The sequence below is a fragment of the Amblyomma mixtum genome, chromosome 3, assembly GCF_055824585.1.
Source record: "Amblyomma mixtum isolate Tamu chromosome 3, ASM5582458v1, whole genome shotgun sequence".
In the NCBI taxonomy this organism is placed as follows: domain Eukaryota; kingdom Metazoa; phylum Arthropoda; class Arachnida; order Ixodida; family Ixodidae; genus Amblyomma; species Amblyomma mixtum.
Genome location: NC_143014.1, coordinates 414,019,287 through 414,307,644, shown reverse-complemented (window position 1 = coordinate 414,307,644; position 288,358 = coordinate 414,019,287). Strand labels below are relative to the sequence as shown.

At 47.5% G+C, this 288,358-nt stretch overlaps 4 protein-coding genes, 1 long non-coding RNA gene and 1 other non-coding gene across 14 annotated transcripts; 3 read left to right on the top strand and 3 right to left on the bottom strand.

The window, feature by feature from the left end:
• The first annotated feature begins 58,451 nt into the window (after positions 1-58,451).
• LOC149357707 (uncharacterized) lies at positions 58,452-68,935 on the top strand. Its single transcript, XM_089584859.1, has 4 exons — positions 58,452-58,813; positions 62,415-62,705; positions 65,268-65,419; positions 68,703-68,935. The coding sequence occupies exons 1-4, from the start codon at positions 58,458-58,460 to the stop codon at positions 68,846-68,848; spliced, it is 945 nt and encodes a 314-aa protein (XP_089440985.1). The 5' UTR covers positions 58,452-58,457; the 3' UTR covers positions 68,849-68,935.
• A 21,005-nt stretch (positions 68,936-89,940) lies between these two features.
• Positions 89,941-189,733, bottom strand: roq (RING finger and CCCH-type zinc finger domain-containing protein roquin). 7 transcript variants are annotated; one of them, XM_089584854.1, is made up of 15 exons: positions 189,662-189,733; positions 183,347-183,653; positions 177,975-178,288; positions 176,195-176,368; positions 163,893-164,220; positions 161,722-162,010; positions 153,420-153,455; positions 138,038-138,070; positions 132,275-132,355; positions 128,411-128,618; positions 121,108-121,181; positions 109,183-109,294; positions 101,194-101,290; positions 99,793-99,932; positions 89,941-91,110 (listed from the first exon to the last, which is right to left on the bottom strand). In XM_089584854.1, exons 2-15 carry the CDS (start codon positions 183,606-183,608, stop codon positions 91,000-91,002), a joined length of 2,259 nt encoding a protein of 752 aa, XP_089440980.1. In that variant the 5' UTR covers positions 183,609-183,653; positions 189,662-189,733; the 3' UTR covers positions 89,941-90,999. The 7 variants fall into 7 exon arrangements, with proteins under 7 accessions (XP_089440980.1, XP_089440979.1, XP_089440978.1 ...); XM_089584853.1 differs by lacking the exon at positions 189,662-189,733 and adding an exon at positions 189,219-189,645; XM_089584852.1 differs by lacking the exon at positions 189,662-189,733 and adding an exon at positions 189,024-189,644.
• Positions 189,734-189,766: 33 nt separating this feature from the next.
• UbcE2M (NEDD8-conjugating enzyme UbcE2M) lies at positions 189,767-192,803 on the top strand. Its single transcript, XM_089584861.1, has one exon. The coding sequence runs from the start codon at positions 189,888-189,890 to the stop codon at positions 190,437-190,439; it is 552 nt and encodes a 183-aa protein (XP_089440987.1). The 5' UTR covers positions 189,767-189,887; the 3' UTR covers positions 190,440-192,803.
• Positions 192,804-194,769: 1,966 nt separating this feature from the next.
• LOC149357702 (DNA repair protein SWI5 homolog) lies at positions 194,770-224,864 on the bottom strand. 3 transcript variants are annotated; one of them, XM_089584851.1, is made up of 6 exons: positions 224,464-224,864; positions 222,800-222,848; positions 221,139-221,251; positions 217,561-217,655; positions 205,401-205,466; positions 194,770-195,839 (listed from the first exon to the last, which is right to left on the bottom strand). In XM_089584851.1, exons 1-5 carry the CDS (start codon positions 224,529-224,531, stop codon positions 205,444-205,446), a joined length of 348 nt encoding a protein of 115 aa, XP_089440977.1. In that variant the 5' UTR covers positions 224,532-224,864; the 3' UTR covers positions 194,770-195,839; positions 205,401-205,443. The 3 variants fall into 3 exon arrangements, 2 of the variants coding, with proteins under 2 accessions (XP_089440977.1, XP_089440976.1); XM_089584850.1 differs by lacking the exon at positions 205,401-205,466; XR_016291866.1 differs by lacking the exons at positions 205,401-205,466; positions 217,561-217,655; positions 221,139-221,251; positions 222,800-222,848; positions 224,464-224,864 and adding an exon at positions 206,723-206,882.
• Positions 210,781-210,852, bottom strand: TRNAE-CUC (transfer RNA glutamic acid (anticodon CUC)). The gene has a single exon. It is a non-coding gene; the product is annotated as a tRNA-Glu (tRNA).
• Positions 212,455-219,885, top strand: LOC149357703 (uncharacterized). Its single transcript, XR_016291867.1, has 2 exons — positions 212,455-212,952; positions 214,909-219,885. It is a non-coding gene; the product is annotated as an uncharacterized LOC149357703 (long non-coding RNA).
• Positions 224,865-288,358: the final 63,494 nt, after the last annotated feature.

The following is a 288,358-nucleotide window of genomic DNA, read 5'->3' as shown; positions in this document are numbered from 1 at the left end:
CGTGAGACGCGCATGCGCAGACGGCTGGCGCTTCACCCAATGAAAAGCGGCGCTTCTGTTTCAAAACGCTTGGCATCGTTGCACGCCGGCAGGCACGCCGGCAAGTCTGGACGGCGGGAAGGCTCGGACGTTGCAGCGTTGCGGAGGCTGCTTTGTTCTTGGAACCGAGAGTTGGAACCGTTCGTGAACCACGCCGTCTTTTGATGGCGTTTCTGCAGTGGTTTGTTTGGGGTAATGTTGCTAAGCACCAGGGACCTGTGGGGTACGCTACGCGGCAGCTGCAACGAACCTCAATGTGACTGTAGACGCTACGTCGTTGTGTGCTCGGCAGACAGCTCCGCGCCCAGCGCTATTCGTTGCGACTACTGCAATCACGTTCCAGGGGCTCATGGAAGAATAACGGACTTGGGTGAGTGTCCTTTTTTATTTTTACCATATGCACAGTAACGACCTGCGAAGTCATTTATTTCATGCTTGTCAAAGTGCGTATTTTCTTTGTTTCCCAAAGCAGCTTCATTTCTAAGCCTCGTAGTTTCTAAGCCTCGTAGCCTCGTAGTTCAGTAGTTTGAGTGCCTCATTCACCTATTGCGCGGGGTTTCGTGCCAATAAGTTTGGTTATCCAGAGTATTGGTTTTAGACTATTGTTGCCGTATGTCATTTGGGGTCATTAGGTGCGATAATACGGGGCAATGCAGCGCTAATTCTTGATCGTTTGCATGCCTGTGCGCTCGTTTTTTGTTTTTTGTTTTGCATACGTACAAGAAAGCGCGCTTAAAACGCACGGCCGTACTTTTTTAATTAAGGATGCGATTTGGGCGAGTTGGTATTGTAAGCAATCTTATGACGCAATTCCACATCGGCGCTATACTCCCGCCGAGGCGGCGGCAGTCGTCTCCTCGACTCAAGTGGCGATCACGTGAATCTGGCTCGGTGCGCCGGTCGGTCCCAGTGCCTGTCTATCCTCTTTCCTGTCTTCCCGGCGCCGTGGATGCCGTTTGTGTTTGTGATGGTTGTTTTTCGCGAGTTCAGCGCGTCGGCTCATGAGCGTTGGTGGCGGGAAGTGTAGCACAGGGTGTGTTGGGCACGGCCAACCTAAGCGGACGTGTGTAAGACAGTGCGATCCCTATTGAAGTGCGCTGCCAAGAATTAAGGTTTAGCTGCAATATATCCGTTGCTTATTCTCACAAATTTGTGTGTGCGTCGAGTGTCCTTACTCGCTCCCCCTCCCGTTTTGGTCGTCTCTAAAAGTATTGATTCATAGTGAAAACAGCGCGGGTAAACGAGACGAGCACAGTCACAACACATCGTCTCGTTTTCCCGTGCTGTTTTCACTAAAACGCGGTACTTTTGTTTTGAATCTGAATTCTGGAACTTTGCACGTCGTTTCATTGATTATCAATTGATTGGTGCGCCATACGATTTTGGCAATACAACTGGGCCTATTAAAAAAAATGGCTGTGGTTTGACCAATGGCCATCCCGAATAGAATTGTGGAAGCAACAGCGCAGCAATTGCAGCAGCGGCGCTGCGATGCGGTAGGCACTGCGATCTTCTTTGTATACCATGTTTCACTCTGGTGGGAATATCAGCCATGCTTTAAGTATGAATGGTTGCTCACTGGCTTTAATTTAACATTCCACAGATCCCACTGCCTGAAGAGTTGCAAGTGACTGCACCTCATGTATATACCTGTGCTGAGTGTTTACGCTGGAAGTAGTAAAGAAGTGATCTCCATCAGCAACGGCAACCTAGAGCGTGCCCTCATCTTCTGCCTGGTGACATATTACATAAGAAACCTCAACTATCCATCGGCATTTTCCGCCATACTCATCCTGCTGCAGAAGATTGCCCTACCAGACACTTCAGTGCCGCGTGGACTACTCACGAACCGACTTAAGAGCTTGTTCATGCTCTTGAAAAAGAATAATTTGTTCTAACTTTCTGGAAAGATATGTGTTTCAATTGTTCAGTTTCTTATATGTTCAAGTATATTTTCTACAGCCAAATTGAGCAAGTTTTTTTTAGCTGCAGTACACAAGTTGATGTACTTATGCGAGTGTTGTCAGGCTTATAGCACTGTTAATGTTACAAGTTATTGGTCACGCCATTGTGCATCTTTGTTAATGAAGTGACTGGAGGAGTCACAAAGGGCTTTTGTTTATATAATCTAGGCAAGTTCTGCTGAATTTGCTGATGTTATGTACCTCTGAAAGCTGTTAGGTACATGTATATCTCTGGTTGCTGTTTAGCCAGGATGTTTAGATCGATTGGTTGTTGCTTACGTTTGTATGCGGCCGCAAGTTTCAAAAAAACTCATGTTATCTGCACTGCTTGGACCACCTTTCTTGATCTCTAATTGTATAGTCATTTTAATCTTATGATAATTAGACGTGTGATTGTGTGATTGGAAGTGTGATAATTAAGATATGCAAACAAAATATTGCCTTCTCTGATATTTTTGCCGTTTATATTTTGTGTCTGTTGTATCCCTTACACAGTTACAAGTTGACTTGGCACTTGGTCTTGAATAATAGAGCTTTTATTTTGTTCTTTTTGGTATTACAATTACAGTGCCTATTTTTTTTATTTACATTGCAATAAGAGTGATATGCTGTAGCCAAGCTCTACTCGGAGCGAGACTTCATCTGAGCATTCTTAATTGAGTTGCTTGTTCAACGTGGTTCTGTTTGTCATGCCAACAATAATACTGTAATATGGGCCCATATTTCAGTGCCTTGGATGCCCATTTATTGTGATATCTTTTCTTTGCAAAAAGTGTGTAAAATGGGTTCCTTGAACATACCTGCATCTGTTACATTCCTTAGTTTTTCTTTAATGTAGACATATTTGGGAAGTTTTGTTGTTTTGTGTTTCCTGTAGTCTTGAAGATGTTGGAGTCAATGAAAAATTTGCCTATCATATGCCGGTGTTTGTCATTTTTCTCCTTTTCTAAACCATTCTCTTCTTTGGCCAATTTTTGTTCCATTCAAATTGAAATTCAGCAGAGCTCTGTATTTCATCACCTTCAGCAAGTTGCAACAACATTTTTGCCATTTTTAGGCCAGCCATTGTGGCGCACAAAGGTTACACATTTTTTAGCACGTAACCTATGGCTAACTCAATGAAGTATACCTTTGTAAAGGTTACAGCACTAAAAAGTTGCGTAACCTATGCGTAAAAAGAAGTAACCTTTACCATTTGTAACTTTCACAAAGGTTAAAACTGGAAAGGTTACATTGTGTAACCTTTAAATTATAGGTATACTTCAATGTGAAAATGTGCACCTTTACAAAGGTTACCTAAAGGTTACCGTGTTTAGAGTGTAGGCAGTGTTTTGCAGCGCATAATGCACAGGTAGCGAATTAGGCCTCCCAGATGCGACCACCGTTTCCGGCTGGAACCCAGCTAGAAGCCGTAACTGTCAACGCCCATGAAGAGCCATGCCCTTCCGTAATCGGGAATATCCCTTCATAGATATGAGCGAAAGCACCCTCATCCTCGACAACGACGGGTCACGTTGAAGGCAGACGTACCCTGAGGCACCGGGCAAGCCACTGATGCGTACAGGACCAATGTTCATACTTACAACCGCGCCTCCGGAGCCTTCGGCTTCCGCTATGCAATACGCCGTTCCCTACAAGTGCACCGTCATCGGCAGAAACGCAACAACGCGGGTTAAAAGCGACGCTCCCTGCTAATCGGCACCCGGCGGGCTGTGAAACGTTGGTCAGGTTGCCTGTGTAGATTGGTAATCTGCCCGCGCCGGATAAGCGTGGTGCAATGAACAGCTGCAACATGACTGACCGCGATTATCCGTTCTCGGCGTTAGTGGCAAGCACGCACGTCAGGAGGCTAGCCACGGTCGTGTTGGTAGAAAAATAACTAGCCAGAAATTCCCGGTCGAACGGACTCAGGCCATTAATCTGCCGGCGCCTCTGCACGCGGTCCTCTGCATCCGCATCGTATGACGTTCGTGCGAAGCTTCGTTTACGGGTCCAACGAAATCCACACAGCCAGAAAACGGTGCGACGTCCACCCTGCTTACAGGCAAACTGACGGTCCAGGAGCGCTCAAGGTAGCGCAGGTGCTACCTCGAGGTTCTCGACTAAAACTCCAGTGTTTCATCTACTCGAGGAGCGGTTCGAGTGGAGGCTGGGTTCAAAACACAAAACAGGCCTCCAGGGCGGCTTGAAGTGAAAAGGTCCAGTCGAGGCATGCTTATGAATTCGGCACTAGAAGAAAGCCTGGATACACTCTAAACACGGTAACCTTTGGGTAACCTTTGTAAAGGTGCACATTTTCACATTGAAGTATACCTATAAGTTAAAGGTTACAGAATGTAACCTTTCCACTTATAACCTTTGTAAAAGTTACAAATGGTAAAGGTTACTTCTTTTTACGCATAGGTTACGCGACTTTTTTAGCACTGTAACCTTTACAAAGGTATACATCATTGAGCTAGCCATAGGTTACGTGCTCCAAAATGTGTAACCTTTGTAAGCCACAATGGCTGGCCTAAAAATGGCAAAAATGTCACTGCAACTTGCTGAAGGTGATGAAATACAGAGCTCTGCTGGATTTCAATTAGAATGGAACAAAAATTGGCCAAACAAGAGAATGGTTTAGAAAGGAGAGGAATGACAAACATCGGCATATGATAGGCAAAATTTTAATTGACTCCAACATCTTCAAGACTAGAAAAAATACAAAACAAGAAAACTTCCCAAATATTGTCTACATTGAAGAAAAACTAAGAAATGTAACAGATGCAGGTATGTTCAAGGCACCATTTTTGCAAACTTTTTGCAAAAAAAATCAAAATAAATGGGCATGCAAGGCATTAAAATATGGGCCCATATTATAGTATTACTGTTGGCATGCGAAACAGAACCACGTTGAACAAGCAACTCAATAAAGCATGCTTAGATGAAGTCTCGCTTCGAATAGAGCTTGGCTACAGCATATCACTCTTATTGCAATGTAAATAAAAAAATAGGCACTGTAATTGTAGTACCAGAAAGAACAAAATAAAAGCTCTATTATTCACGACCAAGTGCCTAGTCAACTTGACATTTAGTAAGAGATACAAGAGACACAAAATATGAATGGCAAAAATACTAGAGAAGGCAATATTTTGATGACACATTTTACCACACTTTTTAAAAGAAAGATTAAAATGACTATACAATAAGAGATCAAGAAAGGTGGTCCAAGCAGTGCAGATAACATAAGTAACAAGTGAAGGCGGGCTAGTTGGTGGTTGACAATGGAGTGCATATTGCAACCGCGCAAAACGACGCAGGACGAAGAGAGGAAAGCACAGGACAAGACGCGTCTTGTCCTGTGCTTTCCTCTCTTCGTCCTGCGTCGTTTTGCGCGGTTGCAATATGCACTCCATTGTCAGATAACATAAGTTCTTTTAAAACTTGCGGCCACATACAAACGCAAACAACAATCAATCGATTTAAACATCTTGGCTAAACAGCAACCAGAGATATACATATACCTAACAGCTTTCAGAGGGACATAACATCAGAAAATTCAGCACAACTTGCCTAGATCATATGAACAAAAGCCCTTTGTGACTCCTCCAGTCACTTCATTAACAAAGATGCAGAAGGACATGACATATAACTTGTAACATTAACAGTGCTATAAGCCTGACAACACTCGCATAAGTACATCAACTTGTGTACTGCAGTTAAAAAAAAACTTGCTCAATTTAGCTGTAGAAAATATAATTCAACATATTAGAAAGTTAACAATTGAAACATTTCTTTCCAAGAAATTAGAACAAATTATTCTTTTTCAAGAGCATGAACAAGCTCTTAAGTCGGTTCGTCAGTAGTCCACGTGACACTAAAGTGTCTGGCAGGGCAATCTTCTGCAGCAGGATGAGTATGGCGGAAAATGCCGGTGGATAGTCGAGGTATTTTATGTAATAAGTCACCAGGCAGAAGATGAGGGCGCGCTTTAGGTTGCCGTTGCTGATCGAGATCACTTCTTGACTACTTCCAGCGTAAACACTCAGCACAGGTATATACATGAGGTGCAGTCACTTGCAACTCTTTCGGCAGTGGGATCTGTGGAATGTTAAATTAGAGCCAGTGAGCAACCATTCATAATTAAAGCATAGCTGATATTCTTACCAGAGTGAAACATGGTATACAAAGGATACCGCAGTGCCTACCGCATCGCAGCGAGGCTGCTGAGATTGCTGCGCTGTTGCTTCCGCAATTCACTCAGGATGGCCATTGGTCAAACCACAGCCAATTTTTTTAATGAGCCCAATTGTATTGCCGAAATCGTATGGCGCACCGATAAATTGATAATCAATGAAACGGCGTGCAAAGTTCCAAAATTCAGATTCAAAACAAAAGTACCGCTTCAAAGTGAAAACAGCGCGGGAAAACCAGACGAGCAAAGAAAGACACAACACATCGTCTCGTTTTCCCGCGCTGTTTTCAATATATGAATCAATACTGTTAGAGATGACCAAAACGGGATGGGGAGCGAGTAAGAACACTCGTCGCTAACACAAATTTGTGAGAATAAAAAACGGATATATTGCAGTTACAACTTAATTCTTGTTAGCGCACTTTAATAGGGCTCACACTGTCATACGGACGTCCGCTCAGATCGCACGCGCACCACACACCCTGCGCTGCGCTTCCCGTCGCCAACGCTGATGAGTCGACGCGCCGCACTCGCGAAAAACAACGATCACAAACACAAACGTCATCCAGACGTCGCCGGGAAGAGAGGGAAGAGGATAGGCAGGCAATGCGGTAGGCACTGGGACCGACCGGCGCACCGAGCCAGATTCACGTGATCGCCACTCGAGTCGAGGAGACGACTGCCGCCGCCTGGGCGGGAATATAGCGCCGATGTGGAATTGCGTCATAAGATTGCTTACAATACCAACTCGCCCAAATCGCATCCTTAATTAAAAAAGTACCGCCGTGCGTTTTAAGCGTGCTCTCTTCTATGTATACAAAAAAACAGACCGCACACGCATGCAAACGATCAAGAATTAGCGCTGGATTGCCCCCGTATTACCGCACCTAATGACCCCAAATGACATACGGAAACAATAGTCTAAAACCAATACACTGGATAACCAAACTTATTGGCACGAAACCCCGCGCAATAGGTGAATGAGGCACTCAAACTTCTGAACCAGATTTCGCTTCGAGGTGCACTCAACGAGTCTTAAAAATGAAGCTGCTTTGGCAAACAAAGAAAATACGCACTTTGACAAGCATGAAATAAATGACTTCGCAGGTCGTTACTGTGCATATGGTAAAAAAAAGGACACTCACCCAAATCCGTTATTCTTCCATGAACCCCTGGAACGTGATTGCAGTAGTCGCGACGAATAGCGGGGGGCTCGGAGCTGTCTGTCGAGCACACAACGACGTAGCGTCTACAGTTCGTTGCAGCTGCCGCGCAGCGTACCCCACAGGTCCGTGCTGCTTAGCGACATTACCCCAAACAAACCACTGCAGAAACGCCATCAAAAGACGGCGTGGTTCACGAACAGTTCCAACTCTCGGTTCCAAGAACGAAGCAGCCTCCGCGACGCTGCAACGTCCGAGCCTTCCCGCCGTCCAGACTTGCCGGCGTGCCTGCCGGCGTGCAACGATGCCAAGCGTTTTGAAACAGAAGCACCGCTTTTCATTGGGTGAAGCGCCGGCCGTCTGCGCATGCGCGTCTCACGGATACTGGAGCGGCCGTCATGCCACATTTTGAGTAGTTCTGTGTCAATTAATCGTTTCCTATAGGCGCCGCCGTTCATACCTTGGGCGCATAACGTTTTGATTTGTGATACATATTTGCCACCTGAAATCATACTTTGGAAGCGTATGTAGAGAGCCACATGAAGGGAAGTCGAATCGCGCACTCGGCGGCCCGCAAATGCGGTTACGTCCGCTGTCGCCTTCCCAAGCGCTGCCCTTCCATATATATGTCCGCTTTTTTACTATTAATTGCGACCGTTGTTACCGGGTATCGGTTCGAGGAAGATGAGAAATAGGTTCTATCCGAGGCATCGCAAAATTAGATGTAATTTGAAATATTTGTTTATTAACGTTTATTCGCGCATCGGTACAGAACATGCTTAGAGAAGTAGAACGTTGGGTTTCTTTGCAAAGCTCATGGATAGGAATCGAACGTTCAAGATGTGTTCTCATATATATTCAGCTGCAAAATACTGCATTTGCATTGCACTCGCTGCCTCCTTTGGTAAATGTGAAGACAGATACCTGATAACGCGTGATTCAATGTGGCTGCGACCCAAAACAGCAGTATCGGGCTTATGCGACAGCTTCCGTTGATGTCTCCCCGTTGCGGTCGAAACCGCAGCCCCATTGCATCCGAAAAGCACATTCCCGCACGTAAAGCAGCATACGTCCTCTATATGTGCATATCTCCTGGCTTGACGACGCATATAGGTTACCGTGCTGACCAAAGGTTACTGCGCAAAGGTTACTTGGCAATTTTTTCATCGTAACTTTTGAAACGGTCGACTTTTGGCCGTTGTAACCTTTGGGCTCCACAAAAATAAAGAAAACGTAATGAAAACATAAAAAAAACGTCAATTGTAACCTTTGTGACAAAAGTTACTCACGTCCAAAAGTTACTTTATAGGTTACTGTGTTTAGAGTGTAGAGGCAAGGGCTCCTGTGGGTAATCAGCAGCAAAGCATCTCTGAAACACTTGTATACTACATAGCACACATCGGTTTGCTGGTGAATATGCTTTTTATGCGAAGCATATTACAATAGGTAACCCAAGCCCTTCGTGACTGTTACACGCCGTGCACACCACGTGACACAATGACGTCACGACAGATGAGAGACGGGGCTCCAACTCGTGCCGTCGCTGCGGTTGCACGCCGTGCAGACCACGTGGTATGGTGACGTCACACCACGTGACACAATGACGTCACGACAGATGAGAGACGGGGCTACAACTTGTGCCGTCGCTGCGGTTGCACGCCGTGCAGACCACCTGGTATGGTGACGTCACACCACGTGACACAATGACGTCACGACAGATGACAGACGGGGCTCCAACTTGTGCCGTCGCTGCGGTTGCACGCCGTGTGAATCAACGTTTTTAGTGTGAATCACGTGGTATGGTGAAGTCACACGCCCGCGCATTTCGAACGCGCGTTCACACTCGGTGTAGGTGAAACCATAGCCTCCTATATTTTTTCATGCCCGCTCACTGAGGGGAGGAACAAAGCGCGCCGTCCGTACCGCCTAGTTCATGTGCCCGCCACCAGGTGGCGCTGCCAACCCATACCCTGTCTCATGCAGACGACTCGACGGCGCTGCTCGCGCGCGCACTCGTGCAGACACGTTTGGCGTTCGTATTTGACATGCAACTATGAAATAAAATCGCACGTTGAACTGGTGTTTGTACACCATGTGCATCGGAAGTAAGCAACACAAAACATGTTGTGGAGAGCCAGCCGTTCACCAAAAAGCGCCTGACTGTGAGATATCATAGCTCACAGTTTGAGGGTCTTTCGTGAGAGCGGTTTTATTTCAAACACTTTAGCCATGTCGTGTTTGTCTGTCGCCTTCATTGCGAAATTTGTGAATATTGGCCGAAAGAACTTTGTCAGCAACAGTTGCAGCAGGTTCTCCTGGTGTCCTGGCGTCGAGCACATCAACGTTTTGCGCTCGCGGAGTATAGCAGCGTGTTAAGAGTGGACAACGTGGTCCTGAGAGCCGGGTGTGTCTCATCGCAAAGCAAGGGATATGACGAGGCCTGGCGCCGGCGGCAGAAGCATTGACGACGACGGACGGGGTTGTTGCACTCCAAATCACCGAACCGATCGAAGGGCGCTGTGTCCCACGGACCTGGGAGAAATTACTGTCAGACGAGTGTCGTCGTTAGGCAAAGATGCGGCGACAGCTTGCGACAGCAGCGGCAACGGTGAAAGCAGAGATGCACAGCAGCACGGCAAGCAGCGGTATACGTTGGTCGAGTCGGCCTTCGGGTCACCGGACTGGATGATGCTACGCAAGGTCACGCTGAGCGAGGCTGCTAATTGAAAGACGCTGTGTCGAAGGAGTCTCGTGCTTCGGCCATCCGGCGGGGGAGTTCGAGAAGGTTCAACCACCTGCGAGGAGTCTGCGGGATTCTGCTTTCCCACGGAGGCAACGCACAGAACACTTGCGGCAGTGGTCAAGGTGACGCATCTGTGTTTGATGACTGTCTTCCCCTTCTCATCCCCCGAGCTGTGAGAGAGCGAGAGAGCTTCAGCACCGCCCCGTGCCGTGGGTGGTACCGCCAGCGTCATCAATGGCCCATCCGATTGGACAACGTTATTCGAACCAAGTTCCCCAGTCAGGGATTTGGGGAACGCGAACCGTATTTAACGGGATGTTGTGTGATCGGAGCATTGCATTGCATTGGATTCGAGTCGATTCTCATCTGTAAATATGTAGAATAAACCCTCCTGTACAGTTTCCTCGATAGCGCAGTCCGTCAACGTCATTCGGAGCCGGTACCTGTGGGGCTAAACGAGTTAGTCATCTCCAGGACCCCTCCGTCTTCATCTCTGGTTCCAGCGGTGGGATAGAAGCCCCATCTTTAACACTGGTTCCAGCGGTGGTCATGTGTGGCCCATTTCTAACACTGGTTGGCAGCAGCTGGGATGGACCGTGCGACATCGTACTTTCTCCACGGGTGAGCGTTTTGGCTTTTGCTAGGGGATTCGCCAGGCTTTAAGATTCAGAGAATAATCTTGACTGGGAATCAGGGCTTTGTCGTTTGAGAGGGGTTATTCTCAAGGCATTGTTGTGTTAGCAGAGCCAAAGCGGAGAAAGCGTTGTCATGGACCTAATGAGGTTGTACAAGTCGGACTTGCTGTTGATATGCGAGGAACTGTCGGTTGAAGTGCCTAACAAACTAACCAAAATTGAATTGGGCGAATTCATTCTTAAACAAGTCAAGCATAACGATCAGTTGCTGGTAGATACGTGGAATTTGGTACAAGGGGAAAAAGCCCGTAAAGAAAAAGCAAAAGCCGAACAGGGGGTAAAAGCCCGCAAAGAAAAACACGACCAAGAGGCTAAAGAGAAAGCCGAGCGGGAGAAAAAAGCGCGTAAAGAGGAAGCTGATCGGGAGTGGGAAAAAGAGAAAGAAAGAAAAAAATGGGAAGCTGAAATGGACGAAAGGGATCTAAAGCGTATACAGCTTGAAAACGAACTGCGGAAAAAAGGCGGTATTGTGAGAGCCGGAAGTCCTGAAAGAGCAAGCGATGCTTATGAAATAGGTCCGCAGATAAGACCCGAAAAGTCTGTGACCGTAGCCGCGTTGGTAAATCGCGACACCACGAGGGAAGTGGCAGAGAACGCGTTCAACCGGTGCGGTAGTCCAAGGAATGCCGCAGAATCCGAGACCGTGTCCAGTGTAGTTGGACGTAATGCTAAGAAAGAGCATTCCGAGATAGCGTCTCAACGACACGAGTGCGAGGATTCTCCTCCGAGTGAGGCAGGAGTGGCAACGGACAACTTTGTCGGGACTGTTACGAGCGCGACCCTTTCAGTACAGACGATACAGGCGTCAAACCGGCAGGACCGCGAAAAGGGAGGTTTACCTATCGAAAAAGGTTTCGAGGTAGAAACAGCGGAAACCCCCTTTGAGAGTAACAACCGCAGTAGAGAGAATGGCGCGCAGAGCGACAGCCAGGCGGGCTCAGTTGTAGCTGAGCACTGCAGTAGAGAGAATGGCGCGCAGAGCGACAGCCAGGCGGGCTCAGTTGTAGCTCAGCACTGCAGAGTAGAGAATGGCGCGCAGAGCGACAGCCAGGCGGGCTCAGTTGTGGCTGAGCACTGCAATGTAGACAAAGACGCACAGAGCGACAGGCAAGCGGGCTCAGTAGTGGCTCAGCACTGCGATGTAGAGCATGACGCACAGAGCGACAGCCAGGCGGGCTCAGTTGTAGCTGAGCGCAGCAATGCAGAGAAGGGCGCGCAGAGCGACAGGCAAGCTGGAGAGGACAACCCCCAAAGGAATGAGCTAGGGATCTCAGGGGCAGTTTCATGTCCGTCTGTCAGCTGCGTGGAGCTGGCACTCTGCTGCAAAGCCGGAGAGGCCAGTTTGGAATTTGAGGAAAATTTCCAAAGTGCGACGGAAAAACTAGAGATAGCTAGTTGTGATCAAGAAACGCACACGGTACAGGCTAGGCGCAGCAAAAGAAAAAGGGCAAGAACCAAGAGGAAACGGATCAAATTCAAAGCCCTAAATTCGGTTGCGCGGACAGGTGCGAAAGAAAGAAATGCGGTGGAAGGAAAGGCGAAGCCTTCCCGCGTTGCGCCTCGTAAACTTGCAGCTGCAGTTAATGATCTCGCGAAACGTGCAGCTCGTTCGAAGGCTGACTGCAGCAACGGAAAAGGAAGTATGCGTTTTCCGACCAGAACAGGCGCGAAGTGCTTCAAGGGGCATCGGCCTGTAAGAAAGAATAGACCGCGCCGTCCGGACAAACAGCCACTTAGGAAAAAGGCAAAGCGGCCCAAGAGATCAGAAGGCGCAAGGTTGCGCGGTACTCAGCGCATGCGAACGCAGGCGTCGAACAACCGAGACGACACATGCAGGCGTGTTCGGCGCGCGCACTTGAAAAGGAATCGACCTTCACATTTGGCACCGCATTCTAAGAAGCGCGTATGGCGGATGAGTAGCCGAGCTTCCTGCTTGGGGCGAGAGAAAGAGGCACCTTCTCGCACTGGTCACTGCTTGTCGTCCGGAGTCGGTTATCGACATGGTAGGAGCGACCAAGGTTTTCGGAGAGCCTCGAGGGGGCGCGGAAACGACGGTGAGAGTCGGGGATCGTTTTTTTATGCAGCCTTTTGTCACAAGTTCACCGCAGTACAATCAGTCAAAGCGCGACCCCGGCGGGCGCGTCTGAAAGACTAATCCGTTCAACTCGGCGGCGGGGAGTCAGCTTTCCCCCCCCCGCGTGGCGTTTTGAAGTAGCTTTTTTTTTATTCCTCTTTTTTCTGTGTGTGTTTATGAAATCAGGCAGGGAAAGGCTACTTTTGAGTTAAAACAAGTTGATCGGAGGTTACTGTTTTTTTTCCTTACCTTAGACAAGGGCTAGGGCGTCACTGAGTTAGAAATCACAGGTGTCGATTTCCCATACTACCAACTGATGACGGCACTCACAGGAGTGCAGCTCGAGTAGAACTACGCTTAGAGTCGCGTAGACGGAGCGTTGATCCCTTGACGAAAGGGAGCCCCACTGACGTATACTGAGATACTCTTTAAGGAGCCTGAGAGATGCGCTCGGGTCCAGACCTTTGCTTCGGACCACTTACTATGGTGAAGAGTTTAGTTCAGTGTGACGTCAATGATAGAGGACTGGGTGCTATTTTAAGTCAAGTTGGCGACGGCCACGAAGAGCACCATGTTCAGTACATCAGCCGCAGGCTGACATGTAGAGAAGCGTTAAGCGCTTTAGACAAAGAGCGCGCGTTTGGTTTAGGCGGCACAGATGTTGTCGGGTTAACCGAGTTACTTGAACGGCGCAAAGTTCATATTTGAGACTGACCATCGTCTCAAACATGATTATGACAGTTTTGTCCCCCCAAAAATGGTCGCTTGCTTAGACGGAGTGCTGCTCTCTAAAAACAGAATTTCTCGATGCGTTTCAGGAACTGAAAACCGCACGGAAATGCTGATGGATTCAGCCGATTGTTGTAGACAGGAGTACTTGGTAGGACCACCTACTGTGTGTGGGTTTTTGTTTTTAACCTTGGTCCAAGCAGTCCGTCTTTGGCGATTTCAAATGGGATAGTTTGCGCTTTCTCGGCACCAAAATTACGCCAAAATTCAATCATGTTTTAGTAAACATTTGTTGTCATTGTGGGAAGCCTGGTGGGTCTTTGGCAGATTCCGAGCGCTTGCTTGTGGGTCAGTGCCCTGTCTCGTGGAACAGTCCACTGATGCCATTCTTTGTTGAATGTTCGAGCTTGGATGCCATTTCTGGAGACCAGCCCTTCCACCCGACTCCGGCCTCATCTCTTCCTGCCCAGCGGTCGTGAACGCTGGCCATTCGAGATTTTTCGGGCCGCGGACGAGCTGTTAAGAGTGGACAACGTGGTCCTGAGAGCCGGGTGTGTCTCATCGCAAAGCAAGGGATATGACGAGGCCTGGCGCCGGCGGCAGAAGCATTGACGACGACGGACGGGGTTGTTGCACTCCAAATCACCGAACCGATCGAAGGGCGCTGTGTCCCACGGACCTGGGAGAAATTACTGTCAGACGAGTGTCGTCGTTAGGCAAAGATGCGGCGACAGCTTGCGACAGCAGCGGCAACGGTGAAAGCAGAGATGCACAGCAGCACGGCAAGCAGCGGTATACGTTGGTCGAGTCGGCCTTCGGGTCACCGGACTGGATGATGCTACGCAAGGTCACGCTGAGCGAGGCTGCTAATTGAAAGACGCTGTGTCGAAGGAGTCTCGTGCTTCGGCCATCCGGCGGGGGAGTTCGAGAAGGTTCAACCACCTGCGAGGAGTCTGCGGGATTCTGCTTTCCCACGGAGGCAACGCACAGAACACTTGCGGCAGTGGTCAAGGTGACGCATCTGTGTTTGATGACTGTCTTCCCCTTCTCATCCCCCGAGCTGTGAGAGAGCGAGAGAGCTTCAGCACCGCCCCGTGCCGTGAGTGGTACCGCCAGCGTCATCAATGGCCCATCCGATTGGACAACGTTATTCGAACCAAGTTCCCCAGTCAGGGATTTGGGGAACGCGAACCGTATTTAACGGGATGTTGTGTGATCGGAGCATTGCATTGCATTGGATTCGAGTCGATTCTCATCTGTAAATATGTAGAATAAACCCTTTTGTACAGTTTCCTTGATAACGCAGTCCGACATCGTCATTCGGAGCCGGTACCTGCGAGGCTAAACGAGTTAGTCATCTCCAGGACCCCTCCGTCTTCAACTCTGGATCCAGCGGTGGGATAGAAGCCCCATCTTTAACACTGGTTCCAGCGGTGGGTGTGTGGCCCCGTTCTCAACAAGCGGCATTATTCACAGCCTCCTTCAAAGGGTGATTCATGTGCCGCCTTTCTGCGAGAAGAACGCAGATAAATTTCTCTAATGCGTAGAGAACCGCTAAAAGTTGTCCAGATGGGTAAATGAGTCCACCGCGGTCTTGGTGCTTTATCAGCGAGTCTGAAGGCGCCGAGGCCTTTGGCTTTGTTAACAGGCTGACGCACTCCTCACAGTCGACCTTTTCTTGTACAGCTCTTGCCAAGTAGCCGCCGACCATAGCCAATGCTGCGACATCTGGAGTAGGAAGCAGAGGCTGTCCTCGCTTGAGTCGCTCTGTGAGCTCACTACATGCATCTGCAGGGAATTCCTCGCTGGTTCCTTCCCTTGTGTTCTTCTGTTGCAGTAGCGTTGACAAGCAATCGCTGCCTTCTGCTGCCATTACGTTGCTCGTACTAGACGCCGACGCGATGCCAGTCTTCAGAGTTTTCTCAATACCTGAGAGAACAGCTCGGGCATCCGTTTGGTCGTTTGAGCCTGCTGACTTCCTCAGCCAGCCAAAAAACGACTCGATTGGGTCAGACGACATTTTCCTCGTTAAAACAAAGTGAAAGCACATCTCTTCAAGAAGATATCGAATGCACTCAACATTTGAACGAGTTGTCATCACCAGGCCTTCGTAAGTCTCCTTGGTTAAAAAGTTCTTCGCCAGGCACTGGCTTTTGAGATTGGCCATGTAGTCGAGGAAGCTTGTTTCAAGCCATATTAGCCGTTCATCGCTCGTAGATTCGAACTGCTTGCAGTCGGGATTGTTCTGGTGTATGTGCTGGGTACAATTGCTCACGTCCATGAGCATGAACCAGCGGTGCACGGTGTCCATGAATTCAACCGTCGGTCCGACACCCGCGAAACTTGCGTCGCATGTGTGGCCCGCTTGCTCTTGCAGGAGCTTCAGTGCAGCTGTCACCGCAGGAGACAAAACTTGAATAGCCCTTTTCACGTTCATTTTTTCGATATTTGTGGGGAACACGTGCTTTCTCGTTAAAAATCGAACTGGCTTTACAAGGCTGCCTTGCTGCATTTTGTAGAGGCTCTTCAAGTGGCTCGCCGTTATTTCGCCGCCTTTTCCAATGTCACGCGACAAAAACTGCGATCGCACGTTTTTAACCAGGTGGCACTGATCGAATGCTAAGAAAAGCTTTCGATTCGGTGTTCCTGGGTGCTCAATGCAATGCGTGAGGCTTCCGTTGCATAGAAGTTGGAACGCTAAGACATTGATCTTGTGGTTGTCGGTGACAATGCGCACGACGAAAAATCCTACGTCTTCAACTTCCTTCAGGACGTGTCGCATGAGCGTGTGCAGCTCGCGGCCAGTGCAATTTCTCGTGAAAAAGTAGGCCACGGGTATTTTGAACGAAACTGAAAGGCCGTTGAGGACGAAGCAGAGAAGTGAGTTGGCCAGCACACGCTCATTTGTTGTTTCCTTGGGAAAGCTCCCACCATAGTCTACTTCGCCGATGAAGGCGTCCCTTTGTTTATGGTAAAGTAGCCTCTGTTTCACGCGCATTTCATCTAGAATTAACGAGCACGCTCTGGCTTGCGATGAGGGATGAGAGGCGAGCTCGGTTGAGAGCCTTTGCTTCACGAGTTCCGTCACGCCGACTTCTCCACGTGATGAGCCCATAAAACGCTCCAGAGTACTTCGACTGGGAAGCTGGAGAAAGCCTGTACTCCTTATATGCTCGTATGCGCGAGTCGAGAGGTTACGTAAAACCACAGCATGGCGCACTGTCAGATCAGACCACGCTGGTTTCGTTTTGCCGAAATTCTTGACTTGTTCTACTAATACTGACGCAGCCAGGTCTTTCTCCTTCGATTTCTCGACAACTTCGAGGAATGCGTGAACAAAGCACTCTTCCTTGAGCTTTTGTAGTTCCTGTTTGTAATTGTCGACGGTATTCTTGAGCCGCTCAATATGCGCTTTTAAGTCGCGTTCTTTGCGTCTCCACTTTCGTTTCTCCACTGTCGAAACCGAGAACTGTGAGGAAACCTGCACTGCTCTGTCCATCCGCACAGTCGCGGTGATGCAGCGCTCGCTAGCGCCGTTTTTCACGGCTGGCAACGGTTCGGTAGCGGTGCAGTCCACAGGTGAGAAATCTTCAAAGGCGACAACCGGCAATTCGTCGAGGGGATGTGGACACGACTCCATTTGGTTGTCATCGACGACTGCTCGTCGCTTCGGCGGTGGTGGGTTGGCTAGCGCAGCAGCCTCGCACTTTTTCACCGACGCGTCGCTTCTCTATCTTTTTTTAGGAGGCTGCAAGTACACCGGATATTCTTCGAAAATGCTGGGGATAGCGTCTTTCTTAAGTTTCCGGATTTTGCAACCTTCCTTGAAGTCAGAGGAACTGAAGTGTCGGCTGCATACAGTCGAATATACGACGTCGTATTCGGTACCCAGTTTTCACGAGAAATGACTTTCAGCCATTTTGCGCACAGTTCCGGATCGCTTGGTATTTGGTGTTTACTGGATGACTTGCAGCGTGGCACACAGCAGTACGGCATCTTGTCGGGCGCAGGACACCACAACCGATTCCACACCGCAGATAGACAACTGGGTATAAAAAAGAAAGTAACATAAACAAACGATAAGAACTATGCATCGCAAATCACCGATTTCATAGTAGCAAAACAATATACGTTGCAACGACGCCAACAACTAACACGTGGTCGCGGAAAATCTAGTAAACAAACGGTCGCTTCATTTGTGTACACTGCTCACAAGTTCGGTCATGGATCCCTTACATTTCAAGAAAAAAATATAAACATGCTGCTGTCGCAAAACGCAAATGCTTACCTGCAATCAACACGACGGAAATCGCACAACTCTTGCTTGACGGATCGGTTTGGGTGCTTCGATGGGCCTCGACGCGTAGCCGTGTCTGGTATGCGAGAGCCGGTATGGGGTGCGAGCGCCTCTTGCGGAGAGCCGAGGCGTAAATCGAGGAGGAAAGGAGAGGGCAACGGACGGTCTCCGCGGCACCATTGCGCGGGCATGAAAAAATGGTGAAACGCTCGCTCCACCGGGCAGGCGGACGCGGCTTCCGTGGCAATCCAGGCGCTCACCCAACGCGCGTCTCGGGGTTAGTCGGCGTTCCGCTGTAGCCATGCCGTTGTCTTCCCCCACAACGAAGGCTTCTAGTGGTTGTATTAAAATGACCAAGTATTCAACCAAGGAAAGCCATGTATTACCAAGCCTAGCCATCAATATGCTTCGCATCTGACTAGGCTTAACCTTAGCTAAGCCTCAGCCATTTTGTTTTTCACCCTTGCCTTCTTTCGTTAACCGGAACTCCATATATAATGGCGCTGGCACGTACCAGACACCTCTGTATAATAGCAGGGATTCTTTTAGGTCGCCTTTATAAGCCGCTATATATGCACTGCTGTGTGCTCACATGAAGCAGAAACGTTGAAGTCTTTCTCCTTCTAGAAGAAAAAAGACAAAATGCAGATAGCTTGTAGAAAGCCTGACTTCATAGCGCAGTAGCCTGGTTGCTAAGCAACAAGGAACAAAAAGAAACGCGGAGACAAAGTGCAAACTATCAACTGATAATTATAGCTCCTTATTAATTATTGTTAAAAAAGAAAAGAGCGCGCAAACTACCATGAATACGCTGTAAAGCGAACGGGTATTGCTTGAAAGGGCGTCGTCATGTTCGGGAACACATTGTGCCGATAGGGTCCCTGCGGTTTTCGCTCCCTAGGTGTGAAAAAAATAGTCGGCTAGGAACCAACAAATACGTTTCTGGTCATTATTAAACTTATCTCCGCGTTTATTGTACCAGCAAATGGGCCATGGCATTCGATGCAAGAGGTTTGCATACACGGCAATTTCCTGCATCCAAAACGTAGAGTAGGACAGCATTCACATCTACCTATTTATTGTGTGTATTCTATATCTGTCCACACAGCTTGGAGTATAAGTCGACCGCTTACTTTATCCAGATGAAGTTGGAAGGAAAAAACAAGGTAAACGACGAAGAAGACAACATCGATGGTATACAGAAACTTTATAGGAAATGCTTTAAAATACTTTCACAAATTTTCGAACGATCTTTGGCAAATTCCCCCGTGGGATTATTTCCTACAGGACTCCAGGAGAACAAAAGGTTATGGAGGGGAAGAGCACGAGGAGGAAAAAGTTTTATTCATCGACCAGTATTATGCGCGTGGGGTGGTAGCCCCACCAGATGGCTCTGCACTTTGGAACTCGGTAATCTCGCTGAAAGCGGGGCTTATATTTCAAGGATTCCGTCAGGTGGGACACAGAGCAGACGATCTAGACCGAAGTGCAAGGGTAGTCCTCTGATGGGTCGTGGAATCTGCACCGTGGGCAGCAGGCTGTCTTGGGACGAGTCAGGCGTAGGCACGATGGCCTGTCTTGCTGCATTTGTAGCACGCTTCAGTCTTGGTGGGGATGGGAATCTTGGCTCCCGCGAAGATGAAAAGGTTGGAAGTAGTCTCGCAAGGTGGATGGCGGGATCCGCGCTGTACGCAATCAATTTAGCCATGAGTTCTTTGGAGATCTCACCTAAGTAACTGCGGTAGATAATGCCGTGGAGAGATTTATACGGGTGTGATATCTGTGTAAACACGAGGTAGGTGATGCCTCGCGAGGTGATCTCCCGGAGGGAGGGGCAGGTGGGTGCACGGTCTAGTCGGATGTGCTGATCGTTAGGGCATTATTCTCAAGGTTGCTGCTGAGGCGCTCATGAGTTCTCTCGGTAGACACATTGAGGGTGGAGAGGATGGCACCGTGGAGTGCGGACTCGCCCCACAGCAGAGGTGAATGTCGCCGTTGGACAGTACCACTATTTAAAGGACTTCCGCAGGTAGGCGTGGCTGCGTCGAAGGGCTGCTATGTGGCAGGAGAGGCGCCGCGGGCCAGAAAGATAGCTGTCAGAAAGTTAGGTGGGCGGATGAGATTAAGAAGTTAGCCAGTGGGGATAGCGTGGCCGCGGCCGGCGCAGGGCAGGGTTATGGAGAGATATGGGACAGGCCTTTGCCTTGCGGGGGGCGTAGTCACGCTGATGATGATGAAACCTATAGGTATTAATATTTATAAGCTTCCAGGCGGCAGGATGCTTAGACAGGATACCGGCAAGCCCTCTCAGGAGCCGAATGACCTGATAAGAGACGCCAAAGCATGCAAGCCTGTAACCCCACAGACAATAGAACTTGCAGAGTTATCAAAGCTAATCAATAAGTGCGAGGTAACTGACATAAGAAACTACAGAATGGAGAGAATCGAGTGCGCCCTAAAATGGAGATAACCTAAAAGCGGCGAAACGTAATCTAGGCCGGGGCAAAAATCAGATGCATGCGTTAAGAGACAAAGCGGGCAATGACACTGGCAATATGGATAAGGCAGTTAAAGTAGCGCACAGCTATGCGACATCCCGCCAGTATCAAAAGAGGAAGGAACGAAGGCCTTAGGAGCAAGTCAAAGGATGAAGGCAGCTGGTGAGGATCAGGTAACAGCATCTCTCTAAAAGGACGGAGGGGAGATTGTACTTGAAAACATAGCCAACCTGTTTGCGTAATTCCTTATGACTTGGAGCGTACCAGAAGCTTAGAAGAACCTAGATTATCTTAACCGAGAAGAAAGGCGATGTCAAGTACTTAAAAAATTACAGACCGATCATATTGCTGTCCGGCGCCTATAAGGTACTTACTAAGGTGATCGGTAATAGAGTGGGAATAATCTTAGACTTCAATCAACTAAATTGTCAGGCAGACTTTCGTAAAATATACTCGACAAAAGAATATATTCACTATTGGCAATCACTTGACATAGAAATGTGCAGAATATAACCAACCCCTATCACTAGCTTTCATAGAGTACAAGAAAGCATTTGACTCTGTTGGAACCTCAGTAGTCATGCAGGTATTGTAGAATCAGGGTGTAGAAGAGCCTTATGTAAACATACATATGTATAACGGCTGCACAGCTACCGTAGTCCTCCTTAAGTCAGCAATAAAATTCTTATAAGGAAGGGTGTCCGGCTCGAAGACACAACCTCGCCAATGCTATTCACCGCCTCTTTACAACAGGTATTCAGAGGCCTGGAATGGAAACAGTTGGGATAAGAGTTAATGTAGTTTACCTTAGTAATCTGTGATTCGCTGATGACATTGGATTTCTAAGCCACTCTCAAGATGAACTGCAAAGCATGATCAATGAGTAAGATAGGCAGAGCTGACCGGTTGGTCTAAACATTAATATTCAGGAAACCGAAGTATTATTCAACAGTCTCGAAAGAGAGCCAAAGTTTACAATTGGTAGCGATGTGCTGGAAGTGGCAAGAAAATGCATGTACTTGGGGCAGGGAGTGACCGCTAATCCGAATCACGAGAGCGAAATAATTACAAGAATAATGGTGTGGAACGCATTTGGCAGGTTCACTCAGATTATTAATGGCTGTTTCTATCTGTAGCATTAAGAGACAGAAAGAGGGCCAAGTGGGTCAGGAAACAAACGAGGGTTGATGATATCCTAGTTGAAATCAAGAAGAAGAAATGGGCTTGGGCAGGGCACGTAATGCGAAGGCGTAATGCGAAGCGATGGCCTGGGAGTGTACTGGATTCCAAGAGAAGGCAAACGTAACAAGGGGCGGCAGAAAGTTCGGTGGGCGGATGAAATTAAGAAGTTTGCGGGAATAGGCTGGCCGCAGCCTGCACAGGTCTGGATTAATTGGAGAAATATTTAAGAGACATTTGCCCTACTGTGGGCGTAGTCAGGCTGATGATGATGAAATTACACATCTGGAATTACCACACAAAAAAAAAATACGTTCCCTGAAGATATCCTAAAAGTGAGTTTGTTACTAAAGATATTCTTTCCAGAACACCCTTCCTTCCTTAAACTAGACAGCTACGTCGTGACCCTTATTGTCAAAACGTGATGTAATTAATGTAGAAATGAATTCGTGGCGTACTGTGTACTCGTACTTGCTGACCTTAAAGAAGCTGCAGGTTTTAGTGCCCGCCGCGTTGTGCTGCTATGGCCGGAGCTGCCATCGGTGTGGCTTGCGCAAACCAGGATATTCTTCCCGAGCAACCTGTCGTGACCAATCATTAACTCTCATCTGCCACGGTGCCCAGTTAGCCCACAATCCGGTGCAAGGGTTGTGAAGACGCCACAAGGTCACGTGACCTAGGTGGCCCACCTGCCTCCTAGGTTGCTTCTATGGGGATTTTTCGTGGATTTTTCGCTCACGGTCAACGACGCCAATTATCATCATCATCGTGAGCAGCGGCCTGTCTACACCCACTGCAAGGCAAAGGCCTCTGCAATGTCCCTCCAATTAAACCTGTCATTTGCCAGCTGCGGCCACCGTATCCCAGCAAACTTCTTAGTAGACACCTTTAGAATATCCTGTACCGTGTTGCCGTGTTTGGTGCCGGAGTACAGGGAGTCCACGCGCAGTCAATGCGCATGCCCAAATCGCCTTCGCGGCGCCAGATGCGCGAGGTACCCGGAAGCTGCGCGCGCGCCTGCAGCATCAGGACCAATCAGCACGTGCTCAACGGCGGTGGGTGCGCTCCCGGTACTCCGCTAATGGTAATGGTAACACGGTACGCCGCGTGCTACAAGGATCTAATCTCATCCGCCCATCTAACTTTCTGCCACGACCTGCTAAGCTTTCCGTCCCTTCGAATCCACTCCGAAAGCCTTAAGGACCAGTGGTTATCTGCTCTTCGCATTACATGCCCTGCGCAAGCACGTTTCTTCCTCTTCATTTGGACTAGGATGTCATTAACTAGCGTTTGTTCACTGGCCCACTCTGCCCGCTTCCGGTATCTTAATGTTACACCTATCATTTTTCTCCGCACAGCTCGCTGCATTCTCTTTGACTGAAGCTGAACCCTTTCCGTTAACCTCCACGTTTCTGCCCCATAGTTCAGTACCGGTAGGATACAGCTGTTGTATACTTTTCTCTTGGATATTGGTAAAGTGTCCATCATGATTTGAAAGAACCTGTCATATGCGCTCCACACCATTCTTATTTTTTTAGTCACTTCTCTCTCATTATCCTGATCAGCGGTCACTACCTGCGCTAAGCAGTATTCCCTTACAACTTCCAGCACCTCTAAAAATTGTAAATTGCTGCTTCCTTGCGAGACCGTTGAACATTACTTTGGTTTACTGCATGTTAATTTTTAGAGCTGCCGTTGTGCTCTGCCTGTCTAACTCATTGGTCATACTTCGCAGCTTATCTCCTGAATGACCTAAGAAGGCAATGTCATCAGCGAATCGCAGATTACTTAGGTATTGTCCATTAACTCTTATCCCCAACTGTTGCCATTTCAAGCCTCGGAATACCTCCTGTAAACCGGCATTGAGCTGCATTGGCGAGATTGTGTCTCCATACCTGACACCCTTCCTTATTAGAATTTTATTGCTGGCTTTATGTAGGACTATGGTCGCTTTGGAGTCGTTACAGTCGTTAGGGGTTCGTTATATTCTGCACATTTGTCTATCCCCTGATTTTCTGAATATGGCCTATTGTCGAGTATTCTTTATGAAAGCCTGTCTGATCATTTCGTTGTTTGAAGTCTAAGGTTATACTCACTCTATTAGCGATTACCTTAGTTAATACCGTGTAGGCAACAGGCAGTAAGTTCATCGGTACGTAATTTTCCAGGTCCATGACATCTACTTTCTTAGGCTAGGTTTTCAAGCAGAATATCCCCACCGTTCTTCAAGACATTTCCTGTTACCTGGTACTCATCAGCTGCCTTCCCCCTTAAAGTTATCGCGTTAAAATGGAGAGGGAGAGGAAGAACATTTATTCATCGACCAGCATAAATATGGTCCCCATGTTGGTAACTCCATCAGGTGGCCATGACCTCTTGGAGCTCTGCGATCTCGGTGGCTCATGGCACAGCCCGGAGCTTAAAGTCCGGGCCGGAGTGCGATACAGCCTCCCACTGTTCAGGACTAGAGAGCTGCAGGTCCGGAGGAGGGGAGCTTCTTAAGACACCCATGCAGGATGTGGGCAAGTGTGGCTGCCTCGCAGCAGGTCTCCTAGGGAACTCTCCTGCCCCCTGCGGAAGCACACAACCTTGCCTCAGAGGTGAGTTGTCACACTCACACCCCACCTAACATGGTTCCTTTGGGTGCAGCTCAACAGTACGATCAAGACTCAGGCGGCTGGATCCAAGTTATCTCCGGGCCAGGTGCTAAGCCCCCCGCAGACGTCCAAGGCTTACTACGGTACCGTTCGCCTTCTGCAAAGGACCCTATCTCTCAAGGCCGTCGTGAAGAAGGACTGCAGTGCTTTCCTGTGAGGCCAGCCTGGAGTCCTAGCGTTGCGGATCAACTACAAACGGAACCTAACCGCTCCTGACGTCTCCAGCGAGGTGTCTCGGGACCAGCTTTTGTCCATCACCACACTCATCTCCGCCCCGGCGTGTGCCTTCGAGGCTTCCCGTCCTCACGGCAGTATCGACACCGTCTACAGAGCCTGAAGTCACAGATAGCAACATTGCTGCGACCATCGAGGCTCAGTGGACATCATAAGCCTCAAGAGACGCGGCCACGCCGTCACGGTCCGCTTTGCTCCACCTTTCCCTGACCATGTTCTCGTGACAGCCATGTGTTTTAGGGTTCACTCCCTCATGGCAAAGCACCTGCAGTGCTCCCAGTGCGGGTGCTACAACCCCGTGTTTGGCATCTGCTCCAGGCCCAGGTATTGCAGTACCTGCAGTGGCGCTCATCACCGTGGGCGTCTGCACGGCTTCTGCACACAAATACTTCCACTGCACAGGACCCAACCACGCTTTGGATGCCACCTGTCCCAGTCGGAAGGAGCAGAGCCAGTAGACCACCGCCTTTCGCAGGGCCGCAAACCTTGCGGACCGGCGCACACTCGTGGCCGAGCTTCGGCTACCGCAGCAGAGCAGGCGCAGCACGGGCGCCACCCCAAAACACGGATACTTCTGAGGCCTCAGTCTACCTCCCTCCCAGTGTGCCGTGGTATCCTTCCTGCCTCGTAGCTCTTCATACCCGCCTTGGTAAGGACGTCCTAATCTATGGCGACAGTTCTCATCAGAGGGAAAAGGGCCGCCAAGCTACCTCCGCCAGAGGCAGGAAGCCTCTGGATGCCATCTCCGTCGCAAGCCTGCGTGTCCTACAGCCCACGGCCCCAACCTTCATACGTCCAGGGCGTTCATCCATCATCGACCTCGATCTCCTGCCAGACGCCTGCTGCTACTCCTGGGAGAGAGCAGCGGACTCCCTGGGCTCTGACCAGTTCCCAATCTTCCTAAACCCAACTCTCGAAGGCGACGGAAGGAAAAGGTGTATAAGATTACCCAGTGGTCTCAGTTAAGGCATCTGATAAAGGACATCCCCCATTCAGGGGACTTCCTGACCCTCAGTATCTGCGCCCAAAGTGCGACCGCGTCCTGCTATAGACCAGAATACGGCGGGTAAATTGATATCCGCCATTTTGAGAGAGCTGTGGCGCCATCTATGGGGCGCGCGGCAAAACGGCGGCACTGGACTGCCACGCGAGGCGGCCGCGGGTATGGGTATCGCTCGCGCTCTTACGTTTCATAGAAGGTTTTGTGATTGGTTCCTAGAACAATCATATAAGGTGAATTTCAGCCTCATGCCAAGGTCGCTCTGCGCATCTGGCGATGGCGGAGGCAAACACTGCGTCCACAACTGCAGCGGATTGCCCGGGTAAATGCATGCATGTATGCTACCTTCGTGTGTAAAGTTTTTCCAATGTGATTTGCATGCTCAATATGTCATGTAATAATAAAATCACGCAATATATTTTACTTTCGCATTGTAAAATATGTTTTGAAGAATTGTTCGCAGGTTCTGCGAAGTTTCACACCGCCAATGTCAGTTCATTTGTTACCTAGAGATTGGTTATTGAGCGCCAGAACCTCGTAGCGGCGCGAAAACTTCCGCTGCATTTCTTGCAAAGCAGGCACATTATTAAAGCGAGTCGTTAATACGGAGGGCCTTCCTGTATTACAGGTCCCTACGCACGCACGCGCATAGCTTTTCTACAAGGGGAGCAGATCGCGAACTGCTTAATTGCTATTTGGACGATGTTCTTGCTACCAAGGCCATGCAGCAGTGTGTAGGAATCGTCACCGCTAAGCAGCCGCTTCCGTCTAAGGTTTAAATATAATAACGGCTCTCACCGAGCCTTTTTTTTTTAGCGAAGCCAAAGTGTAGTTTAATTTATTTTACTTCTTGTCGTTCCAGAATATCACTGCCTTTGAATTATTACGCCGCTACAGCTTCTGAACAGTTATGGAGACATGAATCTGGTTTAAAAAACAAATAGGGAGCCACTTAAACATTCCCGTTAAGGCTAAGACGCGATAGCATTTCACACACACGGAGACTTTTTTGTTTTAATTTTTGTTTTATTTTCTTTTGTGACATTATTTCTTTTATACACTGGTACTTAGCATCAGCAAAGAATGACTTTCCATTCTGAGCAGTTTGACACTTTTGAAAGCGTCTTATTTTTTCAACTATTTCAAATAATTGTTTGATCAGTTCCACTACTTTTTCTTACCATCATCAAGTTTTGGTGTTCTATTCTGAGCAATTTGGAACCGTCGAACATATTTTTCATTATTTCGATTATTTTAATAAATTGATTGTTTACAGAGTCCAAAAAGGTGCCGCGACTTCGTAAGCATAGCGCGGTGGCTGCGGCAACGAGGCAGTCGCACCGGCATTTTAACGAAAATCAACTTACTCTTGCATTTGCGCTGGGAACATAGTCCTTTCTATGAACCGCAGTAAACCACTTGTGGCGGAGCTCGACGTTTTTTGTGCCTGGCGGAAAGCGATGCAGGCTGAATATGCCACAGCGGCACAACTCGCGACGTACGCCGCGCTCGTCGCAAACGGTGTTCGGTTATTTGCACATCCATAAATGGCGCAGTGAAGCCCTGATGAAGTTTTGTACTTCGTTGCGGCAGGAATAGACATATTGGCTCATCGAAAAGCACCGCAGACACACACACACCCACGTACACGCGAACGCTGCGCGAACGCTGCGCGAACGCGTTCTGGCAGTCCAGCAAAGATGGCGGCCGGTCGCTGGGTTCCGGAGTATGCGCATGGCTCGTCCGGTTCGAGAGTATCGTATTCTGGTCTATACTGAAGCGCCGGGCCCTGTCACTGACTTCTCTCTGCTGGGCCTCTGTGCGGCCAGGAGGCGTGCAGAACGAAAGTAGAAAGGCCGTCACTACCTGCAGACTGGACGGCCTACCGGCGAATCAACGCAGTCTGCCGCCGTCAAGCCAGCCAACGTACTTGGGAAGGCTGGGCTGGCAACTGCCATTCCATCCGGTCCACCTAGAAGTCAGCTATAGCATGGCTGCTCCTGCGATCCCTGCTCCAAGTCACTCCATCCCGACAGGTGCATCGCTGCGTACCGGACCTTCCACGGTGTCTCGGACATCTTGTCCACCAGGAACGACCCTCCGCCTGCAACTCCTGGATGCCAACGCGGAAGTTAGTCCTCCGCCCGGCCACCTCTCCTGCCTGCCCATCGTGTGGCGATGCAGGCACTTTGGGATGCTTGTTGCGTGCCTTCGGCTCATTGCAGGTTAGCAGGACCTCGGATTGTCAGCCGACACCAAGGACCACCTGCTGTTCCCGGCCCAGATTCACCTCTCCGCCCACTGTGCTCTGCTGGCCTACCTTCTCTTTGCCTGCAGCTCACCTCCTCGGCCATGTCTGCAGCAACAACTACGAGACCATCGACCGAAAATCCCCGTCCGACCCCTCCATACCCCCTCCGGGTCGGCGCATTGCTGACGGTTACTTGAGATGCTCGCGAGACCTCTCGGTATCCAAGACTGCGGTAGACGATATCTACAATATCGAAGTGCAAGTGCCAAGCCAATACTTTTTTTCAAAGCTGATGATAATAGGGTGTTGATGGCATGGTTTCATTTTCGTACTCCATTTTAACGCGTATACCTAATTTTGCAAACTTTTTTCGAAAAAAGGTCTGTATTTGAATCGAGCTAATATGGTATCTGGAATCAGCACAAAAAATGCATGTTCCCCGAATATTTCGTGAATGAGACTTTGTTATTAAAAGTATTCTTTCTAGGAGCCCCTTCCGCCTTTAGAGGGGTTGAGACACCAAATTTTGAGGCTATGAAAAGCCTATTCTGAGCTTCCTCTGTGTGTGAGGTCATCCACGGCCAAGTATTGGATGGCACCGACGCTGAAAATATATTTTAATTCAGCGCAAAAAACTGTTTAGATGCTCTTTAGACGTAGAGCTGTAGAGACATCACAGCAGGGTAATGTGACGTACTTCATTATGAATGGATACGCGCGACATCGACCAGGCGCCACGTCGGCGACACGATGGTCGGTGTGCTCATGGCAAATATGCCATTGCTAACGCACCAACCGGCACCATGCTGTATCGGCAGCCGAACGAAACATTCACGTCGATGACACAATGACTATAGTTGCTCTTGTCTGCGTCTTCTCCATACTAAAACGAAACGACAGACTACATTTCATGTGTTCACCCTTCGACTCACCAGAAGTACGAATAGGCCTAGTGGGCTCACTGGGTTCGTATGTTCAATGTCGGCGATTGAGGAGAGCGAGTTCGCATGTTTTAGCGAATACAATGTTCATAAAGCATACTTCTGAAAACAGTGACCTGAAATCGAGGATTGCTTGCACCTTAAGACACAACTACATCGAGCGGGAAGCGCCGCTGATAGGCGGTGGGACCTAGTCTGTCGGCCAATGCTGCAGGCGCCCGCGGCGGCAGCTAGCAGTCGTCGGCGTCGATTGAGGGAAACAAATCATGCCATTTTATTTATCGCGCATGGATGCCGACCATACTTCTAGATAAAGTAATTTAAAATCAAGTACCGGACAGATCGGAAATAGCACGCACAACGAGACAGAAACGCTGATCTTATGCCGTGCCAACAATCTGGCTATCAAGCCTTCCCTAGGCTGGCGCTCGCATTCCTCGGCGATTCTTGCACTTATCGCACTCTGTAAACAAGTAAACGCACAATTGGCTCAAAAAGTAAGGGTCTGTTTAACCTAAGTAGAACGCAGCTTGGAATTCATGCCGAGCTAACGAGTAGTTGATGGCTGATACAGATACGGGTATATGTAAGCAAAAGTAGCCGTCGTCATTGGCCGCATTACTGAGGGAGTTACGTACTCGTGCGGTAAATGCTGAATCTTGTACAACTGTCTGGGCAGTGTCGCAGCGCAGCTGCGCGGGCGGAGGGAAGTAGAGACAGAGACGGGTATTGGTCGGTGCGAAGAGCGAGGCATCGTGTCGCTGTAATTGACCAAGGAATCGGCCGACTGACGCGCTGTCAGCTATGGGCCGCCTACAGAGACGTCCGCCGAGCATCGGCGTCGACGTGGCAAAGTGAAATACAACGCAAAAATCGCGTTCACATACGCGGTATGCCGAATGAGATCGGCCGATGCGAGCCGCGCTTGGTTTCAGGACTCGGTGCCGTCCCTCGCTCGCTTGCCTTTTCGAAACATATCGCCGTACCAGCCATGTTTGGCAGCACATGATTTCTAAAGGGGCTGCTATGCACAGCATGTGTATCAGAGCAGACGACGCAGCAATCCGTGCGTGACAGCTTTTGGGAACCATGTGACCATGCAGGGTTTCCTGATATTGACGCCGTAACACATTCCGGTGATCAGAAACCGATATTGAAAGCGCTCAATATAAATAATGCGATGATTCATGAACCCAGCAGCGTGTACCACGCATCCTGGGGCAATACGCAACGTTTGAACCAGAGAACACGCCAGCCAAAAATTTCATGCCACCCCTTTAAGCGAGAGTTTTACGTCGTTACCCTTATGCTCGAAAGTGTTATGTTTTTAATGCAGAAATGAATGCTTGGCACACGCCTCGTACCTCCTGAGCCTGAAAAAGCGGCAGGTTTTAGTGCCCGGCGAGCTGAACTGGACCCCCCATCAAAGAAGCCGCAATGCGCTACGAAACGCCTCTCGAGCATTCTGTGCGCGCCTATGTTGGGCTTTCTACAAGTATCTAATAGCGAAGGTGAGAGCACGTCTTATAGTGGCCGGTTGCCTGGAATAGTACCTTTCAAGGTAGCGATATAAGGAGGAATAAAAATGGTCAAAGATATAAAAACAACAGGCAACGTTTGCGTCTGCACTCGCTGAGATTCGCGTCCTGCGGTGTAGGGTTAGAATACTTGTGCTTACATTTCATTGAGCTCACTACTAGTCCACAGCACGGGCTCGGGCCGGCCCGACAGCCCAGGCCCGGCCCGGCCCGCGGGCCGGGCCGGGCCGGGACATGGTCTGTTTTGCCGAGCCTGGGCCGGGCCCGGGCCTGATGTTGCGGGCCTGGGCCGGGCTCGGGCTTAAAGCTGCGGACCCGAGCCGGGTTTGGGTCCCTACAGAAACGGCTGGGGTCCGACTGTTCATTCACAATTGCAGAGTGAAGTACACAACTGCGGCACTGGAGCTGCTACACGGATGAGATATGGGTTACAGTACGCGCTGAGAAAAATCTAAGCTTTATTCATTGACTTATTTATTTCCTTATTTCCACGCCGCGGTGGCTTAGTGGTCAAGGCGCTTGATTACTGAGCCGGGGAACCGGGGTTTGCTCCTAGCCTCGGCGGCCGCACTTCTCTTTAGGCGGCAAGCATGACAGCCATGTACATTGTAGTATCACAACGAAAGGTACTAACCACTATACGATCACGGCTGCCTGGTAGGATCATTGCTCGTTGAAGAAACCCAGGTGGTCGAAATGATCCGGAGCCCTCTGCTTCCGTGTCTCTCACAACCTGACTCCCCTTGGGCCCTTAAGCCCCAAAAACATAGCTTTTATTTTATAGCTATATTTTTCTCATGTGAGAAAATTCACAAACTAAAGCGCGTTTGGTTTTCTTTTTGATCAGCTCACCGGAACGTCTCGTAAATAAAATATCCACAAAAAGCTCGCGAGAGTTTGTAAATCTCATGCCATAACCACATCTATGCTATCCCGCCTCCCTTCTTCGGCCTGGTTCCCATGACAAGTGTTTTTCCCTGTAAGTTATCACGTGGTTCGCGCGTCATCGTCTGCCCCATCAGTAAGAGCAAAATTCAGCCGGTCTGAATTGGCCATTGATCGTTGGTCATCCCAACACATACCTACGCACTATTAGAAATGCATTCGGGAAAAACATATTAGTTTAGGACGCTTATAGTCTTCAAACACACACCGTGAAATACTCAAGCCTTTTAGCTTTTCATTTCTGCTGAAAGGCGACCACTTCGACCATGAGTTCAACCTGTGAGATCGCGTTCACTAAAAAAAATGTCATCTCACTACTTGCTAGGCACCTTTAAAGTTTGTACTTCGCGGGCGGCAAAATATAACTGATTCAAATCATGGTGGGATGCAAAGGAGTCCATTACACGTGTATGCAGCCCTTTTTATTTGGCTCTCGGAACTTCCTAGTTTATCTGTGCACAGCTACACGAGATCACTGTCCAAAAGACGGGCCTGGCGAGCACTGCTCTTAATCACTTCCTCCTGGGTTAAAAAGAACAAATTTTCTGCAAGCCAAACTGTGGTTTCAGAACCTTTGTCGGCCAGTTTCTTATCGGTCTAGTAGCAGTCTACTTTCTCAGAGTGAGCAGTATACCTCGAGCGTTACTGTGAAATGGGCCGGGCCGGGCCCGGGCAGGGCTTCACTTCGAGATTCACGGGCCGGGCCGGGCTCGCTAGAGTGATAATTTAGCGGGCCAGGGCCGGGCCCGGGCTTGAAGCCACGGGCCTGGGCCGGGCTCGGGCTTCAAGTCTCGTGCCCGGGCCGGGCTTGGGCCTCAGATTGAGGCCCGTGCAGTGCTCTATTCAGTACTGCGTCAGACGCCTTCGAACTGCATATCCGCGCCGATAGGCTGCAGCGTATCGCAGACCCACAGAATATTTTACTTCTCGCTCCTACTGCATTTTAATTGTGTAATTGTGGCTAAAATAACACCTGTAATTTTATTCCTACGGACGCCTACACTTTTAATTTCACTGTGGCTCACCATTGCATTTTTCAAAACCATTGAGACATTATTCCCTTCCGAACTTTTCGGCGAAACACGACACTTATGCCACAAAAACTTATCGCCGTCTTCATAACGCTTATGCTTGCGTAATTGTCCTGCCCCCGGAAGAGTGGAATGAAATAGTGCCACACAAAATAAGTCTCTATCCCGAAACCAGCCTGCGTTGGCGCGAAGCTTATGTGGGGCGGCTTCCACATTGAAGAGGTTTCAACAGTGCCAAGTATGCAAATACCATTGCCGGTACCATTAACGGTTTTGCGATGTACGGTTCACGCTTTCGTATGTAGAGGGTCGTCCACTCTTAATTAGAATACGCTAGCACATGGCCGTGCTCTTTGGAGGGTCACTGCGTCCGAAACGGCTGCGCATCGAAGCGAAGTGGCAGATGACGCGAAGCACCACGTCCAGGTACACCTTCTCTTGCGCCACTTTGCTGCGATGAGCGACTGTGCCGCACGCAGTGGCCCTCTGAAGAGCGCGGCCATGCGCTAGCGGGTTCTAACTAAGAGTGGACGACCCTGTACAGGCACCAAAACCTCCAACCCCATATCCTCCGAGGACAGTTTAACACAGTCGCCGTTAGCGCCGTTCTCCACTATGCTTCCAACACCGCGCTACTAATCATGTGCCCCGCCGCGGTCGCTCAGTGGTGACGGCGCAAGGCTACTGACCCCAAAGAAGCGGGTTCAATCCAGCCGCGGCGGCCGAATTTCGATGGAGGCGGAATTATAGAGGCCCGTGTACTGTGCGATGTCAGTGCATTTTAAATAACCCCAGGTGACTGAAATTGAAATTTCCAGAACCCTTCACTACGGTGTCCCTCATAGCCTGAGTCGCTTTAAGACGTTAAACCCCAAAAGCCAACTTATCATGTGCTGTTGAGATCTGTCTGCAAAGTACATTTTAATGCAATTTCGTTTTAAATCGGCCGCTAGCTCCTTCACATTCTGCGGCGAAGACGACGATTGCCGACTGCTAGCTCGTGCGCGGAGTCTAGCGTTCTGTTCCATCGCTTCGTCTACGTGTCTCTTGGCTTCCCCTCGACACGACTGACTGCAGAGTCTTTAAGCATTGTCTGTGGTTCCTGGTCGAGTTACTGTCTTCCAACGCCAGAGCAGTGAGCCGACAGCAGCCAGGAGCTCTTCGCACGCCCATTGTTCGGCGCCGCACCCAGCTCGTCACCACCGGCCCTTCAGTAGTTGCAAGAGGCCAAGATAGTCACGTTCATGCGCATCTTGGAAAGAGGACAACGGATCGACGGCCTTCCTTCGGCAATGGAATACCACCGTGAGTGTCACTTCAACATGCCACACGCGCTGGTTACCTTGCATATGCCGGCCGCCGAGCAGCTGAATTTAATCCCGCGTAACCAGATTGCCACTGACTGCCATAACAAGAACCATAACAACCATGACAACCAAAAGACAACGAGTACGACCACAGCAACCAATACAAGCATCACGACCAAAGCATCCACAACTACCACCAACCACGACGACATGAAAACCAGGACTACCATTTCCAAGACGACGACCACAACCACGACAACCGCAACTACGGCGATAACCACGATGACTCGACAGCCAGGATGGCCACAACTAGCACAACAGCCACGACCACAGCCACTCGTACCGCGACGACCACAAATGGCACGACAACCAAGACAACCGCCACGACCACAGCTACCGCGACGAACACAAGATAACCAGGACGACCTCTATAATCAGAACTATCACACCACTACGCGACACAACTACCAGGATGACGGGGACAACAACAACGACCACTACTACGACGACCACGACGCCAAAGGCCATAACTACGCTGATAACCACGATGGCTCCACAACCAGAACGGCCGCAACAAGCAGCACTACACCACGACCACAGCCACTTCTACCGCAACGGCCATAATGACACAACTAGGACCACTCTCACGAACAAGACCATAACTACCGTACACACCGCAAGAAATCGAGGACGACCACAGCAACCAATACAACCGCCAGGACCACAGCAACCACAATGACCACACAACCACGACGACATGAAAACCAGGACGATCATATCCAGGACGACGACCACAACAACTAAAACCACAACTACGGCAATAACCACGACGACTCCACAACCAGGACCCTACAATAACCACCTCAACCGCCACGGTCACAGCCACTCTCACTGCTACGACCATAATGACACAACAACCAAGATAACCGCCACGACCACAACTACCGCGACGACCATAAGACAACCAGGACGAGCACACTAACCACTACTACCAGACCACTACGACGACACAACCACCAGGACGACGACCATTATCACGAAGACCACAACCACGATCACCACAACCCCAATGACCACAACTACGCTGATAACCACGATGACTCGACAATCAGAACGGCCAAAACAAGCAACACTACGCCACGACCACAGCTACTTCTACCGCAACGGCCATAATTACCCAACCAGGACAACTGCCACGACCAGAACCATAACTACCGTGACAACCACAAGACAACAAGGACGACTACAGCAACCAATACAACCGCCACAATCCCAGCAGCCACAACTACCACATAACCACGACGACATGAAAACCAGGACTACCATATCCAGGACGTCCACCACAACAACTAAAACCACAACTACGGCAATAACCAACCATGACTCCACAACCAGGCCCCTACAATAACCACCACAACCGCCACGGTCACAGCCACTCTCACCGCTACGACCATAATGACACAACAACCAAGATAACCGCCACGACCACAACTACCGCGACGACCATAAGACAATCAGGACGAGCACACTAACGCCAACTACCAGACCACTACGACGACACAACCACCAGGACGACGACCATTATCGCGACAACCACAACCACGACGACCACTACCCCAACGACAACTACGCTGATAACCACGATGACTCGACAACCAGAACGACCACAACAAGCAGCACTACGCCACGACCACAGCTACTTCTACCGCAACGGCCGTAACGACACAAACAGGACAACTTCCACGACCGGAACCGTAACTACCGTGACAACCACAAGATAATGAAGACGACTACAGCAACCACAACTACCACACATCCACAACGACATGAAAACCAGGACGACCATATCCAGGAAGACGACCACAACCACGAACACCACAACTACGGCGATAACCGCGATGACTCGACAGACAGGACGGCCACAACATCCACCACAACCGCCACGATCACAGCCATTCCTACCGCGACGACCATAATGACTCGACAACCAGGACAACTACCAGGACCAGAACCATAACTACCGTGATAACCACAAGACAACGAGGACGACCACCGCAACCACAACTACCGCGAAGACCACTACAAGCAAAATCGCCTTGGCCACAACCGCAACTACCACACGACCACGACGACATGAAAACTAGGAGGATAACATCCAGGACGACGACCACAACCACAACAATGGCGATAACCACGAAGACTCGGCAACCAGAACGGCCACAACAAGCAGCACAACCGCCACGGCCATAATGACAAGGCACCATAATGACCATAATGACAAGGCAAGCAGGACAACTACCACCAGAACCATAACTACCGTGACAACCACAAGACAACGAGGACGACCAAGGCAATCAATACAACCGCCACCACCGCAGCTACCGCACAACCACGACGACATGAAACCAGGACGACCATATCCAGAACGAGGACCACATCTACGGCGATAACCACGATGACTCGACAACCAGGACGGCCAGGACAACCAGGACAACCGCCACGACCACAGCCACTCCTACCCTGACGACCATAATGGCACGACAACTAAGACAACCACCGCGACCACAACTATCGAGACGGCCACAAGACTACGAGGACGACAACCATAACCACGACAACCACACCCACGGCGATAACCACGATGACTCGAAAACCAGGAAGGCCACAACAACCAGCACAACGCTGGTTTGAGCAGACACGCGTGATATATGTCAGTGCAGATCAGAAAGAGCGGGAGGTATTGGAAGCCTTTCTCATTCACTTAGAAAGGCAAACGTGCGTGAGCAAACCAAATGTTTATCTGTGCACTAAAGATTTGAGGTTCTTGTATCGGGAAGTGCCATCACGCATGCGATTCAATTGTTGATTTTTTATGCTCGTAATTGTCGCCTATAAATTCGTTGTTGTTCTCGAGAATAAAGTCGATGTCTAGCGCCTGTGTTGTCTTTCTCTACCCTGTCGTCCTTGTTTTTTATCGCTTCTATGTCCTCTCTCTCACAACCACCACGACTGCAACCACTCAAACCGCGATGACCACAATGACACATAACCGCCACGAGCACAATCACAACTAATGTGAGGGCCACAAAACAACGAGGATGACCAGAGCAGCCAATACAACCGCCACGACCACAACTACTACTGCAAACAGGAACACCACCATGAGCGCGAATATTGCGACCAGGACCATGAAGCCACGTTGGCCACGACTACCACGACGACCACTTGATGACGCCCTGTTCAAAACGATGCGATGGCTTAAGAATCTACCAGTAGTGATAGTGACTCATGGCGCAAGTATTCGTTCTCCCTTATAAAACGTATTGCGAAAAAGACCTTTTTACCAGCGCACTTTCCCTCCGGTACAGCGAACTCTGCGAAATTGTATAGGTGGTAGAGGTCGGAATGTATCAACAATCATGATGAAGCAAAACAGCTCACAATTGGACAGACTGTGCGCTGTTTCTTCATTATGAATATACATTAACTTGCCCAAACGTCAGCTCCGGTCAAGAATATTTTGACGCTCGGCAGCAGCAACCACGAATAATAGATCAGGTTATATTAAGGCGAAAGCCTTTAATGCCTCATACTGTCGTTAGCAGCCGTGCCGGCAGATGTGTGGGCAGATGTGTCCGCGTTTTGACGGGTGTCCACCGAGATATGTGAGATGGTTACTGCGTAATTTCCTTTCCTCAAATACAGTTTTCATTTTCTTCACTACGGCCCCTCTTTCTTTTTCACTCCAACTTCCTCCCTTCCTGTACGGTACGGTTCAGGTGTCCACCGAGACGACAGGGAATTATAGCGCCATTTCCTTTCCTCAAAAAGCGTTGCGTTCAAAGGGCAAGGCATCGCGCCGAAGTTCCGTGGACTCCCTGGCAGCGCTACAACACGCTGTCGCGTTCCACTCCTAAAGGCGAAGCTTAAGCGTCATTAAATGGCAGTTAGTTATTATTTAGTCATTAATCGGTAATTTGCCATCAATTAGTAATTTGTCATTACTTAGTAATTAGACATTAATTATGTGTGACGTCATCCAGTGGTGACGTCACCAGTGCCACAGAGGCAGTCAAAGTGGTGCGGAAAACGCTGTCGCCTCTACGCACTTCAGACAGTCAAAGTGCCCCCTGAATTTTTAATTCAGCACCAGTTAATGTTTAATAAACTTGTGGGAAGCAACTATTGTCCTAGTGTTCGTTTCGCTGCTTTATCACAAAAGCGTTTCCTGTTCTTGGTGTAGAGGCCGCGAAATTTGAAATAGTTGCAGCAGGTTAACACGCTTTAAATATCAAGTGCCTGGCTGCGCTCCCAACGGGCCTTTACCGTGGCGCTCCCAAATTCGTGGAGCCGCACGCGCTCTCTGCGCGAGCAAGCGGCCAAAATCTCATTTGAGGCTTCACAAACTATTCCAGAGCATGGGAGAAGATTTCAAGTAAGGCTATTGTTTCAATAATGTCCCTATTTGGGATTTGATCGGGGCGTTAAAATTTCTAACTGAAATATTGCATATATTTACAGTAGTTCGAAATTTTGCACGTTTTAACCTTTTTTTTTCGATAAGTGCTCCCAAAATCATGCACCTTTTTATTTGGCTCGACTGGCGGAAGTTTTTTTATTCGTGCAGGAGATAACAGTTATTACGGCGTAGGCCTTACTTGCATCTTGTGATAACACTCGATGGTACCCATCAAAGATGGCGACCTCATTCAACCTGGCAGTTGGTGGCGGTTAAATTAATTATTGGTCGGGTGACACTGCTCGAAAAATGAACATTCAATCCCACCGGGGGGACTTGAATGTTAAGTAGAGAAAGACAAATTCTGCATATATGGACATTAACCCATACATTAGCTATGGCGTCATACCCTTAAGGCGGAGCGCGGGCCGCAGTACAGTTGCTCCTGCCATCACGAATTTAGCGCGCAGATCAGAAAGAGTGCGGCTGCATCGCGGCGGCGGCTATGCGTAGAGCCATGCAGAGGAAGAATTGCCAGATGCGTGGCATCGGGCTACATCACACCGCAGCGCACGGCGACTGCGTTCACAAAGTGAGCGGCCGGGCTCACGCCTTCTCCCACGTGCGCATGTTAAGTGTCCATGCCAATTTATTTTTAAAATGCAGGTATTTAAGACTGCCACGCCAAATCTGCGCCTCAGAATGCTCACGTCCGCTCTGCAGGCGGGTCCAAGCTCACGTGCACAACTATGGAGGTCAGGCGTGTGTGTATGAGCGTTCGCTATAGTATACACAGTCTAGTAGGCAGGATAACAGGTTCTAGCGGAGATTAGAAGAAATGGAAGAAGTAGATTAAGAAGAGAACCTGGATAGATGACAGGAGCGTCTGTGAGTAATGGGGGACAATGCATTTTTGAAACATCTATATATAGCACCTAGCGATTTTCTTCTGTACATGCACCTTTTAACCATTCCTTATTTCGTTAACTGAAAAGCCATGCGTAATGGCACTTGCACAAACCAAACACCTCTTCGTAATGCCATGCTTTCTTTTAGGTCGCCTGTATGCGCCGCTATGTAGGCTTTGCTGTGCGAGCAACATTCAGCAGAAATGTTGAAATATTTCTCCTTCTAGAAGAAGAAAAGAGAAAATGCAGATAGCTTGCAGAAAGCTTTCTGGACCCGCCAGCAGAGCGGACGTGTGCATTCTGAGGCGCAGATTTGGCGTGGCAGTCTTAAATACCTGCATTTTAAAAATAAATTGGCATGGACACTTAACATGCGCACGTGGGAGAAGGCATGAGCCCGGCCGCTCACTTTGTGAACGCAGTCGCCGTGCGCTGCGGTGTGATGTAGCCCGATGCCACGCATCTGGCAATTCTACCTCTGCATGGCTCTACGCATAGCCGCCGCCGCGATGCAGCCGCACTCTTTCTGATCTGCGCGCTAAATTCGTGATGGCAGGAGCAACTGTACTGCGGCCCGCGCTCCGCCTTAAGGGTAAGACGCCATAGCTAATGTATGGGTTAATGTCCATATATGCAGAATTTGTCTTTCTCTACTTAACATTCAAGTCCCCCCGGTGGGATTGAATGTTCATTTTTCGAGCAGTGTCGCCCGACCAATAATTAATTTAACCGCCACCAACTGCCAGGTTGAATGAGGTCGCCATCTTTGATGGGTACCATCGAGTGTTATCACAAGATGCAAGTAAGGCCTACGCCGTAATAACTGTTATCTCCTGCACGAATAAAAAAACTTCCGCCAGTCCAGCCAAATAAAAAGGTGCATGATTTTGGGCGCATTTATCGAAAAAAAAGGTTAAAACGTGTAAACTTTCGAACTACTGTAAGTATATGCAATATTTCAGTTAGAAATTTTAACGCCCCGATCAAATCCCAAATAGGGACATTATTGAAACAAAAATTCAGGGGCACTTTGACTGTCTAAAGTGCGTAGAGGCGAAAGCGTTTTCCGAACCACTTTCGCTGCTTCTGTGGCACTGGTGGCGTCACATATAATTGAGTACTAATTACTAAGTGACGAGAAATCACTAATTAATGGTTAATTACTGATTAATGTCGGGATACTAATCAACTGCTAATTAATGACGCTTAAGCTTCGCCTTTATGAGTGGAACGCGACAGCGTGTTGTAGCGCTGCCAGGGAGTCCACGGAACGCCACCACCCGTTCGGCGCGATGCCTTGCCCTTTGAACGCAACGCTTTTTGAGGAAAGAAAATGGCGCAGTAATTCTCTGTCATCTGGGTGGACACCTGAACCGCACCGTAGAGGAAGGGAGGAAGTGGGAGTGAAAGAAGACAGAGAGGGCCCGCAATGAAGGAAATGAAAATTGTATTTGAGGAAAGGGAATTACGCAGTAACTGTCTCACATATCTCGGTGAACACCCGTCAAAATTCAGGGGGGGGGGACACTTTTTTTTACCTAAAGCATGGTAACTGATGTGTGGTTAAGATGTTAAGCTTCGCCTCTAAGAGTGGAACGCGACAGCATCTTGCAACGCTGCCAGGGAGTCCATAGAACGCCATTGCCCATTCGGTTCTACGCCTCGCTCATCGGTAAATTGGTTTTTGAGGAAAGGAAATGCATCTGTCTCTCATACCTCGGTGGACACCTAAACCTCTCCGGAAATGAAGGGAGGAGGATGAGAGTGAGCGAAGACACCGTATTCACTACACGCGCCTTTGTTCATTCCAAACCATCGAGCTGGCATGGCGTAGTGGATAGCATGCTCGTCTCGCACGCCGAAGACCGGGGTTCGATTCCCGAGCTCGACCAATTTCCTACTCGTTTTTATTTATTTATATGGCCTGACTAGAACAGTTAATTAGGCTAATTGGGTAATTAAGCAATTAACTAAGCTCAGTCTCACTTGGAGCATCACTATACAATCCCTTCAATTGGTAGCATGGTTACTAGGCAAAGTACAAATTGGCCCGTTTGAAATTCGCGCACTGTGACGTCACGGCCGTTTCGACCAATTGAAAAGCGTGACATTTTCTGTCGACAACTGCTGCTTACAACGATGAGGCATTAAAGGCTTTCGCCTTAATAGCCTTACTTGAAATCTTCTCCCATGCTCTCGAATAGTTTGCGAAGCCTCAAATGAGATTTTGGCCGCTTGCTCGCGCAGAGAGCGCGTGGGGCTCCACGAATTTGGGAGCGCCACGGTAAAGGCCCGTATGGGAGCGCAGCCAGGCACTTGATATTTAAAGCGTGTTAACCTGCTGCAACTATTTCAAATTTCGCGGCCTCTACACCAAGAACAGGAAACGCTTTTGTGATAAAGCAGCGAAACGAATACTAGGACAATAGTTGCTTCCCACAAGTTGATTAAACATTAACTGGTGCTGAATTAAAAATTCAGGGGGCACTTTGACTGTCTGAAGTGCGTAGAGGCGACAGCGTTTTCCGCACCACTTTGACTGCCTCTGTGGCACTGGTGACGTCACCACTGGATGACGTCACACATAATTAATGTCTAATTACTAAGTAATGACAAATTACTAATTGATGGCAAATTACCGATTAATGACTAAATAATAATTAACTGCCATTTAATGACGCTTAAGCTTCGCCTTTAGGAGTGGAACGCGACAGCGTGTTGTAGCGCTGCCAGGGAGTCCACGGAACTTTGGCGCGATGCCTTGCCCTTTGAACGCAACGCTTTTTGAGGAAAGGAAATGGCGCTGTAATTCCCTGTCGTCTCGGTGGGCACCTGAACCGTACCGTACAGGAAGGGAGGAAGTTGGAGTGAAAAAAGAAAGAGGGGCCGTAGTGAAGAAAATGAAAATTGTATTTGAGGAAAGGAAATTACGCAGTAACTTTCTCACATATCTCGGTGGACACCCGTCAAAACGCGGACACCTCTGCCCACACATCTGCCGACACGGCTGCTAACGACAGTATGAGGCATTACAGGCATTCGCCTTAATACAACCTGATCTATTATTCGTGGTTGCTGCTGCCGAGCGTCAAAATATTCTTGACCGGAGCTGACGTTTGGGCAAGTTAATGTATATTCATAACGAAGAAACAGCGCGCAGTCTGTCCAATTGTGAGCTGTTTTGTTTCATCATGATTGCTGATACATTCCGACCTAAACCACCTGTACAATTTCGCAGAGTTCGCTGTACCGGAGGGAAAGTGCGCTGGTCAAAAGGTCTGTTTCGCAATACGTTTTATAAGGGAGAACGAATACTTGCGCCATGAGTCACTATCACTACTGGTAGATTTTTAAGCCATCGCATCGTTTTGAACAGGGCGTCATCAAGTGGTCGTCGTGGTAGTCGTGGCCAACGTGGCTTCATGATCCTGGTCGCAATATTCGCGCTCATGGTGGCGTTCCTGTTTGCAGTAGTAGTTGTGGTCGTGGCGGTTGTATTGGCTGCTCTGGTCGTCCTCCTTGTTTTGTGGCCCTCACATTAGTTGTGATTGTGTTCGTGGCGGTTATCCTGTTCGTCGTGTCATTGTGGTCATCGCGGTTTGAGTGGTTGCAGTCGTGGTGGTTGTGAGAGAGAGGACATAGTAGCGATAAAAAACAAGGACGACAGGGTAGAGAAAGACAACACAGGCGCTAGACATCAACTGACTTTATACTCGAGAACAACAACGAATTTATAGGCGACAATCAGGAGCATAAAAAATCAACAATTGAATCGCATGCGTGATGGCACTTCCCGATACAAGAACCTCAAATCTTAAGTGCACAAATAAACATTTGGTTTGCTCACGCTCGTTTGCCTTTCTAAGTGAATGAGAAAGGCTTCCAATACTTCCCGCTCTTTCTGATCTGCACTGACATATATCACGCGTGTCTGCTCAAACCAGCGTTGTGCTGGTTGTTGTGGCCTTCCTGGTTTTCGAGTCATCGTGGTTATCGCCGTGGGTGTGGTTGTCGTGGTTATGGTTGTCGTCCTCGTAGTCTTGTGGCCGTCTCGATAGTTGTGGTCGCGGTGGTTGTCTTAGTTGTCGTGCTATTATGGTCGTCAGGGTAGGAGTGGCTGTGGTCGTGGCGGTTGTCCTGGTTGTCCTGGCCGTCCTGGTTGTCGAGTCATCGTGGTTATCGCCGTAGATGTGGTCCTCGTTCTGGATATGGTCGTCCTGGTTTCATGTCGTCGTGGTTGTGCGGTAGCTGCGGTGGTGGCGGTTGTATTGATTGCCTTGGTCGTCCTCGTTGTCTTGTGGTTGTCACGGTAGTTATGGTTCTGGTGGTAGATGTTGTCCTGCTTGCCTTGTCATTATGGTCATTATGGTGCCTTGTCATTATGGCCGTGGCGGTTGTGCTGCTTGTTGTGGCCGTTCTGGTTGCCGAGTCTTCGTGGTTATCGCCATTGTTGTGGTTGTGGTCGTCGTCCTGGATGTTATCCTCCTAGTTTTCATGTCGTCGTGGTCGTGTGGTAGTTGCGGTTGTGGCCAAGGCGATTTTGCTTGTAGTGGTCTTCGCGGTAGTTGTGGTTGCGGTGGTCGTCCTCGTTGTCTTGTGGTTATCACGGTAGTTATGGTTCTGGTCCTGGTAGTTGTCCTGGTTGTCGAGTCATTATGGTCGTCGCGGTAGGAATGGCTGTGATCTTGGCGGTTGTGGTGGTTGTTGTGGCCGTCCTGGCTGTCGAGTCATCGCGGTTATCGCCGTAGTTGTGGTTGTCGTGGTTGTGGTCGTCTTCCTGGATATGGTCTTCCTGGGTTTCATGTCGTCGTGGATGTGTGGTAGTTGCGGTTGCTGTAGTCGTCTTCATTATCTTGTGGTTGTCACGGTAGTTACGGTTCCGGTCGTGTAAGTTGTCCTGTTTGTGTCGTTACGGCCGTTGCGGTAGAAGTAGCTGTGGTCGTGGCGTAGCGCTGCTTGTTGTGGTCGTTCTGGTTGTCGAGTCATCGTGGTTATCAGCGTAGTTGTCGTTGGGGTAGTGGTCGTCGTGGTTGTGGTTGTCGCGATAATGGTCGTCGTCCTGGTGGTTGTGTCGTCGTAGTGGTCTGGTAGTTGGCGTTAGTGTGCTCGTCCTGATTGTCTTATGGTCGTCGCGGTAGTTGTGGTCGTGGCGGTTATCTTGGTTGTTGTGTCATTATGGTCGTAGCGGTGAGAGTGGCTGTGACCGTGGCGGTTGTGGTGGTTATTGTAGGGGCCTGGTTGTGGAGTCATGGTTGGTTATTGCCGTAGTTGTGGTTTTAGTTGTTGTGGTGGACGTCCTGGATATGGTAGTCCTGGTTTTCATGTCGTCGTGGTTATGTGGTAGTTGTGGTTGCTGGGATTGTGGCGGTTGTATTGGTTGCTGTAGTCGTCCTTGTTGTCTTGTGGTTGTCACGGTAGTTATGGTTCTGGTCGTGGCAGTTGTCCTGGTTGGGTAATTATGGCCGTTGCGGTAGAAGTAGCTGTGGTCGTGGCGTAGTGTTGCTTGTTTTGGCCGTTCTGATTGTCGAGTCATCGTGGTTATCAGCGTAGTTGTGGTCATTGGGGTTGTGGTGATCGTGGTTGTGGTTGTCGCGATAATGGTCGTCGTCCTGGTGGTTGTGTCGTCGCAGTGGTCTGGTAGTTGTGCTGAGTGTGCTCGTCCTGGTTGTCTTATGGTCGTCGCGGTAGTTGTGGTCGTGGCGGTTATCTTAGTTGTGTTATTATGGTCGTAGCGGTGAGAGTGGCTGTGACCGTGGCGGTTGTGGTGGTTATTGTAGGGTCCTGGTTGTGGAGTCATCGTTGGTTATTGCCGTAGTTGTGGTTTTAGTTGTTGTGGTGGACGTCCTGGATATGGTAGTCCTGGTTTTCATGTCTTCGTGGTTGTGTGGTAGTTGTGGTTGCTGTGATTGTGGCGGTTGTATTGGTTGCTGTAGTCGTCCTTGTTGTCTTGTGGTTGTCACGATAGTTATGGTTCTGGTCATGGCAGTTGTCCTGGTTGTGTAATTATTGCCGTTGCAGTAGAAGTAGCTGTGGTCGTGGCGTAGTGCTGCTTGTTTTGGCCGTTCTGGTTGTCGAGTCATCGTGGTTATCAGCGTAGTTGTGGTCATTGGGGTTGTGGTGATCGTGGTTGTGGTCTTCGTGATAATGGTCGTCGTCCTGGTGGTTGTGTCGTCGTAGTGGTCTGGTAGTAGTGGTTAGTGTGCTCGTCCTGGTTGTCTTATGGTCGTCGCGGTAGTTGTTGTCGTGGCGGTTATCTTGGTTGTTGTGTCATTATGGTCGTAGCAGTGAGAGTGGCTGTGACCGTGGCGGTTGAGGTGGTTATTGTAGGGTCCTGGTTGTGGAGTCGTCGTGGTTATTGCCGTAGTTGTGGTTTTAGTTGTTGTGGTCGTCGTCCTGGATATGATCGTCCTAGTTTTCATGTCGTCGTGGTTGTGTGGTCATTGTGGTTGCTGTGGTCCTGGCGGTTGTATTGGTTGCTGTGGTCGTCCTCGCTTTCTTGCGGTGTGTACGGTAGTTATGGTCTTGTTCGTGAGAGTGGTCCTAGTTGTGTCATTATGGCCGTTGCGGTAGAAGTGGCTATGGTAGTGATGTAGTGCTGCTTGTTGCGGACGTTCTGGTTGTGGAGCCATCGTGGTTATCAGCGTAGTTATGGCCTTTGGCGTCGTGGTCGTCGTAGTAGTGGTCGTTGTTGTGCCCGTCATCCTGGTAGTTGTGTCGCGTAGTGGTGTGATACTTTTGATTATAGAGGTCGTCCTGGTTGTCTTGTGTTCGTCGCGGTAGCTGTGGTGGGGGCGGTTGTCTTGGTTGTCGTGCCATTTGTGGTCGTCGCGGTACAAGTGGCTGTGGTCGTGGCTGTTGTGCTAGTTGTGGCCATCCTGGCTGTCGAGTCATCGTGGTTATCGCCGTAGTTGCGGTTGTTGTGGTTGTGGTCGTCGTCTTGGAAATGGTAGTCCTTGTTTTCATGTCGTCGTGGTTGGTGGTAGTTGTGGATGCTGTGGTCGTGATGCTTGTATTGGTTGCTGTGGTCCTACTCGTTGTCCTTTGGTTGTCATGGTTGTTATGGTTCTGGTTATCACAGTCAGTGGCAATCTGGTTACGCGGAATTAAATTCAGCTGCTCGTCGGCCGGCATATGCAAGGTAACCAGCGCGTGTGGCATGTTGAAGTGACACTCACGGTGGTATTCCATTGCCGCAGGAAAGCCGTCGATCCGTTGTCCTCTTTCCAAGATGCGCATGAACTTGACTATCTTGGCCTCTTGCAACTACTGAAGGGCCGGTGGTGAAGAGCTGGGTGCGGCGCCGAACAATGGGCGTGCGAAGAGCTCTTGGCTGCTGTCAGCTCACTGCTCTGGCGTTGGAAGACAGTAACTCGATCAGGAACCACAGACAATGCTTAAAGACTCTGCAGTCAGTCGTGTCGCGGGGAAGCCAAGAGACACGTAGACGAAGCGATGGAACAGAACGCTAGACTCCGCGCACGAGCTAGCAGTCGGCAATCGTCGTCTTCGCCGCAGAATGTGAAGGAGCTAGCGGCCGATTTAAAACGAAATTGCATTAAAATGTACTTTGCAGACAGATCTCTACAGTACATGATAAGTTGGCTTTTGGGGTTTAAAGTCTCAAAGCGACTCAGGCTATCAGGGACACCGTAGTGAAGGGTTCTGGAAATTTCAATTTCAGTCACCTGGGGTTATTTAAAATGCACTGACATCGCACAGTACACGGGCCTCTAAAATTCCGCCTCCATCGAAATTCGGCCGCCGCGGCTGGATCGAACCCGCTTCTTTGGGGTCAGTAGCCTTGCGCCGTCACCACTGAGCGACCGCGGCGGGGCACATGATTAGTAGCGCGGTGTTGGAAGCATAGTGGAGAACGGCGCTAACGGCGACTGTGTTAAACTGTCCTCGGAGGATATGGGGTTGGAGGTTTTGGTGCCTGTACAGGGTCGTCCACTCTTAGTTAGAACCCGCTAGCGCATGGCCGCGCTCTTCAGAGGGCCACTGCGTGCGGCACAGTCGCTCATCGCAGCAAAGTGGCGCAAGAGAAGGTGTACCTGGACGTGGTGCTTCGCGTCATCTGCCACTTCGCTTCGATGCGCAGCCGTTTCGGACGCAGTGACCCTCCAAAGAGCACGGCCATGTGCTAGCGTATTCTAATTAAGAGTGGACGACCCTCTACATACGAAAGCGTGAACCGTACATCACAAAACCGTTAATGGTACCGGCAATGGTATTTGCATACTTGGCACTGTTGAAACCTCTTCAATGTGGAAGCCGCCCCACATAAGCTTCGCGCCAACGCAGGCTGGTTTCGGGATAGAGACTTATTTTGTGTGGCACTATTTCATTCCACTCTTCCGGAGGCAGGACAATTACGCGAGCATAAGCGTTATGAAGACGGCGATAAGTTTTTGTGGCATAAGTGTCGTGTTTCGCCGAAAAGTTCGGAAGGGAATAATGTCTCAATGGTTTTGAAAAATGCAATGGTGAGCCACAGTGAAATTAAAAGTGTAGGCGTCCGTAGGAATAAAATTACAGGTGTTATTTTAGCCACAATTACACAATTAAAATGCAGTAGGAGCGAGAAGTAAAATATTCTGTGGGTCTGCGATACGCTGCAGCCTATCGGCGCGGATATGCAGTTCGAAGGCGTCTGACGCAGTACTGAATAGAGCACTGCACGGGCCTCAATCTGAGGCCCAAGCCCGGCCCGGGCACGAGAACTTGAAGCCCGGGCCCAGCCCTGGCCCGCTGAATTATCACTCTAGCGAGCCCGGCCCGGCCCGTGAATCTCGAAGTGAACCCCTGCCCGGGCCCGGCCCATTTCCCAGTAACGCTCGAGGTATACTGCTCACTCTGAGCAAGTAGACTGCTACTAGACCGATAAGAAACTGGCCGACAAAGGTTCTGAAACCACAGTTTGGCTTGCAGAAAATTTGTTCTTTTTAACCCAGAAGGAAGTGATTAAGAGCAGTGCTCGCCAGGCCCATCTTTTGGACAGTGATCTCGTGTAGCTGTGCACAGATAAACTAGGAAGTTCCGAGAGCCAAACAAAAAGGGCTGCATACACGTGTAATGGACTCCTTTGCATTCCACCATGATTTGAATCAGTTATATTTTGCCGCCCGCGAAGTACAAACTTTAAAGGTGCCTAGCAAGTAGTGAGATGACATTTTTTTTAGTGAATGCGATCTCACAGGTAGAACTCATAGCCGAATTGGTCGCCTTTCAGCAGAAGGGAAAAGCTAAAAGGCTTGAGTATTTCACGGTGTGTGTTTGAAGACTATGAGCGTCCTAAACTAATATGTTTTTCCCGAATGCATTTCTAATAGTGTATAGGTATGTGTTGGGATAACGAACGATCAATGGCCAATTCAGACCGGCTGAATTTTGCTCTTACTGATGGAGCAGAAGATAACACGCGAACCACGAGATAACTTACAGGGAAAAACACTTGTCATGGCAACCAGGCCGAAGTAGGGAGGCGGGATAGCATAGATGTGGTTATGGCATGAGATTTACAAACTCTCGTGAGCTTTTTGTGGATATTTTATTTACGAGACGTTCCGGTGAGCTGATCAAAAAGAAAACCAAACGCGCTTTAGTTTGTGAATTTTCTCACATGAGAAAAATATAGCTATAAAATAAAATCTATGTTTTTTGGGCTTAAGGGCCCAAGGGGAGTCAGGCTGTGAGAGACACGGAAGCAGAGGGCTCCAGATCATTTCGACCACCTGGGTTTCTTCAACGAGCAATGATACTACAATGTACATGGCTGTCATGCTTGCCGCCTAAAGAGAAGTGCGGCCGCCGAGGCTAGGAGCAAACCCCGGTTCCCCGGCTCAGTAATCAAGCGCCTTGACCACTAAGCCACCGCGGCGTGGAAATAAGGAAATAAATAAGTCAATGAATAAAGCTTAGATTTTTCTCAGTGCGTACTGTAACCCATATCTCATCCGTGTAGCAGCTCCAGTGCCGCAGTTGTGTACTTCACTCTGCAATTGTGAATGAACAGTCGGACCCCAACCGTTTCTGTACGGACCCAAACCCGGCTCGGGTCCGCAGCTTTAAGCCCGAGCCCGGCCCGGGCCCGCAACATCAGGCCCGGGCCCGGCCCAGGCCCGGCAAGACAGACCATGTCCCGTCCCGGCCCGGCCCGGCCCGCAGGCCGGGCGGGGCCCGGGCTTTCGGGCCGGCCCGAGCCCGTGCTGTGCACTAGTGCCAATTGCTGTGTTTTGAATCCCGCAGTGGAGTGTTCAATCAAAATTCTCATTCAGAGTTCCTAAATTAAAATCACGACTTTAAGACCACGCTTGCCGCTCTCCAGTGTTACTTTTGAGCCATGTGCTGACCAGCAGCTCATAATGCTCCTTCAAGTAAATAAAGATGGAGCGACCAGGACACATAATGACAAGTTTCTTATAAGTTCAGTGAGCAGACGACAACATTAAAGAGTAAGTTAGCTATGAGCAGTCTTGACTGTTTACGTTTATTACAATCACAGTAATTAATTCACTGCAGAAAGCAAACTCAGTGACTTCTCAGTACGTATGTACTTCTGTACGATACCTTCCCGTATCCATGGCGCGTGGCACGGCACCACCTGAGCGGCATGGACGACATTGGCCCCATAGACGCACCCACTGCGTGTGAACAAAGGCAACGGCTGCAGCATTCGAGACAGCACCTCGAACCACGGTGACCTCTTTATACTGCTTCCGGAGGTAATCATGAGCGCCTAGACACAGCTGCCTAGTTATCTGTGTTCACTAGTTATGAATCCACCAAGCATTGAATGATCGAGGTGACGCACGCATTTTTGCTGTTTACCAACCAATACAAGGCATATCTTCCGAAGAATGAGTACTGGCCAATGAGCCGTTCATTTTCTCCATGGCGCTTTTACTTTCCAAAAGTTCAGAACTTAACCCCTCAATAATACTTAACACCTCCGAGAGCACAAGCGCAATGTAATGAACAAAAATGATCAATATGGGTTGCTTTTAGCGCATTGTAATGAGTTCCAAGAGTGAACACCTCTCTATGACAAGACAGTTTCAATCGGTAAAAGCAAGGATGAGCCCACGCGGGAAATAATTGAAGCGGAAAAGGCGGATCGATTAGGAAGTGCCTGTGTTAGCATCCCCGCTGTTAATCTTTCCCAAAAAGAATTTGCGTTCATTCGGGCTCGATGATATCATGTATGTGTGGTGATATCACGGCAATGCAGTGTGTAAATATAGATGCGTTTCTTCACAACAAAGTTGTTGGAAGTTAGCGCTGTGTGTGTGTCCACTCGTTCTGTGTCCTGGTTGTGTGTTGCGCTACAAGATGGTTTTAGGCCAAAACCAACAAGCCCAAGCTTCTACCTATGCAATGAGTGGGTTTTCGGCTCTTGTTTCATGCGGACTGGCTGGCTGGAAGAGACGCACCGGCTATTGAAGCTCCTATAATCCTTAGGAATTTGATTATCTAGTAACGCAGTTACAAAGCCGCTAAAATATGACAGCTTGAAAGCTCACTCGTACGTGGTCGCTCCAGGCGAGCTAGATACTCTTGTTTTTTCAAGGAGACCTAGCTCTGTGGGCTCGGCGTTTCAATACCCGTGAGCAGACTCGGAGGGCCCAGTGGGTGTGGCGTTGGGCTGTGTGTAGCACGAGTTCGATGTACAAGCAGCCCCATTTATGACAAATAAAGTTAATTATCTGGCTCTCTTTCTTTCTCGTTCGCAGCCAGCCGAGGCAGGCACATTTTGATGGAGGCAAAATGCAGAAACACCTTTGTACGAAGGTTTTGGTAGTCGTTAAAAAACCTCAGGTGGTCGAAATTATTCCAGAACTTCGGGAGCGGCAGGCTTCATCCCCCAGAGTGTGGCTTTGGTGCTTAAAAATTAATCAAGACATTCATCGATAGATCCGGAAGTCGGAAGAGTGCTGCGTCAGCACGGCAATTAAGACGGTCCACCAGACTGCTCGGCCAACAGTGTTGCGTCCGGCGTGGAACTTGAGGCTGCATCGGTTGACACCGGCAGAGAAGCACTGACGAGCGGCTCCGAATCCGCTTGCCTCCTTCTGCCCTTCCGGGGCGAAACTCACGTCGGGGTGCCTCGCCGACAGAGTGTCAGTTGATCGTTGCCACTTAGACGAAGCGAAGAAGCTGTACGCCAACGCCGAGCGTTCCGAAAGCAGGGAACGCGAGCGACGCCAACGCATCACGACGTGCCAGGTCATTGATCCCTTCCCCTGACTCGAAGCGACTTCCGCGTAGGCCAATCTGCGGCGACGTCCTCCGCGTCAGCGCTAACTGCTGCTGCACCTCGAGGGGCCTCGCGCTGACGAAACTCGGGAAGAACGTCCGGACTGCCTTGGCTGAGACACGCTCCTTAAGCGTGTCATTTTTTTTTCTATTTTTTCGCTTAGTTCGTTGACTGTTCCAGTCAGCAGGGCAAGGCACGCTGAACGTTGCAGACGTTTCGTAATGCACCAATTAGAGCTCGGCATGCAGGCCCAAATAAAGCAGGAAGTAACGGTTAGGTCAGCTCTCGAGGGCGGCCATGTCTTCAGCGCCCAGATACAGCGCCGAGAGAAAGGCGCCGTCAAAACATCTTTGGTGGCGTCGTGCCTCACAGACTGCGGCCACACATGCTGAAGCTGCATGGTTGTGCACCAGCACTCGTACAATGTTCCTTTGCCAAATGCCGTTTTTTTTTTGTAGCACTGCAATCACAAATCAACTATGTATAAAACGCAGGAAGCCAGACATTACGCTGAACGCCACATACAGTAACTTTGGTTCCGATCAGGGATCTTTTCCTTTGGAATTGGCTTCCGACCGGTTACATGATAACGAGCACCCGTAGCTACTCTATCGCGGGAAAAAAATAAAAGCTTCTAGTTACTATTGACAGCATGCCTTACTCTAGTCGGGCATATAGGCATATAATCCGTTGTAAAAAACGGCTCCAGCTCCCAGCAGCCGCTGCCGATAACGACGATCAAATTAAAAAAGGAAATTGACAAATACACACCAAGTAAAAAAAAAGTGATGGTCATTTGTGATCTCGCTTATTTCAAAACTTCCTTTACACTTTGATCAAGCAGCAGTAAGCCACAAAAAAAGAAAGTCGGACAGAGTGCAGCATGCACAGTGAAGGAGGGAGATTAACAATGATCTGTTCCTAACAAAGCTCGAGGTAGGTCACTAGAAAAAATCAGGACACTGCGGGTTCCAAATTAGGCCGAAGGATTGAAAAAAATTGCTGCGGTTAAGCTTGTAGCTCGGAACTAATAATTCAGCGAGAAGCTGACGGTTGCACTAGGTTCGGCGATGAAATCGATCGCGTTCGCGCCCTGCTTCACGCATGGCTGCGTCTCTCCGCCGCTCACGCTTTTGTTCCCGGCCACGGGCAAGAAGCTCCACTTAGTTTCGGTGTCGAGTACTTCATTTCGCCTGCTGTTGGGAGAATTCATGCTTAAAACCAAAAAATTTCCTGCACATGCAGCATTCGTGTTTCATTTTTTATGTGCGCAGTTATTTGCCAAAATGAGCCTAAGTCTTTAGAGTTCATACGTTTGCATTATTTCCCTTTGCTGTTCTCCAGCACCGACTCGCAATTTTCTGGCATCTTGAACGGAGAGAGCAGGTGCGCCTGCTGCAGTGCGACGACTGACGAATTGTCAAACGTATTCGGAAACAAAGCTTAATATCCCGTTTGGACCGCCACGCAAACGGAAGAAATCAGAGAAAGCAAAAAAATGGCTCCACCAGGCAAAAACGTAATGCCAGACGAAATAAATTTGCTGCTACATGCCGTAAAATACTTCTACACAGACTCCAGGTAGACGTGCCAATAATACCTTCATGATGAAGACCTGAACAAACGCATATTAATTTTCTTTTTTTGCGAGAATCACCGGCCACAGGAGCATGTGGCCATAACATGCATGCATGTAACGCCTCCAACCAGTTAATGTGACTACGCTTTCCTGCATGTGATTCAGAGTTGTACGTAACGCGTCACGAGTAACTGATTACTTGTAATAAACTACATTATCTCCGAATTTTGCAATACATTCATTATTTTTTGCAAGGAGTTATGTTCTCAGTAATACAGTTAATTTTTCAGTAGTCGATTATTAGTAATCAGTTGTTTTTCTGTTCGGAAAACAAGTTGCAACCACCGGTATAACTTCGAAAACCTCAACTTGGAGGCAAACACTAGTGCTATCGCGGAACATTCCTTCGCGACAGAGAGTCAATGGTCGGGCTGTGGAAAAGCCGCTCGCTCAAGGATGTGCGGACATGCAAGCTCGAACGGCCTACACTTGTCTAGCCCCGCGTTGCGCGGTTCGCATTTATTCACGACGACACAACAGAATGTCACGTTTAGTGAGGTTGAGCTTTGTCGCCTAAGAGTGCTAGCAACAACGAAGCGCGGCGATTTGTTTTCGTTTGTTACAACTTCGCTCTTCCCTCCAGCGCGTATACACAGAGAGACTCTTCAGTGTCGCTCCCGATGTTTTCACGAGGAAACTCGGAAAAAGTATCCACAAAAACTTAGAAAAACAACTGACGGTAAAAATTAACAGCGTATGAATTGCAATTGACAACAGATAAAGTAAGCTGTACCGTTTAGTAAAACACGTTGAGGGGCTAGTTGGTTATGCATTTTCTTTCGTTCAAATTTAAGCAGCGCTAACTTTTAGGACGAATACAACGAGCACATGACAGGACGGGCTCTGACTAGTCAGCGCCAACTACGTTGGAGTCAATCCAACTCCAACTATGTTGGAGTCAAACATAGTTGGAGTCAGCGCCCGTCCTGTCATGTCCTCTGTGTATTCGTCCTAAAATTTAGCGCTGCTTAAATTTGAACGAAAGAAGCTGTACCGGCTCATCCTAGTCCTTGTGTATGTGCTGATCAAAATTGGAACAAAAATAACGTAATGGTAATTGATTTACGCTACTGTTTACCGTACTCTACTTCTTGGAGGCTGTAATTGACCACTGAAATCAGCTTCATTTAAAATGAAGTAGCTGCAGATGTTTTCGGTTACATCTTTTTCTGTAACGCGTACAAGAGTAATCTCATTTCCCTGCATGCTGTCCTCGCATTAATTTTTTTTCACTGCGTATCCGACCGCCTGCAAGTGATTCTGACGCCCTTTACAGTTTACATAGGTAAGTTTTACACACGTTCGCTTGCCCACATTGTTGTTGTTTATCATCATCAACATCAGTGTGACTACGCTCAGTGCAGAAAAAAATTCAGGGGCACTTTGACTGTCTAAAGTGCGTAGAGGCGAAAGCGTTTTCCACACCACTTTGACTACCTCTGTGGCACTGGCGACTTCACACATAATTAATGACTAATTACTGAGTATTTACAAATTACTAATCAATGGATAATTACTGATTAATGACTAAATACTAATTAACTGCTAATTAATGACGTTTAAGCTTCGCCTTTAGGAGTGGAACGTCACAGCGTGTTGTAGCGCTGCCAGGGAGTAACGCCACCCCCCGTTAGGCGCGATGCCTTGCCCTTTGAACGCAACGCTTTTTGGGGAAAAGAAATGGCGCAGTAATTCTCTGTCACCTCGGTGGGCACCCGAACTGCACCGTACAAGAAGGGAGGAAGTGGGAGTGAAAGAAGAAAGAGGGGCCGTAATGAAGAAATGGAAAATTGTATTTGAGGAACGGAAATTATGCAGTAACTATCTCACAAATCTCGGTGGACACCCGTCATCCGTTTGTAGAGGAAGGGAGGAAGTGAGAGTGAAAGAAGAAAGAGAAAGAGGCGCGCCAGCTGCGCGCCGTGTGACGTCACCCGCTCCTCGCGCGTGCGCAGCTTGGCCTTTCCAAAGCTCCGCGAAATGGCTCAGCGACTAGCGTAGTGTTGCTTTCGCAACAAAATGCTTCATATCTCATCAAAATTAGTGGTTTTTGAGGAAAGCAAATGGCGCAGCAGCTGTCTCACTTCCTGATGGACACCTCAACCGCGCCGTGAGGGAAGGGAGGAAGCTATAGATCCATATTCAATGAGGCTAATCTAGCAGTGCTGTTCGAGGAACTAGAGGGTATTACATGGGAAGACATAAGGCTCAGTGAGGTTAAGAGTACAGAGGAGGCATATACACTGCTAAAGGGTGGGCACGTACTATGCTGTCGTGGTTTTACGAACAAACGGAACCGGGTGTGACGAGTACAGATATTCCTCGTCAGTAATGATACAGCTGGCAATAAAGACGAATTCTATACCATTAACGAGAGGGTGACAGTTATCGTGATTAAGCTTAACATGAGGTACGAACTGAATGCGCTGCAGGCCTACGCCCCTGCATGCAATGAGGACCAGATAGTCAAAAGCTTCTATGAAGACGGGGAATCGGCAATGAGCGAAGTAAACAAAAAGTCGGCAGAGACACTTGAAGTCTGATTATGTGTGAGAAGTAGTAAGCCCGACGGCTTCCTTTGTGAACGCAGTCGCCGCGCGCTGCGGCGTGATGTAACCGGATGCCACGCAGCTGGCAGTTCTACCTCTGCATGGCTCTACGTAGCCGCCGCAAGACGCCGCCGCACCCCTTCTGATCTGCGCGCTTACTGAAGGCAGTTGCCGCCGTACCGCGGCGCGCGCTCCGCCGTAAGGTTATGACACGATAGCTAATGGGTTAATACAGAGCTAATGGGTTAATCCTTATATACAGAGTTGGTATTTCTCTACTTAACATTAAGAGATTCCTGGTAGTCCTCATAATACTCCTGGCGCAGTGGTGCAGAGGTTAAGCTGTGCGCCATTGCCTTGGCGTGGTAGGTGCTGCCACCGGTGGGACTTCTGCAATCCAGGTTGTTCTTCCTGAGCAACCTCGCGCTACTAATCATTCATTTAATCGCCACCTTCCAGGTTACATGAGGACGCCATCTTTTATGCGTACCATAGAGGGTCAAAACACACACACACAGATATCACTTTTCGCTGAATCGGTCAAGTAAGACTTACGCCTTAAAACACAACGCACTGTACTGATGGGCGACGTCAATACCAAAGTAGGCAAGAAGCCGGCTGGATACCAGGCAGTGAGCGACTATGGCATAGGAATAGCACGAAGTAGTTATTAGTACAGTTTGCAGAAGGGAATAATTTACATACTATGAATACCTTCGTCCGCAAATGGGAAAATAGGAAGTGGACGTAGAAGAGCCCAAATGGCGCGACTAAAAATGAAATCGACTTCGTACTCTGCGCTCACCCTGGCGTCGCACAGGATGTGGAGGTCCTCGGAAAGGCGCGACCTAGTGTCCATAGGATGTTGAGGTCTCGAATAGGCCTATACTTGAATAGGGAATGGAGGAATCTATTAAGGAAGAAGTCCATCACCGAGCTAGCGATATGAGGGAAAGTAAAGGAATTCAGGATCTCGCTAAAAAACAGGTGTTCGGCTTTAACAAAGGACGACTATTTCGGTGTTCAAGCAATGAAAGATAATCTCACAGACATCATTGCGGAATACGCAATAGCAGTAGGCGGCAAAGTAGTTAGACAGGTTACCGGTAAGCATTTTCTGGAGACGAAACTAAGAACGCCAAAACATGAAAGCCTCGAACCTGATAGATAGAATAGAACTGGTAAAGCTATTACATTTAACCAATTAGCCTAACGTAACCGACATAAGGAGGTATAATATGGAGAGAATCGAGCATGCTGTAAAGAACGGAGGTAGTCTAAAAGCGGTCAAGAGGAAACTACGCATAGGCAAAAATCAGATGTATGCGCGAAGAAACACGGAGGGAAATGTCCTTACCAACATGGATAAGGTGTAACTGAGGAGTTCTGCGTAGACGTATACAGTAGCCGAAGTAAGCAGTACGGTAGTGAGTGAGGCAGTAGTGCAGAGCAATTAAACATTCCGGCGGTAACCAAGGAGGAAGAAAGCCTTAGAAGCAATGCAAGAGGAGCAGGCAGCTGGTGAGGATTAGGTAACAGCAGATCTGTTGAAGGACGGTGGGAGGTTATGGTAGAAAATCGGGCCACCCTGCATACGCAATACCGGAAACTTGTAATAACGCCGACATTATGTTAATCCTTAAGAAGGGAAACGTCAATGACGTGAAAAATTACAGATCGATCAGCTTACAGTCTGTTGCCTGCAAGGTATTTACTAAGGTAATCGGCAATATAATCGGACAAACTCGGACTTCAATCAACCAAGGAACCAGGCAGGCTTTCATAAAGGCTACTCGACAACTGACCATATTCAGACTATCTATCAGGTGATAGAGAAATGAGTACATTATAACGAACCTCTATAATAAATAGCCTTCTTAGATTAGGAAGGACGCCTTTGACTTAATCGCAGCATCAGAAGTCATGCAGGAAAATCAGCGTGTAGAAGAGCCATGTTTAAAAATACTAGAATATATATATATATATATATATATATATATATATATATATATATATATATATATATATATATATATATATATATATATATTCAGTAGGGGTTCCAATGGCCCAGTTTACTAGTTTAGGTACAGTATTACGACAAACGCGACTGTTCTTTTAACGTTTATTTTGCCAACAGTTTTAGGAATGGTATACCAAGGGAATACCATTGGTGTCTATCTCTTGCGGCAGAGTGAGCTGTCCCTTATTGTCAATCACGGGCGCTGGTATTCCTCCCAATAACCGACGCCTGCTGTCTGCTTTTATCTTGGTGCGAACGTAGTGCATAAGTGCTCTGCCGAAATCAAGAATAAGAAATGGGCATGGGCAGAACATGTAATGCGAAGGAAAGATAACCGATGGTCATTACGGGTAACGCAATAGATTCCAAAAGAATTGCAAAGCGCAGCAGGAGGCGGCGTAGGTGGACGGATCAGATTAAGAAGTTTTCGGGGGCAAATTAGCTGCAGTTTGCATATGACAGGGTTAATTGGAGGATATGGGGAGTCATTCGTCCTGCAGTGTAAGCAGTTACGCTGGCCGTGATGATGAAAGGCAGTCAGAGTAAGAAAGCCTAGTCAAGTTGCGGTGAATAGCCTGCACATATGTGTGCTCTTTATTTGATTTTTTTTTGTTAACGCACAGAGAGAGGTGCCATTGTCGAGTGATGCCTTTACTTACGCATTTCCGCATACGAACGTCCACACCTTCGCCTTTTCTACTTTCATGCTGCAAAGTACGTTTTCGCATTACACTCTTGCTTTCGCTGCCACGGGCCGGCCGGCAGCAATGTTAAAATGAATGAATGAAAAGCAAACGAAGAGTTTGTTACGATTTCGCGAACTGAAGAAATAGATGCTTTTGAAGGCAAAAGCCATGTTAACCAAGCCGCAGAAATCAGCCAATCAGATCAGACCGCATCCAGGCAGCTAAGACAGCTGTAAATTGAGCCCTCTTGTCCCCGACCCGCTGCAAAGTGCAAACCCCGCTCTTCCTTCGGCGTCATCCGAACCCCCTCGCCCTTTCGGGTTTAGTTCTTGCAACGCGACCCGGAAGCAGGCGGAGCTGACGAATTTCATTGGCACAAAAACTAAACGGCAAAAGCGAATCAAGCGACGCACACCCGAGCCCTCAAGAAGCGCAGATCTGGGGAGGCCCGCGCGCACTCGCGACTCGGCTCTCCACCATGAGCCATCCCGTGGTCGTCTCCGTTCTGCTGGCCGCCGCAGTGGCGGCGGCCGACGAGGCCGGCTGCAAGGACACCAGCGGCACCTACGAGACGTCCTACACGTGCTCGGGCTTCGTGGAGCCACGCGACTTCGACCGCCACCTGGACCGCGGCCGCGTGCCCCGATCGTCGCGGGGACTGAGCTTCATTCTGCGCGACTCGAGGCCCGTCGACTTCCCAGACGGCTGGCTGCAGGGGGTCAACGCCACGCTGCTCGAGTTCCAGAACGTCACCTTCTCGTCCCCGGAGACTGCGCTGGCTAGGCTCGCCGGGGGCGGGGAGCCGCCGGCCGCCGTCGAGCGCCTCGTGTTCAGGTACACAACATTGCTTTTCCCTCAGCGCCGGCTCGTAAATAAACGTGTGACACGAAACGGAGGCAGGAGAAGCACAAAGACTGGCTGCAGCAGTCCTTGTGCGTGCATCCTTCCACTTGTTTCGTGGTGAATGCACCCGTTCAAGTTGGCCGACAATGAGCGATGTTTAGACACATTTCGGCCTCTCAGTCCTTCCCCTGTGTACGCCTCTGTTCTTCGTGACGGACTTTCTTCGTAAATAGAATAACTCACTGCGCGGACAGACGAGGAAGAACGCATATATAACAACGCACGCATGCGAAAAGCCTTTCTGTGTGCAGCCAGTCATTCGTCACGCAAAATCAACTCTCCCAGTTACGCATTCTTACTGGTAATTTTTCCTGCGTTTGTTACTGGCTAAAATTCGCAACGAGGCGACAATGATAGAGGGTCATCGCCCAAGCTGATGTGCCTGAAACAGGCTTCCTCCGTGAACGCCTCGTCTCCGCTGCATAGCGTACTGAGGCAGAAAGTGTGACGCGAAATATCATCTAGAGCCAGTAAACGGGACTTGCTGTAATATTTTACGTCAGCATGAACCAACCAGCAAAACTTCGTGCTAGACAACACAAAATAAATTGAGGTACCAGATCTGGTGGGTTGATAAGGAAATCGAGCGTTTCAATCGCGATCACACCGCAGCCTGCTCGACTCGAAGCGCGCAGAAAGTGTCTTCTAAGCCCACGAGGCTCCGCGATGCCGCACACGAGGTATGGACCTTATAGCTTCACCTTTGGCATTCATGACAATAAAAATGTATTTTTCACATCGTATTTTGAAAAGCAGAAATGAAACACTGAAGGGTCATTCCATGCCAAACGCACCAGAGTCTGCGCTCGACCCCCTCCGATCTTTCCATAAAATTTGTGGCTCTTTATTGAGCCGTCTAAAGTAATTACCCTTAGTAAGCTTGGGGAAATATTTCCTGGTCATGAGTCCTGTGAATTTCTCAGATGAGTGAAAAGTTGGTCACACTTAAAAATTTGCAAAAATTCAAACATTTTACTTTTTTCGCTGGAAAGGCTTTCATAGATAATGCATATGCATTGTGGTTTTTTAACGCACAGCAAGAAATTTTCCGCACAGTTTTGTACGTTGGCAAAATTGATTATTTTACCCCAAGGAGCATCGCTTTTGCTATTTTTGTAAAACTCTTTCGCAATATTCGTGCGCAACACCATGTTATTCGGCGGCTCTGTATAACACGTACGATCCCAATCAATAGTTTACGATATATTTCGGAAAAAAAAATGTCGAACTTAGAAAAACTGTGCTGTGCCACGCTTTCGGCCATAAATTTCGCACAGAGGCTGTCGTAGTAAAAGTACGAAATGTGGTCCGATTGATAACTAGTTTCATTGTAATTTTTCCCAGCGGTTTTTATCAAAGCCTTTTTTGTTTTCAGCGACAACACTTTTTTAAGTACAGCGCCGCAACTCGAGCCATCGTTACCCCGTACTGCCACTGCACTGCGGAGCACAGCCGTGGCGCAGCTCAGAATTCGGTGTTGGGTTTACGCGAGCAATTGTATGCAGGAGCAGCATCAAATGACTCCGAGGGCCTCGAAAAGAGCGAATATGATTACCTCAGGAAGCAGGCGTCCCGCCCCCTCTGCACTCTACTTTCTCCTGCTCCCACCTACCCTTCAGCCGGAGCCGCCGCAGTTGGCTTTGCTCCCACATTCTGAAACGGCAGTTGTTCCCCTAATAAAGAGGACGCAATACAGTCCCCATTCGAAATACAGAATGAACGTATTTCGCCCTATCAGTGGAGCAATCAGGCAGCCAGGTGTTTTGTTCCATTGTTGCCCCAGTAAATATGGAGTATGCAATGCTTCGAATAACATGAGTCGATATATTTTCCAGAGTATTTATTCTGAGTATTCTTCTTTTGCACGAACCAGTAAAGGTAAAGAATGTCGCCGTGTTTTCCTCCATCGATGCTTCGTGCCCCAATCTGATTGAAACGGAACCAAGAGCAGCCGTCTCAGTGCTTCCGCGGTTCTCAAAGCGGGTGGTGCCGGCTTCTTTGACGATGGGAAGAGAGCTGCTGTGGTTACACTTGCTTTGTTACTGAAAACTGCTCTATGAGCGAGTGAGGTGTGGTTTCATTGAAAACAACAGCGAGGGATTGCGGTTTGAAATGGTCTAATGATCGCGTGCCTTTCACGGGCATAGCCACTGCAAACCTATCATTAAGCTGGGCTTCTTTTTTTTCCAGCAGCGTTCTCTGGTACCCAGAAGGAAGTCGATACCCTTTATGTTAGTTTTTGCCCATTTGAACAGCTGATCGGGTGTCACTGTTATGTCGCCTTTGAAGGCTCGCCCTTTTATGCAAGGCGCTTTACTGTTCCTCCAATGTCGTCGCGTCGCTAGTGATGACGTTATGAACCGATTTTAAGTTTTTTCAGCCACACCACACACAGGCTTCGTCGTCGACACAGAGCCCCTGGAGCACTCTTATATCTTTAACGTTTATTGCAACGCGCTTCCTGGCCAGCGTATGACTCTCGGGAACCGGCGAAAGCATGCCAAGCAGTGCAGTGGCAGTACGGGGAACCATGTTTTCTATTTGCAGCGCTGAACTTCAAAACTTTTTCCTCGCTTAAAAAGAAAAAAGGTGCCGATAAAGATCGCTTAGCAAAATTACAATGAAACTAGCTATTAATCGGACCAAATTTCGTATGAAACTTTTCGAGCGCAAACGTAAATTATGAGATTTTTGTAAATTTTTTTAGGGAGACTAACTTGTGCACTCGTCTGAAAAATTAAAAGGGCTGTCACATAATCAGAAAATTTTCTTGCTTAAACTATTGATTTGGATATTTCAATAAAGAGCCACAAATTCTATGGAAAAGATCAGAGAGGGCAGAGCTCAAACATGGTTCGTTTGACATGGAACGACCCTGAAGTGAATTTAATTTTTTCGTGTGAACCGTAGGCAGTGAGACGTCAGCGCGACACAACCCGTGTTTATGTCTTCCTGGATAGCGAGTACAGCGGACAAGGACATGTCTATCGTGGGCGCGCACATTTCAGAGATCGTCCCAATGCGCTTCATGGCGAGCGTTGGACATCGTTGTCGATGTCTGCGGAGTTTCGCCTTGGCTCGGTGATGTAAAATAAATGTCAAATAAAAAAATATTAGCGAAATTGACGGATCGAGCACCAACGCGTAAACATGTATGCGCATTACGGGGCGCAGTCCATGTATGTCTACGGATGAGTTCATCGATACCGACGAGAACGAAAGGACGATGGCCCCGTTCATTCTTGTCCTGTATTGGTTACGCCGAATTTACCTACAGACATGTACAGCCTTTACCGAAACTTAGCAGCCGGCCGGCTTGGCCTCTAAGGCTTGTCTGGGGCTCTTGTGGCACTCCTGGAGGTGCTCTAGAGAAGTGACGAGAGATCTACCCGGTGGGATGTATACTTTTGGTAAAAGCTGTCTATGCACCTCGCCGGAACGGAGGAGGCGGGGTTGGGGGGGGGGGGGGGGGGGATTTGCCGCTGCGGGAGGTGTGCCTCATTCTTACAGTTTAAGGCGTACCCGTGCGCAGCTACGACAGCACGCTTCCGGCCAGCTGGGAGGCCCTGCGTCAGCTGCCCCGACTCAAGACCCTGGGCCTGGTCAAGATGAGCGGCCTGCGGCTGGGGCCCGAGTTCGGCGGCCTGCCGCGCTCCGTGCGGGGCGTCAGCGTGCTTCACTCGAGCGTCGTCAGCGTCGAGGATGGTTGGCTCGCCGAGCTGTCCGATCTGGAGTACGTGGTCGTACGGGACTCGCGGCTGGCCGCCTTCTCCAGGGACATGCTGCCGCGGCCGGCCCTCAAGCTGCGGAGCATCGACCTCGAGTGAGTGCGTCCGCCACGACGGGGGGTCGAACGCTGATCTGCGCTGAAGGAAGGAAGACAGATGGGGCAGTTCATTTTAGTACGTTCTGGAAGGCTTAGAGCGCTTGTGGCGGTCGACGGATACATCACAAGAGGTATATGGGAAACGTTCTGCCATCTAAGTAAGAAAGTGAGCCGATTCGCGGGCGTACTGTCCATTTGCTTGCAAGTAAGTGAATTCCAATAAAGCAGCTCCCAGTATATACTCAGTATAGCTATACGAAGCGCCTACCTGGTTAGCCCAATTTTGTTCAGAGTAAATTGGTTTTTAAAATTGGTTTTTGAGGAAAGTAAATGGCGCAGTATCTGTCTCACATATCTCAGTGGACTGACTCCTGAACCGTGTCGTAAGGGAAGGGAGGAAGGTGGGAGTGAAAGAGAGAAAGAGGTGCCGTAGTGGAGGTCTCCGGAATAATTTCGACCCCCTGGGGATCTTTAACATGCACTGACATGCACAGCACATGGTCGCCTTTGCGTTCCGCCTCCATCGAAATGTGGCCGCCCCAGTCGGGTTCGAACCCGGGTACACCGGCTCGGTAGACGAGCGCCTTAACCACTGAGCCACCGCGGCGGGTAACTATTCTGAGTCTGGGCGCGAAAATGTATTTGCGCATTGTGCTCCACTGCGGCGCGCTGAGCTGTTTCCCTCGTGTCAAGTGGCGCACACCCACGCCCACCGAAAATGGAGTGGTTCTTAATCAGAAAGTTATTGGGGAAAAAATGAGAAATTTGTGCACACAGATGAGCACTCTCGAGGCTACCAAAAAAAAAAGGACGCGGAGGCTTGAATAAAAATAGATACACAGAGCATGACAGCCTATGCTATGCCTACATGAAGTTTTGTACGGCGTTGTAAACGTTCCTGTAGCTAAGCTTAGGCTCAGCCACAGGAACGCCTGTACCAAGGAAGATACAAAAACAGGACCACTAGAGCTGAGGCTCAGCTGGTGCAACGGCGTTTACAAAACCATTGTCCTGAAAGAGAAGAAGCGTGACAACGACACAGTATGCCCGTTATCAGCCGAGTCTGGCTCACGGAAAAACAGGCAGAATGAATATAGCGCTCATCTGTAGGCCTGTGCAGACGAAAAACCGAACGGCGGAACCCAGCAGCGCATGCAGCACCGTGAATGGGACTCCCAACCTGCCACCTTCGACAAAATTTCGAGCTCCATCCGAGCTGAGGCGTACCATACGAATGGCAAATATGAAATTGTCAGAGTACGGAGTGTGTATGGCACGGGAAAATATATCAAAATTTGAGCACTTTTCATATATGCATGTTTTTTCATCTTGTTTCCATATCATTCCCGTATGGTTCCCACATGATTTCCACATGATATGCCCATCATTATACGAAGTATGTATGAAATTAGGTTTTTCCGTGAGCTTCATCCTTGTTATCTCTACATGTTCCATTTGGTTTCCATATGAGCAGTACGGAAAACGTATGGAATTATGCCAATCGCCTTATGGAACGTTTTACTATAGGGAGGATTAAAAAGGTGGTGATCAGGAGAGAACTTAAAGGGAGGCATTGAATCCATTCTTTGTTGTGCGCCTCCGAAACCAATCTGTACTAGTGACGAAAGCGAATGTCGGGACAGCTGTAACCTCCAGCCCTCCTTCTCCCGCTGGGCGAAGTTTTTGCAGATTATCAATAATCTCATCAAAAGACACACCGCCAGGTAGCGCCTCTAAACAATCCAGGCGCACATGAGACTGAAGTGCAATAAAATGAGCGTTCGCAAGATGTGCGAGCAAGGGAGATGCATAGACGCTGTGTATCAGTAATGACTATAGTGCTGAAGAAAGACGGAGATCCATTTTTCCCAAGGCGAAAACTACCGCTACGAAGTGAATCGTATAGAAGTGAAATCAGACGGACTAATTAAGTAGAGAAAGAGGGAAGAGGTTACTGTAAAGATGAAAGACGCAGTAACAGTTTCACAGATGCTGTTTCCTGCATGTGGCTTAGGGTCACCTTAACCACTTCGCTGGGTATGGGGATGGAGGGGAAAAAGAAAGACCGTAAAGGTTGGACAGGAGATGCGGCTACGATGGATGGTGACGGCCAACGGCACCATGTCATTTCATGCACCTCTAATAGGCATTAGGGATCGAGGGGTGAGGCAAAATTTGGCCCATATTGTTCCCTGCTAGCCAGAAGACATGAACAGTGCTATGGTGGTGAACTGCGCCCTCGCCCTTTATGGGGAAACTTGTGCACGCCTATGACCCCAGTTCCATTTTCCTCTCTGTAGAGCTGATAGTATAGTATTCCCTCCCAGCGCTTCGAATTGAGGAGCCCTTTTAATGGCCGTACTCCTGGGGATAATGCATGGAGGAATAAAAACAAAGCGTAAAGTTTAAAGGGCTTTCTGTTCATCACGATGAACGAGAAGATGCGAAAATGGACGAGCAGGGATGTCTGTGATCGTGGCGTGTTGTAAAGTGTACTTGACCTAGCTTTTGATGGTGACTTAGATTGATTTTGCAGCACTTTCTCTTTTACGTATCCAGCTACAACGAACTGAGCGCTATTCCTGCAAAGTTTAGCGAGGGCTTTCCGGCGCTCGCTTTCCTGGATCTGGAGGGCAACAAGATCACCACCATTGCGGAGGAGGAGCTCGGCGCTGTGCTCAACAACACCGGCACGGTCGTGCTGCTCGGACGTAAGTTGCATCGCACGTCTCCAGGGCAGGGTGGGTACAACAGAACGCAAAGCGTCGACGTGGCGCGCGCCATGTACCCTACAGCTGGGGCTGTTTACTGGTTAACAAGAATACTGCAATAATGGCCGATGTTTCAGATTGTGGTGGAGCTGAAAGCAGCGCATTTACAAAGGTTAGAAGCTGCCGATGCCTTTACCGGAAGTGACGTCACGTCCGGTCTGGCAACGTCACTTCCCCCCAGCCAATGGGAACTATAGACGGACGGACGCCGCTTTTTTTTTTTCTCTCGATAAGGCTTCACATGCTATCGTATTGAAATGCAAGCAGTCAGCGTAAGGTGAAATGAAATGTGTCGCGCGATGGCGTTTAGACGGCGACCTTAGCTATGCACGCCACTACACACTAAGCCAAACGAACAAAAAAATTGTATTGAATGCAGTAAAGAAACGGGAGGCGACATTCCATCATTGTGAACCTATGAAAGCAGCATTGCTGTGGCCAGACGCGTCACGAATCGCATCGTTTTTTTTGCCCGTTTATATCCACGCTGACCGGTTTGCAACGGCGGATCGGCACTCCGCGCGTGCGACCAATCGGGAAGATGTCGCATGGCTTAGAATGGCTAATGGTATCAGCTGGCGACCGCTGCTAACCCTAACCTAAGCGCCCAGGTGGTGCTAACTTCATGATTACGCCGGCGCCGCGCCCGGTTTCTCGCCAGGCCGGCCTGCCAACCTGGATGCCACCGTTACGGACATGAGTTGACCTTTGCTTTTGACGTTAAAGGGAGACTGAGGACAGTTCTGTCCAATTTTCGTTCTTACAAAAAATCGATTCTATGGCCCTTTCTGGCTATTTTCATGTTTGTCCGGCAGCAAAAGATGCATTCTTTGCAAAGAAAATTGGACGAAAAATTTTTCTCGCAACTAGATTCAAGCTCATGAGAACAGAGAAAGGGACTCAGTGATCACCGCTAGGGGAGGATGGCAGTGTAGCCTGGCCTCAGGGATCTGCGCATAAAAAAGGGTCGGCGTCATCGCAGTTTGCATGCGAAGACGGTCGATAAGGTGCGGTGCCTTTATTTTTGTCTTTTCTAGCCTATAAAAACTCCGTTGCAGGTGCGGGTAGTGTTTTCGTGATCAAAACGTGGTAACCTATCAATGCAGGCCAACTTTGTCCTCGCTGTCCCTTTAAATAACGGCGAAAGAATGCTGAAATTAAAGAGACGGAAATTAATCGTTTGGGAAGAACGTCCACCAATGCCTAGTAGCTGGTGGAAGCGAGAACTGGAATGCAAAAAAAACAGTTCTGCCCACAGCCGCACAGCGCCCGCCGGCGTGGTGCACAGCTCGCCGGGACAGCTGGCTCGCTCACTTCGCTGCTGAAGGCGTCGCGGAAACAAACAGTATTGTAATATATGCGATGATGGTATTGAAGGTCAGGTGGGATTGAAACTACACCTTTTATTACAAGCGTCGGTCAGTGTCATTTTTTTTCTATAAACGGCGCCCAATGTGCCCGTAGTGAACATGCAATGCAAAAACAACCAGCCGATTTAATGACCGTGTGCTATGTGCGTGAGTCTCATGCCTGACTGTTCAGTTCGTGCACAGTACCTTGAATTACTACAAATGGCCTTTCTTATGTATATATATATATATATATATATATATATATATATATATATATATATATATATATATAATTATTTCTTGGCAGCTGATTGATTAATATAAGATAAAGTCACCAGAACTTGAAAAACATAAGATTTAATTCAGGACGTTTCGGCTGGAGGGACCAGCCTTGACACATATATATATATATATATATATATATATATATATATATATATATATATATATATATATATATATATATATATATATATATATATATATATATATATATATATACGTAGAAGTATTGTCGCGTTTAAAAAATAAAACGAGGCTGAAAGGAAGGATAAGCGACCAGACCCCGTAGTCTGAAGCTAGAAGGTCTCGAAAAGACGAGCAGCGGCTTACTAGCCTGCGGCCTGTCTTGCAAGCTTGCAAGCCTGTCCGTTGCAAACAGCACCTCGTAATAATTTGCTGCTTCAACGAGAACAACACTCTTGTGAACAGAGCTAGCGCTCATCGTTTGAACGTAATATACGGACGGCAGCAGGTCGGTCCGAGTATCAGTACACGTTCAGAGTGTGCAGTCTAACGCGATTTGAAGGTTATCGCGTTCGTTCCGGCTAAAACGGGCCAAAACTTTTTTTTCCTGGCTTGACGATCACTTCCCAGCAAGACAAAAACCTCTCAGAGACGTCTGGCTAGACGTCTCTGAGAGGTTTTTGGCTTGCTGGTTAGTCCGCAGCAAACGACAATCAAGGATAGAGCACTCCTTTGAATAGCTAAGCCGCTGAAGCCTTATTGCGAAAATAAACCGCGCGATACCAGTTTAATCCAAGTGGGCTAATCCTGATGTCAATGCCTTCAAATCGCATTACAATGTAGGTTTGGCAATATTGTAGGCCCTGTATTGTGTAAACTCGCAAATAGGGCAATCAAAGACCATTCTTTCTTTAAAAAAAAAAGCACGTAGCAAATAACAATCCCAAATCGATCTTGTAAGAACGGTTTGCGATTGGTCTTTGCCCCGTCTTTATTTGAAAAGCGAGGGGGTAGCGTGTGCTTAGTAAGATATATACCTGGCTATTGTGTAGGAAGCATGAAGCAAGAAGGACGCTCCGCTGTTCCAGCTCATCAAGCCTCTTCCTACCCTCCGCAACGCCTCTCTTGGCCACGGGGCGGTCCAGCTGCCCGCGGTGCTGAAACGTATTTGGTATTAAGCGTAGAAAGTTGGGCTAGTTGGTTGGTAGTACTATTATGATACATTCCAGCGGCTAAAAAGACACGGACGAAGGTAGACGAGACAGGACGTCGTCCTGTCTCGTCTACCTTCGTCCGTGTCTTTTTAGCCGCTGGAATTTATCATAATAGTACGTATTTGGTCCCGGACGGAGACGTGCACAAGCGCCACTTTGTGTTGCTACATGCGTTGCGAGTACTACGGTCTCCTTTTTCATTAACTCATGGGCGTGAGGCGTTCAGTAAAGGAAATGGAAGTCGCTACAGCATTCGGTTGCCACTGACAGCAGCCGAGCTTCTGGTATTATTTGCTGCTGTTCTCAGCTGGTGGCCGCGATGCGTCAGGCACGAGACTTGCCCAGTCCGATTGTGTTCGGAGTCGAGAAATCTGTGAATGCACCCAATGATGCGGCACTCTCGCCACGCAGACAACCGCCTACACTGCGACTGTGCGCTGGGGCACCTTCGACGTCACTCGGACCGTCGACTGCGCGCCCGGTGCCACTCGCCCGATGAGCTGCGGGGACGCAGCGTGCAGAGCCTCACGGATGCCGAGCTCGGCTGCCCGCGCTAGCACACGCCCCGCCACAGCAGCGGATCAACGACCCCTCCCAGTGGACCGAATAAATGGGTATTCCGGCTGTATCTTGCCGGTACTCACATACTACGCGCAGCAAAAATTGGATTTAGCTGATTTACCACCACGCGGCACCCATCCTTATTTTATTTATTTCAAGATACCCCTAAAGGCCCTCTTTCACGAGGGTATTACATAGGGGGTGGTTTAGTACAAATTGTATACATAAAAAGAACATTTAACATGAGTAACAGGGCAAAAAAGAAGCAAGAAAAGAGCAATAACTGGTAGTCAGCAACAATCGAAATGTGGCGGAACAACAAGACGCAAAAAAAAAACAAAACAAAAAAATAAAAACATTGGAATAAACAGACCGAAAAGCGAAACTCAAACACATTCCGTGAAGCTCGCATTCTTCGCCGAATAAAGTTTAATCTCCTACATACACCAGCCAAACTTTACCTATACCGGTACACTTCCACACCTCAGTGCCCAAACTGTCCACACACACATGCAGACATAGGACACTGCCTTACACAGTGCCACGCAGCCTTCCAGTCCCCCGCCTATCCTTTTCCCCCACCCCCACCGTGGCCCATCTGGCTCGCCTCCCTGGATCTGAGACTGCAACGTACCCTCGTCGCCTTGGCCCAGGATGTACTGAACGCCTAATAGAAAGGCTGTTCGAATAAAAATGTCACACCACCACCACCACCTATGGGGCAGAAACGCGGAGGCTAACTAAAAGGGTTCAGCTTAAGTTATAAGGACACCGCAGCGAGCTATGGAAAGAAAACTGACGGGTGTAACGTTAAGAGATCGGAAGCGGGCGGAGTGGGTGAGGAAACAAACGCGGGTCAATGACATCCTAGTCGGAATCAAGAGGAAAGAATGGGCTTGGGCAGGGCATGTAATGCGAAGGCAAGATAACCGCTGGTCCCTAAGGATAACGGAGTGGATTCCTAGAGAAGGCAAGCGTAGCAGGGGGCGGCAGAAAGTTAGGTGGGCGGATGAGATTAGAAATTTGCGGGGATACGGTGACCGCAGCTGACAAAGGACAGGGTTAATTGGAGAGATATGGGAGTTGTTGTTGTTAGTGGCTATTTATTGGTAACAAAAAAAAATAAAATATGAAGGGTAAAGATGTTGCTAGCCGCGGCATCTGCCATCGATGCCTGTAGCGCTGCGGCTAGCGAGAATAAAGGAGACGGAGAGGACAGGGAGAAGGAAAGAAAGGGGGGAGCGATAGAAGAAAGAATAGGGGTAGGGTGCCAATATACACTACGTACAAATACAGGGAATAAAAATAAAATAAATGTGGGGTGCTGCCCGCGCAAGGTTGTTGAGAGTGCGCGGGCGTGCAAATTGCGTGGAGGAGGGGGAGCGGTGGGAGGGGTCTTTGCCCTGCAGTCGACGTAATCAGACTGATTATGTTTTCCTTCGTACCCGCCGCGGTGGCTCAGTGGTTAGTGCGCTCGGCTACTGAGCCAGAGTTCCCGGGTTCGAACCCAACCGCGGCGGCCGCGTTTCGATAGAGGCTTCAACCACACGTGGTCGAAATTATTCCGGAGCCCTCCACTACGCCACCTCTTTCTTCTTTCACTCCCTCCTTTATCCCTTCCCTTCTGGCGCGGTTCAGGCGTCCACCGAGATGTGAGACAAATATGCGCCATTTCCTTTCCTCAAAAACCAATTTTCTAATTTTTTTCCTTCGCGCCCAAAAAGGCTTCAGTTTTTGTAGCAGAAGAAATTGGAATTTCCAACAGGAATATCAAGTTTTGCAGGAGGAAAAATGGCATTTTGTAGCAGAGGCTCAGCTTTTGTAGCAGAAAAAAAAAATCATTTTTTACCAACACTTAAAAACGGGGAGTGGTAGCGAAATTTCGGCTTTTGCAGTGGGAAAGCTCACATATTCTCTGTGACCACTGTCACGCAAAAACGTAAAAACCACCAACACAAATGCAGTCTTTACAATGGTGTCATGTCCTGAGGAAAGATCCAGAATGTGCAAATTCATTCAGGATGAACGGGCAACGAGGTATAAGAAAATAAGAGGTATAAGGTATAAGAGGTATAAGAAAAAGGTGTAAAGTATAAATGCGACATGCCCATGGTGAAACGCTTGCCCTGCCTACTTCTACATCTCTTTGGAATGTGCAAACCAATCACCTAAGACAGATGACACATACGAGCAGTGGGAGGCAGCAGCACTGACCAGCGGAGATCCAGACACGCAGTTCCGGTTATAGTTCGGACGGTGCGCGCGAGTCAGGGAAAGGCAGTGCAGCCTTGGACTGGAGTAGCCACCCAACCTGCATCGATATAACCTTCCCCTCACCCCCTTCCCTTTGGGAAACAGTTTCCTACTACTGCTACTGCTGCACAAAATGCAAAAATGATAATATTCTTGAAGCTAAGAACAGCAGGCATTATTTCCAGCCCGTCTCCGATGACTACAGCTCAGAAAATGGAACTGCGAGCAATGTAGCTGCAATGTTCACATCCAACAGTGCTGTCAGGGGGGCATGGAGCTGCGTATACAAGGCGGTCAAAATTAAGGTTTACACTGTTCTTAAAATTATGTGCGCTGAGAGGTGCGTGAAATCCACCTTTGCACGTAAATAAGGTACGCGTACAGGGAGGCATATAGTGAGATGATAATTGTCACCGTCAGGCACCTAATTAACTAAAATCGATTAACTTTTTTAGTGACTGCAGTAAGCGGGCATGTATTTATTAACATGATAGTTTTAAGGATGCCGTTCGGCGGAAAACCCGACGTTTATCGGCGTCCTGATTGCTCGAGAGGGTCGTGACGTCATAGCTAAGCAATTTCGTTTTAAAAAAAAGCTAGTTGGTCAAGGACCAGAACCGAACCTCTGTCATAAGGGTCAAGAGCAGGGCACTTTACGACAACAACAAATGCTGAGACGTCCCTCCAAGTTTTTGATAACTTAGAGGCAGTCGTGTTTTACCGCAATTCCATTTGGCAGAATTATCCTAGCACGCGTGTATTCCGATATATTTGGTTCCAAATTTTGACCATCGGCGCAAAACTTCTCCAGGTGTGGTGCATTGCCACTGGCGTAGAGCGACCAGTGAAGTTAATAACCGTTTACCTTTCCGTTTCGTCCATCGAAATGGAACAAACTCTGGACGGAACAGTTTCATCCCACTAGAGAGGAGTTTTGCGTCGACTGTCACCGCCTTACATGCGTTATCACGTAAAATCAGTGGAAACTTTGGGAGGCGAGTGTTTCGGAACACACGTGCTCTGGAGGAATTCTACCAAATGGAGTAGTCTAGAAGTATGCATGCCAGCCGCAGTGGCTAGAAAGTTTACTAGTGTAGTCTAGTTAATTACGTGCTTGACAGTGACAATTATCATCTCACTTTGTGCCCCCCCCCCCCCCCACCGCCCTGACGCCATAACTTATGTATAGAGGTAGATTTCACGCACCACTCAGCGCTTAGTTTTAAGAAATCTGTAAATCTTAATTTTGACCACCCTGTATACAGATGGCGAAACGCAACAAGACGGCTTCTCATACAGACGAAGAGGAGCAGCTCGGGCTTCTCTTCGCAAAAGTTACAGCAGTGAAACACCGCCCAAAATGCATGAAAAACAAATAAATGAAAAACGCTTGTCCGATTTCCGACCTTTGCTTTGCTGAAATTCCGCATAAAATTTTCTCGCTGTTTTAAATGGTTCCCAAGAGTAGCAGTCATACCCGATGAAGTTTGAAGGGTGATTTCACAAGAGCGCAAGCAAGCTGCAGTTTGAGAAACTTTCAGGAAATAAGCCTAATGACGCCCAGTGTGCTCATGAATGAAGTTAATTTTCTTACGACTGTTTGTGCAGTTCCACCATTGCAGTGAGGAGCGCACGCAACTGTTGGCGCAAAAACAAAACTAAGCCACGAGGGAGAGCTAGTGTGGGCAGTATTGTGCGGGCTAGCTCTGACCCCACACTAGCTCTGATGCTTTTGCTTCCGTCATCCGCTTTTCCTTGTCCCGTGTGGTTTTACAGAATATTTTTGTAGATTCTATTAGACGAAAACTGTGCAGGGTGGATGCGGTCACTGCTGCCGGAGAAGCGCACGTGAAGGGCAGTTAGCCCGCCGCGCTATCCTCCACGTCGACAGCCCAAGCCACAAGCACGAAATCCTGCATCACCAACAGAGGTGGCAGGATGCCGGAAGGAGACCCTTTTAAACTGTTGCTCGCGCTTGGGGTAAGCCGAGCCACCTATAGCCTCTCGTACCCCTCCCTCAACCAAAAAGAAAGGGCAGAAATCAATTCCCTCCTCAAAAATCCAAAAAGGCAGCGCTGCGGCTTCCACAGAGCAAGGCCACTGCCAGGCTCACGGCACTCGGCCTTCAGAACGCATACTCTGAACTTAGAAAAGTCCAGCTAGTAGCTCAAACATTAAGGCTCTAGCTCACTACCATGCACTGGGCGAGCCCTTCTCAGTCGACTGGGCTACCAAAACAGTCTATGTGAACTCTCCAGAACGGTCTCCATACCGGACGAGCTCCGCACGAGATTCATGGTAGCGCCAGGCCTCCGGTGTATGGACCCCACTCTTTACCAAGGCCAACGCCGAGCCAGAGCAAATACCATCAGCAAGGCATATGCGCTCTAGAAGACACTGCCGTATAAATAGACGCAGCCACCTACACAAACAGGAGCGCTGCAGTCATCACCATGGTCCATTCCACCCTACAGGAGCATGCCAGTGCATCGCTCCGCAGCTGCTCAGTAACGGACGCCGAAGAAGGTGCCGCAGCTCTAGCGGTTGCGGAAGGCACAGGTCCGGTCGCTCTCTTACAATCATCACACCCCCAAGAGACCTGCCGCCACTACACCAGCGACAGAGTTCGCCAGGCCGCAGCCCACGTTCTGCAGACAGGTGGCCACAGCGACTAACTACATTGCATCATCTGGGCCCCAGGTCACGCAGGCATCGCCGGTAATCCCAAGACTGACCAAATCACTCGCGGCTACACACCGAGCACCTACGTTGGCAAATGAGACGGCGACGGTGCCACGCAACTACGCAGCACTACTCGACCACCTCAGGGCTACACGCAGGCTGTGTCCTGGAGACAATTACAGGCGAACATTCCACCAATATTTTTCCTTACCACAAAATCCACCCTACCGCTTACACGGATACATGTCTCTGCTGCGGAGACATACCCACATTGTACCATCTCACATAGGCTTGTCCCGCGATTGAGGTGGTCCCCATCATATAACATCCGACCATGAAGAGAGGATCCCTGAAAGCTGCATGCGTGACGAATACGCAGCAATATGGCGCGGGTGGATCACATGCACGAGCCATAGCACATCCTGATTTCAGTTCTGTTCCCGCCGAGTTTTTCAGTGGCCCTAAGGCGCAGTCATCGCAAAAGTATTTTTCAGCAGCATGTAGCAGAATTTGCCACTGGCGCATTATGTGACGAAAATGGCACAGCAGTTAACTGCTGCATGTGCATAACTTGGAGAGTACACAAGGGTAGTCTGGGTGCTTCGCCTTTGACGCGCATTCACACTGTAATCTAAACCATTATTTATTAAAAGACCAGAGCGTGCCAGAATTCGCCACAGGGTGCTCTGAAAGGAAAAGATGCGCCTGTGTTGCTTGCATACATACGTGACTGCGCCCATGCGCAAGCGCAGTATACGAATGCTACAGATGGTGTTACAACTCTTGTTGTGCAGCGCAGCGCTCTTCTTGACAAGCTGTATCACACGCAGTGCAGTACCTTCACTGGGGATTTCTGTTCTCGGCCTTGCGCTTCACTGGCGTGCTTCGAGCACGCACAGAACTGCTCATGCATCAGTCTTTTTGTACAAGTCTGAAGAATACATTTAAGATGATTCCCCCCTCCCAAGTTAGGGCAAGTGCATGTACAGGTGCCTTTTCTGATCTTGACTGGAGTGCAAAATGCAAGAAGCCATTCCCGAAGGTCTTATGATGTCACATGCGTTTTGCCAGTTTTTATCTTTTAACACATTTGCATTGTTTTTTTTTATTGTAAGATGCCATTCATGTTACTTTCACCCTCTACGTCACGTCATCTTTGCCGTTTTTCTTAGATTCATCAGTCACTTTTATCGCTTTTAGATACGTTTTGTTAAACGTTTTCTCTTTTCGTTTTTATGGCTTAATTCTGAGGTTTTGAAAAAAAATTCTCTCGGCTTAACAGCGCGTTTGTTCGGGCTCAAATTTCGCACAGAGGTTGCATTTGGTGGTCAGTTTTGTTTTATACTATATTTAGGTGGGGTACTTGCCTGATTCAGTCAGAATTATCAGGAAATCCCCATCGTATGCGGTGACGGCGAACCAAAACCGAAAGACTTCGCAGCAGTGGTACCCGTGGCGCCATCTTGCAAACATCGGAGAAACGAGCTCTCCACCTTGGTAGGGAGGAGTTGGACTCGCAAACATTCAACACACCATCATTTGGGTCCCTGACACTGGGGTTGAAGGAAATCTCATGGCAGACACCGTTGTCCGAAGGTTCACGAACCGGAGGGCGGGTTTGCCGGTCGAACCCTTCAGCACGCCAAAATCTTATGGGGAGGCAATGAAGGCGTTGTTGGGAGCGCGCAAGAAGTACTCGGCTCCGGCGGATCTTCTCGACAGAGAAAAGGCCACCACGCTCAGACGACTACAAACAGACACCTACCCAAGCAGAGCCATGTATCACAAAATGTGGCCGAACAGATACGCGAAAGAGTGCGTGTGGTGTGGGGGCTACGCCACAACGTACCACGCCACCTGGGGCTGCGAAAAAAGCCCTTTACTACCAAAGGTAAATAGCCCTAGTCTAGAGCAGTGGGAGGCCCTCCTGGCTGACTCCGACCCGAGCACACAGCTTATGCTGGTGACGAGGGCCAAGGCGGCGGCGGAGGCCAACGGGATCCTGGACTAGGGAAGACCGACCACTGAAGCTCCACATCTATCTATCCCCATCCCCCTACTCCCTAACTCTTCCTTCTGAAAAAAAAAAATAAATGTTTTCACTACTACTTGGACTCGCATAGCCATGCGCATAGCCAAGTCACGGCCATGGCCTTCTCTTGATTGCTGTACGCTCGCATTTTCGGTGATGTCTCGCGCTGCTTCGCAGTAGAGAGCACCAAGCAAAGATAATTTGCTCACCAACTTAGCACAGCTGGGTTTCTCCGGTGGGTGCGAGATGGCGCCACGGGTACCATTGCTGCCATGGAGGATTGCTGCGATGTCTTTCAGTTTTGGATCGTCGTCGCCACATACGATGGGGATTTCCAAATAATTCTGACTGACTCAGGCAAGTACCCCACCTAAATGTAGTATAAAACAAAACTGATCACCAAATGCAACCTCTTTGCGAAATTTGAGCCCGAACAAACGCGCGGTTAAGCCGAGAGAATTTTTTTTTTTCGATTTTCTCTGATTTACGCAACACGCGATATACCGTGTGTGTCATCGAATAAAGGAACCAGTTGTCAGAAGTGCACCGTTCTGTCCACCTTTCTCATGTCCTTTTTATATTGCACCTTCTTATGATCAAGGCAGTTCCATTTCAAGGGAGCCACACAGCTTGTTAGAAGCTTTTTACAGATGGCACCAGGGGCCCATTAGGCGCTGCATACAGAAGAAAAAACGTTTTGAAATGCCAGAAAAGGCCCTTTTAACAGCTTCTGTGCACAAATAACGAAATAAATCGCGAGCAAAGTGGCGCATAAACAAAGAACTTTATTTCAAGCCCAACTTTTTAAACAGCGAAGCTGGCTCGGGGCGACGGCACACGCGGCTCGTGAACCGCTTTCTTTCGCGTCCGATTTTATGTTCCTAAACACGAGCGACGAGTCTGGCGTGGAATGCGGCGAAAAAGGATGAGGGCGTACAAGATCGGCCTAAAAATGTTAGCAGTTAGTTCATTCAGTGAGCTGTTCGTTTTCGCACCTGTCCTTCCTCCTTGCTAAGCCTCTCTATCATGAGCTGTACCCCCTTCCGTTCGCCACCACCAAAAAATTGCCAGCCGCCAAACACAAAAAGCTGCAAGAGATAGACCACAACGCAACAAACATCGACAAAAGAGCCAACATAAAAATGGTCACAATGAGTTCAGTTGCTCCTTTACTTCGAGGAATACCGTGTAACAGTGCGAAGACTTCCCAGAGGACAAGGTCTTCCTTACGATTTGCCGTGTGTCAGGAACATTCCTGTGACAAAAATTAGTTTTAAAGCTTTCCTTGCTACCCAAACAAGGAATATTGGTTGGTTGGAGAATGTGGTAATGTGGTTCAATGAAAAAAAAAACTGTACTGCCATTAAAGCCAGTTTTAGAAAAACGCGAACTATCCTCTGATCGCGCATGCTGACTGTAGGCGAGAACTAGAACTCCCTTTGACCTCCAAGGGAGATTGGCAAACTCCCTTTGCTATTTCACTTCGAAGAATACCGAGTAACAGTGGGCAGACTTCCCAGAGGACAAGGTCTTCCTTACGATTTGCTGTGTGTCAGGAACATTCCTCAGTGACAAAAATTAGTTTTAAAGCTTTCCTTGCTACCCAAACAAGGAATATTGGTTGGTTGATTGATTGACGAGGTTTAACGACCCAGAGCAACTCGGGCTATGAGGGACGCTGTAGTGAAGGGCTCCGGATGATTTCGACCACCTGGGGTGCACAGTACACGGGCCTTTAGCATTTCGATGGAACCCGAGTCTTTCGGGTCAACAGCCGAGTACCATAACCCCTGAGCCACCGCGGCAGCCTTAAACAAGGAATAGATGAGACAACAGCCGCAGAGATTGGAGCAGCCTTTTATTACAGCAACTGTGTGTGCATGTGATGTGTACAAAGGAGACCTTCAGCGCAATCGGCACAATGCGTCGCAGCATGGTAAGGAAGCAAAGGATCACTCAGCAAAAGCGCATCCCACAACGCGTGCCCAGCGCGTGCGCGCCATCATCACTAATGCACAGATGAGCGTTGTCTCCTGCAGCGAATAAGCATTTCTCCGGATAAATAGAATGCAGTTCGCCAGAGGCGCTGCTGCAAATGAAACCAACATCACTTTCACTGGTTCATTTGACCAACAGGACATGATGGTTCCTTCGCCACAGGAGTAATGCAATGTGCTTCTTGAGTGCGGAATAAGAAAACCACGCAGCATCTGAGGAGCATACTAAAAAAGTGCGAAACCAAATGCACCAGTGACAAGACTCATTGCCGCATATACCTACAGGCAGGATGCATTTGTGAAAGGTCTCTGAAATTGTATCAACAGACCAGGCCTACTCCGTGCGGTTAAATCTCGCAAAGGATTCCCACAGCTGTCCCAAAGGCCATCTCCAGGTGCTCGAATCCGACACAGAAAATGTCCATAGCCTGCACCGATGCTCTAGCAAACGCCAGAAACACATGAACCCCCCTGCACATACCACTGTGCCATGCACTGCGACTAACTATTCACTGGATAAGTTTTCAGAGTACCACGTTCCACCGCGCCGCCGGGATTGGAAGAAATGCCTACCGCAGCCCAATGTTGCCATAACAGCAAACACTGATTTGCAAGCACTTCCTATAGAGCAGCGGGCTTACAAAGCCTCTAGGGTTTCCTCTAGGTCCCACATACATGCGCATGATTTTGCTTCAGCGAGTTACAAAATTGTTTCCAGTTTATTCTGAGTGCCCGTTCATGTTATCTCCGAAGTTAGCTGTGCCAACTATGCAGAAGTTCAATTTGTAACTAATAACGACGTTGTAAAAGCGGACACACAGGGACCACGGATGCCACTGCAGTGCTGGGAATAACAGTCAGGGCCAGCCATTAAGCTTCCATATCTGGCTGCAGGAAATGGAGGATCGCGGTACTCTGAAAACTTATCCAGTGACTGAACGACTAACTGGTAGCCGTTTTGCTAAACACAAGGGTGGAGTACGGCGTCCCTGGCGTCGCTGGTTGTGCGGGCACTTCGCAACATGGGTCCGCACTCGGACCCTGACAATTTTATAGTGGCACCATCAGTGACAGCGTTCAGAACTTTGCACAGGGTTCCTTTGCACATTTGATCGTGATTTCCCAGTGGCGCAATATGCGCACTGATAAGAAAAAGCAAACCATTCGCAAGCAGTGTTCCGTTCGACCACCTAGCGCAAGCAGAAGTGCGCTTACTATGCGACATCCAAATAATTGTTCACTATAGTGCCACCGAAAAGCTCACTGGCACAACGAAAGCACCACAAAATCCCGAGCAAGCGTCTCGACACCCTCCTATAGTGACACTCTGCGATGTCAAAGCAGGGAGATGAGCGCACCAATGCACTGTACGTATACCACAGATAAAGTGGCTGTCACACCATCACATTTGGAAATTCACTCGCAACGCCCGCCGCCAGGGCCTTCCGAAACCAAACTGTGCATGTCATGCGGCGGGGGTCCTATGAATGCATCTCTAAATCACACCAGTATTTTCTGCAGTTGGCACACTGCTGCATGGCATGCTCAACGAGCTAGATGAAGGAGTGCGAGCCAGTTCTGACTCGATACTGTGAAAGTCAGGCTGTCTAATACCAAACACTACGAACTTTCCTTTATCAAAAAAAAAAAAAATGCCACTCCGATTAGCCCGCAGAAAAAATCTGCCTCCGCTGAAGGGGTGGTTGGATTGGTACGCAGACTTTTCATGAATGGTACAGTCATTGCCTTGTACACTAGACACAATACAGACAGTACAAATGTATTTTCTTTCTAGTATGCAGAAGCGTATGAAATCCTTGCAGTACTAAGTGCAACACATTTCTCAAACATTTTCCAAAGCTACCTACCACACACGTAGATGCTGCAGACTGACTTGAAGCACCAAAAATTTCAATGGTCATTGAGCAAAAATCGACAGGTTATTGAAAAATTCTGGTATGCAAATCTTTACCTGCTGCTTGTTACCCATACAAAGTTTTACTGCTTCGAAGACATAAACAAATTTGTTCAATAATGAAGAAATTATGAAGAAACAACACCACCTAAATATTAAAAGTGCGAGCTTGCAGCATCTGCAATGACAGAGCAGGTTTAAAAAGCCCAAATTAAGCAAAAAAGAAAGAACTGTAGAAAACACAAATGGAATGCCAGCGCAGAAAAGTGTGGTGTCGCTCACTCCACTGTTTAACATCGCACACCATACCCCATGGGGGCTTCCATAAACAAGCTCCTGACAGAGCAATAGCTTCTGCCTAGGCTTCAGCTGGTGTGCACTACCAGCTCTGCAATTAAATGTCAGCATTCACAATAAAACAAGTCGCGTATGAACACAGAGACCACTACACTGTAGCGTTAGGCAAATGTTATCACAAATAAAAAGGCCGGAGGGTGGTGACCTTGCTCGGTATTTCGCAGTAGAATACAAATTGAAAAACTCAACCTTGAATAGGACAACAAAATGTCAAAGGCACACTCTAAGTAAACAAACTGACCTTTCAGGCCTACTTTCATGAACAGTCATGAACACTTCTTTTAAATGGGCACATATGAACAATATTGGCGTCTGTTGTGCCAGAACTTTGCTTCAACACTCTCCTACCACATGTCCCCCGACAAGGCTAGCTTGTGCCCATTTGCCCTCAAGCATTGATGTTTAGGTGCTGGGGTAACCACACCTCCCAACAATCTATCAATCCCTAGGGGAGTGCCCTTTGTGTATAAAAGCGTGTGACAGGGACTATAAAGAAAAACCCTAAGAACTAAAGGCAGACCTGCTATAAAAGCACAGTCCCATTAGAGAAGGGCCTGAGACAGCACACCACTGCTGCTGCTACACGCACCTCTCAGTTACAATGTGAACTAAGCTGGTAAAACACAATGTTTTAAAATCTGCAACACGAAAAAAGCAACACCAGTGTATCTGGCATAAAAGCACAACCACACTTGTGCACATGTACTAGCATGGCATGTACATGTCCATGCCAAGGAGCTACAGAATGCTTGCAAATAAAAACCGTGAAGCAGCACCACCACACGAGTGTTGGAGAATGATGGCCTGTGAAACATAAAATAGGCACAAGCTGCAAAAGGCATTCAAAGTAAGGAACGGCAGCAGGAATGAAACTTGCGACAGCTCACACAGAGGCGCGGCAGCATGCAGCACAAATGACACATTGATACACAGGTAAAAGTCTTATCTGCATAAGTGTTGCCACTGTGAGTGCTGCTTTGCCATTAAACAAAATAAAACCACCACACGATGACATCGAAAAAATAATGAGATAGTCGATGCAATGAAAGTTATATATACGGCTGTAAATCAGTGCAATTATGTCTGAATAATGATACTGATAAAAGAATCTCACCATATGAGATTTTGCTGCATCTGATGCTAAAAGCAAAGTGGCCCTGGGTAGTGCTGATGGAACACTAAAAGTAAGAGCATCAGAAAAAGAGGCTACGAGTAAAGTGAACAATGAAAATTGAAACATACATACACACTGAAAACAATCGGCACCTTCCACATAGTGGAGTTCCCCTTTACGTGTAGTTCAATAAAAAGTGCCAGGCAGGGTGGCAGGCCTACTTTGTTATAGAAAGTGGCTACAAGTAAACGACACCAGATGAAACAGTGCCACGCCCTGTGGGATACGCTTCTTCAATAGCATATGGCAAGCGCAACACCATCTGGCACAACAGCAGCACGCCAACACAGATAAGATATATATATATAGAGGTACTAGACAAGGCAGGCCAGTGCACAGGGAACAAGTCTGCACAGAGCTACCATGCTCAGAATAACAAAGCCTGCACTTTATCAGCTACTTTAACAGTGACATCTTTTGATATGGTTGGCTTTTGCACATTCGTATGGAATAGTCACGTTTCAACTTCCCTAGCTGGATGGCTCCAGCCGAGAATGTGTATAATGTAAGGGTGCCAGCCTGAATGTGCAAGGGCACTGAAATATGCACTCTTAAAAGGATAATGCAAGCAAATTCCAATGTTGTCTATGCTTTACAGGCACAAAACTAATCATTTTGCTATGTAGGCAACATCTGATGGAGGGCAAAACTAATCATTTTGCTATTGTAGGCAACATCTGATGGAGGGCACACCACACCAGAGGCACGTGACCATACAGGCATGCTAAGCACAAACGTCACTAGCATATGGTCAATGGGAAAGGGACCACTCAACTTGGTTCTTGGCCAGAAATGATGCATTTTGAGAGCTATAAGTACAGGGGCCACTAAGCTTTAGAAAATGCTCAGGGAACAGCGGTTTACAGAGAGGAGCAACTTATTCGCTTGTGCAAACCACTCTTCTTTGCAAATTCTGGTCGGCTGATTTGTGAAAACAACACAGTGCACTCTTGGTTCTTTGTGACCGAAATCTGAAGGCACTCTTCTAAGAGCTTAGCGACACATCAGGAAGGGGGTGTCAAATCCCAACCGCCATTCCCTGTAACCTTCGTCCTTCCGGGCAGGTACAGGAGCTACCAGTGCCATTGCTGGGCGTACATTTATGCAAAACAAAATATAAAACTAGGCAACCGTTGCAACAACAATTCTGCCAACAATTTCTGCCTCAGAAGTATGCAGAAAACATTTGAACGCAAATGATGTGGTTTTTTTTGAAGACTCAACTTGCACAGTTTCAAATATGACACTGACCCAACACTGGTGGCACACTGCCTGTCGCACTCCTCCCCTTCTCTGATGGGTGGAGAATCTAAAGAATGCACAGCTCAAGCTCAGAGTGCACAACGCACAAAATATGTGACCAATATCGAACAGTGGGGGTGAGCCCTCCATCAAGTGACAAACTTGTGCTGGCAAGAGCCATGCACTTTTCAAAGCTGCCAATACTCTTAGATGGCCCCTTACAACAACACTACCCCCCTCCCCACTGCCAATGCACATTCAGTCAAGGAGGTTACGAATGTGCAAAAACCAGCCACACCAAGAAAGTGATTGGCAGCAGGCTGATGGATGGTCACCAAGAAGCAATAACGATGCATGTATGCACACGCTCTTTTCCAGGCTATTTGGAGGGAAGAAAGTTCTCGGACCACACATTTGCCCAGCCTATTGATAAGGCCTGCAAAACAGTGGATGTGGTGCTGTGCTTTATATTTCTCGCTTTAGATGCACCTAGTATTTCACTGCAAAGCTAAAGATGAAGTAAACGAATGGTTGACTCATCAGCAAAGTGCAGAATATTCTGACCAGGGCCACCAGCCAACCCGCCATTTTTAGCTGAACACAGCCGCACATAACAGCAGCACAACAATGTGAGCGAACAATGAACGTGGCACAGGGCTGTTTTTTTTTTGTTTGTTTTCTCAATGCTTGTGTGTCTGTAATGCGTGTGTGTTACCTTCCCAGCAGCTGGAATACAAGGACACTCGGTAGTGGCAGCAATGAATGGCGGCAACACCACGAGGCCATGATTTCACAGAAATCAAACGCGGTCATCAAATGAGGATTCCCCCCTCTATGCCTTCACTTCTGGATGCAAGAATCCATGTCTGAGGACATGGCTGGAACAGCTGCTCAGGTAGTGAAGGTTCTGAAAGCCTGTATGCAACTGTGGCCCTCAGCAGTTTCAGTGGTGATAAGTCATTTACTACAACTGATTGCACACACTATGAACTTCAGCTACTTACTCCATTCCCCCTGCGGTGGGGTATTTCAACCATAGCCAGCACCTAGTTCTCTTTCTCCATGTGTCACTACACATGACTTTTTGAGAGTTCAGCTCAAAAGTCAGCATACACTAGAGAGTTTTCAAAGTAAGGACTGTACATTTGTCAAGAAAACATGTGCAGCTGTACTTTCAGATGTTCACTAGGCAAATGTGTACATTTCAACAGTGAAAGAAACAATGCTATGTGAAGGACACTAACACAGGTTCCCCTTGATTAGCTGGCCAGCTTTCAGTAAACTAGATAAAATCCCACCTGGATACACGTAAATAACATAATGGAAAATAAAAATGTCCAAAAAAAACTCTTCCATTTGATGTAAAGCAGCCCAGAACCTAAACAAAGACTCACAGCCATGCTATGGAGGTGCATCATTTGGGATGTGCACATCTGGGACCTTATGCTTTCTTTGCTAGTGTCAGCTGTAGCTTTCTGGCAAGGTTCTTAAGCCGATTCTATGAGAGATAACTACAGCTTGCCTCGACTAAAGTTCAATCAAGCAAAAAAACACCCACAGCTGCACAAGAACAAAACAAACAAAGCACCTTCCAAACATCTCCTGGCAGCTGGCTCAGGGTGCCACACACATGCACAGGCATACTTCTCATTTTCCAAAGCCACACATTACATCATTGAGAGTTGTTCTATGAGTGGGGCCAGCAGTGCTCATGTTCATTCTCAAAATCTGGGTGGAACTTCAGCCTGACCCAGCATGGTGACACAGCAGCCTAGGGCACTCTACTGCCCAGTATAAGGTCGCCAGCTTGGTGCCTCACACATTTCAAAGGTCGAAAATATTTTAGAAAAGGCCTCGTGCTTAAGCAGTGGCACGTGTCAAGGAACCACATATGGCCAAAATTAATCTGGTGCACCCAATGCAGCATTTCTTGCAGCCTTGTAGGCTTTGGGATGTAAAAATTGAATTTAGCATGACCTCACTAAAATTTCTTACTCTGCCAGCATCCACTCTAAGCCAGCCAGCAGAAATGGTTAAAATTTTTCATGACGAAACTAATAAAAATGACTTTTTTCATCTACTTCTCATCTGTATTTAATCAGAAGATAAAGAGGCGACCAACCTAGCAATTCCCTGAAACAAGTGAAAAGCTATCTTTACAAAAAAAGAAAGGGGGGCAGAAAAACTGGCACAAAGCACAGCTTTATTCTAATTTTGAGTGGGGCCAGCCTTCTGCGGGCTGCTTCCAGTTTATGCTATTACACCAGATTTTAGATAGGACATGAAGATGGGCTCTGGATAGCACTATGAAAGATAAAGTTAAGCTTTTTCTTTTTTTTTTTCCCGTCTCAGTACACCTGCACATGGCACCCCATCAGAGAGAGTGACGTGAAACAACAAACCACAGCTGTGGACCACAGGAGTGCTGCACACAGATAATGAGGGGAGAAGAGAAACCCTCAGGGTAATGGAACCAGCTGTATTCGCACACTACGACAATGGCAAATTAAACTGGCTATTAGGTTCACCTTGACAGCTCTGGAACTGATTAAGCAGGAGGCACGACATTTCTCAATCAGCATGGCCCTTCATAAGTCGCTCAAAAGAAAAAAGTTACTGGTGCTGTGGATGCATAAATGAAAGCTCTTTTCATGTGAAACCAAACTGGTTGCTGAGCTCCTTGTTGGTCCTAAAATATCCGCAGAGTCATGAAGAAGTGATTGGTCCCTGTTTTCTCCACTAAATGAGCTGGCAAAAAGAAAAACACTGAAAGAGCAGTAGCAGCAATGGCCAGGGCTGCACTGAAACTGCAGTATCTTGGAAGTACTGAGCCAAAGCCTTCAGAAGTGAAATAATAATTAAAAGATTCCAAGACTCACTGCCATGCTCTGCAAACAAAGTGAACAGGCAATAGCTGGCGTTTCACACCCTTGAAGGTTACTGGCAAATGCCAATGAAGACCGCACACTCTTCATTTGCTGATCTTGGTCCAACAACTAGCTGCAAGCTCCAATAAACTTAGAGTGGAGCCCGCACTGCTGACACATCACATATGGCCTTCTGCTGAAGTTAGCTAGGCTTGTAAGACGAGAGCTGGGAGGCTCTGCAGCCACATGTGTAGATGTATCAAGATGTACCAAGCTGGTGGCAGCACTCATGAATTAATATCTGTTTTAACTGGACTACTTCACATTTGGGCATAAAACTGCAGCCTCACACTGCTTTTCCAAACTTAGTTCTTTCGTCAATCCACAAGAATTGCCCCTTGGGATGCTGCACACCAGCCAAAGCGAAACCCTACAGCCAGTGCCATTTGCCAAGCATAGAAAGGACAGCTCATTTCCCAACTTAGTAGACTGTTGGTAGTGGTGAAATGGCCGACAAGCAAGGCAGACGCGAGGACCTCTTCAGATTGTATAGGCATGCGCTGCCAAAAGTTGTCTGCAGTCAAAGGAAAACAATTCTAAGAGGAAAAAAAGCGTACACATTTGTCATTCAGACAAGTCAGCGGGTGAACTTTCTTCTGGGTGATTTCACACATTAATCAATGAGATTGTACCATGCACAAAACGCCCATGTGAACGTGGAAGACTACTCCTCAACGCCATCTCCTCATAGCATGAAGAGCTTTACTGGGCAATTATGCTGGCAAAGCAAGAAGCCTTCCCATCTGGTTCTTTTTAGAGAAGCTCTCTGTTGTACGGAGTATAATATATACCCTTGCAGGGAGGAAAAGAAAACCGCTCGTGCATACACAGCATGCAATGAAAGCAAAGGGGTTAAAACAGCATTTAATTTATCGAACACATAAAACTGTGTCATTGTTCTCTTCCATGCACAACTAGCAGTAGTTATGCTATTTCTAACTATAACCTTAGCTGAGAGCTAACTATTCCTCAGTAACCCACACTCTACAACTAATTTCACCAATTTTTCCTCATACTCCTGAATAGCCAAAATATTTCAACACAAGGCAAGCGCGAACTCATTCCCTCCAGCAGAGCAGTCGGCAAGTAGCTAAACACTACAGCACAGAAGCATCAAGGTCCATTACAAGAAATGAAATTCGGTTAAGATCGAATACAACATAGCAAGATTATGTGAGATGCAGTGTGAAGAGAAAAGAACAAGTTTTTTCCACCCCTGTGAGTCTCTGATACACACTGGTTTGAAGTACATATTACTTTTAAGTCAGTGTACTTCGTAAGCGCACTGTACATGCAGTTTTGAAGTGCATATTATATCAAAACCACAGCATCTCCAAGAAAAAGTAATGCATGAGCTCAAGAAATGGATGTGCAATGATGGAGCTTCTAGTTTTTGGTTGTTTGATGTGCAATTACTTCGAAATGTGCACAGAGGGAATGCCTTAGTTTTTGCTTCCTACATGAGGGCCATGTTGATATCAAGAGACTGGAACAGTGGGCGCATTACACAAATGTGAAAACCGCTCCTCATACTTCTCAGGCCTCCAAGCTTCATGTCAAACAACAACTGTAATACTTTTTGCTCTTAAATGTTCGGCTGAGACATCCCAAGTCTTCTAATAGGTAACCATTACTGGACTGTATGACTAAGTTGTAGCTAAACAAGACTAAAAGGGTCCCTAAAAGGGAACACTAAATTAAGCTAGACTGACAGCTTACCTCACAAGAATTCTACCGGCATTTTTCATTTTGCGAGGACATGACTTTGTCAATAAAATTCACAGACACACCTAATTGCCACATGTGTTGGCAATGTGATAGCATCAGGAGATGTTGATGCCTTTACCGGATCTCCTTCCAACCAATGGGAATTATCTGCTCTCATGATGCCACTTCCCTCCAGCCAATGAGTGAATTTAATGACTGGTGACCCATTTTCTTCCCAATGAGGCTTTTAATGATATCACATCAAAAAAAGAAAAGTAGGAGATCAGCCCCCAATTTTCATTCCCCTTTACTCCTCCATATAACATGGGTTCTTCTGTGATTTTACTGATTTAAGAAGCGTCACCCCGTCAACAGTGGAAAAGTGGCCAGAACTATTAATACTGTGATAAACGAAACCATAACGATAAAGCCCTAGCACTGCAACTGCGAAGCAGTTTTCAGGTAGGCGTCCCTTTCGGAAACGACTTTCTTGCAGCTGTCCTCACAAGTAAAACTCGAGTGAGCAACAGCAGCAGGAGGCGTGATCATGGCCAGTGTCAATGAATACAGATGTGGTGCTTCAGCACCGTTATTTTAGTAAAAAAACCCCCCTATAGCACTTGCTACCTTAATATGCTCAGAAGTGGGCATGCCATTGCCAGCATTTGCATCGCAACTGATTAGATACCAGCCAGTCATAAGCAGCATTAATGAAGATGAGGCATCTGTACTCTACAAAACATGCAACCCCCCTGTAACACACACGTGATGTTGAGTTGGATGCTCTTTTTTTTTTTTAATTTTGCAATCCGCCTTTTTCACACGGACACTCCAAGCTCTCCACCTGATGGCAGCAGCTGTCAAAAATGCACCTACCCCTTTGTATGCATACTTGGCGCCTCGTGGAAGAGGATCGCACCTGCGTCACCCATGTGCGCTTGTTTTCAAGCAGTTTCCTGGGTGGGTGAATTTTTGTGCACTCCCCAGAGGATGCCACACCTTGTGAAAAAGGCAGATTCTGCTTTGACAGTTCCAAGTGAACGAAGTGCATTAGTGACAAGCATGTCAACATGCTTGCAAAGGAGAAGACCAGCTTCAGAACAATGCGAGGGAGGGTCAATGACGTGTCAGAAGTACAGTCAACAGCAATAGTTTGCAGGACGCTGGTGTGCAGAGAAATACTTTCATCGGTGATGGGGCCATGAGGCAGCGCTACACTAAACTTGTCTCAGAACATAAGCGTCCTGTAAACTTTAGCTCCAAACTGCATTTTCTCAGCCATCGACATTTGGCTAGCTCACCGTGCAAGCCATCTTTGCGTGTCAAGTGACACTTTCTTGCTGCAACCAAGCCATGAGGTGACAAGGCAAGCAACAGTAACCACACAGCTCGTATAAACACCCGATTATACATGCACCACTTGGTCTCCCACACGCAGAATCACTTATACACAGTTCAGCCTTCACTACACCTCAGCAATTTAAGCATTTTGCTCGCAGAGTGCCAACAATGGTCTGCAAACCAAGATAACCGAATGTGAAGCCAGCATGGCTCTTGATGAACTTGCCCGCTTGATCACCTTTGAAGACTTGCAAATCGTCAATGGCAGCTGTCGTGATGTGCCAATACTTTCTCACTGGAGCCTTGGAACTCATAGAGAATGCATTGGAGCACTTTCACGTACAAAATTTTCAGGTTTATCAGCACTCTTTTTTTTGGTCAAAATGGCACCTTAGAACAGTAATCCACAGATAAAAGTACATATGCAAAGCTTCCTTTTAGTGTCCTTTTAATACAAAAGGCTTAACGAAAAGCGAAGTGTGAACTATCACAATGCAATGTGTGATGGCTCAATGCTTGCCACAGCATCACAGCATGTTTCGTTGAGAACAGCATGCTGTGCTCAAGTGCCTGCACAAGCTCTTTCCAGACCTCAGCATGTGTCCTCATTTTGGTCGAGGAATGGAGTGCAAGGTCACTGACCAGTGACTACCCTGGACACTGGTACGATGGTAGTCAGAACCTGTTCATGAAAGGCCAAACAATCGAAGGAGACATCCCCGAGCCTTTCTCCAGAAATGCTTTTGAGCATCAGTGGCGCCACCAACATGTACTCAAGCTGAAAAATCTGACTCGCATTCTCGTGAGAACCTGTGCACCAGCAATTGCAAGCCCAGAAGCACTGTCCAAGCAAGTCGTAAGCACGAAGTCAGGAAGCGAAGAAAATGACAGAAAAAGAGAGGAAATGAAGAGTAATGGCTGCCCAAAAGTTGAGCCACCACAACATGTGGAGCTACAGTGGCCAGGAGAAAAGACCTACAGTGAATGGGAGAGCCAGCAACACAAGGACAGCAGGGGCGCCAGGTAGTCATTCTCTTTTGGAAGACTACAGGGCAGCCACCCTGCACTAGTGAAAGGCAGGACTCCCCATTAGAGACACTTCAGGCCAGAGCACAGCCTGTGCCTTGCAAAATGACAGGGTCAAGCTGCAGTTCGAGATGTGCGTGTGCACATTCAACACGGTAAGGTATATTAAAAAAAACAAGCCTGAAAACACAAGGTCTCAAGATTTTCAAATCAGTCTCCAAAGAGACGTGGGGGAATCACTGCAATTCCAGCTTCACATGTTAAACCCTTCGTAAATGTGTGCTTCCTGTTTTGTCCGAGAGGGAGTTGAACGTGGTTAACACCTTAACAAGGTGCCTCGCTCACATGACACATCAGGGCCACCACCAGGGTGCCTCTTCTGACCGTTATGCATGCAGTATTTAGCAAGGAATTGACACACGTAGCACGACAAGCGCGCACCGATAATCAACCACCTTTTAATGAGAAAAAGTAAACATCTGCAGCAGGCTTGTGCTGCACTTTTGAACTACTGCCTAAACTTGTGATAATAGCCACATATGAAAAAAAAGCAACACCACATAGTATACTAGGGCAGCAGCCATGGCAAAACTTCTTGAAATACTTCCAAGGAATATTCAAGGCGACAAGCAACAAATGACTTGCCCGGAGTCGGGTTTAAGTGCCCAGAGCTGGCTGTAGCAGTCTTGTGCTGCACTTTTGAACTACTGCCTAAACTTGTGATAATAGCCACATATGAAAAAAAAGCAACACCACATAGTATACTAGGGCAGCAGCCATGGCAAAACTTCTTGCAATACTTCCAAGGAATATTCAAGGCGACAAGCAACAAATGACTTGCCCGGAGTCGGGTTTAAGTGCCCAGAGCTGGCTGTAGCAGTCTTGTGCTGCACTTTTGAACTACTGCCTAAACTTGTGACAAAACACCACCACACAGTATACTTGGGCAGCAGCCATAAAAACTTCTTGCAATACTTCCAAGGAATATTGAAGGCGACAAGCAACGAATGACTCACCCGGAGTCGCGTTTACGTGCCCAGAGCTGGCTGCAGCAACGGTGAAAAAAAAAAAAGTAAACATCTGCAGCAGGCTTGTGCTGCAGTTATGAACTACTGCCTAAATTTGTGACAACAGCCACACATGAAAAAGAAAGCAACACCACATAGTATACTTGGGCAGCAGCGATGGCAAAACTTCTTGAAATACTTCCAAGGGATATTCAAGGTGAGATGCAAGAAATAACTCGCCCGGAGTCTGGTTTGTTGTGTGCCCAGAGCTGGCTGCTGCAGCGGTGTGAAAACTTGGGATAGGGCGGGCCCATGAAGTGCACGGGTCAGGCTCCGACCTCATGCAAGTGTCCCACTGCACAGGGCAACCACATACTGTGACAGTCTTGGCCAACAACCTCTCTTGCACCTCGGCACCACACACGTCTTGCAAAGACCCGCCCAGCAAAGTGGAGCCCCATCTTCTGCAGAGTAAGAGCGGGCATCTTCAGTGCGGCCAACAGGCGTCAGCACACACTGACGGCTCTTCAAGCTGATTCAGAAGCCAGGGGCCCACGGATGTCGGCACCTGAGGCTGTCCTGCCCAGGACTCGCTCCCCTGAGGTTGGCAAAAAAAACGTTGCACATTCAGGCTATGTACTCGAACAGAGTGGCTGCAGGGGCTGGGGCACAGCAGAAAGCAGGCATGCACAAAAGAGAACAGCAACCTGCACTAGCCAGTGTGACATGCTCTCAGCCTAACCAGAGAGAGCAAGGACATGAGCCAAGCACAGAAAAAGCACCACAGGTTCTTGCTGTCCTTGCTTTCTTTGAACTTTGCTAAGTTAAGGGCACGAATGCAAGACTTGGAACTCAAGTGTCCTTTCGGTGCATGAAGCGACACGGTGACATTGGCACAAATCTAAAATAATGGTTGCACGTAGTGTCAAATTTGAGATACCACTTAAAATGCACTGCCAGGCATAGTTAACAGGAATTTTATTCTCTTCTGTTATTCAGTTATGAGGACACAAGCAGAAGTTTAGAAAACTTCAAAATTTGCACACTCCAGCAACCTTTTGCGAAACAAAAAAAAAAATAGAAACCCTCAGGATCCTACCCAGAAAAGAAAAAAAAAGAGATGATGCTTTCTTGAACATTGCTGGGAAGATAAACAAGCTACACAGTAGACTTCTGTAGGAATAACTTAAGCCAAATTCTGTGATATGATGAGCAATGTGACAATACTTGGTTGATTTTTCCACGGGCTTAGTATAAAAGAATAATATTAGCTGCTCTGCGAGTGCTTTATGGTAGAGACAAACTTTTTCAGCAACCGTGAGCCACTGCCTCAGTACAGTGGTGCTGGCAACGCCCATGCTGTACTTAAAAAAAACAAAAAAAAAATTTAAGTTCTTAGCACAGGACAGCAAGTAAGACCCCAAGTCCACAAGCAAGCCGCTGTGCCTACATGCTTGCCTAAGGAAAGCAAGACAGGTCATGCGTGCACAGTGCAGAAACGAGACAAGATCTCAGATCCCAACGACGCATTGCCTGACATCACCCGACTGATGATGTCAATTGTCAAGCAGCCTATACAAAACCCTGTTTTAATCTTTGGCTGACTGAAGTCTAAGGTCACTCTAGTTCTATTAACAGCAAGCTGATCGGTCCGGAATTTTTCAGGTTCTTGATGTTCTCTTTCTTATGGATTGAGACAATGCTAGCGTTCTTCCAAGATTCCGGTATGCTCAAGGCTGTAAGGCATTGCTAAGGTCCCTAGCTCCCTGAGATTCTGTGGATTTAAGCATGTTTCGCGGAACTGTGTGCTAGCAGTCACATTCTCATTTTTTATGCCACTGCTGTCATGAAAATCAGTTAGACCGGCGGTATGATGAAAAAATGACTATTTTACCTTACTTTACACATATAACGCGAGAGGAAAGTTTGAGAAGTCAGCAGAATTTTAAAACAAATATCATTACAGCTATAGTGCAATTCAAACTATTCACGCCAACCATAGGCCCACAGAAGCAGAGGATACGTTGCCATTCTTTGTGCCAGAATACAGAGAATCAATGTCTCCAATACTATAATACATGCAGCCTCCCACGCAGCAGCAGCCACCATCACCGCCGTGGCCCCGGCTGCTCGGTGTTTATAGAGATGCCCAGTCCTGCATCCCTTTGCCCTTTACTGATTTCCCTCCACTCTTCCAGTGCTCTCTCAGCGACCCACACAGGCTTCTTCCCATTAAAATAGCCACCTTCTCCTTCACACCTGCACACTTTGCCTCAAGGTCATTAAAAAGGCTGGTTTCCTCTGGCGGCTCTCAATGCCTGGTGGCTAAGGTTACTGTAGCTACCTTGAAATGCTTGGGTCAATATACAGGGTGTTTCAGCAGAGACTTTACACAATTTTTAAAAATAGGCTATTTGAGTTACAAGAGCACTTTCTTTGGCATAGCATTGTCAGCGGTGTGGGACATCGGGATGAAGCTAAGGTGTGCTAATTAGCAGGGTGGTTAACTAAAAAAACATTCTAACTATTACTGTTAGGCTCCTTAATTATTAAGAGGCGGGTAGCCCACCATAAGTAATAGCCATATCAGTTTTCAGAATTAGAAAACGAGGTTACCCTTGGCGCTGTGGCCCAACAAATTTTGGCTATTTTGACAAGTTGCGTGCACTCGAGAGGTTGCTTTGCCTGCAAACTTCTCAAAAGCGCATGTATTTTGGCGTGATGTAGCCAGAATTTGTTGGGCCACAGCATCAAGGGTTACCGCATTTTCGAAATTCTAAAAACTGATATGGATATTACTTATGGTGGGCTACTCTCCTCTCAAGGAGCCTAACGGTAACAGTTATAACGTTAATTATTCAGTATTAGTTGACCCCCCTGCTAATTAGCACGTCTTAGCTGCATTCCGATGTACTACACCACTAACAATGCTGCGCCGAAAAAAAGTCCTCTTCTAACTCAAAAAGCCTATTTTTAAAAATTGTGTAAAGACCTAGGTGAAACACCCTGCATAAAGTGAGGTGCACATTAAGCATTATATCTGATGTCTCGATGAGTAATTGATGATCCACAGAATTTAAAATTTTCTGCTGCAGAAAGATAGGGGTCTCGGGCATTGTGTGCATAGGGTAGCCAGTTTTTCTAGTATACAATCTCCTCACCATCCTTCAACAAATCTGTTGCTACCTGATCCTCATCAACTGCTTTCCCCCTTTGCACTGCTTTTAAGGCATTCTTTACTTCCTCTTTTGTTAATGGAGGGATGCCAGATTCCTTGACACCACTGACTCCACCATTATTGCCCCGATTATTTTGGCTACTAAATAGACCCGTGTGGAACTACTTGGCTAACTTAACTATTGTATCCACACTGGTAACAGCACCGCTCTCCTTCTCTCCTAGCATGTACATTGACTTTTTCCTATGCCTAGTTTCCTAATGACCACATTTAGGCTACTTCCGTTTATTAGTGCATGCTCAATTCTCTGCATATTATACCAGTTACCTTACACTTATTAATTACCTCTTCTAATGGGGCTGGCATTTCCTAATCAGATCTTTTGTCCCCGTCTGAGTATGGAGGGGTTTATATCAGCAGCCACAGCACTGCACTGTAAAACTTCTACGGTAGGTAGCGTATGCACAGCACAGGTAGTGTATGAAATGGTCAGATCTTGATGCCATACACATCACCGGCTACATATTGCACAACACTGCAATGCCAAACTTCCCAGTTCCTCCAAGGTGAGCATGGTAGGTAGCACATGCACAGCACAGGTAGTATGACATGGTCAGATCTTGATGCCACACACATGACCAGCTACACATTGCCTACAGATGGATGGAAGGACTCATAGGTGTATGGAACATCTCCTATTCACTCTAGCTGTGCTGGCCAAGTTATGGATGAAGAGAGATAAAAAAAAAAGGCTGGCGGTTCAGCACTGCTAAGCACAGTTCTCTGCAGGTGGACACCACTGCCATGTACCTGAAAGCGCGATTGAAGTGTCCACTGAACCAGGCAGCCAGTTATGCCAGTCTTTTTCATCATCAATGTCAATTTACCCAATGTATGCCTGCAGCCTATGCTCCAGTGCACAGTTTCTGCAGCAGTGTTGTCTACGGCAACTGTATTGCTCTTGTGCTGTGTTTCTGCCCCACTGCTGTCCACGCCAAAGCATGCAGCGTACATCTATCTCTAGCTACCACCAAGCTCAAAGCACAAATATTACCGTATTTACTCGCATAATAGGCGCACTTTTTTTCCAGAAAATCCGGCTCAAAGTTGGGGGTGCGCCTATTACGCGGGGTAAAATTTCCGGGCCGCACCCCGCTTTCGCGAAGAAAATGTAAAAAAAAAAGATCCGTGTAAGGGCCGCACCGAAATTTTCCACGACACACGCGGGAATAGCCTTTGGAATGCACGCGCCGAGGCCTCCGCGATCGGCTCCGGCTGCGCGCAACGGGCGCTTGATCGCAGAGGCCACGCACGTGCACAGGAGCTTCCAGACGCCGCCCACGGAGGGCGCCCAAGGCCAAGCTTATCATCATCATCATCGTTTTCCTCCGCCGCGAGCTTTCGCTATCTATATCGCCATCAGCATCTCCAGCTCGTTTTTTTTTGTTGTTGTTGCTGTCAAGTGCCGGGGTTTGCGGTAGCGCGATAGTTATCGTGGTTTATGGCTTTGCCGTGGAGCGTTGCTGTTTTAGCTCGACGGGCAAGCACCCTTTGCTCTCGAACACGGCAAGCGTGCGGCAGGTCGGAAAATACGACGTGGCTGAGAAGTGCGGCAGTTGCGACTGCGGCGTCCCTAAATTTTCGTACGCGACTCCAAGCGCCGAGGTTTTAGTGGGCCTAAGTCGGGAACGTTGCCGGCTGGAGATGAAGCTTTCCAAACAGACGTTTAAAGTGAGCATCCCTGAAAACTGTGTGCGGCTGTTCTACGCGATGTCGTTGTACGTGCTGTGGGTCCGCAGCAGCTGCGACGGCAGCAGCACTAGTAGGGACTAGTAGTCAGTTCAGCAAAAACTTTGTTAAAATAAAGATTGGGAAGCGGGGGGTGGCGAGGCGTCTGCTTGCAATCGTGTAAATACAGTATTGATCACAGTGCCAAGTTCGGGGTGCGCCTATTATGCGCGGAAATAAAAAAATCTGATTTTTCGCGTCCTAACTAGGGGTGCGCCTATTATGCGAGTGCGCCTATTACGCGAGTAAATACGGTAATTAGTTTAATAGTAGTATTAGTTTAGAAAGACAATGAGGTGCAATGCACAACGCGAGAGTAACGTCAAGTGTGTTCGGCTACGGTGGTAGTTAGTGCTCTCGTGCAGTGGCCAGCAAAGCTGATCTGTTCGTGCCGCCACAGGTTGGTGAATCCTAGTCACGGATGTTTGTTTAATTTATTTTTATTTATTCAACGCACTTAGCACAAACCCACGAAAACTGCCAGATCTTGCTTGGTGTTTACCCATCAGAATAGTGCTTTCACACTAATAAGATGACAAAATGACCTTGAAACCTCTGTCTCCCCACTAGCCAGTGGGGCACCATCAAAGTGCTTGGAGCTGAGCAAAAAATAAAGATTGAGATGCGAGGTCATGCAAAAAAGAGAAATAGAGAGACACAAGGGGACAGCAATGAAAAGGAACTTGACCAGTGCTGTTCTTTAGTGGGACCGTGCAAGCATCTGTCGCCATGCCACTGTCACTGACTGTGCCAATCATGTCACACTCCATCGCTTTTGGACATGTATACTGCTATAACTGTTCACTTAGCATTAAAGGGACACCGAGGAGAAATTCAAGTTCGCTTGTATCGCTAGAATACCAGCTGCTAAACACGAAAACAACTCTTGCTGAAAACAAAGCTCTTGGAAGGTAGAAAAGAGTGAGAACTAAAACACAGGTATCGCCGTCACAGGCCAATCTCACCAGTACAAGCGACCCCACAGATCTCTGAGGCTGACAAAGGTGCATGAAGGTTACGTGTTTGATCGATATTGAAGTATATACGCTTTGTTTTGAATCCACTAGTGCACTTTTATCACACGAGGAAGACGGAACAAAAAACAACAACCTGAATGTTGGAAGTTGAAGGAAACCCTGGTGGCGCAACAGGCGGCCAGCTTATTTTCGGTATGTTTAGTGGTGCTTCGCGGCTACGCGTTCTGCGTGCCCGCATAGTTTCGTCATGCGCCTTGATTTACAAGGGCGGAGCAACAGAGGATCTCCAAGTTCCTCTCTAAGTGCCCCTTGGATGAAGTTCGTGCGACAAGGAATAAGTGCAGAACTGCGAAACAACTGCCCAAGGAAAAAGAGCTGTGTATAGCCAGTGTTCAACGCGCCTCCACGTTAGCAAGGGCGCCGCATGGAGCATTCACTTCATCAACGTACCAAGACGCTGGGCTGCATAACCAGCCATACAAGCACTAGTATTACAGAATTCAAATATGCCTGCACGCCCCAGTCTCTACAGATCAGTTGTGACGGTGGCTTGGCGGTGACAGCTACGCTGCTGACTTCTCGGCGCTAGGACTTTCTTGCCAGACTCACCTCCTCAGCCCTCAAAAGCATCGTGTGCTCCGTGGGGATGAGGCTGCTGAATGCAGGCCACAGTTCTTTGCGAGAACTTCGTTATCAGAATCGGGAACAGGATCCATCGCAACGTTGATGCAAACGTAAACGAAGCGATGATGGCTGATCGAGAGGCCTTCAATGTCCGGCTGACAGTAGTTTTCATTTCAGCTGAGAGATCTTACTTATTTTATGAGACATTTTGAACGAACAGAGTTCAAAATATCGAGGTTTTACTGTATGGTAAGAGTGGAAGGCCATGTCTGACTTCAGCAGGAAATCGACGCCTCGCAACACTCCCTTTTGCTGTGCCACAACCCTGCAGCTGTGCCACCACACAGCACATCAATAAAGTAGATTCTCATTAAGGTGAAATTGGATGAAATGAATTCATAAATACAGTGGAACCTCGATTATACGTCCCCCGGTCATGCGACGACCCGCATTTTACGACGAATTTGTGCGGTCCCGGCAAAACCCCCATAGAGACAATGCATTAAAAACCTCGGTTATACGACGCAAATTTTAGAAGGACCCCGCTTCGTACGACGGCTGGCTCGTACGGTCCGTCAAAAAAAGGTCGTCAGCAAACGCAGGCCGGGATGTGCCGTATTTTCGCGATTCTAAGCACCCCCCCTATTTTCTGAAAAAAAAAAAAAAACTTTGCATGCGAATCTAAGCACCCCCGTTTTTGCGCGGAAGAGAGCGTTGCCGAGGCCGCCAAGTGCACTTGCTCTCTTTTTCGTCGAGCCTGTGCAGTCGGAGTCCCAAGGAGGCGCGGCCTGCCTGTTGTTGTTGCGACTGAGAGAAGGATGAAAAGGAAAGCGCACCGGCCCGCCTACTGGCGTGAGCCAAGCCACCACCGCTGCCGAGGAGAGTTAAAAGATCAGAGGAAAGATAAAGAGAAAAGATAAGACGCGCGTTGGTCGCAGCAACAGATGCGTCCGCAGGAGCCGACGCTGATGAAAAAACAGATAAGCGGGCGAGGCCGCGCTCGCCCAAGCGAGGACAGCGGCGTCCACGGCGCTTTTTGTAATGGAAGTAATGGATGCTTGTGCCCCACGATAAAACTTTCCACGAAGAGGAAGTGGACAACGATGCAGAGGTTTGCGCTCCCATTCCTAGTTACGCGGACATGTTGCAGAGCGTCGACAACATCCGGCGCTTTGCTTGCGCGCGCGACGATGTTGGCGACCTACTGCCGGACGTGGCAGCCCTTGAAAGAAAGTTGATGCGCCGAGGTTGGGCAAAGGTGCAAAAAAAAAAAATTACCGATTTTTTTTAAACGGTAATAAAGATTTTTTTGCAAATCTGTTTCAAACAAATGCTGGGTTTTGTCTTTTTTAATCTGATTGGCGTACTTGCCGCGGGCTTGAAGCCGGTCAACAGTTTTCGGCGCAAGGCCGAGCGCCACTGGCCGCATTCTTTGATTTTCGATTATACGACACCCGGATTATACGACGGTTTCGCGCGGTCCCCTGAACGTCGTATAATCGAGGTTCCACTGTAAGATGAAAAACGTGAAAGCACCTGACTGGCTTCCAAAAGGCTCAACGAAAAAAAAAAACACTCAAAACAACCTACTTCACATGAGACAAACTTTCACACAACGACTATGAACCACAGTGACTCCATCAACAATACTAGCGAAGCATTTACATAGCACTCTAGACACGAGCATGAAAGGAAAAAAAAAGAACACTTCCACGCAATAAGCCTTTCAGCACATTCGCATGAAAAAGCAGGGAAACTATCTTGCGAGGGTGCACTTTCTGGCAGAGAAGTGTTCTTGTGGGTGTGGCGATGGCAGGGCAGCATCGCATCTATTTGTGTGCAACGCACAGATCCAACATAGTCAGGTCACTACGTTGCCCATGTTGCGTGCAGCACATAACGGAAAAGGTGCGTACGTGCAGGGTGCACCTGCTCACTGACTAGGGGCTCCTCAAGCATTATTCGACTGACACAATGTCCACAAAACAGTCATTTTTGTAGTGCAGAGGTCTGGCATAGCCAGATATGATCGCCCCATGCTTGTTGCCTGCAGCAGATGGAATGGCATGTGGAATTTGCAAATGGAATGATGTGATGTTCCTCATTTGCTCGTGGAGTTGGTAAGGGCTGCAATATGGAAGGTGTGCGAAGATAACAAACAGAGTAGAAACAAAAGGATCATCTGACTTCAGAGACTGTACTGCATGGCTAGCCACCTAGACACCACCACAAGAAAAGGAAAAAAAACATGAACAGAGGAAGCTGTGGAGGAGAAAAACAGACCACTGCAGTCTTCAAGGGGGAATGAGCTTGCTTCGCACCCTCACTATTCAGCGCACTTCACGCTAAGCACAATAAATGCCCTCTTTGCGGTTATCTTCTCGCTGAGAGATAATTTTGTTCACAGCTCTAGTTAGACACACGTCAATGCATCTTGCATGCTTGCATGGCCTTTTTTCAGGGCACTTCTGATCAGACAAACATTCTCATGGCCCCATCAAGTTCGCCTTAAACTGGACAGTGCAATAGCTGCTTTGAAATTGGACACCAAGTGCTCAACCTGTGGCTGCATGTGAACAACTTCTCAATTGATTATGAAACAAACCTTCCCGCACCTGACACCCACACACATGTGGTATTCCTGCCATCGTCTTGTAGAAAACCGAGAGTCAAAATGAGCAGATACAGCCAGACACAGCGGTGTGCCACTGACCTTGGTTGGAGGTGCCACCAGTGCTGGAGGGGCAGCCAGTAGGGCGCCTGGTGCAGGAGCAAAGGATGGCGTCCCCTTGAGGGGAAAGAGCCGGGGGTCGGTGCTGCACGCCAGATCCCCCGCCGGCAGCAGGGTGAAGCCTGCCAACAGAGTGTGCACGCATGCGGGGTGTGACCAATGCAGCTCACATGAAAAGGACATAGTAGTTAGCCCTACCAGAGCTGTCTGCTTTTATTTTTTTAATCGTAGAACTATAAAAAATATTTTCAATAAGCGCTATTACACCTACTAGTGAACAGTATGAGAGTGCGTAGTAAAGACACTGAAACATATCAAATCAACCATGGCTACACATACATAAACCCAAATGAAAGGCACCTAATGGCTAGCATTCTAGCTAATAAGGTTAATGTCGGTCTTTTAATGGTTGCAGACTTTTCCAGCACTCCGAAATAAAATTCCTTCTCAGCAGCACATATGTCATGGTCCTTTGCTGCTCAAGGAATGCCACTTGTGACACAGCAGCACCAGGCTTGGGAGCAAATTTTCTGCAGACACGCTGGCCGCTACAGCTACTACAACGCGTACACCACCACTGCAAAGCACCACGCAATCATTTTTACTGTTTCTTGGGCCTGAGACAGGCAGAGCAGAACAGTGGGTCTATAAATTAACTCGCCGAAAACCAAAGTAATGTTCAACAGTTTCGCAAGGGAACAGCAGTTGACAACCGGTAACGAGGTGCTGGACGTGGTAAGGGAATATGTCTATTTAGGGCAGGTAGTGATAGCTGACCCAGATCATGAGAGGGAAATAACTAGAAGAATAAGAATGGGGTGGAGCGCATATGGCAGGTTATCTCAGATCATGAATGGCAGTTTACCAATATCCAAGAGAAAAGTATACAACAGGTGTATCTTACCGGAACTCTCCTATGGGGCAGAAACGTGGAGGCTAACAAAGAGGGTTCAGCTTAAGTTAAGAACAACGCAGCGAGATTGGAAGTGGGCGGAGTGGGTGAGAGAACAAACGCGCGTTGATGATATCCTAGTTGAAATCAGGAGGAAGAAGTGGGCTTGGGTCAAGCATGTAATGCGAAGGCAAGATAACCGCTGGTCCTTAAGAGCAACGGAGTGGATTCCAAGAGAAGGCAGGCGTAGCAGGGGGCTGCAGAAAATTAGGTGGGCGGATGAGATTGGGCGTAGTCAGGCTGCTGCTGATGATGATGATGGTGATGATGACAGTGGTGGTGATGATGATGGTGATGATGATGATGATGGTGGTGGTGATGGTGATGATGGTGGCGATGACGATGATGGTGGTGATGACGATGATGATGATGATTATGTGATGGACGCAGAAGCCTTCCAGTATCAACTACCAGCATGCTCGGATGCCGACCTTGTGCGTAGAAGGAAGGAGCAGCTGCAGCTGAAGCCAGGGGCAGGCGCAGTGCTGCAGTGGGACTCGTCAGTTCCTCGGGCCGGCGGGAGGTCACCTGGTTGGCGGAGAACAATGCACAACCATGAGTCTAATCAACAGCCTGGAAATCATCACTGCTCACAACAAAATCTGCTTCTCCAGGCTCAGCACATTACTAGGCACCCAAAAATGAGTTTTTTGGTGACAGTACCAGAAGACATTTCACATTACATAAAGATCCACACTCCTCACGTAACAACTTTCCTACTGAATCTGTGCACTTTGAAATGAGGAGAGCTCAACTAGGCTCAGCTGACCACTGTAAAGAGTGGTACGTGAATTACACGAAAGCTCAAGAATGAAGCCCTGGATCTGACCTTTGATCACAGTTGCAAAGACACTTTGGTAACAATGGTGATGAGTGAATGCATTTCAAGCAAGTTCTTGCAGTTTTAGGGTCAAAACCTGAAAGAACGCCAACTTTTTAATTTTTATTTAAAACCCCTCGAGTTCACTTGGTGTCTTACCAAACTCTGTGAAGATGTATTTATGCGCCTGGTAATCTCTCAATTTTTTGGTCTACACAGCTGCAATGCAGCTCTCACTCACTCTTGGCGGAATTGCAAGCAAAACTGCATAGACCTTGAGCCTAATGAATTCTGCAAATTTTTCGCTTACATTAACCGCCCGACACTGTGCCCACCCATTTGTATTTTCAGTGGCCTTGAGCCTTGTTGAGCTGCTAAGAGCAAGGAGCAAGTTCCTGCCATGCCATGCAAGTGTTTCCTTCCTCTTTTGTTCTAGGCAGTCATGGAACCAACAGCAGGCTTGTTGCAGTAGCTTTTCTGAAAGAAATCTCTGTAGCGGGAATTTCAAGTTTTATAACAGATGCTCTAGCATTTGCATTTCTAAAAAAAAGGGGCGTTTTTGCAGCAAATTTCAAGCCCTTCCAGTATGTAAAAGAGAGGACTAGTAACAAAATTTCGGTTTCTGGAGCAGACAAGTTCATTTGTTCACAATGATCACTGATCTCAAAATAAGAGGTGTCCGAATATTAAATTTTGGGTTGCAAAGCAAATACAAATAATAAAAATTGGTTGCAAATCAAATATTTTAGAATTTAGAAGAATCAAACAAAAGCACAGCTAGTTGAAACTAAAGACAAGTGCTTTTTCACAAAACACAGCTATGAAAAGAAACAGAGGTAATGCAAACAAATTTTGTTTCCAACCACATACTACGCCTTTAATGCATGCCAGACATTAGATAACTTTAGTAATAAACTTTACTGTTTACCTTGTTAACAATTTTTTTTAATATTAATGCTCATATGACGACGACATTTACTGGATACTGTCATGAAGCACTACGATTGTAAGGTGGCCATGAGGCACAGCCGCCAACCGATTTTTCAGATTCAGGATCAGGATTCAGAATTTTATCAGGAAAAGGGTCTGAATAAACAAACAGTCCAAAAAATCCGTGATTTTTTTGTGCAAAACCGCCTCTCAAAATCGCAAAAATCGCTGCTCCCCATGTTCTGCCTACAAACAATAATATTAGACAGTATCTAATATTAGACAGCGACCGCACCACGGCAGCTCTCAATGGCCATCAGCGCACTGATTTTATGCAAGGTAGGCCTGCGCGAACAGTGGTCTTTTTGGATTGAAGCGAATATTTCGAACACTTCTGGCACACAAAAAAGATTGAATGGCATCAGGCGCTAGAAAAGGGTACCCATCTCGATGCGCTCGTGCCGTCACACTTCAGTAACGAACTTCATGTGGACAACAGCGGCAGTTAGCTCATTCGCGTCCTGGGAAAGTCGAGACAGCAGCATGCCCTCCAATTCATGCGCATTGCCGAGCCGTTTCCTGTGCTTGCGCTAACACCTGGCACGTACAGATGTGAACACTGCGTTCACACCTGCTCGCGTGTGCTGCTGCACACATGTGCGGATCGCCTCCGACACATGTGCTGGCACACAGGCAGGCAGCGCGTATGCCTAACAGGTGTCCATAGAGTCAGGGATTCGGCTGCATGCGCGCCACAGTGCTACCTTGGAAGAGGTGTGCTGAACCAAAACCGCACGAAGCAAGCATGCCAGAAACATTATTCGCTCGAGACGAATACTTCGAGATTTTAAATGCCAAACATTTGGATTGAATTGAATACAAAATACTTTACTACTCAACTGAATATTCAAAACTTGCACAGGCCTAACGCAAGGCCAGGAATTACCATTTGCACGCTTTTGCCGCGTGCTGACCGTCAATTATCTGAAGAACAAGTTAACTCACGTGATGATCGCATGATACTGCCATCTGGACATCTCGCGATGTTTTATTGCGGGTTTAGATGAACAGGAAACTTCATTTCTGAATGTTTAGGAGGTTCGAATAGCTCGAATCGTGAAAGTGCGATGTGAATCGAATAGCAAATACAGTAAAACCCCCTCTATAGTAAAGTAGCTTGGACCAGCAAAAATCTTTACTATATCAGAGTCTTTACTGTATCAGTTGCTGGTGATGGCATGGCTCTATGTTCTCTGGCTCCTTACTAAGCATGAAGTGTTGGCTTATAAAAGAAACACTTAAAAATAGCTTACATCCTGCTCTTATTGTGCCTTTATGCGATTATTTATTTTGAGTTATTACATGTTATGTTTTCGACTGGTTTACGTCTTGTGGAAGTATACCGCATTTGCACGAATACAACACAGCTAGGAATATAATGCCAGTTTGATTCCATGTGAAAACCAATGCTTTGCATGACCACGGCGTCGTTTTGCGTGGCCTCAGCGTCATTTAAGAGGTAATAGTTAAACGCACGCAAAACAGTCAAGCGCGACAAAACTGCCTACACAGTGCCACCGCTTCCCCACGCTCCGTGCTACCATGCTAAAAACGCACATAGTTTTCTTCCATTTTCTAGTCCTTACTGCATTTTTACTGGCTTTCCTTTCTCAGCGACCCGCACCACCTTCTTTGTACGCTCATAGCCAGCTTTACTTTTTCCGTGCGTGCCACGGGCTTTGCCTCACGGCTCAAGGTCTTCTAGAAGTTCGCTTCTCCTCACAACTTCCAAGCTTGGTCGTGGAGCCACCTCAAAACGCCGTTTTACCGTATACGGTATCTATATGCCTCGCGATCCTTGACTTCGTGCGTGCCGCGATGTCATCATTCCGCGAGAAGTACATTTCCATGGCCAGGCGCTCTTTACTATAGCAATTTCTTTGGAAAAAATCTTTACTATAACGAAAAAAAAAAATGTACAGTAGTCTATGGAAGGCGAAAAGGGACCACAGCTTCACTTTACTACAGTCGACGACCGAAAATTCGGATGCCTGATTTTTTGGACATGCTTGATTATTCGGACTTTTTCGCGGCACCGCGACATGGCCCATAGAGCCAATGTGTAAGAGCGCTTGAAATTTCGGACGCACCGCAACTGACCACTCGATTTTTCGGACCTCGTTCGCAATCGCCGCCAGTACCCAAGCCGCCATATAATGTGTACAATGGAACCTCATTACCCGAAACTGCAGGAGAGATCAAAAACTTGATCAAACAAATCGAAATTCAAGCTTAAAGGGAGCCTCTTAACTTGCGACGCTGAAATTCTGCGCGAGTCGGCACATTGGGCTCGTGTGTTTTCGAATTCGTACTGTTCTTGAATGTCTTCCACCGCACGAACTTGAACCGTAGTCTGAGTTCACGGAACTCATCTGTGCCAAGTCTTTCGTCCCGAATACGGAATGCGAATACGATCGCAGAGCGTTTGATCTTTTCTTTCCTGCATGGATTGATCGCTTGGCGCCGCGCCATTCTCGAGGCCGCGCACACGCACAGGAGCTTCTAAGTGCCGTCTATGGATGGCGCCCGAGGCCGTGATCATCATCATCATCAACTTTTTTTTTCCGCCGTGATTATCCGCTATTTACATCGGTAACGCCAGCTCCAGCCTTTTGTGGCGTGTTAGCGCGTTCGCCGTAATAGTTGTGATTGTGGCTTTCGCGTGCTGCCGCCAAGCTTCTCAGTTTTAGCGCGATGGGCAAGCACCTTAAGCTACACGGCTGGGAGTTAGCTCTCGAACACAGCAAGTGTGCGGTGGGCAGGAAATTCGACGTGGCCGAGAAGTGCGTCCGATGATGGTGCAACCAAAAGAGAAACACAAGCTGCAAAAAGCGCGCTTTCCGAGGCAAGCCGTGCGAGTTTCCGGAACTGGAAGAAGAGCTGCTCCTCTATTTGATGGAATTTCAGAACAACGGCTGCGCGTTGACAGCGGACATGCCGCGCGGCTTCTTTTGGGATGAGCGTGCACCAGAGCACAGCACCAGCTCAAGAGTTGAAATACTCCGCAAGTGACAATTGAAATAGAATAAATGTCGCTCATTCCCTGGTTGGTGTGCTTTTACTTTAAAAAAAAATTTTTTTTGCACATCGTGTGTATGGGCCGCACCCCAAAAAATTGGCCCTGGAATCAGGAAAAAAAAGAAGTGCGGCCCTTATACGCATTTATACGGTATGTCGTGCGGCGAAATTTAGTCATGAGGAGCTTTAGAATGTGTGCAACACAACTGGCCGCTTTCTCCGGCAAACTGGTAATAAATTTGTGATTTTTTTCGGTGAAATTTGATTTTCCGGACTGCCCGATTTTTCGGTCGTTTTCGTGGTCCCTAGAGAGTCCGAAAAATTGGTCGTCGACTGTATATCAGAGTTTTTACTTTAGCCGAGTTTACTATAGCGGGGTTCTACTGTACTACAGTCGAACCCGGATATATCGAACCCGCATATTTCGAATTATTGGCTATATCGAACACACAGATTACCCCCTTGAAAATACTATGTAAAAGTATAGGACAGTTGCGTTGTATATCGAATTCCATTTTCGCCGGACATTGGATATATCGAACGCCGCGCCGCGCCCCTGGAAGGTGCGCTTTCCCCAAAGACATTCCTGTCCGGTCCTCAGCCGCCTCAGCGGAGAACATTTCCGCAGTCAGCAGGCGCAGGGCCCTTTTTTTTTTTTTTTGTTCCCCGTTTTTGCGCCCCACCGGCGCGAGCTTTCCCACTCCTCCTCTCCTCCTGTACCGCCGGCGTGTGCTCCGTCAAGGTCATTGGAGATCAGCGAAGAGAGAGCGCCGCATGGAGACGCACGGCGACCACGCTTCTTGGGGAAAGAGAGAGAGAAAACGGTCGCTCGTGGGCACATCGTGGGTCTGGGGAAAAGAGAGAGCTCAGAAAAAAAAAAAAAAAAAACGAAGCCCAGAGCGCCGATCTTTCTCCCTGCTCTTTCTTTTCCCCTCTGTCGTTCCTTCGCAGCCGCGTTGACTGCCGCTCGCATAGGCTTCGCTCTTATCGCTCCATCTGCGCCTCGCGTGTTTTTTTTTGTGTGTGTGCCTGTGTTTCAACGCGCGACGTGAAGCAGGCCCCAGTAGCCAACTGTTTTGGCAAGGCAGGCCTTGAAGTGGCCGGAGATTAATCTCCGGAAGATTTAGATGACGATGAGTGCTTGGACGACGCGTTTCGCGACTTGTCCAATTTTCTCGGCGCCGTTCCGTCCGAAGTGACTGTTGAGGACTTTAACGCTGACAGCGAAGTTCAAGCGGTAGCTGGCGTTCAAGACGCCGACTCCAGCGACGACGAGGGCAACTGTGTTGTCGAAGAAACGCGTCCGTGCGCAGCCACTGAACTGGCGTCAGCGTTAGCCTGATTCGGCGCTGTTGCGGCGAAATGGAAGGCACTGTGCTCTCGCACCTGGACAGTCTCGAGAAGATCGAGGCCAGTGTTTTGAACTTCGGTTCCCAGGGGAAAAAGCAGCCCAAAATTAGTGATCTTTTTTTCCGCGAAATAAAGCGCTTTCACATTGCGCGCCCATACTATGTGATTCGCGGCTGTTCCAAACGGTAAGCCACAATTTGTTATGATCGGGAGTGCAGTTTTAGCCTATATCTGTATATCGAATTTTCGCTATATCGAACTATTTTCCGATCCCCTTCGAATTCGATATATCCGGGTTCGACTGTATTCGCAAACTACGCAAGGTTTCAAATCTATGTATGCTTCTAAAAAAAGTTTTTTGTCGAAAAATTCATTCAGGATGAGCAAGCAAAGAGCAAACTACACAAAATGCAAAAACTATTATATCCTTGAAGTTAACAAAGACACTATCTTGTGCCTGTTTTTGATGACTGTAGCCCAGACGCTGCAACTGCAAGCGGCAAAACTGGCAGAATGACATCTGACAATGCTATCAAACAGGCACAAAGAGATGCATCCCTAGCAACACAGACAAAGAGTGGCAGCTCAGTCTGGAATGCACAACGCCTGGAGATAAGCAACAGCTGTGTATACGCTGCCCCACGCGTTGTATTCTCCATGAGGCGCAGCCCCCGTAGCGCACGGGTTCTCCCATACCGTACGTAAGCTATGCAATGGGCCCACAAATGCTGTCACATTTGTGAGATTGTCGGAGAAGTGATATTGGTGGGCTTTTTTTTTCTTCTTCTTTTCAGCAGAAGAATAACCTTGCCTGATTTGGGACCTCACTTTCGGCAACAAATTCTGCAAGCATATGCTCTTGGTGCTTTAAATAGCTCCCGACAGTGGCAATCATATATCTGGTGGAGGTCGAAGCGGGCTTTCATAAGAGCAGAGCACTAGCATGGCAGAGTTTTAGAAACATTCAGATTTCCCAAATCATGCTCCATGTGCTTGAAAGCATAGAAAATTTACTCTGTTATAATGAAGTTAAAAAACATGGTGTTCCATGGACTGAAAGTTATGAAAACTGGAACACTTTGTTGCATCAAGGATTTCGATACAATGAAGTTCGGTACATCGAGGTTTAACTGTAGACAAAGAGGAGATTGTGACCAGAGGATCGCACATACTGCAAAGCACTCCGGCACACGCTTTTGTCCATGTGCGCCGCGTACCCTCAGCATAACTGAAAATGATAGGAACACAGGCACTTGTTTCTCCACTGGCGCATTCACAGTTAGTTGTCAACTCTGGTATGGTGCACTGACATGCCATGTGGTCCTACACTTCATTTCCTGACTGCAAGAGCTCTTCTGCAGCGTACTAGTGATCATTCTAACAAGAAAACCAGAAGTTCATTTATGTGACAAGCATATCAAGCTGGTGAGTGCCGTAAGAAGTGCCATGATGTTTAACTGCAAGTTCAGGAAAGCAGGCAAATCCATATATCGTTCAAATACTCTGAATGGCAAAAGCACAGTCCCAGCTGAACCAAATAGCAAATACTTTCGGCAAAAACTATTCGAAATCTCAAAGCATCCGCAGATCCCTCCTTCTTGTAGCACTGTTGTAGAAGCTACAAGTGCACACCACCAATGCTTCTGAAAGCCCCAGAGCCTCTAACAAGCGTGCGAGCCAATGAAGGGCCAACAGCTCACAGCTTGCGCTAAAAACCTTCCTTTAGAGTTTGGCAAAAATTATGCAGCTGAGAAGGATTCACCCAAGCAGAAAGTACACAGACAGCAGTGCACCAATTTCACATGTAGCAACACTGTGCACAGATCATGTGATCTTAAGCTCAACATTCAGTTTCGGTTTTGTTCGCACTGCAGCATGTAGCAGAATTTGCCATTTGGCACAGTCTGGTGCAAATAGTGCACCACTTCCACCACTTGCTCAAGGTCCCTTTGCATACCACAATGGATTAGTGCAGGACACAAGAGCAGGTGCAACAGCTGGAAAATAAAGTTTATACCTTGGGACACACACTGTCTGGTTTTCTGTGTTACCTCTGTGCATGTGCATCTTGAAATATTTACCTCAAGCTATTTTTTGTATGCTGCTTGCCTATCCTTGCCTAAAGAAGAGCACGCTATCCCGGCTTTCTGTCTACAGCCCATAGCATAAATAATGTCAAAAAGAACAAAGCTGAATACATGACAAAATTAATTTTCGTTTCCCAGCACAGGGTCTCACTTACCTGGATGGGAGCAGGTCCTCTGACAAGAGTACGGGCACAGCGTGAGATGGGGCCGTACTTGGAAACCAGAGGAGGGTCAAAGGGCACCAGAGGGTCCTCTTCTGAGGGGCAACTGCATAAGGCATAAGCATATTCATGCGATAAAGACATAAGCAGGGCACTAGTTCTGTGACCTGGCTTCCTTCAAAGCCTCCCTTCCATTCACGTACAGGCAAAACTGGATGTAACAAACCCCAGTGTGACAAATTCTTTAATATTACAAAGATTCCACAATGCCGCAACATTGAAGCATGTGTGTGTGAGAACTCCATGTAATGAAGGTGTTGCAGCAGTTGAACTTGATGTAACAAACTCGCAACAGCGACCATCCGTTAGCTAGTGCTGACAGGAGCGCCCGTCCTGTCATGTCCTCTGTGTATTCGTCCTAAAAGTTAGCGCTGCTTAAATTTTAACAAAAGAGTTATTTGAAATTTGGCAGAACCACGTGAAAGTTTCAGGATGATAAAACACAAACTCACATGACAGAAACGTCCACAATCACAACGAGCAACCGCAGCTGACATAACGCGCCGTGCTCCCGCGCCATCAGCACATCTACATGGCAAATGCAGCAGCCTCTGCTGCTTTCGCTTTTGGAACATCACACCACATGGCCCAACAACACTTCAGGAGTAAAAAATAATAGGACATAGCAAACAAAGACACGGGACGAGAAGTGCGCGGCCATCACCGTAGCACAGCTGCTCGCATGATTCCGGCGCCGATAGCTCTCGCACGTCGGAAGTGGGGACGGCTAAGAGCGGCGGCGATGCAAGGTGAACAGTCCATTTTCTGGAGCAATGGCGGCAAGCAGACAAAGTGTGGGAACATGCGGGAAAGCAGGAAAGAAGCAGGTGCCTCTGCATGGGACGACCGCGCACGCTCTCCTTTAGCCCAGCCTCGAGTTGACTCCTCCGTCTCCTCCACTCTCCCAACCTCGCACGTGGCAGCGTTGCGTGAGCTGAGGCAGAGGTGGTGGCAGCTGCTGCCACACTTGTGCTATCATGCAATGTAATCTCAAAGGGTTTCTCTGCATCTGTGACTTTGACTAAGGGGAGGTTTACAGCAAACATTTTCAAGGTTACTTCACCTACATTTAATCTTATTTTGGTTTCCATTTGGCATTCTAAGCACTTTCCACTTGAAATGTACACCTATTTGAAAATGATAAGGAAACCCTGAGTTACAAGGTAACTGCTCAGAATGATAAAGAAATCTTCAGTATCAACTGTTCCTTCAAACACGTGCAGAAGAAGCACTTCATTCTAGGTGTGTGCGAATGTTTCGATAATTTCGAATATTTGGTCGAATAGTAGAAGATTCGATATTCGATTCGGTCCAAGTGTTTGGTATTCGAAATCTCGAAGTATTCGTCCTGAGCGAATAGCGTTTCTAGAAGTCTTAATGGGTATGGTTTTGGTTCAGCGTATCTCCTCCCGGATGGCACCGTGGCACACACACAACGAAAGCCACGACTCCCGCGCATACGCCTGAGCCGGTATGCGCACGCTCGCGGCAACAGACGCGAGCAGGTGAAAGCGCGACGCCAGATCTGTACCTGCCACGTGTCTGCGGCTGCGCTACCCACGGTGCACACGCACCGTAACTGGCACAGCGGCGTGCATCAGTAAAGATTTAGCATAGCGCGATCTGCTTCCATGCGCCGCCAGTGCACACGTGCTGAATGGTCCCGATGGGACAGGCACGCAAGCAGCTGACCAGCGCCCTCAGGGCAATCTGCACAAGCGCAGTGCCTCCCCGTGGAAGCGGATCACGCTATCAACATCATCAGCCTGATTATGCCCAATGCAGGGCAAAGGCCTCTCCCATATCTCCCGGTTAACTGTCCTGCGCCAGCTGCGGCCACCATATCCCCGGAAACTTCTTATTCTGATCCTATTACCTGACTGATAGTGTGAATATGGTCTATAGACGAATATCATTAACGAAAGCCTGCCTAATCATTTGGCTGTCCTGACTCTATTAGCGATTACCTTAGTACAGTAGAGCTCCGTTGTTACGCTTCTCACTGCTGAGTTTTCCTGGCTGTTATGTCGTTTTCATCCAGTCCCGGCATAGCTCCCACAGGATCCACTGTACTGAGAACCCCGCTGTTACGTTGTAGCTGTGGAAACATTCCCGCATGATACGTCGCAACCTGGCACCCCGAACCCGCACGGGCAACGCGCGCCAACAGCCATTTTTACTTTTGGCAAGTCTTGGCCAGGCTTGGCTACGGAGCTGGCTGCAAGAAGCCGCACGCAAGTTGGAGAGGCCACCCCTAGACAGACGTTCACAAGGCGAATGACCAAGTTCCAGTGACTTTATGAACGACGAACTCGTAACCGCGATCTTTGTTGTGGTCTGATGGCTTCATGCAAGCGGAAGGCGCTTCACCTTGAGGAAAAGCTGGACGTACAAACTGCAGTAGACAGGCAGCTAGCGTGGCCTGCGCAGAGCAGCGCAGAGAGCAGCCTACGACACTTTCACTACTTGATGCTGCCAGCTACGTCGCTTTAAAACGAAAATTTTTATTATTAGAGATATTGTAGTGAAATTAAGTATGCATATGTATTTCTTCCTCCTGTTTTCAAAAATGTAATTAGTTTCAGCTTATCTCAATTAGTTCTCAATGTATAAGAAAATAACTGAAGCCTAATTAGGTAATTTCTTACGGGTCATTAAGACACTTTCCCTCAACATTTTTGGTTCCGATTAAAATGTAGCCGTAGCCAAAGACCTGCCATGCAGAGCTATGCTATTTATATTGTTATTAAGGTACATCATCATATAAAAATATTCAATTAAGTCGATGCATCCCAATTCTGGAATCTAATTAGCCAGTATTATTGTCTGCAAAATTTGATATGTTCAACTTAGCCACATAAAAATAGCATAGCTCCACAGTTCAATTATTTCTGAATTCAACGGTGTAAAATTTATTAAAATTGGACCACAAAAACATAATGAAAAGTTCCGTAAGGCTAGTGACATTGGCAAAAAACATGAAGCTGAGAAAATCGCATTTAAAGTTTTGACACTGACTACAGAAAATTTTGTGAGGAATCTTCAACAACGGATTTTATTTAGATGTCCCCTATCTGTTTCCCTACAAAACAAAACAAAAAGTGTCTTATTCCATCCAAGGAAACATTATTAAAAAAATGTCGAAGGTGAAAGTGTGATGAAGTTGTAAAAAAAATGAGTTCTCATGAAGTTATCAGTACATTTTTTTTAGAGACAACTAGAGGCCCGTGTACTGTGTGATGTCCTTGCACGTTAAAGAACCCCAGGTGGTCAAAATTTCCGGAGCCCTCCACTACGGCGTCTCTTATAGCCTTAGTCGCTTTGGGACGTTAAACCCCATAAACCAAACCAAACCAAACCAATGGAGTGCAGGGCTAGGGTGTTGAGCTCTAAAGGCAATATTTTGAATCCTGAAAACTGTTTTTTGAGGGACCTAGAGGTCTGGAGCCAAGGAGATCCGAGCCCCCACCATGGCAAGCAATTGGATGGTCTTGAAAAAAACTGTTGGGTGCGACGCTCGACACTCTTCTACTCTGTCTTTGAGAAAAACCGCCTGGTATTAGGCAGCGCGCTGCCCTGTGCCGCTTGAGAACATCTCCATAGCAGTCCAGGATTGTAATCTTTACTTGCTCCCGTTTTGTGCCGCCTTGTCAGTCTCTCATATTAGTGCTCTTTAGATGAGCTCCATTTGCCTTGCACAAACGCAGGGCGCCTTCCTCAAAATCAACTTCCTGCGCCGCAGGTTCCGCACTTCGCTTTCGCGAAAAAGTTTGTCATGTCCACAATCACGAACTCAGTACCAGCATCACCGGTCTGGGACTCCGCGCTGAGGCCAAGAAGTTCAAACTTGCGCTGGGTCGCTGACTTTTCCGACAGAGCGGACTTCGTGTGCGCCGATCGCTCAACAAGCTGCGCCTGCTCTACCGCTCTCTCGCACCACCGCAGAGTAGTACGCGGCATCAACACGAACTGTACCGCGATCCGGGATGCAATTCGTGCCAGAACTAGGACCCGCGGTGTTGTCAGCGAGCAGCGTGGTTGACGTTGTCGGCAGATCCAGCGAGTCCGTCACTGGCTCTAACTGAGGTCCCGACGGCGCACTCGTGGCCGAAGCCTTCGGCGTTTTGTTCCACGCCCGTTTCTTACGGCTTCCAAAAGCTCGTTGCGTGCACGGTTTATGCCGACTGTCTCCCGTCATCTTGATCGCGTGAAAAAATTCCCGGCACAAAGCAGAAGTACAGCGCGTCCAGAAAAAACAAGCGCAAAAGCAGACGCGCACGAAGCGACAGCCACGGCGGTGAATGCAAAAGAGAAAGAAAAAAAAATGACGCGCCGGTCACGCCAGCCAATGGCAGGCGCGGAACGGCACGTTTGAAAAGCGCGCTGTGCGCGAGCCAATCAGCGACTTGGAAACGGCCTTCCAAAAACCGGCGAGGGCACGTGTTTCGCTTGGGCGACGCCATTTTCAGATATTGCGAATTACGCACAAAGAAAACAGCTTAAAGCCAAGCCCAAGATGGCGGCGATCGGCTGGCTGCAGCGTCCGTGGCGCGCGCGGGAAGTTCGAACAAATTTCGCCCTTTTGAGGGCATTTCGCGGCCGCCGTGGTATACTGAAAGCAGATTTTATCTCATTTTCCGACCGAATTTAGCGTTAAAAATCTGAGAATAGGTGCTCAGAAGGTCAAACGTTCCAAAAATGAGTTTTGCTCAAAATCGATTTTTTGACCATTTTAGACTGTTCTAAGACCCGCGTCTCCCCTTAAGTTGCTTTCATGTCGTTCACAAAAATGTCTGAGGGTGTCAACAAGAACACACCCAGGCAGGCGTTCCCTACTAAGCTTAATACAGCACGGCTGCAAGTGATGCCTTGGGTTGTAGTGCACTGCATTTAAATGCGAACGTTTAAGCGCAGTTTGCCATCCCGCTAGCCAAACAATCATGCTTGTATCAGATATAATGCAAGTTCATATACACCTTACAGGTTTATGACGACCTCAGCTCATCACGAACGACTGCCTTTTTCTTTTTACAAATGGCTTTTGATGAACAGAGGTAGTCCGATGGAGCTCTTTTTTTGAAACGGCTCCAGACAAATTTCTGCTTTTCTACCGGACAAATTCTCTGCAGTGTCTGAAATTTAGGCAGACAAGATTCGTAAAGTCATTTGGCACCCGCGGATACCGTTTTAACCTGGTGGGCCAATCTTATGGCATTTTACGACACTTGTTCACTACGTGCGATGGCCGAGCTAGAGGCAGACCTATTAGGTCTAGCCACGAGTACAGGCTGGGCATACGCAACTCACCAATGCCAATGGTGACTGCAAGGTGCTACGACCCGGAATCCGTGTAAGTCGAGGAAATCCGGTCTCACGAGAAAAAGCAGCCCGTCTTTGACAATTTCAGTGAATACAACATCAAGTTGGAGAAGAAGTTCGAAACCACAAACCGGGAGCTGCTGTGCCATGCCGGTGGGAACGCTGGCAGCCATCCTGCCGCGTCAGAGCTGCAGCAAACCGAAGCCGTCGCCTTGCCAGACATGGAATCCAGCGGTCACTCCAAAGTTGGAGAGAGGAGGCTCCATGATTATAATCAAGCCTAGAGACCCCTTCAACTTAGCCAACTAACAACTACAAAAGAAACAACGAAATCGGAGAAGCCATCTGGCAGCTGTGAGGATCCCTCAAGCTATGAATGAGCTCTCCTTCTGGGCTGCCTAGGACGAAACCATTATATAATAGGCAGCCAAAATTTGCTATACATAAGACAGGTGCTTGCCATAGAAAGCTTGAACATTGATGGCAAGATGCATGTGGTTCAGAGGTACTTGAAACTGACCGAAGACTCCAGCTGCGGGGTTATCCAAGTGAACCCCAAAGTTTCTGACAAAGACATTTCCGAAGCCCTTCATTTGCCAGGGGCTAAAGCGATCGGTGTGCGAAAACTAGGCAAGACCAACGTCACGGTGGTCACATTCGAGAGACGCACAGTGCCTTCCAACGTGTTCTACTGAGGCGAAGCTATTCCGGTCCGTCTCTACCAGAAGACCACCCCGGCCTGCAGCCGATGCAGCAGCATCAGACACAAGGCAGATGTTTGCTCCAACCCAAAGAAAACCACTGCCATGCCTGCGGCAAGACCAGCTCAGAAGATGAACACAAATGCAAGCCTCAGTGCCTAATCTGCAGAGAATCCCACCTCACAGGCTCCAAGGAGTGCACCGGGAAATACATAAACCCGAACTACAACGCTGCTGCCGGAGTGACGGAAGGAGGACATAAATTCAGACCAAACAACAACAGCAACCAATCAAAGAAATCCGCCCTACCCATAGGACCGAGTGGAGAAAAAGGAAGCAACCACTCAGCAGCCATGACCGGAAATAACCAGGGGACGCTAGCTGCTGCTGCCGCCATAGCCAGAGCCACCATCAACAATAACAAGGTGAGCTGGAGCAGCGTTACTACTTTCCCTCTCCCTCGTTGGCTGATCAAACACTTGAGGCTGAAAATGTAAGACTAAAACAGGAACTGGGAAACCTAAAGGAAACACTGAACGTGACGACTAGCCTGTGCCATACTCCCGCAATGACCACCTCCCCCGCTTCTTCGGAGGACAAGATGGAAGAGGAAGGTTCGAGCCTTTCCTCCACGGGAGCGCAAAACAGGGTGACCGCCAACAACTTTGGTTTTATAACCGAGCAAGAGATTGGAGAATTTGTTCGAGAGGAAAACAAGAAACTAGAAGCGAGACTGGAGCAGACATCTGAAGCATGATTGGCTCTTATCAAGCAAGTAAAATAAAACATTGAAGCGCGGATTACCCAGATAATGCTAAATCTCACACAAAAGATTGAGTGGAAAATAGAAGAGCAATTTGCGGAAATGAAAGCAAACATAGAACAATACATTCAGGAGGCGGTAAAAAAGACTATTCAAGCCTCGGTAGAACCAGTTCTCTAGACGCTGCAGTCCTACAAAATCAAAATTGGCAGGAAACTGCAGGAAATGGCTGCAGAGCCTAGAGAAAAAATTAGGGGTGTGCGAATAGTGGTTTTTTGATTCGAAGCGAATTCGAAGCGAATAGCGATTTTGTTCGAATAATTTCGAAGCGAATAGTTCGAATAGTACTTCTGGCACTAAAAAGAGGCTGAGTGACAGTAGGCCTTTCCAAAACCATTTATTTTCCCAACACACGATGCCATTACACACTGCACTGAGGCTTTATTTAAAACCACACTTCAAAATTTTAACACCTAGAGTGAAGAACAATTTTTACTGGCAATTTATACTGGAAGAACAACTGTTACATTCCAAGACTTGCATTCCCTCGAGCAAGAATGGAAACGGCTGTACAAAACTCGCGCCGCAAGCGAAACGTCATTCACACCGCTCGCGCGTACTGGCAAAATTGTCCCCGGTAGTACCTCCGAGCAGCACTCAGCATCGCGCTTCCATCAAGAATGCTCTCAGCCTCCAACGTATCGGAGTGCCCGAGTTGCGGCGACGGAGTTCGGCACACCACCGAAGATGGCTCAATACCCTGATTACGGCGGCGTTCCGTTCCCATCAACGCGCAAGCAGTAAGAATAGCATGAAAAGACGCCAGTCGTAGATGCCGAGCGTTAACGGCAGTAATCCTCCACGGGTGCACAATAAGCTTAGCGTTATCACACGCTAAAGGCGCCCTTCCCATTGACGTAAGTATACACTTCGGCGACATCGAGTCCCCGCGCTGCCGCTGAATTTTTCGCGCCTCCGCCGGTAATATGATGGCTTGCTTGACAGCTGCCGAGAACGGTCGCTCATGTTCCTGACTGGGTGAAGCGATAGCGCGGTAGGGCTGCGTGTTTATCTCCGCATCTGTCCTATCTGGTAATCTTTTCCGCAACTCTAACGGGAAAAAAAATCGAGAGGCGGTGGAGCGGGCGCGGCTTCGGTGCTTATCTGATCTTCCAGCCAGCGTCCGCCGCGGCGGACGCGGTTGTTGCGTTGTGTGACGCGCGTCTTTTTTCGTTTTTCTTTCTTTCCTCTTATCTTTGAACTCTCCTCTATCTGCACGTGGCAGCGGTGGTGGCTCGGCTAGAGCCAGTCGGCAGGCCCGTACGCTTTTTTTTTTCACCCTTCGCTCAGTCGCAACAACAACAGCAATAAACTGAGGTTCCTTGTTTTGAAGCTTAGACGACTGATGGCTGTGCTCTTCCTTCTTTGCGTCTGCCTCGACACGGCGGCAGCGACGCGGTTTATGGCAGCCTTAGTGCGGGGGCTCGGAGACGGCCAGAACGCAGGATCTTCCGCAAGAGCGCGTCTCCCTCACCTTTATTTCGTTTGTAGTCGCCCTCACCTTTATTTCGTTTGTAGCTGGGTTCGCACCCCGACCTGGTTTTGATTCGTGTATTGACTGACCCCCGAGCGTTGAAAGCGCGATAAAAAAAAGCCATCTATGCGGCAATACTCGGAACTGAAACCACATAAAGCAAGCGGGCAAGCGCCCCAGAAACACTATTCGCGCGAGGCGAATACTTCGAAATTTCGAATACCGAGAATTCGGTTCGAAGCGAATATCGAATACCGTGCTATTCGATCGAATATTCGAAATTATCGAATATTCGCACACCCCTAGAAAAAATGACTAAAAGTTCCTGCAAAAAGAGCAGTAAATGCATAATACAGGAGGACACCCAAGAAGGGGATGCCTACAAAACACAGTCCACATAACACTTATTCAATATGGCTAAACATGGCAAAGAGAAATTACTAATCATACAATGAAATTGCAGGGGGTTTAAGAAAAAAAAGAGAAACGCTACAACAATAAATAGAGATGTTAAACAGAACGCCAGAAATAATAGCTTCACAAGACGTAGGTACAGAAGCTAAACTCGGGTTGTACAGTACCCACCAACCGAATCTGTCTACCTGCATCCTCGTGCATAAAGAATGCATGGCTGTAATGATAGATTTGGATTTGAGAGAAGAAATCGAGTACATTTTTATCCAACTCCTACCAAACAAACGGTCCTGCAAAGGTGCGTTCGTTCTGAACTTATATAGAAGACCGCAACAACGCACAGCCACGTTTGAGGAAGTCTTTCACAAAGCGACACTAATAGCGAACGCATCGCCTTTAGTGGTGGTAGGGGACTAACACATACAGCTACCAATGGGGTATCATAGAGAGAACGTAACAGGCAGAAAATTAGCCGCAGCACTAACCACCCTCACGGACCCGCTGTACCTGACTAGAATAGGAAATAGCGTCGGCCGAGACATGTGCTCTAGCTAGTCCGGAACGCTCAAAATTACGATTGGCACAATACAGAAGAAACTCTCGGCAGTGACCACTGCATCCTACAAATCACATTAGAATCAAATAAAATTAAAAGGAGGGGAAAGGCTTGCCTGACCGATTGGACAAAGTTCGGGGAAGTGGAAGCCTTGGCACTGGGTGTCGACGCGGCAAGCTATGAGGATTGGGCCAAAACGCTAACTAAAACCAAAAATCGCTTGACAAGCAAATTTCAGACTACCAACGGCACCCCGGCAGTAGACAACCACCTCTTACACTAGTGGGAAGCCAGGAGATCTCTAAGGGATGGAAAAAACAGAAACACAATCGTAGAGATAGACATAGAGAAATACAGAGAGGGGGAAAGGCAGGGGTGTTAACCAGAAAGGATTCCGGCTGGCTACTCTGCAACACAATCGTAAGCTTAAAATTAGAATAGCCCAGCTAACCAAACAGGCAGAAGCGCACGCGTGGTCTCTAGCCAAAACCGACTACTAGATATCTAAATGCCATTCCCTACAGGGTACCCTCAGCACGGAAGGTACTTGGAGCTTCCTCAGGTGCCTCATTGAGCCTAATAAAAACCGAAGGAGAACAGATCAGAAATTTAAGGAGGGCACTCCACAGATGAACAACTCACCGACAAACTCAAACCAAGATACTTATGTACGACTTGTGACGATGATGAGGAAATCAGGACATACACCGGGGAGGAAAATTAAAAGTTGGACACAAAATTTACCGTCGAGGAGATCATAGCCGCACTGATGAACATGAGGCGAAGGACAGCACTTGGAGACGACAAGATAACAGTCGGTCTTCTGGCCAACCTCAACGTTCCAGCTCTACAAGATTTTACGCACCACATCAACGAATGCTGGGGACTTGGGGGTGTTACCGAATGACTGGAAAACATCTATAGTAAAAACATCCATAGAGAGAATAACCAGGGTAACAATGCCACGGCTTTGCAAAAAGTAAAGTCCACCTGCGAACAAATTAGATGAATGGCAGGATATCTGGCAAGCACGGTGGACTTCTCGAAAAAGAAGCCGTTAGCCTGCTTCAAGCGTTCATCCGTCAGTCATGCAGTGTACAAGGCGCCCTACCTCGATCTGAGCAAGAGGGACCGCGGGAACCTTGAGGCGATGATTCGGGTGAAGGTTGAAAAGGCGCTAGGACTCCCTGCCAGATACAATTTGGTGTCCACAACTCGGAGGAGCTGACTGAGGCCCATAGAACAAGCCACCCTGCCAGGCTGTCAGTGACCAGCGCCGGCAGATAAGTCCTTCAGGACCTTAAACTAACACTGCTCCCCACCACCGAATGCAGAGTCGACGTCCCAGAGGCATGGAAAAGCACTTTGTCTGTTAAGCTGCTCCCCAAAAATATGAATTGGGAGTATAATCAGGGGAGGCATGAAGCCAGGGCAAAATTTATCCGAAATTACTACGGGAATAAGACAGGCATATACTACGTGGGTGCAGTGCGTACAACCGAGGAGGGTATCTGCACCACTGCAGTGGTGCACGAGGGAAAGCAGGTGAACCTGCTCTCGGTAAAAAGTAGCGACACGCTAATGTTAGAGGAAGTGGCGATTGCACTGGCCGCCACCCACTCCGACGACTCGCAGCAGGCCTGCTGAAATTACGTGCGGGGTAGGATAACGCCACTCGCCTGCAGAATACTATTGGCATTTGAGACCAATTCGGATTCGGCTATGAGTAAAAAACAGACAGTATGGGTGCCCGGTCACCAGGGGGTTGAGGGAAACGAGGCCGCTCACGTGGCTGCCCGAGCGTTCCTTCCTCCGAGTGGTACTCCCGGGACCCGCCAAGGGTCTCGACAGAACCGAACAGTGCCACCTTAGACGGCTCCAAACCTGGTCTTTCTTAAATCCTTCATACTTAAACAAGTGGACCCAACATTCACGGGCAGGTGCAAATTCTGTGGGCAGTATGCTGACCTAGACCACATGGTGTGGGCCTGCCAGTACAATACACACAGAGCCGCCATAAGTCAGCCAACCAGGGAGATCTGGGAGGCGGCCCTGTCCAGCTCGGACCTGGAGGCCCAGCGGGCCCTGGTCCACAGAGCACGGGCAGCGGCAGCGGCCAACAGCATCAAGGAATAGGGACTGCCACCCAGCGCAATGACCATCCCCACCTCCCTTTCCCAGATCAGTACAGTGCTATAATAAATGTTTTCTCCTCCTCCTCCTTTTAAAACATACATGGCAGTACCATTTCACGTCACCAAAAATGAGTCAATTTGGTACCGTTTATTTTTCTTTAAATGAGCCTGTTCATCTGATCCTGTTATTTCAGACAGTTAAAAAAGAGCAATACCAGAAGCATTTAGTAGTGAAGATGAAACACATAGTATAACAACTGAACATTTGTTTTGGTTAAAAACAAAAGCTAACTGAACAGCTTTCATTGCACAGCTTTGTGAGGACATTTTTGGCCATCAACAATGAACTCCCTGGCGCAGCGATTCAGAGGCAGGAAAAACAATTCTTCGTGAATTGATGAATCGCTGACCCTCTCATTTCAGCTGAAAGTACTCACGGTCGAGTTGGGTGGTGACTGGACGTTGAGCTGTCGCACGATCCATGGCTGGAGCCCCAGTCGTCATCATCCTCCTGAAGAAGGTCACAAAAATCAAACAGCAATTAATTCAAGCTACACTGAGCCTGCTCTGAAATGGTGCCACTCTGCACAACACAGCCTGGACACAATCCAGCAGCAATGAATCCTGCGCTGTCTCATTTTGTACGCGCATGAATTAAGAGACCGCATTCCCTTTACGACCAAACTTAGAGGTGCACTGAAGAGGAATCTGAACTCGTATTTTTACTGCTGAAACTCGATCTACACGTTCCGAGCGTTCTTGGAAACTTCGAAATATTGTCTTGTGCGGCCGATTTCCATAATTTAAATTGGATTAATGTCGGGCTCCCGCCTTTTTTTTTTTTAATTCCCCACAAACGGTGGGAGGAGTTGACCAACCTTTCACCCAGACCGTGGCGGCTTGCCGCTCTGCCATCGGTGGAGTGATACGTAGTGATCAGCAAAAGCAAAGAGTCCACGCATATTTTTATTTCCGTGGGCCTAATTTGCAGCTACGTAGTCTTTGACTAGACCTATTTATTCACAAAAACATAAAAGAAACAAAATAAAAGCGAAAGCAAAGTCGCCACGCGACTGCCTGAAAGGCACTCCATGCGTTGGTCGACTTCTCCCACTGTATGCGGGGAATTCGAAAGAAAAAGGCGGGAGCCGGACGTTAATCCAATTGAATTAGAAAAATTGGCCGCACAGGGCAATAAATTTAATTTTCTAAGAATGGTGGGAATGAGCAGATTGAGTTCCCGCGGCAAAAAGACGAATTTAGATTCCTCTTCAGTGCACCTTTAAACCAATACAGTCTCCTAAAGGCGATGAGTTCAACAATGAGCAGCCTTTTAAAGGAGAAAGAAGAGAATCAAAGGCATAATCTTAACCTGAGCTTAGAAACGGAGCAGTGCAAAACGGGGTGAAACAGGCAAGCAGTGACAAACAAGCACCGTTTGCCACTGCTCATGCATTTCGTCCCTTTCGCAGCCTTCTCTCAGTCACAGACCAAGTAACCAAGCTTCCAATCCATTCAGAAGTGTCATTTTAGGAGCTCAACTATAGTCAGACAACCAATCACAAAGAAAGTTTCTTACAATAGACTCCCACTAAAACAAGTTCCTAGACATAATGAGCATTGCAAGAGCACTTGGCTTGTTTTCCAGACTCAAAAGTGAACATCCACGTGACACAAACGAGCTGCTTCTCATGATTTTTAGTTAAGACAAACCTTCACAATGACCGCAAACCATGGCTACCTTGTGCTGTAGTATGAATTATCCCCACGCGACTTGAAGCAAGCAGGAAACAAATAAAATGAAGCTCTTGACATGCCTCGGCATCAGTCATGAAGATCTGACACAGGTAAATCTCACAGCTGCAAACACAGCCCCTGCAGCAGAAGGGCATGTGGTGCCACCTACTGATGAAGTTGGCAACAACTGCACAGTGGACAAAGCGCAAACAGTGCAGTCAAGCAGTGGTGTGCAAACATTCCAAATTTTAAATGCAAATCAAATGTTTGCTATTGGCTTAATAATCAATTCAGGAAGTGGATATTCAAAAACTTCTGAAAATCAGCAGCGATCAAATACTGCCAACTAATTATAAATCCTACCGTGGCAAAACCATAATGCCTGGCTCATTTCCAAAGAGCGAGTTTGGTGAAGTGTCAGGAAAACAGCATAAAAGCATCCTCTTCACCTTCTTCTCCATTTTCTATTGCATGAACTAGTCATATTTAGCAGCATACTGCATTTACCTGTGCAAGACCCATCCTTGTGTAAGGCCCACACTTCCATTTTTAGGACGCACAAATCGGAGGGAAAAAAAGGACGAAACTGTCACGACCGATACCCTCAATGCACTACTGAATCATGCTACCTCCTTTTCTACCGCGCATCATCACCATCGCTGCTGCTCGGCCACCCAATCATGTGGCTCTACTCTTGGAGGTTCCATATTTCTTTTGGTTGTAGGAACACATAGCGTACAGTGTGCAGACTGTGTGCTGTCGGGCGTAAACCATCGAAGGCAATGGTGTCGTTCACGTACTGAAGCCTTCAAACTTGAAATGGTCGGCTACATCGAGTGACAGTGCAATCGGGTGGCTGGACGCAAGCACAATATCGACGCGAAGTGCGTGCACTCCTGGTGTCTCCAGACAGATGAACTCACTGTGACCAGCAAAACCCGAAAGGTTCTCCGCAACAAACCATGCAAGGTTCTGAAACTTGAAGGCGAGCTCGTGAAATACATTCGTGGCACCAGTAACGGCTACGTGGTGTCAACTGAGATGGTACGCATGAAAGCTCTGGCTATTGCCCACCACATGGACATCGTGCCAGCATACTTCAGGGTAAACCATGGATGGGTTCATCAATTCACGAACTGGCACTAACATACACCGTAGAACGACACTGTGCCAGAGGCTACCAGCTGAATAAAAGGACAAGCTGTTAAGTTCCATCACTTTGTCAAGAAGTGTCCACGAGAACATGCCCACACCCATGGCGCTCGATTTATCACCTTCTCAACCTCTGGTGAGTTGCGATATGTTTAGTGCAACAACTGGCGCAACGTTCCCCCCACTGAGAACACAATGAGCAACCAGAGAGTACAACAATGCTTGGGCTTCTATGGTAAGCAGCTTTATATGCCACTTTTTAGATGCATCTCTGAAGAGCACCATTAAGCCCCATCATTTTTGGGTTTCATTTTTTCAAATTTGGGGGGATGAAAATACGGTGGCATTCATTTACTTCTTATTAGGTAACAAAGTGGGTTATTTAAAAAGAAGTTCTGCAATTCGCAGACTTCTTGAAAGACAATTGATTATGAGAGCTCATTTTTATGCAAAACATAAAATGCTGGTATCATTTTATAAATGCAATATGAAAAAGGCAGGCTGCACAAAAGACTTCCTAAAACCCCATACCTTTCTTCTCTTTTTTTTTTTTTGCAATTACAGTCAAGTCCACTTATAACAATACTGGTTATAACAATATATCGGATATAACAATGGTCGGTCATGGCACCATCAGCTTTGCCATGTGTTCTATGGTAAAATAAACTGCGTATAGCAATGCTGTCAAGGCACATTATTGGTTATAACAATTAAATCTGGTAATTGAGTGTCAACCATTACAGAAAAAGAAAAGAAATGCTACAACCACACCAGCAAAACCATGCTTACAACACAAAAGCGTGCATGTGTGGGGCCGACCAATGGACTAAGCTGGCGCAGCAACGCCACAAAAGCAAAAGAGGCAGGCGTCATCGCGTCAGGAGAGCTGCTGCATTGGCTACGCACGCCATGCGTATCCCCAATCAGTCGGTGCAGCGCGCGTGCATGCAGCCATCGCGGTTTTTCTCTTGTCAGCTGTCACCGCACCCTTAGTTCTGCATGCTTCTTGAATTTCCCATAAGAATAGCTTCCAAAAAGCCGGCTTGATTCCTGTGACGTGGAGGTGCACAAAGCTCCCGGTGGCGCAGTGATGGCGGTGCTTTGGTCATCGGTGAACGGTGAACATTGTTCCGGTTCCCTGAAGTTCGATTTAACGAGCTTTTACAGGCATTAGAACAATCAAACCACTCTGGGTATTTACTGTCAATAAATGCTCTGAAGTTTGTCATCCTTTCTTTTTTTTCGGCACAACCCTGTTATAACAATTATTGGTTATAACAATGATACCGTATTTACTCGCATAATAGGCGCACTTTTTTTCCAGAAAATCCGGCTCAAAGTTCGGGGTGCGCCTATTACGCGGGGTAAAATTTCCGGAAATTTTTCGACTCGCAAAATTGAACACACCGCGTAAACGCACTCTTGTACGGGCCGCACCCCGTTTTCGCGAAGAAAATGTTAAAAAAAAAAAGGTCCGTGTAAGGGCTGCACCGAAACTTTCGGAATGCACGCGCCGAGGCCTCCGCGATCGGCTCCGGCTGCGCACAACGGGCGCTTGATCGCGGAGGCCACACACGCGCACAGGAGCTTCCAGACGCCGCCCAAGGCCAAGCTCATCATCATCATCATCGTTTTCCTCCGCCGCGAGCTTTCGCTATCTATATCGCCATCAGCATCTCCAGCTCGTTTTTTTTTTGTTGTTGTTGTTGCTGTCAAGTGCCGAGATTTGCGGTACCGTGATAGTTATCGTGGTTTATGGCTTTGCCGCGGAGCGCTGATGAGGCTTTGCCGCGGGCAAGCACCTTAACAGCTACACGGCTGGGAGTTTGCTCTCGAACGCGGCAAGCGTGCGGCAGGTCGGAAAATACGACGTGGCCGAGAAGTGCGGCAGTTGCGACTGCGGCGTCCCTAAATTTTCGTACGCGACTCCAAGCGCCGAGGTTTTCGCGGGCCTAAGTCGGGAACGTTTCCGGCTGGAGATGAAGCCTTCCAAACAGACGTTAACTGTGTGCGGCTGTTCTACGCGATGTCGTTGTACGTGCTGTGGGTCCGCAGCAGCTGCGACGGCAGCAGCACTAGTAGGGACTAGTAGTCAGTTCATCAAAAACTTTGTTAAAATAAAGATTGGGAAGCGGGGGGTGGCGAGGCGTCGGCTTGCAATCGTGTAAATACAGTATTGATCACAGTGCCAAGTTCGGGGTGCGCCTATTATGCGCGAAAATAAAAAAAATCTGATTTTTCGCGTCCTAACTAGGGGTGCGCCTATTATGCGAGTGCGCCTATTACGCGAGTAAATACGGTATTCCCATGGCGCTTGAATATTGTTATAAGTGGGCTTGACTGTATTTCATTGTATGCATTGCCATTTCCTATGCAGCACTTCCGAGTCCATGCAAGACCCGCCTGCCTTTGTACACAGTCACACAAATTACCTTGCTCTTTCCTCATGGAATAGACTGCCAGCACGTGGCAGATGCCCGTGAGCAGTAATGCAAGGCCTTGGATAAAATCAGTGTGCTGATGGCCATCTAGTAGTAGTAGTAGTAGTAGACTATAGTGATCTTCTGATGTTACTCGGCCAATCTTCCCAGGTCCGGGATGCCATCTGCCGCTTGCCAGGCTTGGTGAATGAGTTGGCGCTGTAATGGCAGCTCTGAGTGGGCCAACTTTATCTCCCAGTGCTTGTAGCTAATTTCCGAGTTGTCAGGGTTCGAGCTGTGCTCGACAGTTTGAGACCATGTGAAGGAGGGTAGATTTCTCTTCACAGGCCAGGCACTCTGTATGATCTTTGCCTGGCCAAATCTTTGCGTATAGCGCGAAGTTTGTATATCGCGCCCCTCCTTTTACCTGTCTTCTATACCTGTAGGAACAGATGTCACAATTACATTCTGCACTACAGAGCTACAAATAGATTCTCCTGTTGCAATACAGTTCATGGCATGCGTGAGAATTGGCTAAAACTTCAATCACAAACTCTCAGCCAGCAGCTGATATCGGTGTCCCTAAATTCGTAGCTAAACAAAAATAAGCCCTTATTCCTTAAAGCTGAGAGTAATGCGTACAAATGACTATGCTACTGTGCCAGAAGCACCAGGAGGACATATGGCAGTGTATTTTGGTGCTTCACTATGCCTGAACATCGGATGGAATGATATTTGGACATACCATGGACATGCATGGGAGTAATTTTCTGGCACCTAAAGAAAACCCACTGAACATCCTGGTACGACTTCCTTAGATTTCAAGGAAATATGCAAAATACCTGAAAAATAGGTAAAGCACATAACTAATGAATATTCTGTGCCTGTTAAAAAATTTCCATGACACGGCATACAGATAAGCGCACACAGAACGCATCAAGGCAATATTTGCTGTGCTAGTGCGACCAAGTACCGTATTTACTCGCATAATGATCGCACTATTTTTTTTAAAATATTGACGCAAATTTAGGGGTGCGATCATTACACGGAGTAAATTTTTTACAAAAAGCTTTTTGAGCACCGAAAACGCAAACAAGTCACAGGCAGACAACCCTTATCACACGGGCGCGCTACCCGTGGTTATGCTGCTAAACGCGGTTATCGCGAACCGAGCTCGGCGATCTCGGCAAAGCGCAAGAGCTGGCCCACTTCAAGAAGTACTTTCTTCGCACTAAATCACGTTCTAACAGCAACGCATCAAAATAGGCAGTGTGTATAGCGCTGCGCGACGGCACTTTTATGCGGCCTTCGATCTCGTCCGATAGCGCGGCAACAGCGTACTACAACAGCAACGTCCCATGGCGCTCAAGCTACACATTTTACTGCCGTTACGCCGAAAAATGTACGGTCCCTGTCGCATCGTTGATGTACTTAGGTGACACGTTCGCGACGCTCGGAGCACTGGATTTCGCGCGCTTACCGCAATGGTGCCGCCCACGAGCGCGGCGGACGACGGCGCTCTGTACTCCCTAGCCGTCACTAGGCCTAACTTGTTTCGTATCGAAGCCACAGTGGACGGCGGTTTTGAATTGACCAACGCTATAATGAATGTTCTACTTATGGCACTGCCTTACTCACAACCTCATTGTTTCATATTAAAATAAATATACACGATCGATTTCAGCGACGCCTTCGCAGCGGAGCTGGCCAAGCAGATCGGGTCACTCGTGCTGCAACGGCGGCAGCTGCTACGCGGCTGCGAACGTAAAACTAGCTTATACCGCAGTTATTACTCCTACCAGCAACTCGGTACAGGCCCGCGATCCCCAAGGAGGATTCATTTTTGACGTTCCCGTATCCCAGGGCTTATTATTTACGAGAACAATAAAGTTTAGCCGGATCATCGCGTCGCTTCTTTCATTGCACCACAACCCAGAACGGTGGTGAGACTTGCGACAACGGCGAACCGTGATTAAAGATAACCGCAGTTAAGTTTGGTATCCTCGGTTAAGCATAACCGCATTTAGACTGCCCGTGTGACCGCAGGTCAACCAACAGGTGGCTGCCGCTGCAATGCTGACAGAGCAAGATGGTAATCTGTACGTGCTATCTGTCAGACAGATAAGCAAGTACGATCATCGTCGACTAGACTTGACATCATTGAATTGCCGCCGCAAGTTTGGGGTGCGATCATTATGCGGGGAATAAAAAAAAATGAATTTTGCCAACGAAATTCGGGGCTGCGATCATTACGCGAGTGCGATCATTATGCGAGTAAATACGGTACAACAAAAAAAAAACAAGCAAATGAGGTTCAGTAATGCACTGTAGGGTACAGTGAGTTCTGAGGTGGCAGGGCCTAATGTGATCAGCAATGAGAGAGAGCCCAGCATGACAGTGGGCAAGGCTAGGACGAAGAATGGCAAATCACCCGGCAAGTGCAGGGTGGTGATGGGTTGCGCCAGGGCTCCTCTGGCTGGAAGGCAGGGCTCTCAGGGTTGAGGCCAACTGGGGGCAGGGGCCCTGCCCCCAGGTGGAGGGTGGGCGGTGCCAGGGCAGGTGGTGGCGAGTTCCGCCTGCTCACCACCACCACTGGGGGGCCACACTGGTGCTCGGGGCTGCTGCCTGCTTCACGGGACCTGCAGCGGCAGAGCAGTGGGCTGAGATGTACCGCATAATCTCACGTAAGGGCTGCACCCCCTGTTTTGGACTAGATAACTGAGAAAAAAGAGATACGGTTATACATTTTTTTTTAACTCGTGTATGCGCCGCACCCTCAAAATTTGCACCCGAATTTTAAAAAAAATGCGATGCTTACACAAATTTATACGGTATAGGAGGAAGGGACATGTTAGGCAAATATGCTGTCAGAGCACAGGGCTGCCTTGGGCTGGACGCTTCTACAGCACAACTCTCACGCGAGTAAGCATGCTGCATGCAAACTGAATTCACCAGGAAAAGTGGAACACTTCTGGTTCTGCAAAAGCAATCAGCTGGCAAGGCAACCAAGTGTTGACGATTCCACCTACATGCAGTTATGTTCCTGACGCATGCACACCTGAATCAACCACAGTCATTCCCAGTTAGATGTAAAATCCAGTACACGTGTGCAGTCAAACTTCATCTCCAACTTAATTACAACTAAATTAAAGCTGTATCAAAACAAAAGAAGCTGAATGTTCAATCAAATGCCAATGACTGAAAACTCTCAGAACAGACAGACCTGAGTAAACAAAAAGTTTGGGGGATATTCAAAATTCCGCAAGTGCGCTTTCCCACATAACTATGTTGCCCCAAACAAGATGGCCGACTTCGCTATAAAGGAACTACGTGGGCTGCAGGACAGGCGCTAAAGGTGTGGATAGATAGAATGTAAGAAAAGTATTTTGGAAGAATCAAACAAAAACCAGTCTTTCTTGCTTTTTTTCAGCTGGAAACGCATGGTCAGCCATCTTGTTTGGGACAACATTGTTATGCGGAAAGGCGCACTTGCGGAATTTTGAATATCCCCTATTAAATCTGCTGAAAGGAAATTTTTTTTTTTTCATAATTCACAATCAGCGGACTAGGCAGAAACGATGTGCAGAAAAGTGTCCAAAAATATTCCTATTTGATCATATTTTATTCGCGTCCACATATGTGGACATGCTGCCTCAAAGCTGCCACATGAACGTAAACACTGCGACATTTGCTTGCCTTTTCTGAATGATTATTAGACATGAATAAATGTTTAGCTGTGAGAATATAACTTCAGAGAATTATTCTTTAGTTCCTGACTTACGAAACAGACAAAAACAATCGTTCTATGATGGCAGGCAGAGGAAAATTTGACGTTTCCAGCGCCGAACGCGGCTTTTAGATGTGCACCCTTCACATCGGCACCATTGTGCAATTAACGAGTTCAGAAGTTGGGTCCAATGGCCGCTTCCATCCTATGCTAGGCAGGGTCTCAGTGATCTGAGCACAGGTGGAGAGGGAGGGAGAGAAAGCAGCTAGCCGCCTGTTTTATGCATGGTGTTCACAAAGAGGAGAAATCACTTTTAAAGGTCGTTGTTTGCTCAATTCAAGTCAGAGACCTGAAACAAACTACCATCACGCTCTACCAGTGTGCTGATTGTTGTTCAGTAACCTTGGAGCTGAGCGACCAGCTATGAACTGACTCGTGGTGTGAGGGCTCGGGTGACCCTTTTTCAACTCCCCTTGTGTAGTGCTGCCACTTTGCATTTTTCTCCATCTCCAGTTTTATACAAAATGTTAACAATTCTTGCTAAAATCCGCAGCAAAAGTTTCAAAACGATAAGAGAAAAAATGTTCAGGCCATGACTGAAAAGAAGTGTAAAAATGGTTTCTTGATTTGGACTCATGCAGCCCACATTCTAGCATGTGGGGTCTCGATACCTTTTCAATACTGGGCGGGAATCTGAGACCCTCCGAGACCCCCATAAGCACTGATCATAACGCGCCTTGTCGGCAGTGGCTAAGCGTAGTGGCAGTTCTTTGCGACCATCTACAGGCCTTGATTGGTTGGTCAGCCACTCTTTGGAGGTGCTTCTCTATCGACTATTTGCATGAACAACGCTTTAGCGCTGGAGTTGTCCAATGTTCACCTTGTAAAAGCAGAGTTATCAACACCTGTAAGCAAACGACCCATTTCGGACCACACGTGCCGAAAAAAAACTGCACACACTGGGCGAAAAACGCCACTTTGATAATTTCGGCATTAGGACACCATGTCCATGTTTGTGAACGCGGAACACTGAACGTCCACCGCAGCACTTTTTCTTCGTCTATGACAAGGAAAATTCGTGTGCTGCTTCCACATTAACCTACTGACTATTCTGAACGGTAAACTGCACCATTCACGACCATTTGAGAAGACAGGATGCAAAAATAAAAGCTATTTACTCGTCCCACCAAAAAAACGCCGTGATCCCCATCTTTCCTAATTTTTTACATAAGCATTTCACTGTAGATGGCGCCACAAGAGATTTCACAAGAGATGGCGCCACAAACTTGACAAGAAGGGTCCAAATGTTAACAACGCGGTAATCGAAGGTGGAAATTCGCCTTCTAAACGAAAATTTCAGCACACTCAGGTTATATGTGGACGCATCCCCCTGAAGGGGTTAATTACCATTATCTGTTGACAATCAGATAGCATTAATTTTTTTTTACACTTCGTTTATTCACACCAATGATAACTGAGTTCTTAGTTCAACTCTCCCTCTGTCCACGTGATTTGAAATGATGCAGATTCGTCAGATGGAGATTCCATGCGCCATTTTTTTTTGCCACTAAACCAGCCACGCGTATGAACTTGGGACTCGAAGTGGCCGCATTCTCTTGCTTTTGGACTGACTTACGCACAGATGGAAGTTGATGAAGACAAAGACAACCAAAGCACAGCGCAAGAGGCTGGCAGTTAACGAGCGGGATGTAAGGATGCAACAACAGCGTAGTGGTGTAATGCAGTGGCCAAAGAAACTGATCTGTTTGCGCCGCCACAAGTTTTAATCCCGCTCGTGGCTGTAAGGTTTTGAGTTTTTTCTATTCCTTTGATGTCACACCAACTCAACCAATTAGTGATTTTTATGACGAACTAATGTTGCTACGCTTTCAATGCTCTCTCATTAAAAAAAAAATGGTAGCGGTTAACGTAGTTAAACTGAGTAGACATGTAAAAGCAGGTATTGTTCAATTGGAGGGGACACTTAAGCTCGGCCTTAAGGGTATGACGCAATATCTTTAGTGAATTAATGCCCATGTATGCAGAATAGGTCATTCTCCATTTAACATTCATAGATGGCAGCGAGTCCTCATGCAGTGGCACCAATGCAGTGGCACCGCAGAAGCGATGCACCACTGCACTGGCAGGTCTATCACAGCCACCAGTAGGGATTGTGTGACCCATGTTGCTTTTCCCGAACAAACCCTCGCACAGATGGAGCAACACTCCTCCGAACTTGCCCGAGCTTATCAGAGTAACTCGTGTAAGCTGAGGTAGTAACTCTGGTTGCTAGGCAACGGCACAAGATCAAAAGAATGTATGTACGTATGGCAACAAGATTCTTGATTGGCGTTGGCGAGCATGAGTGCTTTCGCAATAAAAGCAAAAAGTTGCATTTCGAAAGAAAACTATCTGTCAATGAGGGTACCAAACTGTTCATGACAGATATTACATTCCCGTCACTATTTTAAAATGCACTGCCCCCACAGTCCAGCCCTTGCAGGATATTCTAATCAATGAATAAAAGACCCACCCTGACAAGCCGATGAGTCTGCAGATGGCACTGACCTGTTAGCAGATGTCCTGGCATCGCTACTGACAACAGGCTTGGGGTCTGTAGATGTCCTTGGTGGCCGCCTCGCACGGTACCTGCACAATTTCATTTCAGGGGTACCATTAATGCAAAAACAACTATTCAGCTGGTTAGAAAAGAGCAACCACTCGACAATGAGCACAGGCCACTACCAAAAACTGCCATTCCTGCTTTGTTCCTTGGCATTCTGCTAAGCTATCACTGCAGCAGGCAGAGGATGCGAGGAAGAAGCTTGGCCTGCAACACGGAAGCATACGCGAAAGCACACTCGCCAGCGGGATAGTGGCACCAAACACCAATGCACGTTGTAGCGACAAGGGAAGGACTTCACTGCTTTCTCATGACCCAGCACCTTTCCTACGCAAACACAAAATGCAATGAAGGTGACAGCAAAAACAAAGGTGGTGCTGATCAGTGTAAGGTCACCATACTGGACGACACTGATCAGCATCACAAACAGAGCAATGGAGGCTAGTGACAAAAACTTTAGTTGGATGCATTCTTTCTCACAGCGTGTCACGCACAGTCATAAACAAAAGTTTTCAGGATGCAGGTTTGTGGAAAAAAAAGTTTATTTCTATGCAGTTGGACAAAACAGGCCAATAAAAAGTATGCAATCACAAGGGGACACGCGCGCTCCATTTACAGTAAAAATATCAGCTGACTGAGTAGTGAGGCAAAGCAGAAATAAAACTTTTTACATAGAGCCGCATCCCACAAGCTTCTGTCCCTGACTGTACAACTGCACAAAGGACTAGAAAATGCTTTGTACATGAAAAAAATAGAGGTGTGCGAATATTGAAATTTTCTAATACATACTAAATATGAATATGAAGAAAAGATGGCTTCGAATATCAAATCGAATATCAAATACCTGCTCGGTACAAAAAAAAATTTTCAGAAAACGATGAACAGACATATGCTGCTGCCCTCATTTTTGTCGAAACAGCGTATGGTCTTTGCAACTGAAATAAACAAAACTAGACTTACTCAGCACCATATAAAAAACATGTTGTGCATAGAAATGTATATTACTTGATTAGGCAGCATAACAATATCCAACCTGTAATGTGGTCATGCAAAATGAAATCCATAAAATGGCATGACTGGCAACTAAAATAACATAATGGCTAGTAAAACCTCATTAATTCGGAGCTCAAGGGACTGGAAAAAATGGCCAGAAATGACCAGAAATGCACCATTTGGGGTCTGAAAGCTGCATGGAGCTGGGTTCGAATGGCTGACAAATGAGCAGGGCGACATATGCCGTCACTGCGGGTGAAAGGTGAAGCTCAGAAACCGAAACTATGTGGCCAAGCACTATGTTTGGCCCAGCGACAAGCACCCTCCGATGGTTGTCACGCCTGCTTTTACACCCCACTTAAGAGGTGCGTGGGTTACCATGCGCCATGGAATAAGAGATTTTTACACGATGCTTGTCCTGCTGTGACACCTCAACTCGTCCTTTTGGGAGCCAAATGCAAAAATTTGTGAGTGGGCTTTCCCACACATCATAGTTGGCCAAAATGAGATGGCGGAGCTCACGCTAGGAGAGTTATGACAGGACAAATGACTTATATAGGCATTAAGTATGCAATACACTATGAAGGGATAATAGAAAAAAAACAGTGCGTTTTCTCGTTGCAACTGTTCAAAGCGAGCGGTCGGCCATCTTATTCTTATTACTTGTCTTATATGGCAAAGCCCACTTGTGGAATTTCGCACAAAGTCAAGCCTCCTAGCAGTGTCCAAATGTGATTGGTCCACGTGATACATGGCTAAGAAGAAAGCGAACAGGACTCAATCGTCGAATAATTTGCCCAGATATTGTGGCTTTGTCACGGTCAAATCTATGAGAGTCGGCGCAGTATACAATCCCCGCCGAATATTCAGGAATTTTCGAATATCATTACCGAATACGAATATAAACCAAAGATCAAACATATTTGATTCACATTCGAAATTTCGAACAATCGCACACCCCTAGAAAAAAAAATAAAGCAGAAATATCTCGCAAGACGTGCCAAGATTTGCCCTGGTAGGCAGTGCAAATAACCCAGAGCAACAATTTAAAAGAGTGGATTCGGTGAGGAAATATAATTCATGTGGCAAAATTTGGCCATGAAGATAACATTTACATTAGCGTGGTGAGCACCGTTGCTCTTTCCCTGCATTCAGCTAGTCACGATTTTTGCCTCTGATGTGAATGATGGTACTTTCTGCACCTCGACAATGTCACTAGATATTGAGGTAAAAGGGCAGAGGGCAGGTCTCGTGATGAACCCTGAAAACATACTCTGTTGCAATGGATGGCTTCGGAAACAGCCCGCACACCTTCTGCAGATGGCATACCCCAAGACTTTTCACAGAAAGGTTGTTTATTACATACACCCGGTGTCCCAGCTAACCGTAACCGAAGTTTGAAAAACGACGGTGTGTCCCAGCCCTGTGAAACCAACTGAGGATTGTTGAGAGTCACGTGGCCTCGTCTCCACTATCTTTTCATTCTCCAAACTTTATTAATAGTAAAGACAAATTAGTTAACTTTTTAACTATTGGCTTCAGGAAGAAAGCCTCAATACAGAAGTTGTAGATTGTCTTGAAAAACATCTGACTGCTATGTCTGCACCAAGCTGCCGTTTACATAAAATACTTTTTACCAACCCTAAATGATAACTCGCACAACAAAAAAAGCTTCCACCTGACAGCAGTGCCATTTCAGCATGCCAAGATGCATCTCAGAAAACAAAATCCACTTTTCTCTGTAGCACTCACCCCGATGACGCTTCCTGTGTGCACTATGCGAGAGATATGATATGAGACAGCAGCTGGTCACGTGATAGCTCTCTTTGAAGGCCAGTATATAAAATTATGTAAATTATACCTTGATGCAAACATCACTACTAGCTGCTTTGCAAGACGATCTGCAACTTTTCAATTGGCACTTTGTTGCCCAAGCCAATAATTAAAAAGTTAGCTAAGGAACCTTTACTAATTACTTAACAATGGCGAACGAAAAAGTGCTGCAGACTAGGCCAGGCGACTCTCAACAGCTCTCAGTTGGTTTCACTGAGCCAGGACACTGTTTGTTATGTGTTCGGTTATATTTCGCTGGGATACCGAGTATAGAAACAGGTTTAGATTGACATTTCCAGGAACCGACTTAAAACTTCCTGTCTTAACTGTCACGTCGAGAACTTATCTCTCTCAAAAATTGAGTAGAGACCACCGCTGAGCACACACACAAGGCCAGCCTGTCCAGCTGCTACCAAAGCCTCTCCGTCCAAACTCTACAGCCCCAGGACCGCCATCGGCTATACATACACAGCCGACCTGCCCGGCTGCCGCCCAACCTCCCTGCGTTGGAGGTTGTCTTGCTGTCTCGCGTGCCCCATTCTGTTATATTCCAACGAAATTAATCCACCAGCCAACAGCCAGTCCTTCCACTTTTTCTTTAGCTCGGACATTGAACAAAAGTACAACAAAGAGAAAAACAACACAACATCGAACACAAGCACTACAAGTGGTGGGAATGGCCAAGAGCAATTTAAAGCAGGCTTTGTAGAAGGTGAAAATTCAATTTCGAGCAGCTTCCTTGCGTTTTGCAGCTAGAGCTCTATAGCGAGAATGCCACGGTTTAAAAAATAGCAACGCACAGCACAAAGATTTCTGTGGTGCGGGGTGTAGGCAGCAGTCTTGGCCAGCTCTGTGTATTTATTGAAATGTGCCCATATTCACTTGTTCTGTAGTAAATTAACACGAGCAAACTTTTGTACAACTATCAAAAGTAAATTTTTCTGTGCAAACATTGCAGAGAACATTGAGAAATGCCCATTTCAGCTGTTTCTGTAATGTCACGTTAGCACGGTTTCTTTTTTAACTTAAAAAAAAAAAAGCCCGCCAGATTTAAAAATCGCCACATGGCTGTGCTCCTAAGTCATGAGGTTAGCGCTCCAAATTATACTTCAACTAAATGAACTCGCCCGAATGAATAAAGAGGCCATCGCAGTCACAGTGATCGTTCAGAAATGAGCGCAGCCACTTTGCTTCATTGAACTTATGACGCCGCAGCATGAACACGGCCACACCACCGCCCTTTCACAGCATAGCACAGGTCAGTCCCTAGGCATTGCACAGATTCATAGAAGGCTATGACAGGTCTCTTGCAGTCCAGCATGGGTGCCTCTTTATCGAGCGTTTTATCGTGCATGCGCTGTCCTAGTATCAACGAGCACTACTGTCTTCCACTACTGATGGACTCAATGCTGCTGTGTGCTTTCCATACATTCCACTGCTTCCTCTTAAGTGTTTGCCACAAAGAGACTTGGTTCAGAATCCCTCGCACCGTAACATATAACTGAAGCTTTCTCTGACAGAAAACGTCCAGCAATGACAAAGGCTCAATATCAAGTGTGCACAATGTGGTTACCAAATGCCAACCCACAGAGTATGCCACCTCATCATTGGCAGTGGCTCAATTTAGTTACAACTCTTATTTACACAAACCAACTCTCTACACTGAAGTTTCAAATTAACATGGTCTATTGTGCGAATAAATCGGAAGCTCAGCAGCTGACAGCGTCATTACAGCTAGCAAGCCCAAACAAGGTCCACAGAATCGAGCTACCTCAGCTAGGGCGTGTCCAAAACCTCATTCGTCATCTTACACTGACCTTACCAGACACGTAACAGCGCTGCGCATAAGCCCTACAATTTAGCGTCACTGGAGCCTTTTAAAAGCCAATTTCTCAGCACGTGCATTTGCTGCAAAAGGAGACGAGGCTGGATTCCATCGGTCATCTTTCTCGTCGGAAGAAGGAACCAAAGTCATGCCTCTGCACATTAGGTAGCAGCAGCTATGCACATTAGGCAGTAGCCTCAGCCTCTTTGCACTGGCCGCAACTCTTGGCTGTTGGAATAGTACTGTATATACTCATGTAATGATCCCTATTTTTTTCCAGAAAAGTTGGCATCAGTTTGGGGGGAGGGTCGAAACTCATATAAATCCGTCCGTCCTTCCGTCATCAACAAATGCATGTGGTCAGGCACGTTCGTGTCGCTGGTGTTTAGCATCGTGCACTTTGATGCGATCAGACAATTTTGTGATAACCGGCGGCACCGGCCAATTGCGGCAAGATTAAGCAAACATGCTGAGCACCAGCCCTGAACGTCAGGTGTGCGTTTTTTATGCGAGATTAAAAAAACACACAAGACGGTTATGAGTGTACAATGCGAATGTTTAAGTTTTAGCTTAGGGCACAAAACGTTTTCTTTACAAAAAATTTCCAGCATACAGAAACAAGGTGCACTTTAAACTGAGGAATCAAAAGCAGTGATGCAGTGAACGATGTACAATCGAACAAACCGAAACTGCAAATTTTTGTTCCAGGTACCTAACTTGCTAAAATGCCTTTTTGTGGTAGTCAAGGCTTCGCACAGAAATGGCTCACATACATTCACGGCACCCCGTAACACCATTTATTCTCTGTACCTGCCTTCCTGACGGGAATGTGTTCTTTTGCTAATAGCAAGAAAAAAACATCGCAAAATGCTATCATTTGTGCCCTACTCTCTACCCCAGACATAACTGCAGCACTCAACTGCACAACTTACTTGCTACATTGGCTCCCTTGATGGGGAAGCAATTTCCTGTTCACAGCAAGTTTTTTTTTATTTATTCTACAACCCTGCACCTCTCTCGCTCAGATAAACTTGACACCTCAAGCCACAAAACTTACGTTCTGACGCAGCCTTCCCGATCAGGAGGTTTTCTGTTTACAGAAAGAAAATATGATAAAATGCCATCATCTCACACCATCTTATGCTCAGGTGATTTAAGGTCTCTAATTGCACAACCTACATTATAATTCCACCTCCTTGATGCAGAAGCGAGTAACTGTTTAAGAAAAAATATATAAGATCAAGCACTACCGTCACACCCTTTTCTTTTGCTCAAAAGACACCTGATATGACTTACATTCTCATTCTACCCTCTTCATGGTGTTTTCTGTTACAGAAAGAAAACACAGGAACTACATTTATCCTGTATACCTAACTCTTTCCTTTAAACAAAACCAAAGGTGTCTAATTACATAATTTACGTACCAATTTTATCCTTCTGAGGGGAGGCAACCTTCTATTTACGGAAAGACAATAAAATGCTACCAACTCATGGCTTACAATTTTGTTGAGATGAACCTTAAGCGGGGATGCAGGTGAACCAAAACATCAATTTTGATATAATATTCAGGAATGATGTATCCTATTACCTGTACAAAACAGCTGAAATTGTAGTACTGTACCTTGAGTGCCAAAAAAGTTGAGTGCATAACAGTGAGCTAATGGCTATGTCAGTTTATAAAAACTATCACTTAAAAAAAAAATACTGGTTTTTCATTCGCTCTTTAAGCACGTGACCCCATGACAGCCCCTTGTACAGGATAGCAACCTTAGTTTTCTTATCGCTGCTAATTTAAAATTTGCCCTTTTTTTTTTGTCATAAAAACTTGACAATTGCACATAAGTGCATACTTCTGTTTCTCACAAAACTTTGATCCAGATGGTACCTTCAAAGTAAATTTTTCCCGCATAGCATGAAAACGATAGCCTTCCTGACTATGCGATTTGGCACAAAATGCAAACCGAGAAAGCAGAGTTTAAAGATTTGAGCAGACGTAATTTTAATTCATTGGCTTTTTTTCTCAACTAAAAGCACTTGCAGCATAGGTAGGACCTTCTGAGACACTGTTCAGTGGTGAACGCTTGTAGATTTTTCTTTATTTTTCTGCTTTTGAATTGCAGAGCGACTTTGTACAGTACGGTCCGCTGTTAAAGGGAACATGTAGTTGCGTGTGTCTGCGCTTCGTGGAGCACTGCCGCCGGCAACTTGTGGGAACTGTCGACACAACAGGCACGCACAGTAAGCATGGCGGCTGGTCTTTCCGCGCATGCACCTGATGCCTCCCATTCTGCCACATCTAGGCAGCAGGGCTTCGTGAAGCCCGAAGGCCACGCGATCGCATGTTCCCTTTAACAGTGGAACATACTATACATGCTCGGACAACCATGCAAAAGAAGCTGAAAAGCAGCGATAAGCAGCTCAGACAGCTGTAAAATGAACGTCGTAAAGAATAACGGCCAGAATTCAGTCTTCGAAGGCCACAGATGCATTACCACTAATCATAATTTCATTTTGCCTGGCAATCACAACTCTCAAGACTAATACCCCTGTCACACGGGCATTTCGAAGGCCCTCGAACCGATAGTCTATCGACTCGAAGGCGATCGAGCGCTGCTACACGGCCAGTTTCAATGGCCATCGACTCAATAGTCTATCGAGTCGACGGAGCAGCCCGGAACTCTATCGAGATTTCGAGGGCCTTCGAGCGTTGCCCAAGGTTGCTAGCATTGCTTCGAACGACAACAAACATGGCGGCGCCCTTCAAAGCCGGACCCCTCGCTTCGGACTGAATTCTCGTTGTTGCTGCCTTTTTCTGTCCGTTCACTGGTCAAAAATGGGGCACCGGTCTTTCACTTCGTCTCATCTTGCCTACAAGAAAACGTATAAGTGATAAATTTGCTTATTTTTTATTTAGAGTGACGATTCTGCCGCTGCTAGGCCTAAGAGAGTCGGTTTGTTGACAGTAATAGTTCCCGTTTTGACAACCAGATGGCGCCACTAGAGGCTGAGTTTATTTTTGCGTCTCTGCAAGCATACGCCGAACTAATGTGGGAATGCGCCTGCGTTTAGCGTACGTAAGCGGGCATACGCTCGTGGCACGTAGACAGCATAAATTTATGCTCATTACTCACTGTATCTGTGTACGCCGCGAGCGGCGACGTGGTGGGCACAGCGAGAAGCAGCAGCGGCGCGGCCGTTCCAACTCGCCCGGGCGTCAACAGATCAGAACAGGTCCTAGTTTTTGCGGCGAGCGAATCCGCTTCGCTTGCCGGATTTTTTAACAAGTGTGAACGCGCCTTATGATTTCAACATTTAGTTAAGTTTCGTCAATATATTTTTGTTATTTGCGCGAAACCGAACGTAGCGATTGTGGCGCCACACGAGCTTGGCGTAAGACGCGAGAACGATTTCAATGGCCATTGAGATTTGCCGTGTAGCAGCACCGCAACTCCCTCGAGTTCGATGGCGATCGAAAATCTCGAAGGCCCTCGACTCGATGGCCATTGAAACTGGCCATGTGACAGGGGTATAAGATCATGTCGTTTTGCTTTATGCACTTCTTCTGCAGCCTTGACAGAAGGCCTGAATAAGCCAGAAAGGGCAAAAACAAGCAGCACTTTGGCTTTTTCCACTGCACTATGCGCTGAAAATGATGTTTTTGTTCACTGCCAGCGATACCTATCACCATCACAAAAAAAAAAAGACATCTATACAGTGCAGATCATGGCCAAAATTGGATTATTGGTTGTTTATTAGTTTGTGAGCCTTGTATAATCAAAAAGAGATGTTTTTTTTTTTATCAAAACCTCATTTTTTGCCCCGAATTTTCCTTTAAGGAGAGACAGGGGTCTTGAGATGAAAATTTTTTTTTATTAGACATGTTGTAATGATATTAGGAGTGTGTATGTATTCTTTCCTCCTGTTTTCAAAAAATAAAACTGGTTTTGGTATATCTCAATTAGTTCTCATATTATGGGAAAATAACTGAAGACTAATTAGCTAATTTCTTACAGGTCTTTAAGACCCTTTCCAACAATCTTTTTCGGTTCCAATTGAAATGCAGCTGCACCCAAAGATCTGCTATGCACAGCTATGTTATTTATATTCTTATTGAGATATATCATCGTATAAAAATGTTTCATTACGTCAAATCTCCCTAATTACCAAATATATTTCAGTTACATCGCCACGGTAGCTCAGTGGTTATGGCGCTCGGCTCCTGACCGGAAAGACGCGGGTTCGATCCCGGCTACGGCCGTCGAATTTCGATGGAGGCGAAATTTTAGAGGCTAGTGTACTGTGTGATGTCAGTGCACCTAGGGTCATACATTCTTGATAACATGAGGTGACTGAATGTTGAAGTGGTAGCAACAGATGCTACAACGAGAAGCATAGCGAGAAGCATAGCCTCATGCAATTCCCGTTTAATGTATGGTCTAAATTACACTTATAGCTGGAGGATAACTAAAATATGGTGGCTCACCTCCATGACGATTTTCAATGACCGCAGATTGACTTGCTCGCATAAGTTCTTTCAGCAAGGCGGAAATTTGGGCGAGTTGGTAAGTATTCATGGTTTTGTTCACAGCGCAACAAGAACGGGAAAGACGAAAGAGTGACACAAGCGCTGTGTCACTCTCTCGTCTTTCCCGTTCTTGTTGCGCTGTGAACAAAATCATGCATAAGTTCTTGTATTGTATCAACCACTGCCAAAGTCATGAAGTAGCTGATGCCTTACGTAAAGTACGCAGCCTACTAAATCCACCTCTCAGCCCCTAGCACAACACCGCTTTTATGCTACCTAGCGATCAGCCCACGTAGCAGTGGTGACGACAAAATTTTGTTTCCTTATGTCATGCGTATTCAGCCACTGCGATTAAGCCCCCGCGACAGCAGTCATGGTGGCGTGCACCAATTTTGATTTTCCAGTCGGCCAACACACAGGCTTCTTTGACGACACTGAGCCCCCTCGAGCACTCTTGTCTCTCTAATGTTTGCTGCAGCGCACTTCCCGGGCAGCATATGACTTTTGGGAACCGGCAAAAGCATGCCGAGCAGTGCAGTGGCAGTACGGGGCAACCACGGCTTGAGGTGCAGCACTGAACTGCAAACATTTTTTTCTGGCTTAAAACAAAAAAAGGCTTCGATAAATAACGCTGAGCAAAATTGAAATGAAACTAGCCATCAATTGAGCTACAATTTATATTTTTACTAGGAACACCTCTGTACGAAATTTATGCCCGAACGCTCTGCACAGCACACTTTTTTTAAGTTCGACAATTTTTTTTAATATACTGTGTCGTACCATACTTCACAACCCTTTAATGAGGTAGTACATGTTATACAGAAGCGGTAAAACAAGTGATGTTGCTCGTCAATGTCGCGAAAGAGTTTAAAATTATTTTGGGAAAAAATAATGAAATAAAGCAACACAAAATTTGCACTACAAATTTTTTGGCTGTGCGATTAAAACCAACAATGCATATTCATTATCACTAAAAAATTTTCAGGCGCAACAATAAATATTTGATTTTTCGTAAATTTTTTAGTCAGGCCAACCTTCGCACTCCTCTGAGAAATTCGAAGGGCTGTCACGTGACAAGGAAATTTTTTTTATTGCCCAAAGTTTTTAAGGGTAAGTAGTTTACCTGAGCCACAAATTTTATCGAAAAAGGTCGAAGAGGGTCGAGCGCAAACTCTGGTTTGTTTGGCATGGAAGGACCCATTTGAAATGCGCGTGCCAGCCATTCGGAGGTCATTGTAGAGGCGTAGAAAATGGTGAAATGTGGATGTTACAACAGGATTTCACAAGAGCTAGTAATACCAGTAAGTAGGGAAGGGATCCTGCTTTCGAAAAAGACCAAGATGGCAGCCATCATTGAATGAGACTCCGAAACTTTGCAGGTCGGAACCCTACAGTTTACTGAATCCAAAAGTGCCATTTTTGATGAATCAAAATTTTCGCATTTTTTTTTTATGATTTCAAGACCCATGCCTCCCATTAAGCGCTTAGTTACACAACTTACACTACGACTTCACTTCCTTGGTGGAGAGGAGGCTTCCTGTTGGTAGAAAGAGAATGCAAGAAATGCTACCATCTCCCACTTCACACTTTTGTACAGATTAATTTTTAGCACTTAATTACAACTTACATAATGAATTTACCCCCTTGTCGAGAAGGTGACCTTCTGCGGGTGACAGAAGATGATATAAAATGTCAACATCTCATATGTCACGCTTCTGTTCGGCTGACCCTCGGGCATCTCACTATATGACTTACTCTATGGCTCTGCCTTCTTGGTGAGAAGCTGACTTCCTGTTTACAGAAAGAGAATGTAGCAATACGCTGTATTTCCTACCCTACACTTCTCTGTACAGATGAACCTTGGGCACTTAATTACATGACTTACATAACGAATCTACCCCCTTGTCGAGGAGGTGACCTTCTGCAAGGCGATAGAAGGTGATATAAAATGTCAGCCTCTCATACGTCACACTTATGACTTACTCTATGGCTCTGCCTTCTTGGTGAGGAGCTGACTTCCTGTTCACAGAAAGAGAATGTAGCAATACGCTGTATTTCCTACCCTACACTTCTCTGTACAGATGAATCTTGGGCACTTAATTACATGACTTACATAACGAATCTACCCCCTTGTCGAGGAGGTGACCTTCTGCAAGGCGATAGAAGGTGATATAAAATGTCAGCATCTCATACGTCACACTTATGACTTACTCTATGGCTCTGCCTTCTCGGTGAGGAGCTGACTTCCTGTTCACAGAAAGAGAATGTAGCAATACGCTGTATTTCCTACCCTACACTTCTCTGTACAGATGAACCTTGGGCACTTAATTACATGACTTACATAATGAATCTACCCCCTTGTCGAGGAGGTGACCTTCTGCAAGGCGATAGAAGGTGATATAAAATGTCAGCATCTCATACGTCACACTTATGACTTACTCTATGGCTCTGCCTTCTTGGTGAGGAGCTGACTTCCTGTTCACAGAAAGAGAATGTAGCAATACGCTGTATTTCCTACCCTACACTTCTCTGCACAGATGAACCTTGGGCACTTAATTACATGACTTACATAACGAATCTACCCCCGTGTCGAGGAGGTGACCTTCTGCAAGGCGACGGAAAGTGATATAAAATGTCAGCATCTCATACGTCACGCTTATGACTTACTCTATGGCTCTGCCTTCTTGGTGAGAAGCTGACTTCCTGTTCACAGAAAGAGAAAGTAGCAATACGCTGTATTTCCTACCCTACACTTCTCTGTACAGATGAACCTTGGGCACTTAATTACATGACTTACATAACGAATCTACCCCCTTGTCGAGGAGGTGACCTTCTGCAAGGCGAGAGAAGGTGATATAAAATGTCAGCATCTCATACGTCACGCTTATGACTTACTCTATGGCTCTGCCTTCTTGGTGAGAAGCTGACTTCCTGTTTACAGAAAGAGAATGTGGCAATACGCTGTATTTCCTACCTTACACTTCTCTGTACAGATGAGCCTTGGGCACTTAATTACATGACTTACATAACGAATCTACCCCCTTGTCGAGGAGGTGACCTTCTGCAAGGCGATAGAAGGTGATATAAAATGTCAGCATCTCATACGTCACGCTTATGACTTACTCTATGGCTCTGCCTTCTTGGTGAGAAGCTGCCTTCCTGTTTACAGAAAGAGAATGTAGCAATACGCTGTATTTCCTACCCTACACTTCTCTGTACAGATGAGCCTTGGGCACTTAATTACATGACTTACATAACGAATCTACCCCCTTGTCGAGGAGGTGACCTTCTGCAAGGCGATAGAAGGTGATATAAAATGTCAGCATCTCATACGTCACGCTTATGACTTACTCTATGGCTCTGCCTTCTTGGTGAGAAGCTGACTTCCTGTTTACAGAAAGAGAATGTAGCAATACGCTGTATTTCTTACCCTACACTTCTCTGTACAGATGAACCTTGGGCACTTAATTACATGACTTACATAACAAATCTACCCCCTTGTCGAGGAGGTGACCTTCTGCAAGGCGACAGAAGGTGATATAAAATGTCAACATCTCATACGTCACGCTTATGATGCCTCACACTTTGGCTTAGACACTAAATACTATATTGGTTATTTTTAAACCTTATTCTAACGCTTGAATAGACGGAGTGCCTAATTATACAACTAACTCGATGACTATGCTTGCTAAATTACTAAATTCCCTATTTAGACTAGAAAGTACAACAAAGTACACCTCGTGCCTTACACTTTTGCTGAGCTATAATCAAGCCCACTGATGTCAAATGACTGGTTGTTACAAACAAAAATAGTGAGGCGTTAAATTTCATAACTCTCATCTGGGCAGCAGTCCTGTTTGGGCAGACCACCACTGCAGCAAACGCGCAAGTCATCTCCCCTTATTTTGCTGGCTTTGAGCTACACTGCCCATGGCGTACTAAGGCTCACTTCTCTCTTCATGGCTACTCCAGTCCAACTGAGCTTCGCAATTTGTTTTCTTTTGCCACCACTGGAACACTAAACAATGGTCACCAGTTCTGCCTAGTTTGTTTTAATTCCCCTTCAAGCATGCCAATCTTGACTGAGGGTGTATGAAGAGCCTGAAAGCCAAAGAGCTTCGAAACTCCACATGCAACTTGGTTTTGGGTTTGGGAGATCACACAAGCCAAACGCTGCTAACTACTGCCAACATCTCGTAAGGAAACTTTGCTTCTGTGGCTACTGACACTGACATCTCAAAACTGTACACAATCAGGAGCATCGTCAGCAAAGTTCAAGGATCTTTGGACAGTGAAGAATCTGCAGAAGAAAGCTCGTAACAGAGAGAATTAACAAAAAAAAAATGCACTACTATACTGGAACTCTTTTGCTCATTCAAGAACAAAGCTTTAATCTTACAAGGAGTATACTAAGTTTAGCCCCTGGGCATGTGTATTAAAGAAGCATAGACACCTAACTTTAGTGGCATGTTTTCTTCTCTGTAGTGATGCACAAGACATTACTATACATGATCACTAGGTGATATTTGCCTACAACCCTTAAATAATTTATGCCATAGAATAAACCCACTTTTTTTTTCTAGAAAATTTTACATCAATTTGGGGGAGGGTTCCTTAAGCTGGAAAAAAAGTTTCAACACATTTTTTGGGGGAAAATCGAAATTTAATACCAAACATCCGTCCATAATTGCCAAATATTACCGCCCGTCCGTCCATCACCAACAAAAGCATGCAATCAGACGCATTCGTGTCGCCTGTGTTTAGCATTGTTCACTTAAAAGATGTTTATACACGGCGGCATCCAACAATTTTGTGGCAGCCGGTGGCGCCGGCCAACCACGGCAAGATAAAGCAAACATGTTGAACACTGGCCCTGAAGGTCAGGTGCGTGTTTTCTTACAAGGGGTTAAAAAAAATGGGGGACACTTAAGCTTTGCCTTTAAAGGTGCACCAAAGAGGATTCTGAGCTCATCTTTTTACCGCGGAAACTCGACCTGCACGCTTTGAGCATTCTAAGAACCTTCGAATGTCCTGTGCAACATTCGTCCTGTGTGACAGATTTCCCTATTAAATGGAATTAAACGTTTTGGCTCCCACCTTTTTTTTAACTCGCCTCCGAAAAGAGGAGGAGTCAGCCAACACACTGAGTGCTTTTCAGCCAGTCGCATGGTGGCTTGCCGCTCTAGCATCAGTCTAGCGATCGATGAAAGCAAAGAGTTAACGCATATTTTTATTTCCGTGGGCCTAATTTGCGGCCACGTAGTCTGCGCCTGAAACTATTTACTCATGGAAACCTAAAAAAGAAAAAAAAAGCAAAAGTGAAGCCACCACGCGACTGGCTGAAAGTAACTCCCCACGTTGGTCGACTCCTCCTACTCTCGGAGGTCAGTTAGAAAAAAAAGGTGGGAGCCGAGACGTTTAGTCCGATTTAATAGGGAAATCGGCCGCACATAATAACAATTCGAAGTTGCAAAGAATGCTCAGAGTGTGTAGACTGAGCTCCCGTGGTAAAAAGACGAGCTCAGATTCCTCTTTAGTGCACCTTCAAGAGTATGACACAATAGTAGTTACTCTTGCCCACTCATTCCCAATTATAATCATCATGTGACTCACAACCCGAGGGCCCAAGGATCAGGGGTTTCCAATGCACCACTGGTGCGGCTGGTGCCATCTAGGGAGCCTCTCGTAATCGACTAGTCCTAATTTTTCCGTCACACTGACACCGGCTTTTCTGCGACATGGGGCTTTCCTGCCGCTGTCCCATAAAATTTGCAGGATGGTTACAAGTGCGTAATGCGAGTGTTTAAACCTTAGCTGTGGTAAGGGGTTAGGCATTTTCGCTCCCGCTCTCGAGCTCGCCAAATCGCTTGGGGGTTTGAAGGTCCTGCTTCCTCACAGCATTTCAGTGCAGAGGATGTTTTACAGCGTTCTGGTTAAACTGCTACGCTCCTCTCCAATGCTCAAGTGCTCGCCAGCTTTCTAAGCACAGTAGGGCAGCCAGCATGCCGAGCTAGCCACCGCCAGCGGTGCTTCTGTCAAGGGTGCACAACGTCTTGGCACTCTGCCAAGTTCGCCAAGCGTATCCCTACCCTCCCCGCAGGAGCTCTCGGTAAAAGATAGACACTCCGTGATGTTATCGGCGCGCAGCATCTTGGCACGCTGCGGATGGCGTGAAAACTGATGATCCTGCTACGAAAAGCTAACAGTTGAAAAAAAAGTAAATTCTCAACGAAAAAAATGGAGGGGGTTGATTCCTTATGCGAGTACATATGGTAACCAAATTTTTCTCTCATGCGGTTTCGGTTCGAGTTTCAACTGCTCTGTGCCCCAAAATTCCATGTATGTCACGTGAGGCATGAAAAAACCACAATGCAATCGCTGCGTCAGCATTTGTTGTCACTCTAGCTCTTGAGGCAGGCTGGCATTGTAGTGAATTAAAGTGACGAAGCAGCGATTATATCGGTTTCTTCGTGCCTCGCATGACCTCTACACAACTTTGATGTCACAGCCATCCTTTGGCTTTGAAACCAAAACAGCTTCACAAAGAAGTTCAATTACAAATTAATTAGTGGCTTTAGGCAAATATCATGTGTTAAACCATGTATACTATAGCAGAACCCCTCTATAGTAAGGTAGTTCTGACCAGTGAAAATATTTACTACATTTACTATATCAGGGCCTTTACTACATCAGTTGTTGGTGATGGCATGGCTCTAAGTTCTCTGGATGCTCACTAAGCATGAAGTGTCGGTTTATAAAAGAAACTTGGAAATACCTTACCTCCTGTTCTTATTGTCCCCTTATATGATGATTATTTATTTACAACATCATTTATGGTTTTGTTTGCAGGGGGTTTAAGATTCCAAAGCGACTCAGGCTATGAGGGACGCCATAGTGAAGGGCTCCGCAATTTTTCACCACCTGGGGTTCTTTTGTGCACAGACATCGCACAGTGCACGAGCCTCTAACAATTCACCTCCATTGAAATGCAACCGCTGTGGCCAGGACTGAACCCCCGTCTTTCGGGTCAGCAGCCGAGCGTCATAACCACTAAGCCACCACAGTGGTTACGACATTGCTTGTCTTGTGCAAGACAAGACAACATTTAGACGAATACAACATGGCAACAAAAATAAAGCGAGTTTGATTCCATGTGGAAACCAAAGCTTTCCATTATCATGGCATTGTCTTCTGTGGCTTCAGTGTCACTTTAGAGGCAGTAGTTAAGAAACGTGCACGACAAAGTCACAGGCTGCAGAATCGCCTCCACAGTGCCGCTGCACCTCCGCTTCTTGCCGCTTCTTCCCTATTATTTTGTGCTGCTGTGCTACGAACGCACACCCTTTTCTTACCTTTTCTAGTCCTTACTGCACATTTACTGGATTTCCTTTCTCAGCAACGCATGCCGCCTTCTTTCTACATTCAAAGCCAGCCTCACTTTTACCATGCATGCCGCGTGCTTTGCCTCACGGCCTCAAGATCTTCAAAAGTTGGCTTCTCCTCGCAGCTTTTGAGCTTGGTAGTAAAGCCACCTCAAAGGGGGCCATTTTATCCTACTCGGGTATTTGTATGCCTCGCGATCCTTGACTTCGTGCATGCCACAATGGCATCATTCCGCGGAAGGTACATCCCCATGGCCAGATGCTCTTTACTATAGCTGTTTCTTCATAAAAAAATCTCTACTGTAACCCCCCAAAAAAATGTACAGTCATCAAAGGAAGGCAAAATGGGACCGCACCTTCACTTTACTATATCCGAGTTTTTACTATAACAGAGTTTACTATAGAGGGGTTCTACTGTAATGCCGTATGCATCATGACGAAATAGAAAACATGCACCCAGAATTAGGTGTCTATACTCCTTTAGGTGATGGAACTAAAAGATGCCATGTTCAAATACAAGCACGCAATGTTCTCGTTTGCAAGAGCATTTCCTTTTCAGTACCGCTACAAGTGTGAAACAACAGCTTCCAAACCTGTATGAACGGCTTACAAGCACATGAAACAGCATGCCTGCCAAAGGTGCCGCCTCATGCTTGTAAGAGGGCTATTCAAAAAGTTTTGCCCTCTGGCCTGTAACTTTTCTACCACGTGATGGAAGTGAATAATTCCCCATCCAAATGAAGGTGTAGAATGTACTCTTTTGTGAGAATATTTCCCTCTCATGAAAGAATAGTCGCCCCAGCAGTGGCTGCGCACTATCAACACTGGTGCATCTGCAATGCTGCCAGATGATAACGAGAGCATGCGTTCAACACCCATGGTGCACTACACTGGTGAGTGCTTTGTCAGACGCAAAGGCAGGTGAGGCAAAACGGCGGCCCTCATTCTTCTGCAGCAGAATGCAGAGACCAGTGCACCAGCAGTGGAAGTGCACCACCACTAGTGGAGACCCCCTCGAATAAAAGCGACCGGGAGAAAGAATACTCTCAATTTTCATTTGAATGCAGTACCTTACAATTCCACCACTTACAAAAAAAGTTACAGTCCAGATGGTGACACTCACTGAACAGCCTTTGCAATGCGGCCCTTTTGATGAACCAGCAATTTCCTGCTTACAGCAAAGAAATACAATGAAAACACTACCATCTTACACTTTGCTGCACACATAATGGTACCATTATGCTGCATTAACTTACTTTCTGCATCGGTATTCTTGATAGACCAGCACTTTTCTGTTAACAGCAAGAAAGCGAATAAGGTGCTATCATTTTTATTCTTAATGTTGTCTTCAGGCTTATACCTGCCATCAGGTGTTTATCAAATGAGACTTTGACGAAAAAATTTAATTTCTTTGCGCGCTGTGTAATTAGGCGGCATATATCTATTCAAGGTTGCATGCAAAGATGGCAATGAAATTAGGTTTTTCCGCTAATGTGTTCCAAAAACTTTTGGCAGCAGATTCACATGGGTCACTCTCAAGGTAGCACTTGCTATTCAATTATGCTGGCACAATATGCCTGCAAAGTTTGAAATTTCCCACAAAGCATATCCGGTAAACTTTGTCACACTGTAGCATGAAGAAAACGTGGGCACCTTAATTCCTGGATGAAAAAAGCAGTGAACCAATTCACATTTTCAAACACCTGCAGAATGTTGATGATGATGATGATGATGATGAATTTTAATTACGCAAAGGTAGCTTCGGCCAAAGTGTGCCATGGCACACGGTATTCTTTCGTCTATGCAAGGTGGGGTCAAAGACCCATGTTCAAAGTGTTTCGCTCCAAAGGAGCCAAGCATACAGCCAGAGGAAAGCTTATACCCACTGTATCACAGGTGGGCACCCCACTGGGGATCGAACCCTGCACCTCCCATGCGTGAGGCGGATACCCAAACCACTAGGCCGCCGCTGCAGTAGCAGTGTGGTGTGTGGGGTGTGCTGTGCTGTGCAGTGCAGCATGTAGTGTTGTGTTTAGTGTGGTGTGGTGTGATGTAGCCTGATGTGATGTGGCCTAGTGTGACATGGCGTGTGATGCAGTGTATGGCGTGGTCTAGAATGAGGGGTTAAACCATCTCGAAGCGACACATGGGCTATGAGGAGCACCATAGTGGAAGGCTACGGATTAATTCAGACAACATAGGGTTCTTTAACATGCACTGTCGTGGCCAGGATTTGATCCCATGACCTTGGGATCAGTAGCCGAATGACACAGCACTGAACAACCGCGGAAGGTACCGAAACAGTCTAAAGGCACAGCATAGAAATCCAAGACCAGATTCTTGTGTGGTTGGCTTTGGCTGACGAGACTGGCTGTAGTCATGACAGTCGCAGCACCGGCCAATCAAATAAGCCAAAGCCAACCACGCGAGAATCTGGCCGCAGTTCTACACTGACAAAAATGCACAACCAATAAGGCGGACTACATGGAAAACCAGGTGTCAGTGTCGCACTGTCTGCTCTAGCTTCCAAGGAAACAAATACTGCAGGAGACTGACTTTTCGGACCCCAACAATTCAGACTTGCGCGATATTTCTGATTTCGTTGAGGAATCATCGCACACGTTATAGGAACATGTACATATTCATGACCGATATTTCAGACTCTGTGCAGTCCAAAAGTTCAATTTGTGAGGCTAAAATAAACACCAATAATACTGCGGAAATCGTTTTTTGACTGAAAGTTAATTTTTTTGGCCTAATATAGACGTGAGCAGACATTGCTGTCACAACCAACAGACTCTTCGCCGCATCAAAATTCTGTAGCTTAAAATAGCGTCTTGTTAAAGCTTTCCCTGCTAAATAAAGAAGAAGCTAATCACAAGTGTCTACTTTCTCTCACAGGAGAAACTGTCACAGAGAGGGAGGAGAGGAGAGGGGGGGGGGGGGGGGCAGTCCTGAATGTGGGCAGAGCTTCACTGCAAACTGAGATGTATCTGAACATAATACCGCATTTACTCATGTAATGAACCCAATTTTTGAAAAGTTGACACCAATTTGGGGGTGGGTTAAATACGCAGAGAAAAAAGGTTGACATTTTTTAGAGAGTCGAAATTTCATATCATGCATCCAACCCACACTCCCACCTGCCCGTCTGTCCGTCCGTCCATCTATCCATCCATTCATCCATCCATCATCGACAAAAGCACGTGGTCAGCCATGTTCATGTTAACCCAGCTGAGCACTGTTCCTGGCCCTGAATGGTGTGTCGCTAGTGTTTTCTTTCCCAGCCACTTTTCTTTTTTTGCTCTCGCCTCTGTGCATCACTAAGCATTTTTTCACTTCCATCCGCGTGGTTCCAGTCGTCCAGTGCACCTAAACTGTGTGCTCGTCACGTGCCATTCCACGTTTTGTGCGGTGAAGCCTTCTCACAAGCGACAGCGTTGTTTCCGAGGAGTGTGACGTGGTAACGGTGCAGCTCTACTACGTTGTACCATGAAAGATGCGGAAGGCCCTCACAATTTTGGAGTTATAATTCAATGCTCCCGACTGCACGCACACAGTAAAGCATTGATGGAAACATGAAAAATAGTCTATGCCGCATCTCAAAATGCACAACCTTGCCCAGTCTTTCACCGAATAAATTTACTGTGCTACAGGCAGTTCACAGCTTTTCCAACGTCATTTGACAACTCGAACCTTTGGCTAATTCAAACATTTTGCACAACCATTTCCCAGCCTTTCAGTCTGAGCTCCATTTCCCAGTCTGAGCTCACCACAGCTGAGTACACCAGCTTGCAAGTCCAAACCTTCGTACATAAGCAAACCTGTAGACCAGCCCACAAACCCACGCTTACAGAAGGCAGTCGCACAACTTATTATCTGAACTATTCGTGATGAGCACTTTTTTTAAAGGGCAACTGCATCAATTTTTTGAGAATTTTGCGATATTCAAGGATTCAAATCTATATAGGCTGTAAATAAAGCATGCCAAGTTTTTTTTGCACTAGCATTTAAAATAGTGATGTAATCGACAACTGAATTTTGCACTTTTCCTCAAAACACCAGAAGTGTGGAGAAGTTTAGCGTGACGTCACAGAAGATATGATTTAAAATTACCGCTCCCATCAGCCACATCCTGCCATGCCTCGTTGGATGCTGCCAAACAACGTTCGGCGGGCTTTACCTTCGGTGGCATTTGTTTTTTTTTCCTTCAAAGCAGGTGTTTATGCGTTGAACCAATACCTTCGATGCAATGATGTCATCATGTGCCCCCAATGTGGCGTTGTGCATTGCAGAGAAGCTTGAAGGCAGTCTCAATTTTAATCGGTGATTACACCAACATTTCAAACGCCAGCCCAAAAGGACTTCGCATGCTTTACCTGCAAGTTGCCCACATTCAACCATTTTAAGCTCGTCGATTTCTAAAACCTATGCAGTTGCCATTAAACAGTAAGAAAAAACCATAACATGTTAACACATTGCATTTTATCAGTATGCCCAGACATATTTCAGGCAACAAAAACTCGACTTACTTTCCAAATCGGTCATCTTGGTAGGGAGGCGATTTTCTGTTCATTGCAAGAGAACAAGAGACCATGGTATCACCTTTGAACTAACCGTTTAAGACTCCTCATCACTAGACTTACTTTCTGAACCAGACTTCTTGACGCGAATAAAATAATCGGCTGGCAAAAATGTAAAATAAAATGCTGCAATAAGGATACATGAGCTACGCACACAACTACAAACTTCTTCCTTTCCGATAACTGTACTGCACTTGTACTGGCCAACAGGTGACAGCACATCACATGTCACTACCAAGTGCAAGTAGGGAAGCAGAAGACTACGTCAAGATGCAAATACATTAATGTGCCACACTGCAGATTAAAGAAGACGTGCTATACTCAGGCTGGTTTGTAACATATCAGTGCTAATGCATGCTGAAAATGAGAGCAAACACTACCATGAGTGATGCCTTTGAGCATTCGTAAAGTCTGCACGATATAACTGAGAAAAACAGAAATGACCACTATGTATGGGAATGGCTAACTAAAGGTAATAAACAGAAATTGACTAGAATGTACACCCTTCACTTTGGTATTGATGTTTTCTTTGTAATCACTATCTTTCACATTTGCCATGCATTAACAATATAGTCAACAATGAAAAAGTGATGAAGTCTTGCATGTATGCTACAGACACTGCAAAGGTCCCAACAGCTTTGAATCCCATCAACCCACAACAAAGTTTGTGCCGGCTAATTAAAAGATACTCCAGTGAGAAAAACAAGCTGAAACAGCGGCAGACAGTCAACATTTCAGGCAGACAGTTCAAGTAATGAAACAACACCTCCAGCAAATGTTCCAGAACTGCCTTAAATGTGTCTCAGAATGCACCCAACTGGAATATGAAAGCTGCAACATGATGCGCCAACAAATCCCATCCTGATGGGAACACGGATTATATGGGAACACGAATCTGAGGCCCTAAAAGCATTCGTCTCGCACCTTAATTCCTTCCACTCTAGCATTAAATTTATCATCCATTACTCTACAACGCAAATCAATTTTCTCAACACTATTGTCCATTTAGAAAATAGCAAGCTTAAAACCACACTCCACAGGAAGCCTACCGGCCGACAGCAATACTTAGATTTCACTAGCCCTCATCCAAGACACTGTAAGCAAGGCATAGTTGTAGGACAGGCAACGCGCCTGAGAAGAAATGTACCGATGACGATGACTATCTGAAACTCCTCCACTCACTAAAAAACACCCTAACCAGTAGGAACCATCCTCAGAACTCCCTTAATAATGCTTTAAAACGAGTAGTCACTCTAAAACAAGGCGAGGTACATAAACACGAACAAAAGCCAACAGTGAGTGGCCTCCTGCACCTATAACAAAATGCTCGAACGCCATTCCGCACAGAAACAATATTCTGCGAAAATACCACCCTATATTAAATGGCAACGATCGTCTGAAGAAAATATTTCCTGACGCACCAAGGGTAACATACAGATGCAATGCAAACCTGAAAAGTATCCTAGTACATGCTAGGCGTGATAAGATACCCCACCAGCCCATGCTCTCGATCTAGATACAAGACATGCAAGCATTTACAAAGCAACACTACTGTTAGAAGCATTGCAAGCGACTTCAGCTTTGATATAAAGATTAGCTTTAACTGCGCTTCATCTACATGCTTCAATATTCCTCGTCAGAAACAACATATCGAAGAAACCGGCCAATCAATGAGTGCCAGACTAAATGGTCACCAAGCTGACACAGCAAGGAACCTACAGAAAGGCAATGACGGGACATTTTAATCAATGTGGTCACAACTTCGATGAATTTAAACTGCTCATTCTTCAATCAGGCTTCAAATTTGCAAGGGACAGAAAATACAGAGAGGCATACCTAATTCACAAATTTAATACCTTACGACCAGCAGGGATTAACATGTCCAGAGGAAACTTAAAACCTCTCAGGTACATTCTGGCACTGGCATAAACAGGTCTTGTAAATGGTCAGAGCATTTAACCAGCACTTCATACCGCCACTTATCGTATCTTTCACCATGCCCTTCCGCCCCGACCCGTCCTTTAACCCCTCAATGACAATTTTTTTTTCTCTCTCTCTTTGTTCAATTTAGTCTTTAGCCTGTGCCCGGCTTCTCTTGCCACCATTTCTCAGGAACACTTGGCTTCCCCATTCCCCTCACCCCCTCCTTTCATGCTTTCTGTGAAATCGCCCCCATGTTTTCTCTTTTCCTTTATTTTTTTTATTTAGTTTTATTTTTTCAATGGTACTTCGTGCCTCCATGCTGACTAATTCCTTATCCGAGTTTTTCAGGTCAACGCAGACAGTCATACCAAGCCAGCTGTCGTAGCTGGACACACAGCCGTTCAAGCCCACGCTCGCTCTCTCTCTACGCTCCACTCCCCCAGATTCCTTTCTGCTGAGCTGGCCTTTTTCTTTTCAGAGTGTTGCAGGTGAACTGGTTAGTCAACCTTAAATAGCCACCATGCCTGGACAAGATTCAATCTTCCTATCCTAACGCCATTCCCACCTCACACCCTCCTCTCCTTCCTCCTCGGAGGGATAAGCCTATTTAAACCCTGCCAACTTTTGCTTTGCTCGAACAAAGACAAGTCCGCTAGTCGAAAACTCTGGCAAGCACCCTGAGGTTTCCCCTCCCTTGTTCACTTTGTGGTCACCCTAGACACGTACAGTGGGTGAGAATTGAAATGCAAACATGAACTAAATCACTACATACCTCAATGCATTATTAGCATTATTACAGGAGAGAGTAACTTGATACTGCCATGAAACTTTCGTACACTTGTTTCCAATACTCTTTGTTTATTGCTGCTTGCAAGCAGCCTTATCACTTTCTGTTGCCTACATGAAATGTGACCAGACACCTCTGGAACAGTCATGGTCACATGCAACAGCCTGTACAATGTTTGGGGCTGTTCTCAATGTTTTAGGAAAGTTATCTTAGGTGCTTCACTAGCGTCGAGCAATCATTACTCTTCAGTCTGATCTTCAGTCGAAGCCCCTCAAGCTTTCAATGAATGCAGCCATGCCCCTGAACATGACCCTGGCAAAATCAAATGGCCCTCAGCGTGCATGTCAAATGTTTCAAACTGTGGTATGTGTGCTAATGGACACCAATGCTCAGATTCTTTACCTTTCTTCGTTTGCTCTTGGCTTTTCTATGTGTCGGGCAAATGCTTCTCTAAGAGAGGGGTAATGCCGCGAAGGTTAATTATGTTTGCCTTTAATGTGCTGGCATTAGAGCTTCCATTAGAGTAAAAAGCTCCAGTGTTGGCAGCGTGCAAAACCTTGGGGAAGGAGGCCAAGTGGAGAGAGGGAAATGATCAGAGGAAGAGGGAAGGAAAGAGAACTTAGGGAGAGGGCAGCGGGGAAACGGAGAGAGGTCGAGTTGGTGGGTTTTTTTTATTTTATCACTGCCTGCATCAAGTCTTCCTATTTTTCTTGCTATGCAAGACATGAGTAGATCATTCTGGAACGATCACAGTCACACTCTGAAGCTTCTGCCATGTCTGGGACGGTTCTCCATTTTAGGCATCTTGTCTGGAATATTTTGCACTCTTCAAACAGACCACAGCCGAGGCTGGACAGCATGCTGACCCCAACAACTGCCCAATGCATGCATCGTTGCCACTTACTGACAACTTACTTTCTGTATCGCCTTTCTTGAAACTTTTTGCTAAATAGTAAAGGAAGGAAAAAAATGCAACATGCAACTGCTTAGTCAAATCCTGCTCAATTCTTGCACATGTTCTGCTAAGTGGTAGCGTTGCGCAAGAGCACTGCTACCCCTTTTTCAGGGTGTAAAGCAAACTCGCATCCTTCTCCTCATCAGCCAGTCTGGTGGGTCATGGCACGAGAAAATGAATCTGCAATATTCTGCAGGAGGCCTCCCAAGCATGCAGCCTTTCGTGCAGCAGCGCCCATATGCTTTGCCTCAATGGCCAGGTCTGTCAAGAAATTGGCTTTTCCTCGCACCTGACAAGCCTGTTGGGTGAGCTCACTGTGGGTATCTCAAAGAACAGGGAAGAAAATATTCGCAGTCAGCTTCCATATATAATATACCAGATGCTTTCTAAAGCAGGTGACCAAAGCAAAAAAATGCAAATTATATTTGTGCGAATCCGGGGCAACAGTAATTTTGACAGATGCCAGTATTGTAGCTCATCCCATAGAAGCGAGTGGGCCCATTGCTGCCAGAATCGTAGTGACAGCCTGCTTGAGCGGATGTGGGTGCAAGCATCAAGGCATCAGCACAACTTCGTTCATCACCAGACTGTATGCTTCAAGAGAGTTCTGGTGGTTAAAATAATCAAATTCCCACCATTCTATAATTCACACTGATGCCTACAAACACATTACCATAAAAAAAAAAGAATGTGGCTCTTAACATAAAATTCTGTGAAAATGCTAAAATCCACGATTTTTAATAGGACCGTGGGAAACTACGGGCCTTAGGCATAAGCTCACTGAAGAAAATTTCAATGCAGCATTATAGCAATTTCTCTGCAGCAAGCATGTATGTAATTTTCCTAAATCAAAATACCTCCAAATCCGCATCAAAAACAATACAATAACCCCTCTTGTTCAGCTCAAACACTACCACTGGCAAATCAATTCTCCTGTCAGGTGTGTTCTGGATGTACAATGAGGCCCGAACAATATGGAGCATGCTTCAGTGATCAAATTCCTGTCATGCTTCAACAAGCAAAAATTGAGCAGTGTCTTGTTCACACTGCATCATTCTTCTTCTTCTGTTGCTTTTATTCGCACCAGTGGCGTGTTTAAGACACTGTTTCAGACATGCCAAGACACTGCCCATTTTCCCTGGTCCATGTTTGGCATGAGACCGGCGAGACTGGGCGACGCGCGGAGGTTTTATAAGAGACCGTGCGGTAGCTTTCCATTCCATGACGTCAACGAAGGAGGAGTTTGTATACGCCATCCAACTTCTGTGTGCTCAGGCCACCTAGGATGACATCATGGAAAGTTCCGCCATCCCCGCTGCTGCCTTGCCACACAGACTATGTTCCCCTTTATCCATCAAGTAACATGGCGCTTGTCGTGGCTATAAGATTCCGTATTTACTCCCCACAAGAAATTCCCGGGTTCGTGAATTTTTTTTTCTGTGTTTTTTTCTGTGTGTGCGACGCAGAAGGACCACACACAGATGGCTGAAATTGCTCCCCATGATCAGTAATGCCAGCGCATTAATAAGTGACAAGTTTGTATAACAGAGTGCATTTCAAAACAAAGCTGGAAAGAAGCCTTTTATGAAATGCAGGACCAGTACAATGAAATTCCTGGCACCTCACTTATGCCAAAACTCCATAATCTCAATTTTTCTTCGCTTTCGCGACTTTAAGTAAACAATGGTTTACTATAGATGTGTGAATATTCAATAATTTTGAATATTCAGTCAAATAATAACCATCGGTGTGCAAATACTGAAATTTTCAAATTTCGAATCGAATACGAACATGAAGAGAAAAAAAGGCTTTGAATACTGAATATCTGTTCAGTATGAAAAGATATTTCAGAAAATGACACACGTAAATGCTATCACTCGTGTATTTCTTTTTTTTAAACCGTGCATGGTCTTTGCAACAAAGATAGACAAAACTAGACCGACTCAGCACCATATAAAAAAAAACTACAGAGGATGTTTACTACATTAGAACCGGAGCGAAAGCACAAATTTGTGCTATGTAGAAGAGGACAGTGAGCAGGCAGTGCCGCGGGACGGAGCAGATGGAAGTTGATGAAGACGACGCACTCCAATGCACAGCGGGACAGTGTGGTGCAGTTTAACACGACGCGTGTTGGCTGCAGCGATAGCCTAGTGGTCTCCCTGAGCAGCCCTTAAAGGGGATCTGTTCGCTCAGCCGCGAGTTGGACTCCCAGTCATGGATATTGATTCAATTTCTTTTTCTCTTTTTCATGGTTTGACCTCTAACTTAGCCGAAGATCAAATTTACACAGTCCGCGATTGAAGCCCGAGGTCCCGTAGTGAAGCTTTCGCTTCAAAAAAAAAAAACAGAAATGCAAAACAAATACTTGATTAGAAAGCATAATAGTATCCAACCTGTAGTGTGATCTTGCAAAATGAAATCCGTAAAATGACACGAGTGGCAAGTGAAAAAAACATGATGACTAGTAAAACCTCATAATGCAGAGTTCAAGGCACCGGAGAAACAGCCGGATTATCCGAAGGTCGATTTGCTGAAAATGCGAAAATGCTATGAAGCCACATGAGAAGGCTCCAAGCATGGGCGTCCGGAAGGGGGGGCAGGGGGGGGCGGTTGCCCCCCCTTGGAATTACGGATATTATTTATGCACTAGTAGAAAACAACTACATAGCTGCCGCCTCCCCCATAACCGGCCATCGGGTGCACCCCCCTGGAAAAAGTTCTGCGGACGCCCTTGGCTCCAAGCCCGTGAAAAAAGGGACGCGTAATCGAGGCTCCACCATAGTCTGAAAAATTTTACAGAAAAATGCCAGTCCCGTGTAAGGGCAAGCACCCCATCAAAACAGTGGAAAAAAAGTGCAGCCCTTACACGAGTACTATACAGTTGAACCTCGATATAACGAAGTCCTACTTGCAGCCGAAAATTTCGTTACATCGCGAATTTCGTTACGTCGAGGTTCCCATGTTTCAGCTGTCAAAATAAAGTATAACTGGTTCAGGAACACTGCTTGTTGATGGGAACTTGTAAATCACTTATTGAGGAAATACGCAAGAAAATCGAGTAATAGTATCGCTAACAAGGGCACCGGATGTTTTTTTCCACATCAGGAGCATAATGAGTGATAGCAAACACCGCGACGGCATCATTTTTCTCCGTGTGCGCATAGCAAAAGAACGAGCGCAGCGCCTAGTACTGAAAGCCGCCACAAGATGTCGCTACTGGTATCATCATCATCAGCATTGAACATTTGCAGCCGGGGACGCATCAGAGAAAAATAAAGAAAAATGTTCGCACCGCTCATGCCGGCGCGATGGGATTGTGCTCGCGGCGCGGTTATACTCCGACGTAGCGCGAGCGCACGTGCGCGCGCGGCACGGCGACGTCACGTCTGCGAAACAGCGGCGCCCGATCGCCAGCGTGTTCGGCGGCTACCGGCGCGCTCTGACGGCGCCCGGCGCGGAATGCAGCCGGCTGCATTTCGCGCGGGCCGCGCCGAGAGCGCGCCGAAGCCGCCCACCCAGAATGCACCGCGCGCGCCTCCCACGCCACGCCTCCCCTCTACCCCCTTCGCCACTCGCCTCCTCTGCCAGGGCACGTTTTTTTTTTTTTTTTTTCGCCGCTCACCCATTTTAAAGGTACGACCACACTAGCTCCACGAGTTTGTCAACACTGAAGACTTTTTTTTGTTGTTGTCTACGAGAACATCACACGCAAAAAAAAAACAAAAAAAAACGAACGGACGCTGCAAGAAAATTCCGGTTTGCGCTTTCACGTTCAGAGTCTACAGCTCGCCAGTGGCGTCATGGCGCGGCGCGTCTTGAAACTTCCATGCCGCGGGCTTTGTATGCGCACGACAGATGGCGCGGCGGTACGTTCTCGCAGATTCCTACACTGCCGGCAAAATTGGCGCGTAAAAGGGCAAATACAAACTGCGTTTCGTCTCGGCTAAACTTTTAGCTCTCATTCGATTGTCAAGGTAGCTCCTGGCACATGCATGCGATGCGCAAGGACTTCGTTACATCGAAAGTGCGGAGCAAAATTACTTCGTTAAATCGCGAAAAAAAATACATGGTTTTCAATGGAGAAGTGATTGGGAAATGAAAAAAATGCGTTACATCGCGAATTTCGTTACATTGAGGTTCGTTACATCGAGGTTCGACTGTATATGGTATCAAACCTGAAGAAGTTGTTGGTGGCAGGTGTTCAAGGCTGTGCAGCCATCCCAGTTTGACGCATGAAAAGGGATTCTGGGAGTGCCGTCAGGAGGAGCATCACTTGCAGGGGCGTGGCGCGCAGTTTGATGCAGCGAATGTTCTACCGAACGTGAGTTCAATAAATGCGAACTATAGTGCCATACCTTTGCATGGAATTTTCAAGGAGACAGTCTGACTATTCGATACGAACAATTATTATATACACCCAGGACTGACTGCATCCAGACAAGCTCAGTTTACTGCAATTCTTTCTCGCACTCTTCTAGCTTTCAATATAGCTACAAATTGTCTCCTACTGTCTGAAAAATGGCAAACAAAAAGTGGTTCAGCAAAGTATCCTTGCGGGGCCAAGTGCCAAGCAAGGTGTTTACCTGTCCATCTCCTCCTGGGAGTGGGCGAAGGTGCAGTGGGCCCCCCGGGGGCAGGAGCCCCGCTGGGCCACATCGCGACACAGGCTGGTCTTGTAGCGGGGGCCACCCCCGGGGGCATGGCCGGGGCTGCCCCCGTCTGGCCGGCCGCCCCTGCCGGGGGAGGAGGGTGCCCCCCCCCCATTGGCCCGGCGGCCACCAAAGGCCCCCAGGAAGGCCACCAGTCCCTGCAGGCAGGCACGGGCTGCCAGCACACACCGACTGAGCTCCTCCCAGGTTGGTGCGGCACCATCTGCACCCGTGGGGAAGGAGAGGAGGTGGGGCTTGGCGTACACAGATTCAGAGAACCTCCTACAACCTGCTATGATGGCCCACTCTGCTACAGAGCAGAAGGCTGCAAGTTCCAAGCCGACAGCCTAGTAGTTGCGACAGCCTGACTCTCATAATGATGCACACCTGCTTTAGCATGTCTGTCAATGGCACTTTTTTGAAGCAATGAGGTAGACACCTTTACTGTATATAGTTCAAATCATCCAAAAATCATATTAATGAAGTTCAAATTAACAAGCTTCCACTGCGATATCATTGTGCCATACATGAAAATTTGTGCACCGATTTGCAAATGCTGTGAAATAAAGCACAGCTTACCTGCATATAGAATATCTGTACATCAGTTATTCAGCACTGACAGTAGAAATTTTAAACTGACTGCAACATTTTCACAATGCTACTCGAGCACAGGGACAAAAAAGGAGAAATAAAAGCACATATTAAAAAAAAAAAAAGTCCCATCAAATACAGTTGATCCTGAATATCAAATTCGAAGGTGATCGCAAAATAGTCAAATACATAAAACACAGCAATAAATAAGTAAGAACACAGTACACCAGTGCTGGAACACACATTCTGCAGCGACGTTACCACGCACTGGCATACTGGTAACGCACCACTCCATCGGGTGCATAGCCTGTTTCACATAGGAGGCTGACGACACCTAGGAACTAGCCACTGCCTACCATAGGAGGCCTAATCATGTTACTCATACCACATGAACACAATAATCTTTCACAAACATTAAGGTGCAGTTGATTTTCACTGCGCCCTTCAGCAGCAAAGTGAATGATGTACGTCTGACAAGAGCCACCAATAGCTTTCTATCATCTAGGTTAACTTCACCACACAAAAAGAAGTGTACTGAACACTGGCTTCCCCGCATGACAGCAGTGTTGCGAGAAAAATGGGGCTGCCACACTGAAGGCTACCCACACCGCACATCATGTTCCTCCAGCCGCGCAGTTTTACAGCGTCTTCACATGGCTAGCAGTGCCAGCAGGGCCACACAGCCAATGTGGCCTCAGTGTGCAAAAGTGATTGCAGAAGGGACCAAGAGAAGCGCCATTTGCAGGGCGCTTCTCACGCCATTCTCACGGCGCTTCTCACGGCACGCCATTCTATACATATGGATTAAATTTCCATCAACAGGAGTTCGATAAATGTGTTCAGTAGTGCTATACTTTTGCAAGAGATTTTCAAGGGGATGCTTTCACTGTTAGATATGGGCAATAATTCAATATATCCGGGACTGACTGTTGTGGCAAAGGTAACCATCGATGGTTATTCAAAAAGCTCTACTGACATGTTCATACATTATCTGGCTAAGTGTAGCCTGCTTTAGACACTGTTTTATGGGCCTTTAGGTGTATTTGCATCATTTGTAAAAAAACTGAATGATGATTGCGCAAACTGGCAATGTAGAAAATCATCGCTAGCTGGCATGCAATAACGACTGCACACTGAAAGATGCAGCCCATGCAGGATGCCAATCAGGGTCCCTGCACCCACCAACCCCCTTTTCCCCTCCACACTGAGCTACATGAATGTGAAATGACTACGAACATAAGCGTGCCTTTTTTGAGAAACTTTGGACTGTTTTTTGGGAAAAGTTAGTGCGGGGCACAAAGCACAGGTTTTGTGCATGGAATGGTTAAGTGGTGGGGTGGTCACCACTACTACCGCAAGTTGCTTCAGCAACATGTCCCGCTAGGAACCTTAACCCACCTAGACTGACTCAGGCCACTCAAAGGCAACAACACATGGGCTCCGTACTATCTCAGCGCAATCCACTCTGAAATGAGCCCTGCGCAAACTGCCCAGCACCCTGTTGGGCTCCTCACCTGGCTCCCAGTGGGCAAGGAGGTCAAAGTGTGGCCGCAGGGCAGCCAGCCGTGCGGGGTCCCCTGTCCGCTGCAGTGCCAGCGACAGCTCGTGGACGCTCTGGGAGAAGGACTGTGGGCTCTGCAGCTTGTCCACCAGGGACTGCATGTGCGACCGGTGGGCCGCATCCCCGTACAGCAGGGACGACCACTGCTCGGGTGCAATGCGCAAGCCCGCCTCACTGGCAATCTGCACAATCTGGGCGTCATGCTCCCTCCGGAGGGCCTCGTAGGTGCAGAACTCTTCCTTGAGCTGCATCAGCGACGAGTCGCCCTCCCGCTTGGACACCTGCAGTGCACACCCTCTTTTTGTCAGGACCCCACCAGGCGGGAAAAGATAAGCACCAACCTACATTCAAACCCCACTGCCCAGAAGAACCTGCTGTGCTACTAAGCTACTGAGCACTAAAACAACACACAACTGGCAAGCTTTTTAATAAAAACCTCTTTGGTAAAACAACAAAGAACAAGTCACCGCTACATTAACCTCCAGACAGGCAACAAGAGAAGCCACCCCCACGTTACAGTGGCTAAGATGGGTAGTGTGCCAACTCTAGTAGTTCACTGTTCTCCGCTTCCTGACACCAAAACTGACACTGCGGTCAGAGCGAGCCCTGCTCCTGTGGTGCGTAATCTGCTACTTGGGCCATTCTTACACACCTTTCCATCGGAACAAGCAGATGCCGAACCACCTCCTTTTCGGGCTGTTGCAAACCAGTTCCGCTGCCGCTTCCATTGTGCTGAAGCCAGGTGCACACAATAGCCCAGCGAGCACAGGAAGCGGTTATTGGAAAGGTCTATAGCAGCCTCCAAGAGCTCAAAAATACTGATTTTCTAACTTAAATACAGTCTTACAAAATGATTGTTTACTGAAATAGACATCAAACTGTTATATGTTTGCTACATGAGCAGAACGAGAGAATGGTGAATTTATATCGTCTTCGAAACGCAGATTGCACAGTAAGCTGCACTCACAACTGTGATGCTTCTCACTGTTTTCTTTACTTAATTGCAATGACTGAGGAGTGAAATAGAGACCACGCATAAGGCTTTGCAAGCACAAGCTCAGCATCATCTCGGACCAAGTGGCACCATTTGTAAACAGGCAAAAACCAACAGGGATACCAATTGCTTCGCATTGCATTGTATCTTGGACTTTTAGCGCGGTATTTTGGATTTCTCTGAGGAACCGTCATGCGCCTCAAAGGGACGTGTACACTCTCACAACCGACAGATACCGCATAAACGCATGTAAGGGCCGCACCTGTGTACAGGCTACACCCCGTTTTCCCTAAGAAAATATTTAAAAAAATAAAAGATCGGTGTAAGAGCCACACCCAAACTTTCCACGACCCACACAGTAATTGCCTTTGAAATGTACACGCCGTGTCCTCCGTGACCAGCTCCGGCTGCGAGCAACGGTCTGCTTGATTGCAGAGGTCACACACGTGCCTGGCCGATCTGGGGAGGAGCGCACGCGCCAAGGAGCTTACAGGTGCTGGCCACAAATGGCGCCTGAGGCCACGAGTCATCATCATCATTGCCAACTTTTTCTTCTGCCGCAAACTCCCGCTATTCATATCGGTATCACCAGCTGGCTGTCAAAGGCACACGAGTTGTGGTTGTGGTTAGTTCACCGCAGTTGTGGCATTCGTGTACTGCCACCGAGCGTCACAATTTTAGCACGATGGACAAGCACCTTAACGGCAAGTGTGCAGTGGGCAGGAAATTCGACGTGACCAAAAAGTACATCCGAAAATGGCGCAACCAAAAGGATGCATTGAGGAACACATGCTGCAAAAAGCGCGCTTTCCGAGGCAAGCCATGCAAGTTTCCCGAATGGAAGATGAGCTGCCCCGCTATGTGATGGAAGAGTGGAACAATGGCTATGCGTTGACAGCGGACATGCTGCGCGACTTCTTGCGGGATAAACATGCACCAGAGCACAGCACCAGCTCCGAGTGACTCCGTGAGTGACAATTGAACGTAGAATAAATGCCGCTCATTCCCTGATCACTGTGTTTTTGCTTTAAAAAAAATTTTTTTAGAACATCGAGTGTACAGGCCACACCCTGAAAATTGGGCCTCCAATCTGGAAAAAGAAAGTGCGGCCCTTACACGCATTTATATGGTATTTTGGACTCTGTGGAGTCAAAAAGTTCACTTTTTCAGACTAAAATAGATGCCAGCAATGCTGTGGGGATCATTTTCATCCGGAAGTTTGTTTTTTCGGCCTAATATAGAGGCGAGCGGGCACCACTGTCACAACTAACCGGTTCTCCGCAGCCGTGAAAGGGTGGCATCGAATTTAAACTGAGTCAATCGGATGGACTGGATAGGATAGGCTAAGCTATTTGTAGTTTATCGTAGCCACTTGAGATAATGACATGCTCTTCACTGCCGTCAAGATGGCCTACACAGACCGTGTGATCGCAATGAAATGGATAGCTGCAGCGTCCACCATGGCTTGGACGACAACACCTGCGGTGCGGGGCAGATGGGGGCAGAGTGCATTGGCAGGTGCTCGCCTCTGCTCGCACCATCCCGTGGGTTACCTCTCTTGGTCCTCGCGAATGTTGCTGCCACATCGCAGTGGCTGGTAACGTGACATGAGGTGATGCGGCCACGATGAAAGCATGACTGGCCCAGATCGCTTGCAAGCAGAACGTGGGAAGCGGCGAAGTGCGTGATTTTGGTTTTTCACTGAAAGATAATTTTTGTTTTAATTTCACTGGTTTTTCAGACTGTTCAATTATTGAGACCATTTTCCGGGTTCCGCCGAGTCCGAAAAATCAGTCAGCGGCTGTATATCATGCAAGCCAAGGGTCGAAGATTTCACTGTTTTCAGAGCTACAGGATGCAGAACTATTTCACAAACTGAATATTACACTTCATGCTAATAAGATGTTAAAGCCGCACTCAGTTATGAGTGAGCGGCACTTCGAGGAGCGCTTGATCAAACGTCACTCCACGCACATAAAGTAGGTAATAAACTGGGAGGCGATGAAGATTCTGAGGGGAATGTGTGCAGCTGACAAATGAGCCCTATTCCTTCAATACAAATGACCGTGCCCGCCTACCTCTGTAAAAAATTCCTGCGAGAATGAGCAAAACTTCGAGGAGGTGCCGGCCAGTATTATGGTTCTCAAGCTACGGCTCATGCTATGACTGCTGCACTGCAGTGCAGCATTTTTATTTATTTTTTCATTCTAAATACCGCTACCATGAGTGCGTCACAAAGAATCTGCTCGCAACACATTAAAACAAAACAGTGTGGACTTTAGCTTTAACACATGTGAGCAAAATTATTGCTTTAAGGGGGGACACTGGTCTTGAAAAAAAAAATTTTTATTAATGAAGTCACAGTTACGAAATCTTCAGGGCGTATGTATTTTTGCGTGCTGATTCTAAATATGTCATTTAATTTCATTTAAAACAATTCCTTCAGCACTTATGCACTTTTTATGCTAGTATTTTGCGGAGAGTTTTGAAGAAAATTTGCTGCGGGACACTCGCTGAAATGTATGCCATTGGGTTCTCTTGACACCAAGGAATACAATAAGGGTGAAATTGTCTTCCTGCCTATCATAGAACTTAAGTTATAGAGTTTTGAAGTTGTCGCTTCAGAAATGAGAAGGAAAATGTGTATTCCTGTGTGTGAAGTGGCAGCTTCAGTACCCTATTACTCAAGTTCTATGAGAGCCAGGATGATAATTTTACCCTTATTGTATTCCTTGGTGTCAAGAGAACCCAATGGCATACATTTCAGCAAGTTTCCTGCAGCAAATTTTCTTGAAAACTCTCCGCAAAATACTTGCATAAAAATTGCATAAGTGCTCATGGAATTGTTTTACATGAAATTAAATGACATATCTAGAATCAGCGCACAAAAATACATGTGCCCCGAAAATTTCATAACTATGACTAAATTAATAAAATTTTCTTTTCAAGACCAGTGTCCCCCCTTAAAGGGGTGGAGACACCAAATTTGTCGTTCGCGCGTTCTTAGTTTCAAACGTTTCTTATGGCTCCAGGAAGCATGATACACACCCAAAGATTCATATATTCACAGTGAATAATTTATTATAGCATTTTTAGGTGAATGATTTTCAGTTTCGGTTTCGGAACGCCGAGTTGTACAGTGACGTCACAGAGGGGGAAGATCAACTGCTTCGCTTGGTCACGTGGACCCACAAAAGTTGTGACGCACCTACTGCTGCATCGTCTGCTTTCCCACACATGCGCTGACCAGCGCATGAAAACAAACTACTGCACGTCTAGTCCCAGCAGCTCGGATTCTGACAGATCTGATTCCAATGAGTGAGGACATCGACTTTTTTTTTTGTTCGCACGCTAATATCGCCTTCGCGGATTCGCGTGAGGATGCGAAACACTTTGCAAAATGCCAGTAAGCATCGCTGCGCCGCTCTACCGAAGCTGCGCCCACAACCGGTGTCACACTGTGCTGCCGTGCAGCAGTACCTGAGCGCTGCTTGGGATGGTGTACAAATATCACAATAAAAGACGAGATCGCCTTGTTATCAGAACTGCCAGCTATACTCGAGCAGCGACAAAGTATGTCTGCTTATGTTGGGAGCTTTCGGCAACGGCACCGCTCGCGGGCGCTCCGGGCGACGAGCTCTGCTCTGCTGCTACCTGGCTGCCGTGGTCGTCGCTAGGCCTATAGCCTGTTTAGCAAGCGGCCGGCGCTTCGGAAGTCGTCTGTGCTATAATAAAAGGCCTACTTTTCACAAATAGCTGTAGTGTTAACAGAATCATCTCACAATAAAATAATAGTATGGTCAATCTCCTCGACACCTTCGGCAGCGGAGCTAGCGGGCGCCAGGCGAGCCGGACCCCAACGTCGCGCCAGCGGCAGCTGCTAGGCGCGGTTGTGAGAAAATTGCTCATATCACAGTTGTTACCTCTACCAGCAGCTCAGTATTGGTCAGCGATCCTCAAAAATAACACTTTTTTCACATTTCTTGTCCCATGGTTTATTATTTACGTCAAGAACACTCTTTAGCTCGCTTTTATGACGTCGGCAGACGGTATCCAGGCTGACCTACCGGCCGGCAGACTCGGCGTACTTCACATCCGCACAAGAAAATACAAAACAGCCATGCTACCAGAAAGGATGCTTTCTAGATTCGAGATACGACAGCATGACTGTGCTAAAAGTGGATCTTTAGGCAGCGACACTGCCTGCGGCAACGCCGGCCGACGACCTGCGCGCTGGTCCCAGACTGCCCTAGTCGTCGCTATGCCTAGCTGCTTTCGCATATCGACTCCGCAGCTGAGGGCGCTTCGGGACTGGCCAGCGCTCAGAAACGTGCTCCGCTCGGCACCCCTTTACTGTGAACTCGTCCCATAATAAAAGATATGTTCGATTTCCACGACGTCTTCAGCAACAGAGCTAGCAGACGGCAGGCGATCCGCACCAGGTAGCAGCAGCACAAAACCGCTGATGAAATTTGCTTGCATCGCAGTCATCACTTCTACCAGGAACTCGGTATTTGCCAACGATCGTCAGAAACGATGCATTTTTGATATTCATATATCCCAGGGTTTGCTATGAACGTGAACAAACAATACTATCGCGTTCTTCAGATGCCGGCGTTCGGCACGAAGACTGGCGCAGACCGCCCGGCTCCAAGGAGTGCGCCCTATGTCATCATGACGCTGCCGCTTCCCGTCGTTGTTGCCGCGAGCGGCCCGCCGTTGACATCTAGCAGGCCGGACGCAGGCAACGAGCTGCAATCGGACGTTGCGACGCTGTTCGCAACGGCGCGCCGCAAACCGAGCGAGTGGCGGTTAGCAGCAAACGCGGCTAGCTGGTGCGTCGACTGCGCTCACGCGGCTGTGCCCCGCTCATCGTACGTCACTGTATTTTGGTATGACGTCACTAAAACTTTAATTTTTCTGCACCCCTTGTGACGTCATGGTTGATGGCGCTAGCGATGGGTCTAGATTGTGAGAGTGAGCATTTAGGTAATCTTTGGAACCGAATTAAAATATTTTTTAAACGTTTGTTGCGTCCAACACCTGGCCTTGAGTGCCCTTGCATACATAGGAATCCCATAGCAGGCTTTTTATAGCTTCAAAATTTGGTGTCTCCACCCCTTTAAGCAAGAAACAACAGCACACTGTGTCAATCATTTCATTTTCAACGCATCCATCAAAAGAAACGTTTCATTTTTCGATTGCTGGACGCTTTTTTAGCAAGGAACAAGTTCCTCACAAGATTGGCATCCAGCAGCACAAACAAAAACTGAAAGTGCAAGTGATGTGGAGATCAACGGCACTTCACACTCTTTAAAACTAGACTGTTTCTCAGTGTGTTAGTTTCCTGGGAGAAAAAAAAAAAAAAAGTGCCTCCTGTATCTTCTTTGAGAGCTACAAGTGAAAGCAGAATAAGGTATAAGTGTAGCCTGTTCAACCTATTTGCATCTAATATTCTTATACGATCATGGTTTTAGCTGGTTCCCATTCTAAACTTTACTGGTCTTAAGGGGGGACATGGGTCTTAGAGCATTTTTTTTATTTACAGATCAAATGCAATGCAACTGCACATACAGTCAAGCCCACTTATAACAATATTCAAGTGCCATGGAAATACCATTGTTATAACCAATAATTGTTATAACAGGGTTGTGCCGAAAAAAAAAGAAAGGATGACAAACTTCAGAGCATTTATTGACAGTAAATACCCAGAGGGGTTTGATTGTTCTAATGCCTGTAAAAGCTCGTTAAATTGAACTTCAGGGAACCGGAACAATGTTCACCATTCACCGATGACCAAAGCACCGCCATCACTGCGCCACCGGGAGCTTCGCGCACCTCCACGTCACAGGAATCAAGCCGGCTTTCCGGAAGTGATTCTTGCGGGAAATTCAAGAAGCATGCAGAACCAAGGGTGCTGTGACAGCTGACAAGCGAAAAAAAAACGCGCTGGCTGCATGCACGCGCACTGCACCGACTGATGGGGGGTACGCATGGCGTGCATAGCCAATGCAGCAATGCAGCAGCTCTCCTGACGCGATGACGCCTGCCTCTTTCGCTTTCGTGGCGTTGCTGTGCCAGCTTAGTCCATTGGTCGGCCCCACACATGCACGCTTTTGTGTTGTAAGCATGGTTTTGCTGGTGTGGTTGTAGCATTTCCTTCTTTTTTTTCTGTAATGGTTGACACTCAATTACCAGATTTAATTGTTATAACCAATAATGTGCCTTGACAGCATTGCTATAAGCAGTTTATTTTACCATAGAACACAAGGCAAAGCTGATGATGCCGTGACTGACCATTGTTATATCCGATATATTGCTATAACCAGTATTGTTATAAGTGGACTTGACTGTACTTATCCAGTTTTTTCTGCTGATTTCAAATATGCAATTTGTTTATTTCTAGGCCAATTAGTTCCTGAGATATTAATATATATCATGCCATTGTCTGCTCAAACAATAGGAAATAAATGGGCCACCAGAAATTTAATTTTAATATGTGGGTAGTTACTACAATGTGTGAGGGATGCAACGCTGGAAGCAGTTCTCAGTTTTTTGTCCGTGTGGACAAATGGGCTTAATAGTTAGTTTCATGTGTGACGTGTTTTCTGGCACTGTATGTCTGGTTAACTCACTTGAAAACTAACTAACTAACTAGCTCAAACCATGCACCAACAAATCCGCTAGGTGAAGGTGTGCTGCCTATTCAAATCACCCGGAATATTTGCCTACACTAGAAACTATAAAACAGCACATATGCAAATCATAAATGACTTCAAAAAGTCGCATAACAGGTTCTCGAAGGCTCCACTGCACACACAAGAGCAGACAGAAGTAACCAAAGATCATGCTCCACTGTTCTAACTGCACCCATCTAGCATGCATTCGGAGTGCAGGTGGGCCCATGCATGACCATATTAACAATTCTCGTATCCAGTATATTCAAGCTTAGCTTTGGTCCTGTCAACACAATGTGTACAGTCAAACGTCAATAATTTGAACTCTGACAATTTGAAGAATTTCTGAGGTCCCATAATTTATAATCTAAATTTGACCGGATAATCTGAAGCAACTGCGTGCACCAGCCCGGTTAACTCGAAGATCTCAGGTGCTATGAGAGAATGTCCGATCCCGATTTCACTGCGGACTGTAGAGTGTTGGCCTCTCGGAGCAGCGAGGTGGTGTTGCAGAGCAATGTCGATTAGTAATGCCCATGCTCACTACGTGAAGCGCCCCAGCTCCAGTACTCTCAGCACAAAAAGAAATCTGCATGCACCTGTAGAGGAGAAGACGTGCTTTACTACACGGTTACGATCGGTTGCACTGATGAAAATTCGTATTGCGCGCCATTCACCCGGCTCGTTCGAGCTGCTGGTTGCTTCTTCGGATGAGCAGTAGGTAGCAAGAAGGCAAACTTCAGATTCCGATAATCTGAAGTTTGAGAAGGGACGAGACAGGAGAGTTGTAAGAAAGAGATAGGAAAGTAAAAGACAGAGGGCAGGACAGGAAAAGGAAACTACCGATTTCCCCCGCTCGGGTCAGGCCAGATGTGCCGTCTACAGGAAGCTGGGCCCAAAGTGATGTGTTGCCTCCGCCGAGGGGCCTTAAGGGTCCAAACGCTCGACATCGGCTCAACCCCCAGGATCCCCTTTCCCCCGCACACGGCGATGCCACGCACAGCTAAGTGCAGGTGCTCGGGTCCGTGGTGACGCACTCCTCACCACCATCCCTCTGCAGGAATGTCCCTGCGGATGCTCAGGAACCCGTGGTATCCCAGCTCACCAACATCTGCATGAAATGCAGATGCCCCTGCGAGGGTGCAGCATGTGCTTTTCTGTATTTACATTTCATGTATTGAATTATTCCCTGATCCATGGGCTGTAGGACTTTGGGTGCGCTCGGAGGGAGAAACACCAGCTTGATCCACTCAAGGCCCAACACCTTGCAGTGAACACTGCAGTTGTCAGCAACCATGACCACCTTGCATTTCTTGACTCCAAAAACACCGGTCAAGGTGATGCAACCAGGACTGAAAAATGCCTGATGTAATCCAAGCTTTCCTGTTAGCCTGGTAATCAACAGGAAGGTGTCTCACGTTCTTGGAGCACCCCAGCTTCTGCACCTTCCCAATCACTAAGAGTGGCAAATGCTCTGTTCCCATCACGTTGGAGGCAACTGACATGGTAACTCTTCCCTTGCTGCGTTTTCCTGCTGTACAAGGGTCACCTTGGAAGGGGATCGTTTTGCTCGGGAGTGCTTTAAATAACAGCCCTGTTTCGATGGCACTGAATATATTCCTAGCATCATATGTAGCCAGGTGTTCACAAAGCCCAGTGATCCGCCACTCATTGATCACTTTGTTCAGGAGGCTCTTTCGCCGCACAGATTCTTAAAAGTCAGATTGTGTCCGCTTCTGAAACGAGCGAGCTAATGTTCATTTTCGTGGCGAACCTTTCAGCCCGGGCACAAATGAGTGGCCCACTCACAGGGAGATAGGCCTCACATGCGTTTGCGATCCATCACAGTATGGCTTCTTCAGAGTTCGAGGTGGGCCGCCATCCACAGTCATTTTCTATTGGCACTGATAGAAATGCCTCCAAGATACCGTGTATTTTTCAGTGTATAAGACGCAGCTTTTTTTTTTTTCAAAAATCTTGCTGGTGCGTCCTATACAAGGGTGCGTCTTTTACACGAATTTTTCGCTTTTTTTTTTCCGACTTCAGAAATTACTCAGGTTCATGTTGAAGCTTTCTTTACCAAAAAAATATCACTACCAATGACGCGGTTTTAACACGGTTAATACTTCAATCAGGGACTGCCATGCGCAAACTTTTCAGGTGAACTTTATCATGAAAAGGCAGGGATGACAACTTCCAGGATCACAAACTCATGGCTGTTTCGGAGGCCCCAAGCAAAAGTAATGTGAAATGCCAAAAGATGGCGACAATCACGCTTCTCGCCATTGCCAAGACAAGCAAAGACAAGCCAGTGTTCTTTTTTAGCCACCCTTTGCAACTTTGTTTGCTCTGGTTTGCTCCGTGTACGTAGTACGTACATAGTGCAAAGAGAATGTTTCAGCCGCATTGCCTCCAGAAATGGGCAAACTTTTGATAGCGCATCCGAATATGAAGACTTCGAAGGTTTTAAGTAGAAATAAAATGTTATTATGGACATATGGGAGAGTTCTTTCGTTTTTTTCTTTCTTTTGCTAAGACGTGGGCGGGTATGGTGTGAGTGTTGCCTTTTTTGATAACTTAGCATTGCTTAAGAATTTCTCACAGGTACGGTGAATTTCGCGATGGTCGCGCAAGCGTGTTTAATAAAGCCTCACTAGCCTAACGGGGTAAACTGGGGTGCGTCTTATACACGGGTGCGTCTTATATACAAACTTTTTCAATGTCAGCCTGCATATATAGCGGGTGCGTCTTATACACCAGAAAATATGGTACTTTTTTTATTTTTGACGTAAGTGACCAAGGTTGTTCTTTTCACTTCATATTTGTCCACCACGTGGCGGCGTGACATGCCATTCTTGAGCGCATTCATTATTTCTGCTTTTGCGGCTAGGTACTTCCTAGGTACTTCCTAGGTACCGGCTAGGTGCCTGGTACTTCGGCCACTTTGCCGGTGTCGCCATTGCAGCAGCATGCAACACAGTGGCAAGATGCGCAGGCACAGCATGCAACACACTCAAAAGCAGCACAGTAAACATGCTGGCAAAGCGTTCAATAAGCAAGAAAGGTGATTCAGGGTTAACTAACCATGACCGTAGCACCAAAGAGCACTCAGCGACAACACATTCCAAAGTGAGACTTGTTGAAGATAGGATTAATACGACTACGACACGACTACGCAAAGGCTAGCAAAGACAACAAAACATTCGGATGCCACCGACCCTGCTTCCCTCGCCCTCCCTCACAATGCTGGTGACGATGACAGTACGGATGGCCTATGCTGAATTTTCTTAGCTTTACACTAGTGCCGCTCTTGGCAGTCTTTTCTCTTTCCTGCTCCCTCCACAGCGTCATGGCGGGCTACGGAGCTACGTCGAATTAACCAATGCGTGTCAAAATTTACACAAATTAACGAGAATTTCGCCCCATAGACTTTTGTATATTTTTGTAGGGACCAGGCTAGTAGGTTGAATTATCAGACTTTCCAGGTTAACGAGGGTTGAATTAACGAGCTTTCACTGCATTCAGAAACCTCGAATATTTTCTAAGTAGTTCAAAGTTCCAGAATTAAAGAAAATAAGCTGCTGGATAAAACAGTCAATGGTCTTGTGTACGTTCTGACATTTGTGCGTTGTAAAGTAAAGGCGCCAAAAACCACACACACACACAAGACAAGAGAATGGGATAGAGCGGGACACAGAGTGGATCACACTACTCTGGATGTCGGCACACGTCATGCACATGGCATGACGGCAGTGTCCACAAACTCTGCCTTCGATGGCTGCACAGTGCGAAAGGCCATGATGTGCTCACACCATGACCGACAAGGCAGCGTGCATCAATGGATTTTGCGCAGCGCGATCCACTTCCACGCGCCTCCAGTGTGCACGCGCTGACTGGTCCTGATGGGACAGGCATGCAACAGCTGGCTGGCACCTAATGCTATCCTCAGGGTGACATGCGCAGTGCCTCCTTGAGGAAGTGGATCGTGCTGTGCTCTAATCGGAGGATGTGCGGCTCCACTGACTTCTGCGGAACGAGCCTGAGCCGACTGCAGCTGCCACAGCCGCTCTCCTCCAGATGAAATCCGCTAAAGCACGACAGTGCGAGCAAGAAAGGAAGCTAGCACGAGACACATGGAGATGGGTGCCCCTGTGACAAAGCTTCAATGCATTGGTTTTTTTTTTTCACGGAATGGCCACGTGTGTTAAAAAATAAGCAATTTTTAAAACTCCTACTGTGGCGTCCCACCTTTTTTCCTTTTTTTGTGTGCCAGAAGTGGTTGAAATATTTGCGTCAAAATTATTCTAAGGAAATTACTATTCGCTCCGAACCAAAAAAAAACACTATTCGCACATGCCTAATGATGTGCAATTTCGACTCTTACGAAAAATCAGTCAACTTTTTCCCGCATAATGAACCCTCCTCACAAATTGGCATCAACATTTCTGAAAAAAAAGAAAGAAATGTGGGTACATTACGCAAGTAAATGCGGTAAAAACGCTCAGTTTCATTCAAGCTCATAACTTGAATGCATTTCGAGTCCCCTCCATGTTCGAATTATTAAGAGTCAAATAGACCACCTACTTCTGCCCGTGCCCACACATCGATCCTGTGAAAGTCCTTCAGGCCCTCCCTCAAAGTGGGAATCACCTTAAAGCAAGACGCCCTGTACAGGAGTTGCACCACGTGGCCAATGCTGGTCTTGGAGGCCTGGGGGAAGTGAGGCGCCAGGCGCTGAACCACAAACAGCACCAGCACCTGGGAGAGAGAGCAGCATGCATTCAAGATCACGAAAAGGTGCAAGCTGTCACTAAAAACAGTGCACAAGTAGGGCCGTCCATGCATTTTTTCTTTCAACACACAAAACAGATAAGCAATTCCCACCACATGGCACTAACATAGCTGAATTGGTGCCAATGCACAGCACAAAGCTAACACAGATAATTCTGAATTTTCCACCGAGGAACTGCGTGACAGAGAAACAGGTGCATAAGCCTTTCATCATTCCCTTCATTGTGCCTACATGCCCACTGTTATTGGCCCGTTTGAAAGAACAGCTGAAAATAAAAAGAGGGGAAGGGGAACAGTCGCCATTGGAATTCTACACACTTTCTCTCATTCTCTGCGTGGCCATTCTCCAGATTTGGCCTCCTCAGATTCTTCCTCTGAGGAAAAAAGTTGTCATCCAATGAATGTACCGTCATCCTAACTGGAGCATATTTTGTGGCCTTTGAGAACACAGTAGAATCCTGCTATTGCGTTTTTCATGGGACTGCAGGCAAATAATGCACCTGCCAGAAAAAAAAGTAGCCGAATACAGCGCATGAAAAAATTTTGTTTCTGCCACATTTCTTTTTTTTTGTTTCATTCCCTGCAAGAGCAATGTGCTTTTCTGATCTTGCAAGTTTTTGCAACTCTCACTAGTGGCTTACTGGTGGGTCACAACACACCCAATGCGAACAGCAGGCAACCCTTGTGCGGGATTTGTGACACATGCACAGTCCACACCGGTCCTGTGTCCTCTTATCCTTCAGCCTGTTTTCCTTTCGTCCACAACCGTTATTAACTTATTTATACATTTTAAATACCTGCAGCGCCCAAAGGCACCACTGCAGGGGGGCGGAAGTACATGTTTGGTTAACCAATTTTCTTTTGATAATGGGTCACGGCATTCAAAAAGCTCACATAATGGAAACAATAATTAAACCCCTTGACACTATATGGCAAGCTCATCTTTCATGTGGCCCTAATCCTGTTTACTACACAGTGAGCCATGAAAAGGAGAAAATAGTAATGTTAAGAGATAAAAAGGGAGCAGTACTGATTGGAGAACCAAGTGCAAGCTGATGATTTTTCAAGGTGAAATTAAAGTTGGTAGACTTGGAGAGAGCATGCGATGTAGAGAATAGACTGGTACCAAAATAGACTGAATGGAAAGAACATGTGGTCGGAGATGCCCAAGAACCAAGTAAATGTTTGTTTACGGAGTTTAACATCCCAAAGCAACTCAGGCTGAGAGACGCCGTAGTTGAGGGCTCCGGAAATTTCAACCCCCTAGGTTTCTTTAACGTGCACTGATACTGCACAGTACACGGGCCTCTAGAATTTCACCTCCATCGAAATTCGACCGCCGTGGCCGCGATCGAACCCACATCTTTCGGGTTGGCAGCTGAGTACCACAACCACTGAGCCACTGCAGCGAGACTGAGAACCAAGCAAAGTGCTGAGATGCAGGCTAACAGGTGGTAGTGGTTCCCATGGCTGGTGAAGCACAGAGGTAGGCATGCACTGAGATAGACCTTGACCATGACTGACAATGTGCGACAATAGCCATTCGCGTCACACGCACAAGAGAGTCACCCACCTTGCGTGACAAAGGTGAGCCATCCTCGAGGGCGAGGAGGACGAGCCGCAGCACCTCCTCCTGCATGTGGGGCCCCAGGAACTGACAGCCCCGGGCCCGCACAGCTGCCCAGAGAGCAGCGCTCAGCTGCTGGCCACCCCCGGCCCCGCCCCCCGCCTGGTGCTGGTGGTGCTGCAGGAGGAGCTCGAGGGCACAGCGCTCGCCCAGGGAGCGGGCTGCCCGGGCCGCCCGGGCCCGCCCTTCACTCTCCGACAGGGGGCAGTGGACCAGGGAGACCAGCTTGCGCTGCAGGGGACGACTCAGCCAGCAGCCCCCTGCAGTGCCATCATCAGGGTCACGCACAAGGACTTCCTTGCCAATACAATGGAACACAAAACTGGGTTGAGGAACATTCCTATAGCACACAGCTAAGTAGAAAGCAAATGGCGATAGGCAACTTGTAGAGTCATTCACTGTTACAGCGCAACGACGGCCCAGAACAAGAGGAGGACACAACAGCACTGTTGTGTCCCCCTATTATTCTGTGGCGTCGTTGCGCTGTAATAATGAATGTAGGTAACCAACTCGCCCAAAATGTTGTATTATGGAACTTGTAGAGACCCCATGCACAGCCTGCATTGTTGCAAGCTTTACTGTCTGAAAGAATGCCAGCGCAACTTCATATTCATCACTATTAATAAAAAAATTGAAATTTTTTTATGACTGCAGGCTCACTTTTGACCCATTCAGGTGCCATGCATTATTTCAATGCAAAACAAACATTTTTCCGGTTAAATAGCATACCCAGAAAGCCAATTTATTAGTTTTCCCACGCAGAAGGCCAATTGTTAATTTACTACAGAAAATTATAAAATTTCACACAAAGTGGCATAATGGTTGAAAATTGTCACACGGAGGCACCAAGATTCATCAAATAAACACTAATCGCCTTTCATGGCAGAATCACATAAACATCATTTCCTCGTCTGCATCGAAGCCTCGGTCTTCTAAAACACATTGAAACATGCACCATCTCAACTTGAACTGCTGGCTTTCAACTCCTTAATTCGTTCAAAACAAGAGTATGCTTGAGTTGCATGCAATCAGTTCTTAAAGAAGGATACAAAGAAATTCAAAATGTTCCAGAGAAAAGACGTCCGCTTCATCTTTAATGCTTATCGTGGCTCTATATCTCCTTCCTTTCTGAAGACTCCCAATAACACATCCTATTTAGAAAACACGACAGCACTTGCAAGACTCCAATTTCTTCACTCTCTGTATTTCAGCCAATTCAATATTAGTCTTGCGCGCTACCTAAGTCCCCGATCCAAACGACAGACTCATTACTGCTGCAGCCATAACCTTTCCCCATGCTCTGCGTGTACCAGTACATTGAACAATCACAGCGTGGAATACACTTCCTGTAGAGGTCTTCTCGACCCATCATGTTGCTGCTTTTGAAAAAAAGTTCTTGCACTATTTGTCAAGTTAGTGTTGTCCACACATCCTATTTCTGTTTCTTACCATTGATTGTTGCCTCAGTGTTGGATTTGTGATGTCGTTTTTAGTTTGCTTTTTAGAATGCTGCCCCCTCCGCTTTGTCTGTACGACTGCAGTATGTGTAAATAAATAAACCACAGGGGTCTTGGAACCACCTTCTGTTTCAAAGATGCACATGACGCTATAAATTGAGAAAAAACAATGGACACTATTACTGATCAGCCCAGTCTGTCTGCATAAAAATGGAAGAGGACATGCCACATAGCTCACCGTTTCGTCAATTATTATTTACTGCATTTGCTAGGTGAGATAATAAAAACCGCCCCGTTTCAGACCTGAAGAATGCTAAATTTGCCCAAAACAAACAAACCACTGCTATGATTGTACACTCTCAGAAAAAGCCCTGATTTCGTTTTGTAAACAACTGTGTACAAAGTGCCTTGAAGAGTTGAGTAGAAATGCCATGCACTGCTGGGCAATATTTTTTCAAATGCAATTCTTACTTCTATCATTTCTGGTTACTAGTTGCATAACTGAATCCCAATAAGTACGTCTAACCCAGTGCACATGCATAATTGGGTTTGCCAGACTATTTATATGGCTAGGTAGACTGGTATACCAGGATGAACTGGAACGCACTTTCAAACAATCTCGTGTCTTCCACTGTTTGTGCTTGTCCAGGCAGCACAAAGAAGCTTTGAAATGTACCATCCTTCAGCAACTCACCTAACAATGCATTCTGTTAAGGTGCCCCACCAATGCACAGCACTCCACTAGTTCATCTTATTATCAATACTCTTGGACTTGTGTGTGTTCTGCTATGCATAAGGCACCTAGTTTCCCGCAGCTTCGCAAAATATTGCGGATTCAAGTATTTTATGCTGAACTGCATGTTAGCAGCCACATTGTCTTTTTTTATGGTACTACTGATATCAAAATCATTAGGAAGCAAAGCCACTGATACATTAATGCATGCAGCCTCCCACACAGCAGCAGCAGCAGCCCGCCTTAACTGCACTGAAGCTGCTACTTTTTTTTTCATGCTGCCCAGTCTTGCACCCGTGTTCCCCATTTCCCTTCCGAACTCTACTCAACTCTTTCAGCACCTCCTCTTTCTCAATGACATGCACCACCTTCCCTTTTGCCACTGCACGCCACATGCTTTGCCGCAAGATTATTGAAAAGCTGGCTTCTCCACACGGCTCACGAGCCTGGCAGTGAAGGTGGTTTTAGGTACCTTGAAGAGCTGGTGGGGGAGGTAGCATTATCTGATGCCTCCTGCGGAATGTTGCAGATTCTTTGTTCTCAATTCGTGAAATTTAAAATTTTCGACCGCAGAAAGTTAGGGGCCTTAGCTATGCCATATTAGGGCGCAAAAGAAACCTAAGGAGATTTAACTAAAAACAGCTTCTAAACCTACTTAACTACTAAGAATTCTGAGATGCCATCAACTAAGGGGCCCTTCAAAATAGATTACAGCAATGCTTAGAAAAACATGAGCAGAACCAACACTGCAACAGCCCTGTCCAGTAAATGGAACTGGTGTCACCTTAAATTCCAAACCCCATTTCGGGGTTTATTAAGCAATCCCATACAGTTCAAAATTGTTATCACAACTGGCAGTACCGCGGCACCGCCCAAAGAATTTTTTACCATGGGAAATTTTTGAGAAGGTAAAGTAACAGCACAAGTTATAGGCACCTGAAGCAATTCCACAGCTCCCTGCTTACTCTCTGAAGAGCCCACTCTGAGCCCACCAAGGTACTACATCCAGAAAGAGACCGAATCTGAGTGAAAAATGTTGCACGAAGGCAAGTCAAACAAAAAACCTGGCATGAAAGCGAGCTGTGAGCTTCCAATTTTTCGGAGCAATTCTTTTCAAACCTACTGCAGTGCCAGTTCTGTCAGCCAGTTCATTCTATCTGATGGCAAATTTCATATATATTCTGCAGTTATCAAAAGGGTTCCGGAACTATTAAATTATCGAAGGATTACGTCTGCTCAATAAGAATCAGACAGCGGGAACCAAACAACACTGCCACTGCAATGCTTAGAACGATTCAGCAAGCCCCTTAAAGGGCAGCTGCAGCACCTTTTTGAGAATTTCTTGATATTCAAGGATTCAAATCTATGTAGGCTGTAGGTAAAGCATGCCAAATGTTTTTGCACTAGCATTTAAAATAGTGACGTAATCCACGATTTAATTTTGCGCTTCTTCTCAATGCACCGGAGGAGTGCAGGAAAACTTCGCGTGACGTCACGGAAGGTATGATTTCAAATTTCCTCTGTCGTCCGTCACGCCTGGCCCTGACGCTTTAGACGCTTGCAAACAACTCTCGGCAGAGTTCGCCTTCGGTGACGTTGGTTTTTTTCCTTCAAAGCAGGCGTTTGTGCGTTGGAAATGTACCGATACCTTCGATGACTTCATCATGCGCCCCCCACTTGGCGTTGTGCACGTCGGAGAAGCTTGAAGGGCGTCGGGATTTTAATCGGCGATTACTTCACTATTTCAAGTGCTAGCCCAAAAAGACATCGCATGCTTTACGTGAAAGTTTCACACATTCGACCCCCTTAAGCTCGTTGATTTCTAAAACCTATGCAGTTTCCCTTTAAGTAACAATACTCCCAACATAAAAAATTCCCTGTGGTTCAACCTGTCTGAACCTAGCAAGATGAGCGAAAAGCTCGGCTACGGCTAGTTTTTCGCTGTATTGCACCTTGTCTCCAAGCTATATCAGCCGGATGATCTAACTCTGCTTTCCTTCCATTGCAAATTGTTTGCCGCGAGGGCCCGGCCCTCTGTTCAGCCATGATGTCGTCCAGCGAGGCTTTGCCAGACAGCCATTATTTTATTTTGTCTCTCCCCACTCTGAGCAAATGATTCAGCGAGCAGTGGCACAGGTGTTACTCAAGGCGAGGAGCGAGCGCAGCTGCGGCGGCGAGCAAGGCACATGATCTGACATCACAGCCATACCTCCGCCCCTCCACCTGGTTTGAAGGTCATTGTCAAATGGTCTTGACCTTGAGCTCTGTTATACAGAGAGCAGAGCTTTTCGCTCTAAAAATGATCTGTTGGCAGTCAGCTGCTCACTCAGAGCAGAAAACAAAGGCCAACACAAAGCACTGGTGGCACTTCAGTGCAGGAATACAGCACCAGACAAGGCACAGGTAGGAAGGAAACTGAGCCCTATCCCATATTGACAACAATCAGTGCCCTGTGCATATTACATGCCTACATCCCATTCTGCACACTCTTCCCATATGATGATGCCTTCACGCCAACCAGCACCTTTGCTTAAGTCCTGCACAGCTGCAGCTTTAGAAGGGTGCCTAACCAGTGCCTAAAGCCTTTTGACCTTAATGCCTCCAGCTGGTGCTATCGCCGAGGGCCAAGAAAACATCACACCATAGAAGACTGCCACATTAACATGGTATGCAAAGAGCATACAAGCTCCTCTTTGTAATAAGGGAGTAATTACTCATTGACACCCACCCAAGCACAGCCATATGGCTACAAAGGGAAGCCATACAGCTTTCTCAGAAACTTCGCAGTTAAACAAAAATTCGTCCTGGTCCGGGGTTCGAACCCGGGACCACCGCTTCACCGGAGCAGTCGCTCTGCCAATTGAGCTAACCGGGACGGCAAGCTTATGGTAGGGCGAGAGCGAATTGATCAATAACTCGAAGTGGGAACAGTGTTGGTCAAATGTTTTAGAGGAATCCCCCAAGGTGGAGTAGAGTAGTAGTGGAGTAGTAGTCAAGTGGAGTAGTAGTCAATGAGCAATTCCTCCCTTATTACAAGTCTACTCCACCGTGGAGGATTCCCCTAAAACATTTGACCAAGCTCCTCTTTGTCCTGGATTCCCCAGTCGCAGCGCACAGCAAGCACTTGCCCTGGGTGGCGGGCCTCAGCAGAAGTGCCATCTCGTGGATGCAACGCGCCACTGCCTGCTCGGCGCTCTCTTCTGGAACCACTGCCACGGGCGGGGCCGGAGGAGCGGGGGGTGCGGCCACCAGGTGCAGCAGCGTGGGGACGCTGTTCTCAGGGCGCCTCTGCTGCTGCAGGTGGCAGAGGGGCGTGTGTGGGCCTCGGCCACAGCAGCAGGCAGCAGGGGGCGCCCCCCAGGAAGGAGGGGGCGGAGCCTGCACAGGCATGCTGGCTGCCCCCCCAGCTGGGCAACCTCGCCGGCCCACGGCGCCCTGCACATCGGGGGGGGGGGGGGTGGGGAGCACAGTTACACAGGAAGACAACATCCACACCCAATGTGCATGCACACATGCACATGCTGTCCGAACATGCAAATGCAACTTCCTCAGGGAAAGCTCATCAAGTCTGGTTTGGTTTATTGGGGTTTAAAGTCCCAAAGCGCCTCACTCAAGCTATGAGAGACGCCGTAGTGAAGGGCTCTGGAAATTGCGACCACCTGGGGTTCTTTAACGTGCATGCGGGCCTATTCAACCACCGCGGCAGGGATCGAACCCGCGTCTTTTGGGTCAGCAGCCGAGCGCCGTAACCACTGAGCCACCGCGGCGGGATAGCTCATGAAGTTTGGGATGACAATTGCTCAATAGCTTTCACACCCACAAATAACATACAAGTAGCTGCTGCGGTGGCTCAGTGGTTATGGTGCTGGGCTGCTGACCCAAAAGATGCAGGTTCAATACCAGCCGCGTCGGTTGCACTTTCGACGGAGGCGAAATGCTGGAGGCCCAAGTAATGTGCAATGTCAACGCACATTAAAGAATCCCAGGTGGTCGAAATTATCCGAAGCCCTCCACTACGGTGTCCCTCATAGCTCGAATTGCTTTAGGACGTTAAACCCCATAAACCAAATGCTGCTACTGCCCTAGATTTGAAGAAGATGGGTAGTCAAAGTTAGTTCACTTCTTCAAATAAAAATACAAGCAAATTATTATGTAATGTGCTGTTACAAAAAAAGAAACAAAACAAGACACAAGTATTAAGAGAAAGAAGGCACACAACACCCAGCCAACCTTCAGCACGGCATTAAGTGCGTTTTTTCCTCTTGTTCCTGTGTCTTGTAGTGCTGTTTTTCATTACCATGGACCACCAACTAGCCCAAGCCTTCAGTCTTGCAAGATGTAGTTGTTAATTTTCATGGTGGTCAGTCATAAATGCATGTTGTGGCATAAAGTTCTAAAAAAAATTTCAAGATAACATAGTGCACAAAAAAAACTATCGATCTGCAGAAAGGAAAATGACAGACAGTCTTCTTGGTTTGTTTTTAAACCTAATATCTCACTGACGACATGATGACACGAAGCCTTCAAACCAATGTCCACTTTCTCCAATAGCGTTACGCCTGTGCAACTAGCAAACAGCTTTATACACTGGCAGCTACCTAAAGCAGTTGTACATTCAATGAATGCCATAACTACAACACAGCAGCAGTATCAAGAACACCATGCCTACAACTGCTGCAGAGATCACTGTTTGGCAAAATTCTGTGCGATCGTGACATCACAGAAAATCGAGTCTTTATCAGCCTTCCATGTTCCTCAAAGGTTTCACACATTTGCCCATCAAATTCTTCATAAAATATTTACTACAAGGAACTACAAGCTAATAATCCCTGCATAAAGCTACTGCATACGGCCCCTGCAATACAAAGCAAGAGAAAAGAATCACAGAATGGTAATGAGTGCAATTCGAATGTTTGAGCATTAGCCGTGGTGTGACAGCAAAGAAAGAAGCCGGGCTGGGGGGCACTCGTTCCCAGCTTTGTCGGACGGTGGGTTTCAAACCAACCAAATGCCTCAGCCGAGAGGGACGCCCAAGCCACCCAATGCCTCCCACCCTCTCTCCGTCATCCTTCTCCCATTTCCCTCTCCCCTAAAAGTGGAAAGGGGATTTCCTTTTCTCCACTTTGCCACCTGGTGGCACTGTGGACGACGGCACAGAACTGAGCAACAAGCTAAGAAGAGCTAACACTCTAAAAAAGTATCAAAAGACAAGAATATTTGGTGCACAGCACAAAAGCAACTAGAGCACAGAATATATACTGACACATTACACAGCACCATTTCACCCAGAGCCGTCAGCATTTTTTTTTTTTTCTCTTTCGCTGAAGCTTGACCATGCATCATTTGTCAAAGGTTAGGGCACATTTAAGTATTAACCATGTTTTTTTTTTTTTTCATCTGATTTACATGGCTGTATCCTCCTGAACTGCATTGCATCCTTTGGTCAATAATGTGTGTGCATTTTTCTTTCCACGTACATATCGTTAAGAGTGTACAATATTCAATTTTAATTACAGAGTTTAATGTCCTGAAGCAACACATTGGCTCTGAGGAACGCCGTAGTGGAGGGCTCCGGATTAATTTAGACCATCTGGAGTTCTTTAATGTGAGCTGATGTCGCACACAGGTGCCTTTTGCATTTCACCTCCACCGAAACACAGCCAACCCGGCTGGGTTTGAACCCGGGTCCTTCAATTCAGTAGCCAAGCCCCTAATCACTGAGCCACTGCAGTGGGTTGTGTGTACAATGCTGTTTAGTATCTTGTAACAACTGTTTGTAATGAAATTTTTCTTTCTGAAATTTACCTTTTCCTTTTAAATAACCTTTCCAATTCAAACTGCTACACATGCTTGCATTACAATGTCTAATATTGTCATCTGTGCAAATGTATCTCCACTTGCATATTCTTTCGAGCATTTCCCCAACTCCAATGTAATGCCCGTAAAGGCCCTTAAGGTATAGTAGATAAATAAAAAAATTAAAAGGCTGGTACAAAACTTGAATTTCTGGTGGCATTTGCACACAACATAATAACTGCCTTCTTTAAAATGAACCCGAACTTTAGATGCACAGATGCACCTTGCTTAAATTCCCATTTTTGGTGCAAACTGTAAAGGCTGAACTTCGATAGTTTCAACCTCCAACCTCCCCTCACAAATATATCAAGGTCCCTTCATGTACACAGCCATTCCTTTGCTCCTTGATGATGGAAGCAAAACGAGGGATGACTAGCTGTGCATTTTTTATTTCATTAGCCACATGATACTGGCTCGAACATCCAATTCTGGAACTACTGCGCTTACAGTCAACTACAGGATACAGAGCTACTGCAAGCCTGCACTAATGTCTATATTTCCTATGCACTGAAGTGAACACTGTTGATTGATTTCAGCCCTTTATCTGACCATGCCCCATATAATTTTGCCCCATATAAGTATTTGCTGCCATACTGTGAAAAGTAAAGCATGAAGCACCTCTAAAGCATCTGCCAACTAGAATGTTCATAACAAAAACGCCCTAAATAAAGCATCTGGAACAGCACTTCCAAGTGACAAACACCAAAGCATCAAAACTCCCACTGTGTAGTAAGAGTAAACTGGAGAGACTGCCTATCAATGACGGCCACGAAAGACTGGTTTTAATGGAACTGTACATGTGGTTCCCTTGCGTACATTAAAACAGCTACTCCATGTCATTTTGTCATGCTTTTTTTCTTTGCTAACTCTGACAGCGATTCCATTATGCAGTGTCACTAAGTTAGTGGCCTAGGTATTCTTAAAGAAGCATTTGAGTAGAGAGCGATCCAAAAAATGTACTCTGCCAACTAAACTAAGCCTCACGTGACACATACCCAATTGTTACAACATAAACATTGGCTGAAACCTGACTACCTCTGCTGGTCTTCCATTTAATTTTAATGCAGTAACTGCTTCTCAACTAAGCTTACCAAACAAACAAATGAAGCAGGACTGGTGCAGTGTGGTACATGGGATTTAACGTCTCAGAGCTGCATGTGGACTATAAGAGAGACAGTAGTAGAGGACTCCGAATTAATTTCGACCGCAGGTTCTTTAACGCGCACTGACATAACACAGTGCACGGGCATTTTCATTTCACCTCCCATGAAATGCAGCAACCCCAGCTGGGATTCAATCCCTGAGCTCACCAGCAAATGGCATAGCCACTTAACCACCACGGCAAATTCAAGCAGGACTGGCTGACTGAAGTGGCATGTGTAAATGGTTTGCATTCACATGGATGAGGAAAAATTCAAGACTTTGCATGAGATGGCCTCAGTAATTGAACCCATAGCATGTTCAGCACCTTTCAAGCACAATTTTTCCTACCTTGACTGTTCTGACTGAAATTTGGCCTTAAAAAGACCACACTTCCAACTACATCTTACTCATTGTCCTGCAAGCTTAGCACTGTATGCCAAGGTTGGATATCATGACACTTATTGCGTGCAACAAACGCTTGGTTTGACCTATTAGGTGTATATTTTATGCACAGGCTTTTAAAACACACACTTTCAGCTGCCTGAAAATAAAATCACCTCCAGCCGGTAGCCACACATTGAGGCTAGACTGCAGTTCCCTCGCCAATTCATTTTCGTGCTGAAGCATAAAAATGGAAATGCAGGGGGAAGACTAAGTGCAATTATAATGCATATCCTTTGAATAGATTCATAATTATAGAATCTGCATAATGTCTTGCTTGTTCCCTCTTAGAGCACCAGGTTAATGCATGTTTCGCGCCCTTCTTATATCCAAAAGTGTACTAAAGGCCATGTTTTGCACTGACAAAATATATCTGATGCCACAATGCATCTGTAGTAGCAAAATGCTAGTGTGCCTTCCTCACCTGCAGGAAAACGGCATGATGCCAGGCATGTGCTGAACGCAAGCTCTGGCAAGCAAATAACAAAGCAGCTGGATTTCTTTGACCTGCCATACCCCTGGACAACACAGCACCAACAGCAAACAGCCACAACATTCGCGGACAACACAGCACCAACAGAAAACAGCCACGACTTCAACACTCGATGCACTCCTAATTTCACAAAGAAAGTGCCCACAGTTTTAAAACCCACGAGGTCGCCAGGTGACAAGGAGCAACCATTCATCTGATGACCCCAAACAAACATATATCCCTGTAGCAGTACGTATCTGCACAGCCCGACATTTCGCACAATGACACTTTGAACCCCTGGAAAAAGCAAGCGGAAAGGAAGAGGGGGGTGACAAGAAAGGCCATTTACCTACGGCCGTGTAATAAAAGAAAAGGCCGAGATTATCTCAGTGCAGCTAAAAGCTACACTCACGTGACCTCGAACTCGCATCATCTAACGCCGTATCACAAAGCAAACGACACGCGCGCGTTTGTTGCGCGCTCACAGTGGCACAAAACTGCAGCCAATGGAGAGAATAAGGCACCAACTACGTTCGCGCGCCGTCTCAGGGTTCAAAACGGCTGCAGTAACCGGCCAATTTTTGACCGCGCGCATGGAGACACTCGGATAAGATTTCTGCACCACTCTGTCGCGGTAGAAGCGATTAGCTTAGCTGGCACCGTCTCTCAGCGGACCTTTCTGAGGCCGGGAAACCGGCCGAAGCTCGCTCCTGTTTCCCATCCACTGCCCTGAAACTAAAGTGCGAGCTGTTGTTAACACGGGGGGCATTTTACACGTGTGGCGGGGAGAAAGCAAGTCGCGAGCGATGCAACGGGCAGCGGCTGCTTCGCTCGCGCGAGCCTTTCAGCGCTTCGATCACAGCGCGACAAAGTACAATGCTAGCTACTCTTACCGTGCTGGGAACGAGAGGACTTCGGTCGACAGGCCGCTGACGGCTAGAACGCTGCGGTGGACGGGAACTCAGCTGCCACGGCCCGACGCTGCACAGTGGCGCGGCGCTCGAGCGGCATAGCGCGTGTGTCGGACAGGGGCTACGCGGGCAGCCAGAAGAGAGACTTGAGCCGAACTATGAGGTGGAAGCGCTTGCCTTTCATCGTCCAACCAGCCGACACATTACGGACGTTGGAACCCGCGTCTCAAACCACCTTGTCCGCGGCGCCCCTCCGACGAGTGGATCGCCGCTGTCTTCCGGGGGCTCGCGGCGGAGCACGGGGTTCGCGCAGGGCGAAGCGAGGCTCGCGCGATGCTCTGTCTCAGTCGAGAAGACGATGCGGTCACCGCGAATGCGTCCAAATGAGCCTGCTACACAGCGATGACGACTAGCACAACAGCGGCCAAACAAGCCCAGATACGCAACCAACCCAACTGCAACACAACTGGAATTCCCGCAGGCTGCGGCGACCAGCTCAGTTATTGCGGCCCTCTTTCTGGCGGCAAACACGGCTCCTCGTTTTGCAGTTTTTGTCGCTGCCACAGGGAGCGTTACAGCAGCCGAAGTACGGTAACAGGCAGCGGCCGTAACAACCTTACCTGCTATATTTTTCGCGACAACAGCGCCTTGGCGGCGGCGGTGGCTCACAAAACTGCGCTCATCAGAGAAGAGAGAAGGGCTGCAACATAGCGAAGGGTCGATTTAGCTGCCGCGCGCGGCAGTATGGGGAGGCTTATAAATAGGCGCTAGGCGTAGGGATATCGTTGTGTGCGTGGTCTTGTGTCTGCGTCCCTGTTTTGTGCGGCGGATCCGGCGAGCCTTGCGATGATCAAGCTCTTCTCGCTCAAACAGCAGCAGAAGGATGGCGAGGCGATGGGCAACAAGCCCACGAGCCAGAAGCGCGCTTCAGCGGCTCAGCTACGCATTACGAAGGACATCAACGAGCTGAATCTGCCCAAGACCTGTCAGATGGAGTTCCCGGACCCGGACGACCTGCTGAACTTCAAGCTGGTCATCTGCCCCGATGAGGGCTTCTACCGGAACGGGCGCTTCGTTTTCAGCTTTCGTGTGAGTCCAAACTACCCGCACGAACCGCCCAAGGTCAAGTGTGACACCATGGTCTATCATCCGAACATAGACCTGGACGGCAACGTCTGTCTGAATATCCTGCGTGAAGACTGGAAGCCCGTGCTGACGGTCAACTCGATCGTGTACGGCCTACAGTACCTTTTCCTCGAGCCCAACCCCGAGGATCCGCTTAACAAAGACGCGGCCGAGGTTCTACAGAGCAATCGGAGATTGTTCGAACAAAATGTCAAGAAGGCCATGCTTGGGGGCTACGTCGGCGCAACGTACTTTGAACGGTGCCTCAAGTAGCCCTACCCTTTCTGCTGACTTCTCTTTCAGGGGTCTGCGGGGAAGAAAGGAATGAAGTGTGTGATGCCGCTGCTGCCGCTGCTACTGGTGCTGACGTCGCTGGCCTCGCCGCAACCGCCGTGCCGTTGGGTGCTTCGTAGTGTGCCGCATGTGTGTCGCCGCTGACAGTTAGCGCGATGGGTCCCGCTTCTTGTTCCGCTTGTTTCTGGCGCTCCACGCGCACCAAAGCGCACAGTCTTATTTCTACTTCGGTTTTGCTTGTGTAATCACGTTGCTGTGTACGCGCCTACTTTAGCGCTCTTGTTTTCTGATTGCGGTACATGTGGCGCATTGGCTGTAGTAGTACATCCCGGATGGCACATGACCTGCTTCGGAGTGCGCATGCTTGCACTTCACTGGGAAGCCAATTGACCTAATCGTTTAGACAAATGGTTCTGACCTGCAACCTTCATGTCCCGTGTGAGCTGAACTGAAAATGGTTCCTTGCTGGCATACTTGATGTGTGAGTCGAATTTTTCAGTGCTCTTACAGGCAAGTGGAAGCCAAAAGTTTGGATTGCCTGTTATTAGACTGTAGGGACTATGCCGAATTTCTGTGCTTTCTTTCCCCAAAGATCTATTTAAGTGTACACCCGCAAATGGCTGTGCACCTATGTTTACAATATGGCATAATGATGCCTTGACACTCGTGATATTGATTCTCGTGTGAAGTACCGTGTTTTTCCAGGTGTCCTGTGAATTAACGCATGAGTGACTGACCTTGTAGTAGGCTGAAAGACGAACTTCCTTAAAAAGGGTTGAAAATTGGGCGAGTTGGTACGAATTCATACTGGTGCCACACCAGTATGAACTTCCTTAACAGCGCTTTTATTTGCAGAAAAGAATATTGTTGATATTTCATGGATATGCTGTGCTTATTTTTGAGCACTGTTTGCCTCAGTGCCGTATAAGAGGCTACAGTCGCTGGCATGTGCTGTTTCTGTTGAAAATCATGGGAATTTGAAATGAAATATTCAACACACTAGCTTCAAGACAGGACTTTTTTTGCCAGCTATATCTTGCAGTGCAGGAAACCTGTCCTAGTTTTTCTAGTTGGGCAGGAGTAGGTTTTATTTGCCTCAGGGTGCCAAGGAGTCAGTTTTGTTGCGAGTGCAGCACCTGTGACAGCAGCAGTAGTTTCTCAGTAGTTACCTGTGCGGGCTGCGCAAATCTAGTGCGGCCTGCACTGCCCTTGCTTTCCATACTGTGTACGCATGCGCTCTCAAGCGTACAAAGTACGAGGGATGCTATGGACATGCCAAATGTACCAGTGTCTCGCATGCAGTCTTTGTACAGTGTGGTTGGTGCGTGAGGTTGCTTTGGCTCACTGAACCGCCATCCTGTTTTGAATAGTTCAAGCAGCGAGGGCAAAGTGATGTCGTGAGCCATCCTGTGTGTTGATTAAAGAGCAGAGGTGCATCTCTGTCTCTCAGTGCGTGGTAGTTTGCTGTGGTGTGTACAGTCTTTTTCAAAAGTACATGAGCCACTTAGCGCACAATTGTAGTCACTAGGTCATGTTGTGGTGCCCCCAGTGCTTTGGAAAGTGAGGTGGACTCGCTCCTCTCCGGGGCACTAGGAGCGCCACACAGACCGACGGGCTCTTGTGACTTTTGGAAAGGACTGCGTGTTTGTCAGCCATTGCCTTTCTGTTCATGTTGTACAGACTGGTCCACTGTGAGTTGGGGTACATGAGCACCTGGCCTGTGTTCTGAGCAGAACAAGTGGACAGCATCCACAAGAATTTGATGCAGAGTCCGTAGCCATGAGAATTGTGCTGCTGGGAGCATCTGCAATGAAACTGGAGTTGCGCTGCTTCAAAATGAGTTTCTTGTTTTTTTTTAAGAAACTGATGAAAGTTTAGCAGATGAAAATAAAGCTAGGCTGCAAGCTGGTTCTGCTCACGACCCGAGCCATGTGTCCACGTCTTCTGCCACGGTGGGCGCTCGTGCTTTGGTGGGTGTGGCATTTTGCTGCAGAGCACGAGTTGGCAGGTTCAACTTCGTACCCACATCTCACCCGTGCACTGAATGAAATTCTGGTGCATGTTAGAGTAGCCCCAGGCAGTTGAAGTTGATTCAGAGCACTCCTCTACGGATGCCTTCTAGCCGATGAATGTTGAAACTTTTTTTCTGCCATACTGAGCCACGATGTACATTAGTGCCTCAGCACTGTTGTGGTGAGAAGTGCAGGGAAACATTTTTTTTCCTAGTTGTGTTTAAAACAACCCCTCCCCTTTTGTTTTCTTCTGCCTTTGTTTTGACATCTGCACTTAGCAAGTGTCCTTGTTTAATCCTGGGTTGAGTGAATAAACAAACACTGGTTGCAATTGCAAGCCTCTTGTGCATTCTTTTCTGCAAGCACGTGCCCTCTTCTGCACACTCATTTTAACATTTTAATGCAAGCGCGCAGCTCTCTCTTGCATTCAAAGCACGTGCACAAAACTTGAATTAGCCCCAATCACCCAAACTATTTTCTGTGTGTGTGTGCTTCAAGACATGATGGTGTCATTTGCCCTATGTTACTTTCAATTGCTTCCTGCAGTGTGGTGAGATTGCCACTGTTGGCATTGAGAATCGGCCAACATTAGCTGGGTTTCTCACCACAGTGCTTATTAAATGCATCATATGCTTTAGTGTCCTTGCACCTCAAGATGCAATTTCGCAAGCGAACCGTGCAAGGAAGCGGTGATGGTTTCATCAGGTTATAAAAGTTACGTAGAAAGAGCTTGGCACTGCTTAAGTAACTCATCACTTTAGTAAAATGCAATTGGGAAAAATTCAAATGTTTGTGAAATAAGCAACTGCATGTGCACACACATAAGCAATGGGTATACACAGCTGTGCTGTGTATACACATTGTTGCCAACAGTCTGTGGCATGCAGCTGCAGGTGGCAGCCGAGACACGTTTAAAATGTTCACTGCGCCATGGGTCAACAGCACGTCGCGTCATTTATCCATGCGGTGTGGCCTCGAATACTGGGTCACATAATGAAGCCGTGGGTCAGATTTTATTACGAGATCTAAGGAGGAAGACCTCACTAAGAAATCTGTCCTATGGCTTCATTGTGTGACCCAGTATTCATGCCCACACCGCATGAATAAATGCAGCGACCCATGGTGTGGCAAACGTGGTAGCTGTGATGATGATGTTTTGATGGCACAAAACATTTTTCGTATTCACAAAGTGGGGTTGGAGACCCATTTTCCAAGCATTTCACCCAATAGAAGCACAGATGTTCAGCTGTGCTATGCAGCCAACAGCTGCCCTGCAAGTGACTGCACGTGAACAATCTTAAGCAACACCTTCAAATTCGTGAGCTTGTCAGGATAATTGGAGGTAACAATGTGATAAACAAAAACATAAAGATGGTGCAATAAACATGTTCTACCTTGGTGTCTTTTCCTACCTCTCCAAATAGCATAGACTTTCTCTAATGTTGTTGCCTTATGAGTGTTGTACAGCACCGTTCCCTCAGCACATCTTCAAGATCAGGTCTTCCAAACGAGATTTGCAAGCTTTCACAAATATTTGCATTTTCAATTTGTGAGCCAAATAGTGCTTTATTCTACAGCAAAAGCTGTGATAGGTTTAAGCCATATAGCCCTGAATTTTACTGTGGAATCTACAGCATGAGCCACAAGGCCTTAATTACATAGTGAAATAATTTAACTTAGTTTAATTTAATTTGGTCCAATTAAGTCTAATTCAATGGCTGCATGTGGCTTTCCTTTCCAGCTGACTATGTAGATCCCACGGCCAAATGCAGGGCTAAATGGCTAAAGCAAAGCTATAACAGCTTTCACTGATTAATGCCCCGAGCTGGTAAGCTTAGCTCTACAAATGTTTTTTTTAGTTTCGAAGACAGTGTGGCACTGACCCAAGTGTTTCGTCCCTTGAGAAGGCGATCATCATGCTAAGAAACTCTTGTACCAGCTACAAAAACCAGTAGGTTCTTGGCAGTGCCAAGATTCAAACATGGCATCTCCCTTACACAAAGCGGCCACCCCCACTGGGCCACAATGCATTTCCACACCCTTCCTCAGCAACAAGGGCAAACTGAGCCCACTTTTCTTACAAAACTTGGTTTTCAATTCATTACTACTGCCCAATTTGTTTTAATGATATTAACCCATTGAACACTATTGCAGTCAATAAGAGAGCATACAAGAGGAAGGAAAAGAAAGTTGTATTTTACCATAGCTTCCTTCCAAGGGTTGAAATATGTGGGTACAGTCAAGAAACCACAAAGAAGCCTTAGAAAAAAAAAATGAAGAATGAGAAAACACCAACCTTGCACAAATGTTGCATTTTAATGAACAATGTGACAATGTTTGCTAGAACTGTCATCAAGCTGTGCACTACTGCAAAGTCGGCAATATATGCTAACACCCAACACTGTATGTTAAAGCAATTTTAAGCAATTTTACTGCCACAGGGATCGATTTGCAAGCAGGTATCAGCTATGCAAGACAAGCTATGGATACAAGCTACAAAATGAAATACTAAGCATCTGCCTTCCCCTTTGAGCCCACATGGTCCAAATGCCAACCACAGCATCAGCCCATAGCTGCTTGCTTGCAATTATTTTGGGTGAAATATCCCCCTTCTTTAAAACTGTACAACACAAAAAAGAACTTGATGGTTCATCATAACAAACAGCACATGGGGCACAGGTTTGAACCAAGAATAAAAATGATACTTTTATTACATAGACATACAGGCAAGGTACACCAGCTAACTTTGCTTCAAAAGCGACAGGGTTTTAAGACCATCCTTGTCTTATGGCAATGCAAAAAAAAGGGAAACTTTAGCAAGAACGCAAGCAGTCACAAGGAACACAGTAAGCCACGCGACAGAAAGATTACTGAGAAGATAAAGTATCCTTTGAATTTTTCTTTTCTTCATAGGCAACCAGGACAAAGAAAAAACATGCCAGGACCAGTACTTGAAATCAAATGGGACTGCTTTCCACTGTTACCTTCAGTGAAATATTAATAATGTGTACAGTAAACGGCAAGTACAGGAACATAAACCACAGGATAGATGCTGAGCCTGCCTCGTGAATCACGTTTGTTGGTTGCAATTTCTTTTTTTTTAACTGCATCAGAATACAAGGACAGCGAAGGAACATGCATCACATAACAGGTATTCTGCCCGCATTGCGATGTCTTTTCTGAACTCTTATTTTATACATGGTCATTGTTAAATATGCAGAAAAGCATTTTCAGTGTTGCAGTTACAAGGTGATTAGGTGCACGGTCAACTGTTGCCCTGGTCAGTCATGCAATGCACCACCAGGCTCGGTTGTGGGCAGACCGTAGTGTTCCTGCTTGGCTCTGATGGTGACCCCTTCCAGGACCGCTGGAAGGAAGGACAGGGCTCTCTGATCAATGCTGGGCCTCACTTACCAGAAAAAGATAGCATTTCCTGTGCCGCACTGACAGAGGACATGCTGTGACAAACGTCTAGCCTGCGTTGCATAGACAGAAGGCCGATGCAGAGTAAAGTTGGGGTCGTTTTGACATGCATGAATGGCAGATATTTTAGAACCAGAGCTACTTCAAGGTGTGGCCAGTTAGTACTACACCGCATGATCCAAATGGCACCATTGCGTACATTAAAAGACCCGAGTGCTGCACATTCATCCGGCCATGCTACTCTCGCACGTAAAAACCCATTAACCAACAAACATTTTAGTTTTACTCTTATGAACACCTTTTGGTGCTCACCTCACAACATGCCCTATTCAAACTCCTATTGCGCAGAGCCCAATTCGCACCTTGGTTACTTCCCAACTGTTTGTGGCAATTACAGTTTGTCACGAGCAAGTGCACACCTTTTGATGCACAATACATTCAGCACACTGGCACCCTTCAGGGTAGTTTGTGGTTCATGATAATTGTGACCCCACAAAATAACAAAACATGGTTTCTCACCTCATGCAGTTCAACTCACAAAAATAAAACCTGAATGTTTTGATGTTTTATATACGACTTCCAGCCAACTGCATGAACCTTAACAGACCAAAACAGGGCAAAAGTGCAATGTTTTATAGCATTACACACAAAACTGGACCTTTTGGTGACCTGCCACCACATTTGCATAGTATTATTCTCTCAATCTCTCTCTATATGTGTGCATGCATCCGTGCAATAAATTAGTATATTTTCTTCCCAAACTCAAGTATCGGCGTAATGCACCAAAATCACCGCATTTGCAAACTACAATTTGGTGCCCTACTGAGCCAGACCAGAAGCTGTGTACATAAATCAGATATTAATTACTTCGGCTTCACTGCAGCACCTGCTCCACGACAGGTGCAAAGCAATACCAAAGAAATCCAGGCCATTGTCAACAGAAGTGTTTCACTTGTTCCTAACTTTCGCGTGCAATAACGTTTACAAATTTCAAACAGGGAAATAATCATACTTCATGGTAAGAATTAAAGTTTCAGCAATTACAATGGGTTAATCCGATTTTGCAAACATTGTCAAGATTGAGCTACGTAGGCTCACAACACATTTGCTACTATTACTACTAGCAGGCTAGAGTGTAATACCAACTGGTAGCTACTCTCCGCAGTGAACACGGACTATTGCTCACTTACACTTTTTAATATGGCCCTCAAAGTGTGCAGCAGACACTACATGCGACATATTATGCAACAAACAGCAATTAAAATATTGTGATGAAAACTTTCCCTTTGTGTGCTCAGAAAGCTTGTTTGCACATGCCCATGAGAGGGGCATGACATTAGAAAATGTCAACTTCGTCCCATTTTATGCACTAAGGTTGCAGAGTAGTAGTGAATAACTTAACAAACTTCTGATACAACCAAAAACCTCATGCTTTATGCTCTAGTTCTGACAATACAAATGTGTATTATTTGTGAACCACTGGCCATCCAGCAAAAAGCATATTACTACAACGACCACTCGCAATAGCATAGTATCGATGCTTTTTAGAATTACCCTTCCAAGGAACACTCCTGCATGTTGAAATTTGACCCTCTAAAATTTCATGCCCAAAGTTCTAGACTCTCCTTAAGTTCCTGATACTCTCGGAACATGTTACAGATTAATGCTGAAAAAAATTGGAGGACGCTTAAGCTTTGCCTTTAGCAGTGGAATACAACAGCGTGTTGCAGCGCTGCCAGGGAGTCCATGGAACTCCATCGCCCGTTCGGCGCGACACCTTGCCCGTTGGAAAGACCTTTGAATGCAATGCATTTTTGAGGAAAGGAAATGCCGCAGTAATTGCCTCACACCTCGGTGGACACAAGAACCGCACCGTAAGGTAAGGTAGGAAGGTGGAAGTGAAAGAGAGAAAGAGGTGTCATAATGAAGGAAATGAAAATTGGATATGAGGAAGGGAGACGACGCAGTAACTGCCCTCATATCTCGATGGACACCCGCAGCCTCTGATTATAGGTCGCCGGTTCGAATCCCTGCCGAAAGCTAGGCTCTAACCTAAATAGTAAGTTTATGCTGCATAAAACACTGAATTGTACGACACCATCCGGAACATTCTACGGCAAACGGTTGGAATGATACAATTTTTTCCGACACGCGATGCCGACAACTACAACTACGACGCCGACGGCTTTTCTACCAAGCGAGCTATACGGGGTCTGTTAGAAAAGTATCCGACTTTATTTTTTTTCCTGAACACCTGATGGATATGAAACAAGCGCGCTTGCACCACGTGACCTTGAACCTTCGTGCGCATGTACGAATTTTTTCCCGCCTGCCGATAGCGTCAGTCGCTGGGACGCAGCATTTGAGTAAGGCAGTGCGCAGTGCTCTCGTCGGTTTTTTGTTGCAAGGAAAATGGCGGAGTGAAAGGAGCAGCGCTACTGCATCAAATTTTGCCATAAACTGGGCGACAGCCAAGTGGAAACCATTCGGAATATTCAGACGGCTTTCGGTGACGATGCTATGAGCAGCACACAGATTAAGCAGTGGTACAATTTATTTAAAGATGGCCGCACATCGGTGGAGAGCGAGCCACGCTCCAATCGGCCATCAACGTGCCGAAATGACCAGGTCATTGCCGAACTGAACGCTGTGGTGATGCGGGACCGTCGCGTGACTATCCGAGAAATTGAGGAAGAGGTGGACATGAGCAATTTCTCCGCACATTCCATTATCACCAAAGATTTGGCCATGGAGAGAGTTGCGGCGAAATTTGTGCCGAAGCTGCTCACGGTGGAGCAAAAGCAGCTTCGTGTTGAAGTCTCACAGGACATGCTGGATTCCGCAAACAGTGACCCCGACTTCATCAACATCATAATAACAGGTGACGAGTCTTGGGTGTACAGGTACGACCCGGAAACCAGATCCCAGTCGTCACAGTGGAAGCATTCCACGTCACCAAGACTTCAGAAGGCCCGCCAAGTGCGCAGCAATGTGAAAGTGATGCTGACTGCTTTCTTTGACACCCTCTGTGTGGCAGACCACGAGTACGCACTCCATAGGGTCAAACAATGGCCAAAGAGTGCTACAGGGATGTCCTTTGTTGCCTACGTGATGCTGTGCGGCGCAAGAACCCGGAGTTGAGGTTAACAGGAAAGTGGCGCATCCATCACGAATGTGCTCCAGCACATGCCTCGCACTTGATTCAGACTTTTTTTGGCGAAAAACCAGACTCCTGTAGTTCAACAGACTCCTTACTCTCCTGATATGGCCCCTGCGATTTCTGGCTGGTTCCCAAAATCAAAAGGCCATTGAAAGGAGCGCGATTTCAGACAAGGAAGAACATTATGGCTGCAACGACAGCTGAGCTAAACTCCATTCCGAAAGGGGCCTTTTTGGAATACTTCCAACAACGGCAGCACCGCTGGGTGAAGTGTGTGGAGTCCCAAGGAGACTACTTTGAAGGTGATTAGGTTTCCAACGCTCCAGTTATGCCTTTTTTTTTTTCTACAGCCAAAGGTCGGATACTTTTCTAACAGACCTCGTATATGCTGTCGCATAAAACTAAGTTTGTATTGTTCACTTCTCCCCAACAGCAAACCCTAGGTGTTCCATCCATTTGCATAGGACCTAACTTCACCGCAGTCAGCAAGTCATTACTCTTAGAAGTAGAATTAGATTGCTACCTAAAATTTCCTTCCCACACAGCTTGCATTAGATCCAAGACTGCTTATGGCTTAAAAATTTTACTCAGCCTACATTACTGACTTTACAACTAGTTCATACATTCACATCTCACATATTGTATTGTATGTTGGGGTGACACAGTACTCATCTGATATCCTTATAAGTAGTTCAAGATCAAGCAGTCCAAATAATAACATTCAGCTCCTTTGATTCAAACACTCAATGTCATTCACTGAATATTCTATCTGTATCTTACCTTGTTCAACATAACCTTGGTGTCTTCATTCACAAGCTAATTAATAGACACATCTCATTTCCTTCCATTCCACAGACAGAGCTAACAAACACTAATGCTAAGAGATTTGTGATTAGGAGAGACCCAATTCTACCTAAAGTACACACCAATTATGGGAAGCAAACAGTTCATTTTTAATTATTTTTTCTGAAATACCGCACGAGTGGAATTGAAAAACACTAATCCACTATATAAATACAAGAACAATGTAAAAACCTTAATTATTCACAATAATTACTAAGCTGGATTCGAAATCATACAATAAAATTATCAAATTAACTGCACTGGATGCGAATAGCTAATTTCTGAACTGCACTTTAGTGTTCCAAGTGCAACTTTATAGATTACTTTTCGCTCTCCTGTTGCTTCGTTTTGTATTGTACATCTATGTACTACTTGTGTAAGCCCTTGTTTGTTTGCACACACCTTTTCTTTATTAACTGTAAAGCTGCCAACAGCAATAACTGCACAGCCGTTCACAAAGTTTTTATCAACGTTGCTATGTTTCATTATTTACTACTATTTTACTTAATAATACAGGAGGTCCCAGTATAGTCACCAATTACGAGACCTCCTTCTGTATAAATTTGTCCAAGTTATGATTTATTTTCTATGCCATTAAACTGATTCTGAAGCAGATCAAGCAATTACTAAAGCCAAGTGGCAGAGAGGCCCCTGAAATATTAAAGCAGGATATCAAGCAGACCTGTCCAGTGTCCTTTGTCCTGCTCTATTGCTTCTTTTACACCTCTGTACCCCACCAACTGGACTGGCATACCACACCATCAAGTCAAACAGGAGATCACAAGGAATTTCTGCAGCGCATCATCACTCATGCCTTGCCACTCATCCACTCTAAACGAAACGAAAGCTTCAGAATGCCCATTTGCAACTCTCAGGTACCATTGCCCAGCAGCATTCAAGATGTAGAAGTGAACGACAACACTGAAATATCTGCGTTCCGCTTACTCAGGTACCTGGTGCCTATGCAACTGCAACTGCTGGCTCCCAGAATAAACTCATCCATCCCGAGACGATAGAGCATGTGTGTGGTTAGTTACTCTTCATTTCTTTACATAACTGCCGTTTGTTGAAGGGAGGCAAAAGATAACGAATACCGTATTTATTCAAATACTTATTCAATCACTGCAATGCCTTAAGGCCCAAAGGCATTACAAAAGGGAATGGCTGTGGAGTGGTTGTTTGATGGTAAGAAGGCACAAATTCAAGAAAGAAAACAAGACGTGAAAATGTCAGCCAGAATTGCACACTACAAGGCATAAATATAAGACTTGGCTACTGTTTCAAATGTAGGTGGGCCGTTCATTTCAACAAATGAGGCCAGCGCGTGGTTTCACTCAACAGTACCCTTTGGAATGCAACAGTCAAACACACTAGCAATGAACAACACTTATTTTATTAATAATAAACAGCATGGAAAAGATATGTATGATGTCTTAAAAACCCAACTAAAATATGGGTACGCCAAAAATTTAAGATGATCCCTCAGCCTTCAAACGCTATCAACTCGCCGTGTTATTTCCCGTCTATGCCTCTTTCACTCTTTCTTTTATCGCTCACCAAGAGATTTGTTGCTGCAGCCACCCCCATGTACGTCATCCCGCCTAAACCACAGTAGCCCAATCGCACGCATTAAAACCCGCACCTCCGCAATGAGCAGTTCATTTTTTCCCAATGCCATAGTGCTCTGGAATGGCCTTCCCGAACCCATAATAACATGCTCCGATCGCCACCTTTTCCGTGAGAAACTGGCTAATCACTACCCATGAACATCATTCATACTGCGACACTGAAGTGCCAACTGTTCCCCGTTTTCTTTGTTTATTTCTTGCTTTTAGTTTGCATATTATTGTACTCTTTTTGTACTCCGTGTATTTCCCCCTCTCTTTTTTTTTTTTGTTCTCTGCCACTACCCTCCAACCTATATGTACGCCCCCCCTTATGTAATGCCTCCAGGCCTTTAAGGGACAAATAAATGAAATGAAATGACCCCCCCAAAGTTGGCAGTCATATTTAGGTAAGTTATTAAATTATTGGTTAAGCCCTACAAAATTTCAGAACCGAACTGGATTTCAAAACAACAAATAGTTCTTAGGTGGCAACTCGCATGTGACCCTCGAGCGCCTACCAATTTGATGAGCCTTTGTTGCACAGAGAAGGGTAAGGTCTTACAATGACCCATTTCAGAAGGTTAGGAGAGTTCACATGATAGGTGGTGTTGGGTCGTCACGAAATCCCCTTCTTTGATCATTAATGTTCTGACCTTGTCTGCCACTATTACTAATTGATCACTGGTTGCAATATTTCTACGAAAAACACTGACCTATATTAAAAAAATAAATAACAATAACAAGTGTACTGCAACTGAATGGTGCTGCAAGAGTCAATGACACTTGGGCACCAGGATAAGATCCTGTTTGTGCATTTCAAATGCAATGGTTTAAGCCAGTGGTCCTCAACCTACCACACCATACCATGGCATATTGCACCATACTGTAACATACCACACTGAACTGTATAATACTACTCCACTCCATACCGCCCACCAATAGCATGCTCATTTGCACCGACAGTCGGGCAATGTGTCATGCTCTCTTCACGAATAGTTTGAATCAGTTCAATACTTCACGCTCTCCTATGGTCACATGCAGCATTCAATACTTTACCAATGTATATGAACAATCGATGACACCAAGGTACTTCCAGGATCCCTCACGCACACAGCCCCACCTGAACCACCTGGTCACACACACCCATTCTGCTTGCACTTTGTACTGATGCCCAAACAATCCATGAAACTTGCTGCGATGAAGATCCTTAAATGCCGCTATTTTTGTGTTCAAGAAATGGCTGCTTTTCACACAAGAAGCAAAGAACAACGGGCAGACAATTAAGGGCGGTGCTGACATGAAGGTTAACTCCCTGGCAGACTTAGACGAGCCAGGCTTGTGAAAAGCCAACTGTCATTTCTGGCTCATGATAAGTTCAGCTTGTCGTGTGTTTACTCTGAATCTGACTTAAGGCAAGCTGGCCTCGTCCAAAGCATTTTCTTCATTTACCAACAGATGGCAGCATGAGCACTAAATGACTATTTCTGTACCATTTTCAAAAAAAAATTTGTCTGTTACAAAGTTAAACTAGATGGACTAGGTTTGAAGACAACTGTTAGTCTAGTATCAATCTCTGTAGTATTACCTTTTTTTTCACTTATTAAATTCTTAATAAAAACAGGAAACTCGGAGCTAATAAGGAAGGTGAAACCCCAACAGCCAGCAATATTACTTTGCAGACAAAAAAAAAGCTGTACAGGAGGCAAATGTGACGCAGAAATAATATCCCTAGAGCAATGGCCATAAATTAGGGTTGTTTCAGCAGCCAAAAATCACACAGACATAACTGCCAAATCATTCGAGGTACTGGGTGAACATGCATTTTTGACCAACACTAATCCATAAAGCCTGAACTTGCAAATATTGGTGGAAACGATAACTCTACCTTGCAAGTCAATCTAAAACATTAAAAATATTTAGTGCGGTAAATACTGTTTCCACGACAGTTTCTCAGACAAAACACAATTGTCCTTTAAAACTGATACGTAGGCATGTTTGGAGCATTCCTCTCTGCTACAATGTCAAGCTGTTGTTAGTAATTTCTTGTTTTCGATCACAAGATCTTCTGCACTTGTTATACAAGGAAGGAAAGGTATTTCGAGTCTCTGCAGTTTGCTCTCTTCTTGGCAAAGCTAACTTTATGGGCCATTTAACACATTCCAAATTCTTTCCGACAGAAGAACAAGGTATGGTCAGTTGAAGTCAATGAAACGAATGATGTCATTTAATTTGCTTCAGGATAGTGTTACGTCCCACCCAGATTGTCGAACAAACAAGAAATATTCAAAATCAACCCACACTTGGATTATCCAAGTGTCTCACTACAATTTTCCTGGCGTACGACTACCAAAACAAAGGGGGCCGTGGGGCGCTGACATTCGCATTAATGTGACAACCAAGACATCAAATTTAGCAGGAAAGAGACTACAGCTGCTAAGCAGGCAGTCATATTTTACCAATAATAGCGAAGCACACAATATAGATTATCTTTTTGCACACTCAACTACTCTGTCAATGAGTATGAGCAATCACATTGAAAATTTTAAGTATGCTTAAAGTGCACTAGTCATGCCACTGCTGGCATAGTGTACAGTGTGCAAACATTTAATCACTTTCTTGCACACAATGCTAACCATCTGTTTTTACGTACTGCTAAAGCCTTGGTGCTAACATTGCATCTGTGGAACTTGTCAAAACAGTCGATAAAGTAGAACATTCTCACACATTGATATTGCAGAGCACAACAGTTTTATCAGACTAACAGCTATTTGTGCTTGACCCAAAACAGCATCCAATTACACCATTTATTGCATTTTGCTCCCTCCACAACACCAGGATTCACCACTAAGCTTGACGTCCATGCTTTTACTGCAAATAGCTTTATTTTTTTCTACCTTTGCACGAATAAAGAACCAATCAAGTATTTTTACCCCCCAAAGTTCCCAGTTCGTGGCAAATTTTCTGCTCCCTTTCCTCCAAACATGACATGCTGCATGCCACTATTAAAGAGACACTGAACAACTCAATGCACACATTGTTCTCTGTAAAAATTCATTCTTTGGCTTTTCTGGCTATGATGATGTTTGTATGGCAGCAAAAGATGCATTTCTCACTGATCTTTCCGCCAATCAATTCAAACACGACATCCTTATCGAAAAGCACGGGTTGCCACAATTTTAAGTGAATGGCGGTGTAGCATAGTCTCTGGGATCCGGGCACGAAAATTGATGTCAATGCACGCATTTAACTTGTAAAACTAAGCCTTTGATAGCGACATTTGTATTTAGTTTTTCTGGTTTTTATACAGCTTACAAAAGCTCCATTTTCAGTGAGAGTGGTCTCTGTGATTAGAACCCGGTAGCCTACTGACACATGCCAGCATCAATTTATCCTCAGTGTCACTCAAGTTCACAGCAATTAATTTGTACTGTACGCATCCCACCTTCAGAGCTTAATTATCGGGTTCTCAAGATGAATTCAGACAAACTGCCCACACGTGACTTTCTACAACGACCTCCTTCATCCTTCAGTGATAAAAAGATTTGATGCTTCCACTGGCCCACTTACCTCAAGGATGGCATCTTACGGCTCATTCTAACATTCATTCAAGCACACTACGGGGCACTTATAATGCGCAAAAGCCCCGTGTGTTGCTCTTAACCTTCCGCCTCTTCGCACGAGAATGGCTGGAGCAGCCAATAATGGCCAAGTAATTAGTGTTACACACAAGCAGCAGCACTCCTTGTGCAGAAGCTTGGCCCAGCATGGCACTAGGATAAAATGGTTGGTGCTATGAATACCCCCATAGCAAAACACAGGAAGAAAGAGGAACCATCTTTCCAGATACGAAGGCCCACAATATGTGAGCCCAGCACTTCCAAGTCACCTTCCCTACACAATATGCACCACGACAGCACAGCCCGCCCCAGGTCCAGAAATTAACTCAAAGCCATGGAAAGCACTGAAAAACAGAGAGACACCAGCACTGTTCTGCAGTGGTTGTCGTATGCTCACCATACTTTACACTGAAGCACTTAACAGTGGTTAGAAACTAAGGACATGAGGTGGCAGCTTCCAGACCTGTGCAGTTGGCACACTAGCACACAAGAATGGCGCACCTGTGGGAGCCACCACCTCATGCTCGCACCCCGCTGGCTTGCAGCCCACCGCAAGCAAGCTGCGAGATGAAGATGGCCAAACGCGCTTTATGCAATCAAGTCAGCACTGCCTAACTACAATGTAGATGAGCGCGTGCTACTCGGTTACCGTGTTCTACACAGGGCGATTTATGCCCCTGAAAATTAGTGTAGCACTCATCAACTACGGCTTGAGAAGGACACCCATCTGCCTCTCTGACAGGCCAAGTTGCACAAACGCAGCTGAAAGCGTTCCAGTAGGCACATATTGCATCTTTACACTTTTTTCAGATCAGTAGTAGTAGTAGTAGTAGTAGTAGTAGTAGTAGTAGTAGTAGTAGTAGTAGTAGTAGCGGCAGTAACTGATTATTCTTGGGAAAAAATGAGGGTGCTGTCGGCCGGTCTCCGCAACTGCCTCTCGGCTGCTACAGCGGAATGTAAATGGAAGGAAGGATGCAGACACAGGTAGGAAGGCAAATGATAGACGAGAGATATGGCTCTTTACACGGTGCGTATGCGTACAAAACAAAATATACACACTGTGCAAAGTTGAACGGGCGAACCTGGCGTGTGGCAGTAGCCATGTCAGTGAACCTAATTTCTGCAGCAATACGGCTAAACACGAAGTGCACCTCAGGAACGACAAAAACCATGGCGGATCCGCTGGCTGTCGAAGCAATCCGTCGAGCAACAGAGTCGAAACAAACAAACGGGGGCCAGCGCCATTTGCATGCTTCCACCCGTCACTGCCGCGTTGTCCTCCACCCAAGGCCCACGCCTACGGTGTCATTCGGTGGAACGAAGCGTACGGACCTTAGGAAGGAGACACCAGTTGCACCGACAACTGGCCTGTGGAGATCTCATCTCATGCCAAAAAACGCGACAGAGAAAGCTGTGCAGCCGCAAACTTGGAGCGAAGGCCCCGCTTACGATCGCAGCCCACTAACTTCGCGCAATATGGGCGGCTCACCACTACGTTTGTCAGCTTTCAAGGAGCACATGGTCACGGCTATTGCCGAGGGTGTGTGTATATATATATATATATATATGTCCTACCTATACCGAAGCATAAAGCCATTACCTGCAGTGCATAAAAACAATACACCTCCGAGACCAAGAACATAGTACGCAGTTGGCAGCGTCGAATAATGAATGCATGGCTTTGGTTTGGATTTGGATATGTAGCCAATGTGGCTTTCCTGGCTTTCCCTTTGTTCCTCCGTAACAGTCCTAGCCTACGATGTAGGATGTAGGTGACCTACAATCTTCCTAGTCTTCATAGAGTTTTCTTTCCACAACGTTATTCGACGCTTCGTCGGCTTCGTTGTGACCCCTGCACTCTGATCTCCGCCGTATCAGAGGCAGCCGAATCGCCATCCAACGGCCGAACGGCGGGAGCCCAAGGCCCTGTTGAAAGGACATTCCAGCCGCATGTTGTAGCTGGCGCAAACCGGGAGGTTTCAGTCATCTGGGTTCCAGCCCATGAGGGTCTACCAGGCAATGAGGCTGCCCATCGCCTCGCTCGAGATGCTCAGCGCTAGCTCAGTACGAATATCCGGGCACCAAACCTATCTTCTATGCGTCTGTAAGCAAAGAAGTCGTGGCTGCGTGACGCCAACGAAAGGCGTCTTGTTTCCCCAGTAACGGTTTATCTTCCTTCCTTTCCGTATCGCTTTTAAAGAAAACACAACTCGGAAAAATTGGCCCTATTCACTGCCGTCACGCAGCCACATCAGTAAAATTTGTCACGCGTGTTTCTGGGACTTCTTTTTTTTTTGCCTCTTTTGATGACAGCACCAGGGACGAGAGCTCGTCGGTCGTGTTCACTAGTCCGCGTCTTCCTACGCGCTTTACCTCAAACGTGGTTATCCAACTAGCCCAGACCCATACCTTAATGAGAGATCCATTGCTTTGCCCAACGACTATCGAGCGAGGCAGCAAGCCAGCGTATCTTGGCAACTGGACCAGGCGGTTCCGCGGAAGCGAGTAAAAGGCGGCCTGTGTTGCTCCGACTAGTTTCGCTTGGCGAGAACAATGGGACTCAAAATAAATAGTAATCGGGGGCTGATTATGTGAGGTCTCTTTATGAATCAGTCGCTTTTAATGATTTTTCTTCATGTTTTGCAAGGAAAACAATAAAGCTGTTTATACTCCGTTTCATACATAGCAGTCAACACTAGGACACTACCAAAGGTACGAAAGTAGTCCGCTGCAAAAAACAAGCGACATGTATTCGTCCGCCTTTCGTCGTGGCTGAGTGGTACGAACCGCGCGCCTGTCTGTTCACTTTATAAGGGGCCAAGGTTCGACTCCCGGCTTGGCTGGTTTTTTTGTTTATTTTTTTTATTTTTTAAAAGATTCATTAGGTAGAAACTCGAAACTGTCAAACTCTAATACCTACTTTGAAAAACACAGCGCTGTTTACTTGCCTCGAAGGGAAAAGGCAGGCATACATACGATGTAACTTGAGTCGGATGACGTTGAGTGCAAAGCTGTCATATTTAACACTGCGAGAGCTAGATATTGTCACCCCGCTAGGTCGTTTTTGCGGTGATCTTATTCCAGTAGAGATACCTACTTTCTTGAACCTCGCAACTTTCCGAGGGCTCACCCCGGTCATCTCGCCCACAGTTTCGAGAACTTCACGCACAGCCTTCTCCGGGAAGCGCTTCCTTACGCTAGAGTAAACGTTGACAATCACCTGCTTGCAGTCTTTCGAAATTTTAGGAGACTTCAGTGTGGAGAATAGGCGAGCAGGAGATGTTTTTGAACCCGCAGTGGGCGAAGAAAACAAGCGAGTAGGAGATAGCGTTGCCATTTTCGCAGGCTCAGAAACCGAAAGACGAAAGCAGACGATATCACCGGCCGGCCCAGCTGCGAAAACCTGATACAGGAGGAGCCGGAAAAAACCCAGAAAACTAAGGCACTCTGTTTTAAAGAACATAAAAAAGGAGCAACCTTTTTGCAAAATAAAACACTTTTATTATTATACTACAATATCGACCAACATTTACTTTAATTTTAAGTTCATTACTCTTTTCACTTTCGACGCCCTACATTACGATGCGGACGAGGAGCGCGAACAGGCGCCGCAGCCTTCGCTGCATTGACTGCTATGTATGAAACTGAGTATAGTAAATATGTTTTCGAATAAAGCTATAGACATACGAATTATGAAGACGTCGTCGCATCGCGTCATCAATCTACGAGTAGTCAACACCATCCAGAGGGAAACGCAACCATCTGCATTATTCTGTTGCGGTACAAGCCACTAGCAGTTCAGAAAATACGACCATTTGGTTTCAGACGTGCCCTCATCTTTTCACTTCAGAGCATGTGAGGGGACGGACCACTTCGAAGAGAAATTTGCCATTACTGCGTGGAATTTTTCACATATGACGCAGCAATGATCCGATGGCTCCCGGCCGAGAACTCAGTGTTGCGGCATTGGTTGCACACTAGAGCCGTCGTTACTTCCACGACCTCCGATCAGCTCCCCCCTTCTGTCGGACCCTCAAGCAGTTGTTGTCTTACCCCCGGTCTGTTCTCCGGGTTGCACAACCCCCCCCCCCCCCCCCCCCCCCCCCCCCCCCCCCCCCCCCCCCCCCAGTCGCAGTCAAGGGTGCTCCCTACTATTCGCGACAATGCGTTAACTTCACGGACGGGTGCTAACTAAGCAACTAGTTTCTTATTTTTGCAGAATGGTCATTCAAGCGTGCTACGACAGGTGTGAGCAGCAAAGTCGTCACTATGCGAAATAAGGCTGATCACGTTCGAAACCCTTTAGACTATCAAAAGTAAACGAGATCAACAAGATACTACAACACAAATGTAGTAGTTAATGCGCTGTGCAGCTACTGGAACAGGAACGGTAAGGACACAACCCAGTGCAAACAGCCCAGCAGTTGCATGGGGTGTATGGTTATCAATATTTCTTTCCACCCTTTGAAGTTCGCGCTACGGTATGAAAAACGTCCGTCGCGGCGTTGCCTGCTACGTAGGTCAAAAAATGGCCTGGCTTAGCTTATGGTTAAGCCTAGGATGCGAAGCATAGTTTTGCGGTCTGGCGAGCCGCTCTCTCCCTGGCCGACACCTCGCTGCTGAACTGACTCAACGAGTGCGTCGCCTTTTGCGTGACGTCAGTATCTCCTAGCGGTAGGAGCGGGAGTTAGGCCGCCGGCGGAGGCTGCGCGTCCGCAAGCGAGCGCACGAGGCCCCAGCTTTCACAGCTGTTGTGACGTCATATCACGTGGTGCGCCGATGAAAGTCAAGTGGTAGCTACGCGGCCGTGCGCGGCGCAGCAAGGAAGAGCTCGGTTGTGCGAGTAATATGCTTCGCATAAAAAATTGGCGGGGGCTTAGCTTTGGTTAAGCCTGGTAGGTTGCGAAAGCAGTAGTACCACCATAGCAGTAGGAAGAGCGCGGCGCGCCGTTACCCGACGAGCCGAGTTGGTAGCCCGTCTCTCGCTTCTGGTATGACGTCACGCTATAACGTCACTGGTGCCTCTTATAAAAACAGCAGTTGCTAACACTGGGCCGCGGCATCTTGTATTACTCCGCTGGCCAATCGCAACAGTAAACGAAATCAATTTTTTAATGTTTGACTATATCAAACAATCCACGTATCAAAACTGTAGAGCTCGTAATTTTTTTCTTGCGCTAAGCTTCTTGTTTACGTAACAAGAAACGTTTAAGCAGCGGACTACTTTTTCGTCGTGGAGGAATTCTGCGCGCGGAGGCTGAATGTGGGCGGAGCTTCACTGCAGACTTAAGTTGTATTGTTGTATCCGACTCTCTCGCTCCTGGTATGACGTCACGCTGTGACGTCACTAGGCATGGTATGACGTCAGGGGTCATTCTAAAGGTCAAACGTGCTAAGTGGCCGTGACGTCACTAGGCACGGTATGACGTCAGGGGTCATTCTAAAGGTCAAACGTGCCAAGTGGCCGCCGCTACGCGAAAGGCCGTTCTTGGGAGTAGTATTGCTTTCGCAATAAAAAAAAAAGTTGCAGTGATCAATAACCCTGCTTACTTCGTACCACGCTGACCGCAGTGGTGACCACAGTATGCTTGTCCCGAAAGGTCATCATGTTACGTTAGAACTAAAAAAAAAAGAGCCGCAAAAGAGGAAAAAAATTCTTTCCGACACCGGGAATCGAACCCGGGCCTCCTGGGTGAGAGCCAGGTATCCTAACCACTAGACCATGCCGGAACACGCATTCTACGTACCGACCATCCTACATAAGGTAAGCAGTCATATATTGAAATACACGAATTTGGAAAAATTTTCTTTCCGTTTCCGCGCGACCTGGGAGCGCTAGCTAGCCTCCCCAGGTCGCGCGGAAACTGAGGAAAAAAGGTTCTTCCCGGTCCCGGTCACCGCTAGGCGGTGACCGGAACCGCTGGGCTCCGCATACCGGAAGTTCAGCTATCGTGCGAGTATAGGTCTGTTCGATTCAGAACTGGTTCTCTGCACCAATTCTGAAAAAGTTCCGTTGGTGCCGACGCGGTGCAATTCCAGTTTCTTGGTGCCGGTGCAGCGCGTCAGCAGCGCCACAAATCACTGGTGCGGAGATTTTCGTCTGCTATTCGATTCTTGTGCAGGAGTGATCACGGTCCGTTGTGGTGTGTTGTGTTGCGGTGCGTCGCGTCTGTTTTTCGTGCCTCGTGTAGTCATGGACGACGAAATCGGCGAATCCATTTTTATGGAATTTTTGGAGTCGTCAGACAGCGAAGATGAGGAAGCCGACGTGGTGCTTTCTTTTGCAGCAACACAGTTAGTTCGGAAAGACCGCAACAGAATTTCGAACTACTACGAAAGCGTAGTAGCTAGGTATTTCAATTCAAGAGGCTGTTCAGGCTGTCGCGAGAAGCGGGAAAAACTTCCTTTAGTTGCCCATTGATGTTAACAAACAAAACGTCGGCTGCGCGCGTCGTCTGCTTACGCCGTCAAACACGTGCACCACTATCCTGCACCTCCGTCTCTGAAGCTGCATTCGATTCAGCCGTGGTTCTCTGCACCGCCGGAACCGGTTCACGGTGCGCTGCACCAAAGCGCTCGATTCACAGCGCCCCCTGCACCACCGTCCGCGATTGATTTTGGTGCAGTCGTGGTGCCGCTTCGGTGCAAAGAACCGCGGCACCGTCAGAGACGGAGGTGCAGGATAGTGGTGCACGTGTTTGACGGGGTAAGCAGACGACGCGCGCAGCCGACGTTTTGTTTGTTAACGTCAATGGCCAACTAAAGGAAGTTTTTCCCGTTTCTCGCGACAGCCTGAACAGCCTCTTGAATTCGAAGCTGAAATACCTAGCTACTACGCTTTCGTAGTAGTTGGGGATTCTGTTGCGGTCTGTCCGAACTGTGTTGCTGCAAAAGAAAGCACCACGTCGGCTTCCTCATCTTCGCTGTCTGACGACTCAGAAAATTCCATAAAAGTGGATTCGGCGATGTCGTAGACCATGACTCCACGAGGCACGAAAAACAGACGCGACGCACCGCAACACAACACACCACGACGGAGAACCGGATAGCAGACGACAAGGCATGTGCGTGCACGCGCTCGATTGAAAATCTCCGCACCAGTGATTTGTGACGCTGCTGACGCGCTGCACCTGCACCAAGAAACTGGAATTGCACCGCGCCGGCACCAACGGAACTTTTTCAGAATTAGTGCAGAGAACCAGTTCTGAATCGAACAGACCTTGAGGGTGCCGCGGTTCTTTGCACCGAAGTGGCACCACGACTGCACCAAAATCAATCGCGGACGGTGGTGCAGAGGCCGCTGTGAATCGAGCGCTTTGGTGCAGCGCACCGTGAACCGGTTCCGGCGGTGCAGAGAACCACGGCTGAATCGAATGCAGCTTATGTGACCGAGGAACCGAGGTGCAACCATACCATGAACCCATGCCATGAACCATACAGTCCAACGTTAATGATTAACGTTGATACAGTCTTCAGGGTGCTCGGGGGTGCTGGGCTTTATGTGGTGTAATGTGTGAGGTTTAATGTATGTATACTACGTGGGCAAGGCGAAGGTGCGTAGTGGAGAGTTGCGGGTTAATTTCGGTCCACTAAGAAATCTTATAACTTGGGCTCTTTCCTCTTTGGCGTTGCATAACCCTCCTCGCAGCGCACGGGCGTTTTCGCATCTCGCCTGCAAAGAAATGCGGCTGCCACGGAAGGAATCCGATCCCTGCGACCTTCGGCTCAGCAGGCGACTATCAGAAGCTCTGAAACACCGCGGCGCGTTAACAGGAGGCACGCGTACGAGTCGATGCACGCACAGTGCATGGTGCAAAGTGTGACGATCAGGTACGGCAATCTGACAAGAGAGTTGATGGCCGGTCGGTACTGCTTTGTGAATACAGAGCGCCGCAAAGCGCAAGAACAGAGTACACAAACGGTACTCAGCCCATTAACTTGTGCTGTGTATAATTAATGGGACCATTTGGAACCAATTGAATTCCCAGTTGGTTCAAACGGAACCAAATGGGAATTGTTCCATAAACAAGTTTAACTGGCTAAGATTTTCACTACTCATAGTTCAGTACCAACCAGCCCATCAACTCGCTCACGCAAACTTCATTTCTTGGGGCTCAATTAATTGTTATAAATTGTGCCTGTGTGTGTCTCGTAACTTTCTGTGTACTCTTTGTCCTTGTGCTATGTGTGCACAGAGCAATATGCACGTGAGCAAAAAAAAAAACAGTTCTGTCTGCCCATTTCTATCATATTGTACTGGCTACGGCACACGATTGATGTGACTTTCTAGATGCCATGCATATAAAATAGAGGAGTGCTGAGTGTTCACGCACTGATTCCCCAGATGTGAAATTTTTCATGGAAAGACCAGAGTGGCTCCCATTTTCTTGAGGAAGAATTCCTGTAAGTGCATCATGCAAATAGGAAACCCCGAACGCTACCTCCAGGAGATACCCAGATGGGCGAAATTAATCTGGAGCTTTCCACTGCAGCATTGCTCACTGCCCACAGAGCTGCTTAGACGCACCAAAGCCGATTAAACCATGTCTATGGTAGACAGAGGGCAGGTAGATGGGTTTCTTGAAAACACAAAAGTGAACAAGGGAGGGGCAAACTGCCTGAGGCTTTCCCCTCCGTTCTCACTTTGTATTTTCATTAAACCATGTGTTACACATGGCATCTATCGGCACTTACACTCCAAAGTACTGCTTTTGGGAATTCTCAGCACATTTATGTTCAGTTAACATGTGCACACATAGGGTGAGATGAATGGCAGATTGTAGTGAAAATCATCACTAAAGATTTCCAGCACATGGAGTACAATTTCAACTAGCCAGAATACAATCAAGCATAAAGTGAGCCAGTGAGCGCTACCAGTGCTCTCATCTATTTGGCAGTCACTCTTGACAGCAGAACCACTAGGCATCAACAAGCACTAACGTGTGTGAAGCCAGTCGCAAGTTGTCTGCATACCATTGCTTCCTTCTGTTAGCATGCCGTCCTCACTCATTGAATCAGTGGCAATAGCATAGATCTAAGAATTCAAGACTCTGGATAGCACCTCTGATCATTAATGTCAAGATTTCTATGCATTCCTGTCCTCTATCTGCATTTCTGAACTTGCCACGGGGGCACCATGACCCTAAAACCCTATTTACTCTGCCACTTGCACCCTCTCCCAGTTGCCTGCATTGTTCGCAAATTTCCTGCAATAAAAGCTCTGCAGCTAATTCATCCACACTCTCCTAATCAGTCAGCGCTTTCAGGATAGCTGTTAAGGCAGTTTGGCCCAGTGACTGTGGGTGTCAGCTGAATTCACTCGTATAGGCAATTAGGTTTGCAGGAAGCACATATGAGGTTAGTGGAGAGTAGAGTGCATCTGCAGATATTTGCCTCCACTTAGAGAAATATGGCCTTCAGCTGTTGGCAACTTCTCAGAATGCCTCAGGCTGATGTTTTTTTCCAATTTCAAAAGTCCGGCCCATCATTCAGTTTCATCTCCTCTGAACAAGCGCTTACATGGATGTTCCGAGAAAGCTTGCGCTAACAAGCCTGACAACTTAAAGCTAAATGCTGCCCCTGTGTGTCATGCTTGTTAACGTTGTAATTTACAGTGTATCACTTACAATGAATACTGCACAGATGTCAACAGTATTCAGTCATGCTTGCAAAGCTATGTAAAATTGTCACGGCATTACACAAACCAAATTTCCTGAAATGTTTCTCACAGCAGACTCCCAAGACGCTATGAGCAATGTATAAATGTTTTGTCTCTCTCTCTCACAGTGGAACCAAAGTGTTAGCTGCCACATGTGCAGAAGTCTTGCTGAAAGATTGCTCAATACAAGCTAACCTTACCAGCAGAACAACCTTAACTTTCAATGGGTGCTGTGCTGCATCAACAGGTGCTATTTATTTATTGTGTGTGTCCAAGTACTGTCTCAATGAAAAGAAATTTAAATAGCATGGCGCCTACGCGCTCCAGTGTTCGAATTTCTTTTCATCGCGCTTTTGCTTCGGTGGTATGAAAAATATGTTAGAGTCGTTCTAGAATGTATCATGGACGATTCTAGCATTTTTTTGTTACCACCGAAGTAAAAGCGTGACGAAAATAAATGCAAACAGCATAGCGAATAGGCTCCGCTCTGTTTGCATTCCTTTTCATCCCCTTTGTACATGTAAACGGATTTACGATTCTTAGAAGTTCGGAAATCATCATAATTTTCCAATTTTAAGTATACAGTAAGGATGATCTTCTCCATAACAGATCTGCCACTTTCTTATGTTTCTGCAACAGAAGCCAGTCACAACTTAATGCTTGAAGCCTGTAGCTTTTATTCAACACTTTCATTTTCTGGGCAATAGCGAGTTAAAGCCATTCAGGACAAATTGGAGTTTGTCTGCATCAGTAGATTAGTGCATTCGAACATCAAATATGTTACTTTCACTGAAAACAAAGCTTTTATAAGCCTGAAAATGGATATAAATTAAATATAGGTATCGCCATAACTGGTCAATTTTGCAAGTAAACTGCATGCGCCAACCCAATTTTTAAGGCATGGATCCCAGAGGATAGGCTACGCCGCCATTCACTTCTAATGGGGATCACAGGGTCCTTTTCAGTGTAGGCATCATGAGTTCGAATCGAGCGGTGGGAATATCTTTAAATGCAACTTTCTCAGCAATCAGTCTTTTTGCAGCCACATGAACGCCAGAAAGAGCCCTAGAACCAATTTTTACTGAGCAAAAACTGGATGATGTTCCTAAGTGTCTCTTTAAAAGGACATTCAAGACAAATGCACTGAGGTTTTCCTCTTAGTACAATTCAAGAATTCCACCCTTCGTAACTCTGATTGCATTTGTCCAGTAGCCAAAGACCCTTTCACTGCTGAAAAATTAGGAGTCGAATTTGGCATGGTTTATCCTGCCACTTTATTTCAAACTAATGGTCTGCTCTGTTCAATTTCCACCATTTAGTTTTTGAAAGTGCAGTAGGGGTAAAGATGCAAAAGTTGCCGAACAGTCAGGTTTATAACCCTCCATGTTATGTTCTGTGCAGCAAAATACCTCACCTGGCATCTCCACAGTGAACTATTCGCAGAAATGGCTAGTGGTGGTGCACGCATTTCACTTTTTGCTCTTTTCTCACTGATAAGAATTCAATTTTCAATGAAAGCAGCTTTTTTTACCATTAGACAGTGGTAATCCATCAATTAAGACCAGCTTCAATGTGTTCACAGAGTCCCTTTTCATACCACTGCATTACTTCCCCACATAGAGTACAAAGCTGGATCAGTGGCACGCGTGCACTTCTTCAAAGCTTTGCTGGATGGGAAGCTAACAGAGCTGCAACAAAAACCACAAGACTGAAGTAGGTAAATGAAGACAGTGATTCTTTTTTGTGCCCCTCTGGTGTTCAAATTTCTGCAAATTCTACTTTCCCATGGTGTCCTCCCCTATTCAAGCTTCACTACAGTCTGAACCATTTAACATTTTCTGGACACAAGCAAATGAAGAGCGAAACACAAACCTGCTAGTCTGGACTGCACTATTAATGCGAAAGCATTTCTCGTCTCATGAGTGGCGTGTGCAGGACCTGCCAGCCGAGGGTGTCGACAGGGCGTGTCGGCAGAACGTGTCCGCACGAAAATGGCCATTCGACAAGACAACTTCGCTGGCATTTAGGTTCGAAATTACGCCTTCTGTGTGCCAGGTGGGCACGCAATACAAAAGCCACGAAGGGTCGTTGGTTCAAGTGTGTTAGAAGGGCACGAAGTGAATGCGTTGTGGTGTGTACGATGGTAGAGTGTTTTGGGGATGTGTACCGATGTCAGACAATGATGACTTGCAAAAAAAAAGTTGATGTCATACAAAGGTCAGGTGACACTTATCACATGACAACAATGACTTGCAGAAAAGTTGGAACGTAATCCAAGGCTCATGTGATAAGTGCCAGGTGACAATGATGACTTGCAAAAAAAAGTTGCTGAGTTCAAACGCAAATGCTTTTGCATTTCTACAATGCAGCTGACTGCAGTGCTCTACAATTTTTTTAAAATTCATTTATGCAAACTTTGGAAAAGAACAGTCATCACAGATTCATCCTAATTCCACAGTTGCAATATACAGACTGGACTAAGCAGCAGACACCAAAATTGATTGCCTCACTATTCTAAAGCACAAAAGTGAGTGAATTTGCTGGACACAGCATTATACTAAAAAAACACAGACAGAGGCACTGAAAAATTTGAGAAAGATGCCTCTTATTGAATGATCAGTTAGTTTGATATTCCTGCATGCCAAGAACATTACAGCCTTTAAGCCGGTAGGTGAGTAATAAGTGAACTTCAGACTCACCTTGTGGCCGTCACACAACTGATGCCACCGGTTACAAGTGTACCACTAAAAACGGAAAGCTCTCACCACCGGTCAACTCACCTAAGCTTCCAATCACCTGGTGCGCAATGTCCTTGATTTGGTTGTAGACGTGTAGCCGGTCCATGTGCCAGGGCAAGTCTTCTATACTGCAGCCCCTGTGAATGCACGAGTAATGGAAGAGCAGTGGTAACATGAATGTACCCTCCATGGAACACTATTCAATAAACAACTGGCAGGTGAATAAGGACACAGTGAGTGATTTGCATAGCACTTACCTGACATCAAGAGCAAAAAAAAAGCAGCATATTAGAAACTACATAAATATAATTAAAGTTAATTATAATATAAGTCAAACCTCGATATAACGAATGCGGATGTTACAAATTATTGGCTATATCGAACTCTTCGTAAATATTTTTGACAAACGCATGCAATTTCTACTTTTTATTTCGAACGGGGTTGGCCCTGAAACGGATATATCGAACTCCCCAGCGCCAAAACGTGCCCGTTCGGATGGCAGGCGGCACGCTTCGCCACACTGTACAAGTGACTGGTGGAGATGCGGCAAGCGCTCGCGCCACGGTTTCCACTTTCATCTCGTACTCGCCAACAGCGGCGTGTAGGGTTGCAGTCAGCACACAATCACGCCTCTGGCATCCGTCGACAACGCCTTGGAAACAGCAGCGCAGGTAGTTGTAAGCTCGCAGTAACAATCCTGCGCTCATGTAGGCTGTCGCGGAGGTGGTGAAAACGCGCGAAAGTTTTCGCTCTGACGTACCGCTTTCCACGCGACACGACTGTGATGCGGGAAAGCCAACATAGCCGGCGCTCAACCTTGCGTTGCTATGAGGGGAAGCCAACCAAACTGGCGCTCGTTTTTTTTTTGCGGCCTTCGGAATAGCCGCAAGCGCCTTCGTAACGCCGCCAAAACCTGGGATAACGTCCCTCCGTTTCTCTAGTAAGGGTTACCAGAATTGCTTTCCTTCAATGACAAAATTGCGCCGCTGTTGCGCGCGTTTCTGACGAAATTTTATATTACGAATTTCGGCTATAGCGAACTGCTTTGCTTTTTTTCTTGTTCGCTATAATGAGGCGTCACTTTGAAATAATAATATAAATATCAGTTTAATGAGGTCAAATAATATAATGGAGTCAAAGACACTTTCCAAGAATTTCACCCAAGAGAAGCCGAGCACCGCACCAGTGGAAAGCCTGTGCCCATTTTGAACCGGTAGGCACTCTGCGGCACTAGGGATCGAACCCTGCACTTCCCGCATACAAGTTGCCCAATGCAGCCAAGAAAGCTAAAGTAATGCATGCTGCAGTGGTAGTGATGGGACCACAATCTGAACTCTAGAACTGCATTTTGCAGCAATCAGAGAGTAGAAACATTTTTGGGGGGGACGGAAGCGGCATACATTTTTCTTTTGGCATAGAGAAAGGGTCAATGTGAGCTCAATGAAGCATGCAGTACATATCTCCTGAACAAAAATTTCTCAGGGAACAGTTGGGAAATGCTTTGATTGCAATGTGTCTTGCAGACCCTTCTGGCATCGAGATTGCTCACTTCAGTAGGAAAAGTAACCTGCAGGGCAATAAAGATGAACAGGAAACATTAAGCGGTCACCACACCTACGGTGCAGGTGTACAGGGACTGCTTATCCCTCAGATGGTATCCCTCAGACAGAGATAAAATAGATGAAAGAAAATAAAGCAGCAAGACTGTGTACAGGTTGCTTTACAAGCTTGCCACATGCTTTTTGTGTTGTTCAGAAGGACATGCTTCTACATAAAAAGGAACCGCTACAAAATCCACTCCAGAGCCACTACATACAGTGTACACAGGGCGTTACGTATAAGCCCTCCCATTCCTCTTACACAAGCTATGCAAGTCACACAGAAAGGTGCCGTAATGTTTCCTGACACAACCACAACAATAATCATCAGAAAAAAAGGCCTTCAATACCACAATGCTGAGAGCATACTCTGACCTGGAAAAATGCAATGACTGGAAAGCGTATTATTACACCAATGTCACTAGTGCAGATTCTGACATGGCATGAAAAGGCACCGGCTACATAAGCAAACCATCAGTCGCATTATCAGCCAGAGCTAAGGAAGCAGGAGTAACAAATGGGACATATAAAATGTTCACATGTGTCTTGTTTGCCCATCTTCTATTTTGCTGTGTCGTGTCTTGCTTTCCAGCCAGAAAATCATGTCCAGCCATTTGGCTCTATATCAAGTTGCTTCTGTCTTAGGTTTTCAAGGTGGTCTCTGGTGGCACAGTTACATTTTGGGCTATGCTATCGCTCTTGATTTTCCTCCAGTTGCCTAGCCTTTAGGTTTGCCGTTCAAAATAAACCTCTCCAGCTGGCTAATCCACTCGTGTTTGTCTCGCCTTTCTTTTGTATTTTGTTTTTCACTGTTTCCATCAGGCACTGTCAAATGCATCAGTCAAAGTACAAAATAAAGCCTATTGCAAAGTAAGCAGGAAGAGCAAAACAAGTTGCTATGAAATAACCAAACTGGTTGGTTTGGTTTATTGGGGTTTAGCGCCCCAAGCGACTCAGGCTATGAGAGACGCCGTAGTGAAGGGCTCCGGAAATTTCGACCACCTGGGGTTCTTTAACATGCAATGACATCGCACAGTACACGGGCCTCTAGAATTTCGCCTTCATCGAAATTCAGCCACCGCAGCCGGGATCGAACCCACGTCTCTCGGGTCAGCAGCCGAGCACCGTAACCACTGAGCCACCGCGGCGGGGTGAAATAATCAAACTGTCTACTCACATCAGTAACTTGTTACGTTTTTCTTACATTAACAGAATAAAATCACAAGTGATGTGCTTTGTGGCATCACCTTAAATTACTGAAATTGTTTTGCTACTTTTTGTGGCAATGTACTTCTTTGCATTAGCAATGATGCAAGCTCATGATGGAGGTCACAACCTCGCAGAATGTGCCCAAATGACCCTACAGTGAGGAACAAAATTACCACTGAGGCATGTGCCAGAACTTATGCAGCTAATCCACTGATTTTCCTTTCATAAATTCATGTTTTTCCTACAGAAATCCACAGCAAGAGGATGCAAATGTTGCACCATGTTTCAGGTTGTAGCCAAGGCTTTCCTCAGATCCACAGTACAGTGCAGCACAGTACTTCACTGGGGGCTTCTTCGGGTTGAAAAATCTGATGCCCAGGCCAAAACACAGTTTTCACTTTAAAAATGTACTATGAAACACTCATGGATTTAACTTTGTCACTGAGCACTGGAATGCTGCACATCTGTCTACTACCGAAGCTTCTTTGCACACATTGACCAGAAAAACTGCACAGAAGCTTCCAGACCGAATAGAAGCACAGGTAAGTGATAGGCTATGAAGAAAAGGTATTAAATAAAGAACCACAGAATCACATGGTATGAGTGAGATAGCAAAAAGATTATTTCACAAGGACATAATTTTGCCAGCTTTGCTCACAATGAGCATAATTCTTGAAAATCTGTTCTCATTATTTCATTGTCTCATAGGCAGGACATGCTAAATGTGCCTCAAATCCACAGATACATTCTGCGAACAAGGAACGTGCCAGGCTTGCGAAGCTGTGACAAAAGGTAGCATGCAAGAACACTCACTCTGCCTGTAGTTGTTCAATCTCCTCGTCCAAAAGATGACTCTTTTGGCGAAGGTCAGCCAGTTTTCTCTGCAAGTCTTCGACACTGTCACTACTGACAGGTGCAGCCTTCATCTGAAATACAGAGCTAATCATCACCTCTGGCTGCCAGATGAAAAGGAAGCTATCTCAATGCTTTTGCATGCATGCACGTGTAATTATCCACTTGCAGCAGCAGTATGGCACCAGAAATTGTGGCAGTGAGCGCAGTAGCGCGACCAATGCACACACTACCAAATACCTTGAGAGCTGCAGCACTGAAAATCCTTCAATGTTGAAACAAGTTGCTTTTACAGTTACTCAGCCACTGAAGTCAGGTCTGCACTGCTCTCCCTTCATGGTACATATATATTGATGAAAATAATCTGTGATGTGATGACAAAGTGCCCATGCAGATGAGTAGTGAATGGCACATGTCTCAGATGTGTTGACACTTAAAATGAGGTCACTGATAACACCTTTATTAATTTAGCCAGTTGTGGAAAGCAGTGTCCAAACATCTTATTGCCATCTACAACTATAGACTGCATGGTGTTTCAGTACCTTTTAATTTGCACGTCTCCTTTCAAGCTCTTTGTTTTCTATCAATGCATCACGAGGATAACCATTTTTGTCTAACTACACAGACAGTGATGCACGTGAGCAAATGTAAAAATTCACACAAAAAGTATTTCAAAGGTTCACAGTCACGATTCCACAGCCAACCCACAGAGGCAGTCCCTAAAATATTTTTTTAATGACAGCATTTGCAAATTCTTAGTTGCAAATAAGTTGCGTCATTACAGTCCATTCATGCTTACTTTTCATTACAGTACACACATTAATGATGGCAAAGAACGTACACACTACTTGAATGGCAAGATGCAGAATTTTCACCCACTCTCTCTCTCACACACGCACACCGAGAGAGAGAAAAAAACTAGCATGTAGCTCTCTTGACTTCATCTGCAAGTGTGTATGAATTTGAGAACTTGCTCGGTGCTGAGAATAGAGAGTAAATATTCTGATTCAATCCTGCATATGCCTCCACAAAGTTTTCTTTTTTCTTTTCCCAACAGTCAGTGCATTAAGCTGTCTGTAATACCAATGTTTAGGTGACTCATATACTTCTGGAGTACAGAAAGCTGGGCGAGTTGGTTAAGAATCACCATACTGAAAAACAGCGCGAAAGACGATGGATGAGAAGAGGCGAGACAAACCTCTTCTCGTCCGTCGTCTTTTGCACTGTGTTTCAGTATGGTGCCGCATATGCCAAAGGCAATGCAGAAAATGCAAGAACAAAAAGGCTGACGTAGAGTTCAACATCAGCTGCTAATGGATAAGAAGTAAAGGTATAGTGCACACATCGAAGTAAGTTCAGTCCATTGAAATTTTTTACTACAAGCTACTATCATATCAAATGAAATCAAATCAAACTTTAGTTTCTCTCCCGAGGAGAAAAGGGGATGACGGGTAAAAGCCACCCCTAGGTTGCTTCCTTTCTTTTTTCCTTCTCACTTCTTTTCATTGTTGCCTCTGCACTTCACCGCATTTTGAAACTATTGACACAAGTGCACAGTAGCCTGCAGGAGGAGACCTGCACATGCTCCATACACCCACTACACACTTCCCCGTACTTCTTACCGGTGAGCTGTATGGGCGGTTGGCAGCAGCAAGACTAGACCGTGAACGCCTGCAATAAAAAAAATGGGGACTTCACGCAGTGACAGCTTCTCAAGTGATGGCTTTCTTGTGAGCACTAACAATGATGTGTACAAGGTAAAATCGCACAACCCTAAAACATGAACGCTCAATACAGAAGCTTCTCAGCTCATTCACTGACATGTGAATGAGGCACTGCTCTGGTCATTAGTTGAAAGAACAAAAAACATCACGGGAAGGACAAGCATGTTTTCACGTGATGCATCCTCTGAATATTCTGGGAAGATGGCCCAAAGCCCTTCCATGTTTTAACCAAGTAAGATACACTCTACGCTAATTATCTGCACTGCACATAATCCTGTACTTCCCAAGCAGTACACAGAAATGAACTACACCTATGGCCCTCACATGAAAAATGTTGGTTGCACGACTGCTCCCCATATTCATTTCAGCAAGCCACAATGGTGGCAATATGCACGCAGTTCCCCAAAGACGGCACAGCGGGCAGCCAGTACTCCCGATCACTTCAAGTAGCAGCAGGAGTTTTGCTAGCAAGGCCTGTATCCTTAGAACCCACTAATTTGAATTGGTTCTTATGAGTGGATCTGCTTGACCTCTGTTTTTGAAACTTTTTGCCTCCAGCAAATGCATAAGAAAGCAGGATTTGGTTGAAGAAATTGATTGAAATGGTAAAGACTAGGCAAGTATAGTTACATGTATATATTATGCATTTAAACAGCACACAAAACAAGGTCAAAAGAAGAGTAAACACTTCACGAATGCTGAACATCAACTCAACAGAGAAAAAGATGCGTTTATATGCAATGCCCCCTTATGTAATGCCTTCGGGCCTTTAAAGGGAAAATAAATGAAATGGAATATGTCTTTGCAAGTGCCAGCAAAACCAAAATCCCTTCACATATGTAAGCAAATACTGAAAGTACACACAGAAGCAGACATATACATGCCACACACTGCAAGGTCTGTTAATAGAAAGCATCTAAATCAGAGTTGAAGCTCATTTATGCGGATGACTGACAGCTGTGTGACATAACTAACAATCAACTAAAGTGCAAATAATCCCATCACTTCATATCTTCTGTGATAAAATATTTATTTCATCACGCATGTTCAGCGCAGCATAAATAACATCAACCATTTAACTGCAGTTTAGATTCGTGCAGTTAATAGCTTTGACGAACGCAGATATTGAGTACTCTGGCATTTGTTAAAGATGATTACAATTATTAAAGAACAATGTATGACGTCGTGCGAAGAACATTGTTCATTATTATATTTTACGTTCTTCTATAACTGGCGCAGTATTTTTTTCCTTTCTGTTCGTCTTTCACGCTACATGCCCGCACGATTGGCAAAAAAACTTGAGCTACTCGAAACACAATGCAAAATATTCGATGTGCAAGGCAAGGAAACTCCATTCAATTTTCGCCCAGGGAAGAGCAGCGTTGTGTAGTCAGCTTCTCGTTACCGCTGGAAATAAGTGTCCACCACGAGTAGGGTGCGCGCGGCAGCGATGCGGGCGCTGCTAAAAAAAAAAAAACGCAGCATGCAATCGCGAGACCTCACAAGAGATCCCACAAGAATCCATCCGCCGGGCAGCACCTACGGCATGCGGTAATGCTTACCTCGCCTGCATTTTGAATTTGTTTCGCGTTGGAGTCTCCGAGGTGGCCTGCTCCGGCGCCTCAGACATGCCGGCGGGGGCTTGGACAGTCACGACCAAGACTTGGTCACGACAACGCTGTCACTAAGTTACGTTAAACTCCTCTTGTGCACGCGGAAAACGCACGCAGACGAACGCACTTTCTGGAAGACGCAGCAGTTCTCGATCAAGCCACAGGTCATTCGTTCGTGAAACTGCCTCTAGCGCATTCCCGAGTGCTGCTCGAACTATACAAACGTTGGTCTGACGACAGAAGTACGAGTAAAACACAAAATTTCTGCCTAAAACCACAGCGTAGCAGAACCTAGAAGTGGTTTAGGAAAACAAACGCACCGCGCTTACGACGAGCATTACTCGTAGCCGCGAGGCGGCGCGGCGCCCAGCTTAAAAAAGTTATGTAAATGTAAATTGAAAAAACAATATGGCAATTTATTCAGTTCAAAATGAACTCTAAGTTGAGAAAGAAGCTTTTAGGTTTTTTCAATCATGTGAGCTCTTTTTTTTTTGCTTTTTTGGACGCCATTGTTCTGTTTTGTTTTTTTCCTGTGGGCGCGTGATTTGAACAATTGTTCACTATTGGTCGGTTGGCGTGCCCAAACCTTTTCTCCTGCTCATAGGTCTGTTCGATTCAGAACTGGTTCTCTGCACCAATTCTGAAAAAGTTCCGTTGGTGCCGGCGCGGTGCAATTCCAGTTTCTTGGTGCAGGTGCAGCGCGTCAGCAGCGTCACAAATCACTGGTGCGGAGATTTTCAATCGAGCGCGTGCACGCACAGGCCTTGTCGTCTGCTCTCCGGTTCTCGTCCGTCGTGGTGTTGCGCGTGTGTTGCGGTGCGTCGCGTTTGTTTTTCGTGTCTCGTGGAGTCATGGACTACGGCATCGCCGAATCCACTTTTATGGAATTTTCTGAGTCGTAAGACAGCGCAGATGAGGAAGCCGACGTGGTGCTTTCTTTTGCAGCAACACAGTTCGGACAGACCGCAACAGGATCCCCAACTACTACGAAAGCGTAGTAGCTAGTAGAATTTCAGCTTCGAATTCAAGAGGCTGTCCAGGCTGTCGCGAGAAACGGGAAAAACTTCCTTTAGTTGGCCATTGATGTTAACAAACAAAACGTCGGCTGCGCGCGTCGTCTGCTTACGCCGTCAAACACGTGCACCACTATCCTGCACCTCCGTCTCTGAGGGTGCCGCGGTTTCCTTGCACCGAAGCGGCACCACGACTGCACCAAAATCAATCGCGGACGGTGGTGCAGGGGGCGCTGTGAATCGAGCGCTTTGGTGCAGCGCACCGTGAACCGGTTCCGGCGGTGCAGAGAACCACGGCTGGATCGAATGCAGCTGTCAAGCAAGTTCGCCTCACCGAAGTGCTCGCCTAGAATAAGGAAAGGTTGACGTGTTGAGCAGCAGGCAAGCAGGCAATGCTCGGTCCGCGGTTTTTACCCACAAATTAGGATTCCCCATCCCTGTTAGGAATGAACGTACTGGCAACAGCAAGAGTAACATGTTTTAGTATGGTGTTTTCGCAACGTGCGTTCACTATGTGCGAGTGTGTTGGATATAACACTCGATGAGAGAGGCAGTACGTAGCCAGGATTTTTGGAGCGTAGCTCTTTGGCACCCGTTTCTGCGTTTCGCGGCGTCGCCGTTCACCGTCGTCGTTGTCTGTTGTAACCAGAAGTGGAAACCTTAGTCGCGCTTTAAGCTGCGAAACCAATGGAGCGGGAGCTTGGAAAGCAAAGGGTAAAATGGGTAAATTGGTTTTTGAAGAAAGGAAATGGCGCACTATCTGTTTCACACATCTCGGTGGCCACCTGAACCAGAGGGAAAGCGCATATAACTGCCCTCTTGAAACAGTGGACTCTTCAATCGTGCTTTAAGCTACGTGTCGGTAGTGACAGATGTGCGCTGCATACGTTGGCATTGACAACGTTGCGCCAGAAACGCGGTGCTGAAGCCATAGGCCGTCATTCTGTTTATTGGCGTTGGCGTCGACAACGTTACTCCGATAATTTTAAGGAAAGGAAGTGCGCATAACTGGCTCCCTGGGTCAGTGGATGCCTGAATCGCGCTTATAGGTACGTGGGGTGATGAGAGAGAGATGTGGGCTAGCCGTATGCGTTAGCGCTGACAACGGTGAGCGAACTCTCGCGATCAACCATTAACTGCCACCTGCCAAGGTGGCAGGGTGGGTACGTGGGGACTTTAAAGTAGGTATAAAGACAAACAAACAGGAATTCCTTACCACTCATGTGGGAGAACAACCCGTTCTCCTCGCTTGTAACCCCTCCCACGGTTGTGGCAACCACGCGAAATACTTGCATAGACCTCTTCTTTGAGGACCAGGCATTGGTGCAGCAAGTCGAGCATATATCCATCTATTTCTCCGACCGCATAGCCTCCTTCATCACAATCAAGAACTGTTAGCGGGATGTTTCTTGAGGAAGGAATATGTGTGAAAAATAACAAGTTGTCTGTGATTATACACACATGTCTTGCACGAATTCTTTGCCCTAGTCTATCGAAAAGCTGAAACAGCGGATGTGCTGCGCTCTAATTTCGCATTAGGAAGTAACGTAATTGTCGGCAATTTTCTTTTTCGGGAGGGACCCAAATGGTATCCAAGGTTGGGGGGGGGGGGGGGGGGGGGGGGGACACCTATCGCTTCTCCCCTTGGACGTGCCTGCGACGAGAGCATATTTTAAGGCGAAAGCCTTTAACGCCTCATACTATCGCTAGCAGCCGTGTCGGCAGATGTGTCCGCGTTTTGGGCGTCCACCAAGATATGCGAGACAGTTACTGCGTAATTTCCTTCCCTCAAATACAATTTTCATTTTCTTCAATACGGCCCGTCTTTCTCTTTCTTCTTGCACTCCCACTTCCTCCCTTCCTGTACGGTGCGGTTCGGGTGTCCACCGAGATGACAGAGAATTACTGCGCCATTTCCTTTCCTCAAAAAGCGTTGCGTTTAAGGGCAAGGCATCGCGCCGAGCGGGTGGTGGCGTTCCGTGGACTGCCTGGCAGCGCTACAACGCGCTGTCGCGTTCCACTCCTAAAGGCGAAGCTTAAGTGTCCTTAATTAGCAGTTAATTAGTATTTAGTCATTAATCAGTAATTAGCCACTAATTAGTAATTTGCCATTACTTCGTCATCAATTATGTCCGACGTCAACCAGTGCCGCAGAGGCAGTCAAAGTGGTGCGGAAAACGCTTTCGCCTCTACGCACTTTAGACAGTCGAAGTGCCCCCTGAATTTTTATGTGTTGTTTTGTACTGCTGGACAAAGCTACTGCAGGAATGCATGTCGTCCATCGTTCCTCTTTCACAACGCAAAGTGCGACCGAGCGGGGAGAGGCGGAGGGTTTTGCGCATGTTGTTGTGCCTCTCTGCTAGCTCATAACCCCTTCTCCGATGCACCTGTTTCCAGAGTTTCTTGTCCCTTTTCCGCCCGCCGCGGTGGCTCGGATGCAGAGCCCGAGGTCGCGGATTCGATCCTGACCGCGGCGGCCACGGCGAAACGCTAACACGCCCGTGTGTTGTGCGATGTCAGTGCACGTTAAAGATCCCCAGGTGGTCGAAATTTATCCGAAGCCCTCCATTAGGGCGCGTCTTCTCTTTTCCTTCTTTCATTCCCTCCTTCTCGATCATTCCTTCCCTCGTGGCGCGGTTGAGGCTTCCACCAAGAAGTGTTACTGCGTCTTTCCTTTCCTGAGTCGAAGTGTCTAAAGATGCGTCCGACATACCCACTTCACTTTCATTAAAGGTACGGCGGACGTCGCTGTAGGTGCATGGATAAAGTCACTTCCAGCGCTCGGCCTGTTGTTTGCTATGCGCTCTTCCTTTGCGAGCCGTATGAAAGTTTTACACGCCACATTCCCGGAGGAGATGGATGCAAGGAGAAGTTCGCCAATTCTTACATCTTCACCTGTCACTTAGTCGATGCGAAGACGACAGTGTATCTAGATCGTCGTAGTTGTCGTCAGGCGACACTGCATGCAACTATATGAGCTGGAAAACCACTGACATGACCCGCAGAGTCCGCAATGATAAATGCACACGCTTACCGAGGTACCACCGAAACTTTTAAATAATGTAACTTATATGTAATACTCTTACATCGTTTCCGGAATGGTACAAAGAAGCGTTAGAATAACCTTGCCCTAACCTTGCCCTATCCTTGCAATAGCATGCAGTTAATCAATGCCCTGCATGGGACCAACAGCGAGGCTGTCTCTTGGGTTCTACAATACGCAACATCAACACATGCAACTCACCCAACTCCAAACGGATACCATTGAGACACCCTTATATAGGCACTATTGAAGGGTGTCCTATGAGGGATAGTGGTGGGTAATAAGCTGTTTTATAACAAACTAATATGGCTGTGCGTGCAATCAACGGCAGACACAATCAAACAAATTTATTGCAAGGTACTGGTAGTTGAAGAATAGTGGTGATTTAAACATTATAATGCCGGTAGTCCTGTCGGTAGCGATGATCAGCTCGATAGGGTCCCCAGAGGACAGCAAGGCCTCCCAGTCTTCCCAGGTCTTGAGGTGTTCTACGCCATGCGGGGTAGGATCCGGGGGGGAATGAGATAGGAGATGGAGGGCAGAAGCGAGAGGTTCGGTACAGAGAGTACAGGATGGAGTTAGGGCGAGGGATGATAGTGAGAAAGAGTGAGAGTAGAGGGGATAATGTGTATTTGTGATATGCGCCAAAGGGTTGCCTGTCTGTTGCTGAGGGACTTCCTCCTTTATTCTTTCGGGTGCCCACCGAGCTACGTGAGACAGTTACTGTGCCATTTCCTTTATTCAACAAAAGAAACAAGCCGCCATTGCCCTCGCCATTGTCACACAAAATCCCGGTATGTTTTATCACATTTTTTATTTATGTATTTATTTCAAACGAAAATCCATTTACATGGATACTATACGCACAAAAATCACATTCTAAGCTATTTAGAGATAAACAAAAGTAAGCGTACACATACACACATCCTCACAAAAAGGAAAACAATACACCATAACTTCACATATTCATCAGGAACGTTTTCAAAGATTGCACAAAGTTTCTTTTCAGTTTAATATCATCAGGTATGCCATGCCAAATCAAAACTCCACTGAGCTCTATTAGTCTTTGCCCATAACTATTGCGACACACTGTTAAGTTGAAATTTTTGGCACTAGCCGCCCTAGTTTCCCTTTTAGATCTTATAAATATGCTATGCGGAAGTGGATCATTAATTTGGAATTTGGTGCTAGTATGTATAATTTTATTCTTTTGTTAAGTAACAATGTAAATTCACTCCTGCTTGGGCCAAGCAGTGGCGTGCAGTATTCTGAAATGAATAAGTAAATAAATAAGATGTCAGTGCACGTTAAAGAACCCCAGCTGGCCGAAATTTCCGGAGCCCTTCACTACGGCGTCTCCCATAGTCTGAGTCGTTTTGGGGCGTTAAATCCCATAAACCAAACCAAACCTAACTTATCAGACTACAAAATTGCAATGCGAAATTTTGTACAAGAAACAAAATGAAAATTGGTTTTTGAGGAAAGGCAGTGACGGAGGAATTGCTTCCCATGTCCACCCGAACCACGCAGTAAGGCAAGGGATAAATGAGGGAGTGAAAGAAGAAAGGCGGAAAAATGTGCTGTAGTGCAAGTCTCCGGAATAATTTCGACCACCTGGGGATCTTTAACGTGCGCTGGCATCGCACAGCACACGGGCTCATTTTTGCGTTTCGCCCCCATCGCAATGCGGCCGCCGCTGTCGGGTACTCCTGCTCAGTTCATGAGCGCCTTAACCACTGAGCCACTGCGGCTGATCGTACGAGGGGAAAAAGTTGGTTTCTGAGGAAAGTAAATGGCGCAGCAATTGTCTCACATCTCGGTCGACACCCGAACCGTCCGGTAAGGGAAGGGAAGGTGCGAGTGAAAGAAGAGAGAAAAACAGGTGCAGTATTGGAAGTCCCCGGAATAATTTCGACCACCTGGGGATCTTTAACGTGCGCTGGCATCGCACAGCACACGGGCTCATTTTGCGTTTCGCCCCCATCGCAATGCGGCCGCCGCGGTCGGGTACTCCTGCTCAGTTCATGAGCGCCTTAACCACTGAGCCACTGCGGCTGATCATACGAGGGGAAAAAGTTGGTTTCTGAGGAAAGTAAATGGCGCAGCAATTGTCTCACATCTCGGTCGACACCCGAACCGTCCGGTAAGGGAAGGGAAGGTGCGAGTGAAAGAAGAGAGAAAAACAGGTGCAGTATTGGAAGTCCCCGGAATAATTTCGACCACCTGGGGATCTGTAACGTGCAGTGACATCGCACAGCACACGGGCGCATTTTGCGTTTTTGTGCTGTTCGATGTCAGTCCACGTTAAAGATCTCGAGTTGGTGTCCAGGTAACTGCTTTTTGCATACTGGACTCTCCTGGTGCACCCCCGCCCCTTCATGTGGAGCATATTTGGTGGCCTGCCTACTCTGGGAACCCTGGAAACGAGGCCACCAACCTGTTAGACCGAGGTTCCTCAAACCGGGCTCTGGTGGCCTCCCACCAGGGAGTCACGAAGGAACGCGCCCACACTTTCAACGAGCTGACGCAGGCCTCCAAAGGCTCGCGTCAGCTATACTCCCATGCACAAATGCCTCAGCAACCGACAGGCAACCCTTTGGCGCATATCGCAAATACACATTATCCCCTCTACTTTCACTCTCTCACTATCATTCCTAGCCCTAACTCCATCCTGTACTCTCTGTACCGAACCTCTGGCTTCTGACCTCCATCTCCTTGCTCATTTCCCCACGGATCCTCCCCTGCATGGCGTAGAACACCTCAAGACCTGGGAGGACTGGGAGACCCTGCTGTTCTCTGGGGACCCTATCGTGTTGACCATCGCTACCGAGAGGGCTGCTGGCGTTACTGACTGCAGGATCATAAACGCTTGAGCGGCATGGGGCCGTAAGGGAGCCCGGGAGCCAACGTGCTCCATACTCCTCAGTTCTTTAATAAAGTTTTCGATGATGATGATTCTCTCTTTATTATTTGATTCCCTCTTTCCTCCCTTCGCTCACCGCACAGTCGAAGTTTCCACCGTGAAGTGGCATAGTCACTGCGCCATTTCCTTTCCTCAAAAACCAATTTTATCACACTGGTTAAATGCAAACAAAAGAAACCATAGTAGTCACGAGAAGCAATCTGAGGCTTGGAATTGCTCCAACTGTGGATCTCTTGTAGAAATCTGGCGCAACTAGTGGAGTCCTAGATATTTTCGGCCTTGAAATGGAAGGCCTCCCATATACACAAGCAAAAATAGCAAACGTTTCGAAAAGCAACTAGTGCACCGTAGACTGTCGTAGATGGTGGACAAGAGAGCCTTTCAAAGGGCTCGATCGGCTTCACTCGCACTTGTGCGTCCAAATCTGTCGTTCAGTACTGGTTTCATGCAGTACAATGTATTTTGCGATATGTGCAGTGTGCTAAAAAAATAAGGTCATGGTGTTTCTGGGCGGCCACTCGCTTTCGATGCATTTGTTGTGCCCCCAGTCATGAGTTTGTATGCAACGTTTTGTTTGTTTGCACTGTCCAATAAACTAAAACTTATTGGTACATTGGTTTTTGAGGAAAGGAAATGGCGCAGTATCTGTCACATATCTCGGCGGACACCTGAAAAGCGCCGTAAGGGAAGGGAGGAAATTTGGAGTGAGAGAAGAAATAGAGAAAGTGGTGCCGTAGCTATTGGTCTCCGGAATAATTTCGACCACCTGGGGATCTTTAACGTGCACTGAGAGAGAGAGAGAAAACATTATTTACACAGGAATTCGGGGCACGCCCCAGGGTCCCCGCACGACCCCACTGCACTCGAGTGTTTATGTTCCGGTTGAGGCGAAACGCAAGAGGCGCTCGTGTGCTGTGGGATGTCAGTGCAGAGAGAGAGAGAGAGAGAGAGAGAAAACTTTATTTACAAAGGAATTCGGGGCACGCCCCAGGGTCCCCGCACTACCCCACTGCACTCAAGTGTTTATGTTCCTGAGGTCCATAACACTGGCAGCACGGCCGGTGGCGATAGTCTGCACGGCCGGGTCCTCCGAATGCAGCAGGGTCTCCCAGTCCTCCCAGGTCTTGAGGTTCTCTAGGTCCCGCGGGGGAGGGTCCGCCGGGCAGAGGGAAAGGATGTGGAGGGAAGAAGCGAAGGGTTCTGGGCATAGGGCGCAAGCAGGAGTGGGGAAGGAGGGATGATAGTGGGTTAGGGTAAGGGGCGAGGGGAAAGTATGTGTTTGTAATCTGCGCCAGAGTGTTGCGTGTCTGTTATCTAGGGAGGGGTGGGGCGGGGGGTAGAGCTGGCGAGAGGCTCTGTATGCCTGGGTCAGCTCACTGAATGAGTGCATGCGATCCTTCGTGAATCCCCGATCCGAGGCCACCTGAGCCCGGTTTAAAGAACCTTGGGCTAAAAGGTTGGCGGCCTCGTTTCCGGGATTCCCGGAGTGCGCAGGCACCCATATCAGCTCGACTTGGCGGGGCGGGGGTGCATCGAGCGAGTCCAGTATGCCAAAAGCAGGGACATGAACTCGGCCTCGAGCAAAATTTAGAATCGCAGTTTTAGAGTCAGTTAAAATATACCGGGCTTCCGTGCGGGTTATAGCAAGTGCAATGGCGGCTTCCTCTGCAGCCTCTGGGGACGTATCTGGAGGGAGAGGTAGTGTGAAGAGGGTGGATGAAGAGGAGTCCACCGCAGCTGCTGTCGCTTCATCACCCGTGCAGGCAGCGTCCACCCATACGGCGTCCGGCTGGGGGCCGTACGCTCGATGGAGTGCCTTCGCACGGGCTCTGCGGCGCTGCTCATGGTGGGACGGGTGCATATTCCTCGGGAGCGGCCTGATGAGAAGCTCTCGGTGAAGGGATCGTGGGATGGCGAGAAGGGTTGGGTCGTTGGCCGGTATTTTGATTCCCAGGGAGTCCAGGATATACCGACCTGTGGAAGTTTTTGTGAGCCTGATGTATTGGGCCTGTCGGTGGGCCTCCACCAGTTCCCCGATCGTGTTGTGGAGGCCCAGGCCTAGTAATCTGTCTGTGGGTGTGTTGAGGGGAAGATGAAGTGCTACCTTGAATGCCTTGCGAATCAAAGCATCCAAAGCGTTTATGTCATGTTTGGATAGTTGTAAGTATGGGGTAGTGTACAGTACACGGCTGAGGACAAAGGCATGAATGAGGCAACATACGTCGCGCTCCTTCATGCCTCTATGATGTCCCGAAACCCTGCGGATGAGGTGAGATATCGCGCCTGCAACCTGCTTGAGTTTCTTGAGGGTAGTGGTGTTTTTGCCATCGTTCTGGATGTGCAAGCCCAATACACGGAGGGTGCCAACCTCAGGTACCGGGTAACCATTCAATTCAATGGCAATGGGGGAGCGGGGACAGCGGTGGTTCTTAGGCCGGATGAGGAGCAGTTCGGACTTCTCTGGGGAGCAAGACAGTCCGATGGTCCGTGCGTAATTTTGGGTGAGGGTGGCTGCTTCCTGTAAGGTGTTCTCTATGTCGCCGTCACTGCCGTGGGTGGTCCACAGGGTGATATCGTCGGCATAAAGAGTGTGCTTGAGGTGGGGAATAGTTGCCAATTTCCGGGCGAGGGGTATGAGGGTTATGTTAAAGAGAAAGGGGGAAAGGACGGACCCTTGAGGGGTGCCGATACTCTGAAGTGTGTAGGAGGTGGAAGACAGAGGCCCGAAGTGTATCTCAGCCGTGCGGTCAGTCAGGAATGCTTGAATGTAGGCATACGTGCGCACACCCACATTCAATGGGGATAGAGCAGTCATGATCGCCTGATGTTCAATGCGATCAAAAGCTTTAGAGAGATCCAAAGCTAAGACTGCCTTGGTGTGACCTGGAAGAAGCGGGTCAAAAAGGTCGTGTGTGAGTTGCAGCATGGCATCCTGTGCGGATAGATGAGGGCGGAATCCCACCATGCTATGCGGGTAGAGATTGTTGTCCGCCATGTGACTTGTGAGTCTCGCTAACACAACATGCTCGAGGAGCTTCCCGAGGCATGAGGTTAGCGAAATCGGGCGAAGGTTTTGAATGGTGAGTGGTTTGTTGGGTTTTGGTATAAATATTACCTTCGCGTGGCGTTCCAGGACTGCGGGAGGTTACCCTCCCTCCAGCACTGGTTGAAGTATTTCGTAATGTGGGTGATCGATTGGTCATCCAGATTACGGAGCATGGAGTTTGTGATTTGGTCTGCACCAGGTGCGGAGTTGGCGCGGAAAGTCAGGAGGGCCGCTCTGACTTCCGTCTCCGTGATGTCGGTGTCGAGTGTTGGATTTGCTTGTCCTGTGTAGTGCGGTAGAGGTATGGGGCCGCCTGGAGATGTGTACATGGTTTGAAGTGTGTCTAGAAGGGTGTCGGGATCGTCAATGTGTTCATGTGTGAGGCGTGTCACGTGGTGCTGTGCTGCTGATTTGGTGCGTGTGGGGTCAATGAGGTGTCGGAGGAGTTGCCATGCACGTTTGCTCGACAGGTTTCCGGCGATGCCGTCACATATCTGTCCCCAGTTGGATCGACAGAGATCCTCAGAGTGCTGTTGGATTTGTGTCTGCAGCGCGGCCAGCCGCTTTTTAAGCGTTCTGTTGTGTTTGTTGCCTTTCCAGCGTTCCAGGATGCTGTGATAAGCCTCCCAGAGGTGGGCTAGGCGTGTGTCAAGGGTCGGTGTTTCGGTTGTAGTTTCAATGTGTCGTGTGTTGTGGTGAATGTCATGCTTGAGTGATTGCACCCATGCATCGATGTCTGCGATGGGAGTGTCTGGGAGGGCGGTGCGTGCAGCACGAAAGGCATCCCAGTTAATGAGTTCGTGTGTCATATTTGCGTGACGGGGTGGTTTGTATGGGACAGTGATTTGTATAATGTAATGATCACTGCCCAGTGTATGTTGTGTTCTGTTCCAGGTAACGCCGCGGATACAGCGGCTCAGCGTCAGGTCCGGACTGGTGTCCATGCTGACACTGTTGCCGATCCGCGTAGGCGTCTGAAACGTGTTGTGCACAGTGAGTTGGAGGTTCTGCAGGAGCAGCCAGAGCCTGCGACCTCGATGTGTCGTGGTTGTGTATCCCCAGTCAGTATGCTGACTGTTGAAGTCCCCACCGATGAGTAGGGGATGTTTCCCTGCTAGATGGTGTAGCTTTCGCAGAAGTGATTCTAGCGTGGCCATCGGCAGGGACGGGGGGTGGTATATGTTTGCTATAAATATAGAAGGAAGTGAATGTGTGTGATGTATAATTTCCGTGATCACGCAGGGCGTCTCAGACGTAATGTGTTGAGTTTTGTAGGTGAGGCTGCGGTGGATGAGTGTGGACGCCCTGGGTGTGTTAGTGGCAGCCGAGTGTGTAGATGTGTAGCTGGGGAGGGTTGCTCGGTGTGCAGTCTCCTGGAGAAGAAGTATGTGGGGCGTGGGTGTGATGGTGGGAAGGAGAAGTTGCAGAGGTGCGCGCTTTGCCCGGAAGCCGCGGCAGTTCCAAGTTATAATGGGGAGATAATTAGTGTTCCCCCCCGCCATATTGGATGTTGGGGGGATTGAGGAGGGTATTAAGACGGGTGTCAATTGGTATGTGTGGCTCAGGGAAGGTGTTTTGTGCTTGTGGAGGTAGGATGGGGGGAGTGGAGGGGGTTTGAAGTTGGGTGAAGCGATGGGTAAGATTATGCTCCAAGAGCTCCATCATCTTGGTAAGCATAGCGTCCATGCGCTGCTCAAGTTTTTCGGTGAGGGCGGCGGCAAGGTGATTGAATCTGGCCTCGAGGCGGGCGTCTAGCTCCTTTAGTTTATGGTCAAATTTTGCTTCGAGTGCTGCTAATTTAGCGTCTATTTCTGGGGGCACGGGAGGGGGTGTGGCGTCTGTGGTGCGCTGTTTCTTTGCAGGAGGGGTGCTCGAAGTGTCTGTGGATGATGAGCTCGAATTAATGACAGGGGGTGCGGGTTGAGGGGGCATGGAGGGGGCGGGGGTGCTTAGGAGAAAGGAAAGGCGGCTTACCTCGTCACGCAAGGCCTTGAGTTCCTGGTCTCTCGGGTCTGCCTGGGAGGACTGGGGTGGTGGGGGTTGACGGGTGGTTTTGCCGGAAACGCGGTCTGCCCAGGTGAGACGCGTGGCTGCCATTCTTGCTGCCATTCTGCCGGCTTGTAGAAGGCGACCGGGAAGCCGTCGAGCTGCGTCTGCTGGCTGTGCCTGGTTGATCGCAGCGGGAAAGCCGCGATGCACCCGGAGGAGAGAGAGCGTTCTTCGGGGACGCTAGTTTGCGGCCCCGTCCCTTGCAGTTCCCGGTGCCGGTCATATGAGGGCCGCCGCAGAGAATGCAGCTGGGGGTGCATGAGGGCACATCTTCCTTTGGGTGGGACTGCCCACAGCGGGGGCACTTATGGGATCTTGGGTGGACACACACGTCTGCCCGGTGACCAGGGACGCGGCAGTTAGTGCAGGCGTCTATATGCCCTCGATAGGGTGTGCACCTGTGGAGGGCTCCTCCATAAAGGACGGCGCGTGGGACAGGTCCAGCCCGGAAAGTTATTAAGATGGAACGCGTGGAGCCCATTCGGCGGGCGTCCACGATGAGGGCGTCTGGGTTGCCGGTGAGCAGGTCTTGCAGGAGCTCTGACGGGGTCTCATTCCAATAGGCATTGGAGATGACTCCGCGTACTGCTCCGTTCGGCGGGGCTATGTAAGGTGCTACGGCGAATTCCTTGCCTTGGTGTGTGATGGTGTTCACCGGAACCAGAGCGAGCGCGTCATCCTTTAGGGGCGTGCTTACGGTGCAGGTGTTGTTGACCGGGTGTACCCTGATTTGGGTACGCGCTGGCTCCTTAAGCTGGGACGCCGCTTGGAGGATGGCCTCTCGTAGTTGTCGGGGTGGAAGCAGGTCCAGCTGCAGCCCGCCTCGTGATCTAAAAACGATCTTGTAATCTGCAGCAGGAAGCGGTGGCTGCTGCCGCGAACGCTGCGCAGCTGTGCGCGTTGCTTGCAGGTGCGCTGACTTTTCAAGGCATGGAGACTTGGGGGTACCGGTAGCAGAGGCTGCGCCCTCCTGGCGTCGGGTTGTTGAAAGGACGTCCTTGGAGCGAGCAGGCACACTAAGAATGTGCGTCCAGTCCCTTGGGTCGTAGTCGTTGGGGTTAAGAACCTCTCCCTGCACCTGCACCTCCATGATGGCGTTGGTGGCGGAAGCGTCCGTCGGAGTAGGCCTAGCTCAGGCGGAGAGGTCACAGAGAAGAAAGGGCCGTGGGTGCCCGAAAAAGGGCGTAGGCGGGCCAAAAATTGATGGCTGGCAGCGCTCACATTCGCAGATCCGTGGGTGGTGAAATTTTTGCTGATGATGCTGGCGATTGGCGAATTCCGCTGTCTTTGTGCGGAGCCGATGTGGGGTGCGTCTGTACTACACGGCCCCCTAGCGGCCAAATCATGTCAGTGCACGTTACCACCGGCCGTGCTGCCAGTGTTAACGTGCACTGACATCGCAGAGCACACGAGCGCCTCTTGCGTTTCGCGTCCACCGAAACGCGGCCGCCGCGGTCGGGTTCGAACCCGGGTACTCCAGCTCGGTAGTCGAGCGCCTTACCACTGAGCTACCTTTGTGTGTTTTAGAGCGCAGCTCTTTGGCTCCCATTTCTGCGTTTCGCGGTGTCGCAGTCGCCGTGGTCTGTTGTAACCAGCAGTGGGCACCTTAGTCGCGCTTTAAGCTGCGAAACCAATGGAGCGGGAGCTTGGAAAGCAGAGGGCAAAATGGGTAAATTGGTTTTAAGGCGAAAGCCTTTAATGGCTCATACTTTCGTGACCAAGACGTGTTAGCAAATCTGTCTGCGTTTCAGATTGGTCGAAATGGTCGTGACGTCACTGCGCGCGAATTTTGACGGGTGTCCACCGAAATATGTGAGGCAGTTACTGCGCAATTTCCTTTCCTCAAATACAATTTTCGATTGGTTTCCATCGAGATACGTGAGACAGTTGTTGCGTAATTTCCTTTTATTCAAATACAATTTTCATTTTCTTCAATACGGCCCGTCTTTCTCTTTCGTCTTTCACTCCCACTTCCTCCCTTCCTGTACGCTGCGGTTCAGCTGTCCACCGAGATGACAGATAATTACTGCGCCATTTCCTTTCCTCAAAAAGCGTTGCGTTCAAAGGGCAACGCATCGCCCCGAACGGGTGGTGGCGTTCCATGGACTCCCTGGCAGCGCTACAACACGCTGTCGCGTTCTACTCCTAAAGACAAGATTAAGCGTCATTAATTTGCAGTTAATTAATGCACTAACAGAATGTGAAGTGAACAATCGCGCAGCAGAATGCAGCACTCAGGCGTAAGCCTGAGTGCTGCACCGAGAACTGAGATTATAAGCTGCGCCTTTCCTCTCCTCACTATCATCCCTCGCCCTAACTTCATCCTCTACTCTGTACCGAACCTCTCGCTTCTGCCCTAATTCTCCTTCCTCATTTCCCCACGGATCCTCCCCGCATGGCGTAGAACACCTCAAGACCTGGGAGGACTGGGAGACCCGGCTGTCCTCTGAGGACCCTATTGTACTGATCGCCGCTACCGACAGGACTGCTGGCGTTATTGACTGCAGGAACATGAACGCTTGAGTTGCATGGGGCCGTAAGGGAGCCCGGGAGCCAACGTGGTCCATAATGCTCAGTTCTTTAATAAAGTTTTCGATGATGATGATTCTCACTTTCTTATTTAATTCCCCCCTTCCCCCATACACTCTCTGACAGTGGCTATCCCAGCGATTGGTTTTAGGGGGGGGGGGGATGAACTTCCGGGTATCAAACAAAAAAGAAACAACGATTTTTTATTTACACTGTCTATGTACTAAAATTTTTGTGTTGTTGAAAAATCAATGGCGAACGATAAGATGTTATACCATTACTCATTCTTTTAATGCTAACGGTTACGTGAACAATATGCATATGTAATTCATATCTATTAATGATTTATATATGAATATTGCTCACCCATTAACTTATGTAAGTCATATATACTTACACGGCGCTCGAATTCCGATCGAGGAAAAATTCTAGCGGCCAGTGTACTGTGCAATATCAGTGCACGTTAGTGAACCACAGGGGGTAGATATTTCCGGAGCCCTTCGTTACGGCGTGTCTCATAACCTGAGTCGCTTTGGGACGTTGAAGCCCCATAAAATACAAACAAAACAGATACATTTATCTCATAATATTTTAAATTAAATTATAATGCCAGTCATTAAGAGAAGAAGTAACTGTGGGGGCACGGCAGGACCACGATACCTTGACAGTCACGTAGGAATTGCGCCCATATAACTATCAACCTGTTGTATAAGTAAAACTGTTGTAAGCCAATATTAGCTGATAGCGTGACTTACTAGCTGTAGGAAACTGGTGTGAAAAATGGCAAATATGTTTAAATTTTGCTAAGCGTAACGTCATGCATTTCTATACACGCTCCAACATAATACTACATAGCTACTGTATCTGCGGTTCTCGTATACATGCTACTAAAGCATACAAATATCTTGGATTACACCTGTCTGACGATCTTACGTGGTCAACGCACATCAAGCACACCACTGCAGCATCCAGCCGATCACTTGGCTATCTTCAACGCTCAGTAATGTTTGCCCCAGCACACGTAAGATGACTAGTCTACACGACATTAATGCGCCCAGAATTAGAATATGCAGCCGTCGTTTGGAACAAAAATGAGGCATACCTTTTTGAGAGCATAGAAACTTTCAAAATCACGCCATTAGATTTCTTCACTCCGATTATCCGTCCTACACAAGTGTAACCGATCTAAAGAACCGACAGCTTGCCATTATTAAAGCACCGTCGAAAACTAGCCAGTTTAGCCCTTTTTCATCGCTTCTACTATTCATTTCCGCTAAGCATTTACATCGCAAAACACTGCATCTTTTTGGCTCGCCACATAAACAGTCGATAGGTGTCATACCCTTGCAAAATATCATAAACATTTGCGCAGGTTTTCTTCATCTGAACAGCAAAAGAGGGGAACGGCCTTCCCAATACCTCTGTAATAATAGAAGACACGCTTGCATTCAAAGATAAGCTTAACTCTTTAGACACCTTTTAGGTTTTCGTGTACCTTTTCCCTCTAACGTTGACCTATTACACTTTGTTTTACTATGAGGTTTTTGCTGTTTTCTAATCCGTTACTGAATTCTCACCGAGCGTTCAGCGCTTCTTCCTGTGTTTTGAAGCGAAAAGCTTCACTAGGCTAGTCAACACCGAGGCTAGCGTGGACCCCGTCGTCAGAAAAAGCCACAGGTGCGCATGCGCGAACTGCGTGACGTCACGGTGGACACCCGAACCCCGCCGTGAGGGAAGGAAAATGAAAAGAAAATTGGCTTTAAGGAAAGTAAACGACGCCTGAATCTCTCATATATCAGTGGATACCTTGAGCCGCGCCGAAAGGGCCTTAAGGAAAATGAAATTAAATTAAAATTCATTTTAAGGAAACGAAATGCTTTCTCTCACATCTTAATGTCAACCCGAAAGGAGTGACGGGACGCACTGCACAAATAAATAAAAAGACAAGCAGTGCGTGAGGTACCTCTTATATCTCCGTGAACACCCGAAGCGCGCCGTAAGGAAAAGGAAAATGAAAAGAGAATTACTTTTCAGGAAAGGAAACGACTCCTGCCTCTCTTATATCTCGGTAGATACCCGAACCGGGCCGTAAGGGCCTTAAGGAAAATGAATAGAAATGAAAATTGCTTTTAAAGAAAGCAAATGCCTCTCTCATATCTTGGTGTACACCCGAGAGGAATGCACACCAGAGAACATGTCTCTAAAGCAACCTTCTAAGACAGCAACGTATTCACTACAGGCGCGGCTCGTCCTCCACCTTGACGCAGCTTTTCGCTTCGAGATATCCAGGCTTAACCTTAGCTAAGCCACACCCAATTTTTTAACGCGAAAGCTTTACTACTTGCACTTTCAAGCCTTTACGTGCGACGGCGGTGCACATGAAATGACCTTTCGCATGATCTCTGTGTGACGTCACGCCGAAGAGCTGGGCGACCATCTCGCGCCGTCTTCGAATGAATGAATGAATGAAAAACTTTATTGTACAACAAGTGTTCTTTATCGAAGAGTAGGTGGAGCCCTCAGTCCAGGGCCCCAGCGGCCTTTGCAGTCTTGCAAGCCCTGTCGATCAGCTTGAGCTGCTCTTCAGGCTTCGAGCTGGACAGCGCAGCCTCCCACTGCTCCGGTGTTGGTGTGTTGTTTATCGGCACTGCCTGCATTTTCTGACAGGCCCATGTAACGTGGTAAAGCGTTGGGTATTCACCGCATAGCGGGCATTTGTTGGCATATGTGGAAGGATAAATTTTGCTGAGTAAACTCAGATTGGGGTATGTATTAGTCTGCAGTTGTCTCCAGGCAACCGACTGCTCTCTACTAAGGTCTTTGTGGGGAGGAGGGTAGGCCCTACGGAGGGCTCGTTGGTGTTCTAAGATGGCTCCATACCGTCTAGTGACTGCGTCCAGTTCCCCTTCGGTGTGCGCCTCCCGGTTGGCGTATCCTCGGGCATTGGCGTCCGCACATTGGTTCCCTTTGACAGCCTCATGGCCTGGTGTCCACGTGATGAAGCATCTCGTAAAAGTGATCGTCCTCGCCTTGAGTATGTGAATGGCTGCAGTGGATATGCGTCCACTGCTGTATCTTCTGCACGCCTCTTGCGAGTCTGTAATGATGTGTGCATGGGGCTCGTCACTCTGCTGGGTGATGGCGAGTGCAATTGCTGCTTCCTCAGCCTCGAGGATGTTGTTGGTTTTTATCGAAGCGCAGTTGATTTCCCTGAGCTGGTGATCCACCACGCTGGCTACCGAGCCGTATCGGTGTATGTATGTTGTTGCGTCAACGTATAATACGTCTTTTGCCCCGGCGAAGCTTCTTTCGTGGAATTCAGATCTTGCCTTTCTTCTCGCCTTATGTATATGGGGATGCATGTTTTTAGGAATCGGGCTGATCTCAATGATCCTCCTGATTTCATTTGGAACGCTCGCTGTGCTATTGATTTCTTTCAAAGCGTCCCTCATGCCGAGCAACCGCAGCGTGTTTCGGCCTGTTGCGGACAGCATCAGTCTTGTTTTATGCGCGAGAAGGTGGGCCTCGATATGTTCTTGTACTGTGTTGTTTATGCCCAGTTTAAGGAATTTCTCCGTCGAAGTGTTGACCGGCAGTCCGAGAGCGCATTTGTATGCTTTTCTAAGAATTGCCTCTAACTGCTCCTTTTCTTGCTCGAGCGGTGTTTGGTAGGGGACGCCGTATAAGATCCTACTGACCACGAGGGCCTGTACTAGCCTACATGTGTCTTCCTCCTTCATACCTCTTCTTCTGTTGGAAATTCTTGCAGTCATCCCGGTGATCTGTGCTGTGGTATTTGCTAGCTGTCTGAGTAGCGGTGGGGCCACCACCGGCGGCCTTAGATTACATTGGATTAGATTACATTAGATTAGATTGGACTAAATTGGATTGGGTTGGATTCAATTGGATTGGATTAGATTACATTAGATTAGATTACATTGCATTAGATTACATTAGATTAGATTAGATTACATTAGATTAGAATACATTACATTGGATTGGATTGGATTGTATAACCGATGCATCACCACAAGTCTAACCACAAGCACCACCACCAGCTACACTACCAGCTGAACCATGGCGTTGGTACGGTTATTGCTTTCGCAATTACCGGGCTTAACGAAGCTAAGCCACAGCGAATTTTTTTATTCTTGTATTGTTTTTTTCTTTTTATTCGAAAGCATTTCAGCGTTTTGCATTTTGATTTTCTGAGCTGTTTGCCTCTTTCATTTGTATTTTGAACCTTGATGTTGGCACTGTACTGAATATGTTCGTTTTTTGTCGATATTTCTGTACAACCCACCCGTCATGTAATGCCCCTTGTTTGGGGTCCTTCAGGTACAAAAATAATTTAAATAACTAAATAAACCTGTCGACCCTAGAACTGATTGAAGTAAGGCAGCGGCTAACACGGTGAGTATACAACGTAGGGGTCTACTTGACGCATCACAGATGAAAAAGCTTTCGATTTCTGCGTCAAACATCACATCTCGCCATTTGACAGCCCGGGGGGTGTTGGAAGGCGACCGCCCCCTCTGTACCCAATTAGGACCGCCACTGCTCACGGCACAGTCGAAGTTTCCAGCACGAAGTGATATAGTCACTGCGCCGTTTCCTTTCCTCAAAAACCAATTTTATCATACTGGATCATTGCAAGCAAATGAAACCATTATAGTCACGACAAGCAATCCGAGGCTTGAAATTGCCGCGATTGTACATCTCCAGTAGAAATCTGGCGCAACCAGCGGAGTGCTAGTTATTTTCGGCCTTGAAATGGACGGCCTCCCATATACCCAAGCAAAAATAGCAAAAGTTTCGAAAAGCAACTAGTGCACCGTAGGCTGTCGTAGATGGTAGACAAGAGAGCCTTTCAAAGGGCTCCATCGGCTTCACTCGCACTTGTCCTGCCCCGTTTGTAATCTTGATCGTTCAGTACGGGTTTCATGCGTTAGAATGTTTTTTCTGATATGCACAGTGTGATAAAAAAAAAATAAGGTCATGGTGTTTCTGGGCGGCCGCCCGCTTTGCATGCATTTGTTGTGCCCCCCCGTCATGAGTGTGCACGCAACGTTTTGTTTGTTTGCACAGTCCAATAAACTTCCCTTTTTTTGGGAGGGAATGCTACAGCATCAGTCATTTTCTGACCACTTTCACCACATATGCAGCACTGTCCGGGTCGGAGCTGAATTCCTCCAAGAGCCTGTAGGCCCCCGCTTCGGATGTTTAAGCGGCCTTCTGCCGATCCCATTCGTGGGCGCAATGGGCGTGCTTGAGGTGTCGTTCGAGCAGAGCGGCGTCTCTCCCCGTACGTGGGATGTCGTAGTAGCAAGAACGACAAGCGCACTCGCAGACGCCGCCCAGTCCGAACTTTTTCCGGGAGCGAAGGTGCCAGTGGTGAAGACTCGTGCCTACGCCTTTGCTCTCCACGCAGCCCGAGTCCCCGTAATGCCGCGTCGAGCAGCCGGTCGACTTGCGCCCCTGGTCGCCGCCCTCATCTGGGACGACGGTATTCCGTTCATCGCGCGTTACCTACTGCACCTTCCAGAGAACAGAGGAATACTCGGCCTGCCTAGAGTAACCACGGCAGCTCGGGCGCTCAGCGCAATACGTCTTTTTCGAGTGTCCCGTCGCTCGCGTTATGTGGCACGCCAGCCGCTTCGCGAGATCAGCGTCGCTGCGCGCCGAGCCGTGGCACACGGGCAAGGCAACACGCCGAACGGGCGATGGCGTTCGTTCGTAACACTGAAAATTGGTTTTTGAGGAAAGGGAACGCGAAGTAACTGTCTCACATATCTTTATGGACACCAGAACCGCGCCATAGATGAACGAATAAACAGTGGGATCAAAGAAATGGTTTATGTAGGTTTAACGTCCCAAAGCGACTCAGGCTATAAGGGACGCAGTTGAGAAGGGTTCCGGAAAATTCGACCTCCTGGGGCTCTTTAACGTGCATTCACATCGTACAGTACACGGGACTCTAGAATTTAGCCTCCATCGAAATTCTAGCCGCCGCCTCGTCAGTCATCCGCATGCGCGGAGTGTCATCAGAGATGCGGCGGGTATATATATCGGAGCCCGTGGTATAAATGGACAGCTCGGAGGAAGCTAGGGCTCGTCGTAGGAACAAAGACAAGAGGAGGCGGCGAGCCGAGGAGACCGAGGAACAGCGCGCTAAGCGTCTCGATAAGCGACGTAAGGACGACGCGGCTAGACGGGACCGCTTAGCCGACGACAATGCATCCGCGACGACAGATGACGGCGAATCGAGTTCTCCGTCTCTGAAAGAAGCTAGACGGTCGCTACTCTTCCAGGTTTAACCAGAGCTAAACCACAGCCAATTTTTTTAAAGTTGTTTTTGGTTCGAGGGAATAAAGTCCCCCTCCTTTTTTGGTTTGTGATGACCTCCACTTTGAGAAGTGTGTAAGGCCGGTTTATTCGTGCCGTTGAGTGCGGCGGAGGACTTCTTTGCAGCTCTTTCGTATGACTGCTTGTTCCGGTGGCTGCAATGCTAGGCTACGTTCTCCCATTGCCGCGCTTGTTTTGCTGTATTATGCGACAGCGTATACAGCTCGTTCGGTCAAAAAGCCGTCGGGGAGTCGGCACCGCGTGTCGGACATAAACGGGAGGCTGCGTAAAAAAAATTGTGTCATGCCAGCCATTCGCCGCAGGATGTTACGAATGGTGTCATACGATTCAGCGTTTCTTGCAGCATAAACTTACTAGCTAAGGTAGAGCCTATAGCTCACGGCAGACAGTTACTGAGTCATTTCCTTTCCTCAAAACCAATTTTCATTTCCATCATTGCAGCCTCTCTTTCTCTCTTTCTTCTTACACTCCCGCCTTCATCCCTTCCCTTACGGCGCAGTTCGCGTGTCCATCGAGATGTGAGACAATGCACACTTTTATTTTTGCGCACGCAGTTAGCTTGCATACGCATCGCTAACTGTGTTGCGTACGCTGTAAATAGTGTAAACAGGACACTTTTAGTTGGCCATGCCGTAGCGTCCCTCATTTGCACGTGTAAACAGTAGCGCCGTAGTGAATGGCTCCGGAAATTTCGACCACCTGGGGTTCTTTAACCTGCGCTGACATCGCATAGTACACGGGCCTCTAGAATTTCGCCTCCGTCGAAATTCGACCGCCGCGGCCGGGGTCGATCCCGCGCCTTTCGGGTCAGCAGCCGAGCAGCATAGCCATTGAACCACCGCGGCAGCTGTACCGTCTAAATGGATTATAACAAAACTATTGCAGCAATTTAAACGTAGGTGTCTCCAACATCGATCGGGTGCTTACGCAAGTAAACTGTGCGTCGAGACCGAAGTTCTGGCGCGGATCCTAGAGGCTATGCTACACCGCCATTTACTTGAAAACAGCGGCAACACGTCCGCGCTGTAGACGTCATGAGCTTGAACCGAGTGGCGGAGGGAAAATGGGTGATTCCATCTTCTCAGCCATAAATGCGTCTTGGGCTGCCGGGCCAACGTTATCAAACCCAGAAAGAGAGAGAGAGCGCGTAAATTTTTGCTGAAAACAATAAATGGCTTTAGTTGTCCTCAGCGTACTCCTAAAGAACCCAAATGGCCAAAATAACGTATTCCTTGCATTGCATCCCTCATTCCATCTTTCACGTCGCGCTTGAGGTGTTCACCCATAGTCAGGACAGTATTGGTCTCTACCTCTCAGCCAATTTTCGACAAGTCCAGCTTTCTTGGACAAAACTTTTGAATATTGAAATATTGAGAGCAATGGTTATTTAAATATTGAAGTTAATGGCTGAATCTTCTAATATGTAGCGAAATCTTTATTTTTTTATGTGTTTCCAACGTTCTTATCGAACAGTTATGACAGCTACAAAAAACCAATGGGTAACGCTTTCCCAACAGCAAATCCGTTAGTAGAAGAAAAATTAGCCGTGGCTTAACTGCTGTTGAACCTGGTTAGAGAGCGAAAGCTCTGGTGTATCAGTCAACTAGACGCGACTTGGTGTCTGTAGCGTTCAGTGTGTTCCGGACACTGGGGAGGCGCCCGCTCTGCCGCTTTGGCAGGGGGGTTGATCGCGAGAGGGTGCTCACCCAGGGAACGCTGCGTTCTATTGCTGCAGTGCCGCGTGTCTGCCACAGCGTTTTCAGTGCTAACGCATGCAGCCCGAATCTCTCTCTCGGCGCCGCCATGCACCTCAAAGAGCGATTCAGGCGCCCACTGACCCAGGGAGCCAGTTACGCGCGCATCCTTTCCTCAAAATCATCGGAGTCTAGAACGTTCACAACGACAGCGCCATTAAACACAATGAACGCCGAAGGCTTATACTTTGAGTGCCGCGTTTCTGCCACGATGTTGTCAACGCCTATGCATGCAGCGCGCATCTCACTACTGATACGTATGCCTTAAAGCGCGACAGGTGTGCACTGTCCCAGGGGGGCAGTTATACGTCCTTCCTTTGCTTTCGAAGTTCCCGCTCTTCATCTGTTCGGCGCAGATCCGGAGCGGCTGAAGGTCGCTCAAGGTCAAAGCGAAGTGGTCGGCGAAACTCGCAGAACATGCCGTAGTAAAGCTTTCAATTTAAAAATAGAAGACTGCCGTCTTGTGATCTCCTGATGTATTGTTTGTTATAGTGAAATCTTACATTATATGAACACAACTACGTTCATAAACGGTTTCCTGTTGAAAAATGCTTTTGTGCAGAATTGCTGGGTATGTGGAGGCGAAATGCATTACGCGCCCGTGGGCTGTGCGGCATCAATGCATGTTAAAGATACCTAGGCGGTCGCAATTTTGCCAACCCCTCTTTCTCTCTTTTGCTCTTTCACTTCCACTTGCCTCCCTTCCCTCACGGTGAAGTTATGGTGTACACCGAGATGCGAGGCAGTTACTGCACATAGGCAATTTTCATTTTTTTTTTCCACGAAGCAATGTGCAGAAAATACCTCAGTGATTTCAAATGTCAGCGCACGTTAAACGCTTTAAGTACTGGCAGATCTCGCACCCCATCCGCCGGGTCTCGGGCCAACACAGAGACATGAAGCAGCGCGACATAAGTCACATTCTTCATTACTTTGTACTCAGCCGCGTGCTCTACTCCACCCCATATCACCGGCTCTCTCGCCGTGACATTGACACGTTGAATGCCCTCATTGGTAGAGAACACAGGGCCGCCCTCCACCTTCCCATAAATACACCTACCGACTGACTCTTGCAAATATGCCTTCACAACAAAGTCGGGGAACTTGTGGACGCACACCGCCAAGCACAATATCTTCGACTGACACAAATCGTCCCTGCCCTTAATATCCTGCATTCCTCTGAGATCCGGATACAGGCCAATGATCGAACATTACTCTCCATACAGAGACCCCTACACCAAGAATTCCTCATTAAGCTACTGCGCTTAACATCCACCCAGAAAACCACGATCAACGCCGTAGAGGTAGTGCTGAAGCACTCCACCGATTTTACGGCTCCGAACTGGACGCTGTACGGGGACACGCGGCCTGCGCGGTCGATGAAGCGGTCGCTGTGGTGGTGGATCGCATTCTTCCTCATCATTAAACACACACTCCCCACAGACACCTGCCACGAAGCTGCAGAGAAAGCCGCCATTGCCCTCGCCATGTCAACTCAAAATGCCGATACGTTTTATCGATCCAAAATTTCTCATGAGGCCGAGTCTAAGTCCGTGCTTTTTGTGTACAGGCACTCGTGTGGCGCACCCCCGCCCCTCCATATGGAGGGTATTTGGTTGCCCGCGCACTCCGGCAATCCAGGAAACGAGGCCACCAACCTCTTCGTCCAAGGTTCTTTAAAACGCACTCTGGCGGCCTTCCACCAGGAATTCACGAAGGAACGCGCGCACACTTTCAGTGAGCTGACGCAGGCCTCCAAAGGTTCGCGTCCACTATACCCCCCGTGCACTACGTCCCTCAGCAACCGACAGGCAACCCTTTGGCGCACATCGCAAATACACATTATCCCCTCTGCTCTTACTCTTTCTCAGTATCATCCCTTGCCCTAACTTCATCCTGAACTCTCTGTACCGGGTCCCGAGCAGAGTGACGAGCCCCATGCACACATCATTACAGACTCGCAAGAGGCGTGCAGAAGATACAGCAGTGGACGCATATCCACTGCAGCCATTCACATACTCAAGGCGAGGACAATCACTTTTACGAGATGCTTCATTACGTGGACACCAGGCCATGAGGCTGTCAAAGGGAACCAATGTGCGGACGCCAATGCCCGAGCATACGCCAACCGGGAGGCGCGCACCGAAGGGGAACTGGACGCAGTCACTAGACGGTATGGAGCCATCTTAGAACACCAACGAGCCCTCCGGAGGACCTACCCGCCTCCCCACAAAGACCTTAGTAGAGAGCAGTCGGTTGCCTGGAGACAACTACAGACTAATACATACCCCAATCTGAGTTTACTCAGCAAAACCTATCCATCCACATATGAACACAAATGCCCGCTATGCGGTGAACACGCAACGCTTCACCACGTTACATGGGCCTGTCAGAAAATGCAGGCAGCGCCGATAAACAACACACCAACACCGGAGCAGAGGGAGGCTGCGCTGTCCAGCTCGAAGCCTGAAGAGCAGCTCAAGCTGATCGACAGGGCTCGCAAGACAGCAAAGGCCGCTGGGGCCCTAGACTGAGGGCTCCACCTACGCTGCGAGAAATAACCATTCTACAATAAAGTTTTTCATTCATTCATTCATTCTCGCTTCTGCTCTCCATCTCCTATCTCATTTCACGATGGATCCTCCCCGCATGGCGTAGAACACCTCAAGACGTGGGAGGACTGGGAGACCCTGTTGTCCTCTGAGGACCCTATCGTACTGATCGCCGCTACCGACAGGACTGCTGGCGTTATTTACTGCGGGATCATAAACGCCTAAGTGCCATGGGGCCGTAAAGGAGCCCGGGAGCCAACGTGCTCCATACTGCTCAGTTCTTTAATAAAGTTTTCGATGATGATGATTCTCTCTTTGTTATTTGATTCCCTCCTTCCTCCCTACACTCACGGCACCGTCGAACTTTCCACCGTGAACAGACATAGTCACTGCACCATTTCCTTTCCTCAAAAACCAATTTTATCACACTGCTTCAATGCAAACATATGAAACCATAGTAGTCACGAGAAGGAATCTCTGGCTTGAAATTGCTCGAATTGTACTTCTCTTCTAGAAATCTGGCGAAACTTGCGGAGTGTTAGATATTTTCGGCCTTCAATTTAAGGGGGTCCCACATACGCAAGCAAAAATAGCAAAAATTTCGAAAAGCAACTAGTGCACCGTAGACTGTCGTGTATCTGGACGAGAGAGCCTTTCAATGGGCTTCATCGGCTTTACTCGCACTTGGCCTGTCGGAGCGCGTTGTTCAGTACTTCTCCTTTGGACCTACCTGTCTGACCGCTTAGAACAAGACGGAGAAGCACGGTTTCTGCAGCGCTGGCACACGCGTTTCTTTGTTGTCCGCGACGGAAGGCTGATGATACCAGCCCCCCTCTTTAAGTGTGGATGTCTCTGAACATACTCCTTTCCCTTTGTATGGTTTTGTAGACCCTGGTTGAGGGTCTGGTGTTGGGACCGGGGAAATTGATACCCCCCCCCTTCTTTTATAGCACAAGTTGCTTTGGGTTTCTTCGAATTCTTTACTGTTTTGTAGCTGTGTTTGCTGCCTTGCGATGCAACTGTCTGTAGGCCGCCTCCACCTTGTACGTGTACGTTGAGAGGAGGTTCTCCCCCCCCCCCCTTTTTGTGTAGGCACCACACTGTGCCTTTCTGAGACTTTGTGAATTGGACTATGTTCAACCCCAATAGGGTAATTTGTCTCACTGTATGATCTTTTGTTCGGAGCAGGCTCCCCAGTGTATATGTGTGTGTACTGAATTATTTGTTTGGTTTGTACACAATAAATTTCTCTTTGTGTTCAGTACTGGTTTCATGCTCTATGGAATGTATTTTGTGATATGTACAGTGTGCAAAAAAAAATAAAGTCATGGTGTTTCTGGGCGGCCACCCGTTTTGTATGCATTTATTGAGCCCCCAGTCATGACTGTGTACGCAACATTTCGTTTGTTTGCACAGTCGAGTAAACAAAAATTAATTGGTAAATTGGTTTTTGAGGAAAGGAAATGGCGCAGTATCTGTCACATATCTCGGCGGACACATAAACAGCGCCGTAGGGGAAGGGAGGAAAGTCCGAGTGAAAGAGGAAAGAGAGAAAGAGGTGCGTAGAGAGAGAGAAAAACTTTATTATGACAGGAATTCGGGGCACGCCCCAGGGTCCCCGCACGACCCCACTGCACTAAAGTGTTTATGTTCCTAAGGTCCATAACACTGGCGGCCCGGCCGGTGGCCACGGTCTGCACGGCCGGGTCCTCCGAGCGCAGCAGGGTCTCCCAGTCTTCCCAGGTCTTGAAATTCTCTAGGTCCCGCAGGGGAGGGTCCGCCGGGCAGAGGGAAAGTATGAGGAGGGAAGAGGCGAAGGGTTCTGGGTATAGGGCGCACGCCGGAGTGGGGAAGGAGGGATGATAGTGGGCTAGTGTAAGGGGTGAGGGGGGAGAGTGTGTCTGTACTCTGCGCCCGAGTGTTGCTTGTTTGTTATCTAGGGAGGAGTGGGGCGGGGGGTAGAGCTGGCGTGAGGCTCTGTAGGCCTGCGTAAGCTCGCTGAATGAGTGCATACGCTCCTTCATGAATCCCCAATCCGAGGCCACCTGAACGCGGTTTAAAGAGCCTCGGGCTAAATTAAAAGGGTGGCGGCCTCGTTTTTGGGATTCCCGGAGTGAGCGGGCACCCATATCAGCTTCACTTGGCGGGGCGGGGGTGCGTCGGGCGAGTACAGTATGCCGAAAGCAGGGATACGGATTCGGCCTCGAGCAAAATTTAGAATTGCAGTTTTAGAATCACTTAAAATGTACCGGGCTTTCGTGCGGGTGATAGCAAGTGCAATGGCGGCTACCTCTGCAGCCTCTGGGGAGGTGTCTGGAGGAAGAGGTAGTGTGAGGAGGGCGGGTAAAGAGGAGTCCACCACAGCTGCTGTCGCTTCATCACCCGTGCAGGCAGCGTCCACCCATACGGCGTCCGGCTCGGGGCCGTACGCTCGATGGAGTGCCTTCGCACGGGCTCTGCGGCGCTGCTCATGGTGGGACGGGTGCATATTCCTCGGGAGCGGCCTGATGAGGAGTTCCCGGTGAAGGGGCCGTGGGATGGCGAGGTCGGTTGGGTCGTTGGCCGGTATTTTGATTCCGAGGGTGTCCAGGATATACCGGCCTGTGGAGGTTAGTGTGAGCCTGATGTATTGGGCCTGTCGGCGGACCTCCACCGGTTCCCAGATCGTGTTGTGGAGGCCCAGGCCTACCAATCTGTCTGTGGGTGTGTTGAGGGGAAGATGAAGTGCTACCTTGAATGCCTTGCGAATCAAAGCATCCAAAGCGTTTATGTCATGTTTGGATAGTTGTAAGTATGAGGTAGTGTACAACACACGAGTGATGACAAAGGCATGAATGAGGCGACATAGGTCGCGCTCCTTTATGCCTCTATGACGTCCCGAAACCCTGCGGATGAGGTGCGATATGGCGCCTACAACCTGCTTGAGCTTCTTGAGGGTGGTGGTGTTTTTGCCATCGTTCTGGATGCGACGGCCCAATACAAGTATGGTGCCAACCTCAGGTACCGGGTCACCATTCAGTTCAATGGCAATGGGGGAGCGTGGGCAGCAGTGGCTCTTAGGCCGGATGAGGAAGATTTCGGACTTCTCTGGGGAGCAAGACAGCCCGATTGTCCGTGCGTACTTTTGTGTGAGTGTGGCGGCTTCCTGTAAGGTGTTCTCTATGCCGCCGTCACTGCCGTGGGTGGTCCTCAGGGTGATATCGTCGGCATAAAGAGTGTGCTTCAGCTGGGGAATAGTTGACAATTTTCGGGCGAGGGGGATGAGGATAATGTTAAACAAAAGGGGGGAGAGGACGGACCCTTGAGGGGTGACGATGCTCTGAAGCGTGTAGCAGGGGAAGACAGAGCGCCGAAGTGTATCTCAGCTGTGCGGTCAGTGAGGAATGCTTGAATGTAGGCGTACGTGCGCACACCCACATTCAATGGGGATAGAGCAGTCATGATCGCCTGATGTTCAATGCGATGAAAAGCTTTGGAGAGATCCAAAGCTAAGACTGCCTTGGTGTGACCTGGAAGAAGCGGGTCAAAAATGTCCTGTGTGAGTTGCAGCATGGCGTCCTGTGCGGATAGATGGGGGCGAAATCCCACCATGCTATGCGGGTAAAGATTGTTGTCCACCATGTGATTTGTGAGTCTCGCTAACACAACATGCTCGAGGAGCTTCCCGAGGCATGAGGTTAGCGAAATCGGGCGAAGGTTTTGAAGTGTAAGTGGTTTGTTTGGTTTAGGTATGATTTTTAACGTGCACTGGCATCGCACAGCACACGGGCTCATTTTGCGTTTCGCCTCCATCGCAATGCGGCCGCCGCGGTCGGGTACTCCTGCTCAGTTCATGAGCGCCTTAACCACTGAGCCACTGCGGCTGATCGTACGAGGGGGGAAAGTTGGTTTCTGAGGAAAGTAAATGGCGCAGCAATTGTCTCACATCTCGGTCGACACCCGAACCGTCCGGTAAGGGAAGGTGCGAGTGAAAGAAGAGAGAAAAATTGGAGGCTCATCAAGGTTAAGCCCAGTGGATGCGAAGCATGTTAAGCAGCTGCCTCAGTGTGGATGGGGCTAAGTAACGGAGACGTGGTTTTAGGTTAATCGTCGCACTTTATTCTTTGCAGCCCGATAAACACACTCTTATGGTCCGTAAATGCATGACTCTTGGTTTGCATGTCACTTATTCTTCGCGTTCTTCATCGCTTTCCGTAGCACGCTGCAGCCTTCGTTTTGCATTCCTATTATTAACGTCCCTAGCGTTTGGAGGCATCTTGACCGCATACACGCCGGCGCAAAGACGCTGGCTCGGTTGCGGGCACAGAGACTGACGCGACGGCGGGCGCGCGCCGCTTCATCTCTGGCGTGACGTCACATATCACGTGATGCAGCGATGGTGGCGCCGTCGCCGCGTCGCGCGCGACGGCGCGAACCGAAACGTGGAGGCCTCCGCCGGGCGACGTCCGACGGCGCGATATGAGGCCCCATCTGCAGCCGGTGTGACGTCATCACGTGATGTCACATCATGTGATCTCACTTCAAGGTCAATGGTGGCCACCGCCGGGAGGCGACCGACGGCGCGATATGAGGCCCCATCTGCAGCCGGTGTGACGTCATCACGTGACGTCATGTCACGTGACCCCACTTCAGGGTCAATGGTGGCCACCGCCGGGCGTCGCGCGAAGGCCCGAAACCTAGGTTAATATGCTTCGCATAAAAGAGGTGCAGTACTGGAAGGCCCCGGAATAATTTCGATCACCTGGGGATCTTTAACGTGCAGTGACATCGCACAGCACACGGGCGCATTTTGCGTTTTTGTGCTGTGCGATGTCAGTCCACGTTAAAGATCCCGAGTTGGTGCCCGGGTCCCTGCTTTTTGCATACTAGACTCTCCTGGAGCACCCCCGCCCCTTCATGTGGAGCATATTTGGTGGCCTGCGTACTCTGGGAATCCTGGAAACGAGGCCACCAACCTGTTAGACCGAGGTTCCTCAAACCGGGCTCTGGTGGCCTCCCACCAGGGAGTCACGAAGGAACGCGCCCACACTTTCAGCGAGCTGACGCAGGCCTCCAAGGGCTCGCGTCAGCTATACTCCCATGCACAAGTGCCTCAGCAAACCGACAAGCAACCCTTTGGCGCATATATCGCAATACTCTCACTCTTTCTCACTATCATCCCTCGCCGTAACTCCATTCTGTACTCTCTGTACCGAACCTCTCGCTTCTGCTCTCAATCTCCTATCTCATTTCCCGATGGATCCTGCCCCGCATGGCGTAGAACACCTCAAGACCCGGGAGGACTGGGAGACCCTGCTGTCCTCTGAGGACCCTATTGTACTGATCGCCGCTGCCGACAGGACTGCTGGCGTTATTGACTGCAGGATCATAAACGCTTGAGTGGCATGGGGCCGTAAGGGAGCCCGGGAGCCAACGTTGTCCATACTCCTCAGTTCTTTAATAAAGTTTTCGATGACGATGATCCTCTCTTTCTTATTTAATTCCCTCCTTCCTCCATACACTCACTGGCAGTGGCTATCCCAGCGATTGGTTCTAGGGGAGGGGATGGACTTCCGGGTACCAAACAAAAAAAGAAACAACGATTTTTTATTTACACTCTCTATGTACTAGAATTTTTTAAGGCGAAAGCCTTTAATGTCTCATCGTTGTAAGCAGCAGTTGTCGACAGAAATGTCACGCTTTTCAGTAGGTCGAAACGGTCGTGACGTCACAGTGCGCCAATTTCAAACGGGGCCAATTGTACTTTGGCTAGTAACCATGCAACCAATTGAAGGGATCATAGAGTGATAGAGTGATTAGTTAATTGCTTAATTACCCAATCAGCCTAATTAACTTTTCTAGTCTGGTCAAATAAATAAATAAAAACAAGTAGGAAATTGGTCGAACTCGCGAATCGAACCACGGTCTTCGGAGTGCGAGACGAGCATGCCATCCACTCCGCCATCCCAGCTTGATGGTTAGGAATGAACAAAAGCGCGTCTAGTGAATACGGTGTCTTCGCTCACTGCCATCCTCCTCCCTTCCCTTCCGGCGAGGTTTAGGTGTTCACCGAGATATGAGAGACAGATACATTTCCTTTCCTCAAAAACCAATTTACCGACGAGCGAGGCGTAGAACCGAATGGGCGATGGCGTTCTATGGACTCCCTGGCAACGTTGCAAGACGCTGTCGCGTTCCACTCTTAGAGGCTAAGCTTAATGTCTTCACCACACATCAGTGACCGCACTTTAGGTCAAAAAAGCCCCCCCCCCCCTGAATTTTGACGGGTGTCCACCGAGATATGTCAGACAGTTACTGCGTAATTTCCTTTCCTCAAATACTATTTTCATTTTCTTCATTACGGGCCATCTTTGTCTTTCTTCTTTCACTCCCACTTCCTCCCTTTCTCTACGGTGAGGTTCAGGTGTCCACCAAGATGACAGAGAATTACTGCGCCATTTCCTTTCCTCAAAAAATCGTTGCCTTCAAACGCCAAGACATCGCGCCGAACGGGTGGTGGCGTTCCGTGGACTCCCTGGCAGCGCTACAACACGCTGTCGCGTTCCATTCCTAAAGGTGAAGCTTAAGCGTCATTAATTAGCAGTTAATTAGTATTCAGGCATTAATCAGTAATTAACCATTAATCAGTGATTTGTCATCACTTAGTAATTAGTACTCAATTACATGTGACGCCACCAGTGCCACAGAAGCAGTCAAAGTGGAGCGGAAAACGCTTTCGCCTCTACGCACTTTAGACAGTCAAAGTGCCCCCTGAATTTTTTGTTGTTGAAAAATCAATGGCGAACGATAAGATGTTATACCATTACTCATTCTTTTAATGCTAACGGTTACGTGAACAATATGCATATTTAATTCATATCTATTAATGATTTATATATGAATATTGCTCACCCATTAACTTATGTAATGCATATATATTTACACTGCGCTCGAATTCCGATCGAGGAAAAATTCTAGCGGCCAGTGTGCTGTGCAATATCAGTGCAAGTGAGTGAACCATAGGGGGGTAGACATTTCCGGAGCCCTTCGTTACGGCGTGCCTCATAACTTGAGTCGCTTTGGGACGTTGAAACCCCTTAAAAGACACAAACAAAACAGATACATTTATCTCATAGTATTTTAAAATAAATTATAACGCCAGTCATTAAGAGAAAAAGTAACTGTGGGGGCATGGCAGTACCACGATACCTCGAGTCACGTAGGAATGGCACCCATATAACTAAAAACCTGTTGTATCAGTAATACTGTTGTAAGCCGATATTAGCTTATAACGTGACTTACTAGCTGTAGGAAACTGGTGTGAAAAATGGCGAATGTGTTTAAATATTGCTAAGCCTAACGTCATGCATTTCCGTACACGCTGCAACATAATACTACGTAGCTACTGTATCTGCGGTTCTCGTATACATGCTACTAAAGCATACAAATATCTTGGATTACACCTGTTTGACGATCTTACGTGGTCAACGCACATCAAGCACACCACTCCAGCATCCAGCCGATCACTTGGCTATCTTCAACGCTCAATAATGTTTGCCCCAGCACATGTAAGATTACTAGTCTACACCACATTAATGCGCCGAGAATTAGAATATGCAGCCGTCGTTTGGAACAAAAATTAGGCATACCTTTTTGAGAGCATAGAAACTATCAAAATCACGCCATTAGATTTCTTCAATCCGATTACCTATCCTACACAAGTGTAACCGATCTAAAGAACCGACAGCTTGCCATTATTAAAGCACCGTCGAAAACTAGCCAGTTTAGCCCTTTTTCATCGCTTCTACTATTCATTTCCGCTAAGCATTTACATTACAAAACACTGCCTCTTTTTGGCTCGCCACATAAGCAGTCGATAGGTGTCATACCCTTGCAAAATATCATAAACATTTTCGCAGGTTTTCTTCATCTGAACAGCAAAAGAGGGGAACGGCCTTCCCAATACCTCTGTAATAATAGAAGACACGCTTGCGTTCAAAGATAAGCTTAAATCTTTAGACACCTTTTAGGTTTTCGTGTACCTTTTCCCTCTAATGTTGACCTATTACACTTTGTTTTACTGTGGGGTTTTTGCTGTTCTCTAATCCGTTACTGAATTCTCACCGACCGTTCAGCGCTTCTTCCTGTGTTTTGAAGCGAAAAGCTTCACTAGGCTAGTCAACACCGAGGCTAGCGCGGGCCCCGTCGTCAGAAAAAGACACAGGTGCGCATGCGCGAACTGCGTGACGTCACGGTGGAGACACGAACCCCGCCGTGAGGGAAGGAAAATGAAAAGAAAATTGGTTTTATGGAAAGTAAACGACGCCTGAATCTCTCATATATCAGTGGATACCTTGAGCCGCGCCGTAAGGGCCTTAAGGAAAATGAAATTAAATTAAAATTGCTTTTAAGGAAACGAAATGCTTTCTCTCACATCTTAATGTCAACCCGAAAGGAGTGACGGGACGCACTGCACAAATAAATAAAAAGACAAGCAGTGCGTGAGGTACCTCTCATATTTCCGTGAACACCCGAAGCGCGCCGTAAGGAAAAGGAAAATGAAAAGAGAATTACTTTTCAGGAAAGGAAACGACTCCTGCCTCTCTCATATCTCGGTGGATAACCGAACCGGGCCGTAAGGGGCCTTAAGGAAAATGAAATGAAATGAAAATTGCTTTTAAGGAAAGCAAATGCCTCTCTGATATTTTGGTGTACATCCGAGAGGAATGCACACCACAGCACATGTCTCTAAAGCAACCTTCTAAGACAGCAACATATTCACTACACACGCGGCTCCTCCCTTCCCTTGCCGTAGCTTTTCGCTTCGAGATATCCAGGCTTAACCTTAGCTAAGCCACACCAAATTTTTTAACGCGAAAGCTTTACTACTTGCACTTTCAAGCCTTTGCGTGCAACGGCGGTGCACATGAAATGACCTTTCGCATGACCTCTGTGTGACGTCACGCCGAAGAGCTGGGCGACCATCTCGCGCCGTCCGCGAGTAGCGGTGGCGCCACCACCGGCGGCCTTAGATTAGATTGGATTAGATTGCATTAGATTAGATTAGATTGGACTAAATTGGATTGTGTTGGATTGAATTGGATTGGATTAGATAAGATTACATTACATTAGATTAGATTACATTACACTGGATTAGATTAGATTAGATTAGATTAGATTAGATTGGGTTGGATTGTATAACCGATGCATCTCCACAAGTGTAACCACAAGCACCACCACACGGTACACTACCAGCTGAACCATGGCGTAGGTACGGATATTGCTTTCGCAATTACCGGGCTTAACCAAGCTAAGCCACAGCGAATTTTTTTATTCTTGTATTGTTTTTTCTTTTTATTCGAAAGCATTTCAGCGTTTTGCATTTTGATTTTCTGAGCTGTTTGCCTGTTTCATTTGTATTTTGAACCTCGATGTTGGCATTGTACTGAATATGTTCGTTTTTTGTCGATATTTCTGTACAACCCACCCGTCATGAAATGCCCCTTGTTTGGGGTCCTTGAGGTACTAAAATAAATTAAAAAACTAAATAAACCTGTCGACCCTAGAACTGATTGAAGTAAGGCAGCGGCTAACAAGGTGAGCATACGACGTAGGGGACTACTTGACGCATCACAGATGAAAAAGCTTTCGATTTCTGCGTGAAAAATCACATACCGGCATTTGAGAGCCCGGGGGGTTAGGGGGGGGGGGGGGGTGCGGGGTTGGAAGGCGACCGCCCCCTCTGTACCCAATTAGGACCGCCACTGCCCACGGCACAGTCGAAGTTTCCAGCACGAAGTGATATAGTCACTGAGCCATTTCCTTTCCTCAAAAACCAATTTTATCATACAGGTTCATTGCAAGCAAATGAAACTATTATAGTCACGACAAGCAATCCGAGGCTTGAAATTGCTGCGATTGTACATCTCTTGTAGAAATCTGGCGCAACCAGCGGAGTGCTAGTTATTTTCGGCCTTGAAATGGACGGCCTCCCATATACCCAAGCAAAAATAGCAAAAGTTTCGAAAAGCAACTAGTGCACCGTAGGCTGTCGTAGATGGTAGACAAGAGAGCCTTTCAAAGGGCTCCATCGGCTTCACTCGCACTTGTCCTGCCCCGTTTGTAATCTTGATCGTTCAGTACGGGTTTCATGCGTTAGAATGTTTTTTCTGATATGCACAGTGTGATAAAAAAAAATAAGGTCATGGTGTTTCTGGGCGGCCGCCCGCTTTGCATGCATTTGTTGTGCCCCCCGTCATGAGTGTGCACGCAACGTTTTGTTTGTTTGCACAGTCCAATAAACTTCTCTTTTTTTGGGAGGGAATGCTACAGCATCAGTCATTTTGTGACCACTTTCACCACATATGCAGCACTGTCCGGGTCGCGTGTTCGCCAAATGCAGCCGGTACAGCCAGCGATGACAGCGCCGCCCACCGGCAGGTAGCAGCCACCATTAAGGCTGGTTATAAATATTCATTCAGAACGACGGATTGACATCACCGGTAGTAAAGTGAATTGGTCAAAGTCCCTGGGGCTTTGGCACGGAGAATGGCCAACGAAGCCCGGCAATTTTGCAAACGTGTCCTGGGTGACGACCCCAGTAAAGTACTTAGGCGTCCCACTGGACGGTTATCGCGATAGCGATTCGTACTGGAAAGCACAGACGCAAGCCACGCGTGAAAAGGTGGAAAGGGCGACACCTTTCAATTTTCGCAAGGGCCACAGTGTGCAATCTGTTTTTTATGTCTAGGCTGTGGTACGTGATGCAAGTGTTGCATTGTGCAAGGATGAACGTACAGAGACTGCACCGGATCTTTGCCGTTTTTGTGTGGGCTGCGGACTGGGAACGCTGCAGCCGGACCAATTTGTTTCGGCGGGTGAAGGATGGCGGCCTGAGTCTGGGACACTTATTTCTGCGGCAGATTGTAAGCAGATTTTGTTTTGTGCGCGATGTAAGCGATCCGTTTTTGCGCACTGTGTGCCAATTAAGGCTCGGAAATGCACTGCCGGACTTTGTTGTCACAACCGAAAGTTTCTCGGGACGTATTTTTGGTTACTTTAGAGAGGTTGTCGCGAGTGTTCGATTCCTGTCTGTTTGATTTTCGTATGAATATTTATCTTCTGTTAGCAGGAAGAAGTTGTATAAAGATTTGTGCGATGTTGTTCTTCCACAACCTATGTACAGGGCCTTATACAATGGAGGCCAGGGACGCGACGTACTTAAGCGTGTGAAGGCGATGCAGGTGCCGCCAAGTGCAAAAACTTTTTTCTTTAAATTACATACCGGAACACTACCAGTAAAGGAATTCTTGGAAAGGAAGCAGTTATTTCTACCTTGGGGATCACATTGTTTAATTTGTAAACAACCAGAAACAATAGACCACGTTTTTTTGCACTGTTGGGAGGGGGTATACTTTTGGGACATCTTGCAACGGACTTTAAAAAAGGAATTTCCGCTTGACGCTCATGGTATTCGGTACTTGCCTGTAGAGAGTGAGGATGGGACACAATTCGACCTCATTATGCTAATGGGCCTCCATTGTATTTGGCGCTCCAGAATGGCAGGATATCATTGCGATCCTGATGCACGGCCAGCACGGATCTATTTTCGTGAGTGCATGCATAAGTATATTGAAGTTCAGAAACTTGCTCCTGAAGCTCCCGAGTGGCTCGAAAGAGTCGAGCCTTTGGTGACGCTTAAGGAGTTTTAATATGATGAAGCCACGCACCCCCGGACGGATAGTGTTGTTAATTATTGCTCATTGCGCTCTGTAAGTGTATTTGTGTACTGTGGTTCTTGCCGAAGTCAGGCGATAAATGAAAAAAAAAAAAAAAGCTGCTATGGCGCAGTGGATTAGAGGCACGTGTTGCGTATGGATGGTCGGCCGTTCGACTCCGCTCTCTGTAGTGGGTTTTATTGTTTTCTTTTTATTTGATTTTTTATTTTCTTTGCCTTTTAGGTCGCAAATCGTGATGCTCAGTGGCATATAACGCCGTTTAAGATTTTCAAAACATTTTCTGCATACTTTTACACTCATTATTCACAGCGCTGGAATATCAGTTTTGAATTTAAACTAAATATTACATGGTCAGTAACAATAGCTTGGTATACACTTTTAAGCATTATTTAGGGAATAATTATCCCTTTTAGGTAAGCCGTTGTGACAATCTTCAGTCACCGTGATCAATTGACCGTGGTTTCAAGCCTTGTGGCTGTACAGGCTGCAGTTGGCGAATACGCGTCCGGGTCGGAGCTGAATTACTCCAAGAGCCTATAGGCACTCGCAGACGCCGCCTAGTCCGAACTTTCTCCGGGAGCGAAGGTGCCAGTGGTGAAGACTCGTGCCTACGCCTTTGCTCTGCACGTAGCCCGAGTCTCCGTAATGCCGCGCCGAGCAGCCGGTCGACTTGCGCCCCTGGTCGCCGCCCTCATCTGGGACGACGGTATTCCGCTCATCGCGCGTTACCTACTGCACCTTCCAGAGAACAGAGGAATACTCGGCATGCCTAGAGTTACCACGGCAGCTCGGGCGCTAAGCGCAATACGTCTTTTTCGAGTGTACCGTCGCTCGCGTTATGTGGCACGCCAGCCGCTTCGCGAGATCAGCCTGGCTGCGCGCCCAGCCGTGGCACACGGGCAAGGCGCCACGCCGAACGGGCGATGGCGTTCCTTCGTAACACTGAAAATTGATTTTTGAGGAAAGAGAACACGCAGTAACTGTCTCACATATCTCTATGGACACCCGAACCGCGCCATAGATGAAGGAATAAACAGTGGGATCAAAGAAATGGTTTATGTAGGTTTAACGTCCCAAAGCGACTCAGGCTATAAGGGACGCCGTTGAGAAGGGCTCCGGAAAATTCGACCTCCTGGGGCTCTTTAACGTGCACTCACATCGTACAGTACACGGTACTCTAGAATTTAGCCTCCATCGAAATTCTAGCCGCCGCCTTGTCAGTCATCCGCATGCGCGGAGTGTCATCAGAGATGCGGCGGGTATATATATCGGAGCCCGTGGTATAAATGGACAGCTCGGAGGAAGCTAGGGCTCGTCGTAGGAACAAAGACAAGAGGAGGCGGCGAGCCGAGGAGACCGAGGAACAGCGCGCTAAGCGTCTCGATAAGCGACGTAAGGACGACGCGGCTAGACGGGCCCGCTTAGCCGACGACAATGCATCCGCGACGACAGATGACGGCGAATCGAGTTCTCCGTCTCTGAAAGAAGCTAGACGGTCGCTACTCTTCCAGGTTTAACCAGAGCTAAACCACAGCCAATTTTTTTAAAGTTGTTTTTGGTTCGAGGGAATAAAGCCCCCCTCCTTTTTTGGTTTGTGATGACCTCCACTTTGAGAAGTGTGTAAGGCCGGTTTATTCGTGCCGTTGAGTGCGGCGGGGGACTTCTTTGCAGCTCTTTCGTGTGACTGCTTGTTCCGGTGGCTGCAATGCTAGGCTACGTTCTCCCATTGCCGCGCTTGTTTTGCTGTATTATGCGACAGCGTATACAGCTCGTTCGGTCAAAAAGCCGTCGGGGAGTCGGCACCGCGTGTCGGACATAAACGGGAGGCTGCGTAAAAAAAATTGTGTCATGCCAGCCATTCGCCGCAGGATGTTACGAATGGTGTCATACGAGTCAGCGTTTCTTGCAGCATAAACTTACTAGCTAAGGTAGAGCCTATAGCTCACGGCAGACAGTTACTGAGTCATTTCCTTTCCTCAAAACCAATTTTCACTTCCATCATTGCAGCCTCTCTTTCTCTCTTTCTTCTTACACTCCCGCTTTCATCCCTTCCCTTACGGCGCAGTTCGCGTGTCCATCGAGATGTGAGACAATGCACACTTTTATTTTTGCGCACGCAGTTAGCTTGCATGCGCATCGCTTACTGTGTTGCGTACGCTGTAAGTAGTGTAAACAGGACACTTTTAGTTGGCCATGCCGTAGCGTCCCTCATTTGCACGTGTAAACAGTAGCGCCGTAGTGAATGACTCCGGAAATTTCGACCACCTGGGGTTCTTTAACCTGCGCTGACATCGCATAGTACACGGGCCTCTAGAATTTCGCCTGCATCGAAATTCGACCGCCGCGGCCGGGGTCGATCCCGCGCCTTTCGGGTCAGCAGCCGAGCAGCATAGCCATTGAACCACCGCGGCAGCTGTACCGTCCAAATGGATTATAACAAAACTATTGCAGCAATTTAAACGTAGGTGTCTCCAACATCGATCGGGTGCTTACGCAAGTAAACTGTGCGTCGAGACCGAAATTCTTGTGCGGATCCTAGAGGCTATGCTACACCGCCATTTAATTGAAAACAGCGGCAACACGTCCGCGCTGTAGACGTCATGAGTTTGAACCGAGAGGCGGAGGGAAAATGGGTGATTCCATCTTCTCAGCCATAAATGCGTCTTGGGCTGCCGGGCCAACGTTACCAAACCCAGAAAGAGAGAGAGAGCGTAAATTTTTGCTGAAAACAATAAATGGCTTTAGTTGTCCTCAGCGTTTTCCTAAAGAACCGCAGATGGCCCAAAATACCGTATTTCTTGCATTACATCCCTCATTCCATCTTTCACGTCGCTTTTGAGGTGTTCACCCATAGTCAGGACAGTATTGGTCTCTACCTCTCAGCCAATTTTCGACAAGTCCAGCTTTCTTGGACAAAACTTTTGAATATTGAAATATTGAGAGCTATGGTTATTTAAATATTGAAGTTAATGGTTGAATCTTCTAATATGTAGCGAAATCTTTATTTTTTAACTGTTTCCAACGTTCTTATCGAACAGTTATGACAGCTACAAAAAACCAATGGGTAACGCTTTCCCAACAGCAAATCCGTTAGTAGAAGAAAAATTAGCCGTGGCTTAACTACAGTTGAACCTGGTTAGAGAGCGAAAGCTCTGGTGTATCAGTCAACTAGACGCGACTTGGTGTCTGTAACGTTCAGTGTGTTCCGGACACTGGGGAGGCGCCCGCTCTGCCGCTTTGGCAGGGGGGTTGATCGCGAGAGTGTGCTCACCCAGGGAACGCTGCGTTCTATTGCTGCAGTGCCGCGTGTCTGCCACAGCGTTTTCAGTGCTGACGCATGCAGCCCGAATCTCTCGCTCACCACCCCACGTATCTCAAAGAGCGATTCAGGCGTACACTGACCCAGGGAGCCAGTTACGCGCGCATCCTTTCCTCAAAATCATCGGAGTCTAGAACGTTGACAACGACAACGCCATTAAACACAATGAACGCCGAAGGCTTATACTTTGAGTGCCGCGTTTCTGCCACGATGTTGTCAACGCCTATGCATGCAGCGCGCATCTCACTACTGACACGTATGCCTTAAAGCGCGACAGGTGTCCACTGTCCCAGGGGGGCAGTCATACGCCCTTCCTTTGCTTTCGAAGTTCCCGCTCTTCATCTGCTCGGCGCAGCTCCGGAGCGGCTGGAGGTAGCTCAAGGTCAAAGCGACGTGGTCGGCGAAACTCGCAGAACATGCTTTCAATTCAAAAATAGAAGACTGCCGTCTTGTGATCTCCTGATGTATTGTTTGTTATATCTTACATTATATGAACACAACTGCGTTCATAAACGGTTTCCCGTTGAAAAAATGGCTGAGGCTTAATTTGGTTAAGCCTGGAGAATGCGAAGCATCATCGTGTCGCGTAATTTGGAGGCGCACAACCACAGCGACGGCGCGAGGTGGGCCCCCGTTTCTCCACTGTCGTGACGTCATCGTGTCACGTGGTGTGACGTCATGTATCACGTGATTTGGAGGCGCACAACTACAGCGACGGCGCGAGGTGGGCCCCCGTTTCTCCACTGCCGTGACGTCATCGTGTCACGTGGTGCGGCATCATCGTGTCACGTAATTTGGAGCCGCACAACCACAGAGACGGCGCGAGGTGGGCCCCCGTTTCTCCACTGTCGTGGCGTCATCGTGTCACGTGGTGTGACGTCATGTATCACGTGATTTGGAGGCGCACAACCACGGCGAAGGCGCGAGGTGGGCCCCCGTTTCTCCACTGTCGTGACGTCATCGTGTCACGTGGTGTGACGTCATGTATAACGTGTTTTGGAGGCGCACAACCACAGAGACGGCGCGAGGTGGACCCCCGTTTCTCTACTGTCGTGACGTCATCGTGTCACGTGGTGTGACGTCATGTATCACGTGATTTAGAGGCGCATAACCACGGTGAAGGGCTGAAGTGGTAGCTAAAGTAGAATGCTTCGCATAAAATGCTTTTGTGCAGAATTGCTGGGTATGTGGAGGCGAAATGCAAAACGCGCCCGTGTGCTGTGCGACATCAGTGCATGTTGAAGATACCTAGGCGGTCGCAATTTTGCCGAAGCCCTCCACCACTGCCCCTCTTTCTCTCTTTTACTCTTTCACTTCCACCTGCCTCCCTTCCCTCACGGTGAAGTTATGGTGTACACCGAGATGCGAGGCAGTTACTGCACATACGCAATTTTCATTTTTTTTTCACGAATCAAAGTGCAGAAAATACCTCAGTGATTTCAAATGTCAGCGCACGTTAAACGCTTTAAGTACTGGGCGATCTCGCACCCCATCCGCCGGGTCTCGGGCCAACACAAAGGCATGAAGGAGCGCGACATACGTCACAATCTTCATGACTTTGCACTAAGCCGCGTGCTCTACTCCACCCCATATCACCGGCTCTCTCGCCGTGACATTGACGAGTTGGATGCCCTCATTGGTAGAGAATACAGGGTCGCCCTCCACCTTCCCACAAATACACCTACCGACTGACTCTTGCAAATATGCCTTCACAACCAAGTCGGGGAACTTGTGGACGCACAGCGCCAAGCACAATATCTTCGACTGACACAAATCGTCCCTGCCCTGAATATCCTGCATTCCTCTGAAATCCGGATACGGGCCAATGATCCAACATTACTCTCCATACACAGACCCCTACACCAAGAACTCCTCATTAAGCTACTCCGCTTAACATCCACCAGGAAAACCACGGTCAACGCCGTAGAGGTAGTGCTGAAGCACTCCACCGATTTTACGGCTCCGAACCGGACGCCGTACGCGGACACGCGGCCTGCGCGGTCAATGAAGCGGTCGCTGCGGTAGTGGATCGCACTCTTCCTCATTACACACACGCTCCCCACAGACACCTCCAACGAAGCTGCAGAGAAAGCCTTCATTTCCCTCGCCATGTCAACTGAAAATGGCGATACGTTTTATCAATCCAAAATTTCTCATGAGGCCGAGTACGTCCCTGCTTTTTGTGTGCGGGGACTCGTCTGGCGCACCCCCGCCCCTTCATGTCGAGCGTAGTTGGTTGCCCGCGCGCTCCGGGAATCCTGGAAACGAAGCCGCCAACCTCTTCGTCCAAGGATCTTTAAAGCGGACTCTGGCGGCCTCCTACCAGGAATTCACGAAGGAACGCGCGCACACTTTCAGTGAGCTGACGCAGGCCTCCAAAGGTTCGCGGCTGCTATACCCCCCGTGCACTAATTCCCTCAGCAACCGAGAGGCAACCCTTTGGCGTATATCGCAAATACACATTATCCCCTCTACTCTCACTCTTTCTCACTATCATCCCTTGCCCTAACTTAATCCTGAACTCTCTGTACCGGATCTCTCGCTTCTGCTCTCCATCTCCTATCTCATTTCACGATGGATCCTCACCCGCATGGCGTAGAACCCCTCAAGACGTGGGAGCACTGGGAGACCCTGTTGTCCTCTGAGGACCCTATCGTACTGATCGCCGCTACCGACAGGACTGCTGGCGTTATTGACTGGAGGATCATAAACGCTTGAGTGGCATGGGGCCGTAAGGGAGCCCGGGAGCCAACGCGGTCCATACTGCTCAGTCCTTTAATAAAGTTTTCGATGATGATGATTCTCTCTTTGTTAATAATCTGTTACCCCTGGTTGCTTTTTTTCTCATGTTCGTGTTTCGCTTTTTTTTTTCCCTCTATCTTCGTGTCTGATGTTATTTTCTCCGTTTTCTATAAATTTCGTGTTCCTTCCTTGTATTTGACTTGTACCGCGTTCTTGTACCGATATTACGGTTTTTTCCATCTGTATATACCTTTTTTTCGATTTGCCCCCCTCACCCAATGCTCTTCGGGGCCTGTGAGGTACTAATAAATAAATAAATAATAAATTTGATTCCCTCCTTCCTCCCTACACTCACGGCACCGTCGAACTTTCCACCGTGAACAGACATAGTCGCTGCACCATTTCCTTTCCTCAAAAACCAATTTTATCACACTGGTTCAATGCAAACAAATGAAACCATAGTAGTCACGAGAAGCAATCTGTGGCTTGAAATTGCTCTAATTCTACTTCTCTTGTAGAAATCTGGCGCAACTAGCACAGTGCTAGATATTTTTGGCCTTGAAATTAAGGGGGTCCCACATACGTAAGCAAAAATAGCAAAAGGTTAGAAAAACAACTAGTGCACCGTAGACTGTCGTGTATCTGGACGAGTGAGCCTTTCAAAGGGCTCCATCGGCTTTATTCGCACTCTGCCTGTCTACCGCTGAGTCTCCCCCCCTTTTTGTGTAGGCACCACACTGTGCCTTTCTGATACTTTGTGAATTGGACTATGTTCAACCCCAAAAGGGTAATTTGTCTCACTGTATGATCTTTTGTTCGGAGCAGGCTCCACAGTGTATATATGTGTGTACTGAATTATTTGTTTGGTTTGTACACAATAAATTTCTCTTTGTGTGCTCAGTACTGGTTTCATGCAATATAGAATGTATTTTGTGATATGTACAGTGTGCTAAAAAAAAATAAGGTCATGGTGTTTCTGGGCGGGCACCCGTTTTGTATGCATTTGTTGAGCCCCCAGTCATGAGTGTGTACGCAATGTTTCGTTTGTTTGCACAGTCGAGTAAACAAAAATTAATTGGTAAATTGGTTTTTGAGGAAAGGAAATGGCGCAGTATCTGTCACATATTTCGGCGGAAGTCGGAGTGAAAGAGGAAAGAGAGAATGAGGTGCCGTAGAGAGAGAGAAAAACTTTATTATGACAGGAATTCGGGGCACTCTGGTTAGAACCTGGTTAGAGAGCGAAAGCTCTGGTGTATCGGTCAACTAGACGCTACTTGGTGTCTGTAGCGTTCAGTGTGTTATGGACACTGGAGAGGCGCCCGCTCAGCCGCTTTGGCAGGTGGGTTGATCGCGAGAGGGTGCTCACCCAGGGAACGCTGCGTTCTATTGCTCCAGTGCCGCGTGTCTGCCACAGCATTGTCAGTGCTAACGCATGCAGCCCGAATCTCTCTCTCGGCGCCGCCATGTACCTCAAAGAGCGATTCAGGCGCCCGCTGACCCAGGGAGCCAGTTACGCGCGCATCCTTTCCTCAAAATGATCGGAGTCTAGAACGTTGACAACGACAGCGCTATTAAACACAATGAACGCCGAAGGCTTATACTTTGAGTTCCGCGTTTCTGCCACGATGTTGTCAACGCCTATGCATGCAGCGCGCATCTCACTACTGACACGTAGCTTAAAGCGCGACAGGTATCCGCTGTCCCAGGGGGGCAGTTATGCGCCCTTCCTTTGCTTTCGAAGTTCCCGCTCTTCATCTGTTCGGCGCAGCTCCGGAGCGGCTGAAGGTCGCTCAAGGTCAAAGCGACGTGGTCGGCGGAACTCGCGGAACATGCCGTAGTAAAGCTTTCAATTTAAATATAGAAGACTGCCGTCTTGTGATCTCCTGATGTATTGTTTATTATAGTGATATCTTACATTATATGAACACAACTGCGTTCATAAACGGTTTCCCGTTGAAAAATGCTTTTGTGCAGAATTGCTGGGTATGTGGAGGCGAAATGCAAAACGCGCCCGTGTGCTGTGCGACATCAGTGAATGTTAAAGATACCTAGGCGGTCGCAATTTTGCCGAAGCCCTCCACTACTGCCCCTCCTTCTCTCTTTTCCTCTCTCACTTCCACCTGCCTCCCTTCCCTCACGGTGAAGTTATGGTGTACACCGAGATGCGAGGCAGTTACAGCACATAGGCAATTTTCATTTTTTTTTTTTTCAGGAAGCAAAGTGCAGAAAACACCGCGGTGATTTCAAATGTCAGTGCACGTTAAACGCTTTAGCTACTGGGTGATCTCGCACCCCATCCGCCGGGTCTCGGGCCAACACAGAGGCATGAAGGAGCGCGACATATGTCACATTCTTCATCACTTTGTACTCAGCCGCTTGCTCTACTCCACCCCATATCACCAGCTCTATCGCCGTGACATTGACGCGTTGATTGCCCTCATCGGTAGAGAATACAGGGTCGCCCTCCACCTTCCCATAAATACACCTACCGACTGACTCTTGCAAATATGCCTTCACAACCAAGTCGGGGAACTTGTGGACGCACACCGCCAAACACAACATGTTCGACTGACACAAATCGTCCCTGCCCGGGCTGAATATCCTGCATTCTCCTGAAAGCCGGATACGGGCCAATGATCCAACATTACTCTCCATACAGAGACCATTACAACAAGAACTCCTTATTAAGCTACTCCGCTTAACATCCGCCAGGAAAAGCACGATCAACGCCGTAGAGGTAGTGCTGAAGCACTCCACCGATTTTACGGCTCCGAACCGGACGCCGTACGCGGACACGCGGCCTGCGCGGTCAATGAAGCGGTCGCTATGGTGGTCGATCGCACTCTTCCTCATCATTACACACACACTCCCCACAGACACCTCCAACGAAGCTGCAGAGAAAGCCGCCATTGCCCTCGCCATGTCAACTCAAAATGCCGATACGTTTTATCAATCCAAAATTTGTGATGACGCCGAGTCTACGTCCCTGCTTTTTGTGTAACGGGACTCGTCTGGCGCACCCCCGCCCCTTCATGTGGAGCGTATTTCGTTGCCAGCTCACTCCGGGAATCCTGGAAACGAGGCTGCCAACCTCTTCGTCCAAGGTTCTTTAAAGCGGACTCTGGCGGCCTCCTACCAGGAATTCACGAAGGAACGCGCGCACACTTTCAGTGAGCTGACGCAGGCCTCCAAAGGTTCGCGGCTGCTATACCCCCCGTGCACTAATTCCCTCAGCAACCGAGAGGCAACCCTTTGGCGTATATCGCAAATACACATTGTCCCCTCTACTCTCACTCTTTCTCACTATCATCCCTTGCCCTAACTTAATCCTGAACTCTCTGTACCGGATCTCTCGCTTCTGCTCTCCATCTCCTATCTCATTTCGCGATGGATCCTCACCCGCATGGCGTAGAACACCTCAAGACGTGGGAGCACTGGGAGACCCTCTTGTCCTCTGAGGACCCTATCGTACTGATCGCCGCTACCGACAGGACTGCTGGCGTTATTGACTGGAGGATCATAAATGCTTGAGTGGCATGGGGCCGTAAGGGAGCCCGGGAGCCAACGCGGTCCATACTCCTCAGTTCTTTAATAAAGTTTTCGTTGATGATGATCCTCTCTTTCTTATTTAATTCCCTCCTTCCTCCATACACTCACTGACAGTGGCTATCCCTGCGATTGGTTTTAGGGGGGGGGGGGAGGGGGATGGACTTCCGGGTACCAAACAAAAAAAGAAACAACGATTTTTTATTTACACTCTCTATGTACTAAAATTTTTTGTTGTTGAAAAATCAATGGCGAACGATAAGATGTTATACCATTACTCATTCTTTTAATGTTAACGGTTACGTGAACAATATGCATATTTAATTCATATCTAATAATGATTTATATAGGAATATTGCTCACCCATTAACTTATGTAAGTCATATATATTTACACGGCGCTCGAATTCCGATCGAGGAAAAATTCTAGCGGCCAGTGTACTGTGCAATATCAGTGCACGTTAGTGAACCACAGGGGGTAGATATTTCCGGAGCCCTTCGTTACGGCGTGCCTCATAACTTGAGTCGCTTTGGGATGTTGAAGCCCCATAAAAGACAAACAAAACAGATACATTTATCTCATAATATTTTAAATTAAATTATAATGCAAGCCATTAAGAGAAAAAGTAACTGTGGGGGCACGGCAGGACCACGATACCTCGACAGTCACGTAGGAATTGCACCCATATAACTACCAACCTGTTGTACAAGTAATACTGTTGCAAGCCAATATTAGCTTATAACGTGACTTACTAACTGTAGGAAACTAACGTGAAAAATGGCGAATGTGTTTAAATATTGCTAAGCCTAACGTCATGCATTTCCATACACGCTCCAACATAATACTACACAGCTACTGTATCTGCGGTTCTCGTATACATGCTACTAAAGCATACAAATATCTTGGATTACACCTGTGTGACGATCTTACGTGGTCAACGCACATCAAGCACACCACTGCAGCATCCAGCCGATCCCTTGGCTATCTTCAACGCTCAGTAATGTTTGCCCCAGCACACGTATGATTACTAGTCTACACGACATTAACGCGCCCAGAATTAGGATATGCAGCCGTCGTTTGGAACAAAAATGAGGCATACCTTTTTGAGAGCATAGAAACTATCAAAATCACGCCATTAGATTTCTTCACTCCGATTATCCATCCTACACAAGTGTAACCGATCTAAAGAACCGACAGCTTGCCATTATTAAAGCACCGTCGAAAACTAGCCAGTTTAGCCCTTTTTCATCGCTTCTACTATTCATTTCCTCTAAGCATTTACATCACAAAACACTGCCTCTTTTTGGCTCGCCACATAAACAGTCGATAGGTGTCATACCTTTGCAAATTATCATAAAGATTTGCGCAGGTTTTCTTCATCTGAACAGCAAAAGAGGGGAACGGCCTTCCCAATACCTCTATAATAATAGTAGACACGCTTGCATTCAAAGATAAGCTTAAATCTTTAGACACCATTTAGGTTTTCGTGTACCTTTACCCTGTAATGTTGACCTACTACACTTTGTTTTACTATGCGGTTTTTGCTGTTCTCTAATCCGTTACTGAATTCTCACCGACCGTTCAGCGCTTCATCCTGTGTTTTGAAGCGAAAAGCTTCACTAGGCTAGTAAACACCGAGGCTAGCGCGGGCGCCGTCGTCAGAAAAAGCCACAGGTGCGCATGCGCGAACTGCGTGACGTCACGGTGGATACCCGAACCCCGCCGTGAGGGAAGGAAAATGAAAAGAAAATTGGTTTTAAGGAAAGTAAACGACGCCTGAATCTCAAATATCAGTGGATACCTTGAGCCGCGCCGTAAGGGCCTTAAGGAAAATGAAATTAAATTAAAATTGCTTTTAAGGAAACGAAATGCTTTAAAGTTTTCTCTCTCTCTCTCTCTCTCACATCTTAATGTCAACCCGAAAGGAGTGACGGGACGCACTGCACAAATAAATAAAAAGACAAGCAGTGCGTGAGGTACCTCTCATATCTCCGTGAACACCCGAAGCGCGCCGTAAGGAAAAGGAAAATGAAAAGAGAATTACTTTGCAGGAAAGGAAACGACTCCTGCCTCTCTCATATCTCGGTGGATACCCGAACCGGGCCGTAAGGGCCTTAAGGAAAATGAAATGAAATGAAAATTGCTTTTAAGGAAAGCAAATGCCTCTCTCATATCTTGGTTTACCCCCGAGAGGAATGCACACCGCAGCACATGTCTCTAAAGCAACCTTCTAAGACAGCAACGTATTCACTACACGCGCGGCTCGTCCTCCGCCTTGACGCAGCTTTTCGCTTCGAGATATCCAGGCTTAACCTTAGCTAAGCCACACCCAATTTTTTAACGCGAAAGCTTTACTACTTGCACTTTCAAGCCTTTGCGTGCAACGGCGGTGCACATGAAATGACCTTTCGCATGACCTCTGTGTGACGTCACGCCGAAGAGCTGGGCGACCATCTCGCGCCGTCCGCGAGTAGCGGTGGCGCCACCACCGGCGGCCTTAGATTAGATTGGATTAGATTGCATTAGATTAGATTAGATTGGACTAAATTGGATTGTGTTGGATTGAATTGGATTGGATTGGATTGGATTAGATAAGATTACATTAGATTAGATTAGGTTACATTACATTACACTGGATTAGATTAGATTAGATTAGATTAGATTAGATTAGATTAGATTCGGTTGGATTGTATAACCGATGCATCTCCACAAGTGTAACCACAAGCACCACCACACGGTACACTACCAGCTGAACCATGGCGTAGGTACGGATATTGCTTTCGCAATTACCAGGCTTAACCAAGCTAAGCCACAGCGAATTTTTTTATTCTTGTATTGTTTTTTTCTTTGTATTCGAAAGCATTTCAGCGTTTTGCATTTTGATTTTCTGAGCTGTTTGCCTGTTTCATTTGTATTTTGAACCTCGATGTTGGCATTGTACTGAATATGTTCGTTTTTTGTCGATATTTCTGTACAACCCACCCGTCATGTAATGCCCCTTGTTTGGGGTCCTTGAGGTACTAAAATAAATTAAAAAACTAAATAAACCTGTCGACCCTAGAACTGATTGAAGTAAGGCAGCGGCTAACAAGGTGAGCATACAACGTAGGGGACTACTTGACGCATCACAGATGAAATAGCTTTCGATTTCTGCGTGAAAAATCACATACCGGCATTTGAGAGCCCGGGGGGTTAGGGGGGGGGGGTGCGGGGTTGGAAGGCGACCGCCCCCTCTGTACCCAATTAGGACCGCCACTGCCCACGGCACAGTCGAAGTTTCCAGCACGAAGTGATATAGTCACTGAGCCATTTCCTTTCCTCAAAAACCAATTTTATCATACTGGTTCATTGCAAGCAAATGAAACTATTATAGTCACGACAAGCAATCCGAGGCTTGAAATTGCTGCGATTGTACATCTCTTGTAGAAATCTGGCGCAACCAGCGGAGTGCTAGTTATTTTCGGCCTTGAAATGGACGGCCTCCCAATACCCAAGCAAAAATAGCAAAAGTTTCGAAAAGCAACTAGTGCACCATAGGCTGTCGTAGATGGTAGACAAGAGAGCCTTTCAAAGGGCTCCATCGGCTTCACTCGCACTTGTCCTGCCCCGTTTGTAATCTTGATCGTTCAGTACGGGTTTCATGCGTTAGAATGTTTTTTCTGATATGCACAGTGTGATAAAAAAATTACCGACGATTACGTTACTTCCTAATGCGAAATTTGAGCACAGAAAATAAGCTGTTTCACCTTTTCGATAGATTGAGGCAAAGAAATCGAGCAACACATGTATGCGCTATCACAGAATTTTTTTTTTTTTTTTCACACGTATTCGCAATTTCGGCTCGGGCGGTGCACATATACAGATCTGCCGCCACCGATCTGGCTCTCTGATTGCCACCGCACAGGGGTTGCATTGGAGGAGGAGCGAAGAAAGGAATTAAGTTCGAGCCGGCGCTTTGACAACCGGAGACTCGCAGGAACAGGGGGGAGGGGGGCGGCGTGTACACCCAGCGGCAAACGATGGGGGCAGAAGCGCGCGCAGCAAGCGGACAACACGATAAAGGGAGGAGGGAAGAGATAGCAGCGACTGACTGATGCCGCTGACGCCGATAGCGCTGGGGGGATGAAAGGGGGGCGGAGCTGGTTACGAGGCCGACGACAACGCCGACGCCGACGACGACGCGAAACCCAGGAACGGACGCCAAAGAGCTGCGCTCTAAAAAAAATAAGGTCATGGTGTTTCTGGGCGGCCGCCCGCTTTGCATGCATTTGTTGTGCCCCCCGTCATGAGTGTGCACGCAACGTTTTGTTTGTTTGCACAGTCCAAGAAACTTCTCTTTTTTTGGGAGGGAATGCTACAGCATCAGTCATTTTGTGACCACTTTCACCACATACGCAGCACTGTCCGGGTCGCGTGTTCGCCAAATGCAGCCTGTACAGCCAGCGATGACAGCGCCGCCCACCGGCAGGTAGCAGCCACCATTAAGGCTGGTTATAAATATTCATTCAGAACGACGGATTGACATCGCTGCTATAGCGCAGTGTTCAATAAATAAAAAAAGCTGCTATAGCGCAGTGGTTTAGAGGCACGTGTTGCGTATGGAAGGTCGGCCGTTCGACTCCGCTCTCTGTAGTGTGTTTTTCTTGTTTTTTTTTTTGATTTTTTATTTTCTTGCCCTTTTAGGTCGCAAATCGTGATACTCCGTGGGATATAACGCGGTTTAAGATTTTCAAAACATTTTCTGCATACTTTTACACTCATTATTCACAGCGCTGGAATATCAGTTTTGAATTTAAACTAAATATTACATGGTCAGTAACAATAGCTTGGTATACACTTTTAAGCATTATTTAGGGAATAATTATCCCTTTTAGGTAAGCCGTTGTGACAATCTTCAGTCACCGTGATCAATTGACCGTGGTTTCAAGCCTTGTGGCTGTACAGGCTGCAGTTGGCGAATACTCCAAGAGCCTATAAGCACTCGCAGGGGCCGCCCAGTCCGAACTTTCTCCGGGAGCGAAGGTGCCAGTGGTGAAGACTCGTGCCTACGCCTTCGCTCTCCACGTAGCCCGAGTCTCCGCAATGCCGCGTCGAGCAGCCGGTCGACTTGCGCCCCTGGTCGCCGCCCTCATCTGGGACGACGGTATTCCGCTCATCGCGCGTTACCTACTGCACCTTCCAGAGAACAGAGGAATACTCGGCATGCCTAGAGTAACCACGGCAGCTCGGGCGCTCAGCGCAATACGTCTTTTTAGAGTGTCCCGTCGCTCGCGTTATGTGGCACGCCAGCCGCTTCGCGAGATCAGCGTGGCTGCGCGCCGAGCCGTGGCACAAGAGCAAGGCAACACGCCGAACGGGCGATGGCGTTCCTTCGTAACACTGAAAATTGGTTTTTGAGGAAAGGGAACGCGAAGTAACTGTCTCACATATCTCTATGGACACCCGAACCGCGCCATAGATGAAGGAATAAACAGTGGGATCAAAGAAATGGTTTATGTAGGTTTAACGTCCCAAAGCGACTCAGGCTATAAGGGACGCAGTTGAGAAGGGTTCCGGAAAATTCGACCTCCTGGGGCTCTTTAACGTGCACTCACATCGTACAGTACACGGTACTCTAGAATTTTAGCCTCCATCGAAATTCTAGCCGCCGCCTCGTCAGTCATCCGCATGCGCGGAGTGTCATCAGAGATGCGGCGGGTATATATATCGGAGCCCGTGGTATAAATGGACAGCTCGGAGGAAGCTAGGGCTCGTCGTAGGAAAAAAGACAAGAATAGGCGGCGAGCCGAGGAGACTGAGGAACAGCGCGCTAAGCGTCTCGATAAGCGACGTAAGGACGACGCGGCTAGACGGGCCCGCTTAGCCGACGACAATGCATCCGCGACGACAGATGACGGCGAATCGAGTTCTCCGTCTCTGAAAGAAGTTATACGGTCGCTGCTCTTCCAGGTTTAACCAGAGCTAAACCACAGCCAATTTTTTTAAAGTTGTTTATGGTTCGAGGGAATAAAGCCCCCCTCCTTTTTTGGTTTGTGATGACCTCCACTTTGAGAAGTGTGTAAGGCCGGTTTATTCGTGCCGTTGAGTGCGGCGGGGGACTTCTTTACAGCTCTTTCGTGTGACTGCTTGTTCCGGTGGCTGCAATGCTAGGCTACCACATTCTCCCATTGCCGCGCTTGTTTTGCTGTATTATGCGACAGCGTATACAGCTCGTTCGGTCAAAAAGCCGTCGGGGAGTCGGCACCGCGTGTCGGACATAAACGGGAGGCTGCGTAAAAAAAATTGTGTCATGCCAGCCATTCGCCGCAGGATGTTACGAATGGTGTCATACGAGTCAGCGTTTCTTGCAGCATAAACTTACTAGCTAAGGTAGAGCCTATAGCTCACGGCAGACAGTTACTGAGTCATTTCCTTTCCTCAAAACCAATTTTCATTTCCATCATTGCAGCCTCTCTTTCTCTCTTTCTTCTTACACTCCCGCCTTCATCCCTTCCCTTACGGCGCAGTTCGCGTGTCCATCGAGATGTGAGACAATGCACACTTTTATTTTTGCGCACGCAGTTAGCTTGCATGCGCATCGCTTACTGTGTTGCGTACGCTGTAAGTAGTGTAAACAGGAGACTTTTAGTTGGCCATGCCGTAGCGTCCCTCATTTGCACGTGTAAACAGTAGCGCCGTAGTGAATGACTCCGGAAATTTCGACCACCTGGGGTTCTTTAACCTGCGCTGACATCGCATAGTACACGGGCCTCTAGAATTTCGCCTGCATCGAAATTCGACCGCCGCGGCCGGGGTCGATCCCGCGCCTTTCGTGTCAGCAGCCGAGCAGCATAGCCATTGAACCACCGCGGCAGCTGTACCGTCTAAATGGATTATAACAAAACTATTGCAGCAATTTAAACGTAGGTGTCTCCAACATCGATCGGGTGCTGACGCAAGTAAACTGTGCGTCGAGACCGAAATTCTGGCGCGGATCCTAGAGGCTATGCTACACCGCCATTTAATTGAAAACAGCGGCAACACGTCCGCGCTGTAGACGTCATGAGCTTGAACCGAGAGGCGGAGGGAAAATGGGTGATTCCATCTTCTCAGCCATAAATGCGTCTTGGGCTGCCGGGCCAACGTTACCAAACCCAGAAAGAGAGAGAGAGAGCGTAAATTTTAGCTGAAAACAATAAATGGCTTTAGTTGTCCTCAGCGTACTCCTAAAGGACCCAAATGGCCAAAATAACGTATTCCTTGCATTACATCCCTCATTCCATCTTTCACGTCGCTTTTGAGGTGTTCACCCATAGTCAGGACAGTATTGGTCTCTACCTCTCAGCCAATTTTCGAAAAGTCCAGCTTTCTTGGACAAAACTTTTGAATATTGAAATATTGAGAGCTATGGTTATTTAAATATTGAAGTTAATGGTTGAATCTTCTAATATGTAGCGAAATCTTTATTTTTTAACTGTTTCCAACGTTCTTATCGAACAGTTATGACAGCTACAAAAAACCAATGGGTAACGCTTTCCCAACAGCAAATCCGTTAGTAGAAGAAAAATTAGCCGTGGCCTAACTACTGTTGAACCTGGTTAGAGAGCGAAAGCTCTGGTGTATCAGTCAACTAGACGCGACTTGGTGTCTGTAGCGTTCAGTGTGTTCCGGACACTGGGGAGGCGCCCGCTCTGCCGCTTTGGCAGGGGGGTTGATCGCGAGAGGGTGCTCACCCAGGGAACGCTGCGTTCTATTGCTGCAGTGCCGCGTGTCTGCCACAGCGTTTTCAGTGCTAACGCATGCAGCCCGAATCTCTCTCTCGGCGCCGCCATGCACCTCAAGGAGCGATTCAGGCGCCCACTGACCCAGGGAGCCAGTTACGCGCGCATCCTTTCCTCAAAATCATCGGAGTCTAGAACGTTGACAACGACAACGCCATTAAACACAATGAACGCCGAAGGCTTATACTTTGAGTGCCGCGTTTCTGCCACGATGTTGTCAACGCCTATGCATGCAGCGCGCATCTCACTACTGACACGTAGATTAAAGCGCGACAGGTGTCCACTGTCCCAGGGGGGCAGTTATGCGCCCTTCCTTTGCTTTCCAAGTTCCCGCTCTTCATCTGTTCGGCGCAGCTCCGGAGCGGCTGAAGGTCGCTCAAGGTCAAAGTGACGTGGTCGGCGGAACTCGCAGAACATGCCGTAGTAAAGCTTTCAATTTAAAAATAGAAGACTGCCGTCTTGTGATCTCCTGATGTATTGTTTGTTATAGTGAAATCTTACATTGTATGAACACAACTGCGTTCATAAACGGTTTCCCGTTGAAAAATGCTTTTGTGCAGAATTGCTGGGTATGTGGAGGCGAAATGCAAAACGCACCCGTGTGCTGTGCGACATCAGTGCATGTTAATGATACCTAGGCGGTCGCTATTTTGCCAAACCCCTCTTTCTCTCTTTTCGTCTTTCACTTCCACTTGCCTCCCTTCCCTCACGGTGAAGTTATGGTTATGATCTCGCACCGCATCCGCCAGGTATCGGGCAAACACAGAGGCATGAAGGAGCGCGACATATGTCACATTCTTCTTGACTTTGTACTCAGCCGCTTGTTCTACACCACCCCATATCACCGGCTCTCTCGCCGTGACATTGACGCGTTGAATGCCCTCATTGGTAGAGAATACAGGGTCGCCCTCCACCTTCGCATAAATACACCTACCGACTGACTCTTGCAAATATGCCTTCACAACCAAGTCGGGGTACTTGTGGACGCACACCGCCAAGCACAACATCTTCGACTGACACAAATCGTCCCTGCCCGGGCTGAATATCCTGCATTCTCCTGAAAGCCGGATACGGGCCAATGATAACATTACTCTCCATACAGAGACCATTACAACAAGAACTCCTCATTAAGCTACTCCGCTTAACATCCGCCAGGAAAAGCACGATCAACGCCGTAGAGGTAGTGCTGAAGCACTCCACCGATTTTACGGCTCCGAACCGGACGCCGTACGCGGACACGCGGCCTGCGCGGTCGATGAAGCGGTCGCTACGGTGGTCGATCGCACTCTTCCTCATCATTACACACACACTCCTCACAGACACCTCCAACGAAGCTGCAGAGAAAGCCGCCATTGCTCTCGCCATGTCAACTCAAAATGCCGATACGTTTTATCAATCCAAAATTTTTCATGAGGCCGAGTCTACGTCCCTGCTTTTTGTGTACAGGGACTCGGCTGGCGCACCCCCGCCCCTTCATGTCGAGCGTAGTTGGTTGCCCGCGCGCTCCGGGAATCCTGGAAACGAGGCCGCCAACCTCTTCGTCCAAGGTTCTTTAAAGCGGACTCTGGCGGCCTCCTACCAGGAATTCAAGAAGGAACGCGCGCACACTTTCAGTGAGCTGACGCAGGCCTCCAAAGGTTCGCGGCTGCTATACCCCCCGTGCACTAAGTCCCTCAGCAACCGACAGGCAACCCTTTGGCGTATATCGCAAATACACATTATCCCCTCTACTCTCACTCTTTCTCACTATCATCCCTTGCCCTAACTTCATCCTGAACTCTCTGTACCTGATCTCTCGCTTCTGCTCTCCATCTCCTATCTCATTTCACGATCGATCCTCACCCGCATGGCGTAGAACACCTCAAGACGTGGGAGCAGTGGGAGACCCTGTTGTCCTCTGAGGACACTATCGTACTGATCGCCGCTACCGACAGGACTGCTGGCGTTATTGACTGGAGGATCATAAACGCTTGAGTGGCATGGGGCCGTAAGGGAGCCCGGGAGCCAACGTGGTCCATACACCTCAGTTCTTTAATAAAGTTTTCGTTGATGATGATCCTCTCTTTCTTATGTAATTCCCTCCTTCCTCCCTACACTCACTGACAGTGGCTATCCCTGCGATTGGTTTTAGGGGGGGGGGGGATGGACTTCCGGGTACCAAACAAAAAAAGAAACAACGATTTTTTATTTACACTCTCTATGTACTAAAATTTTTTTGTTGTTGAAAAATCAATGGCGAACGATAAGATGTTATACCATTACTCATTCTTTTAATGTTAACGGTAACGTGAACAATATGCATATTTAATTCATATCTAATAATGATTTATATATGAATATTGCTCACCCATTAACTTATGTAAGTCATATATATTTACACGGCGCTCGAATTCCGATCGAGGAAAAATTCTAGCGGCCAGTGTACTGTGCAATATCAGTGCACGTTAGTAAACCACAGGGGGTAGATATTTCCGGAGCCCTTCGTTACGGCGTGCCTCATAACTTGAGTCGCTTTGGGATGTTGAAGCCCCATAAAAGACAAACAAAACAGATACATTTATCTCATAATATTTTAAATTAAATTATAATGCAAGCCATTAAGAGAAAAAGTAACTGTGGGGGCACGGCAGGACCACGATACCTCGACAGTCACGTAGGAATTGCACCCATATAACTACCAACCTGTTGTACAAGTAATACTGTTGTAAGCCAATATTAGCTTATAACGTGACTTACTAACTGTAGGAAACTAACGTGAAAAATGGCGAATGTGTTTAAATATTGCTAAGCCTAACGTCATGCATTTCCATGCACCCTCCAACATAATACTACTTGGCTACTGTATCTGCGGTTCTCGTATACATGCTACTAAAGCATACAAATATCTTGGATTACACCTGTCTGACGATCTTACGTGGTCAACGCACATCAAGCACACCACTGCAGCATCCAGCCGATCCCTTGGCTATCTTCAACGCTCAGTAATGTTTGCCCCAGCACACGTAAGATTACTAGTCTACACGACATTAACGCGCCCAGAATTAGGATATGCAGCCGTCGTTTGGAACAAAAATGAGGCATACCTTTTTGAGAGCATAGAAACTATCAAAAATCACGCCATTAGATTTCTTCACTCCGATTATCCATCCTACACAAGTGTAACCGATCTAAAGAACCGACAGCTTGCCATTATTAAAGCACCGTCGAAAACTAGCCAGTTTAGCCCTTTTTCATCGCTTCTACTATTCATTTCCGCTAAGCATTTACATCACAAAACACTGCCTCTTTTTGGCTCGCCACATAAACAGTCGATAGGTGTCATACCCTTGCAAATTATCATAAACATTTGCGCAGGTTTTCTTCATCTGAACAGCAAAAGAGGGGAACGGCCTTCCCAATACCTCTGTAATAATAGAAGACACGCTTGCATTCAAAGATAAGCTTAAATCTTTAGACACCTTTTAGGTTTTCGTGTACCTTTTCCCTCTACTGTTGACCTATTACACTTTGTTTTACTGTGGGGTTTTTGCTGTTCTCTAATCCGTTACTGAATTCTCACCGACCGTTCAGCGCTTCATCCTGTGTTTTGAAGCGAAAAGCTTCACTAGGCTAGTCAACACCGAGGCTAGCGTGGACCCCGTCGTCAGAAAAAGCCACAGGTGCGCATGCGCGAACTGCGTGACGTCACGGTGGACACCCGAACCCCGCCGTGAGGGAAGGAAAATGAAAAGAAAATTGGCTTTAAGGAAAGTAAACGACGCCTGAATCTCTCATATATCAGTGAATACCTTGAGCCGCGCCGAAAGGGCCTTAAGGAAAATGAAATTAAATTAAAATTCATTTTAAGGAAACGAAATGCTTTCTCTCACATCTTAATGTCAACCCGAAAGGAGTGACGGGACGCGCTGCACAAATAAATAAAAAGACAAGCAGTGCGTGAGGTACCTCTCATATCTCCGTGGACACCCGAAGCGCGCCGTAAGGAAAAGGAAAATGAAAAGAGAATTACTTTTCAGGAAAGGAAACGACTCCTGCCTCTCTTATATCTCGGTCGATACCCGAACCGCGCCGTAAGGGCCTTAAGGAAAATGAAATGAAATGAAAATTGCTTTCAAGAAGACCAAATGCCTCTCTCATATCTTGGTTTACCCCCGAGAGGAATGCACACCGCAGCACATCTCTCTAAAGCAACCTTCTAAGACAGCAACGTATTCACTACACACGCGGCTCCTCCTCCCCCTTGCCGCAGCTTTTCGCTTCGAGATATCCAGGCTTAACCTTAGCTAAGCCACACCGAGTTTTTCAAAGCGAAAGCTTTACTACTTCCACTTTCAAGCCTTTGCGTGCGACGGCGGTGCACATGAAATGACCTTTCGCATGAATCTCTGTGTGACGTCACGCCGAAGAGCTGGGCGACCATCTCGCGCCGTCTGCGATTAGTGGCGGTGCCACCACCGGCGGCCTTAGATTAGATTGGATTAGATTAGATTAGATAAGATTATATTAGATTACATTTTGAACCTTGATGTTGGCACTGTACTGAATATGTTCGTCTTTTGTCGATATTTCTGTACAACCCACCCGTCATGTATTGCCCCTTCTTTGGGGTCCTTGAGGTACTAAAATAAATTAAAAAACTAAATAAACCTGTCGACCCTAGAACTGATTGAAGTAAGGCAGCGGCTAACAAGGTGAGCATACAACGTAGGGGACTACTTGACGCATCACAGATGAAAAAGCTTTCGATTTCTGCGTCAAACACCACATCTCGCCATTTGAGAGCCCGGGGGGGGGGGGGGGGGGGAAGGGGGGGGGATTGGAAGGCGACCGCCCCCTCTGTACCCAATTAGGACCGCCACTGCTCACGGCACAGTCGCAGTTTCCAGCAAGAAGTGATATAGTCACTGCGCCATTTCCTTTCCTCAAAAACCAATTTTATCATACTGGTTCATTGGAAGCAAATGAAACCATTATAGTCACGACAAGCAATCCGAGGCTTGAAATTGCTGCGATTGCACATCTCTTGTAGAAATCTGGCGCAACAAGCGGAGTGCTAGTTATTGTCGGCCTTGAAATGGACGGCCTCCCATATACCCAAGCAAAAATAGCAAAAGTTTCGAAAAGCAACTAGTGCGCCGTAGACTGTCGTAGATCGTAGACAAGAGAGCCTTTCAAAGGGCTCCATCGGCTTCACTCGCACTTCTCCTGCCCCGTTCGTAATCTTGATCGTTCAGTACGGGTTTCATGCGTTAGAATGTATTTTCTGATATGCACAGTGTGATAAAAAAAAATAAGGTAATGGTGTTTCTGGGCGGCCGCCCGCTTTGCATGCTTTTGTTGTGCCCCCCGTCATGAGTGTGTAGGCAACGTTTTGTTTGTTTGCACAGTCCAATAAACTTCCCTTTTTTTGGGAGGGAATGCTACAGCATCAGTCATTTTATGACCACTTTCACCACATATGCAGCACTGTCCGGGTCGGAGCTGAATTCCTCCAAGAGCCTATAGGCCCCCGCTTCGGATGTTTAAGCGGCCTTCTGCCGATTCCGATCCCATTCGTGGGGCAATGGGCGTGCTTGGGGTGTCGTTCAAGCATTGCGGCGTCTCTCCCCGTACGTGGGATGTCCTCGTCGCAAGAACGACAAGCGCACTCGCAGACGCCGCCCTGTCTGAACTTTCTCCGGGAGCGAAGGTGCCAGTGGTGAAGACTCTTCCGTACGCCTTTGCTCTCGACGTATAGCTCGAGTCTCCGTAATGCCGCGTCGAGCAGCCGGTCGACTTGCTTCCCTGGTCGCCGCCTTCATCTGGGACGACGGTATTCCGTTCATCGCGCGTTACCTACTGCACCTTCCAGACAACAGAGGGATACTCGGCCTGCCTAGAGTAACCACGGCAGCTCGGGCGCTCAGCGCAATACGTCTTTTTAGAGTGTCCCGTCGCTCGCGTTATGTGGCACGCCAGCCGCTTCGCGAGATCAGCGTGGCTGCGCGCCGAGCCGTGGCACACGGGCAAGGCAACACGCCGAACGGGCGATGGCGTTCCTTCGTAACACTGAAAATTGGTTTTTGAGGCAAGGGAACACGCAGTAACTGTCTCAGATATCTCCATGGACACCCGAACCGCGCCATAGATGAAGGAATAAACTGTGGGATCAAAGAAATGGTTTATGAAGGTTTAGCGTCTCAAAGCGACTCAGGCTATAAGGGACGCCGTTGAGAAGGGCTCCGGAAAATTCTACCACCTGGGACTCTTTAATGTGCACTCACATCGCACAGTACACGGGACACTAGAAATTAGCCTCCATTGAAATTCTAGCCGCCGCCTCGTCAGTCATACGCATGCGCGGAGTTTCATCAGAGATGCGGCGGGTATATATAACGATACGGAGCCAGTGATAGAAATGGACAGCTCGGAGGAAGCTAGGGTTCGTCGTAGGAACGAAGACAAGAGGAGGCGGCGAGCCGAGGAGACCGAGGAACAGCGCGCTAAGCGTCTCGATAAGCGACGTAAGGACGACGCGGCTAGACGGGCCCGCTTAGCCGATGACAATACATCCGCGACGACAGATGGCGATAAATCGACTTCTGCGTCTCTGAAAGAAGCTGGACTGTCGCTACTTTTCCAGGTTTAACCGGAGTTAAACCATATCCAATTTTTTTAAGTGGTTTTTGGTTCGAGGTAATAAAGCACCCCTCCTTTTTTGGTTTGTGATGACCTCCACTTTGAGAATAAGGCCGGTTTATTCGTGCCGTTGAGTGCGGCGGGGGACTTCTTTACAGCTCTTTCGTGCGACTGCTTGTTCCGGTGGCTGCAATGCTAGGCTACCACATTCTCCCATTGCCGCGCTTGTTTTGCTGTATTATGCGACAGCGTATACAGCTCGTTCGGTCAAAAAGCCGTCGGGGAGTCGGCACCGCGTGTCGGACATAAACGGGAGGCTGCGTAAAAAAAATTGTGTCATGCCAGCCATTCGCCGCAGGATGTTACGAATGGTGTCATACGAGTCAGCGTTTCTTGCAGCATAAACTTACTAGCTAAGGTAGAGCCTATAGCTCACGGCAGACAGTTACTGAGTCATTTCCTTTCCTCAAAACCAATTTTCATTTCCTTCATTGCAGCCTCTCTTTGTCTCTTTCTTCTTACACTCCCGTATTCCCCCCTTCCTTTACGGCGCAGTTCGGGTGTCCATCGAAATGTGAGACTTTTATTTTTGCGCACGCAGTAAGCTTGCGTACGCATCGCTTACTGTGTTGCGTACGCTGTAAGTGTAAACACGAAACTTTTAGTTGGCCATGTCGTAGCGTCCCTCATGGGCCCGTGTAAACAGTAGCGCCATCTAGTATCAAGACGTCAAAGGGAATCAACGCAGGGTTGAAGAATTTTTAGTTATTGCGGTTTAACGTCCCAAAGCGACTCAAGCTATGAGGGATGCCGTAGTGAATGGCTCCGGAAATTTCGACCACCTGGGGTTCTTTAACCTGCGCTGACATCGCATAGTACACGGGCCTCTAGAAATTCGCCTGCATCGAAATTCGACCGCCGCGGCCGGGGTCGATCCCGCGCCTTTCGTGTCAGCAGCCGAGCAGCATAGCCATTGAACCACCGCGGCAGCTGTACCGTCCAAATGGATTATAACAAAACTATTGCAGCAATTTAAACGTAGGTGTCTCCAACATCGATCGGGTGCTTACGCAAGTAAACTGTGCCTCGAGACCGAAATTCTGGCGCGGATCCTAGAGGCTATGCTACACCGCCATTTAATTGAAAACAGCGGCAACACGTCCGCGCTGTAGACGTCATGAGCTTGAACCGAGTGGCGGAGGGAAAATGGTTGATTCCATCTTCTCAGCCATAAATGCGTCTTGGGCTGCCGGGCCAACGTTACCAAACCCAGAAAGAGAGAGAGAGAGAGAGAGCGTAAATTTTTGCTGAAAAATATAAATGGCTTTAGTTGTCCTCAGTGCTCTCCTAAAGAACCCCAGATGGCCCAAAATACCGTATTCCTTGCATTACATCCCTCATTCCATCTTTCACCTCGCGCTTGAGGTGTTCACCCATAGTCAGGACAGTATTGGTCTCTACCTCTCAGCCAATTTTCGAAAAGTCCAGCTTTCTTGGACAAAACTTTTGAATATTGAAATATTGAGAGCTATGGTTATTTAAATATTGAAGTTAATGGTTGATTTTTCTGATATCTAGCGAAACCTTTATTTTTTTAAGTGTTTCCAACGATCCTATCAACCCTTATGACAGCTACAAAAAACCAGTGGGTAACGCGTTCCCAACGGCAAATCCGTTAGTAGAAGAAAAATTAGCTGTGGTTTAACTACTGTTGGACCTGGTTAGAGAGCGAAAGCTCTAGTGTATCGGTCAACTAGACGCGACTTGGTGTCTGTAGAGTTCAGTGTGTTCCGGACACTGGGGAGGCGCCCGCTCTGCCGCTTTGGCAGGGGGGTTGATCGCGAGAGTGTGCTCACCCAGGGAACGCTGCGTTCTATTGCTGCAGTGCCGCGTGTCTGCCACAGCGTTTTCAGTGCTAACGCATGCAGCCCGAATCTCTCTCTCGGCGCCGCCATGCACCTCAAAGAGCGATTCAGGCGCCCACTGACCCAGGGAGCCAGTTACGCGCGCATCCTTTCCTCAAAATCATCGGAGTCTAGAACATTCACAACGACAGCGCCATTAAACACAATGAACGCCGAAGGCTTATACTTTGAGTTCCGCGTTTCTGCCACGATGTTGTCAACGCCTATGCATGCAGCGCACACCTCACTACTGACACGTAGCTTAAAGCGCGACAGGTATCCACTGTCCCAGGGGGGCAGTTATGCGCCCTTCCTTTGCTTTCGAAGTTCCCGCTCTTCAACTGTTCGGCGCAGCTCCGGAGCGGCTGAAGGTCGCTCAAGCTCAAAGCGACGTGGTCGGTGGAACTCGCAGAACATGCCGTAGTTAAGCTTTCAATTTAAAAATAGAAGACTGCCGTCTTGTGATCTCCTGATGTATTGTTTGTTATAGTGAAATCTTACATTGTATGAACACAACTGCGTTCATAAACGGTTTCCCGTTGAAAAATGCTTTTGTGCAGAATTGCTGGGTATGTGGAGGCGAAATGCAAAACGCGCCCGTGTGCTGTGCGACATCAGTGCATGTTAAAGATACCTAGGCGGTCGCTATTTTGCCAAACCCCTCTTTCTCTCTTTTCGTCTTTCACTTCCACTTGCCTCCCTTCCCTCTCGGTGAAGTTATGGTTATGATCTCGCACCGCATCCGCCAGGTATCGGGCAAACACAGAGGCATGAAGGAGCGCAACATATGTCAAATTCTTCTTGACTTTGTACTCAGTCGCTTGCTCTACTCCACCCCATATCACCAGCTCTCTCGCCGTGACATTGACGCGTTGAATGCCCTCATTGGTAGAGAATACAGGGTCGCCCTCCACCTTCCCATAAATACACCTACCGACTGACCCTTGCAAATATGCCTTCACA

Excerpts from the sequence above, each read along its gene's own strand:
- LOC149357707 (XM_089584859.1), top strand. The coding sequence starts at position 58,458 with ATGAGCCATCCCGTGGTCGTCTCCGTTCTGCTGGCCGCCGCAGTGGCG. Across the intron at positions 58,814-62,414 it reads GTCGAGCGCCTCGTGTTCAG|CTACGACAGCACGCTTCCGG; the intron begins GTACACAACATT and ends ACCCGTGCGCAG. Across the intron at positions 65,420-68,702 it reads CACGGTCGTGCTGCTCGGAC|ACAACCGCCTACACTGCGAC; the intron begins GTAAGTTGCATC and ends CTCGCCACGCAG.
- roq (XM_089584854.1), bottom strand. The coding sequence starts at position 183,608 with ATGCCTGTGCAGGCTCCGCCCCCTCCTTCCTGGGGGGCGCCCCCTGCT. Across the intron at positions 99,933-101,193 it reads TCCTTCCTTCTACGCACAAG|GCTTCACCCTGCTGCCGGCG; the intron begins GTCGGCATCCGA and ends CTCTGTTGGCAG. Across the intron at positions 91,111-99,792 it reads TGGTGGCACCTCCAACCAAG|GGGAGCGAGTCCTGGGCAGG; the intron begins GTCAGTGGCACA and ends TGCCAACCTCAG.
- UbcE2M (XM_089584861.1), top strand. The coding sequence starts at position 189,888 with ATGATCAAGCTCTTCTCGCTCAAACAGCAGCAGAAGGATGGCGAGGCG.
- LOC149357702 (XM_089584850.1), bottom strand. The coding sequence starts at position 224,531 with ATGTCTGAGGCGCCGGAGCAGGCCACCTCGGAGACTCCAACGCGAAAC. Across the intron at positions 222,849-224,463 it reads AAATTCAAAATGCAGGCGAG|GCGTTCACGGTCTAGTCTTG; the intron begins GTAAGCATTACC and ends TTTTTATTGCAG. Across the intron at positions 195,840-217,560 it reads CCAGGTGATTGGAAGCTTAG|CGGTCCTGGAAGGGGTCACC; the intron begins GTGAGTTGACCG and ends CCTTCCTTCCAG.